The sequence below is a fragment of the Lissotriton helveticus genome, chromosome 1_1 (assembly GCF_964261635.1).
Source record: "Lissotriton helveticus chromosome 1_1, aLisHel1.1, whole genome shotgun sequence".
Taxonomy (NCBI): domain Eukaryota; kingdom Metazoa; phylum Chordata; class Amphibia; order Caudata; family Salamandridae; genus Lissotriton; species Lissotriton helveticus.
Genome location: NC_136057.1, coordinates 19,923,384 through 20,211,741, shown reverse-complemented (window position 1 = coordinate 20,211,741; position 288,358 = coordinate 19,923,384). Strand labels below are relative to the sequence as shown.

The 288,358-nt window shown below is 52.8% G+C and overlaps 1 protein-coding gene across 1 annotated transcript; it reads left to right on the top strand.

The window, feature by feature from the left end:
* Positions 1-83,629: 83,629 nt before the first annotated feature.
* Positions 83,630-266,328, top strand: LOC144757386 (T-box transcription factor TBX10-like). The gene is made up of 6 exons (XM_078646376.1): positions 83,630-83,765; positions 218,741-219,029; positions 238,972-239,073; positions 249,264-249,435; positions 254,043-254,198; positions 266,257-266,328. Exons 1-6 carry the CDS (start codon positions 83,630-83,632, stop codon positions 266,326-266,328), a joined length of 927 nt encoding a protein of 308 aa, XP_078502502.1.
* Positions 266,329-288,358: the final 22,030 nt, after the last annotated feature.

Below are 288,358 nucleotides of genomic sequence, written 5' to 3'. Positions count from 1 at the left end.
CTGCACATGCAGTATGTGTGAGAGAAGCTTGTGTTTCCACTGATCATGCAGTATGTGTGAGTGAAGCTTGTGTTTCCACTGATCATGCAGTATGTGTGAGTGAAGCTTGTGTTTCCGCTGATCATGCAGTATGTGAGAGTGAAGCTTGTCCTGCTGCTGCACATGCAGTATGTGTGAGAGAAGCTTGTCCTGCTGCTGCACATGCAGTATGTGAGAGTGAAGCTTGTCCTGCTGCTGCACATGCAGTATGTGAGAGTGAAGCTTGTCCTGCTGCTGCACCTGCAGTATGTGAGAGGGAAGCTTGTCGTGCTGCTGCACATGCAGTGTGTGAGAGTGAAGCTTGTCCTGCAGCTGCACCTGCAGTATGTGAGAGTGAAGCTTGTCCTGCAGCTGCACCTGCAGTATGTGAGAGGGAAGCTTGTCCTGCTGCTGCACATGCAGTATGTGAGAGGGAAGCTTATCCTGCTGCTGTCCATGCAGTGTGTGAGAGTGAAGCTTGTCCTGCTGCTGCACATGCAGTATGTGAGAGGGAAGCTTATCCTGCTGCTGTCCATGCAGTGTGTGAGAGTGAAGCTTGTCCTGCTGCTGCACATGCAGTGTGTGAGATGGAAGCTTGTCCTGTTGTTGCACATGCAGTATGTGAGAGGGAAGCTTGTCCTGCTGCTGCACATGCAGTATGTGAGAGGGAAGCTTGTCCTGCAGCGGCACCTGCAGTATGTGAGAGGGAAGCTTGTCCGGCTGCTGCACATGCAGTATGTGAGAGGGAAGCTTGTCCTGCAGCTGCACCTGCAGTATGTGAGAGGGAAGTTTGTCCTGCTGCTGCACATGCAGTATGTGAGAGGGAAGCTTGTCCTGCAGCTGCACCTGCAGTATGTGAGAGGGAAGCTTGTCCTGCTGCTGCACATGCAGTATGTGAGAGGGAAGCTTGTCCTGCAGCTGCACCTGCAGTATGTGAGAGGGAAGCTTGTCCGGCTGCTGCACATGCAGTATGTGAGAGGGAAGCTTGTCCTGCAGCTGCACCTGCAGTATGTGAGAGGGAAGCTTGTCCTGCTCCTGCACATGCAGTATGTGAGAGTGAAGCTTGTCCTGCTGCTGCACATGCAGTATGTGAGAGTGAAGCTTGTCCTGCAGCTGCACATGCAGTATGTGAGAGTGAAGCTTGTCCTGCAGCTGCACCTGCCGTATGTGAGAGAGAAGCTTGTCCTGCTGCTGCACATGCAGTATGTGAGAGGGAAGCTTGTCCTGCTGCTGTCCAAGCAGTATGTGAGAGTGAAGCTTGTCCTGCTGCTGCACATGCAGTATGTGAGAGTGAAGCTTGTCCTGCTGCTGCACATGCAGTATGTGAGAGAAGCTTGTCCTGCTGCTGCACATGCAGTATGTGAGAGAAGCTTGTCCTGCTGCTGCACATGCAGTATGTGAGAGAGAAGCTTGTACTGCTCCTGCACATGCAGTATGTGAGAGGGAAGCTTGCACTGCAGCTGCACATGCAGTATGTGAGAGCGAAGCTTGTCCTGCTCCTGCACATGCAGTATGTGAGAGGGAAGCTTGCACTGCAGCTGCACATGCAGTATGTGAGAGAGAAGCTTGTACTGCTCCTGCACATGCAGTATGTGAGAGTGAAGCTTGTCCTGCAGCTGCACCTGCAGTATGTGAGAGTGAAGCTTGTCCTGCAGCTGCACCTGCAGTATGTGAGAGGGAAGCTTGTCCTGCTGCTGCACATGCAGTATGTGAGAGTGAAGCTTGTCCTGCAGCTGCACCTGCAGTATGTGAGAGGGAAGCTTGTCCTGCTGCTGCACATGCAGTATGTGAGAGTGAAGCTTGTCCTGCAGCTGCACCTGCAGTATGTGAGAGGGAAGCCTGTCGTGCTGCTGCACATGCAGTATGTGAGAGTGAAGCTAGCACTGCTGCTGCACATGCAGTATGTGAGAGAGAAGCTTGTACTGCTCCTGCACATGCAGTATGTGAGAGGGAAGCTTGTCCTGCTGCTGCACATGCAGTATGTGAGAGAGAAGCTTGTACTGCTGCTGCACATGCAGTATGTCAGAGTGAAGCTTGTCCTGCTGCTGTCCAAGCAGTATGTGAGAGTGAAGCTTGCACTGCTGCTGCACATGCAGTGTGTGAGAGTGAAGCTTGTCCTGCTGCTGCACATGCAGTATGTGAGAGTGAAGCTTGTCCTGCTGCTGCACATGCAGTATGTGAGAGTGAAGCTTGTCCTGCTGCTGTCCATGCAGTATGTGAAAGGGAAGCTTGTCCTGCTGCTGCACATGCAGTATGTGAGAGAGAAGCTTGTACTGCTCCTGCACATGCAGTATGTGAGAGGGAAGCTTGTCCTGCTGCTGCACATGCAGTATGTGAGAGAGAAGCTTGTCCTGCTGCTGCACATGCAGTATGTGAGAGTGAAGCTTGTCCTGCAGCTGCACCTGCAGTATGTGAGAGGGAAGCCTGTCCTGCTGCTGCACATGCAGTATGTGAGAGTGAAGCTTGTCCTGCTGCTGCACATGCAGTATGTGAGAGTGAAGCTTGTCCTGCTGCTGCACATGCAACATGTGAGAGTGAAGCTTGTCCTGCTGCTGCACATGCAGTATGTGAGAGTGAAGCTTGTCCTGCTGCTGCACATGCAGTATGTGAGAGTGAAGCTTGTCCTGCTGCTGCACATGCAGTGTGTGAGAGTGAAGCTTGTCCTGCTGCTGCACATGCAGTGTGTGAGAGTGAAGCTTGTCCTGCTCCTGCACATGCAGTATGTGAGAGTGAAGCTTGTCCTGCTGCTGCACATGCAGTATGTGAGAGTGAAGCTTGTCCTGCTGCTGCACATGCAGTATGTGAGAGTGAAGCTTGTCCTGCTGCTGCACATGCAGTATGTGAGAGTGAAGCTTGTCCTGCTGCTGCACATGCAGTATGTGAGAGTGAAGCTTGTCCTGCTGCTGCACATGCAGTATGTGAGAGTGAAGCTTGTCCTGCAGCTGCACATGCAGTATGTGAGAGTGAAGCTTGTCCTGCAGCTGCACCTGCCGTATGTGAGAGAGAAGCTTGTCCTGCTGCTGCACATGCAGTATGTGAGAGGGAAGCTTGTCCTGCTGCTGTCCAAGCAGTATGTGAGAGTGAAGCTTGTCCTGCTGCTGCACATGCAGTATGTGAGAGTGAAGCTTGTCCTGCTGCTGTCCATGCAGTATGTGAGAGGGAAGCTTGTCCTGCTGCTGCACATGCAGTATGTGAGAGAGAAGCTTGTACTGCTTCTGCACATGCAGTATGTGAGAGGGAAGCTTGCACTGCAGCTGCACATGCAGTATGTGAGAGGGAAGCTTGTCCTGCTGCTGCACATGCAGTATGTGAGAGTGAAGCTTGTCCTGCAGCTGCACCTGCAGTATGTGAGAGGGAAGCTTGTCCTGCTGCTGCACATGCAGTATGTGAGAGGGAAGCTTGTCCTGCTGCTGCACATGCAGTATGTGAGAGGGAAGCTTGTCCTGCTGCTGCACATGCAGTATGTGAGAGGGAAGCTTGTCCTGCTGCTGCACATGCAGTATGTGAGAGTGAAGCTTGTCCTGCTGCTGCACATGCAGTATGTGAGAGAGAAGCATGTCCTGCTGCTGCACATGCAGTATGTGAGAGTGAAGCTTGTCCTGCTGCTGCACATGCAGTATGTGAGAGAGAAGCATGTCCTGCTGCTGCACATGCAGTATGTGAGAGGGAAGCTTGTCCTGCTGCTGCACATGCAGTATGTGTGAGAGAAGCGTGTCCTGCTGCTGCACATGGAGTATGTGAGAGTGAAGCTAGCACTGCTGCTGCACATGCAGTATGTGAGAGAGAAGCTTGTACTGCTCCTGCACATGCAGTATGTGAGAGGGAAGCTTGTCCTGCTGCTGCACCTGCCGTATGTGAGAGAGAAGCTTGTACTGCTGCTGCACGTGCAGTATGTGAGAGTGAAGCTTGTCCTGCTGCTGCACATGCAGTATGTGAGAGAGAAGCTTGTACTGCTGCTGCACATGCAGTATGTGAGAGGGAAGCTTGTCCTGCTGCTGCACATGCAGTATGTGAGAGAGAAGCTTGTACTGCTGCTGCACATGCAGTATGTGAGAGGGAAGCCTGTCCTGCTGCTGCACATGCAGTATGTGAGAGTGAAGCTTGTCCTGCTGCTGCACATGCAGTATGTGAGAGTGAAGCTTGTCCTGCTGCTGCACATGCAGTATGTGTGAGAGAAGCTTGTACTGCTGCTGCACATGCAGTATGTGAGAGTGAAGCTTGTCCTGCTGCTGTCCAAGCAGTATGTGAGAGTGAAGCTTGTCCTGCTGCTGCACATGCAGTATGTGAGAGTGAAGCTTGTCCTGCTGCTGTCCATGCAGTATGTGAGAGGGAAGCTTGTCCTGCTGCTGCACATGCAGTATGTGAGAGAGAAGCTTCTACTGCTCCTGCACATGCAGTATGTGAGAGGGAAGCTTGTCCTGCTGCTGCACATGCAGTATGTGAGAGTGAAGCTTGTCCTGCTGCTGCACATGCAGTATGTGAGAGTGAAGCTTGTCCTGCTGCTGCACAAGCAGTATGTGAGAGTGAAGCTTGTCCTGCTGCTGCACATGCAGTATGTGAGAGTGAAGCTTGTCCTGCAGCTGCACCTGCAGTATGTGAGAGGGAAGCCTGTCCTGCTGCTGCACATGCAGTATGTGAGAGTGAAGCTTGTCCTGCTGCTGCACATGCAGTATGTGAGAGTGAAGCTTGTCCTGCTGCTGCACATGCAACATGTGAGAGTGAAGCTTGTCCTGCTGCTGCACATGCAGTATGTGAGAGTGAAGCTTGTCCTGCTGCTGCACATGCAGTATGTGAGAGTGAAGCTTGTCCTGCTGCTGCACATGCAGTGTGTGAGAGGGAAGCTTGTCCTGCTGCTGCACATGCAGTGTGTGAGAGTGAAGCTTGTCCTGCTCCTGCACATGCAGTATGTGAGAGTGAAGCTTGTCCTGCTGCTGCACATGCAGTATGTGAGAGTGAAGCTTGTCCTGCTGCTGCACATGCAGTATGTGAGAGTGAAGCTTGTCCTGCTGCTGCACATGCAGTATGTGAGAGTGAAGCTTGTCCTGCAGCTGCACATGCAGTATGTGAGAGTGAAGCTTGTCCTGCAGCTGCACCTGCCGTATGTGAGAGAGAAGCTTGTCCTGCTGCTGCACATGCAGTATGTGAGAGGGAAGCTTGTCCTGCTGCTGTCCAAGCAGTATGTGAGAGTGAAGCTTGTCCTGCTGCTGCACATGCAGTATGTGAGAGTGAAGCTTGTCCTGCTGCTGTCCATGCAGTATGCGAGAGGGAAGCTTGTCCTGCTGCTGCACATGCAGTATGTGAGAGAGAAGCTTGTACTGCTCCTGCACATGCAGTATGTGAGAGGGAAGCTTGCACTGCAGCTACACATGCAGTATGTGAGAGGGAAGCTTGTCCTGCTGCTGCACATGCAGTATGTGAGAGTGAAGCTTGTCCTGCAGCTGCACCTGCAGTATGTGAGAGGGAAGCTTGTCCTGCTGCTGCACATGCAGTATGTGAGAGGGAAGCTTGTCCTGCTGCTGCACATGCAGTATGTGAGAGGGAAGCTTGTCCTGCTGCTGCACATGCAGTATGTGAGAGTGAAGCTTGTCCTGCAGCTGCACCTGCAGTATGTGAGAGGGAAGCTTGTCCTGCTGCTGCACATGCAGTGTGTGAGAGTGAAGCTTGTCCTGCAGCTGCACCTGCCGTATGTGAGAGAGAAGCTTGTCCTGCTGCTGCACATGCAGTATGTGAGAGAGAAGCTTGTCCTGCTGCTGCACATGCAGTATGTGAGAGTGAAGCTAGCACTGCTGCTGCACATGCAGTATGTGAGAGAGAAGCTTGTACTGCTCCTGCACATGCAGTATGTGAGAGGGAAGCTTGTCCTGCTGCTGCACCTGCCGTATGTGAGAGAGAAGCTTGTACTGCTGCTGCACGTGCAGTATGTGAGAGTGAAGCTTGTCCTGCTGCTGCACATGCAGTATGTGAGAGAGAAGCTTGTACTGCTGCTGCACATGCAGTATGTGAGAGAGAAGCTTGTCCTGCTGCTGCACATGCAGTATGTGAGAGAGAAGCTTGTCCTGCTGCTGCTCATGCAGTATGTGAGAGTGAAGCTTGTCCTGCTGCTGCACATGCAGTATGTGAGAGTGAAGCTTGTCCTGCTGCTGCACATGCAGTATGTGTGAGAGAAGCTTGTCCTGCTGCTGCACATGCAGTATGTGAGAGTGAAGCTTGTCCTGCTGCTGCACATGCAGTATGTGAGAGTGAAGCTGGTCCTGCTGCTGCACATGCAGTATGTGAGAGGGAAGCTTGTCGTGCTGCTGCACATGCAGTATGTGAGAGTGAAGCTTGTCCTGCTGCTGCACATGCAGTATGTGAGAGTGAAGCTTGTCCTGCTGCTGCACATGCAGTATGTGAGAGTGAAGCTTGTGTTTCCACTGATCATGCAGTATGTGAGAGTGAAGCTTGCACTGCTGCTGCACATGCAGTATGTGTGAGAGAAGCTTGTGTTTCCACTGATCATGCAGTATGTGTGAGTGAAGCTTGTGTTTCCACTGATCATGTAGTATGTGAGAGTGAAGCTAGCACTGCTGCTGCATATGCAGTATGTGAGAGTGAAGCTTGTGTTTCCACTGATCATGTAGTATGTGAGAGTGAAGCTTGCACTGCTGCTGCACATGCAGTATGTGAGAGTGAAGCTTGTCCTGCTGCTGCACATGCAGTATGTGAGAGTGAAGCTTGTCCTGCTGCTGCACATGCAGTATGTGAGAGTGAAGCTTGTCCTGCTGCTGCACATGCAGTATGTGAGAGGGAAGCTTGTGCTGCTGCTGTCCAAGCAGTATGTGAGAGTGAAGCTTGTCCTGCTGCTGCACATGCAGTATGTGAGGGTGAAGCTTGTCCTGCTGCTACACATGCAGTATGTGAGAGGGAAGCTTGTGCTGCTGCTGTCCAAGCAGTATGTGAGAGTGAAGCTTGTCCTGCTGCTGCACATGCAGTATGTGTGAGAGAAGCTTGTGTTTCCACTGATCATGCAGTATGTGTGAGTGAAGCTTGTGTTTCCACTGATCATGCAGTATGTTAGAGTGAAGCTAGCACTGCTGCTGCACATGGAGTATGTGAGAGTGAAGCTTGTCCTGCTGCTGCACGTGCAGTATGTGAGAGTGAAGCTTGTCCTGCTGCTGCACATGCAGTATGTGAGAGGGAAGCTTGTCCTGCTGCTGCACGTGCAGTATGTGAGAGTGAAGCTTGTCCTGCTGCTGCACGTGCAGTATGTGAGAGTGAAGCTTGTCCTGCTGCTGCACATGCAGTATGTGAGAGGGAAGCTTGTCCTGCTGCTGCACATGCAGTATGTGTGAGAGAAGCTTGTGTTTCCACTGATCATGCAGTATGTGAGAGTGAAGCTTGTGTTTCCACTGATCATGTAGTATGTGAGAGTGAAGCTTGCACTGCTGCTGCACATGCAGTATGTGAGAGTGAAGCTTGTCCTGCTGCTGCACATGCAGTATGTGAGAGTGAAGCTTGTCCTGCTGCTGCACATGCAGTATGTGTGAGAGAAGCTTGTGTTTCCACTGATCATGCAGTATGTGTGAGTGAAGCTTGTGTTTCCACTGATCATGCAGTATGTTAGAGTGAAGCTAGCACTGCTGCTGCACATGCAGTATGTGAGAGGGAAGCTTATGCTGCTGCTGTCCATGCAGTATGTGAGTGAAGCTTGTCCTGCTGCTGCACATGCAGTATGTGAGAGGGAAGCTTGTCCTGCTGCTGCACATGGAGTATGTGAGAGTGAAGCTTGTCCTGCTGCTGCACGTGCAGTATGTGAGAGTGAAGCTTGTCCTGCTGCTGCACATGCAGTATGTGAGAGGGAAGCTTGTCCTGCTGCTGCACATGCAGTATGTGAGAGTGAAGCTTGTCCTGCTGCTGCACATGCAGTATGTGAGAGTGAAGCTAGCACTGCTGCTGCACATGCAGTATGTGAGAGTGAAGCTTGTGTTTCCACTGATCATGCAGTATGTGAGAGTGAAGCTTGTCCTGCTGCTGCACATGCAGTATGTGAGAGAGAAGCTTATGCTGCTGCTGTCCATGCAGTATGTGAGTGAAGCTTGTCCTGCTGCTGCACATGCAGTATGTGAGAGGGAAGCTTGTCCTGCTGCTGCACATGGAGTATGTGAGAGTGAAGCTTGTCCTGCTGCTGCACGTGCAGTATGTGAGAGTGAAGCTTGTCCTGCTGCTGCACATGCAGTATGTGAGAGTGAAGCTTGTCCTGCTGCTGCACATGCAGTATGTGAGAGTGAAGCTTGTCCTGCTGCTGCACATGCAGTATGTGAGAGTGAAGCTAGCACTGCTGCTGCACATGCAGTATGTGAGAGTGAAGCTTGTGTTTCCACTGATCATGCAGTATGTGAGAGTGAAGCTTGTGTTTCCACTGATCATGCAGTATGTGAGAGTGAAGCTAGCACTGCTGCTGCACATGCAGTATGTGAGAGGGAAGCTTGTGTTTCCACTGATCATGCAGCATGTGAGAGTGAAGCTTGTCCTGCTGCTGCACATGCAGTATGTGAGAGAGAAGCTTGTACTGCTCCTGCACATGCAGTATGTGAGAGGGAAGCTTGTGTTTCCACTGATCATGCAGCATGTGAGAGTGAAGCTTGTCCTGCTGCTGCACATGCAGTATGTGAGAGTGAAGCTTGTCCTGCTGCTGCACATGCAGTATGTGTGAGAGAAGCTTGTGTTTCCACTGATCATGCAGTATGTGTGAGTGAAGCTTGTGTTTCCACTGATCATGCAGTATGTGTGAGTGAAGCTTGTGTTTCCGCTGATCATGCAGTATGTGAGAGAGAAGCTAGTCCTGCTACTGCACATGCAGTATGTGAGAGTGAAGCTTGTCCTGCAGCTGCACATGCAGTATGTGAGAGTGAAGCTTGTCCTGCTGCTGCACATGCAGTATGTGTGAGAGAAGCTTGTGTTTCCACTGATCATGCAGTATGTGTGAGTGAAGCTTGTGTTTCCACTGATCATGCAGTATGTGTGAGTGAAGCTTGTGTTTCCGCTGATCATGCAGTATGTGAGAGTGAAGCTTGTCCTGCTGCTGCACATGCAGTATGTGTGAGAGAAGCTTGTCCTGCTGCTGCACATGCAGTATGTGAGAGTGAAGCTTGTCCTGCTGCTGCACATGCAGTATGTGAGAGTGAAGCTTGTCCTGCTGCTGCACCTGCAGTATGTGAGAGGGAAGCTTGTCGTGCTGCTGCACATGCAGTGTGTGAGAGTGAAGCTTGTCCTGCAGCTGCACCTGCAGTATGTGAGAGTGAAGCTTGTCCTGCAGCTGCACCTGCAGTATGTGAGAGGGAAGCTTGTCCTGCTGCTGCACATGCAGTATGTGAGAGGGAAGCTTATCCTGCTGCTGTCCATGCAGTGTGTGAGAGTGAAGCTTGTCCTGCTGCTGCACATGCAGTATGTGAGAGGGAAGCTTATCCTGCTGCTGTCCATGCAGTGTGTGAGAGTGAAGCTTGTCCTGCTGCTGCACATGCAGTGTGTGAGATGGAAGCTTGTCCTGTTGTTGCACATGCAGTATGTGAGAGGGAAGCTTGTCCTGCTGCTGCACATGCAGTATGTGAGAGGGAAGCTTGTCCTGCAGCGGCACCTGCAGTATGTGAGAGGGAAGCTTGTCCGGCTGCTGCACATGCAGTATGTGAGAGGGAAGCTTGTCCTGCAGCTGCACCTGCAGTATGTGAGAGGGAAGTTTGTCCTGCTGCTGCACATGCAGTATGTGAGAGGGAAGCTTGTCCTGCAGCTGCACCTGCAGTATGTGAGAGGGAAGCTTGTCCTGCTGCTGCACATGCAGTATGTGAGAGGGAAGCTTGTCCTGCAGCTGCACCTGCAGTATGTGAGAGGGAAGCTTGTCCGGCTGCTGCACATGCAGTATGTGAGAGGGAAGCTTGTCCTGCAGCTGCACCTGCAGTATGTGAGAGGGAAGCTTGTCCTGCTCCTGCACATGCAGTATGTGAGAGTGAAGCTTGTCCTGCTGCTGCACATGCAGTATGTGAGAGTGAAGCTTGTCCTGCAGCTGCACATGCAGTATGTGAGAGTGAAGCTTGTTCTGCAGCTGCACCTGCCGTATGTGAGAGAGAAGCTTGTCCTGCTGCTGCACATGCAGTATGTGAGAGGGAAGCTTGTCCTGCTGCTGTCCAAGCAGTATGTGAGAGTGAAGCTTGTCCTGCTGCTGCACATGCAGTATGTGAGAGTGAAGCTTGTCCTGCTGCTGCACATGCAGTATGTGAGAGAAGCTTGTCCTGCTGCTGCACATGCAGTATGTGAGAGAAGCTTGTCCTGCTGCTGCACATGCAGTATGTGAGAGAGAAGCTTGTACTGCTCCTGCACATGCAGTATGTGAGAGGGAAGCTTGCACTGCAGCTGCACATGCAGTATGTGAGAGCGAAGCTTGTCCTGCTCCTGCACATGCAGTATGTGAGAGGGAAGTTTGCACTGCAGCTGCACATGCAGTATGTGAGAGAGAAGCTTGTACTGCTCCTGCACATGCAGTATGTGAGAGTGAAGCTTGTCCTGCAGCTGCACCTGCAGTATGTGAGAGTGAAGCTTGTCCTGCAGCTGCACCTGCAGTATGTGAGAGGGAAGCTTGTCCTGCTGCTGCACATGCAGTATGTGAGAGTGAAGCTTGTCCTGCAGCTGCACCTGCAGTATGTGAGAGGGAAGCTTGTCCTGCTGCTGCACATGCAGTATGTGAGAGTGAAGCTTGTCCTGCAGCTGCACCTGCAGTATGTGAGAGGGAAGCCTGTCGTGCTGCTGCACATGCAGTATGTGAGAGTGAAGCTAGCACTGCTGCTGCACATGCAGTATGTGAGAGAGAAGCTTGTACTGCTCCTGCACATGCAGTATGTGAGAGGGAAGCTTGTCCTGCTGCTGCACATGCAGTATGTGAGAGAGAAGCTTGTACTGCTGCTGCACATGCAGTATGTCAGAGTGAAGCTTGTCCTGCTGCTGTCCAAGCAGTATGTGAGAGTGAAGCTTGTCCTGCTGCTGCACATGCAGTATGTGAGAGTGAAGCTTGTCCTGCTGCTGTCCATGCAGTATGTGAGAGGGAAGCTTGTCCTGCTGCTGCACATGCAGTATGTGAGAGAGAAGCTTGTACTGCTCCTGCACATGCAGTATGTGAGAGGGAAGCTTGTCCTGCTGCTGCACATGCAGTATGTGAGAGAGAAGCTTGTCCTGCTGCTGCACATGCAGTATGTGAGAGGGAAGCCTGTCCTGCTGCTGCACATGCAGTATGTGAGAGTGAAGCTTGTCCTGCTGCTGCACATGCAGTATGTGAGAGTGAAGCTTGTCCTGCTGCTGCACATGCAACATGTGAGAGTGAAGCTTGTCCTGCTGCTGCACATGCAGTATGTGAGAGTGAAGCTTGTCCTGCTGCTGCACATGCAGTATGTGAGAGTGAAGCTTGTCCTGCTGCTGCACATGCAGTGTGTGAGAGGGAAGCTTGTCCTGCTGCTGCACATGCAGTGTGTGAGAGTGAAGCTTGTCCTGCTCCTGCACATGCAGTATGTGAGAGTGAAGCTTGTCCTGCTGCTGCACATGCAGTATGTGAGAGTGAAGCTTGTCCTGCTGCTGCACATGCAGTATGTGAGAGTGAAGCTTGTCCTGCTGCTGCACATGCAGTATGTGAGAGTGAAGCTTGTCCTGCTGCTGCACATGCAGTATGTGAGAGTGAAGCTTGTCCTGCTGCTGCACATGCAGTATGTGAGAGTGAAGCTTGTCCTGCAGCTGCACATGCAGTATGTGAGAGTGAAGCTTGTCCTGCAGCTGCACCTGCCGTATGTGAGAGAGAAGCTTGTCCTGCTGCTGCACATGCAGTATGTGAGAGGGAAGCTTGTCCTGCTGCTGTCCAAGCAGTATGTGAGAGTGAAGCTTGTCCTGCTGCTGCACATGCAGTATGTGAGAGTGAAGCTTGTCCTGCTGCTGTCCATGCAGTATGTGAGAGGGAAGCTTGTCCTGCTGCTGCACATGCAGTATGTGAGAGAGAAGCTTGTACTGCTTCTGCACATGCAGTATGTGAGAGGGAAGCTTGCACTGCAGCTGCACATGCAGTATGTGAGAGGGAAGCTTGTCCTGCTGCTGCACATGCAGTATGTGAGAGTGAAGCTTGTCCTGCAGCTGCACCTGCAGTATGTGAGAGGGAAGCTTGTCCTGCTGCTGCACATGCAGTATGTGAGAGGGAAGCTTGTCCTGCTGCTGCACATGCAGTATGTGAGAGGGAAGCTTGTCCTGCTGCTGCACATGCAGTATGTGAGAGGGAAGCTTGTCCTGCTGCTGCACATGCAGTATGTGAGAGTGAAGCTTGTCCTGCTGCTGCACATGCAGTATGTGAGAGAGAAGCATGTCCTGCTGCTGCACATGCAGTATGTGAGAGTGAAGCTTGTCCTGCTGCTGCACATGCAGTATGTGAGAGAGAAGCATGTCCTGCTGCTGCACATGCAGTATGTGAGAGGGAAGCTTGTCCTGCTGCTGCACATGCAGTATGTGTGAGAGAAGCGTGTCCTGCTGCTGCACATGGAGTATGTGAGAGTGAAGCTTGTCCTGCTGCTGCACATGCAGTATGTGAGAGAGAAGCTTGTACTGCTGCTGCACATGCAGTATGTGAGAGAGAAGCTTGTCCTGCTGCTGCTCATGCAGTATGTGAGAGTGAAGCTTGTCCTGCTGCTGCACATGCAGTATGTGAGAGTGAAGCTTGTCCTGCTGCTGCACATGCAGTATGTGTGAGAGAAGCTTGTCCTGCTGCTGCACATGCAGTATGTGAGAGTGAAGCTTGTCCTGCAGCTGCACCTGCCGTATGTGAGAGAGAAGCTTGTCCTGCTGCTGCTCATGCAGTATGTGAGAGTGAAGCTTGTCCTGCTGCTGCACATGCAGTATGTGAGAGTGAAGCTTGTCCTGCTTCTGCACATGCAGTATGTGAGAGGGAAGCTTGCACTGCAGCTGCACATGCAGTATGTGAGAGTGAAGCTTGTCCTGCTGCTGCACATGCAGTATGTGAGAGAGAAGCTTGTACTGCTGCTGCACATGCAGTATGTGAGAGAGAAGCTTGTCCTGCTGCTGCACATGCAGTATGTGAGAGAGAAGCTTGTCCTGCTGCTGCTCATGCAGTATGTGAGAGAGAAGCTTGTCCTGCTGCTGCACATGCAGTATGTGAGAGTGAAGCTTGTCCTGCTGCTGTCCATGCAGTATGTGAGAGGGAAGCTTGTCCTGCTGCTGCACATGCAGTATGTGAGAGAGAAGCATGTCCTGCTGCTGCACATGCAGTATGTGAGAGGGAAGCTTGTCCTGCTGCTGCACATGCAGTATGTGAGAGAGAAGCTTGTCCTGCTGCTGCACATGCAGTATGTGAGAGTGAAGCTTGTCCTGCTGCTGCACATGCAGTATGTGAGAGTGAAGCTTGCACTGCTGCTGCACATGCAGTATGTGAGAGTGAAGCTTGTCCTGCTGCTGCACATGCAGTATGTGAGAGGGAAGCTTGTCCTGCTGCTGCACATGCAGTATGTGAGAGGGAAGCTTGTCCTGCTGCTGCACATGCAGTATGTGAGAGTGAAGCTTGTCCTGCTGCTGCACATGCAGTATGTGAGAGAGAAGCTTGTCCTGCTGCTGCTCATGCAGTATGTGAGAGAGAAGCTTGTCGTGCTGCTGCACATGCAGTATGTGAGAGAGAAGCTTCTACTGCTCCTGCACATGCAGTATGTGAGAGGGAAGCTTGTCCTGCTGCTGCACATGCAGTATGTGAGAGTGAAGCTTGTCCTGCTGCTGCACATGCAGTATGTGAGAGAGAAGCTTGTCCTGCTGCTGCATATGCAGTATGTGAGAGAGAAGCTTCTACTGCTCCTGCACATGCAGTATGTGAGAGGGAAGCTTGTCCTGCTGCTGCACATGCAGTATGTGAGAGGGAAGCTTGTCCTGCTGCTGCACATGCAGTATGTGAGAGTGAAGCTTGTCCTGCTGCTGCACATGCAGTATGTGAGAGAGAAGCATGTCCTGCTGCTGCACATGCAGTATGTGAGAGTGAAGCTTGTACTAATGCTGCACATGCAGTATGTGAGAGGGAAGCTTGTCCTGCTGCTGCACATGCAGCGTGTTAGAGTGAAGCTTGTCCTGCTGCTGCACATGCAGTATGTGAGAGGGAAGCATGTATGGCTGCTGCACATGCAGTATGTCAGAGTGAAGCTTGTCCTGCTTCTGCACATGCAGTATGTGAGAGGGAAGCTTGTCCTGCTGCTGCACATGCAGTATGTGAGAGGGAAGCTTGTCCTGCTGCTGCACATGCAGTATGTGAGAGTGAAGCTTGTCCTGCTGCTGCACATGCAGTATGTGAGAGAGAAGCATGTCCTGCTGCTGCACATGCAGTATGTGAGAGTGAAGCTTGTACTAATGCTGCACATGCAGTATGTGAGAGGGTAGCTTGTCCTGCTGCTGCACATGCAGTATGTGAGAGGGAAGCTTGTCCTGCTGCTGCACATGCAGCGTGTTAGAGTGAAGCTTGTCCTGCTGCTGCACATGCAGTATGTGAGAGGGAAGCTTGTCCTGCTGCTGTCCAAGCAGTATGTGAGAGTGAAGCTTGTCCTGCTGCTGCACATGCAGTATGTGAGAGGGAAGCTTGTCCTGCTGCTGCACATGCAGTATGTGAGAGTGAAGCTTGTCCTGCTGCTGCACATGCAGTATGTAAGAGTGAAGCTTGTCCTGCTTCTGCACATGCAGTATGTGAGAGGGAAGCTTGTCCTGCTGCTGCACATGCAGTATGTGAGAGTGAAGCTTGTCCTGCTGCTGCACATGCAGTATGTGAGAGAGAAGCATGTCCTGCTGCTGCACATGCAGTATGTGAGAGGGAAGCTTGTCCTGCTGCTGCACATGCAGTATGTGAGAGTGAAGCTTGTCCTGCTGCTGCACATGCAGTATGTAAGAGTGAAGCTTGTCCTGCTGCTGCACATGCAGTATGTGAGAGAGAAGCATGTCCTGCTGCTGCACATGCAGCGTGTTAGAGTGAAGCTTGTCCTGCTGCTGCACATGCAGTATGTGAGAGAGAAGCATGTCCTGCTGCTGCACATGCAGTATGTGAGAGTGAAGCTTGTCCTGCTGCTGCACATGCAGTATGTAAGAGTGAAGCTTGTCCTGCTTCTGCACATGCAGTATGTGAGAGGGAAGCTTGTCCTGCTGCTGCACATGCAGTATGTGAGAGTGAAGCTTGTCCTGCTGCTGCACATGCAGTATGTGAGAGAGAAGCTTGCACTGCTGCTGCACATGCAGTATGTGAGAGTGAAGCTTGTCCTGCTTCTGCACATGCAGTATGTGAGAGAGAAGCATGTCCTGCTGCTGCACATGCAGTATGTGAGAGGGAAGCTTGTCCTGCTGCTGCACATGCAGTATGTGAGAGTGAAGCTTGTCCTGCTGCTGCACATGCAGTATGTGAGAGGGAAGCTTGTCCTGCTGCTGCACATGCAGTATGTGAGAGGGAAGCTTGTCCTGCTGCTGCACATGCAGTATGTGAGAGTGAAGCTTGTCCTGCTGCTGCACATGCAGTATGTGAGAGTGAAGCTTGTCCTGCTGCTGCACATGCAGTATGTGAGAGGGAAGCTTGTCCTGCTGCTGCACATGCAGTATGTGAGAGGGAAGCTTGTCCTGCTGCTGCACGTGCAGTATGTGAGAGTGAAGCTAGCACTGCTGCTGCACATGCAGTATGTGAGAGGGAAGCTTGTCCTGCTGCTGCACATGCAGTATGTGAGAGGGAAGCTTGTCCTGCTGCTGCACATGCAGTATGTGAGAGGGAAGCTTGTCCTGCTGCTGCACATGCAGTATGTGAGAGTGAAGCTAGCACTGCTGCTGCACATGCAGTATGTGAGAGGGAAGCTTGTCCTGCTGCTGCGCATACAGTATGTGAGAGAGAAGCTTGTCCTGCTGCTGCACATGCAGCGTGTGAGAGTGAAGCTTGTCCGGCTGCTGCACATGCAGTATGTGAGAGTGAAGCTTGTCCTGCTGCTGCACATGCAGTATGTGAGAGGGAAGCTTGTCCTGCTGCTGCACATGCAGTATGTGAGAGGGAAGCTTGTCCTGCTGCTGCACATGCAGTATGTGAGAGGGAAGCTTGTCCTGCAGCTGCACCTGCAGTATGTGAGAGGGAAGCTTGTCCTGCTGCTGCACATGCAGTATGTGAGAGTGAAGCTTGTCCTGCAGCTGCACATGCAGTATGTGAGAGGGAAGCTTGTGTTTCCACTGATCATGCAGTATGTGAGAGTGAAGCTAGCACTGCTGCTGCACATGCAGTATGTGAGAGTGAAGCTTGTCCTGCAGCTGCACATGCAGTATGTGAGAGTGAAGCTTGTCCTGCTGCTGCACATGCAGTATGTGAGAGTGAAGCTTGTCTTGCTGCTACACATGCAGTATTTGAGAGTGAAGCTTGTCCTGCTGCTGCGCATACAGTATGTGAGAGAGAAGCTTGTCCTGCTGCTGCACATGCAGCGTGTGAGAGTGAAGCTTGTCCTGCTGCTGTCCAAGCAGTATGTGAGAGTGAAGCTTGTCCTGCTGCTGCACATGCAGTATGTGAGAGGGAAGCTTGTCCTGCTGCTGCACATGCAGTATGTGAGAGAGAAGCTTGTCCTGCTGCTGCACATGCAGTATGTGAGAGGGAAGCTTGTCCTGCTGCTGCACATGCAGTATGTGAGAGAGAAGCTTGTCCTGCTGCTGCACATGCAGTATGTGAGAGGGAAGCTTGTCCTGCAGCTGCACATGCAGTATGTGAGAGTGAAGCTTGTCCTGCTGCTGCACATGCAGTATGTGAGAGGGAAGCTTGTCCTGCTGCTGCGCATACAGTATGTGAGAGAGAAGCTTGTCCTACAGCTGCACATGCAGTATGTGAGAGTGAAGCTTGTCCTGCTGCTGCACATGCAGTATGTGAGAGGGAAGCTTGTCCTGCTGCTGCGCATACAGTATGTGAGAGAGAAGCTTGTCCTGCAGCTGCACATGCAGTATGTGAGAGTGAAGCTTGTCCTGCTGCTGCACATGCAGTATGTGAGAGGGAAGCTTGTCCTGCTGCTGCACATGCAGTATGTGAGAGTGAAGCTGGCACTGCTGCTGCACATGCAGTATGTGAGAGCGAAGCTTGTCCTGCTGCTGCGCATACAGTATGTGAGAGAGAAGCTTGTCCTGCAGCTGCACATGCAGTATGTGAGAGGGAAGCTTGTCCTGCTGCTGCTCATGCAGTATGTGAGAGAGAAGCTTGTCCTGCTGCTGCTCATGCAGTATGTGAGAGAGAAGCTTGTCCTGCTGCTGCACATGCAGTATGTGAGAGGGAAGCTTGTCCTGCTGCTGCTCATGCAGTATGTGAGAGAGAAGCTTGTCCTGCTGCTGCACATGCAGTATGTGAGAGTGAAGCTTGCACTGCTGCTGCACGTGCAGTATGTGAGAGTGAAGCTTGTCCTGATGCTGCACATGCAGTATGTGAGAGAGAAGCTTGTCCTGCTGCTGCACATGCAGTATGTGAGAGTGAAGCTTGTCCTGCTGCTGCACATGCAGTGTGTGAGAGTGAAGCTGGCACTGCTGCTGCACATGCAGTATGTGAGAGGGAAGCTTATCCTGCTGCTGTCCATGCAGTGTGTGAGAGTGAAGCTTGTGTTTCCACTGATCATGTAGTATGTGAGAGTGAAGCTTGCACTGCTGCTGCACATGCAGTATGTGAGAGTGAAGCTTGTCCTGCTGCTGCACATGCAGTATGTGAGAGTGAAGCTTGTCCTGCTGCTGCACATGCAGTATGTGAGAGTGAAGCTTGTCCTGCTGCTGCACATGCAGTGTGTGAGAGTGAAGCTGGCACTGCTGCTGCACATGCAGTATGTAAGAGTGAAGCTTGTCCTGCTGCTGTCCATGCAGTATGTGAGAGGGAAGCTTGTCCTGCTGCTGTCCAAGCAGTGTGTGAGAGTGAAGCTTGTGTTTCCACTGATCATGTAGTATGTGAGAGTGAAGCTTGCACTGCTGCTGCACGTGCAGTATGTGAGAGTGAAGCTTGTCCTGATGCTGCACATGCAGTATGTGAGAGAGAAGCTTGTCCTGCTGCTGCACATGCAGTATGTGAGAGTGAAGCTTGTCCTGCTGCTGCACATGCAGTGTGTGAGAGTGAAGCTGGCACTGCTGCTGCACATGCAGTATGTGAGAGGGAAGCTTATCCTGCTGCTGTCCATGCAGTGTGTGAGAGTGAAGCTTGTGTTTCCACTGATCATGTAGTATGTGAGAGTGAAGCTTGCACTGCTGCTGCACATGCAGTATGTGAGAGTGAAGCTTGTCCTGCTGCTGCACATGCAGTATGTGAGAGTGAAGCTTGTCCTGCTGCTGCACATGCAGTATGTGAGAGTGAAGCTTGTCCTGCTGCTGCACATGCAGTGTGTGAGAGTGAAGCTGGCACTGCTGCTGCACATGCAGTATGTAAGAGTGAAGCTTGTCCTGCTGCTGCACATGCAGTATGTGAGAGTGAAGCTTGTCCTGCTGCTGCACATGCAGTATGTGAGAGTGAAGCTTGTCCTGCTGCTGCACATGCAGTGTGTGAGAGTGAAGCTGGCACTGCTGCTGCACATGCAGTATGTAAGAGTGAAGCTTGTCCTGCTGCTGTCCATGCAGTATGTGAGAGTGAAGCTTGTCCTGCTGCTGCACATGCAGTGTGTGAGAGTGAAGCTGGCACTGCTGCTGCACATGCAGTATGTGAGAGTGAAGCTTGTCCTGCTGCTGCACATGCAGTATGTGAGAGTGAAGCTTGCACTGCTGCTGCACGTGCAGTATGTGAGAGTGAAGCTTGTCCTGCTGCTGCACATGCAGTATGTGAGAGTGAAGCTTGTCCTGCTGCTGCACATGCAGTGTGTGAGAGTGAAGCTGGCACTGCTGCTGCACATGCAGTATGTGAGAGTGAAGCTTGTCCTGCTGCTGCACATGCAGTATGTGAGAGTGAAGCTTGCACTGCTGCTGCACGTGCAGTATGTGAGAGTGAAGCTTGTCCTGCTGCTGCACATGCAGTATGTGAGAGAGAAGCTTGTCCTGCTGCTGCACATGATGTACTTTTCCTGAATACACCTGGCGCTGCTCGAAGGACGCTTCCCTGTTCGCTCAGTCTGAGGCCGCGGGCAGCGCCTCGCAGCCGATGACAGGCCTTCTCGGCACCTCGCCATGTGCGCGGCTCCCCGGTGACGGCAGCCGCAGCTTTCATCTCCAGCAATCAATGCCGGCCTCGGGGCTGGGAGGGGGGGGGCAGGAGTGAGGCCAGACAGCACCCAGCAACTGAGCACTTCTACAGCACACTTCACACCCAGCACCCACCACACACCAGACACACCACACACAGCACGCACCACAGACAGCACCCTGCCGACTGAGCACTTCTACAGGACACATCACACACTGCACCTACCACACACAGCACGCACCACACACAGCACACACCACATACAGCACACACCACACACAGCACCCACCACACACAGCACGCACCACACACAGCACACACCACATACAGCACACACAGCACCCTCAACACACAGTACTCACCACACACAGCACCCACCACAGACAGCACCCGCCACACACAGCACCCACCACCCACAGCACCCACCACACACAGCACCCTCAACACACAGTACTCCCCACACACAGCACCCACCACACACAGCACCCTCAACACACAGTACTCACCACACACAGCACCCACCACACACAGCACCCACCACACACAGCACCCACCACACACAGCACCCACCACACACAGCACCCAGCACCCTCAACAGACAGTACTCACCACACACAGCACCCACCACACACAGCACCCACCACACACAGCACCCACCACACACAGCACCCACCACACACAGCACCCTCAACACACAGTACTCACCACACACAGCACCCTCAACACACAGTACTCCCCACACACAGCACCCACCACACACAGCACCCTCAACACACAGTACTCACCACACACAGCACCCACCACACACATCACACACCACACACAGCACGCACCACAGACAGCACCCTGCCGACTGAGCACTTCTACAGGACACATCACACACTGCACCTACCACACACAGCACGCACCACACACAGCACACACCACATACAGCACACACCACACACAGCACACACCACACACAGCACACACCACACACAGCACCCACCACAGACAGCACCCACCACAGACAGCACCCACCACACACAGCACCCACCACACACAGCACGCACCACACACAGCACACACCACATACAGCACACACAGCACCCTCAACACACAGTACTCACCACACACAGCACCCACCACAGACAGCACCCGCCACACACAGCACCCACCACCCACAGCACCCACCACACACAGCACCCTCAACACACAGTACTCCCCACACACAGCACCCACCACACACAGCACCCTCAACACACAGTACTCACCACACACAGCACCCACCACACACAGCACCCACCACACACAGCACCCACCACACACAGCACCCACCACACACAGCACCCAGCACCCTCAACAGACAGTACTCACCACACACAGCACCCGCCACACACAGCACCCACCACACACAGCACCCACCACACACAGCACCCACCACACACAGCACCCTCAACACACAGTACTCACCACACACAGCACCCTCAACACACAGTACTCCCCACACACAGCACCCACCACACACAGCACCCTCAACACACAGTACTCACCACACACAGCACCCACCACACACAGCACCCACCACACACAGCACCCAGCACCCTCAACAGACAGTACTCACCACACACAGCACACACCACACACAGCACCCACCACACACAGCACCCACCACACACAGCACCCACCACACACAGCACCCTCAACACACAGTACTCACCACACACAGCACCCACCACAGACAGCACCCGCCACACACAGCACCCACCACACACAGCACCCACCACACACAGCACCCTCAACACACAGTACTCCCCACACACAGCACCCACCACACACAGCACCCTCAACACACAGTACTCACCACACACAGCACCCACCACACACAGCACCCACCACACACAGCACCCACCACACACAGCACCCAGCACCCTCAACAGACAGTACTCACCACACACAGCACACACCACACACAGCACCCACCACACACAGCACCCACCACACACAGCACCCACCACACACAGCACCCTCAACACACAGTACTCCCCACACACAGCACCCACCACACACAGCACCCTCAACACACAGTACTCACCACACACAGCACCCACCACACACAGCACCCACCACACACAGCACCCACCACACACAGCACCCACCACACACAGCACCCAGCACCCTCAACAGACAGTACTCACCACACACAGCACCCACCACACACAGCACCCACCACACACAGCACCCACCACACACAGCACCCACCACACACAGCACCCTCAACACACAGTACTCACCACACACAGCACCCTCAACACACAGTACTCACCACACACAGCATCCACCACACACAGCACCCACCACACACAGCACCCACCACACACAGCACCCACCACAAACAGCACCCACCACACACAGCACCCACCACACACAGCACCCTCAACACACAGTACTCACCACACCCACCACACACAGCACCCTCAACACACAGTACTCACCACACACAGCACCCACCACACACAGTACTCACCACACACAGCACCCTCAACACACAGTATTCACCACACACAGCACCCACCACACACAGCACCCACCACACACAGCACCCACCACACACAGCACCCTCAACACACAGTACTCACCACACACAGCACCCACCACACACAGCACCCTCAACACACAGTACTCACCACACACAGCACCCACCACACACAGCACCCACCACACACAGCACCCACCACACACAGCACACACCACAGACAGCACCCACCACAGACAGCACCCACCACACACAGCACCCACAACACACAGTACTCACCACACCCACCACACACAGCACCCACAACACACAGTATTCACCACACACAGCACCCACCACACACAGCACCCACCACACACAGCACCCACCACACACAGCACCCACCACACACAGCACACACAACACACAGCACACACAACACACACTACTCACCACACACAGCACCCACCACACACAGCACCCACCACACACAGCACCCACCACACACAGCACTCACCACACACAGCACCCACCACACACAGCACACACCACAGACAGCACCCACCACAGACAGCACCCACCACACACAGCACCCACCACACACAGCACCCACCACACACAGCACCCTCAACACACAGTACTCCCCACACACAGCACCCACCACACACAGCACCCTCAACACACAGTACTCACCACACACAGCACCCACCACACACAGCACCCACCACACACAGCACCCACCACACACAGCACCCACCACACACAGCACCCAGCACCCTCAACACACAGTACTCACCACACACAGCACCCACCACACACAGCACCCTCGACACACAGTACTCACCACACACAGCACCCACCACACACAGCACCCACCACACACAGCACCCACCACAGACAGCACCCACCACACACAGCATCCACAACACACAGTACTCACCACACACAGCACCCACCACACACAGCACCCACCACACACAGCACCCACCACACACAGCACCCACCACACACAGCACCCACCACACACAGCACCCAGCACCCTCAACACACAGTACTCACCACACACAGCACCCACCACACACAGCACCCTCGACACACAGTACTCACCACACACAGCACCCACCACACACAGCACCCACCACACACAGCACCCACCACACACAGCACACACCACAGACAGCACCCACCACAGACAGCACCCACCACACACAGCACCCACCACACACAGCACCCACCACACCCACCACACACAGCACCCACAACACACAGTATTCACCACACACAGCACCCACCACACACAGCACCCACCACACACAGCACCCACCACACACAGCACCCACCACACACAGCACACACAACACACAGCACACACAACACACACTACTCACCACACACAGCACCCACCACACACAGCACCCACCACACACAGCACCCACCACACACAGCACTCACCACACACAGCACCCACCACACACAGCACACACCACAGACAGCACCCACCACAGACAGCACCCACCACACACAGCACCCACCACACACAGCACCCACCACACACAGCACCCTCAACACACAGTACTCCCCACACACAGCACCCACCACACACAGCACCCTCAACACACAGTACTCACCACACACAGCACCCACCACACACAGCACCCACCACACACAGCACCCACCACACACAGCACCCACCACACACAGCACCCACCACACACAGCACCCAGCACCCTCAACACACAGTACTCACCACACACAGCACCCACCACACACAGCACCCTCGACACACAGTACTCACCACACACAGCACCCACCACACACAGCACCCACCACACACAGCACACACCACAGACAGCACCCACCACAGACAGCACCCACCACACACAGCATCCACAACACACAGTACTCACCACACACAGCACCCACCACACACAGCACCCACCACACACAGCACCCACCACACACAGCACCCACCACACACAGCACCCACCACACACAGCACCCACCACACACAGCACCCAGCACCCTCAACACACAGTACTCACCACACACAGCACCCACCACACACAGCACCCTCGACACACAGTACTCACCACACACAGCACCCACCACACACAGCACCCACCACACACAGCACCCACCACACACAGCACACACCACAGACAGCACCCACCACAGACAGCACCCACCACACACAGCACCCACCACACACAGCACCCACCACACCCACCACACACAGCACCCACAACACACAGTATTCACCACACACAGCACCCACCACACACAGCACCCACCACACACAGCACCCACCACACACAGCACCCACCACACACAGCACCCACCACACACAGCACCCACCACACACAGCACACACAACACACAGCACACACAACACACACTACTCACCACACACAGCACCCACCACACACAGCACCCACCACACACAGCACCCACCACACACAGCACTCACCACACACAGCACCCACCACACACAGCACACACCACAGACAGCACCCACCACAGACAGCACCCACCACACACAGCACCCACCACACACAGCACCCACCACACACAGCACCCTCAACACACAGTACTCCCCACACACAGCACCCACCACACACAGCACCCTCAACACACAGTACTCACCACACACAGCACCCACCACACACAGCACCCACCACACACAGCACCCACCACACACAGCACCCACCACACACAGCACCCACCACACACAGCACCCAGCACCCTCAACACACAGTACTCACCAAACACAGCACCCACCACACACAGCACCCTCGACACACAGTACTCACCACACACAGCACCCACCACACACAGCACCCACCACACACAGCACACACCACAGACAGCACCCACCACAGACAGCACCCACCACACACAGCATCCACAACACACAGTACTCACCACACACAGCACCCACCACACACAGCACCCACCACACACAGCACCCACCACACACAGCACCCACCACACACAGCACCCACCACACACAGCACACACCACAGACAGCACCCACCACAGACAGCACCCACCACACACAGCACCCACAACACACAGTACTCACCACACACAGCACCCACCACACACAGCACCCACCACACACAGCACCCACCACACACAGCACCCACCACACACAGCACCCACCACAGACAGCACCCGCCACACACAGCACTTACCACACACAGCACCCACCACATAAAGCACACATCACACACAGCACCCACCACACACAGCACCCACCACACACAGCTCCTACCACTTCCAGCACCCACTGCACACAGCACACACCACACACAGCACACACCACAGTCAGCACCCTGCAGACTGAGCACTTCTACAGCACACACCAGTGGCTTAACAGGAGGCTTTTGGCTGAAGAGAGGTGTCTGGTAGTAGGTATCAGTTAGGGACGGGACAGAAACATGACAAACCAACAATATTCACACCAAAGCTACCAGGCAGGTGGTCTGTCTGTGACTGTGGTGCAAAGTACACCCAGAGACAGACATGGGAGGGAAGAGGGTGGTCAGGGATGCGAGGAGCCAGTCTTGTGGCCCCTGTCGGAATAACCATCACTCACCTCATGCCTCTACTAGCTCTCCTGGCTACACTGTGGTCTGTGTAGTTCAACACTTGGTCGTCTCTCGCTATCTACTGCTTATGCAGCCTGTCCGTCTAGATTGAGATTTGAGTTTCAGGTCCCGAAGCGGCCTAAGATCCTGGGATATATTCCATGGTGCAGAAGACACCGAGATTGGTTGTGATTGTCTGACTGAAGAATTGAGGAGTTGTCGTGAGACGTCATCGGCAGTTCCACCTAAGACAGGGAACTTTGTGTAAATGGGACGCATGGGAATCATTTAGTAAACCTTGTGTACAGAGGTGTGCTATACTGATTCAGGTGATCAGTGCAGGTCAAGGATCACTGTGTGAATCTTCTTTGGACGATTGAATTCTATTAATCTTCTAGATGGCAGACAATTATGGAGTTTAAGATGATTGTGTGAGTGTTGGACCCGGCCTCATGGCGTGGTCCTACCCCTCCCGCATGGCGGGCCCAGGACGACATCAGCCCTCCTCTGGACCTCGGGCGGCCCCTTCTGCCCGACCCTGCACGCCCCAACACCACAGATCCGGCTACCATCCCGGATCCCCATCACCGGCCTGGTTCCAGCCTAGGCCCCTCACAACCTAAGCACGAGGCCGTGCCCGACTCCATCTTGGGCCCACCACGTCACGACCATGTGGCCTCGGCCCCAGCCTCGGCCCCAGCGAAGCCCAGACATCGAGGCACCAAGATCCACCCAGGTGGTCGAGTGGCCACTCGACAGATCCCGGAGGGAGAGGAGTTTCGATGGCCCTCCAGCCGTCCCCGGACGCCTGGTATCGATCGCCCTCCGGCCTCCCTGGGCGCTGGCTCCACCCCCCTGCTGGGTGTCTGGACACCATCATCTCGGCCCCTCTGGCCCCCAGGCGCGAGGGTCCGGACATCAAAGGACCTCCGTCCTATATCTGGGCCCGCCCCGGAGTAGGACGCTAGTTGTATCCTGGACTGGAAGCCCTGCTGACGCTGTCACGGCCGACACCAGACGACTCATCCTTCCTGTAACCGACGTCCATCCGAGAGCCTGCTGGCGCTGCCGCGGCCTACCTTGCTGAACCATCCGAGAGCCTGCTGGCGCTGCCGCGGCCTACCTTGCTGAACCATCCGAGAGCCTGCTGGCGCTGCCGCGGCCTACCTTGCTGAACCATCCGAGAGCCTGCTGACGCTGCCGCGGCCTACCTTGCTGAACCGTCGGAGAGCCTGCTGGCGCTGCCGCGGCCTACCTTGCTGTACCATCTGAGAGCCTGCTGGCGCTGCCGCGGCCTACCTCGCTAAACCACCTTGCAAGCCTGCTGGCGCTGCCGCGGCTCGAACCTCTCGGAACCCCCCAGCTCGAGGATTGAGAGCTGTGCGTAGGGTATCCCTTCCTCCGCCCAGAGTAAGACTGTCCCGCTACCTTACCCTCCTTGTCCGAGACTTTACCGATCCCTCGATCCAGCTGTATATACTGCCAAGAACCCGCAACCGTTATTACTTATAAAAGCTTGAGAACTTGACCTCCTGTGTGGTGTCCGTTTGTAGTGTTGTGATTACTCTGCTGTACGATCCTAGGAGAGGGCCCTCATTCAGGAGGCCTCTCGGTAACGCTCGGCTACTTCTCGACGGAGGGGCGGACCTAGGGGTGGTCAGTCAGACATCTTCTGCCTCCCCCGGGTCGCCTTTCTAACATTGGTGGCAAGCGCTGGGATCCGAGCCCACGCAGATCGTACAGAGAGTGATTCACTCGCTACCCAGAAAAACCCACTGCGACCATGAGCACAGAATTCCAGAAGGAGAAAATGGAAGACTACAGTCACAAGGAGCTGAAGCGATTCTGCAAAGATCTAGGCATCGCTACCACTTGCTTAAGCACCAAAGAAGATTTCAAATCGGCCCTGCAGGCCTGGGTGGACGCCGGGGAGGCACCACCCCCGAGTGAAGATAACCCGGGCCCGAACGGAGGCCCGGAGGCTCAGCTGAACCCAGCGGGAGAGAGACCCGCAAACCCAAACACGGGCCTCTCCCACGAAGACGCCCGAGAACGAGAGAGGAACCGGCTCCACGAGTTGGAGCTTGCTCGACTCAAACAAGAAGGAGAGATCCAATTGGCAGAAAGGAAGCTAGCCCTCGAGCAGCTACGGCTAGAAGGAGACCTAGAAGAAAAGCGAAGACAAAGAGACCTCGAGGAGAAGAAACTCATGCTCGAGCACGAGCGCGTCCTCAAAGAACTAGAATTTAAAGCCAAGGCAGGCGAGACTACCACCTCCGGGGGTAAGACCTCACCTCCCCCGGTGGACACGAAGGTGCACATACCCAAGGATGTCGTCAAAGAGTACTATAAGAACGATGACATCCAGCAGTAGTTCAAAGCTTACGAGGTCGCCATGGCCGCCCATCGAGTACCCCTCAGGGACTGGGGTGCCGGCCTGTGGGGGAAGTTTATCAACGAAGGGAGAGACGCCCTGCTGGAGCTCCCTGATACCGAGAGGACCTCGTACGAGCACATGAAGACCGCCCTCCTCACTCGCTACGGACTCACCCCCGAGATGTACCGGCAGCGATTGCGAGACTGCAAAAAAATCCCCGGTACCACGTGGGTAGAATACGTGAACTATTACAGTAGAGCCTTCGAGGGGTGGACTCGGGGCTGCCAGGTCACCACCTACCAGCAGTTGGTCGACCTCATTCTATGGGAACACCTGTCCAATAACTGTTTCGTCGAACTCCGGCAGCACCTCCTCGACAGCAAATTGACTGAGCCACGAAAACTCGCTGTCGAGGCAGACCGATGGGCCAGCACCCGAGTTCCCCGGAACACGATGGGAGATTACGGCCGGGGGTCCCCGGGGAACCACCGACCACGAGGTGGCGGAGTAGGCCAGAGCCGGGGTCGAGACGCCCCCCAGGGGTCATCCCCTACCTCCACGTCGCCATCCCTGGGCCGGAGAGGGGGCCCCCCAGCCAGGCCATGGCCCCGCACGAACGTTACGTGCCACAGATGCCAGCGACAGGGTCATTATGCGAATGACCCCCTCTGCCCGATGAACCAGCGACCCGGCACCACCGGGCCCCCAGCCCGCCAGATCGCGGCAGCTGCCCTAGGTGAAGAAAGAAGTGAGGAAGAGGACGACGACCACGAGCAGGCCGAGTGGGAGCCCGCCGCCATGACCTTAGCCTGCCTGGGTACTCACGACATGATCCCCCGAGGGCCGATCCCCGGCAACACCCAGAAGTACCGCCAGTGGGTCACCATCAATGGTCGCCGGACCGAAGCCCTCCGTGACACTGGGGCCAGCGTGACAGCGGTCCGCTGCCATCTGGTGACCCCGGAACAGATCCTTCCTAACGTCCTGTGCCCAGTCCGATCCGCAGATAACTCCGAAACTATGTGTCAGATGGCCCGCATCCCCTTCGAGTGGGGGGGAGTGTCGGGCGTGCTGAAAGTGACTGTCCGCGACGATGCCCCCGTGGACTGCCTCCTTGGGAACGACCTGGAAAGTTCCCCATGGGCTGGCGTCGAACGAAGAGAGCACCTGGGGATGCTAGGCCTTCCCGAGTGGGTCTGTGCGACCACCCGCTCCATGTCCGCCCGAGCCTCCGCCCCAGCGGGGGAAGCTCCAACAGAGGAGCCAGAATGGCCCGCACCTCCGCCACCAGTCGTCCCCGAGGATGCCGACACCGAGCCCGGCCCCCAAGGGCCCGACCAAGAAGATCTCACCGAGCTCAACCACCTCCCGGAACTCGCTCAATGGCGCCAAGAAGGTGGCCCCACCCGCGAACAGTTCCGGCAGGAACAGAAAACCTGCCCCTCCCTCGAGGGGATGCGACAGCAAGCCGCTACGCAAGCCGCTGGAGACCCCGCGGGGTCCCACTGGGTCTACTGGGACAACGACCTCCTTTACAGTGAGCAGAAGATTGCCGAGCTAGGGGCCGGCCGGGTGCTGGTTGTACCCTTCCGGTTCAGAGACTTCCTCCTGAACTTAGCACATGATGTGCCCCTCGCCGGGCACCTGGGGCAGGACAAGACTTACAGCCGCCTGGTGACCCATTTCTACTGGCCAAAAATGCGCACTGATGTACAGAACCACTGCAGGACCTGCCCGACCTGTCAAGCCAGCGGGAAGAGCGGGGGGAAAGTCAAAGCCCCGCTCCAGCCGTTCCCTGTGGTAACCACCCCCTTCGAGCGAGTGGGAATAGACATCGTAGGGCCCCTGGACCCTCGCACCTCGCAGGGGCACCGTTTCATCCTCGTCCTGGTGGACCATGCCACCCGCTATCCTGAGGCCATCCCTCTCCGAACCATCACGGCCCCCGTGGTGGGCCGAGCGCTCATGAGCATCTTCTCCCGAGTCGGCTTCCCCCGAGAAGTCGTGAGTGATCTGGGGTCCAACTTCATCTCGAAGCATATGCGGTCCCTATGGCAACAGTGCGGGGTCGCATATAAGTTCACCACCCCGTATCATCCCCAGGGAAATGGACTAGTGGAATGCTTTAACAGGACACTGAAGGGAATGATCAAGGGCCTAGAAGAGCCCCTCCGGCGCAAATGGGATGTCCTGCTGCCCTGCCTCCTGTTCGCCTACCGAGAGGTACCCCAGAAATCCCTGGGGTTCAGCCCGTTCGAACTCTTGTACAGACACCCGGTTCGAGGCCCCCTTAGCCTGGTCAAGGAAGGCTGGGAGACAGCAGTTTGAGATGCCCCACCGGATGTCTACCGGTACCTCCTGACACTCCGCAATCAGACTCGGAAGTTCAGGGAACTTGCCGAGGCCAACCTGGAGGCCAGTCAGGAGGAGATGAAACGCTGGTATGACCAGAACGCCTCGTCCATCAAGTTCGAGCCGGGCCAGCAAGTCTGGGTCATGTCCCCGGTTGAACCGTGTGCCCTCCAGGACAAATGGACGGGGCCCTTCAAGGTGGTGGAGCGCAAGAGCCCCGTCACCTACCTGGTAGACATGGAGTCCCCCAGGAACCCCCTCCGGGTTCTACACGCTAACCGGCTCAAGCCGCACTTTGCACGCACTGAACTGAGTCTGCTGCTGGCGACCGATGACGGAGCTGAAGACGACTCCGAGCCACTACCAGATCTCCTCAGCACCACCGAGAAAGACGGCTCCTTCGAAGGGGTCCGGCTCTCCTCTACCCTGACCCCAGAGCAGCAACAAGACTGTCGGAAGCTGCTGGGGCAGTTTGCGGATCTGTTTTCCCTCACGCCGGGGGTCACCCGGTGGTGTGTCCACGATGTGGACACCGGAGACAGCCCCCCTGTGAAACAACGAGCTTTTCGAGTGCCCGACCGGGTTCGGGCCTGCATCCAATCCGAGGTGGCCAAGATGTTGGCCCTGGGGGTAGTCGAACCCTCCAACAGTCCCTGGGCCAGTCCCGTTGTCCTGGTCCCGAAAGCCGCTTCCCCCGGAACAGCGCCCGAGCTCCGGTTCTGTGTTGACTACCGGGGACTGAATGCCGTCACCAGGACCGACGCACATCCCATCCCCAGGGCGGATGAACTGATCGATCGCCTAGGGGCCGCCAGATACCTCAGCACCTTCGATCTCACGGCTGGGTATTGGCAGATCGGCCTTACTCTTGGCGCACAAGAGCGATCGGCCTTCTCGACGCCAGATGGCCACTATCACTTCAAAGTGATGCCCTTCGGCATGAAAAATGCGCCGGCCACCTTCCAGCGGCTAGTGAATCAGGTGCTGGCCGGACTAGAAGAATACAGCGCCGCCTATCTAAATGACATTGCGGTGTACAGCCTTCACTGGGATGAGCACCTGTCCCACCTCTGGGAAGTCCTGACGGCCCTCCGGCGGGCCGGACTAACCATCAAAGCCAGCAAATGCCAGATAGGCCAAGGGTCCGTGACCTATCTAGGACACCAAGTAGGGAGCGGTCAAGTAGCTCCCCTCCAACCAAAGGTAGACGCCATCCGGGCCTGGGAGCCCCCGGTCACCCAGACCGCCGTCCGAGCCTTCCTGGGGCTCACCGGATACTATCGGCGATTTATAAAAGACTACGGGAGCATTGTGGGGCCCCTCACCGAACTGACCTCAAAGAAATTACCCCAGAAGGTGCACTGGACCCCCGCGTGCCAGACAGCCTTTGAGACTTTAAAGACTGCCATGTGCACCGCCCCTGTGCTCCAGGCCCCCGACTACAGCAGAGAGTTTGTAGTCCAAACCGACGCCTCGGAGCACGGCATCGGGGCGGTCCTGTCCCAAGTTAACCCCGAAGGAATCGACCGGCCTGTGGCCTTCATCAGCCGACGCCTCCTGGCAAGAGAACAGCGGTGGAGCACCATCGAGAGGGAAGCCTTTGCCGTGGTGTGGGCACTCAAGAAGCTCCGGCCCTACCTCTTCGGCACCCACTTCCGAGTCCAGACCGACCACCAGCCCCTGCGTTGGTTGATGCAGATGCGGGGAGAAAACCCGAAACTGCTGCGCTGGTCCATTTCTCTGCAGGGGATGGATTTCACTGTGGAGCATCGCCCCGGCAACGACCACGCCAATGCCGACGGCCTGTCCAGATTCTTCCGCCTCGGCGAGGAGAATCCCCAAGAAAATGGGTGACTCTCCCCTGCCTTCAGCTGGGGGGGACGCGTGTTGGACCCGGCCTCATGGCGTGGTCCTACCCCTCCCGCATGGCGGGCCCAGGACGACATCAGCCCTCCTCCGGACCTCGGGCGGCCCCTTCTGCCCGACCCTGCACGCCCCAACACCACAGATCTGGCTACCATCCCGGATCCCCATCACCGGCCTGGCTCCAGCCTAGGCCCCTCACAACCTAAGCACGAGGCCGTGCCCGACTCCATCTTGGGCCCACCACGTCACGACCATGTGGCCTCGGCCCCAGCCTCGGCCCCAGCGAAGCCCAGACATCGAGGCACCAAGATCCACCCAGGTGGTCGAGTGGCCACTCGACAGATCCCGGAGGGAGAGGAGTTTCGATGGCCCTCCAGCCGTCCCCGGACGCCTGGTATCGATCGCCCTCCGGCCTCCCTGGGCGCTGGCTCCACCCCCCTGCTGGGTGTCTGGACACCATCATCTCGGCCCCTCTGGCCCCCAGGCGCGAGGGTCCGGACATCAAAGGACCTCCGTCCTATATCTGGGCCCGCCCCGGAGTAGGACGCCAGTTGTATCCTGGACTGGAAGCCCTGCTGACGCTGTCACGGCCGACACCAGATGACTCATCCTTCCTGTAACCGACGTCCATCCGAGAGCCTGCTGGCGCTGCCGCGGCCTACCTTGCTGAACCATCCGAGAGCCTGCTGGCGCTGCCGCGGCCTACCTTGCTGAACCATCCGAGAGCCTGCTGGCGCTGCCGCGGCCTACCTTGCTGAACCATCCGAGAGCCTGCTGGCGCTGCCGCGGCCTACCTTGCTGAACCGTCGGAGAGCCTGCTGGCGCTGTTGCGGCCTACCTTGCTGAACCATCTGAGAGCCTGCTGGCGCTGCCGCGGCCTACCTCGCTAAACCACCTTGCAAGCCTGCTGGCGCTGCCGCGGCTCGAACCTCTCGGAACCCCCTAGCTCGAGGATTGAGAGCTGTGCGTAGGGTATCCCTTCCTCCGCCCAGAGTAAGACTGTCCCGCTACCTTACCCTCCTTGTCCGAGACTTTACGGATCCCTCGATCCAGCTGTATATACTGCCAAGAACCCGCAACCGTTATTACTTATAAAAGCTTGAGAACTTGACCTCCTGTGTGGTGTCCGTTTGTAGTGTTGTGATTACTCTGCTGTACGATCCTAGGAGAGGGCCCTCATTCAGGAGGCCTCTCGGTAACGCTCGGCTACTTCTCGACGGAGGGGCGGACCTAGGGGTGGTCAGTCAGACATCTTCTGCCTCCCCCGGGTCGCCTTTCTAACAGTGAGGAATGCGTACTGAGAAATTGAGAAGGGGAGTGAGCCGCTGTGAAGAGCGAAGGGGATGTCCGAGTGTGCTGCGATAGGCTCATGTACTGTTCTCGACAGAAGCAGGGGGGTTCCAGTAGCAGGGATTGGGCATTTCTGGAACCCCTATTTGCTCAAGAGATTTTCAGATTTTCAATTGGGCACGAGCTTCAGTGGGAAGCCAGTGGAGGGTTAGCAAAGCCAGGGAAATGTGGTCACATTACTTGAGACCGAACACGAAGCGCGCTGCTGAATGTAATATTGCTCTAAATGGGCCTAGATTAACTTTGGGAGTGCCTGAGAGAAGGGCAATTCTATAATCTAGTCTGGATAGGATGTGGGACTGCACCTCTGTTTTGAGGTCTTGTTCTGGGATCATTTGTCTGACGCCCCAACTCTGCCTGAGTTGCTGTTGTGCGCTTTTGACCATGTGATGTGGCTGTGGAGATTTAGATGACTATCAAGGGTGATACCAAGGAATCTGGTACTCTGTACAATGGCCGGGCAGCCATCCAGGGCAGGAAAGTTGGCCATCCATTCTTCTAATGGAGTTTTGCCTTTGGAGGTGAGAGCAAAATTAATTCCATTTTAGTTGGGTTGAGTTTTAGATGATGGTTAGGCATCAAGGTTTTAATCTTTAGGAGCGTGATTGAAAGGAGGGCAAAGTCTGCAGGGGAAGAGATTCTCATGTATATTTGAGTGTCGTCAGCGTAGAGAATCACACATAGTGGTTCTAGGTACCGGTTAAAGAGAGTTGGGGAGAGGTTCGAGCCTTGAGGGACCTTGATGTACATTGATTGGTCTCAAGAACGAGCTGCCCATTTTCACCATTTTGGAAGCAGTTGGTTAGGTAAGAGGAGAACCAATCGAGGATTGTTTCTCGACAACCCATGTATCGTTTAAGAGTACGAAGGACGACCAGATGGTTGACAGTGTTGAATGCAGCAGATACATTCTGGAGGACCAGGAGGCAGGAGTTCCCGGAGTCAAGGATTTCAAGGGAGTCGTCGACTATTTGTAGGATCACAGTTTCTGTACTGTGGCCCTGGAGGAAACCTGATTGGAGAGAGTCTAGGAAGTTGTTTGTTCGATTGTGTGAAGTGAGCTGGGATGCAACTCAACGTTCCATGACTTTGCCTAAATATGGAAGTGTGGAGACTGGACCGTGGTTGTTCATGTTCTCTGGATCAAGAGATTGTTTTCTAAGAGCAGAGAGATTTGACCCACTTTTAGTTGTTCTGGAAATAGTCCGTGTTGAAGAGCCGAGTTGAGCATGTTGGTTCATAGGGGGAGTAGGTGTGTGACAAGAGATTTGATTATACACCCTGGAATGGCATCCTGAAGGTGTTTCGAGGTATTCACTTTGGAGATTGTTCGCTGCACGTCTTGTTCGGAAATGAGAGAGAAAGAGAACCACGAATGAAGCGCCTTGCGCAGTAGAATCTTAGTTTCTGGAAGTTCACTGGTGTGTAGCAAGATATGGATGTCTCTGACTTTTCTAGCAAAGAAATCCACAAAGTTGTTGCAGCGGGCTATTGATGGCTTGACAGCTGGAGTGGTGGAGGGGTCTGTAGTTTGTGCGAGAACCTCGAACAGCCGCTTTAGTCTGTTCTTTGCAGAATTCACGAGTGCTCTGTGGTGAGAGGATTTGGCTCGGAGGATTCGGTCTTTGTACTGTTTTTGCGCGATGCAAAGCTTATTCAAACTCAGGTGAGAGGGTGCTAATCTCCATTCTTTCCCACACTTTCTGATAAGCTTTTTTTTCTTTGTAAAGTTCTTTTGAGAACCAAAGTTTCAGTATCAAGATTATGGGCCCAGATCGAGACCTATATCTCTAGAAAGTGTTTGACTGCAGACCAACAATTGTGTAGCGGGCAGTTGAGGGAGAAACAGACACACCAACAAGAAAGCCAGCTGGTTCACCGTGGACCTCCAGGCCTCCAAGCAAACTTGCCGAAAACTAGAGAAGAAATGGCACTGCAAACAGACACCGGACAGCCACGCAGACCACAAGAACGCCATCCGCAGACACCATCACCTCATCAGATCCGCCAAAAGGGCCTCCTTCAAAGATCGCTTAGACAACAACGCGCACAACAGCAAAGAGCTCTTCAACATCGTGAAGGAACTCTCCAACACCAGCTCCAACACCAACGACCTCCCACCATCACAAGACATGTGCGACTCGCTGGCCACCTTCTTCCATCGCAAGATCGCAGACATCCACTGCAGCTTCAGCAACCTGACCGCTCCGACAGCCAACGAGCCCACGTACCTCACGGCCACCATGCACATCGATCCCATGCTCATCTGGACCAACACAAACGACGATGACACCATCAAAATCATGAACTCCATCCACTCCAGCTCTCCATCAGACCCATGCCCAACCCACATATTCAACAAAGCCAGCACATCCATCACACCCTATCTCCGGAAAGTCATCAACACCTCCTTCGAGACAGCAACCTTCCCGGAGAGCTGGAAGCACGCCGAGATCAACGCCTTACTCAAAAAACCCAAGGCGGACCACAAGGACCTCAAGAACTTCCGACCCTTCTCCCTGTTCCCGTTCCCGGCAAAGGTCATCGAGAAGACCGTTAACAGACAACTGACCCGCCACCTTGAAGAGAACAGCATCCAGGACCCATTCCAGTCCGGGTTTAACAGCAACCACAGCACTAAAACTGCCTTCATCGCCGCCACCGACAAAATCGGGGCCCTGCTGGACAACGGCGAGACCGCAGCCCTCATCCTCCTGGACCTATCAGCCCCCTTTGACACTGTCTGTCACAGCACCCTACGCACATGCCTCCATGACGCTGGGATCCGCGACAATGCTCTGGATTGGCCCACCTCCTTCCTCTCCGGCAGAACCCAGAGCGTCCGCCTCCCCCTTTACGATCTGAAGCCACTGAGATCACCTGCGGCGTACCCCAAAGATCATCCCTCAGCCCAACACTGTTCAACGTCTACATGGCACCGCTCTCTCACGTCGCCCAACGGTATGACCTCAACATCATCTCATACACCGACGACACCCAGCTGATCCTCTCCCTCACCAAGGACCCCCTCACCGCCAAAACTAACATCCACGAAGGAATGAAAGCTGTTGCCGAGTGGATGAAGAACAGCTGTCCGAAGTTAAACTCGGACAAGACGGAAGTCCTCATCCTTGGCTCCACCCCCTCTGCCAGGGACGACTACTGGTGGCCGACAGCACTGGGAGCAGCTCTGACACCCACAGACCATGCACGCAACCTGGGGTTCATCCTCGACTCAACACTCTCCATGACCAAGCAAGTCAATGATGTCTTGTCCTCCTGTTCATTTACTTGGTACTGTTAGACGCGACCGGCGTTTTCCCTAAGGTGAAATTGAATCCTGAATCATACGGAGAAAAAACAAGCGGACTTTGAATCGGAATTGCCGCCACTCAGTAAATTTTTGGAAAACCGAAGAGTGTTATCTCGAACCTGTTGATTGTCTACTACATGCAACCATGGCCATTGATTGATGCTACAAGAAATGGTTGGTCCTGATGAGAACCCCGCCATTGTGGGTTTGAAATGCGTCGACCTCAATTAAAAGTGAACGGACTCTCTGTCAATTACGAATATTCTATAAAATGTTATGTTTTCTCTTTAAAATACGAATTAATGTTCAATATATCTAATTGTAAATATTTTTGAACTAAGAAAAACATTATCATTTATGGGCTTCTTCATTTTCACTGTTGACAAAGGGCCTTATTGTTTTGTTTTTTGTATAGTTGTATGAATGAAGTATGAATGTTGTTGGTAGGATGTGTTTAACTTGTAAATTGTAAATATGTAAAAAGATGCTGGTTTGATATGTCTTACCCTTGAACTGCTTATACATGCATATTCAATTTGTGAGATAATTTTCAATTGTAAAGTTTCACTGGTGACAATAATTAAATTTTGGACTTGTGACGCAAAATGGACCGTTATGCTTGATTCATAAGGTTACCATCAGATTACGTTTAAAGGTGATCCAGTATTGGCCACTGTGTTGTTTTTTGGTATATTTGGCTTAGCCTTACTGGAAACAGCCAGAACCCTGTGTTGTTTTTTCCCTGTCCTCCTGCTTCAACATCCTCCTCATGCTCCACAAGATCTACAGGTAGTTCCCCACCGAAACAAGAAGAACAGTCACCCAGGCCCTCGTCAGCAGCAGGCCGGAACACGGAATCGCCCTCTATGCAGGACCCTCGGCCATACTCCTGAAATGACTACAAACCATACAGAACGCCTCCACACACTTGATCCTTGACATCCCTCGCCACAGCCACATCACACCCCACCTGAGAGACCTGCACTGGCTTCCCGTCAACAAGAGGATCACCTTCAAGCTCCTCACCCACGCACAGAAGTCACTCCACAACACCGTACCGGCATACCTCAACAGACGACTCACCTTCTACACCCCAAAACCTGAAACACCCTCCCCATCCTCCTACGGCAGACCCAGGACCTACTAACCTTCAGGAGGCTACTCAAGACCTGGCTATTTGAGCAGTGGCTGCACCCCTTCCCTTCCTCCCCTCAGTGCCTTGAGACCCTCACGAGTGAGTAGTGCGCTTTACAAATGTTGTGATTTGATTTGATTTGAATTTGGGCTTTAAATCACGTTAAGAGGAGGTGAACGTAGACGGGGATGGTGTGTGTTATTTTACTGCGGCCTGAGATAATATTGGAGATTGGGTGGCCCACTGATGGAATAGAGGGTGGGGGAGGGTGGAACTTAAAGCTTCGTAACTCTCTAGATGAGGACAGTTCTGAGATGTCTTTGGGAGACTGTGTACGTTTGTGTCTGGGTAGACGGCTGTCTCTCGGTCTGTAGGAGGGTATGGGGTTGAGGGTCAGTGAGGGGTGGAGGCTTTAATGGGAAAAGCCAATGAGACGATGTAGATTTTTCGAGAGAGGTGCGAGAACGAGAAGAGGAGCTTGTTGAGAAGAGGCCAGTTATGTTCATCAGTTACGACTGGGGGAGATGCGGGTTGTTGGAATTTGGTGTTAGGGGAAGTTAGGGCAGTGACGATGAAAGAGGGGGGAGGCATATGGGTTGGCTGTGGAGCAGAGAAGATGATGGGGAGGGCGACCGGATGGGGAGATACTGGTGTGTGGGAGCTTGTAGAAGGGCGGTGTGGAGATGGTCTGTGGGGGGGTTCACGGTCTGGTGTGGGCTGTGAGCAATGGGCTGAGGGGGGCATATCGGACTGCAGGGGAGCCCAGGGAGAGAGGGGTTGTCTGGGTGGACAATAAGAGGTGAGGATGAGGGGTATTAGGGATGAACAGAGAGGGGGAGTGTGGAGGATCTTCAGAGGCCTTGAGGGTGAGATAAATGAGGTTGCCTGTGGCCAGGATTGTGACTTTGGCTTGGTTCATGATCTTCCTATTGTTGTAGATGGAGATAGAAAGGTTGCCCAAGAGGCCAAAGGGAGGAAAGCAATTGAGTTTGTGACCAAAAGGTATGTTAGAGAGAGAGGAGGATGGGAGAAAAGTGCGTAGGGACCTGCTCCATAGGTGTTTTGTGTGAAGAGGAGGAGGTCAAATTTGAGGGCGACATTACGTCGGCAATGGTATTGACCTGCCAAGAGAGTTTCCATGTGGTCTCTCAAGGTCCTATGTTCCAGTTTTTCTTTGCGTATTTGGAAAGATTTTGGGGGGTATTTGATCTTGAAACATCTGTGTCGGACATGGACAGGCGCAATGGTGGGGAGCTGTAGCCAACGGGTGTCTCCGTCATGTTAGAGGGTGGTACAAGATGGAAGGTAAAAGATGCGGTTCAGATAACCTTTGCTAGGATAACAATCGGGATTGTGCAATTGTCCACAGCCTTGTTAGATGTATTATGTACTTAGAAGTAGATTGACACAATCACAATGTCATCTTAAGTTGATCAGATGGGATTGTACAGAGTTGACCGGGCTGGTTATGTTGGGTCGGAGGGACTGGCCATAGAAGGAGAAACATGTCTGGATGGCCCCTGTAATTTATAACTCTCCAGAGGATGAGATCAAATCCAATTCAACATGGCCACCGTTTAGTGGTAGTATGAAGTCCTCTTTCTATTGCGGTGAATTTCAGAAGGGGCTTAACTGGCAAACAGAAGGTTCAGAAGGAAGCCACCTGATTGCAACATAAATCAGGTCATCCACAGTGAAGAGGGAATCGTTCAAGTGGCACAAAGCACAAACCGTGGTGAAGAACGGCATAGATCTAACGATCGTGACGCAGATCTAGTGGCCTTGGTGATTGCAAGTGGTGGTAATTGTGGTGTGACTGATCACGGTGAGCTGCGGCCACCATTTTGAGATCAGGCACGGTGCTTGTGTCCGCTTGTGATCAGCGTGCGTGAATTACACAATAGTGGTTGCAATAAAGTGCTAGTTTGTTAAGAATGGTACCTGTTTCTGGTGGAGAATGCCTCCAGAGTGCGCAGTCACCTACACGCTCAAATTACTGTGGATTACGGACTTTGGGGCATATTATCAAGGGCAATATCACCGCTTCAGCAGCACTTTTTGCCGCTAAAGCGGTGATATTTTTATCACCCTAATAGCAAGCTGTCGCTAACAGTTCACTGGCAATAGCTCCCGTTTTCTTGCCGCTTTGCATGTCAGCGATATTTATCGCTAATGACATGCAAAGTAGGCATTCCTCAGTAACAGTAAAGGGAAACAGTCGCAAAGACAAGTTCTCCCTATTATAAATGCCTGCGTTGCGACCAGAAAAGTAGCGCTAACCGCGATTGCCACCGTAAGCTAATGTCTGCAAAAATCCAGACTTAGCTATGCAAATCTTGGGAGGTGGATTCTATGGCTGAATCCACATCTCCCTATTATCAAGCTTTCCCCTACCGCTGCGGGAATATTGCTGGATTTCCAGCGATATTCCCTCATATCGCCGCTGTTGCAGGAATTTTGATCGCCTCGGCGATATGCGTTGATGATAGCGCGCTAACCGGGCGATAATTTCCTGAGACAGACGGTGATAAATATTAAAGCGCTAATATTGATATTGGTCGCCGTCTGTTGCTGATATGCCCCTTTGTGAGGGTTCCGATTCATCTTGTGGGCTGCCATTTTGAGCCCTCAGGCGCTGCGGCACGGAGTCAATAATTATTCACCCTTGGAAGTTTGGAAACTATGCCTGTCATCACAGAGGGCTCAATGTCCAGATTTCATATGACTACTTGGAGAAGATTACAAATTTGTCACTCAGGGAAGGGATTCCTGCCTTAATTTGGTGATGGAGACTTGGCTGTCCTAATTTGGTGGCTGCATTGCATGGCCCCGGGTAGATGGCTCTTGGGGCCCCTAATGTTAAGTTGGAGGCCGAAATGACAGTTGGTGTGCAGGAATCCGGTGACATCCAAGGGCGCGATATAGGGCCGTATATGATATCCCGATACGGGGTAGGTTATGTCCGGTCTGCCTCCTGCTACAGCCCTGGTGGGCCCCAAAGAGTTTAGTGGCAGCACCACCCTGGATTTTTCTGCTGCAGGTGCCGGCCTTCTCTGATCCCCTGTGCCCGTGTGCCCCTGTAGGTGTGAGTAGCCAGACACTTTCTTTCCCTGGATCCTCCAACCTTCCTCATCTTCGTGTGTTCTGAGGCCTGCCAACCTGCCTCGCTCCAGCATGTGGCTCCTGTGCTCTCCCTCAGGCTGCCCACCCTTGGGTCTCTTGGATTTCATCACTAGCACCTGTGGCCCATCTTCTTTGTGGTACTTGTCCTCACCAGTCCCATGCAATCACGGCACGCTTTGAACCATATGCCAACCTCGCTATGAGAACTTCCTACTGCGCCAAACCTGGTGGAAGCCAGACAAATTGGTGGATGCTTTCTACAGCCGGCTAAGAGAGCTTGACAGCACTTGCACTGTGCCAGATAAAGACGACAAAGTGTGTGCCCAGTTCAACCAAGGGTGCGCATCCTTCAAACTTCCCAAAAGGATCCTCCAAGAGACATTCTGATGCTAGGTCGCTCCAAGGAACTTTACTACATGCTACATGGTCATTCTTTGATACTTACACGGAAGAATCTATAGGCATGATTCTAAGTACCCTGAAGCCCTCCAATCACCTCTCGGACCCTGTTGGACACAGCCTCGTGGCGTGGTCCGACCCCTCCCGCATGGTGGGCCCAGGACGACCTCGGCCCTCCATCAACCTACTATCAACCCCCCTGATACGCACATTCACGAACCCTCGGCGAGAGCAGCCTCCCCGGCAACCTACGGCTCTCCCCCTTCCTGGTACCCCGGCGGTCCCCGCTCAACAACGCTGCCGGACGGTCGCCCATGCCAGGCCACCATGTCCGGCCCGACGCCATCTTGGGGCCATCACGTCCCGAGCACGTGGCCGCAGCCTTCCCTGGGCCCGGCCCAGCAAGCCCCGACATCGAGGCACCAAGGTCCCCCCAGGTGGTTGATTGGCCACTTGGCGGATCCCGGAGAAGGGGAGTTTCGATGGGCCTCCAGCCGTCCCCGGACGCCTGGTAGCAATCGCCCTCCAGCCTCCCTGGGCACTGGCTCCACCCCCCTGCTGGGTGTCTGGACACCTTCATCCCGGCCCCTCTGACCTCCAGGCGCGAGGGTCCGGACATTAAAGGACTCCAGTCCTATATCTGGGCCAGCCCCGGATTAGGGCTTCAGTTGTATCTTGGAGTCGAAGCCCTGCTGACCTCGTCGCGGCTGATCCTGATCCGAACTCTTGCACCTGGAACCTTCGAGGCCCTGCTGACGCTGTCGCGGCCTGACCAAGCTGAACCACCTTCGAGGCCCTGCTGACGCTGTCGCGGCCTGACCGAACTGAACCACCTCCGAGGCCCTGCTGACGCTGTCGCGGCCTGACCAAGCTGAACCACCTTCGAGGCCCTGCTGACGCTGTCGCGGCCGGACCAAACTGAACCACCTTCGAGGCCCTGCTGACGCTGTCGCGAGGGTCCGGACATTAAAGGACTCCAGTCCTATATCTGGGCCAGCCCCGGATTAGGGCTTCAGTTGTATCTTGGAGTCGAAGCCCTGCTGACCTCGTCGCGGCTGATCCTGATCCGAACTCTTGCACCTGGAACCTTCGAGGCCCTGCTGACGCTGTCGCGGCCTGACCAAGTTGAACCACCATCGAGGCCCTGCTGACGCTGTCGCGGCCTGACCCCTTGAACTATCCACGCACCAGTTGGTGCCGAGACTGTCCCGCTACCCCCTATACCCGAAACCAAGACTTACGGATCCCTCGATCCCTGCCTGCTATCCTGCCAAGAACTTGCCTTAATTACTTATATAAAGATTCTTGTGAATACTCCTCCTGTGTGGTGTCCATCTGTAAGTAGTGTGATTGCTCTGCTGTTACGATTGTAGGAGAGGAACCTCACCAAGGGGGCCTCCCTACGGCGCTCGGCCTATTCTATACCGAGAGGTGGGTCTCGGGGCGGGCAGTCAGACACCTTCTGTCTCCCCTGGGATCGCCTTTCCAACATTGGTGGCAAGCGACGGGATCCGAGCCCGTGCAAATCGTACCGCGAGTAACACGTCACTACTAACAGAGACCCACAACCACGATGACTACTAAGGAAGCCGGAATTCCAGAAGGAACGATTAGAGGAATACACCCATAAAGAACTTAAACAATTTTGCAAAGACTTGGGTATCGCTACCACCGGACTAAACACGAAAGACGATTTCAAAGGAGCGCTGCAAGCCTGGGTGGAGACCGGAGCGGCCACCCCCCAAACGAACAATGACATTGTCCTAGAAGTACCCGTGAGTACCGTCATAGCCCCCGTAGGAGAAAGAACCGACAACAGAGAACCGGGCCTCTCCCACGAAGACGCCCGGGAGCGAGAGAGGAGTCGGCTCCATGAACTAGAGCTCGCCCGACTTCGGCTGGACGGAGAACTCCAATTAGCAGAGAAGAAAATGGCCCTTGAACAACTGCGATTAGAGGGAGATCTGGAAGAAAGGCGAAGGCAAAGAGAATTGGAAGAAAAAAAGCTCACGTACGAACACGAGCGTGGCCTCAAAGAACTAGAGATCAAAGCCAAGATCGAAGAGGCTGGCGCCGCGGTAGCCCGTAACCCTCCACCTCCTGCCGACCCGAAGGTCCACATCCCGAAGGATATCGTCAAGGAATACTACAAGAATGACGATATCCAGCAATGGTTCAAGGCGTACGAAGTTGCCATGACCGCGCACCGCATCCCGCGAAAAGACTGGGGTGCCGGCTTATGGGGGAGATTCGTCAGCGAAGGAAGAGACACCCTGCTAGAGCTGGCCGAGGACGTGATGTCCTCCTATGACCACATGAAGGACGCCCTGCTCGTCCGGTATGGCCTCACCCCCGAGATGTATCGGCAGAGATTCAGAGACTGCAAGAAAATCCCCGGTACAACGTGGGTCGAGTATGTGAACTTTTATAGCAGGGCCCTGGAAGGATGGATAAAGGGCAGCAAAGTGTCCACCTACAAGCAGCTGTTCGACCTCATCGTTTGGGAGCACCTCTCCAACAACTGCTTCATCGAGCTCAGACAGCATCTACTCGACAGCAAGCTGACCGAGCCCCGAAAACTCGCCGTCGAGGCTGATCGATGGGTGAGCACCCGGGTCCCCCGGACCCCGATCGGAGAAACAGGACCGAACGGCCGGGGGCACCCCCGCCAGCGAGGCGGCGGAGGAGGCCAGAACCGGAGCCGAGACTTTCCACCGGCACCGGGCCGGAGTCCACCTCGGGGGTCCCCCCAGAATAACACTTCACCGTCCCTGATCAGAAGAGGGACCCCCCCAGCACGGCCGGGGCCCCGCCCGAACATTACTTGCCACAGATGCCAGCGGCCAGGTCACTATGCCAGTGACCCCCTCTGCCCCATGAACCAGCGTCCCGGCACCACTGGGCCTCCGACCCGCCAGTTCGCTGCTGCAGCCCTGGGAGAAGGGGGAGAAAAGGACGAAGAGGTCTACGGGGAAGATCAGATAGAATATGAACCGGCCGCCATGGCCCTAGCCTGCCTGGGCCAAAGAGACATGGTCCCCCAGGCCCCGCTACCAAGCAACACTCAAAAGTACCGTCAGTGGGTCCACATCAATGGACGGCGGACCGAAGCCCTCCGAGACACGGGAGCCAGTGTGACGGCCGTCCGCTGCCACCTGGTGACCCCCGAACAGATCACACCAAACGTACGATGCCCCGTGAGGGCCGCCGACAACTCCGAAACTCTATGCCAGATGGCTCGAATCCCCTTCGAGTGGGGGGGAGTGTCGGGTACCCTCAAGGTGACCTCAAGGTGACCTCAAGGTGACTGTCCGGGACGACGCCCCCGTAGACTGCCTACTTGGAAACGACCTTGAGAGCTCTCCCTGGGCCCAAGTCGAGCGGAGAGAGCACCTCGGGATGATGGGACTACCAGAGTGGGTCTGCGCGACGACCCGATCTATGGCGGCCCGAGCCCCGGCGGCGACCGAGGCCGCCCCAACCAAAGAGCCGGAGTGGCCCGAGCCACAACCACCCGCAGACGGCGAAGAATCCGACTCCGAGCCCCGACCATCGGAGCCCGACCGCGGAAACAGCCCCGAGCTCAGCGACATACCCGAACTAGCCCAATCCCACCCGAGAACAGTTCCGGCAGGAACAGAAGACCTGCCCTTCCCTCGAGGGGACCCGGCAGCAAGCCACTGCCCAAGCTACAGGGGACACCTCGGGGTCCCACTGGGTCTACTGGGACCACGGCCTCCTATACAGTGAACAGAAAATTGCCGAGCTGGGGGCCAGCCGAGTGTTAGTGGTCCCCCTACGATTCAGAGACTTCCTTTTGAACCTGGCACACGATGTGCCGCTCGCCGGGCACCTGGGGCAGGACGAAACCTACAGTCGCCTGGTGACCCACTTCTATTGGCCCAAAATGCGCAACGATGTGCACAACCACTGCCGCACCTGCCCGACATGCCAAGCCAGCGGAAAGAGCGGGGGGAAGGTGAAGGCCCCGCTCCAACCCTTTCCAGTAGTGACCACCCCCTTCGAGCGAGTGGGGATTGACATTGTGGGGCCTCTGGACCCCCAAACATCGCAGGGGCATCGCTTCATCCTTGTCCTGGTGGACCACGCCACCCGCTATCCAGAAGCCATCCCCCTCCGAACTATCACGGCTCCCGTGGTGGGCCGAGCCCTAATGGGGATCTTCTCCAGAGTGGGGTTCCCCCGAGAGGTCGTGAGCGATCGGGGCACAAACTTTATCTCAAAATATATGCGGTCCCTGTGGCAACAATGCGGGGTCACATATAAGTTCACCACCCCGTATCACCCCCAGGGGAATGGACTTGTGGAGCGGTTTAACCGAACCCTCAAGGGGATGATCCAGGGCCTAGAAGAGCCACTCCGCAGCAAATGGGACGTTCTGCTGCCGTGCCTCTTGTTTGCCTATCGGGAGGTACCGCAGAAGTCTCTGGGGTTCAGCCCCTTTGAGCTCTTGTACGGGCACCCTGTTCGAGGTCCTCTCAGCCTGGTCAAGGAAGGCTGGGAAACTACAGTCCAAGACGCACAGCCGGATGTCTACCGGTACCTCCTGACCCTCTGAAACCAAACTCGGAAGTTCCGGGCCCTTGCGGAGGCCAACCTGGAGGCCAGTCAGGAGGACATGAAACGCTTGTATGACCAGAACTCCTCCTCCATCGAGTTCGAGCCGGGCCAGCAGGTCTGGGTCATGTCCCCGGTCGAACCTTGTGCCCTCCAGGACAAATGGTCGGGCCCCTTCAAAGTGATCGAGCGCAAGAGACCCGTCACCTACCTCGTGGACCTGGAGTCTCCCCGGAACCCCCTCCGGGTTCTGCACGCCAACCGGCTCAAGCCCCACTTCGCCCGCACAGAACTAAGCCTGCTGCTAGCTACCGACGATGGGACCGAAGACGACTCCGAGCCCTTGCCCGACCTCCTAACGTGCGCTGAGAAAGACGGTTCCGTCGAGGGGATCTCTCTCTCCCCCGACCTAACCCCCGCACAGCGCAGAGATTGCCAAGAACTGTTGGGACAATTCACGGACCTGTTCTCCCTCACCCCCGGGGTTACCCAGTGGTGTGTCCACGATGTCGACACCGGGGACAGTCAGCCAGTGCGACACCGGGCCTACCGAGTCCCCGACCGAGTTCGGGCCTGCATCCAAACAGAGGTTACCAAGATGCTGGCCCTGGGGGTGGTCGAACCCTCAGACAGTCCCTGGGCCAGCCCAGTTGTCCTGGTCCCCAAGGCCTGAGGTTCCGTGAGAATCGTTACGATGTTCCGGGCATGGACGAATATGGGCAAGTAAGGTATCTATGAACCATAAATGACGTGTTCAGTAAGTGTACGCGTTTTCCTACACTACCTGGCATGGTTCGCCTTATTTACGTGTTTCTACATCTGAACCCTTGGGTTCCATTTTAGATACGGCATCCATTTTGTTTCTTGCCCTCACGTAGTCAGCGAACAGGCAACTGTCCGCATCGTGACCTTTTAGTTCCCAAGCTTTACGGAAGAAGCATATTCCTTTCATGCGTCTTTTATGACTAGGGGAAGAGAATCTGCTAAGGCAATTGCCTCCGCTCGAAGGTGATTCCGCCGTGCCGGTCTATTGTTTCAGCTTCGCACATGCTGGGATCAAGCCCTTTTAAGCTACGATTGCGCATCCAACATTAACCTCGCGTTATCTCTTCCCTGCTGTCTGACTTCCCTGCAGCTGTTCTTGTCTCTTTCTTTTGCTTATTCACAACTCAAGTGGAATGCACCTAATGGTGGGAAGATGTGCTTTTACAGTTGGAACTGGTGATGGTAATGTAATTATGTTCCGGGGTTCTGAATACATGTAAGCGACCCTTTTGAAGTCTTTTCGTGGGAACTGGGTTGTAACCTTTTGTTCACATGTTGTGCAATGGTAAAACCTTGTATAAAAGAGAGCGACTCACATATACAATTTGAAGCAGACTCTCAGAACCTACACGCCGTTGTACTTCTGTTGACTTTTGCCTCCCTGCAGTAATAAACGCTGATCTTTGACGCCGAAGGAAGTCTCCTGTGTCTCTGTCTTTAGTGCGCCAGAACAGGTATCCCACGAAGGTTTTAGGTGTTGTTCCCTGGCACCGCTGGGCCTTAAATAGCCCAGTCCTTCAGTTGGCGCCCAACGCGGGGCGACATCGGCGGTACCGGTCCAAAGCCTGACGATTGTGAGGAACTTCGTGTGAAATCTCCGAGGAAAAGGTGCACCCCGCTTCATCGATCCTGTTGTCGAAACAAGTGGTCCGAAGATTTTTCCCGCGAAGATTCCCGCCTCCTGACGGCTGCGACGGACCGATGCCCTGACTGTCGACCTGTTTTCGACGCCTGGCGTAGACCTTTCGTACAGCGAGACGATAGACGGGCCTTCCGGGTGACGCCATTATATTTTCAGTTAAGTATTTGTGGGTCGCTCCCAGTCCTTAGTTGTTGTTGAGCTTTCTGAAGCTTTGTTGTATGCATGGTTCCATTGCATTTGTGGTTCTTAGTTGTTGGTCCTTAGTTGTTATTTGACAATTGCAATTGCCAAAAACCGAGGGTTTTGTCTTTCACGAAGAATTAGTGTTTCGGTAACCCTTGAAGTTTGATACTAGGTTAGTGTGCACGATGCCTAGCCATAGTGGGTTTCTTGGTTTCCTTAAATGTTGCAACAAGGATTCCCGGTTGGAGGACTCGTGTCCGATACCTCCAGTCGGAACTCCGATATATGAGCTCTATAGTCGACATGGTGTGGGTCCGACCCGCCAGTTTGCTGCTGCAGCCCTGGGAGAAGGGGGAGAAGAGGACGAAGAGGTCTACGGGGAAGATCAGATAGAATATGAACCGGCCGCCATGGCCCTAGCCTGCCTGGGCCAAAGAGACATGGTCCCCCAGGCCCCGCTACCGAGCAACACTCGAAAGTACCGTCAGTGGGTCCACATCAATGGACGGCGGACCGAAGCCCTCCGAGACACGGGAGCCAGTGTGACGGCCGTCCGCTGCCACCTGGTGACCCCCGAACAGATCATACCAAACGTACGATGCCCCGTGAGGGCCGCCGACAACTCCGAAACTCTATGCCAGATGGCTCGAATCCCCTTCGAGTGGGGGGGAGTGTCGGGTACCCTCAAGGTGACCTCAAGGTGACCTCAAGGTGACCGTCCGGGACGACGCCCCCGTAGACTGCCTACTTGGAAACGACCTTGAGAGCTCTCCCTGGGCCCAAGTCGAGCGGAGAGAGCACCTCGGGATGATGGGACTACCAGAGTGGGTCTACGCGACATCCCGATCTATGGCGGCCCGAGCCCCGGCGGCGACCGAGGCCGCCCCAACCGAAGAGCCAGGGTGGCCCGAGCCACAACCACCCGCAGACGGCGAAGAATCCGACTCCGAGCCCCGACCATCGGAGCCCGACCGCGGAAACAGCCCCGAGCTCAGCGACATACCCAAACTAGCCCAATCCCACCCGAGAACAGTTCCGGCAGGAACAGAAGACCTGCCCTTCCCTCGAGGGGACCCGGCAGCAAGCCACTGCCCAAGCTACAGGGGACACCTCGGGGTCCCACTGGGTCTACTGGGACCACGGCCTCCTATACAGTGAACAGAAAATTGCCGAGCTGGGGGCCAGCCGAGTGTTAGTGGTCCCCCTACGATTCAGAGACTTCCTTTTGAACCTGGCACACGATGTGCCGCTCGCCGGGCACCTGGGGCAGGACAAAACCTACAGTCGCCTGGTGACCCACTTCTATTGGCCCAAAATGCGCAACGATGTGCACAACCACTGCCGCACCTGCCCGACATGCCAAGCCAGCGGAAAGAGCGGGGGGAAGGTGAAGGCCCCGCTCCAACCCTTTCCAGTAGTGACCACCCCCTTCGAGCGAGTGGGGATTGACATTGTGGGGCCTCTGGACCCCCAAACATCGCAGGGGCATCGCTTCATCCTTGTCCTGGTGGACCACACCACCCGCTATCCAGAAGCCATCCCCCTCCGAACTATCACGGCTCCCGTGGTGGGCCGAGCCCTGATGGGGATCTTCTCCAGAGTGGGGTTCCCCCGAGAGGTCGTGAGCGATCGGGGCACAAACTTTATCTCAAAATATATGCGGTCCCTGTGGCAACAATGCGGGGTCACATATAAGTTCACCACCCCGTATCACCCCCAGGGGAATGGACTTGTGGAGCGGTTTAACCGAACCCTCAAGGTGATGATCCAGGGCCTAGAAGAGCCACTCCGCCGCAAATGGGACGTTCTGCTGCCGTGCCTGTTGTTTGCCTATCGGGAGGTACCGCAGAAGTCTCTGGGGTTCAGCCCCTTTGAGCTCTTGTACGGGCACCCTGTTCGAGGTCCTCTCAGCCTGGTCAAGGAAGGCTGGGAAACTACAGTCCAAGACGCACAGCCGGATGTCTACCGGTACCTCCTGACCCTCTGAAACCAAACTCGGAAGTTCCGGGCCCTTGCGGAGGCCAACCTGGAGGCCAGTCAGGAGGACATGAAACGCTGGTATGACCAGAACTCCTCCTCCATCGAGTTCGAGCTGGGCCAGCAGGTCTGGGTCATGTCCCCGGTCGAACCTTGTGCCCCCCAGGACAAATGGTCGGGCCCCTTCAAAGTGATGGAGCGCAAGAGCCCCGTCACCTACCTCGTGGACCTGGAGTCTCCCCGGAACCCCCTCCGGGTTCTGCACGCCAACCGGCTCAAGCCCCACTTCGCCCGCACAGAACTAAGCCTGCTGCTAGCTACCGACGATGGGACCGGAGACGACTCCGAGCCCTTGCCCGACCTCCTAACGTGCGCTGAGAAAGACGGTTCCGTCGAGGGGATCTCTCTCTCCCCCGACCTAACCCCCGCACAGCGCAGAGATTGCCAAGAACTGTTGGGACAATTCACAACCTGTTCTCCCTCACCCCCGGGGTTACCCAGTGGTGTGTCCACGATGTCGACACCGGGGACAGTCAGCCAGTGCGACACCGGGCCTACCGAGTCCCCGACCGAGTTCGGGCCTGCATCCAAACAGAGGTTACCAAGATGCTGGCCCTGGGGGTGGTCGAACCCTCAGACAGTCCCTGGGCCAGCCCAGTTGTCCTGGTCCCCAAGGCCGCCGCACCTGGCAACCCGCCAGAACTCCGGTTTTGCGTCGACTACCGGGGACTGAATGCTGTTATCAGAACCGACGCACATCCCATCCCCCGGGCCGACGAACTAATCGACTGCCTGGGAGCCGCCAAGTACCTCAGTACCTTCGACCTCACAGCCGGGTATTGGCAGATCGGCCTCACCCCTGGTGCCCAGGAGCGATCAGTCTTCTCCACACCCGATGGTCACTTTCAGTTCAAAGTGATGCCCTTCGGCATGAAAAACGCCCCGGCCACCTTCCAGAGACTAGTAAACAAGGTGCTGGCGGGACTGGAAGAATACCTACCTAGACGACATTGCGGTGTACAGCCTCCACTGGGCCGAGCACCTGAAGCACCTCTGGGAGGTCCTAACGGCCCTCCGACGGGCCGGACTAACTGTGAAGGCAAGCAAATGCCAGATAGGCCAAGGGTCCGTGACCTATCTGGGACACCAAGTCGGGAGCGGCCAAGTGGCTCCCCTCCGACCTAAGATTGACGCCATCGTAGCCTGGGAGCCCCCAGTCACCCAAACCGCCGTCCGAGCCTTCCTGGGGCTCACTGGATATTATCGGCGCTTCATCAAAAACTATGGGAGCATTGTGGGGCCCCTCACTGAACTGACCTCAAAGAACCGGCCACAGAAAGTACAATGGACACCCACGTGTCAGGTGGCCTTCGAGACATTGAAAACAGCCATGTGCACCGCCCCTGTGCTCCAAGCCCCTGACTACAGCCGGGAGTTCGTAGTCCAGACCGACGCCTCGGAGCACGGCATCGGGGCGGTCCTATCTCAGATTGACCCCGAGGGGGTTGACCATCCTGTGGCCATCATCAGCCGGCGGCTGCTGGTCAGAGAACAACGATGGAGCACCATCGAGAGAGAGGCCTTCGCCGTCGTGTGGGCCCTCAAGAAACTCAGGCCCTACCTCTTCGGCACCCACTTCCAGGTGCAGACCGACCACCGGCCCCTACGGTGGCTGATGCACATGCGGGGCGAAAACCCGAAGCTGTTGCGATGGTCCATCTCCCTCCAAGGGATGGATTTCACTGTGGAGCATCGCCCTGGCAACGACCACGCCAACGCTGATGGCCTGTCCCGGTTTTTCCGCCTCGACGAAGAGAGTCCCCAGGAAGATGGATGACTCTCCCCGCCTTCAGCTGGAGGGGACGTGTGTTGGACACGGCCTCGTGGCGTGGTCCGACCCCTCCCGCATGGTGGGCCCAGGACGACCTCGGCCCTCCATCAACCTACTATCAACCCCCCTGATACGAACATTCACGAACCCTCGGCGAGAGCAGCCTCCCCGGCAACCTACGGCTCTCCCCCTTCCTGGTACCCCGGCGGTCCCCGCTCAACAACGCTGCCGGACGGTCGCCCATGCCAGGCCACCATGTCCGGCCCGATGCCATCTTGGGGCCATCACGTCCCGAGCACGTGGCCGCAGCCTTCCCTGGGCCCGGCCCAGCAAGCCCTGACATCGAGGCACCAAGGTCCCCCCAGGTGGTTGATTGGCCACTTGGCGGATCCCGGAGAAGGGGAGTTTCGATGGGCCTCCAGCCGTCCCCGGACGCCTGGTAGCAATCGCCCTCCAGCCTCCCTGGGCGCTGGCTCCACCCCCCTGCTGGGTGTCTGGACACCTTCATCCCGGCCCCTCTGACCCCCCAGGCGTGAGGGTCCGGACATCAAAGGACTCCAGTCCTATATCTGGGCCAGCCCCGGATTAGGGCTTCAGTTGTATCTTGGAGTCGAAGCCCTGCTGACCTCGTCGCGGCTGATCCTGATCCGAACTCTTGCACCTGGAACCTTCGAGGCCCTGCTGACGCTGTCGCGGCCTGACCAAGCTGAACCACCTTCGAGGCCCTGCTGACGCTGTCGCGGCCTGACCGAACTGAACCACCTTCGAGGCCCTGCTGACGCTGTCGCGGCCTGACCAAGCTGAACCACCTTCGAGGCCCTGCTGACGCTGTCGCGGCCGGACCAAGCTGAACCACCTTCGAGGCCCTGCTGACGCTGTCGCGGCCTGACCAAGTTGAACCACCATCGAGGCCCTGCTGACGCTGTCGCGGCCTGACCCCTTGAACTATCCACGCACCAGTTGGTGCCGAGACTGTCCCGCTACCCCCTATCCCCGAAACCAAGACTTACGGATCCCTCAATCCCTGCCTGCTATCCTGCCAAGAACTTGCCTTAATTACTTATATAAAGATTCTTGTGAATACTCCTCCTGTGTGGTGTCCATCTGTAAGTAGTGTGATTGCTCTGCTGTTACGATTGTAGGAGAGGAACCTCACCAAGGGGGCCTCCCTACGGCGCTCGGCCTATTCTATACCGAGAGGTGGGTCTCGGGGCGGGCAGTCAGACACCTTCTGTCTCCCCTGGGATCGCCTTTCCAACAGACCCTCTACCTGCAAACGCCGTAAAGGACCTCATCCCATGGCTTCTACCGCTCTGGACCAAAATCATTAACAGCTCTCTCCAACAAGGATGCATCCCAGACTCCCTCAAAGTGGGACAAGTATCGTCCATACTAAAGAAACCCACAGCTGACCCTACCGACCCTAATAACTATCGCCCTATGTCCAACATCCCTACCTTAGCCAAACTGTTAGAAAAATGTGTTCACCTACAACTGACAAAACACATCACTCACTTTGACCCCCTCAACCGACACTGTGAGAAGTTGGCCTGATAGGTGATGTTTCCAATTCTGGAACCACCTGTTATCAGACCAAACAATCCCTTATGGTGTCTGGTTGTAAGTCAACCTTATTAGACAAGCTATCCTAGGGGTAGCATGGACTAAGCAGCCTAAAGGCTTAACTTAAGAGGTCGTGTTAAGCGAGCTGTTTTACCACATACAATCCTGTAGTACCAAATGAAAGGACACCACACAAGTATATATTATAAAAATATATGTATTTATTACTAAAAACAATCCCCAGTATTCTTTATGAATAAAGGGGCACAAGCGTTAAATCAAAAGCACTGTTTAAACATACAAAGTTGCACAATTATGGATGAGGGCAGGGGGCCACTCAAACCATATACTAAACAAGTGGTATAAGAGATGCCACTCGAGCAGTGGTTAGGCCTAGGGCCTAGGGAATCGCTGGGAGCAGTCAGGACAAGCAATGCTGAAGTCGGGAATGGCCCTCGGGATTCGGGAGATGTGCGGAAAGCGCACGCACGCACCAATGTTAACCAATGGTGCGTAAAAGTTGTAAAGTTAGAGTTAAAGGACACTTCCGCTGAACCTAGAGGAACAAAACTTAACACACAGACCCTAGAGGTGTGCACCAGTGTGGGAACACCGGCGGAGCAAAGTTACCTCACCCACAGGAAGTGGGTGCACAGGGTCGAAGTGGCGTCGGGTTCTGATACGCAGGCTCTTGGTGCTTGAAGCTGAAAGGGCTGCAGGCGGGTTAAAGATGAAGTGTCCGGTGGAGTCCAAGGGTGGACTCAAGTCGAAGGGTACCTGAAAGCAGAGGGGACAGAGTCTGGGTCACTCAGCAGTGACCAGGGTGGAACCAGGACGGAACCAGGCAATGTCGGGCGCAATCAGGTGGTCGTCGAGGAGCTTCTCTCCGCTGTCACGTGGGCTCTGGGGCATCTGCGACGTCCAGGAGCAGGTCACGATCTGTCCCACGCAGGCTCTCACCGTCGGTGCAGTCGGCTTGAAGTTTGGAGCAAACAAGCCTTGGCAAGAGCAATCCACGCGGGATTGGAAGATTGCTTCTCACTCGGACCAGGAAGGTCAGAGTCGGGGCTCCTTTTCAGGGGAGCTGGTGTGGATCTGGAGCAACCAGATTCACGAGTCTTCTTTGTAGTTTCGTCGGCACAGGGACCACTAGCCAGCTGGCAAGTGACCGGGCCAACGCGTTGAGCCAAATAGAGCAGGAGGGCCCCACGCAGCACTCGTCGAGTGTGGAGGACTGAACTTCGGCTCAGGAGTAGCTCAGGGTGGGGGCTTCTCAAACCCCGGTGTACAGCTTCGAGGGTCACTCGTGGGCTGCACGGTCAGCGTCTCGTGGTCAATTCAAGATGGCGTGCCCCACGCTTCCGGTCGCCTCCACGGGTCTCAGCTTTGCAGGGACTGTGGATCGGGCTGTTGGAAGGCAGGCAGGCTTGATCTCGTTGATCTCAGTCGCTCGAGTTGTGGCAGGAACTGCAACTAAGTAGACGTCGAGGGCTGGATGGTGCCTGCTGCTGCAGGGTGGTCACTCCTTGACCACAAGGGAGATTCTTCGGGCTTCCACGTTGAGATGGAGGGCGAAGGGTCCAGAATTGCGTTTCAAATGTTTCTTCCAGGAAATCTGATGTGCATTGGCACTGCTCCCACTCTTATTCCAATCTGGGGGGCGTGATTACCTGCTAGGTCCCCCCCTATGGGTGGGACCCAGGAAGTGGGTGGATACACCCCCTTCCTTTGATCCAGGCCGCCCTGGCACGAGGGCTGGAGTGCCCCAGAACCGGTTTGGCCGGATTATGCAAGGGGCAGCCTTGTGCGCCCCAAGCAGTGTCTGGTTTCTTTCAAACCTCCCTGCTACAATCCACTATCTCCTGTCTGGAGGGCGGTGACACCCTCCTGTGACAGGAAACCCTTTGTCCAGGACCCATTGGGTTGAGTTTCGGTCAACTGCAGGGGTCCAGACATTTGTCTGTGGCAGAGGCATCCATTTTGTGGATCTTAAGGTCTTTGGAGAAATTAACCGCATTTAAGTAAAGCAACATGTCTTACCCCTCTAGAGGGGTGGAATGCCATCCCCGTCGCCAGAACTGGCGAGGGGATGGTATTCCAAATCGTATGACACCTTACACGACATGTTTTGATAAAGCCAAACCAAAGTTGCTATTTAACCGCGAGGATTATAAGGCACTTAAGAGTATATGGTATGGCATTATCCTGAAACAGCTTAGGGAGTTGTTCCCGACAGCTGCAGACAGGCTCAGCTCATGCTAGAGCTCCATCTCACATAAAACCACGCACTCTGCCTCCAGGATTGATGAGGCCTTCCATAGGAGTGGCTCACAGGTTTACATGTGTCCAGATATAGGTTTAGATATAGGTATACTATATCTAAGCAAGGGGTGATTACACCACCTTACCCCAGCTGAGTGATCAGCCAGTTGTGTCAATTTAAGAACCAGCCAGGGGTGGCAAAAGATATGCTGCAGCCCCTGGTAGGCCTTGGTGGCCCCTATGCCCTGGGCACCTATAGTGCATTATACAGGGGCTGACAAGGAGTCCATTTCCAATTGTGGTATGTACCTAGGGTACATGGAATCCATTTTACAGAGAGAGCAGATGGCCTGGGGCCCTGATTAGCAGGGAACCAGGTCAACTAAGTCAAAAAACCAGCTAAACACAGGCAAAAAATCCGGGGTAACCATAGTCAGGTAGCCACCTTCCTACATAACCCCCCCAAACGAAAGGAGATAAGGCTATCCTTGGCCAGGTAAGCCTATATTGCCTGAGTGGCCATATAAGGAAGTACCTGCACTAGCATGGGTACCCCCTGTCTCATGGTCCACTAAGCAGTCCCTCACCCTTGGGGTATCAGAGGGTCTCCACCATAGGGAATCACTACCTTGGGTGTGTTTATGCAAAGTTAAAGGCTGGTTTGGATATGGAGTATTGAAGCGAGGCTCTACTAATTTAGGGCTTAGCTTCCTCCAATTATCTTCCACCATGTGTGCCTTTCTCTCTTTAACTGAGTTGCACTGTGCTCTCAGGGTCAACCTCTGGCTACCTAAAGCTGGAGGCTGGGTCCCTCTGTTTGGCTTGCTGGAGGGACAGTTCAGGTTTGGGCCCCTTGGGTCCCAGGTTTGGCTGTGCCCAACAGAATCCATCTGTGGGAGGTCCCTAACTGTTTTTAAGGGGGCTCCCTCAGGAGTTTTTAAAGTTTTCACCTTGCTAGGGCTACTAGTTTTGGTGCACCTAATCTTTTGATGGGGGTGCTTTATTTGACAGGGGGCCCTCTGGGTCTCACTGTCCTTCTTGTCCTCTGCAGCCCTGGGCTGGCTAAGGCAAGGTAGAGAGGGGCAGGTTACCTGCTCCAGACTGGGTCCCACCTGAGAAGGGTCCACTGACATCAGAGGTTCTGTCAGGCTAGGCCCAACCACCTCTGGGGCAGCTCCTTCATCAGGGGTAAGATCAGTTCCCTGAGGAGGCTGATCCTGTCCTAAAGTCTGGTGAGGGGGAGATTTCTCTTCCTCCTCCATGCTCTCAGTTTGTGTGGAGTTATCCATCATTTCAGGTTTCACAACACACATGTCAGTTTGAGTTTGGGCTGTGGCCATCACAGCCCCACCAACCTTTTCAGGAGGAGACTCAGTTTGGGTTTCTGCTGTTATCATAACAGCTTTGCTATTCTGTTCAGGAAGAGCTTTGGCTAAAGATGGGGCAGAGAGTTTCTCAGCCCTCCCAACCTTTTCAGGAAGGACATCTTGAATTGGGGCTGTAGCCATTACAGCCCCACTAACCTTTCAATTGGAATTCACCATTCTAGAATGGGTTTCCTGTTCAACCTCAGCCCAGGCTGAGATCTCCAAATCATTACCAAGTAGGCAGTCTACAGGCAAGTTTGGTGACACTGCCACTCTCTTTGGGCCAATGACACCTCCCCAGCTGAGACTTACTACTGCCATGGGATGATTTGTTTGGATTCCATCAATGTTTGTAACCTGGTATGTGGCACCAGGTAAAAGTTGCTTAGAGGGGACTATGCCATCAGCCACCATGGTGATGCTAGCCCCAGTGTCTCTAAAAGCTTCAACTTTCAAACCATTGATGATGGGTTCTTGTCTATACTTGCTCAAAGTATTTGGGCAAGCAGAGAAGTTGGCAAACCCCATGCCAGTCTCATAAACAAGATCATTGGGTGATGGGGACCTGGATAGGCCAGGGTCCACCTGATCTCCAACAGTAAACCCACCCAGATTCCTGGGTGTGCTTCCACTTCCTGGGGGATTACTGCTGACAGTAACAGGAGGTGTTGAAGCTGGCTTTGGAGGTATATTTTCTTTATTGTTATTCTTGGGACAACAGTTGTCTGTTTTGTAATGCCCAACCTGTTTACAGGTATAACAATAAGGCTTTTTCTCAGTTGAAGAAGTGTCTTGGGACCCACCCCCATTCTTGGAGTTTTGGGGCCCTGGGGAAGTCTTTTCTTTATTTTTATCCCCACCCTTATCTTGAGGCTTGGTAGACTCCTTCTTCTGGTTACTGTCCTGATTCTTAGGCCTAATCCTGGTTCTGACCCACTTGTCTGCCTTCTTTCCCAATTCTTGGGGAGAGGTCAGATCAGAGTCCACCAGGTGCTGGTGTAAGAGCTGGTTCTGACAATTACTTAGGATCTGCTCCCTCATAATCAAATTATACAATCCTGTAAAGTCATGTACTTTGCTGCCATGTAGCCAACCCTCCAGAGCCTTAGTTGCACAATCAACAAAATCAGTCCAGTCCTGAGTCTGTGTCTTCTGGGTATCTCTGAACTTCAACCTGTACTGTTCAGTGGTTAAGCCAAACCCATCTATCAGAACACTCTTCAGGACTTTGTAATTGTTTGCATCCTCATGTCTAACAGTGAGGAGCTTATCTCTCCCTTTCTCTGAAAAGGAGTACCATAAGATTGCTGCCCACTGTTCCTCAGGAACCTGCTGTACCATGCAGGCTCTCTCAAGAGCAGTTATCCACTTGTGGATGTCATCCCCTTCCTTGTAGGGGGGCACAATCTTTGTCAGGTTTCTACTATCATAGGACCTGGGTTTCTCTTTAGGAATATTGCTGCCACCAGTGGCATCTAAGCCACACAATTTTTGCTCTCTTGCCAAGGCAAGTTTAGCTTGAGCTAAGGTAAGTCTAGCTTGACTCAGGGCTACCTCCTCTCTCTCTATTTGGAGTTTGACAGCCCTCATTCTAGCCCTATGCTCAATCTTCTGAGAAGCAGTCATGCCTCTCTCTGATTCTCTGGAGGCACTAGAAATATGAGAGTCCCCTGAGGGAGATCTCACTCTTCTGTTGCCTGGGAGAATCCCATGGTGGGTTCTGGGGAGGTGCTGGCCCTCTCCATTCCCCAGTAGGTCCAAGTTGGCCTGGCTAAGCCTGGCAACTGGGACCTGGCTACCCCTCTGATCCTGATCTTCTAAGTCCTCAACTTCTGAGTCCTCCTCCTCCTCTTCTTCTTCCTCATCTTCCTCCTGAGGGGGGTCAGTTACAGGGGGGTTCCCTCCATTTCCTGTTTCTAGGGAAGCTTCTTTTGCCCTTTCTAAGTCATCCTGCTCTAGGATTTCTACCAGGATTTGGCAGGTGGGGCTTCTGCCCCTTTTTAACCCTCTTGCTTTGCACAAGGCAATCAAGTCTCTGCGGGTTAGTTTGTCATATCCAAAAGTTGCCTGGGTAAGGTCAACTGTCACAGGAGTAGACCCTGAGGCTTTTCCTGTGTCAGACATGGCTGCTAGTGAGGTGTAAGTGGTGCACTTACCTACACTAAGTGTTTTCCTACTGTACCTTGCTAGTGAGTTGTAGTCAGGGTGTGCTACTCCCTTTAATCTACAACTACTAAGTTCAGTAGAACTTAATATGCTAAGCTTTTGATTTATATGTACCTAGAGGTACTTGATGTGATCTTTCAATTTGATACAAAGATTGCAATGGTAAAACAACAGCAAGCTCAAATCCCACCGCTGCCACCAATGTGAGAAGTTGGCCTGATAGGTGATGTTTCCAATTCTGGAACCACCTGTTATCAGACCAAACAATCCCTTATGGTGTCTGGTTGTAAGTCAACCTTATTAGACAAGCTATCCTAGGGGTAGCATGGACTAAGCAGCCTAAAGGCTTAACTTAAGAGGTCGTGTTAAGCGAGCTGTTTTACCACATACAATCCTGTAGTACCAAATGAAAGGACACCACACAAGTATATATTATAAAAATATATGTATTTATTACTAAAAACAATCCCCAGTATTCTTTATGAATAAAGGGGCACAAGCGTTAAATCAAAAGCACTGTTTAAACATACAAAGTTGCACAATTATGGATGAGGGCAGGGGGCCACTCAAACCATATACTAAACAAGTGGTATAAGAGATGCCACTCGAGCAGTGGTTAGGCCTAGGGCCTAGGGAATCGCTGGGAGCAGTCAGGACAAGCAATGCTGAAGTCGGGAATGGCCCTCGGGATTCGGGAGATGTGCGGAAAGCGCACGCACGCACCAATGTTAACCAATGGTGCGTAAAAGTTGTAAAGTTAGAGTTAAAGGACACTTCCGCTGAACCTAGAGGAACAAAACTTAACACACAGACCCTAGAGGTGTGCACCAGTGTGGGAACACCGGCGGAGCAAAGTTACCTCACCCACAGGAAGTGGGTGCACAGGGTCGAAGTGGCGTCGGGTTCTGATACGCAGGCTCTTGGTGCTTGAAGCTGAAAGGGCTGCAGGCGGGTTAAAGATGAAGTGTCCGGTGGAGTCCAAGGGTGGACTCAAGTCGAAGGGTACCTGAAAGCAGAGGGGACAGAGTCTGGGTCACTCAGCAGTGACCAGGGTGGAACCAGGACGGAACCAGGCAATGTCGGGCGCAATCAGGTGGTCGTCGAGGAGCTTCTCTCCGCTGTCACGTGGGCTCTGGGGCATCTGCGACGTCCAGGAGCAGGTCACGCTCTGTCCCACGCAGGCTCTCACCGTCGGTGCAGTCGGCTTCAAGTTTGGAGCAAACAAGCCTTGGCAAGAGCAATCCACGCGGGATTGGAAGATTGCTTCTCACTCGGACCAGGAAGGTCAGAGTCGGGGCTCCTTTTCAGGGGAGCTGGTGTGGATCTGGAGCAACCAGATTCACGAGTCTTCTTTGTAGTTTCGTCGGCACAGGGACCACTAGCCAGCTGGCAAGTGACCGGGTCAACGCATTGAGCCAAATAGAGCAGGAGGGCCCCACGCAGCACTCGTCGAGTGTGGAGGACTGAACTTCGGCTCAGGAGTAGCTCAGGGTGGGGGCTTCTCAAACCCCAGTGTACAGCTTCGAGGGTCACTCGTGGGCTGCACGGTCAGCGTCTCGTGGTCAATTCAAGATGGCGTGCCCCACGCTTCCGGTCGCCTCCACGGGTCTCAGCTTTGCAGGGACTGTGGATCGGGCTGTTGGAAGGCAGGCAGGCTTGATCTCGTTGATCTCAGTCGCTCGAGTTCTGGCAGGAACTGCAACTAAGTAGACGTCGAGGGCTGGATGGTGCCTGCTGCTGCAGGGTGGTCACTCCTTGACCACAAGGGAGATTCTTCGGGCTTCCACGTTGAGATGGAGGGCGAAGGGTCCAGAATTGCGTTTCAAATGTTTCTTCCAGGAAATCTGATGTGCATTGGCACTGCTCCCACTCTTATTCCAATCTGGGGGGCGTGATTACCTGCTAGGTCCCCCCCCTATGGGTGGGACCCAGGAAGTGGGTGGATACACCCCCTTCCTTTGATCCAGGCCGCCCTGGCACGAGGGCTGGAGTGCCCCAGAACCGGTTTGGCCGGATTATGCAAGGGGCAGCCTTGTGCGCCCCAAGCAGTGTCTGGTTTCTTTCAAACCTCCCTGCTACAATCCACTATCTCCTGTCTGGAGGGCGGTGACACCCTCCTGTGACAGGAAACCCTTTGTCCAGGACCCATTGGGTTGAGTTTCGGTCAACTGCAGGGGTCCAGACATTTGTCTGTGGCAGAGGCATCCATTTTGTGGATCTTAAGGTCTTTGGAGAAATTAACCGCATTTAAGTAAAGCAACATGTCTTACCCCTCTAGAGGGGTGGAATGCCATCCCCGTCGCCAGAACTGGCGAGGGGATGGTATTCCAAATCGTATGACACCTTACACGACATGTTTTGATAAAGCCAAACCAAAGTTGCTATTTAACCGCGAGGATTATAAGGCACTTAAGAGTATATGGTATGGCATTATCCTGAAACAGCTTAGGGAGTTGTTCCCGACAGCTGCAGACAGGCTCAGCTCATGCTAGAGCTCCATCTCACATGAAACCACGCACTCTGCCTCCAGGATTGATGAGGCCTTCCATAGGAGTGGCTCACAGGTTTACATGTGTCCAGATATAGGTTTAGATATAGGTATACTATATCTAAGCAAGGGGTGATTACACCACCTTACCCCAGCTGAGTGATCAGCCAGTTGTGTCAATTTAAGAACCAGCCAGGGGTGGCAAAAGATATGCTGCAGCCCCTGGTAGGCCTTGGTGGCCCCTATGCCCTGGGCACCTATAGTGCATTATACAGGGGCTGACAAGGAGTCCATTTCCAATTGTGGTATGTACCTAGGGTACATGGAATCCATTTTACAGAGAGAGCAGATGGCCTGGGGCCCTGATTAGCAGGGAACCAGGTCAACTAAGTCAAAAAACCAGCTAAACACAGGCAAAAAATCCGGGGTAACCATAGTCAGGTAGCCACCTTCCTACAGACACCAATCCGGCTTCCATACAGGCCACAGCACAGAATCAGCTATGACACACATAATTGATGACGCGCTTCAAATTCTTGATCAAAATGGTACCTGACCTTTCATTCTTCTTGACCTTTCATTAGCTTTCGACACGGTCAAACACGAGAACTTACTCGAGCTGTTGAATATCAGAATGGGTCTTTCAGGGACAGTACTCAAATGGTTCACCTCCTTCCTTCATAACCGGACTCAGAAATTCAAGATTAACAACACTATGTCCACACCCGTTCCAGTAACACTAGGTGTCCCGCATGGATCCTCCCTATCCCCAACTCTGTTCAACCTAGTCATGGAACCACTCACCGCACTGCTTCAAGCCTCTAATGTGCAATTTCACATGTATGCGGACGATACCCAACTCTACCTTAAACTACAATCCCCTGAAGACATCAAACTTCTCAACTCAACACTTAAAGACACATAAACATCTCAAACTTAATGCTCTAAAAACAGAATTCCTCCTAATAGCACCCCCCTCCAAACTCCCCATCGCTCAGGATTGGCTTAAACATCTCACTGCATTCAACGTTCAACCTATCATTGTAGACTCAGCAAAATCTTTAGGTATAACCCTCGACTGCAATCTCAATATGCAACAAAGACTCAATACCTTGAGGAAGCTGAAACCCTTCCTCCCAGCCAACGACTTTAGGCCTGCAGTCCAAGCTCTAGTTATCCCTCTGATTGATCATGGAAGTGCCGCCCTCTGCGGCCTCCCCCTATCAACAACCGCACCCTTAAGAGCCTCTATTAATGCTGCGGTGAGACTCATCACTGGATCAAAAAAACGCTCACTCATCTCTCCTGACTTAAAATCCCTGAACTGTCTGCCATACGAAGCTAGAATCCATCTGAACATCGCGTGCATGACGCATAAGGCCTTACACCACAATTCGCCCAGTTACATCGCTCAGAAATTGACAATTTCAGGAGGCTCAAGAGCCACAAGAAGCTCAGAAACTCTCCTTTTGAAACCACAAAGATTCAACAAGAAAAAAACATATAAACGCTCCTTCTCAGGGATGGCTCCCATGATCTGGAATGCCCTCCCTCCAGAAACAAGACTTATCTCATCCACGGCATCCTTCAAAAAAGAAATCAAATCGATCCTCTTGGCTAAATTCAAATGAACATAATCTGTGGAAATACTGTGACTCTTTATCTCTCCCTTGTATTACATTGTCTGAACCGACCACCCATTCACATGTTGTTACCTTGCACCGTTCTCTATTTGCACAAAATGCCTGTTAAGTATTCTTTTTGGCTTCATATCTCATATTTATGTAAAGCGCTCTGATATCTGTAAGGATCTTGTTCGCGCTATATAAAACGTTGAAAATAAAATGCATCACCTCCCATCATGGAGGAGCCTGTCTACGTTGCCCAGAATCAGAAAATTGGGTCCACCAAACCATCGTCAGGCACGATGAAGCCAGAGATGCAAACCCGCATGTGAGGCTGATGTGGTAGCTCGTGCCCTCACGCATATACCTGCTCGTCAGTGGCAAGACCTGCAGTGCGTGTGGCAAGCTAAAACACTTCTCCAAAGTGTGCCGCTAATCTCATGGATGACAATCCAGAGCACCAACAAAGGCAATCAGCACCATGGAACCACTCCTGGACACCCTATCTGACCGTGAGATGGATGAGGACGACGCCACGGTGCTCCAAGCTGTAGGACAAATTGGCCCTCTGAACGCCATTCGCCAGGCAGTCCCCCTATGCCAGATGGCAGTGCAAGATCACACCTTCTCTTCCCTTACTGACACTGGTGCCTCCATCAACCTGATGGTCGAGAATATCTATTTCAGTTTGCCTAATCCACCGGCGCTTCACCGTACCAGGGTGCAGGTATATACATAAGGTGACAGCTCACTACTGAGGCTCCACTGCATGTTCGACTCCGATCTCTTCCATGAGACCACACAGAAAAGAGCAAAGGTGTATGTATCACAAGAAGGATCTGGTTCCCCCTCAGCTGCCGCACAGTCCAAGACCTGAACCCAATACAGTTCGCCTTCAGTGTGCATGCCCATGAACTCAAAAGCCTTTTACAAAAGTTTTCACCTTTATATGAGGGGATCAGGTGTCAAAAAGGGCCAGCCATCCAGCTAGACATTGACGAGTCCATCACGCCAGTAGCACTTGGCATCAGAGGATTGCTTTCCATCTCTGCCCCAAAGTTGAAGCCGAACTAAAGATGCGAGAAAAAGCAGGCATTGTTGAGTGTGTTAAAGGCCCACGCCATGAGTCTCCCCCATCGTGGTGGTGAAAAATAAACAAACACCGAACGCAGTCCGCATTTGTGTGGATATGACGGTCCCAACCAGGAAATAGAGTGTGAATGTCATCTTACACCAACCATAAACAACATCATTGGGGAGCTTTCAGATCCAAGTGATTCTCTAAAATGGACCTGCGGTCAGGGTACCACCAGATCCCACTGCACCTGGACTCCCACTTCATCACCAAATACTCCACCCATGCTGGCCTGTGGAAGTACACCCGGCTAAACTTCGACATTTCTAGACCAGTCGAAGTTTTCCAAAACATTGTGAGGAATGTCCTTCAAGGCCTGCACAGGGTGCTGAATGTATGCAACAACATTCTTGTGCATGATCCCACACTGGGTGAACACCTGACCCGCCTCCATGCCGTCTTCCCATGACTCAAAGAACAAGGCCTTACGAGTCACCACGAAAAGTGTGACTTTTTGCCGAAGGACATCAGCTTCTTTGAATATCGCTTTTCTGATAAAGGCATTTGCCCTGACTCGGACAAGGTAGGCGGTAAGGAGGACGGTGGCAGAGTCTCCCCGACCCGCTGTTCGCCAGTAAGCTGTTCCCAAGTGCCAGAAACATTATTATTAAAACTTTTATAGCGCGCTCAATTACCACAGGGTATCCTGGCGCGGTGAGTGATTTGACAGCAGGGGTGATGGATCTGCACCAGAACGGAGAATTAGAGTGGAGCATTAAACAGATGAGTCTTAAGTTCCTTTTTGAAAACAGTAATGGTCGGCGAAGCTCTAAGGAACAAGGGGAGGGCATTCCAGGCAGAAGCTGCCTTAACTGAAATTGATTGGCCGCCCAAACGTGCGTATTTATATTTGGGAATGGCCAATAGGCATTGGCTGGCCGATCGTAAAGCACGGTTAGGAGTGTAAAAGGAAAACCGTTTCTGTAGATACGTCGGCCCCAGGCCATGAGCAGCTCTGAATGCCAACACAAGAATTTTAAACAGGATTCGGTGTGATACTGGGAGCCAATGCAGGCTTCGTAAATGGCTCCGCACGCTCGACCTCCTAGGGAGAGAAAAAAGCAGACGTACTGCAGCGTTTTGTAACACCTGAAGGCGATGAACCATGTACGCAGGTAGGCCGCTGAATAAAGCATTAGCGTAATCGAGCCTGATGCACTGATGTGTGGAGCTGTTTGAAGGCAGGAAACATTTTTAAAACGTATTTGAATTTTTTCGCCGTCTTTGCAATGGTTGCACAATTTTAATTGTAATGGTCACTCACAGTGCCAGCAATCTTTCCGCTTTGCCAGGAGCATTTATCGATCCATTAGGGGACAACAGGAGCCCATTTAGGTAAAGGGAAGGCTGTGCTCGATACTACAGCCTGCCTGCCACGGTCCGACTCGGCAATTAGAGCCGTTGAGCGGAGGGCGGACAGGTAAGAGCCAGGCACTTCCGTTTGGAGCGAAGGTTAGCGCTCTAGTGTTCCCTCTCAAAGGGCTATTTAGCCCTGCTTCCTTCTGAGCGCGCAGCGGTCGCGCGCAGGGGTGCGCCTAAGAGAAGCCGAAGAGAAGCCCGTCTGCGACCGGACGGGGCCAGTGGCTATGGACTCTACATCCAGGAACCCAGGACCCACTGGAAGTAACTTCATCTGCTACTCTGCCCAGGTACTGAAGGAGCTACAACCTGCCCCTATTACACATTGCAAGCAAGATACCTGGCCGTGTCCTGAGGGTCCTTTTTCTTGCACCATTCGTCATTTTCAAGCTTCCCTTGCCCAACCCTGTACCGGCGATCATGCTCTAGCTCCTTTAGGGCCTAATTCTTCGATATCTTCTACTTATCATCCCACTCCCACCCTCTCGGTCTCTACTCTTAGAAACCCCGATGATAATTCCACACAAATCGTGTTAAGAAGCTTCCTGTTAAACATCCGTTCTCTACCTAAGCACTATCAGGAAATGTGGGATCTTATTGAGACAGCCACACCTGATATCTGTTTCCTCACAGAGACGTGGTTAAAGCCCCACACGGTACCTGCCATCAAGTTGGGGGTTCCACTGGGGTACAAGATTCTTAATTTAGATTGCCCCACTAAAACAGGTGCTGGCATTGCTGTGGTATATAAAGAGGGCCTGAAGGTCTCTCTACTTGATCAGGGATGTTGCGCTCTAATGGAGGTCGGGATTTTTAAAATCTACTCCACTTCAAAAACACACTGGAAGGGAGCATTAGTCTACCGGCCCCCGAGACCGAGTGCAGGCTTCTCGCTCACTTTAATGGAGCTATTAGCCCCAAATCTTAAAGCCAAGGAAGATTTTATTCTTCTTGGAGACTTTAATACTCATATAGACCTCCCCAATCACCCAGACACAATATCTTTGCTCTCTGATCTCTCTATATTGGGATTAGAGATTCAGAATAGTGGTCAACACACACCGTTGGACATACCTTGGATCTAATTTTAGCCAACTGCTCTAAAACAAAATGTTACCCTCCAACTCCCGTTAGCTGGTCCGACCACTTTATGGTCGAATTCACCTTTCTAGGTTTCCACCTGACACACAGTAAGTCTCTTGCTCCAGTTTGGCGAAGACAGTGGCATGAAGTAACTCCTAATGGGTTTCAGAAGGTATGGAAATAACCTTGTGTTTATGAGAATGATGATGTCGAGACTGGCCTCTCTAAATTCAATACAGCCCTTTCGGAGGCAGTGGACTCAGTTGCTCCTCTAAAACTTCACAAACAATACCCTAGATCAAAACAGGAAGTATGGTATACAGAACAGTTGCGAGTGGAGAAGCAGGGCTGTAGAAAGCTTGAGAAAGCTTGGAGGAAGTTACGTACACCTGCTAGTAAGAAGGTGTATTTAGAGGCTCTAGCCATCTATCATACAAATATAAAATTGGCCAGGAAAAATAGTCTCGCTTTACAGTTGGATGAAGCAGGAAACTCCTCCAGAGAACTGTATAAAATTCTCCAATCATTTGTCAAACCTGCAGCTTGCGAAAGTCCTGATGACTTTACTCAAATCTTATGCGATGATATTTCTGCCTTTTTTGAGAAGAAGATAGAGTCAATATATGAAAAGATTACCAAAGCCTCCAATTTCTGCAGCAATGTTGGCTCCTCTCTTCCTTGGACCTCTAAGTGCGAAAGCAGTCCACTCACTACGTTTCCTGAAATTAGCTTGTCTGAAGTTGCTGTTTTGTATAATCAAATTAAGACAGGCTCTCCAACTGATCTGCTACCAGCTAAAATGATAGCCCCATTAGGAGACCTGCTCTCCTCAGGTTTCCAAACAGTGATTAATCTTTCCCTCAGGGAAGGGCAAGTGCCCAGTGATTGAAAAAAGGCGATAGTGAACCCTATTCGGAAAAATGCGGCGCTACCATGGTCAGACCTCTCTAATCTCCGCCCGATTTCCCTCTTGCAACATCTTAGTAAGATGACCGAGAAATATGTCAATACACATGTGTATAATTACATCGAGGCAGCGGCGGTCTGGACCATTCACAATCTGGTTTCAGACCCAATCACAGCACCGAATCAGCCCTCCTCTCCGTGACCGATACCATCCGGATGGCACAGGATAGAGGAGGATCTATGATTCTGGTGCTGTTGGATTTGTCCGCTGACTTCGACACGGTGGCCCATGACATTCTAATCGGTCGTCTAAAGAGAGTAGAGATAGGCGGAACTGCTCTGTCATGGTTGGAAAGTTTTATCACTGGCCGCTCACAAAGTGTCCGATTGGGCTCCCATTCTTCCATCTCCAGGGAGCTCACCAAGGGGGTTCCGCAGGGCTCATGTCTAAGCCCCACACTTCTTTTTTAATGTGTATGTGGCCCCCTTGGCGGAAATCGTGAGAGAATATGGGTCCACACCAATATCGTATGCTGATGACACCCAGCTCTTGTTTCCTTTCGAGACACTGTCGCCAGCAGTTAAAAACACCTTTGCCGCAGGCATGAGAGCTGTATCCGAATGGATGACCTCCAATTGCCTGCAATGTAATGTGGGTAAGACGGAGGTCATGCTCTTCGGAGCAGCCCCGCTCCTTTGGTCACCTGAGTGGTGGCCTCCTGACCTAGGACCTGCTCCATGTCCCAAACAAGTAGTAAAAAATCTAGGGGTACGGTTAGATCAGTCCTTACTACTAAAAGATCATGTAAGCCAGGTAGCAGGAACCTGTCTCGGAGTCATTGGGCTTCTGAGGCCGGTATTCCCGTATCTGGCGGACAGTCACAGAAAAACGCAGGTCCAAGCACTTGTAATCAGCAGATTAGATTATTGTAACGGATTGCTCCTTTCTGCCAATGAAGAACAACTCGATAGGCTACAGGTAGCCCAGAAAAAGGCAGCCAGGTTGATCCTGAATGTTCCAGCTGGATCCCCTTCCCGGCCTCTCTTTAACAAACTCCACTGGCTGCCTATCCGCCAGCGGGTGAAATTTAAAATATGCTGTGTCATCCATAAATGCCTGTTTGGCTCTGGTCCTAAATATCTGTCAGAAATATTTAAACCATATGAGCAATGTCGATCCTTACGATCTAAGAATCAATCATTGCTTCAGGTGCCGCGGATTAAAAGGGAAAGACAGGGCGGTCGAGCTCTCTCTTATAGGGGTCCCACCATCTGGAATACTTTACCCCTTTCTCTCAGGCAAGACTCCAATCTTGGAGACTTTAGGAAATCTCTAAAGACTCTTCTGTTTCTGACAATATAATCATTGAATTGATCCTGTTTTCAACAAGCCTCTACTTATTTATGGCCTCTGGTATGAACACAAGGGCGGAGATACCCCTTCGGGGGTCGAATTCCTGCGCTATACAAGCATATAAATAATAATAAGGTGAAGGAGATACAAGATGCCCCTGTTCCCTCCTTGGTATCCGGAGTTCGTAGTGGAGAAGTGTGGCTCAATGGTTAGAGCGGCAGACCCTGATGCAGAGGTCTGGCCCGGGACCAGGGTTCAATACCCGCCTCGGCGGGTCTTGGGCTCAATTTCCTCAGACCTGATAATTCTCGCCTCGGTGCCTATTCCAATCATGGAGTCCCACTCTGCAACTCTGGGCAATAGGTTGCTTAATCTCCACAATGGCCCCAACAACGCTAGGATGCCTGGCTTCCCCTTGGGGGTGCCCAGAAGTGGGCACTTCACAGGGAAAGGCCAGGAAGGGTTCTTCAGCAGTATTTGTACAAGCGCCGAGAGGCCTCCGGGTAGTCGTGCGCTATACAAGTACCTCTACAATTACATTTACATTCGTAGCTTCCTGGGGATGGTGACGTACTGTGGGCGTTTCCTGTAGAAACTCGCAGACTTTAGACAAACCAAAGCTGTGCTATCGGCTGACACCACACTTGTCTACTTCAGGCCACTGAAGGACTCTCAGCTAGTGGTGTCCATAGCCTCACTGGACTGGGGGCTGTGTTGGCCCAAGGGCACAAATGTGGAGAATGGGCTCCAGTAGCTTACGCCAGCTGTACTCTCAAGTCCACGGAACAACTATATTCCCTAACTGAGCACGAAGAAATTGCTGCTTTGTGGGGCTGCCGACCATTTCTATATCTATCTGTACAGCCATCCTTTCACTATCATCACAGATCACACGCCACTGAGTCCTCTCTCCCACAGATCATCATCCAAGCCCCCCCAGAGCATGGAAAAGTGGATTCTGCAGCTTCAGGAGTTCCAATTCACCACTGAATATCGACCATGTATCCAGAACCCGGCTGATTTTCTCTCTCGTCATTCCCAACTTGCCACTTTTCCTGAGACAGCCGAAACCTTGGTGACCGAAGAATACATCAGACTCATCGTGGACCACTCTAGATTCTTCCCAATGTCTTTAAAGGAAGTGATAGAAGCCACTCAGCTAGACGATGGTTTACAGATGGCCATCAAGGCTGCCACAACTGGGGATTGGCAACTGCTTCAGAGACCCGCTCCCTTCCACACTGAAGAGGCCAGATCAAACCTGAAAACTCTAAATAACATCCGCCACAAATTTTCTGTCACCACTGAAGGATGTTTATTACGAGGCTCGCGGCTGATGCTGGCAGCGATTCTATCACAGAATGGGCCACCCTTGCACATAGGGCGAACCAAGGCATCATGAAGTCCAAGAACAGACTACGAATCAAGGTCTGGTTCCCAGGACTCGACCAGACGGTGGAGGCACTTGTGTGTAATTGTCCCGTCTGCCTTCCTACCAGTCAACCAGACCACCCCTTGTCTGTTATCACTGAAGAGGGTCCCAGTGCCTCATTGCAATGAGTCAGTGCAGACTTCAGAAGCCTCCAAACTGAGACAACATATGCTTGTGGTGGTAGACGACTATTCCCACTATCCGGAGGTCGAAATCGTAACAACCATGTACACCTTAGAGGTGATCCCGAAGCTGGAGAAGCTCATGGCCACCCACAGCCGCTTTGGAGAGATTCGCATGGACAACGGGCCCCCCTTTAATGGCTCAGAGCTGGCTAAGTACTTACGCTCCAGGAACACCAAGCACCTCCGCATAACCCCTAGCTGGCCCCCAGCCAATGGGGAAGTAGAGCACCTGATGAGAACTTTCACGAAGGTGAACCAGTTTGGGGTGGCCGAAGCTCACAGCGTTCAGGGTGCCTTGTAGCAATTCCTGCGAGAGTACCAACTCACACCCCACTCCACAACCGGAATCTCTCCAAGCAAATTCTGCTTTGGGAGGACAATAGTTGACACCCTCCAAATTCACCCAGTGTGGGAAGAAACACAAAATTCTCCAAACCTGTCCGACTTCAGGAGGGCCAGCAACAGCGAGTATGCCTCACCGTGGTGGCGAGCTAAAAGGAGTCACTTCAAGGTAGAAGACCACGTATTGGTCAAGGACCGGGATCCTGGCGGGAAGTTCAGGCTGCCGTTTGAGCTCTGCCCATGGTCCATCATAGAAGTCAAAGGCACCAGAATGACCGCCCGGCGGAGCACTGAATACATCACACGGAACGTGTCCTATTTTAAGAAAATCCCCCAAAAGCCATTGGCTGCAGCCGCAAAGTCTGCCTGTAGGAGGCTGGTTTAGTATATGGTGCACACTTATTTAAGTGAGGCACCCTGCACTAATCCAGGCAAACCTTATGGTGATTTTAGTGGCCTTAGACAACCATTGAAAGCTCTCTAAGTGGTAGCTGTGGCGAGCAGCCTTCAGGCTTAGACCAGAAGGAGTGTTAAGCAGCTAGTTTAACCAGATCAAATCATGTAGTGTGGGTTAAACGAAAAAGAACCACACAGTCTATATATAAAATATGTCTATTTATTACACAACACTCACTAACACATTGGTATATCTCCTACCCGGAGCTATAACCACAAATACACACAATCCTTCAATTGCAAACAGGTAAGTAAGTACAATACACAATGGTCTCCAGGAGGAGACCCAACCATATACTACAAAAGTGGAATGCGAACTGCGACCAAAGTATGGACTTAGAACTGGAGACTCAGAAGAGCTGGGGACCCAAGGAACCACCCAAGGTTAGTACCCAGGAACCCCACGAAGGCTGTATGAAGAGTGGAAACACAGCCGCGTACTCAATAGAAGTAAACTGAAATGTTGTGGTTGCAGTTTTGAAGACGATGGACCCTTCCCAGTGGACCCTGAAGAAACACCATGGAAGACATAAGGTTGGTGAGTCACCCCACCCGTGGATACCCCAGGAATCAGGATACCTACACCAGGGAAGCCGGTTGGATAGGTGGGAAATGATGTTGGAATCCGCCATCGAAGCCAATGGAGATCTTCAGTAGAGATGCTGCTGGAGTAGACAGTGCAAGAGTCCCTGGAATCCAAGGGTGGATTCTTGAAGTGAAGCACCTGCAAGCAGAGGAGACTCTGAGTTAACCAGGAAAAACGCAAGAGCAGTGTCCACCGATGACGGACGGTTCAAAGGAGTTGATGTGACCTTGTCGCTGAAGTTGTGAGGACCAGGTGATGCTGAGGAAGACCAGGAGCTGTGCACAAGTTTTCCGACATTGGAAGTCAAGAAGTGGAGGGTCGGTGTCCGGCGAGAGCATCCAAAAGCCTTGGCAGCTCCAACACGCATGGAAAGCAAAAAAGGAGGAACATTGGGACCAGCAAGGTCAAGGGACTCACCACATGCAGGAGAGTCAGAGCAGGTCACAAGTAAGTAGAGGAGCCCACTGGAGCCAAGGAAGACCCTCAAGAGGACCCACAGGCCAAAGCCACAAGAGTCACAAGAGAACCTCGAGCAGTTCACCAAAGATGAAGGCCCATGGTTCAGATGATGCAGTGAGGATGCTGATCTTGGCAGGAGGAAATGCTGGAGGCTGGAGCTTCTTGTAGCCTGAAGATTTCTGGATTGCAGAGCTGACAAACCTTGGCGATGGCAAGTCAATGTGGTGCACAGGGTTCTAGTCCCAATGGTTCCGACGAGGGATACTTGCCTAAAAATTGCAGAGGGGACATGTCAGGCTTCGATGGAGTTGCAGAATCCCCACCTGTGTTTCTGAGCCTTTCGAAGTCTGCGGATGTCAGGATTAGCAGACTGGTCAGCTTTGTTGCAGTGCCTGCAGATGCAGGGGAGGGACTCCTTTACTCCAAGGGTGAGTACTTTGGGTATCCATGATGCCCACAGGTCTGTTTAACATCCTGGAAGAAGCACAGACACAGGAAACAAAGAAGACTCGCAGAACAGCGAAACCAGGAACATCAGGAATCTTCAGTGATGCAGTCTCGGTTCTGGGTGAAGTCTAGCGGAATCCAGGTGTCTAGACGTCCGAAGAGTGATTGTGGTTTCAGGCTTGAGTCTTGTCCCACAACCAATCTGAGGACCCACACACAGCTAAGCCCTTGTACACCCTAGGAAATGGGTTAGTACTCAGGGGTCCTTCACAGAGGAGGGGCCGGACAGAGGGGAGGATGCTCCCATGTCCTTTGTCCAGGGCACCTTGAACTGGCTCAAACCGGAGTATGAAAGGATGACACCAAATGTGCCCTTCAAAGCAGTCTGGTAGCGCTGGCAAGCGCGCCCACTCCAGCCCAATACACTAAGTCCTGTCTGGGAGGTGATCACACCTCCCTTTGACAGAACCTATTGTTCTACCTTTCCCTGCTTGAGCTCAGCAGCAGGAGGGAAGAATCATGTCTGGGGTCAGCAGCAGCACTAGCTTTCTAGCAGACCCTGGAAGGCTGTTACCGGGAGTACCGGAGGTTTCCCGGAGGACCCCCCCAGGGCATGGAATCATACCTCCAACACTGGTAAATGAGTTGGGTTATGATTCCAACATGTTTCATGTCAAGCATGGCCAGGTTCGGCACGGCCACTATTTAGTTAGCCGTTGTGTAATGGCGGATGGCCACTATAAATAAATAATAATAAATAATGAGGTATTTGTGGAGCGCACAGCTACCTCGACTGAGGTGTCCTGGCGCTATACGGGACAGCAAAAAAGCAGGGGTAGCGCAGATCTAGTCTTTATGACTGAATAGCCAGGTCTTCAAGGCCTTTCTAAATTCCTGTTCAGAATGCATCCTATATAGATGAAAAGGCAAGTCGTTCCAGCATTTAGTAGTTCCCACCTCAAATGTCCTACCCCCCATTTTTCGCTTTAGCAAAACGGGGGATGGAGAGGTAGCGTTTATGGTTGGACCGCAGTACTCTTCCCTGCTGGTAAGGGCGGAGTCTCTTCCTCAGATAGTTGGGGCCTCCACACTGGTAAGCCCGAAACGCAAAAGTAAGGGCCTTGAGTTTGATTCTTTTGGCCACCGGGAGCCAATGGAGTTATCTAAGGTGGGGTAAATATGCTGACGGAGAGGGACCTTGCAGACCAGTCGAGCGGCTGCATTTTGTACTCTCTGAAGCCTATGGATAAAGCCGCTAGGCATGCCCATGTAGTCTGTTAGCGTAGTCAAGATGAGAGATGACTAAGGAATGGACTACAGTTTTACGAGTTATCTCTGGCAAGAAGTCAATGAATTTTCAAATCGTTTTCATCTTGCAAAAGCAGGCCGCAGATACGTGCTGAACATGAGGAGCGAGGGATAAGTTATTGTCCCATTTGACTCCAAGATTCTTAACGGAGTTCTTATGTGCCGGCGCCGGTCCCTGTTCGGCTGGCCACCACAGGGGCGCTGGGGGTGGAACTCCTTGGTTAAAGAACAGAACCTCCATCTTATCAGCATTGAGCTTTAAAAAATTACTGTTCATCCAGACGGAAATGCTTTTTACACAATCTCTGAAGGAGTCAAAGACTGATGCCGATACTCTACTGAAGGCCAACATCAGTTGGGTATCATCCGCATAGGATATCACCTTGCTCCTGGTGTTAGCAATGAGCTCCGCCAGTGGTGTCAAATAAATATTAAAGAGCAGTGGGCTCAGGGCCGAGCCCTGAGGCACCTCCCAATCTTAGCAGTTTTCCTGGAGAGGTAGAGGGGTGGAGAATGACCTGTTGTTCTCGGTCATGAAGGTAGGACGCGATCCAGTTCAGCACCGTTCCCCGAATGCCAATTTGCTTAAGACGATCAAACAAGATGGAGTGAGACACCATGTCAAACGCCGCTTAACGGGTCAAGGAGTACCAACATGGCCTCAGAACCTCCATCCACCGCCCAGCGAATGGCATCAGCCATCTCAATCAACGCAGATTCAGTGCGGTAGCCGGGGCGAAAGCCAGACTGGGAGTCATGCAGTAGCCCGTCGGAATCAACGAAGGCAGCCAGCTGCTGTTGTGCTAATTTTTGTAGGACATTTGCGGGGGCCGAGAGCAGAGAAATGGGCCTGAAGTTACTGGTGACTTCAGGGTCAGCGTTAGGTTTTTTCAATATAAGGAGAAGAAACGCCTGTTTCCGGGCAAATGGAAAAACCCCTAGCCTGAGTGAGGAATTCCAGATGGCATTGAGGGGTGGATTAAGCCACTCTGCCAGTAAACTGTATTGTTTCGCTGGCCAGGGATCACTAGGTGACCCGGATTTGCATTTCTGAAGTTCGACCAGAGAAGCATCCATGGAGATCATAGCGAACTCAGAAAACACCGGCTGGTTCTGGCTGTCGTCACGAGAGACGTCCACCCCTTCAGGGAGGGTGCTGCCGGGAACGAGGCATAGATCTGAGAGATTTTTTACTCAAAGAAATTTAAAGGACTGTTGCACAACTCCAATGACGGGATAATCTGGTGCGAGAATGCCGAGGGGTTGGTAAAGGATTTCACGATCTTAAAAACTTCCCTAGAGGAGTTCTTAGCACCGACAATGCAGTCGGCCAGTAAATGTCTTCTCTTAAGAAGCGTAGCTCAATGGTTAGAGCGGCAGACCCTGATGCAGAGGTCTGGCCCGGGACTAGGGTTCAATTCCCACCTCGGCGGCTCTTGGACTCAATCTCCCCGGACCTGATAATTCTTGCCTTGGTGCCTAGTCTAATCATGGGTCCCACTCTGTGACTCTGGGCAATTGCTTGCTTAATCTCCACAACGGCCCCAGCAGCACTAGGATGCCTGGCTTCACCTTGGGGGTGCCCAGGAGTGGACATTTCACATGGAAAAGCCAGGAAGGGTTCCACAGCGGTATGAATACAGCGCCAGGAGGCCCCGTTGCTGGGGCAGCAGTGCTCTTTACAAATACAACACATTTACATTTACATTTACATTTACATTTAATAATGAGGAGTTTGTGGTACGCTTTCAGAGACGCATAATAACCAATTTTGTACTCCGTAGTATATGGTTTTCTCCACTTGCGCTCCAGTCTTTTACAGTCACTTTCTTTTGGCTCTGATGTCCTCGGAGAACCACAGAGCTGAAGGGGATGCCCTTGAAGAGCTAATAGGCCTTAGTGGGGCAATTTTATCTAGGGCCTTCCTGACCCAGGCATTCAAGTTAGCAATGCTGTCACCCAGGTTATTGGAGAGTAGGGGCTCGGAGTCCCTAAGAAGTGGAGTTAGGTACTCAGGAGAGACCCTACACCAGTTCCTCCTCAATTCCTTTGGTAGAGAGGTGACTCTAGACCTAACCTTCAGGAGTAACTGGAAAGGGACCAGAAAGTGATCTGACCATATCACCAGAGAGGGAGTATTCACTATACCCTCCTGTAGATTAGAACAGATAAGGTCCAGTATATGGCCAGCTTTATGCATAGGAGAAGTGACCAATTTGATCAGGTTAAAACCAGCAAGCAACAAAATAAAATTTGCACTATGAGAGCAGGAGAGAGCGTCGACATGCAAGTTAAGGTCACCCAGTACTGTAAGGTTAGTTTAACGGGTGCAAGCCTGGGCGATATAGTCAGCCAAAATAGGGGAGGAGCTATGGCAACAGACCTGGGGCCTGTAGAGAAGAAGCCTCGAAAAAGAGGCAGAGATGGAAAGTCTAATGCAGAAGGAGAGTCATTCAATACTGCCTATCTCTCCAAAATTGGAGATTGACGTCTCCCAGGTGTCTTTGTGGATAATCGCCAGACCACCCCCCTGTCTGTTATGTTGCGTATTCATACAGACCACACCATAACCTGGTCCAAAATACCTGACCGAAAATTGTAAACTCTACGAGCCAGGTCGCTCTTTGCGTTCTAGGACCCAACTGTTGCTCCAAGTCCCGTGGATTAAAAGGGAAAGGCAGGGTGGTCGAGCACTCTCTTATAGGGGTCCCACTCTCTGGAACACCTTACCCCTTACCTTGAGACAAAACTCCAATCTAGGAGCTTTCAGGAAACTCTTAAAGACACACCTGTTCCTGACTATCTAAACCCTGCATCTTTCTTGTTTGTTTATTGGTCTCTGGCTTTTTTTGGTTTATGGTAAGAACACAAGCGCGGAGATACCCCTTCGGGGGTCGAATTCCTGCGCTATACAAGCAAATAAAATACATAAATAAAATAGCCCTGGGGAATAGCTAAGGCCACTGCTGGGTTAGAGTCTTTCCACAACCAATTCTCCGTCAGGAACATAAGGTCCCAGTGGTTATCCACTAGAGATTGGTGAATGTCAAGGGTGTGTTTTGGGAGCGACCTACAGTTAACGAGACAAGCTTTTAAGCTAGGGGTGCTGGGGGACTTAGGAGGGGTCGCACACGACTCCTTATCCAGCCAAGAAGCGCGGCTAGGGTTAAGAGAAAAGTTGCAACAGGGGCAAGAATAAGTCCCATCTGGGTCTCCGGTTAATGTGCATATCTGGTCCAAGCAGGTGGGGGGTCTAAGAGCTAGGAGATCATCTTGATCCCAGTCGAGCAAAGAGGCAGCAGAATTTTGGGTAGCATAACTGACCCTGGCCGCGGTGCGGATGCGGATGGGCGCAGACCGGCTTGCCTTTGGTGCCCCACTGGCGCACCCGCTGCGTGTGTCTGCTGCGCGTCGGCACCATTGTCCCTGAAATAGTCAGGAGGCCTGAGTCTATGAAGGGAGACTAGAGCGTCTCACCAACAAGATGGCGACCCGTAATGGCACACCGGAAGTGAGTGGAAGAGAGGAGAGCCACCTCCCAGGAAAAGAAATGTCCTCCACTCAAACAGCAGGCTATCTGCTGCGGTGGACCGGGGAGTAAGGAAAGAGGCAGGAGAGTGCACAACGAGAGGTAGGCACAGAGAGCAGTTTTTAAAACCCCCTTAGTTAGATTAAACGGGATAAAAAAAGTTTAAAACACTAAATATACATCAAATACATAAAACCTAAGAACAGCAAGGGGAGGGATAACGGAAGTGCAGAGGATTGCAGCTACAGGTCATGGAAAGCACTTCTTATTGTCCCACAATATGTATCAAATCGACTGACCGCACTTGCAAAGCCTGGAGTATCGACCCTGGGATGTGTAAGGGTGTCCTGTTCACGCAGGGGCCCCATTACACCTGTAACCCAGCACCCTGCTTTCAGGATTGAAAGGCCTGCCTTAGGGATGACTTATAGGTTTTAAGTGCAGTGACCTCAGATATGAGAAAACATATCTACCGCAAGTAGTGGCAGCAAAAGCTTACACAGGCTGCAATGACAGGCCTGTAGTTACAGTTTGAGTGTCCCTCAGGGGTGGCACAATACATGTTGCAGCCCAAGGGAGACCCCTGTTGTACCTATGCCCCGGTACCTTAGTATCATATACTAGGGACTTCTAGGGGCACACCAAAGTAGCCAATTGTGGAGGTACAAAAGTACTCACCATGTCAAATATAGGTAGGAAGCACAGTGGCTAGGGTCCTGATTTGCAGACTCCCAGTCAGACTAGCCAGAAAACAGCGATACACCAGCACAAAGTGGAGGTGACCATTAAAGCAGATCCTACCTTCCTACACTGGCCCTATGGGATACCCCTCAACGGATGGACACCCCAAAAGTGCAGATCAAGGAGAAGATGCACATTCAGAGGACTGTTCCCTGCATCACTCTTTATTCATGGACCGCTGATAATATGGATTTCATTTCACTCCACTGTTTAGTAAATTGAGTACTTGTTATTTTTAGCGAGATAACCTTGGATCAGTTAAAAAGATGAGCAAGGTAAACATTTTTTGAGATATGCTTGTTTAATTTAAGTGACTTAGGGCTATATGTATCAAGCAAAATTGCGATCGCCAAATTTTGCCAAATGGTATGTATAAAGGCAAATCTGCGTGCAAAATAAGGAATCGCAAAATTTGCGATTCCTTATTTTGCGATTGCATTTAAGGAATCGAAAATTTTGCGATTCCTTAAATGCAATGTAAGAAGCACCAAAAAAGTGCAATTTGGCCTTCAGGAATCGCAAATTACCACCAACTTCAAGTTGGTGGTAATTTGCGATTTGTTTGAAAAATGCACTTTTTTTGCATTTTTCAAAGTGCAATGTGCCGCACATACATGCCCTTAGGGCATGTATGTGCGCCACATGTGCACCCATGATTCTTTCAGGGGTGCAACAGGGTGTCCTTTTGACACCCCTGCACCCTTGAAATTGCATTCTCAATTTGCGATTCGCTAATTGCTAATCGCAAATTGAGAATGTCTTCCCATTCATTCCTATGGGCCTCTAAGCCCATTGGAATGAATGGGAAGGTATTCCTTATTTGCGAATCTCAATTTGCGATTCGCTAATTGCTAATCGCAAATTGAGAATGTCTTCCCATTCATTCCTATGGGCATGTATTGCAAATCCTACATACATAGCATCTTGCGATTCTCAAAAAGCGATTCGCAAAAAATCGCTCTTTGAGAATCGCAAATGAGGATGTTGATACATATGGCCCTTTTTCTTCATTATTGTTTAAAATCCTTGCATTCAAATCATGGGTATTTGGCGTAAAGTGAGCGACATGCAGTAATTGCTTTACCACGTTGCTTTGGTATCTTTCTTTTTGCAGATTTCTCTTTAGTTTGGTGTCAGGGCATGCTCTCTTTCTCATAAGTTACACTTCTTGGCTTTTCTAAATAACCTTTGGCCTTCTCACCACCTTGGACTTTACAGCACCAGCCTGTAGGACCTATTGGAGATATTAACGTTGTCACCTTCTAACAACATCAGAAGTATGGACTGTTTTCAGAATGTTAACATTGTACAGATTTGCACTAAGTTCAAGTTTCTTCTATTTTCATAGGACTTAACCCCTGACGAAGGGCGCGGCCCACAATGCATTGGGCATATTAATTTGAAGGGCAGATGAGTTTGAATCTAAATAAATCATAACTGATGATGTACACATCTAAGTGCAAGTGAATTAAATGGTGAAAGAAAAGAAGGAAATTTATTGGAATAGCTTGAAATACGTTTTGACATTTTTTCGAAATTTTGAATTTTGAGTTGCGGATTGGGGACGCTCCCCACGTGTTGGGGATATCGCATTTTCTGCTCATGGTCCCTGTGCCACGAGGCTTTGTGGCTTTAGAAAGTGGCTGAAATGCCAGGACTTTTCCCTGGTGGTACAGCAGCTGGCAGGATCATAATGGATGGTGGCTGCACTCGGAGGTGGCACAGGGCGCCTCCTGGGTGGACCTTGAGTAATGAAGTATGCTGATGGCACACTGGTTGAGGCAGTAACAGGTTCTTTATTGTAGTTTAGTAGGTGTCTACAGACTAGACGTCCCATCCACACAACTACAGCAACAACTGCAAACTAGAAGTTCTAAAACCACTTGAACAAGGCAAAGACTCTAGAACTTAGAACTCAGTGAGGTGAACGGCAAAGAATAACAAGGGACATCATTGTAACAACATTATACTGAGTAAAGAACCAGTACTGTAGGTCATTACACACCTTCCCTCTTTACACAGGAGAGCAGAAGATAAGTAAGAACAGGTGAGGGAAGAGAGAAAACCAGAAAAGAAAGAGATGAGAAAAAAAACATTAATGAAGAACAAAATTGTGCAGTTTTGTAGGAATTTTCCCAGTATGAGAACTTTTCCTTAATATAGGCAAACCTGAGGAATCATTAGGACAACCCAACTCAGAACAGACTTTTGTACACACAGGAGCAATCCTGTTCAGGTTTCAAATGCGACCATCATGCAACTTTACTGCATTCTGAAAGAGTTTTTTTACAACAAAGGGCGAAGAGAATGTTGAAACTCCCGCTTATCTCTGCGGAAGACGTACACGCACTCTGTCACCAACTCGAACACGAGTATGAGCCACAGCGTGTCTGGAGTCAAAATATTCTTTTCTCTTGGCAATCTTGAACACCCTGTCAGGACTCATCGCCCGAAGACACCACTACAGACCCTGTAGCAAGATTAGGAACCCACATCCACATTCGCACTTTTGTCTCTCATCTGGGTATTAGGGATTCTTCCTCAAAAAGCTCGGAGGGAACCTTACTAGTGGTTGAGTGAGGTGTGAGGCGGTAAATCGTTACTCGCTCCATGATCTCAGACCTCCAGTCTCTGTTTTGAGATTTGGCAAGTTGAATGGCCTCTTTGAAAGACACGGTTGAACCTCTCAACCATTACGTTGCTTTCAGGATGATAGAGAGCACACCGCTTGTGCCTAATACCCCTTTCTGCCAAATAATCTTCCATCTCCCTTGAGACTAGTTGGACCCTATTGTCGGTAAGTAAACAATGTGGGAGTCCCTCTCTTGCGAAGACTTCATCCAGAAATTTGGTGACATCTTCGGTCTCAATGCTGTGAGTAACCTTAATTTACGGCCACCTGGAGAACATGTCTATTAAAACTAAGATAAAAAAATTGACCAGAGCTGCTATCAATGGGACCTATGAGATCTAATGCTACATCTTGCCAACAACGGACAGGAATCTCACGCACTACCATGGGTTGTACCCTAGTGTTAAAGGCTTTGTCTGAAGCAAAGCAATCAAGGCAGTCTCTCACCGTGTGTTTGACAAGGAGATCAATCCCGGGCTACCAGAAATGTATTCAGATCCTTTCTTTCATTTTAGAGATGCTCTGGTGCCCCTGATGAGCTTGTTGAAGAATTTGTTCCCTAACAGAGAGAGGTGGAATAAGTTTTGTACCCCTCCAAACTAATCCAGAAGAGACTGACAACTCGTGACGCACATTCCAAAACTTACACACCTCTTCATTCAAACCTTTAATACCTCCCCAACCTTCAGTTACAGTTTGCAGACTTTGAGAATGGTGGGGTCATTTTCCAAGGAAGACTTCCATTCTTCTTTGCTCAAGACACCAGCCATGACTTCACACACCTTATAGTTGTCATCCTCCCATGAATCCTCTAAGTCTTCAGGAGTACTATCAGGGTTGTTCAGTACAAGACAGGAAAGACAATCCAACACCTTGTTCTGAGCACCAGGAATATGGTGTACAACAAAATCAAAGTCTTGTAGTGTGACTATCCACCTGGCAATTCTAGAAGAAACTCAAGACTTTTTGTTGTAAACAAGTCTTTCAAAGGCTTATGGCCAGACTGCACTGTGAAAAGAACTTCCCCAAAGATTTTTTTTTCATTTTCCTAATAGCCGAGAAAATACAAAGAGTTTCTTTCTCTATGACAGAGTATTGTGCCTCCGACCCCACCAGTGCTCGTGACAAGAACATTATAGTTATTTCACGCCCATCCTTCACCTGTTTCAAGACAGCACAGAGACCCTTTGAGCTGGCATCAGTGATGAGCACTGAGTGTGCGGACGCATCAAAACTCTGGAGGGAAGGTGCTTTACCCAAAGCTGTTTTTATGTCATCAAACTCAACTTGGCACTGCGGCGACCATGCAAATCTCACACCTTTTTTGAGGAGGGCTCAAAGGGCAAATGTGCGAGAAGCACATTGAGGAACAAACTTATTATAATATTCGGCCATGCCGAGATAGTTAACCAAATCATCCATTGATTGGGGCAAAGGAAGATTCTCAATGGTCTTAACTAAATTGTCTTTGGACATTACCCCCCCCCTAGACAACTTATGTCCCAAATAATCAGTTTTACAGAGATTACATTTACATTTGCTCTCACGTAGAGTCAAACCACATGACTTGAAACGTTCAAGGACAGCTCTGAGCCTCTCATCATGTAAAATCTGAGAAGGTCCATACACCAACACATAGTCCTGGTAAATATTTCCGCTAGGTAGCCAATTCAGTACATCTTCCATTGCTCTCTGGAAGACAGAGTCTTCAAAAATAAGTCCAAAGGGAAGTCTTGTGAATTTGTATGTGCCAAAAGGCGTTATAAATGCGGTGAGATCCATAGAATCAGGGTCGATCTTGATTTGATGATACGCGGCCCTGAGGTCTTGAGTGGAAAATACTTCAGCCCCATCAAGTTGTGTGAGCATCTCTGTGATGTCTGGGAGAGGGTATTTATCAGATATCACAGCTCGATTGAGGGCTCTCAAGTCAACACATAGCCTCACCTCACCAGAGTCTTTGCGGGCAAGTACTACTGGAGCCAGCCAATCACTTGCCTCCGTCTCAACTATAATCCCTTCATCTTGTAGTTTCTGTAGTTCTTTTTGCATGGACTCTCTTAAAGCTAAAGGTACGCTGTGCACCTTACACATTACAGGTGTAGCACCAGGTCTCAGTGTGATTTTATGTACGTAGTCAGTCAAACCATCTAACTTTTCATCAAAAATATGTTCAAACTCTGAGCGTAAATCACATGCATGGACAACGTGAGCAGACTCAGGTGTATCAGATTTAGTGGAAAGTGAAGGCGATATATCACCTGAAAGTGGTAGATCACCTTTAAGAATAATGCAAGGATCTCCACCAGGGAACAAAATCACACCAAGATCAGCTTGGTGAACCCAGCTTACGATGCTGTCCCCTCTGAAGGAGATGTAAACTTTCCCAGCTGTAAGGTTCCCTCTGTATTCAATCTCACCCTCAAAGTAGCCAAATAACTTTATAGGCTGTCCACCGTAAGCAAGTGGTCTGATATCTGGTTTGAAGACCTTTACTTTGCCTAGAAGAGATGCATCATAAAACCTCTTCAGATTTAAAGTTTTCTCTGCGTCTGAATCAAAAAGAATTTTCATGGGGTGACCATTTATCTTAATACAGTCAACCGGACTCTAGCGCTTCCCCTGACCAACTTGAGCTAGTATTTGACCACAATGCAGCTCATCAGGATCTGAGTCAGACTCGTTTTGAATCCAAACTTCCTTCACTTGCTTATTCTTCTTGAACGTTGACATTCTACAAGCTTTTGCTACATGACCAACTTTACCACACTTAAGCCACTTTGGCGAGATTTTGCCATACCTCACAGAGGACTGAAGGTCTCAAACTGTACCTCAACGAGGACCGCAGGACTCAAGCCATACCTGACCGAGGACCGCAGGACTCAAGGTGTACCTCACCGAGGACCACAGGACTCAAGCTCTACCTCATCGAGGACCACAAGGCTCAAGCTGTACCTCACTGAGGACCCCAGGACTCAAGCTGTACCTCACCGAGGGCCACAGGACTCAAGCAGTACCTCACCGAGGACCGCAGTACTCGAGCTGTACCTCACCAAGGACCGCAGGATTCAAGCTGTACCTCACCGAGGACCCAAGGACTCAAGCTGTACCTCACCGAGGACCGCAGGACTCAAGCTGTACCTCACCGAGACCGCAAGACTCAAGCTGTACCTCACCGAGGACCACAGGACTCAAGCTGTACCTCACCAAGGACCGCAGGATTCAAGCTGTACCTCACCGAGGACCCCAGGACTCAAGCTGTACCTCACCGAGGACCGCAGGACTCAAGCTGTACCTCACCGAGACCGCAAGACTCAAGCTGTACCTCACCGAGGACCACAGGACTCAAGCTGTACCTCACCAAGGACCGCAGAACTCAAGCCGTACCTCACGGAGGACCGCAGGACTTAAGCCGTACCCCACTGAGGAACCACAGGACTCAAGCCGTACCTCACTGAGGACCACAGAACTCAAGCTGTACGTCACCGAGGACCACAGGACTCAAGCTATACCTCACCGAGGACCACAGGACTCAAGCCGTACCTCACAGAGGACCACAAATCTCAAGCTGTACCTCCTTGAGGACCATAGGACTCAAGCCATACCTCACTGAGGAGCACAGGACTCAAGCCACACCTCACTGAGGAGCACAGTACTCAAGCCATACCTCACCGAGGACCACAGGAATCTAGCTGTACCTCACGGAGGACCACAGGACTCTAGCTGTACCTCACGGAGCACCACAGGACTCAAGCTATACCTCACCGAGGACCACAGGACTCAAACTGTACCTCACCGAGGACCACAGGACTCAAGCCGTACCTCACCAAGGACAACAGGACTGAAGCCGTACCTCACCAAGGACAACAGGACTGAAGCTATACTTCACCCAGAACCACAGGACTGAATCTGTACCTCATTGAGGGCTATATGATTCAAGCTGCACCCAAATGAGGACCACATGACTCATGGTGTACCTCTCTGAGGACCACAGGACTCAAGCCGTACCTCACTGAGGAACACAGGACTCAAGCCAAAACTCACCGAGGACCACAGGAATCTAGCTGTACCTCACGGAGGACCACAGGACTCAAGCTGTACCTCAGAGAGGTCCACAGGACTCAAGCCGTACCTCACCGAGGGCAACAGGACTGAAGCCGTACCTCACAGAGGACCACACATCTCAAGCTGTACCTCACTGAGGACCACATGACTCAAACTATACCTCATCAAGAACCACAGGACTCAAGCTGTACCTCCTTGAGGACCATAGGACTCAAGCTGTACCCCACCGAGGACCACAGGACTCAAGCTGTACCTCACTGAGGACCACAGGACTCAAGCCGTACCTAACTGAGGAGCACAGGACTCAAGCCATACCTCACCGAGGACCACAGGAATGTAGCTGTATCTCACGGAGGACCACAGGACTCAAGTTGTACGTCAGAGAGGACCACAGGACTCAAGCCGTACCTCACCGAGGGCAACAGGACTGAAGCCGTACCTCCTTGAGGACCATAGGACTCAAGCCATACCTCACTGAGGAGCACAGGACTCAAGCCATACCTCACTGAGGAGCACAGGACTCAAGCCATACATCACCGAGGACCACAGGAATCTAGCTGTACCTCACGGAGGACCACAGGACTCAAGTTATACTTCACCCAGAACCACAGGACTGAATCCGTACCTCATTGAGGGCTATATGATTCAAGCTGCACTCAAATGAGGACCACATGACTCATGGTGTACCTCTCTGAGGACCACAGGACTCAAGCCGTACCTCACCAAGGACCGCAGAACTCAAGCCGTACCTCACAGAGGACCGCAGGACTTAAGCCGTACCCCACTGAGGAACCACAGGACTCAAGCCGTACCTCACTGAGGACCACAGAACTCAAGCTGTACGTCACCGAGGACCACAGGACTCAAGCTATACCTCACCGAGGACCACAGGACTCAAGCCGTACCTCACCAAGGACAACAGGACTGAAGCCGTACCTCACAGAGGACCACAAATCTCAAGCTGTACCGCACTGAGGACCACAGGACTCAAGCTATACCTCATCAAGAACCACAGGACTCAAGCTGTACCTCCTTGAGGACCATAGGACTCAAGCCATACCTCACTGAGGAGCACAGGACTCAAGCCACACCTCACTGAGGAGCACAGTACTCAAGCCATACCTCACCGAGGACCACAGGAATCTAGCTGTACCTCACGGAGGACCACAGGACTCTAGCTGTACCTCACGGAGCACCACAGGACTCAAGCTATACCTCACCGAGGACCACAGGACTCAAACTGTACCTCACCGAGGACCACAGGACTCAAGCCGTACCTCACCAAGTACAACAGGACTGAAGCCGTACCTCACTGAGGACCACCGGACTCAAGCTATACTTCACCCAGAACCACAGGACTGAATCTGTACCTCAATGAGGGCTATATGATTCAAGCTGCACCCAAATGAGGACCACATGACTCATGGTGTACCTCTCTGAGGACCACAGGACTCAAGCCGTACCTCACTGAGGAACACAGGACTCAAGCCAAAACTCACTGAGGACCACAGGAATCTAGCTGTACCTCACGGAGGACCACAGGACTCAAGCTGTACCTCAGAGAGGTCCACAGGACTCAAGCCGTACCTCACCGAGGGCAACAGGACTGAAGCCGTACCTCACAGAGGACCACACATCTCAAGCTGTACCTCACTGAGGACCACAGGACTCAAACTATACCTCATCAAGAACCACAGGACTCAAGCTGTACCTCCTTGAGGACCATAGGACTCAAGCTGTACCCCACCGAGGACCACAGGACTCAAGCTGTACCTCACTGAGGACCACAGGACTCAAGCCGTACCTAACTGAGGAGCACAGGACTCAAGCCATACCTCACCGAGGACCACAGGAATGTAGCTGTATCTCACGGAGGACCACAGGACTCAAGCTGTACGTCAGAGAGGACCACAGGACTCAAGCCGTACCTCACCGAGGGCAACAGGACTGAAGCCGTACCTCCTTGAGGACCATAGGACTCAAGCCATACCTCACTGAGGAGCACAGGACTCAAGCCATACCTCACTGAGGATCACAGAACTCAAGCCATACATCACCGAGGACCACAGGAATCTAGCTGTACCTCACGGAGGACCACAGGACTCTAGCTGTACCTCACGGAGCACCACAGGACTCAAGCTATACCTCACCGAGGACCACAGGACTCAAACTGTACCTCACCGAGGACCACAGGACTCAAGCCGTACCTCACCAAGTACAAAAGGACTGAAGCCGTACCTCACTGAGGACCACCGGACTCAAGTTATACTTCACCCAGAACCACAGGACTGAATCCGTACCTCATTGAGGGCTATATGATTCAAGCTGCACTCAAATGAGGACCACATGACTCATGGTGTACCTCTCTGAGGACCACAGGACTCAAGCCGTACCTCACTGAGGAGCACAGGACTCAAGCCAAAACTATCCGAGGACCACAGGAATCTAGCTGTACCTCTCGGAGGACCACAGGACTCAAGCTGTACCTCAGAGAGGTCCACAGGACTCAAGCCGTACCTCACCGAGGGCAACAGGACTGAAGCCGTACCTCACAGAGGATCACACATCTCAAGCTGTACCTCACTGAGAACCACAGGACTCAAGCTATACCTCATCAAGAACCACAGGACTCAAGCTGTACCTCCTCAAGCACCATAGGACTCAAGCTGTACCCCACCGAGGACCACAGGGCTCAAGCTGTACCTCACTGAGGACCACAGGACTCAAGCCGTACCTCACTGAGGAGCACAGGACTCAAGCCATACCTCACCGAGGGCCACAGGAATCTAGCTGTACCTCGCCGAGGACCAAAGGACTCTAGCTGTACCTCAAGGAGGACCACAGGACTCAAGCTATACCTCACTGAGGACCACAGGACTCAAACTGTACCTCACCGAGGACCACAGGACTCAAGCTATACCTCACCATGGACCACAGGACTGAAGCCGTACCTCACCAAGGACAACAGGACTGAAGCCGTACCTCACAGAGGACCACAGGACCCAAGCTGTACCTCACTGAGGACCACAGGACTCAAGCTCTACCTCACTGAGTACCACAGGACTCAAGGTCTACCTCACCCAGAACCACAGGACTGAAGCTGTACCTCATTGAGGGCCACAGGATTCAAGCAGTACCCAAATGAGGACCACATGACTCATGATGTACCTCTCTGAGGGCCACAGGACTCGAGCCGTACCTCACTGAGGAGCACAGGACTCAAGCCATACCTCACCGAGGACCACAGGAATCTAGCTGTACATCACTGAGGACCACAGGACTCAAGCCGTACCTCACTGAGGACCCCAGGACTCAAGCTGTACCTCACCCAGGCCCACAGAACTCAAGCTGTACCTCATTGGGGACCGCAGGACTCAAGCTGTACCTCACCGATGACCACAGGACTCAAGCTATACCTCACCATGGACCACAGGACTCAAGCTGTACCCCACCGAGGACCACAGGACTCAAGCGGTACCCCACGGAGGACCACAGGACTCAAGCTGAGCCTCACCGAGGACCACAGGACTCAAGCTGTACCTCACCGAGGACCACAGGACTCTAGCTACACCTCACCATGGACCACAGGACTCAAGCCGTGCCTCACCGAGGACCACAGATCTCAACCTGTACCTCACCAAGGATGACAGGATTCAAGCTGTACCTCACCGAGGACCACAGGACTCAAGCTGTACCCCACCGAGGACCACAGGACTCGAGCTATACCTAACTGAGGACCACAGGACTCGAGCTATACCTCTCTTAGGACCACAGGACTCAAGCCGTACCCCACCGAGGACCACAGGACTCAAGCTGTACCTCACCGAGGACCACAAGACTCAAGCTGTACCTCACCGAGGACCGCAGGACTCAAGCTGTACCTCACCGAGGACCACAAGGCTCAAGCTGTACCCCACTGAGGACCCCATGACTCAAGCTGTACCTCACCGAGGGCCACAGGCCTCAAGCAGTACCTCACAGAGAACCGCAGGACTCAAGCTGTACCTCACCAAGGACCGCAGAATTCAAGCTGTACCTCACCGAGGACCCCAGTACTCAAGCTGTACCTCACCGAGGACCACAGGACTCAAGCTGTACCTCACCGAGACCGCAAGACTCAAGCTGTACCTCAGCGAGGACCACAGGACACAAGCTGTACCTCACCAAGGACAGCAGGACTCAAGCCGTACCTCATCGAGGACCGCAGGACTTAAGCCGTACCTCACTGAGGACCACAGGACTCAAGCTGTACGTCACCGACGACCACAGGACTCAAGCTATACCTCACAGAGGACCACAGGACTCAAGCCGTACCTCACCAAGGACAACAGGACTGAAGCCGTACCTCACAGAGGACCACAAATCTCAAGCTGTACCTCATCAAGAACCACAGGACTCAAGCTGTACCTCCTTGAGGACCATAGGACTCAAGCCATACCTCACTGAGGAGCACAGGACTCAAGCCATACCTCACTGACGAGCACAGGACTCAAGCCATACCTCACTGAGGACCACAGGAATCTAGCTGTACCTCACGGAGGACCACAGGACTGTAGCTGTACCTCACGGAGCACCACAGGACTCAAGCTATACCTCACCGAGGACCACAGGACTCAAGCTATACCTCACCATGGACCACAGGACTCAAGCTGTACCCCACCGAGGACCACAGGACTCAAGCCGTATCTCACCGTGGAGCATAGGACTCAAGCCGTACCCCACGGAGGACCACAGGACTTTAGCTGTGCCTCACCGAGGACCACAGGACTCAAGCTGTACCTCACCGATGACCACAGGACTCTAGCTACACCTCACCATGGACCACAGGACTGAAGTCGTGCCTCACCGAGGACCACAGATCTCAACCTGTACCTCACCGAGGACCACAGGATTCAAGCTATACCTCACCATGGACCACAGGACTGAAGCCGTACCTCACCAAGGACAACAGGACTGAAGCCGTACCTCACAGAGGACCACAGGACCCAAGCTGTACCTCACTGAGGACCACAGGACTCAAGCTGTACCTCACAGAGGACCACAGGACTCAAGCTGTACCTCACTGAGGAGCACAGGACTAAAGCTGTACCTCACTGAGGACCACAGGACTCAAGCTATACCTCACCCAGGACCACAGGACTCAAGCCGTACCTCACCGAGGACCACAGGACTCAAGCCGTACCTCACTGAGGACCACAGGACTCAAGCTGTACCTCACTGAGGACCACAGGACTCAAGCTATACCTCACCGAGGACCACAGGACTCAAGCTCTACCTCACCCAGAACCACAGGACTGAAGCTGTACCTCATTGAGGGCCATAGGATTCAAACTGTACCCAAATGAGGACCACATGACTCATGGTGTACCTCTCTGAGGACCACAGGACTCAAGCCGCACCTCACTGAGGAGCACAGGACTCAAGCCATACCTCACCGAGGACCACACATCTCAAGCTGTACCTCACTGAGGACCACAGGACTCAAACTATACCTCACAAAAGAACCACAGGACTCAAGCTGTACCTCCTTGAGGACCATAGGACTCAAGCTGTACCCCACCGAGGACCACAGGACTCAAACTGTACCTCACCGAGGACCACAGGACTCAAGCCGTACCTCACTGAGGAGCACAGGACTCAAGCTGTACCTCACTGAGGACCACAGGACTCAAGCCGTACCTCACTGAGGAGCACAGGACTCAAGCTGTACCTCACCGAGGCCCACAGAAATCTAGCTGTACCTCACCGAGGACCAAAGGACTCTAGCTGTACCTCACGGAGGACCACAGGACTCAAGCTATACCTCACCGAGGACCACAGGACTCAAGCTGTACCTCAGAGAGGTCCACAGAACTCAAGCCATACCTCTCCGAGGGCAACAGGACTGAAGCCGTACCTCACAGAGGACCACAGGACCCAAGCTGTACCTCACTGAGGACCACAGGACTCAAGCTGTATCTCACAGAGGACCACAGGACTCAAGCTGTACCTCACTGAGGACCACAGGACTCAAGCTATACCTCACCGAGGACCACAGGACTCAAGCCGTACCTCACCGAGGACCACAGGACTCAAGCCGTACCTCACCAAGAACCACAGGACTCAAGCCGTACCTCACCAAGGACCACAGGACTCAAGCTGTACCTCACCGAGGAGCACAGGACTCAAGCTGTACCTCACTGAGGACCACAGGACTCAAGCTATACCTCACCGAGGACCACAGGACTCAAGCTCTACCTCACCCAGAACCACAGGACTGAAGCTGTACCTCATTGAGGGCCATAGGATGCAAACTGTACCCAAATGAGGACCACATGACTCATGATGTACCTCTCTTAGGACCACAGGACTCAAGCCGTACCTCACTGAGGAGCACAGGACTCAAGCCATACCTCACCGAGGACCACAGAAATCTAGCTGTACCTCACGGAGGACCACAGGACTCAAGCCGTACCTCGCTGAGGACCACAGGACTCAAGCTGTACCTCACCCAGGCCCACAGACCTCAAGCTGTACCTCACCATGGACCACAGGACTCAAGCCATCCCTCACCGAGGACCAAAGGACTCAAGCTGTACCTCACCGAGGACCACATGACTCAAGCTGTACCTCACCGAGGACCACAGGACTCAAGCTGTACCCCACCGAGGACCACAGGACTTGAGCTATACCTCACTGAGGACCACAGGACTCGAGCTATACCTCTCCTAGGACCACAGGACTCAAGCCGTACTCCACCGAGGACCACAGGACTCAAGCTGTACCTCACCGAGGACCACAAAACTCAAGCTGTACCTCACCGAGGACCACAGGACTCAAGCTATACCTCACCATGGACCACAGGACTCAAGCTGTACCCCACCGAGGACCACAGGACTCAAGCCGTATCTCACCGTGGAGCATAGGACTCAAGCCGTACCCCACGGAGGACCACAGGACCCAAGCTGTGCCTCACCGAGGACCACAGGACTCAAGCTGTACCTCACCGATGACAACAGGACTCTAGCTACACCTCACCATGGACCACAGGACTGAAGCCGTGCCTCACCGAGGACCACAGATCTCAACCTGTACCTCACCGAGGACCACAGGATTCAAGCTATACCTCACCATGGACCACAGGACTGAAGCCGTACCTCACCAAGGACAACAGGACTGAAGCCGTACCTCACAGAGGACCACAGGACCCAAGCTGTATCTCACTGAGGACCACAGGACTCAAGCTGTACCTCACAGAGGACCACAGGACTCAAGCTGTACCTCACTGATGAGCACAGGACTAAAGCTGTACCTCACGGAGCACCACAGGACTCAAGCTATACCTCACCGAGGACCACAGGACTCAAACTGTACCTCACCGAGGACCACAGGACTCAAGCCGTACCTCACCAAGTACAAAAGGACTGAAGCCGTACCTCACTGAGGACCACCGGACTCAAGTTATACTTCACCCAGAACCACAGGACTGAATCCGTACCTCATTGAGGGCTATATGATTCAAGCTGCACTCAAATGAGGACCACATGACTCATGGTGTACCTCTCTGAGGACCACAGGACTCAAGCCGTACCTCACCAAGGACCGCAGAACTCAAGCCGTACCTCACGGAGGACCGCAGGACTTAAGCCGTACCCCACTGAGGAACCACAGGACTCAAGCCGTACCTCACTGAGGACCACAGAACTCAAGCTGTACGTCACCGAGGACCACAGGACTCAAGCTATACCTCACCGAGGAGCACAGGACTCAAGCCGTACCTCACCAAGGACAACAGGACTGAAGCCGTACCTCACAGAGGACCACAAATCTCAAGCTGTACCGCACTGAGGACCACAGGACTCAAGCTATACCTCATCAAGAACCACAGGACTCAAGCTGTACCTCCTTGAGGACCATAGGACTCAAGCCATACCTCACTGAGGAGCACAGGACTCAAGCCACACCTCACTGAGGAGCACAGTACTCAAGCCATACCTCACCGAGGACCACAGGAATCTAGCTGTACCTCACGGAGGACCACAGGACTCTAGCTGTACCTCACGGAGCACCACAGGACTCAAGCTATACCTCACCGAGGACCACAGGACTCAAACTGTACCTCACCGAGGACCACAGGACTCAAGCCGTACCTCACCAAGGACAACAGGACTGAAGCCGTACCTCACTGAGGACCACCGGACTCAAGCTATACTTCACCCAGAACCACAGGACTGAATCTGTACCTCAATGAGGGCTATATGATTCAAGCTGCACCCAAATGAGGACCACATGACTCATGGTGTACCTCTCTGAGGACCACAGGACTCAAGCCGTACCTCACTGAGGAACACAGGACTCAAGCCAAAACTCACTGAGGACCACAGGAATCTAGCTGTACCTCACGGAGGACCACAGGACTCAAGCTGTACCTCAGAGAGGTCCACAGGACTCAAGCCGTACCTCACCGAGGGCAACAGGACTGAAGCCGTACCTCACAGAGGACCACACATCTCAAGCTGTACCTCACTGAGGACCACAGGACTCAAACTATACCTCATCAAGAACCACAGGACTCAAGCTGTACCTCCTTGAGGACCATAGGACTCAAGCTGTACCCCACCGAGGACCACAGGACTCAAGCTGTACCTCACTGAGGACCACAGGACTCAAGCCGTACCTAACTGAGGAGCACAGGACTCAAGCCATACCTCACCGAGGACCACAGGAATGTAGCTGTATCTCACGGAGGACCACAGGACTCAAGCTGTACGTCAGAGAGGACCACAGGACTCAAGCCGTACCTCACCGAGGGCAACAGGACTGAAGCCGTACCTCCTTGAGGAGCACAGGACTCAAGCCATACCTCACTGAGGAGCACAGGACTCAAGCCATACATCACCGAGGACCACAGGAATCTAGCTGTACCTCACGGAGGACCACAGGACTCTAGCTGTACCTCACGGAGCACCACAGGACTCAAGCTATACCTCACTGAGGACCACAGGACTCAAACTGTACCTCACCGAGGACCACAGGACTCAAGCCGTACCTCACCAAGTACAAAAGGACTGAAGCCGTACCTCACTGAGGACCACCGGACTCAAGTTATACTTCACCCAGAACCACAGGACTGAATCCGTACCTCATTGAGGGCTATATGATTCAAGCTGCACTCAAATGAGGACCACATGACTCATGGTGTACCTCTCTGAGGACCACAGGACTCAAGCCGTACCTCACTGAGGAGCACAGGACTCAAGCCAAAACTATCCGAGGACCACAGGAATCTAGCTGTACCTCTCGGAGGACCACAGGACTCAAGCTGTACCTCAGAGAGGTCCACAGGACTCAAGCCGTACCTCACCGAGGGCAACAGGACTGAAGCCGTACCTCACAGAGGATCACACATCTCAAGCTGTACCTCACTGAGAACCACAGGACTCAAGCTATACCTCATCAAGAACCACAGGACTCAAGCTGTACCTCCTCAAGCACCATAGGACTCAAGCTGTACCCCACCGAGGACCACAGGGCTCAAGCTGTACCTTACTGAGGACCACAGGACTCAAGCCGTACCTCACTGAGGAGCACAGGACTCAAGCCATACCTCACCGAGGGCCACAGGAATCTAGCTGTACCTCGCCGAGGACCAAAGGACTCTAGCTGTACCTCAAGGAGGACCACAGGACTCAAGCTATACCTCACTGAGGACCACAGGACTCAAACTGTACCTCACCGAGGACCACAGGACTCAAGCTATACCTCACCATGGACCACAGGACTGAAGCCGTACCTCACCAAGGACAACAGGACTGAAGCCGTACCTCACAGAGGACCACAGGACCCAAGCTGTACCTCACTGAGGACCACAGGACTCAAGCTCTACCTCACTGAGTACCACAGGACTCAAGGTCTACCTCACCCAGAACCACAGGACTGAAGCTGTACCTCATTGAGGGCCACAGGATTCAAGCAGTACCCAAATGAGGACCACATGACTCATGATGTACCTCTCTGAGGGCCACAGGACTCGAGCCGTACCTCACTGAGGAGCACAGGACTCAAGCCATACCTCACCGAGGACCACAGGAATCTAGCTGTACATCACTGAGGACCACAGGACTCAAGCCGTACCTCACTGAGGACCACAGGACTCAAGCTGTACCTCACCCAGGCCCACAGAACTCAAGCTGTACCTCATTGGGGACCGCAGGACTCAAGCTGTACCTCACCGATGACCACAGGACTCAAGCTATACCTCACCATGGACCACAGGACTCAAGCTGTACCCCACCGAGGACCACAGGACTCAAGCGGTACCCCACGGAGGACCACAGGACTCAAGCTGTGCCTCACCGAGCACCACAGGACTCAAGCTGTACCTCACCGAGGACCACAGGACTCTAGCTACACCTCACCATGGACCACAGGACTCAAGCCGTGCCTCACCGAGGACCACAGATCTCAACCTGTACCTCACCAAGGACGACAGGATTCAAGCTGTACCTCACCGAGGACCACAGGACTCAAGCTGTACCCCACCGAGGACCACAGGACTCGAGCTATACCTAACTGAGGACCACAGGACTCGAGCTATACCTCTCTTAGGACCACAGGACTCAAGCCGTACCCCACCGAGGACCACAGGACTCAAGCTGTACCTCACCGAGGACCACAAGACTCAAGCTGTACCTCACCGAGGACCGCAGGACTCAAGCTGTACCTCACCGAGGACCACAAGGCTCAAGCTGTACCCCACTGAGGACCCCATGACTCAAGCTGTACCTCACCGAGGGCCACAGGCCTCAAGCAGTACCTCACAGAGAACCGCAGGACTCAAGCTGTACCTCACCAAGGACCGCAGAATTCAAGCTGTACCTCACCGAGGACCCCAGTACTCAAGCTGTACCTCACCGAGGACCACAGGACTCAAGCTGTACCTCACCGAGACCGCAAGACTCAAGCTGTACCTCAGCGAGGACCACAGGACACAAGCTGTACCTCACCAAGGACAGCAGGACTCAAGCCGTACCTCATCGAGGACCGCAGGACTTAAGCCGTACCTCACTGAGGACCACAGGACTCAAGCTGTACGTCACCGACGACCACAGGACTCAAGCTATACCTCACAGAGGACCACAGGACTCAAGCCGTACCTCACCAAGGACAACAGGACTGAAGCCGTACCTCACAGAGGACCACAAATCTCAAGCTGTACCTCATCAAGAACCACAGGACTCAAGCTGTACCTCCTTGAGGACCATAGGACTCAAGCCATACCTCACTGAGGAGCACAGGACTCAAGCCATACCTCACTGACGAGCACAGGACTCAAGCCATACCTCACTGAGGACCACAGGAATCTAGCTGTACCTCACGGAGGACCACAGGACTGTAGCTGTACCTCACGGAGCACCACAGGACTCAAGCTATACCTGACCGAGGACCACAGGACTCAAGCTATACCTCACCATGGACCACAGGACTCAAGCTGTATCTCACCGTGGAGCATAGGACTCAAGCCGTACCCCACGGAGGACCACAGGACTTAAGCTGTGCCTCACCGAGGACCACAGGACTCAAGCTGTACCTCACCGATGACCACAGGACTCTAGCTACACCTCACCATGGACCACAGGACTGAAGCCGTGCCTCACCGAGGACCACAGATCTCAACCTGTACCTCACCGAGGACCACAGGATTCAAGCTATACCTCACCATGGACCACAGGACTGAAGCCGTACCTCACCAAGGACAACAGGACTGAAGCCGTACCTCACAGAGGACCACAGGACCCAAGCTGTACCTCACTGAGGACCACAGGACTCAAGCTGTACCTCACAGAGGACCACAGGACTCAAGCTGTACCTCACTGAGGAGCACAGGACTAAAGCTGTACCTCACTGAGGACCACAGGACTCAAGCTATACCTCACCCAGGACCACAGGACTCAAGCCGTACCTCACCGAGGACCACAGGACTCAAGCCGTACCTCACTGAGGACCACAGGACTCAAGCTGTACCTCACTGAGGACCACAGGACTCAAGCTATACCTCACCGAGGACCACAGGACTCAAGCTCTACCTCACCCAGAACCACAGGACTGAAGCTGTACCTCATTGAGGGCCATAGGATTCAAACTGTACCCAAATGAGGACCACATGACTCATGGTGTACCTCTCTGAGGACCACAGGACTCAAGCCGCACCTCACTGAGGAGCACAGGACTCAAGCCATACCTCACCGAGGACCACACATCTCAAGCTGTACCTCACTGAGGACCACAGGACTCAAACTATACCTCACAAAAGAACCACAGGACTCAAGCTGTACCTCCTTGAGGACCATAGGACTCAAGCTGTACCCCACCGAGGACCACAGGACTCAAACTGTACCTCACCGAGGACCACAGGACTCAAGCCGTACCTCACTGAGGAGCACAGGACTCAAGCTGTACCTCACTGAGGACCACAGGACTCAAGCCGTACCTCACTGAGGAGCACAGGACTCAAGCTGTACCTCACCGAGGCCCACAGAAATCTAGCTGTACCTCACCGAGGACCAAAGGACTCTAGCTGTACCTCACGGAGGACCACAGGACTCAAGCTATACCTCACCGAGGACCACAGGACTCAAGCTGTACCTCAGAGAGGTCCACAGGACTCAAGCCATACCTCTCCGAGGGCAACAGGACTGAAGCCGTACCTCACAGAGGACCACAGGACCCAAGCTGTACCTCACTGAGGACCACAGGACTCAAGCTGTATCTCACAGAGGACCACAGGACTCAAGCTGTACCTCACTGAGGACCACAGGACTCAAGCTATACCTCACCGAGGACCACAGGACTCAAGCCGTACCTCACCGAGGACCACAGGACTCAAGCCGTACCTCACCAAGAACCACAGGACTCAAGCCGTACCTCACCAAGGACCACAGGACTCAAGCTGTACCTCACCGAGGAGCACAGGACTCAAGCTGTACCTCACTGAGGACCACAGGACTCAAGCTATACCTCACCGAGGACCACAGGACTCAAGCTCTACCTCACCCAGAACCACAGGACTGAAGCTGTACCTCATTGAGGGCCATAGGATGCAAACTGTACCCAAATGAGGACCACATGACTCATGATGTACCTCTCTGAGGACCACAGGACTCAAGCCGTACCTCACTGAGGAGCACAGGACTCAAGCCATACCTCACCGAGGACCACAGAAATCTAGCTGTACCTCACGGAGGACCACAGGACTCAAGCCGTACCTCGCTGAGGACCACAGGACTCAAGCTGTACCTCACCCAGGCCCACAGACCTCAAGCTGTACCTCATTGAGGACCACAGGACTCAAGCTGTACCTTACCGAGGACCACAGGACTCAAGCTGTACCTCACTGAGGACCACAGGACTCGAGCTACACCTCACCATGGACCACAGGACTCAAGCCATCCCTCACCGAGGACCAAAGGACTCAAGCTGTACCTCACCGAGGACCACATGACTCAAGCTGTACCTCACCGAGGACCACAGGACTCAAGCTGTACCCCACCGAGGACCACAGGACTTGAGCTATACCTCACTGAGGACCACAGGACTCGAGCTATACCTCTCCTAGGACCACAGGACTCAAGCCGTACTCCACCGAGGACCACAGGACTCAAGCTGTACCTCACCGAGGACCACAAAACTCAAGCTGTACCTCACCGAGGACCACAGGACTCAAGCTATACCTCACCATGGACCACAGGACTCAAGCTGTACCCCACCGAGGACCACAGGACTCAAGCCGTATCTCACCGTGGAGCATAGGACTCAAGCCGTACCCCACGGAGGACCACAGGACCCAAGCTGTGCCTCACCGAGGACCACAGGACTCAAGCTGTACCTCACCGATGACAACAGGACTCTAGCTACACCTCACCATGGACCACAGGACTGAAGCCGTGCCTCACCGAGGACCACAGATCTCAACCTGTACCTCACCGAGGACCACAGGATTCAAGCTATACCTCACCATGGACCACAGGACTGAAGCCGTACCTCACCAAGGACAACAGGACTGAAGCCGTACCTCACAGAGGACCACAGGACCCAAGCTGTATCTCACTGAGGACCACAGGACTCAAGCTGTACCTCACAGAGGACCACAGGACTCAAGCTGTACCTCACTGATGAGCACAGGACTAAAGCTGTACCTCACTGAGGACCACAGGACTCAAGCTATACCTCACCGAGGACCACAGGACTCAAGCCGTACCTCACTGAGGACCACAGGACTCAAGCTGTACCTCACTGAGGACCACAGGACTCAAGCCGTACCTCACTGAGGAGCACAGGACTCAAGCTGTACCTCACCGAGGCCCACAGAAATCTAGCTGTACCTCACCGAGGACCAAAGGACTCTAGCTGTACCTCACGGAGGACCACAGGACTCAAGCTATACCTCACCGAGGACCACAGGACTCAAGCTGTACCTCAGAGAGGTCCACAGGACTCAAGCCATACCTCTCCGAGGGCAACAGGACTGAAGCCGTACCTCACAGAGGACCACAGGACCCAAGCTGTACCTCACTGAGGACCACAGGACTCAAGCTGTATCTCACAGAGGACCACAGGACTCAAGCTGTACCTCACTGAGGACCACAGGACTCAAGCTATACCTCACCGAGGACCACAGGACTCAAGCCGTACCTCACCAAGAACCACAGGACTCAAGCCGTACCTCACCAAGGACCACAGGACTCAAGCTGTACCTCACCGAGGAGCACAGGACTCAAGCTGTACCTCACTGAGGACCACAGGACTCAAGCTATACCTCACCGAGGACCACAGGACTCAAGCTCTACCTCACCCAGAACCACAGGACTGAAGCTGTACCTCATTGAGGGCCATAGGATGCAAACTGTACTCAAATGAGGACCACATGACTCATGATGTACCTCTCTGAGGACCACAGGACTCAAGCCGTACCTCACTGAGGAGCACAGGACTCAAGCCATACCTCACCGAGGACCACAGAAATCTAGCTGTACCTCACGGAGGACCACAGGACTCAAGCCGTACCTCGCTGAGGACCACAGGACTCAAGCTGTACCTCACCCAGGCCCACAGACCTCAAGCTGTACCTCATTGAGGACCACAGGACTCAAGCTGTACCTTACCGAGGACCACAGGACTCAAGCTGTACCTCACTGAGGACCACAGGACTCGAGCTACACCTCACCATGGACCACAGGACTCAAGCCATCCCTCACCGAGGACCAAAGGACTCAAGCTGTACCTCACCGAGGACCACATGACTCAAGCTGTACCTCACCGAGGACCACAGGACTCAAGCTGTACCCCACCGAGGACCACAGGACTTGAGCTATACCTCACTGAGGACCACAGGACTCGAGCTATTCCTCTCCTAGGACCACAGGACTCAAGCCGTACTCCACCGAGGACCACAGGACTCAAGCTGTACCTCACCGAGGACCACAAAACTCAAGCTGTACCTCACCGAGGACCACAGGACTCAAGCTATACCTCACCATGGACCACAGGACTCAAGCTGTACCCCACCGAGGACCACAGGACTCAAGCCGTATCTCACCGTGGAGCATAGGACTCAAGCCGTACCCCACGGAGGACCACAGGACCCAAGCTGTGCCTCATCGAGGACCACAGGACTCAAGCTGTACCTCACCGATGACAACAGGACTCTAGCTACACCTCACCATGGACCACAGGACTGAAGCCGTGCCTCACCGAGGACCACAGATCTCAACCTGTACCTCACCGAGGACCACAGGATTCAAGCTATACCTCACCATGGACCACAGGACTGAAGCCGTACCTCACCAAGGACAACAGGACTGAAGCCGTACCTCACAGAGGACCACAGGACCCAAGCTGTATCTCACTGAGGACCACAGGACTCAAGCTGTACCTCACAGAGGACCACAGGACTCAAGCTGTACCTCACTGATGAGCACAGGACTAAAGCTGTACCTCACTGAGGACCACAGGACTCAAGCTATACCTCACCGAGGACCACAGGACTCAAGCCGTACCTCACCGAGGACCACAGGACTCAAGCCGTACCTCACTGAGGACCACAGGACTCAAGCTGTACCTCACTGAGGACCACAGGACTCAAGCTATACCTCACCGAGGACCACAGGACTCAAGCTCTACCTCACCCAGAACCACAGGACTGAAGCTGTACCTCATTGAGGGCCATAGGATTCAAACTGTACCCAAATGAGGACCACATGACTCATGATGTACCTCTCTGAGGACCACAGGACTCAAGCCGTACCTCACTGAGGAGCACAGGACTCAAGCCATACCTCACCGAGGACCACAGAAATCTAGCTGTACCTCACGGAGGACCACAGGACTTGAGCTATACCTCACTGAGGACCACAGGACTCGAGCTATACCTCTCCTAGGACCACAGGACTCAAGCCGTACTCCACCGAGGACCACAGGACTCAAGCTGTACCTCACCGAGGACCACAAAACTCAAGCTGTACCTCACCGAGGACCACAGGACTCAAGCTATACCTCACCATGGACCACAGGACTCAAGCTGTACCCCACCGAGGACCACAGGACTCAAGCCGTATCTCACCGTGGAGCATAGGACTCAAGCCGTACCCCACGGAGGACCACAGGACCCAAGCTGTGCCTCACCGAGGACCACAGGACTCAAGCTGTACCTCACCGATGACAACAGGACTCTAGCTACACCTCACCATGGACCACAGGACTGAAGCCGTGCCTCACCGAGGACCACAGATCTCAACCTGTACCTCACCGAGGACCACAGGATTCAAGCTATACCTCACCATGGACCACAGGACTGAAGCCGTACCTCACCAAGGACAACAGGACTGAAGCCGTACCTCACAGAGGACCACAGGACCCAAGCTGTATCTCACTGAGGACCACAGGACTCAAGCTGTACCTCACAGAGGACCACAGGACTCAAGCTGTACCTCACTGATGAGCACAGGACTAAAGCTGTACCTCACTGAGGACCACAGGACTCAAGCTATACCTCACCGAGGACCACAGGACTCAAGCCGTACCTCACTGAGGACCACAGGACTCAAGCTGTACCTCACTGAGGACCACAGGACTCAAGCCGTACCTCACTGAGGAGCACAGGACTCAAGCTGTACCTCACCGAGGCCCACAGAAATCTAGCTGTACCTCACCGAGGACCAAAGGACTCTAGCTGTACCTCACGGAGGACCACAGGACTCAAGCTATACCTCACCGAGGACCACAGGACTCAAGCTGTACCTCAGAGAGGTCCACAGGACTCAAGCCATACCTCTCCGAGGGCAACAGGACTGAAGCCGTACCTCACAGAGGACCACAGGACCCAAGCTGTACCTCACTGAGGACCACAGGACTCAAGCTGTATCTCACAGAGGACCACAGGACTCAAGCTGTACCTCACTGAGGACCACAGGACTCAAGCTATACCTCACCGAGGACCACAGGACTCAAGCCGTACCTCACCAAGAACCACAGGACTCAAGCCGTACCTCACCAAGGACCACAGGACTCAAGCTGTACCTCACCGAGGAGCACAGGACTCAAGCTGTACCTCACTGAGGACCACAGGACTCAAGCTATACCTCACCGAGGACCACAGGACTCAAGCTCTACCTCACCCAGAACCACAGGACTGAAGCTGTACCTCATTGAGGGCCATAGGATGCAAACTGTACTCAAATGAGGACCACATGACTCATGATGTACCTCTCTGAGGACCACAGGACTCAAGCCGTACCTCACTGAGGAGCACAGGACTCAAGCCATACCTCACCGAGGACCACAGAAATCTAGCTGTACCTCACGGAGGACCACAGGACTCAAGCCGTACCTCGCTGAGGACCACAGGACTCAAGCTGTACCTCACCCAGGCCCACAGACCTCAAGCTGTACCTCATTGAGGACCACAGGACTCAAGCTGTACCTTACCGAGGACCACAGGACTCAAGCTGTACCTCACTGAGGACCACAGGACTCGAGCTACACCTCACCATGGACCACAGGACTCAAGCCATCCCTCACCGAGGACCAAAGGACTCAAGCTGTACCTCACCGAGGACCACATGACTCAAGCTGTACCTCACCGAGGACCACAGGACTCAAGCTGTACCCCACCGAGGACCACAGGACTTGAGCTATACCTCACTGAGGACCACAGGACTCGAGCTATTCCTCTCCTAGGACCACAGGACTCAAGCCGTACTCCACCGAGGACCACAGGACTCAAGCTGTACCTCACCGAGGACCACAAAACTCAAGCTGTACCTCACCGAGGACCACAGGACTCAAGCTATACCTCACCATGGACCACAGGACTCAAGCTGTACCCCACCGAGGACCACAGGACTCAAGCCGTATCTCACCGTGGAGCATAGGACTCAAGCCGTACCCCACGGAGGACCACAGGACCCAAGCTGTGCCTCATCGAGGACCACAGGACTCAAGCTGTACCTCACCGATGACAACAGGACTCTAGCTACACCTCACCATGGACCACAGGACTGAAGCCGTGCCTCACCGAGGACCACAGATCTCAACCTGTACCTCACCGAGGACCACAGGATTCAAGCTATACCTCACCATGGACCACAGGACTGAAGCCGTACCTCACCAAGGACAACAGGACTGAAGCCGTACCTCACAGAGGACCACAGGACCCAAGCTGTATCTCACTGAGGACCACAGGACTCAAGCTGTACCTCACAGAGGACCACAGGACTCAAGCTGTACCTCACTGATGAGCACAGGACTAAAGCTGTACCTCACTGAGGACCACAGGACTCAAGCTATACCTCACCGAGGACCACAGGACTCAAGCCGTACCTCACCGAGGACCACAGGACTCAAGCCGTACCTCACTGAGGACCACAGGACTCAAGCTGTACCTCACTGAGGACCACAGGACTCAAGCTATACCTCACCGAGGACCACAGGACTCAAGCTCTACCTCACCCAGAACCACAGGACTGAAGCTGTACCTCATTGAGGGCCATAGGATTCAAACTGTACCCAAATGAGGACCACATGACTCATGATGTACCTCTCTGAGGACCACAGGACTCAAGCCGTACCTCACTGAGGAGCACAGGACTCAAGCCATACCTCACCGAGGACCACAGAAATCTAGCTGTACCTCACGGAGGACCACAGGACTTGAGCTATACCTCACTGAGGACCACAGGACTCGAGCTATACCTCTCCTAGGACCACAGGACTCAAGCCGTACTCCACCGAGGACCACAGGACTCAAGCTGTACCTCACCGAGGACCACAAAACTCAAGCTGTACCTCACCGAGGACCACAGGACTCAAGCTATACCTCACCATGGACCACAGGACTCAAGCTGTACCCCACCGAGGACCACAGGACTCAAGCCGTATCTCACCGTGGAGCATAGGACTCAAGCCGTACCCCACGGAGGACCACAGGACCCAAGCTGTGCCTCACCGAGGACCACAGGACTCAAGCTGTACCTCACCGATGACCACAGGACTCTAGCTACACCTCACCATGGACCACAGGACTGAAGCTGTGCCTCACCGAGGACCACAGATCTCAACCTGTACCTCACCGAGGACCACAGGATTCAAGCTATTCCTCACCATGGACCACAGGACTGAAGCCGTACCTCACCAAGGACAACAGGACTGAAGCCGTACCTCACAGAGGACCACAGGACCCAAGCTGTATCTCACTGAGGACCACAGGACTCAAGCTGTACCTCACAGAGGACCACAGGACTCAAGCTGTACCTCACTGAGGAGCACAGGACTAAAGCTGTACCTCACCGAGGACCACAGGACTCAAGCCGTACCTCACTGAGGACCACAGGACTCAAGCTGTACCTCACTGAGGACCACAGGACTCAAGCTATACCTCACCGAGGACCACAGGACTCAAGCTCTACCTCACCCAGAACCACAGGACTGAAGCTGTACCTCATTGAGGGCCATAGGATTCAAACTGTACCCAAATGAGGACCACATGACTCATGATGTACCTCTCTGAGGACCACAGGACTCAAGCCGTACCTCACTGAGGAGCACAGGACTCAAGCCATACCTCACCGAGGACCACAGAAATCTAGCTGTACCTCACGGAGGACCACAGGACTTGAGCTATACCTCACTGAGGACCACAGGACTCGAGCTATACCTCTCCTAGGACCACAGGACTCAAGCCGTACTCCACCGAGGACCACAGGACTCAAGCTGTACCTCACCGAGGACCACAAAACTCAAGCTGTACGTCACAGACGACCACAGGACTCAAGCTATACCTCACAGAGGACCACAGGACTCAAGCCGTACCTCACCAAGGACAACAGGACTGAAGCCGTACCTCACAGAGGACCACAAATCTCAAGCTGTACCTCATCAAGAACCACAGGACTCAAGCTGTACCTCCTTGAGGACCATAGGACTCAAGCCATACCTCACTGAGGAGCACAGGACTCAAGCCATACCTCACTGACGAGCACAGGACTCAAGCCATACCTCACTGAGGACCACAGGAATCTAGCTGTACCTCACGGAGGACCACAGGACTGTAGCTGTACCTCACGGAGCACCACAGGACTCAAGCTATACCTCACCGAGGACCACAGGACTCAAGCTATACCTCACCATGGACCACAGGACTCAAGCTGTACCCCACCGAGGACCACAGGACTCAAGCCGTATCTCACCGTGGAGCATAGGACTCAAGCCGTACCCCACGGAGGACCACAGGACTTAAGCTGTGCCTCACCGAGGACCACAGGACTCAAGCTGTACCTCACCGATGACCACAGGACTCTAGCTACACCTCACCATGGACCACAGGACTGAAGTCGTGCCTCACCGAGGACCACAGATCTCAACCTGTACCTCACCGAGGACCACAGGATTCAAGCTATACCTCACCATGGACCACAGGACTGAAGCCGTACCTCACCAAGGACAACAGGACTGAAGCCGTACCTCACAGAGGACCACAGGACCCAAGCTGTACCTCACTGAGGACCACAGGACTCAAGCTGTACCTCACAGAGGACCACAGGACTCAAGCTGTACCTCACTGAGGAGCACAGGACTAAAGCTGTACCTCACTGAGGACCACAGGACTCAAGCTATACCTCACCCAGGACCACAGGACTCAAGCCGTACCTCACCGAGGACCACAGGACTCAAGCCGTACCTCACTGAGGACCACAGGACTCAAGCTGTACCTCACTGAGGACCACAGGACTCAAGCTATACCTCACCGAGGACCACAGGACTCAAGCTCTACCTCACCCAGAACCACAGGACTGAAGCTGTACCTCATTGAGGGCCATAGGATTCAAACTGTACCCAAATGAGGACCACATGACTCATGGTGTACCTCTCTGAGGACCACAGGACTCAAGCCGCACCTCACTGAGGAGCACAGGACTCAAGCCATACCTCACCGAGGACCACACATCTCAAGCTGTACCTCACTGAGGACCACAGGACTCAAACTATACCTCACAAAAGAACCACAGGACTCAAGCTGTACCTCCTTGAGGACCATAGGACTCAAGCTGTACCCCACCGAGGACCACAGGACTCAAACTGTACCTCACCGAGGACCACAGGACTCAAGCCGTACCTCACTGAGGAGCACAGGACTCAAGCTGTACCTCACTGAGGACCACAGGACTCAAGCCGTACCTCACTGAGGAGCACAGGACTCAAGCTGTACCTCACCGAGGCCCACAGAAATCTAGCTGTACCTCACCGAGGACCAAAGGACTCTAGCTGTACCTCACGGAGGACCACAGGACTCAAGCTATACCTCACCGAGGACCACAGGACTCAAGCTGTACCTCAGAGAGGTCCACAGAACTCAAGCCATACCTCTCCGAGGGCAACAGGACTGAAGCCGTACCTCACAGAGGACCACAGGACCCAAGCTGTACCTCACTGAGGACCACAGGACTCAAGCTGTATCTCACAGAGGACCACAGGACTCAAGCTGTACCTCACCGAGGAGCACAGGACTCAAGCTGTACCTCACTGAGGACCACAGGACTCAAGCTATACCTCACCGAGGACCACAGGACTCAAGCTCTACCTCACCCAGAACCACAGGACTGAAGCTGTACCTCATTGAGGGCCATAGGATGCAAACTGTACCCAAATGAGGACCACATGACTCATGATGTACCTCTCTTAGGACCACAGGACTCAAGCCGTACCTCACTGAGGAGCACAGGACTCAAGCCATACCTCACCGAGGACCACAGAAATCTAGCTGTACCTCACGGAGGACCACAGGACTCAAGCCGTACCTCGCTGAGGACCACAGGACTCAAGCTGTACCTCACCCAGGCCCACAGACCTCAAGCTGTACCTCACCATGGACCACAGGACTCAAGCCATCCCTCACCGAGGACCAAAGGACTCAAGCTGTACCTCACCGAGGACCACATGACTCAAGCTGTACCTCACCGAGGACCACAGGACTCAAGCTGTACCCCACCGAGGACCACAGGACTTGAGCTATACCTCACTGAGGACCACAGGACTCGAGCTATACCTCTCCTAGGACCACAGGACTCAAGCCGTACTCCACCGAGGACCACAGGACTCAAGCTGTACCTCACCGAGGACCACAAAACTCAAGCTGTACCTCACCGAGGACCACAGGACTCAAGCTATACCTCACCATGGACCACAGGACTCAAGCTGTACCCCACCGAGGACCACAGGACTCAAGCCGTATCTCACCGTGGAGCATAGGACTCAAGCCGTACCCCACGGAGGACCACAGGACCCAAGCTGTGCCTCACCGAGGACCACAGGACTCAAGCTGTACCTCACCGATGACAACAGGACTCTAGCTACACCTCACCATGGACCACAGGACTGAAGCCGTGCCTCACCGAGGACCACAGATCTCAACCTGTACCTCACCGAGGACCACAGGATTCAAGCTATACCTCACCATGGACCACAGGACTGAAGCCGTACCTCACCAAGGACAACAGGACTGAAGCCGTACCTCACAGAGGACCACAGGACCCAAGCTGTATCTCACTGAGGACCACAGGACTCAAGCTGTACCTCACAGAGGACCACAGGACTCAAGCTGTACCTCACTGATGAGCACAGGACTAAAGCTGTACCTCACGGAGCACCACAGGACTCAAGCTATACCTCACCGAGGACCACAGGACTCAAACTGTACCTCACCGAGGACCACAGGACTCAAGCCGTACCTCACCAAGTACAAAAGGACTGAAGCCGTACCTCACTGAGGACCACCGGACTCAAGTTATACTTCACCCAGAACCACAGGACTGAATCCGTACCTCATTGAGGGCTATATGATTCAAGCTGCACTCAAATGAGGACCACATGACTCATGGTGTACCTCTCTGAGGACCACAGGACTCAAGCCGTACCTCACCAAGGACCGCAGAACTCAAGCCGTACCTCACGGAGGACCGCAGGACTTAAGCCGTACCCCACTGAGGAACCACAGGACTCAAGCCGTACCTCACTGAGGACCACAGAACTCAAGCTGTACGTCACCGAGGACCACAGGACTCAAGCTATACCTCACCGAGGACCACAGGACTCAAGCCGTACCTCACCAAGGACAACAGGACTGAAGCCGTACCTCACAGAGGACCACAAATCTCAAGCTGTACCGCACTGAGGACCACAGGACTCAAGCTATACCTCATCAAGAACCACAGGACTCAAGCTGTACCTCCTTGAGGACCATAGGACTCAAGCCATACCTCACTGAGGAGCACAGGACTCAAGCCACACCTCACTGAGGAGCACAGTACTCAAGCCATACCTCACCGAGGACCACAGGAATCTAGCTGTACCTCACGGAGGACCACAGGACTCTAGCTGTACCTCACGGAGCACCACAGGACTCAAGCTATACCTCACCGAGGACCACAGGACTCAAACTGTACCTCACCGAGGACCACAGGACTCAAGCCATACCTCACCAAGGACAACAGGACTGAAGCCGTACCTCACTGAGGACCACCGGACTCAAGCTATACTTCACCCAGAACCACAGGACTGAATCTGTACCTCAATGAGGGCTATATGATTCAAGCTGCACCCAAATGAGGACCACATGACTCATGGTGTACCTCTCTGAGGACCACAGGACTCAAGCCGTACCTCACTGAGGAACACAGGACTCAAGCCAAAACTCACTGAGGACCACAGGAATCTAGCTGTACCTCACGGAGGACCACAGGACTCAAGCTGTACCTCAGAGAGGTCCACAGGACTCAAGCCGTACCTCACCGAGGGCAACAGGACTGAAGCCGTACCTCACAGAGGACCACACATCTCAAGCTGTACCTCACTGAGGACCACAGGACTCAAACTATACCTCATCAAGAACCACAGGACTCAAGCTGTACCTCCTTGAGGACCATAGGACTCAAGCTGTACCCCACCGAGGACCACAGGACTCAAGCTGTACCTCACTGAGGACCACAGGACTCAAGCCGTACCTAACTGAGGAGCACAGGACTCAAGCCATACCTCACCGAGGACCACAGGAATGTAGCTGTATCTCACGGAGGACCACAGGACTCAAGCTGTACGTCAGAGAGGACCACAGGACTCAAGCCGTACCTCACCGAGGGCAACAGGACTGAAGCCGTACCTCCTTGAGGAGCACAGGACTCAAGCCATACCTCACTGAGGAGCACAGGACTCAAGCCATACATCACCGAGGACCACAGGAATCTAGCTGTACCTCACGGAGGACCACAGGACTCTAGCTGTACCTCACGGAGCACCACAGGACTCAAGCTATACCTCACTGAGGACCACAGGACTCAAACTGTACCTCACCGAGGACCACAGGACTCAAGCCGTACCTCACCAAGTACAAAAGGACTGAAGCCGTACCTCACTGAGGACCACCGGACTCAAGTTATACTTCACCCAGAACCACAGGACTGAATCCGTACCTCATTGAGGGCTATATGATTCAAGCTGCACTCAAATGAGGACCACATGACTCATGGTGTACCTCTCTGAGGACCACAGGACTCAAGCCGTACCTCACTGAGGAGCACAGGACTCAAGCCAAAACTATCCGAGGACCACAGGAATCTAGCTGTACCTCTCGGAGGACCACAGGACTCAAGCTGTACCTCAGAGAGGTCCACAGGACTCAAGCCGTACCTCACCGAGGGCAACAGGACTGAAGCCGTACCTCACAGAGGATCACACATCTCAAGCTGTACCTCACTGAGAACCACAGGACTCAAGCTATACCTCATCAAGAACCACAGGACTCAAGCTGTACCTCCTCAAGCACCATAGGACTCAAGCTGTACCCCACCGAGGACCACAGGGCTCAAGCTGTACCTTACTGAGGACCACAGGACTCAAGCCGTACCTCACTGAGGAGCACAGGACTCAAGCCATACCTCACCGAGGGCCACAGGAATCTAGCTGTACCTCGCCGAGGACCAAAGGACTCTAGCTGTACCTCAAGGAGGACCACAGGACTCAAGCTATACCTCACTGAGGACCACAGGACTCAAACTGTACCTCACCGAGGACCACAGGACTCAAGCTATACCTCACCATGGACCACAGGACTGAAGCCGTACCTCACCAAGGACAACAGGACTGAAGCCGTACCTCACAGAGGACCACAGGACCCAAGCTGTACCTCACTGAGGACCACAGGACTCAAGCTCTACCTCACTGAGTACCACAGGACTCAAGGTCTACCTCACCCAGAACCACAGGACTGAAGCTGTACCTCATTGAGGGCCACAGGATTCAAGCAGTACCCAAATGAGGACCACATGACTCATGATGTACCTCTCTGAGGGCCACAGGACTCGAGCCGTACCTCACTGAGGAGCACAGGACTCAAGCCATACCTCACCGAGGACCACAGGAATCTAGCTGTACATCACTGAGGACCACAGGACTCAAGCCGTACCTCACTGAGGACCACAGGACTCAAGCTGTACCTCACCCAGGCCCACAGAACTCAAGCTGTACCTCATTGGGGACCGCAGGACTCAAGCTGTACCTCACCGATGACCACAGGACTCAAGCTATACCTCACCATGGACCACAGGACTCAAGCTGTACCCCACCGAGGACCACAGGACTCAAGCGGTACCCCACGGAGGACCACAGGACTCAAGCTGTGCCTCACCGAGGACCACAGGACTCAAGCTGTACCTCACCGAGGACCACAGGACTCTAGCTACACCTCACCATGGACCACAGGACTCAAGCCGTGCCTCACCGAGGACCACAGATCTCAACCTGTACCTCACCAAGGACGACAGGATTCAAGCTGTACCTCACCGAGGACCACAGGACTCAAGCTGTACCCCACCGAGGACCACAGGACTCGAGCTATACCTAACTGAGGACCACAGGACTCGAGCTATACCTCTCTTAGGACCACAGGACTCAAGCCGTACCCCACCGAGGACCACAGGACTCAAGCTGTACCTCACCGAGGACCACAAGACTCAAGCTGTACCTCACCGAGGACCGCAGGACTCAAGCTGTACCTCACCGAGGACCACAAGGCTCAAGCTGTACCCCACTGAGGACCCCATGACTCAAGCTGTACCTCACCGAGGGCCACAGGCCTCAAGCAGTACCTCACAGAGAACCGCAGGACTCAAGCTGTACCTCACCAAGGACCGCAGAATTCAAGCTGTACCTCACCGAGGACCCCAGTACTCAAGCTGTACCTCACCGAGGACCACAGGACTCAAGCTGTACCTCACCGAGACCGCAAGACTCAAGCTGTACCTCAGCGAGGACCACAGGACACAAGCTGTACCTCACCAAGGACAGCAGGACTCAAGCCGTACCTCATCGAGGACCGCAGGACTTAAGCCGTACCTCACTGAGGACCACAGGACTCAAGCTGTACGTCACCGACGACCACAGGACTCAAGCTATACCTCACAGAGGACCACAGGACTCAAGCCGTACCTCACCAAGGACAACAGGACTGAAGCCGTACCTCACAGAGGACCACAAATCTCAAGCTGTACCTCATCAAGAACCACAGGACTCAAGCTGTACCTCCTTGAGGACCATAGGACTCAAGCCATACCTCACTGAGGAGCACAGGACTCAAGCCATACCTCACTGACGAGCACAGGACTCAAGCCATACCTCACTGAGGACCACAGGAATCTAGCTGTACCTCACGGAGGACCACAGGACTGTAGCTGTACCTCACGGAGCACCACAGGACTCAAGCTATACCTGACCGAGGACCACAGGACTCAAGCTATACCTCACCATGGACCACAGGACTCAAGCTGTATCTCACCGTGGAGCATAGGACTCAAGCCGTACCCCACGGAGGACCACAGGACTTAAGCTGTGCCTCACCGAGGACCACAGGACTCAAGCTGTACCTCACCGATGACCACAGGACTCTAGCTACACCTCACCATGGACCACAGGACTGAAGCCGTGCCTCACCGAGGACCACAGATCTCAACCTGTACCTCACCGAGGACCACAGGATTCAAGCTATACCTCACCATGGACCACAGGACTGAAGCCGTACCTCACCAAGGACAACAGGACTGAAGCCGTACCTCACAGAGGACCACAGGACCCAAGCTGTACCTCACTGAGGACCACAGGACTCAAGCTGTACCTCACAGAGGACCACAGGACTCAAGCTGTACCTCACTGAGGAGCACAGGACTAAAGCTGTACCTCACTGAGGACCACAGGACTCAAGCTATACCTCACCCAGGACCACAGGACTCAAGCCGTACCTCACCGAGGACCACAGGACTCAAGCCGTACCTCACTGAGGACCACAGGACTCAAGCTGTACCTCACTGAGGACCACAGGACTCAAGCTATACCTCACCGAGGACCACAGGACTCAAGCTCTACCTCACCCAGAACCACAGGACTGAAGCTGTACCTCATTGAGGGCCATAGGATTCAAACTGTACCCAAATGAGGACCACATGACTCATGGTGTACCTCTCTGAGGACCACAGGACTCAAGCCGCACCTCACTGAGGAGCACAGGACTCAAGCCATACCTCACCGAGGACCACACATCTCAAGCTGTACCTCACTGAGGACCACAGGACTCAAACTATACCTCACAAAAGAACCACAGGACTCAAGCTGTACCTCCTTGAGGACCATAGGACTCAAGCTGTACCCCACCGAGGACCACAGGACTCAAACTGTACCTCACCGAGGACCACAGGACTCAAGCCGTACCTCACTGAGGAGCACAGGACTCAAGCTGTACCTCACTGAGGACCACAGGACTCAAGCCGTACCTCACTGAGGAGCACAGGACTCAAGCTGTACCTCACCGAGGCCCACAGAAATCTAGCTGTACCTCACCGAGGACCAAAGGACTCTAGCTGTACCTCACGGAGGACCACAGGACTCAAGCTATACCTCACCGAGGACCACAGGACTCAAGCTGTACCTCAGAGAGGTCCACAGGACTCAAGCCATACCTCTCCGAGGGCAACAGGACTGAAGCCGTACCTCACAGAGGACCACAGGACCCAAGCTGTACCTCACTGAGGACCACAGGACTCAAGCTGTATCTCACAGAGGACCACAGGACTCAAGCTGTACCTCACTGAGGACCACAGGACTCAAGCTATACCTCACCGAGGACCACAGGACTCAAGCCGTACCTCACCGAGGACCACAGGACTCAAGCCGTACCTCACCAAGAACCACAGGACTCAAGCCGTACCTCACCAAGGACCACAGGACTCAAGCTGTACCTCACCGAGGAGCACAGGACTCAAGCTGTACCTCACTGAGGACCACAGGACTCAAGCTATACCTCACCGAGGACCACAGGACTCAAGCTCTACCTCACCCAGAACCACAGGACTGAAGCTGTACCTCATTGAGGGCCATAGGATGCAAACTGTACCCAAATGAGGACCACATGACTCATGATGTACCTCTCTGAGGACCACAGGACTCAAGCCGTACCTCACTGAGGAGCACAGGACTCAAGCCATACCTCACCGAGGACCACAGAAATCTAGCTGTACCTCACGGAGGACCACAGGACTCAAGCCGTACCTCGCTGAGGACCACAGGACTCAAGCTGTACCTCACCCAGGCCCACAGACCTCAAGCTGTACCTCATTGAGGACCACAGGACTCAAGCTGTACCTTACCGAGGACCACAGGACTCAAGCTGTACCTCACTGAGGACCACAGGACTCGAGCTACACCTCACCATGGACCACAGGACTCAAGCCATCCCTCACCGAGGACCAAAGGACTCAAGCTGTACCTCACCGAGGACCACATGACTCAAGCTGTACCTCACCGAGGACCACAGGACTCAAGCTGTACCCCACCGAGGACCACAGGACTTGAGCTATACCTCACTGAGGACCACAGGACTCGAGCTATACCTCTCCTAGGACCACAGGACTCAAGCCGTACTCCACCGAGGACCACAGGACTCAAGCTGTACCTCACCGAGGACCACAAAACTCAAGCTGTACCTCACCGAGGACCACAGGACTCAAGCTATACCTCACCATGGACCACAGGACTCAAGCTGTACCCCACCGAGGACCACAGGACTCAAGCCGTATCTCACCGTGGAGCATAGGACTCAAGCCGTACCCCACGGAGGACCACAGGACCCAAGCTGTGCCTCACCGAGGACCACAGGACTCAAGCTGTACCTCACCGATGACAACAGGACTCTAGCTACACCTCACCATGGACCACAGGACTGAAGCCGTGCCTCACCGAGGACCACAGATCTCAACCTGTACCTCACCGAGGACCACAGGATTCAAGCTATACCTCACCATGGACCACAGGACTGAAGCCGTACCTCACCAAGGACAACAGGACTGAAGCCGTACCTCACAGAGGACCACAGGACCCAAGCTGTATCTCACTGAGGACCACAGGACTCAAGCTGTACCTCACAGAGGACCACAGGACTCAAGCTGTACCTCACTGATGAGCACAGGACTAAAGCTGTACCTCACTGAGGACCACAGGACTCAAGCTATACCTCACCGAGGACCACAGGACTCAAGCCGTACCTCACTGAGGACCACAGGACTCAAGCTGTACCTCACTGAGGACCACAGGACTCAAGCCGTACCTCACTGAGGAGCACAGGACTCAAGCTGTACCTCACCGAGGCCCACAGAAATCTAGCTGTACCTCACCGAGGACCAAAGGACTCTAGCTGTACCTCACGGAGGACCACAGGACTCAAGCTATACCTCACCGAGGACCACAGGACTCAAGCTGTACCTCAGAGAGGTCCACAGGACTCAAGCCATACCTCTCCGAGGGCAACAGGACTGAAGCCGTACCTCACAGAGGACCACAGGACCCAAGCTGTACCTCACTGAGGACCACAGGACTCAAGCTGTATCTCACAGAGGACCACAGGACTCAAGCTGTACCTCACTGAGGACCACAGGACTCAAGCTATACCTCACCGAGGACCACAGGACTCAAGCCGTACCTCACCAAGAACCACAGGACTCAAGCCGTACCTCACCAAGGACCACAGGACTCAAGCTGTACCTCACCGAGGAGCACAGGACTCAAGCTGTACCTCACTGAGGACCACAGGACTCAAGCTATACCTCACCGAGGACCACAGGACTCAAGCTCTACCTCACCCAGAACCACAGGACTGAAGCTGTACCTCATTGAGGGCCATAGGATGCAAACTGTACTCAAATGAGGACCACATGACTCATGATGTACCTCTCTGAGGACCACAGGACTCAAGCCGTACCTCACTGAGGAGCACAGGACTCAAGCCATACCTCACCGAGGACCACAGAAATCTAGCTGTACCTCACGGAGGACCACAGGACTCAAGCCGTACCTCGCTGAGGACCACAGGACTCAAGCTGTACCTCACCCAGGCCCACAGACCTCAAGCTGTACCTCATTGAGGACCACAGGACTCAAGCTGTACCTTACCGAGGACCACAGGACTCAAGCTGTACCTCACTGAGGACCACAGGACTCGAGCTACACCTCACCATGGACCACAGGACTCAAGCCATCCCTCACCGAGGACCAAAGGACTCAAGCTGTACCTCACCGAGGACCACATGACTCAAGCTGTACCTCACCGAGGACCACAGGACTCAAGCTGTACCCCACCGAGGACCACAGGACTTGAGCTATACCTCACTGAGGACCACAGGACTCGAGCTATTCCTCTCCTAGGACCACAGGACTCAAGCCGTACTCCACCGAGGACCACAGGACTCAAGCTGTACCTCACCGAGGACCACAAAACTCAAGCTGTACCTCACCGAGGACCACAGGACTCAAGCTATACCTCACCATGGACCACAGGACTCAAGCTGTACCCCACCGAGGACCACAGGACTCAAGCCGTATCTCACCGTGGAGCATAGGACTCAAGCCGTACCCCACGGAGGACCACAGGACCCAAGCTGTGCCTCATCGAGGACCACAGGACTCAAGCTGTACCTCACCGATGACAACAGGACTCTAGCTACACCTCACCATGGACCACAGGACTGAAGCCGTGCCTCACCGAGGACCACAGATCTCAACCTGTACCTCACCGAGGACCACAGGATTCAAGCTATACCTCACCATGGACCACAGGACTGAAGCCGTACCTCACCAAGGACAACAGGACTGAAGCCGTACCTCACAGAGGACCACAGGACCCAAGCTGTATCTCACTGAGGACCACAGGACTCAAGCTGTACCTCACAGAGGACCACAGGACTCAAGCTGTACCTCACTGATGAGCACAGGACTAAAGCTGTACCTCACTGAGGACCACAGGACTCAAGCTATACCTCACCGAGGACCACAGGACTCAAGCCGTACCTCACCGAGGACCACAGGACTCAAGCCGTACCTCACTGAGGACCACAGGACTCAAGCTGTACCTCACTGAGGACCACAGGACTCAAGCTATACCTCACCGAGGACCACAGGACTCAAGCTCTACCTCACCCAGAACCACAGGACTGAAGCTGTACCTCATTGAGGGCCATAGGATTCAAACTGTACCCAAATGAGGACCACATGACTCATGATGTACCTCTCTGAGGACCACAGGACTCAAGCCGTACCTCACTGAGGAGCACAGGACTCAAGCCATACCTCACCGAGGACCACAGAAATCTAGCTGTACCTCACGGAGGACCACAGGACTTGAGCTATACCTCACTGAGGACCACAGGACTCGAGCTATACCTCTCCTAGGACCACAGGACTCAAGCCGTACTCCACCGAGGACCACAGGACTCAAGCTGTACCTCACCGAGGACCACAAAACTCAAGCTGTACCTCACCGAGGACCACAGGACTCAAGCTATACCTCACCATGGACCACAGGACTCAAGCTGTACCCCACCGAGGACCACAGGACTCAAGCCGTATCTCACCGTGGAGCATAGGACTCAAGCCGTACCCCACGGAGGACCACAGGACCCAAGCTGTGCCTCACCGAGGACCACAGGACTCAAGCTGTACCTCACCGATGACCACAGGACTCTAGCTACACCTCACCATGGACCACAGGACTGAAGCTGTGCCTCACCGAGGACCACAGATCTCAACCTGTACCTCACCGAGGACCACAGGATTCAAGCTATTCCTCACCATGGACCACAGGACTGAAGCCGTACCTCACCAAGGACAACAGGACTGAAGCCGTACCTCACAGAGGACCACAGGACCCAAGCTGTATCTCACTGAGGACCACAGGACTCAAGCTGTACCTCACAGAGGACCACAGGACTCAAGCTGTACCTCACTGAGGAGCACAGGACTAAAGCTGTACCTCACCGAGGACCACAGGACTCAAGCCGTACCTCACTGAGGACCACAGGACTCAAGCTGTACCTCACTGAGGACCACAGGACTCAAGCTATACCTCACCGAGGACCACAGGACTCAAGCTCTACCTCACCCAGAACCACAGGACTGAAGCTGTACCTCATTGAGGGCCATAGGATTCAAACTGTACCCAAATGAGGACCACATGACTCATGATGTACCTCTCTGAGGACCACAGGACTCAAGCCGTACCTCACTGAGGAGCACAGGACTCAAGCCATACCTCACCGAGGACCACAGAAATCTAGCTGTACCTCACGGAGGACCACAGGACTTGAGCTATACCTCACTGAGGACCACAGGACTCGAGCTATACCTCTCCTAGGACCACAGGACTCAAGCCGTACTCCACCGAGGACCACAGGACTCAAGCTGTACCTCACCGAGGACCACAAAACTCAAGCTGTACCTCACCGAGGACCACAGGACTCAAGCTATACCTCACCATGGACCACAGGACTCAAGCTGTACCCCACCGAGGACCACAGGACTCAAGCCGTATCTCACCGTGGAGCATAGGACTCAAGCCGTACCCCACGGAGGACCACAGGACCCAAGCTGTGCCTCACCGAGGACCACAGGACTCAAGCTGTACCTCACCGATGACCACAGGACTCTAGCTACACCTCACCATGGACCACAGGACTGAAGCCGTGCCTCACCGAGGACCACAGATCTCAACCTGTACCTCACCGAGGACCACAGGATTCAAGCTATACCTCACCATGGACCACAGGACTGAAGCCGTACCTCACCAAGGACAACAGGACTGAAGCCGTACCTCACAGAGGACCACAGGACCCAAGCTGTATCTCACTGAGGACCACAGGACTCAAGCTGTACCTCACAGAGGACCACAGGACTCAAGCTGTACCTCACTGAGGAGCACAGGACTAAAGCTGTACCTCACTGAGGACCACAGGACTCAAGCTATACCTCACCAAGGACCACAGGACTCAAGCCGTACCTCACCGAGGACCACAGGACTCAAGCCGTACCTCACTGAGGACCACAGGACTCAAGCTGTACCTCACTGAGGACCACAGGACTCAAGCTATACCTCACCGAGGACCACAGGACTCAAGCTCTACCTCACCCAGAACCACAGGACTGAAGCTGTACCTCATTGAGGGCCATTGGATTCAAACTGTACCCAAATGAGGACCACATGACTCATGATGTACCTCTCTGAGGACCACAGGACTCAAGCCGTACCTCACTGAGGAGCACAGGACTCAAGCCATACCTCACCGAGGACCACAGAAATCTAGCTGTACCTCACGGAGGACCACAGGACTCAAGCCGTACCTCGCTGAGGACCACAGGACTCAAGCTGTACCTCACCCAGGCCCACAGAACTCAAGCTGTACCTCATTGAGGACCGCAGGACTCAAGCTGTACCTTACCGAGGACCACAGGACTCAAGCTGTACCTCACTGAGGACCACAGGACTCGAGCTACACCTCACCATGGACCACAGGACTCAAGCCGTCCCTCACCGAGGACCACAGGACTCAAGCTGTACCTCACCGAGGACCACAGGACTCAAGCTGTACCTCACTGAGGACCACAGGACTCAAGCTGTACCCCACCGAGGACCACAGGACTTGAGCTATATCTCACTGAGGACCACAGGACTCGAGCTATACCTCTCCTAGGACCACAGGACTCAAGCCGTACCCCACCGAGGACCACAGGACTCAAGCTGTACCTCACCGAGGACCACAAAACTCAAGCTGTACCTCACCGAGGACCACAGGACTCAAGCTATACCTCACCATGGACCACAGGACTCAAGCTGTACCCCACCGAGGACCACAGGACTCAAGCCGTATCTCACCGTGGAGCATAGGACTCAAGCCGTACCCCACGGAGGACCACAGGACTCAAGCTGTGCCTCACCGAGGACCACAGGACTCAAGCTGTACCTCACCGAGGACCACAGGACTCTAGCTACACCTCACCATGGACCACAGGACTCAAGCCGTGCCTCACCGAGGACCACAGATCTCAACCTGTACCTCACCGAGGACCACAGGATTCAAGCTATACCTCACCATGGACCACAGGACTGAAGCCGTACCTCACCAAGGACAACAGGACTGAAGCCGTACCTCACAGAGGACCACAGGACCCAAGCTGTACCTCACTGAGGACCACAGGACTCAAGCTGTACCTCACAGAGGACCACAGGACTCAAGCTGTACCTCACTGAGGAGCACAGGACTAAAGCTGTACCTCACTGAGGACCACAGGACTCAAGCTATACCTCACCGAGGACCACAGGACTCAAGCCGTACCTCACTGAGGACCACAGGACTCAAGCTGTACCTCACTGAGGACCACAGGACTCAAGCTCTACCTCACCCAGAACCACAGGACTGAAGCTGTACCTCATTGAGGGCCATAGGATTCAAACTGTACCCAAATGAGGACCACATGACTCATGATGTACCTCTCTGAGGACCACAGGACTCAAGCCGTACCTCACTGAGGAGCACAGGACTCAAGCCATACCTCACCGAGGACCACAGAAATCTAGCTGTACCTCACGGAGGACCACAGGACTCAAGCCGTACCTCGCTGAGGACCACAGGACTCAAGCTGTACCTCACCCAGGCCCACAGAACTCAAGCTGTACCTCATTGAGGACCGCAGGACTCAAGCTGTACCTTACCGAGGACCACAGGACTCGAGCTACACCTCACCATGGACCACAGGACTCAAGCCATACCTCACCGAGGACCACACATCTCAAGCTGTACCTCACTGAGGACCACAGGACTCAAACTATACATCACAAAAGAACCACAGGACTCAAGCTGTACCTCCTTGAGGACCATAGGACTCAAGCTGTACCCCACCGAGGACCACAGGACTCAAGCCGTACCTCACTGAGGACCACAGGACTCAAGCTGTACCTCACTGAGGACCACAGGACTCAAGCTATACCTCACCGAGGACCACAGGACTCAAGCTCTACCTCACCCAGAACCACAGGACTGAAGCTGTACCTCATTGAGGGCCATAGGATGCAAACTGTACCCAAATGAGGACCACATGACTCATGATGTACCTCTCTGACGACCACAGGTCTCAAGCCGTACCTCACTGAGGAGCACAGGACTCAAGCCATACCTCACCGAGGACCACCGAAATCTAGCTGTACCTCACGGAGGACCACAGGACTCAAGCCGTACCTCGCTGAGGACCACAGGACTCAAGCTGTACCTCACCCAGGCCCACAGAACTCAAGCTGTACGTCATTGAGGACCGCAGGACTCAAGCTGTACCTTACCGAGGACCACAGGACTCAAGCTGTACCTCACTGAGGACCACAGGACTCAAGCTGCACCTCACCATGCACCACAGGACTCAAGCCGTCCCTCACCGAGGACCAAAGGACTCAAGCTGTACCTCACCGAGGACCACATGACTCAAGCTGTACCTCACCGAGGACCACAGGACTCAAGCTGTACCCCACCGAGGACCACAGGACTTGAGCTATACCTCACTGAGGACCACAGGACTCGAGCTATACCTCTCCTAGGACCACAGGACTCAAGCCGCACCCCACCGAGGACCACAGGACTCAAGCTGTACCTCACCGAGGACCACAAAACTCAAGCTGTACCTCACCGAGGACCACAGGACTCAAGCTATACCTCACCATGGACCACAGGACTCAAGCTGTACCCCACCGAGGACCACAGGACTCAAGCCGTATCTCACCGTGGAGCATAGGACTCAAGCCGTACCCCACGGAGGACCACAGGACTTAAGCTGTGCCTCAACGAGGACCACAGGACTCAAGCTGTACCTCACCGATGACCACAGGACTCTAGCTACACCTCACCATGGACCACAGGACTGAAGCCGTGCCTCACCGAGGACCACAGATCTCAACCTGTACCTCACCGAGGACCACAGGATTCAAGCTATACCTCACCATGGACCACAGGACTGAAGCCGTACCTCACCAAGGACAACAGGACTGAAGCCGTACCTCACAGAGGACCACAGGACCCAAGCTGTACCTCACTGAGGACCACAGGACTCAAGCTGTACCTCACAGAGGACCACAGGACTCAAGCTGTACCTCACTGAGGAGCACAGGACTAAAGCTGTACCTCACTGAGGACCACAGGACTCAAGCTATACCTCACCCAGGACCACAGGACTCAAGCCGTACCTCACCGAGGACCACAGGACTCAAGCCGTACCTCACTGAGGACCACAGGACTCAAGCTGTACCTCACTGAGGACCACAGGACTCAAGCTATACCTCACCGAGGACCACAGGACTCAAGCTCTACCTCACCCAGAACCACAGGACTGAAGCTGTACCTCATTGAGGGCCATAGGATTCAAACTGTACCCAAATGAGGACCACATGACTCATGGTGTACCTCTCTGAGGACAACAGGACTCAAGCCGCACCTCACTGAGGAGCACAGGACTCAAGCCATACCTCACCGAGGACCACACATCTCAAGCTGTACCTTACTGAGGACCACAGGACTCAAACTATACCTCACAAAAGAACCACAGGACTCAAGCTGTACCTCCTTGAGGACCATAGGACTCAAGCTGTACCCCACCGAGGACCACAGGACTCAAACTGTACCTCACCGAGGACCACAGGACTCAAGCCGTACCTCACTGAGGAGCACAGGACTCAAGCTGTACCTCACTGAGGACCACAGGACTCAAGCCGTACCTCACTGAGGAGCACAGGACTCAAGCTGTACCTCACCGAGGCCCACAGAAATCTAGCTGTACCTCACCGAGGACCAAAGGACTCTAGCTGTACCTCACGGAGGACCACAGGACTCAAGCTATACCTCACCGAGGACCACAGGACTCAAGCTGTACCTCAGAGAGGTCCACAGGACTCAAGCCATACCTCTCCGAGGGCAACAGGACTGAAGCCGTACCTCACAGAGGACCACAGGACCCAAGCTGTACCTCACTGAGGACCACAGGACTCAAGCTGTATCTCACAGAGGACCACAGGACTCAAGCTGTACCTCACTGAGGACCACAGGACTCAAGCTATACCTCACCGAGGACCACAGGACTCAAGCCGTACCTCACCGAGGACCACAGGACTCAAGCCGTACCTCACCAAGAACCACAGGACTCAAGCCGTACCTCACCAAGGACCACAGGACTCAAGCTGTACCTCACCGAGGAGCACAGGACTCAAGCTGTACCTCACTGAGGACCACAGGACTCAAGCTATACCTCACCGAGGACCACAGGACTCAAGCTCTACCTCACCCAGAACCACAGGACTGAAGCTGTACCTCATTGAGGGCCATAGGATGCAAACTGTACCCAAATGAGGACCACATGACTCATGATGTACCTCTCTGAGGACCACAGGACTCAAGCCGTACCTCACTGAGGAGCACAGGACTCAAGCCATACCTCACCGAGGACCACAGAAATCTAGCTGTACCTCACGGAGGACCACAGGACTCAAGCCGTACCTCGCTGAGGACCACAGGACTCAAGCTGTACCTCACCCAGGCCCACAGAACTCAAGCTGTACCTCATTGAGGACCACAGGACTCAAGCTGTACCTTACCGAGGACCACAGGACTCAAGCTGTACCTCACTGAGGACCACAGGACTCGAGCTACACCTCACCATGGACCACAGGACTCAAGCCATCCCTCACCGAGGACCAAAGGACTCAAGCTGAACCTCACCGAGGACCACATGACTCAAGCTGTACCTCACCGAGGACCACAGGACTTAAGCTGTACCCCACCGAGGACCACAGGACTTGAGCTATACCTCACTGAGGACCACAGGACTCGAGCTATACCTCTCCTAGGACCACAGGACTCAAGCCGTACTCCACCGAGGACCACAGGACTCAAGCTGTACCTCACCGAGGACCACAAAACTCAAGCTGTACCTCACCGAGGACCACAGGACTCAAGCTATACCTCACCATGGACCACAGGACTCAAGCTGTACCCCACCGAGGACCACAGGACTCAAGCCGTATCTCACCGTGGAGCATAGGACTCAAGCCGTACCCCACGGAGGACCACAGGACCCAAGCTGTGCCTCACCGAGGACCACAGGACTCAAGCTGTACCTCACCGATGACAACAGGACTCTAGCTACACCTCACCATGGACCACAGGACTGAAGCTGTGCCTCACCGAGGACCACAGATCTCAACCTGTACCTCACCGAGGACCACAGGATTCAAGCTATACCTCACCATGGACCACAGGACTGAAGCCGTACCTCACCAAGGACAACAGGACTGAAGCCGTACCTCACAGAGGACCACAGGACCCAAGCTGTATCTCACTGAGGACCACAGGACTCAAGCTGTACCTCACAGAGGACCACAGGACTCAAGCTGTACCTCACTGAGGAGCACAGGACTAAAGCTGTACCTCACTGAGGACCACAGGACTCAAGCTGTACCTCACTGAGGACCACAGGACTCAAGCTATACCTCACCGAGGACCACAGGACTCAAGCTCTACCTCACCCAGAACCACAGGACTGAAGCTGTACCTCATTGAGGGCCATAGGATTCAAACTGTACCCAAATGAGGACCACATGACTCATGATGTACCTCTCTGAGGACCACAGGACTCAAGCCGTACCTCACTGAGGAGCACAGGACTCAAGCCATACCTCACCGAGGACCACAGAAATCTAGCTGTACCTCACGGAGGACCACAGGACTTGAGCTATACCTCACTGAGGACCACAGGACTCGAGCTATACCTCTCCTAGGACCACAGGACTCAAGCCGTACTCCACCGAGGACCACAGGACTCAAGCTGTACCTCACCGAGGACCACAAAACTCAAGCTGTACCTCACCGAGGACCACAGGACTCAAGCTATACCTCACCATGGACCACAGGACTCAAGCTGTACCCCACCGAGGACCACAGGACTCAAGCCGTATCTCACCGTGGAGCATAGGACTCAAGCCGTACCCCACGGAGGACCACAGGACCCAAGCTGTGCCTCACCGAGGACCACAGGACTCATGCTGTACCTCACCGATGACCACAGGACTCTAGCTACACCTTACCATGGACCACAGGACTGAAGCCGTGCCTCACCGAGGACCACAGATCTCAACCTGTACCTCACCGAGGACCACAGGATTCAAGCTATACCTCACCATGGACCACAGGACTGAAGCCGTACCTCACCAAGGACAACAGGACTGAAGCCGTACCTCACAGAGGACCACAGGACCCAAGCTGTATCTCACTGAGGACCACAGGACTCAAGCTGTACCTCACAGAGGACCACAGGACTCAAGCTGTACCTCACTGAGGAGCACAGGACTAAAGCTGTACCTCACTGAGGACCACAGGACTCAAGCTATACCTCACCAAGGACCACAGGACTCAAGCCGTACCTCACCGAGGACCACAGGACTCAAGCTGTACCTCATTGAGGGCCATAGGATTCAAACTGTACCCAAATGAGGACCACATGACTTATGATGTACCTCTCTGAGGACTACAGGACTCAAGCCGTACCTCACTGAGGAGCACAGGACTCAAGCCATACCTCACCGAGGACCACAGAAATCTAGCTGTACCTCACGGAGGACCACAGGACTCAAGCCGTACCTCGCTGAGGACCACAGGACTCAAGCTGTACCTCACCCAGGCCCACAGAACTCAAGCTGTACCTCATTGAGGACCGCAGGACTCAAGCTGTACCTTACCGAGGACCACAGGACTCAAGCTGTACCTCACTGAGGACCACAGGACTCGAGCTACACCTCACCATGGACCACAGGACTCAAGCCGTCCCTCACCGAGGACCACAGGACTCAAGCTGTACCTCACCGAGGACCACAGGACTCAAGCTGTACCTCACCGAGGACCACAGGACTCAAGCTGTACCCCACCGAGGACCACAGGACTTGAGATATATCTCACTGAGGACCACAGGACTCGAGCTATACCTCTCCTAGGACCACAGGACTCAAGCCGTACCCCACCGAGGACCACAGGACTCAAGCTGTACCTCACCGAGGACCACAAAACTCAAGCTGTACCTCACCGAGGACCACAGGACTCAAGCTATACCTCACCATGGACCACAGGACTCAAGCTGTACCCCACCGAGGACCACAGGACTCAAGCCGTATCTCACCGTGGAGCATAGGACTCAAGCCGTACCCCACGGAGGACCACAGGACTCAAGCTGTGCCTCACCGAGGACCACAGGACTCAAGCTGTACCTCACCGAGGACCACAGGACTCTAGCTACACCTCACCATGGACCACAGGACTCAAGCCGTGCCTCACCGAGGACCACAGATCTCAACCTGTACCTCACCGAGGACCACAGGATTCAAGCTATACCTCACCATGGACCACAGGACTGAAGCCGTACCTCACCAAGGACAACAGGACTGAAGCCGTACCTCACAGAGGACCACAGGACCCAAGCTGTAACTCACTGAGGACCACAGGACTCAAGCTGTACCTCACAGAGGACCACAGGACCCAAGCTGTAACTCACTGAGGACCACAGGACTCAAGCTGTACCTCACAGAGGACCACAGGACTCAAGCTGTACCTCACTGAGGAGCACAGGACTAAAGCTGTACCTCACTGAGGACCACAGGACTCAAGCTATACCTCACCGAGGACCACAGGACTCAAGCCGTACCTCACTGAGGACCACAGGACTCAAGCTGTACCTCACTGAGGACCACAGGACTCAAGCTATACCTCACCGAGGACCACAGGACTCAAGCTCTACCTCACCCAGAACCACAGGACTGAAGCTGTACCTCATTGAGGGCCATAGGATTCAAACTGTACCCAAATGAGGACCACATGACTCATGATGTACCTCTCTGAGGACCACAGGACTCAAGCCGTACCTCACTGAGGAGCACAGGACTCAAGCCATACCTCACCGAGGACCACAGAAATCTAGCTGTACCTCACGGAGGACCACAGGACTCAAGCCGTACCTCGCTGAGGACCACAGGACTCAAGCTGTACCTCACCCAGGCCCACAGAACTCAAGCTGTACCTCATTGAGGACCGCAGGACTCAAGCTGTACCTCACCATGGACCACAGGACTCAAGCCGTCCCTCACCGAGGACCACAGGACTCATGCTGTACCTCACTGAGGACCACAGGACTCGAGCTGTACCTCACTGAGGACCACAGGACTCGAGCTATCCCTCTCCTAGGACCACAGGACTCAAGCCGTACCCCACCGAGGACCACAGGACTCAAGCCGTACCTCACTGAGGACCACAGAACTCAAGCTGTACGTCACCGAGGACCACAGGACTCAAGCTATACCTCACCGAGGACCACAGGACTCAAGCCGTACCTCACCAAGGACAACAGGACTGAAGCCGTACCTCACAGAGGACCACAAATCTCAAGCTGTACCGCACTGAGGACCACAGGACTCAAGCTATACCTCATCAAGAACCACAGGACTCAAGCTGTACCTCCTTGAGGACCATAGGACTCAAGCCATACCTCACTGAGGAGCACAGGACTCAAGCCACACCTCACTGAGGAGCACAGCACTCAAGCCATACCTCACCGAGGACCACAGGAATCTAGCTGTACCTCACGGAGGACCACAGGACTCTAGCTGTACCTCACGGAGCACCACAGGACTCAAGCTATACCTCACCGAGGACCACAGGACTCAAACTGTACCTCACCGAGGACCACAGGACTCAAGCCGTACCTCACCAAGGACAACAGGACTGAAGCCGTACCTCACTGAGGACCACCGGACTCAAGCTATACTTCACCCAGTACCACAGGACTGAATCTGTACCTCATTGAGGGCTATATGATTCAAGCTGCACCCAAATGAGGACCACATGACTCATGGTGTACCTCTCTAAGGACCACAGGACTCAAGCCGTACCTCACTGAGGAACACAGGACTCAAGCCAAAACTCACCGAGGACCACAGGAATCTAGCTGTACCTCACGGAGGACCACAGGACTCAAGCTGTACCTCAGAGAGGTCCACAGGACTCAAGCCGTACCTCACCGAGGGCAACAGGACTGAAGCCGTACCTCACAGAGGACCACACATCTCAAGCTGTACCTCACTGAGGACCACAGGACTCAAACTATACCTCATCAAGAACCACAGGACTCAAGCTGTACCTCCTTGAGGACCATAGGACTCAAGCTGTACCCCACCGAGGACCACAGGACTCAAGCTGTACCTCACTGAGGACCACAGGACTCAAGCCGTACCTAACTGAGGAGGACAGGACTCAAGCCATACCTCACCGAGGACCACAGGAATGTAGCTGTATCTCACGGAGGACCACAGGACTCAAGCTGTACGTCAGAGAGGACCACAGGACTCAAGCCGTACCTCACCGAGGGCAACAGGACTGAAGCCGTACCTCCTTGAGGACCATAGGACTCAAGCCATACCTCACTGAGGAGCACAGGACTCAAGCCATACCTCACTGAGGAGCACAGGACTCAAGCCATACATCACCGAGGACCACAGGAATCTAGCTGTACCTCACGGAGGACCACAGGACTCTAGCTGTACCTCACGGAGCACCACAGGACTCAAGCTATACCTCACCGAGGACCACAGGACTCAAACTGTACCTCACCGAGGACCACAGGACTCAAGCCGTACCTCACCAAGTACAAAAGGACTGAAGCCGTACCTCACTGAGGACCACCGGACTCAAGTTATACTTCACCCAGAACCACAGGACTGAATCTGTACCTCATTGAGGGCTATATGATTCAAGCTGCACTCAAATGAGGACCACATGACTCATGGTGTACCTCTCTGAGGACCACAGGACTCAAGCCGTACCTCACTGAGGAGCACAGGACTCAAGCCAAAACTATCCGAGGACCACAGGAATCTAGCTGTACCTCACGGAGGACCACAGGACTCAAGCTGTACCTCAGAGAGGTCCACAGGACTCAAGCCGTACCTCACCGAGGGCAACAGGACTGAAGCCGTACCTCACAGAGGATCACACATCTCAAGCTGTACCTCACTGAGAACCACAGGACTCAAGCTGTACCTCCTCAAGCACCATAGGACTCAAGCTGTGCCCCACCGAGGACCACAGGGCTCAAGCTGTACCTCACTGAGGACCACAGGACTCAAGCCGTACCTCACTGAGGAGCACAGGACTCAAGCCATACCTCACCGAGGGCCACAGGAATCTAGCTGTACCTCGCCGAGGACCAAAGGACTCTAGCTGTACCTCAAGGAGGACCACAGGACTCAAGCTATACCTCACCGAGGACCACAGGACTCAAACTGTACCTCACCGAGGACCACAGGACTCAAGCTATACCTCACCATGGACCACAGGACTGAAGCCGTACCTCACCAAGGACAACAGGACTGAAGCCGTACCTCACAGAGGACCACAGGACCCAAGCTGTACCTCACTGAGGACCACAGGACTCAAGCTCTACCTCACTGAGTACCACAGGACTCAAGGTCTACCTCACCCAGAACCACAGGACTGAAGCTGTACCTCATTGAGGGCCACAGGATTCAAGCAGTACCCAAATGAGGACCACATGACTCATGATGTACCTCTCTGAGGGCCACAGGACTCGAGCCGTACCTCACTGAGGAGCACAGGACTCAAGCCATACCTCACCGAGGACCACAGGAATCTAGCTGTACATCACTGAGGACCACAGGACTCAAGCCGTACCTCACTGAGGACCACAGGACTCAAGCTGTACCTCACCCAGGCCCACAGAACTCAAGCTGTACCTCATTGGGGACCGCAGGACTCAAGCTGTACCTCACCGATGACCACAGGACTCAAGCTATACCTCACCATGGACCACAGGACTCAAGCTGTACCCCACCGAGGACCACAGGACTCAAGCGGTACCCCACGGAGGACCACAGGACTCAAGCTGTGCCTCACCGAGGACCACAGGACTCAAGCTGTACCTCACCGAGGACCACAGGACTCTAGCTACACCTCACCATGGACCACAGGACTCAAGCCGTGCCTCACCGAGGACCACAGATCTCAACCTGTACCTCACCAAGGACGACAGGATTCAAGCTATACCTCACCGAGGACCACAGGACTCGAGCTATACCTCACCATGGACCATAGGACTCAAGCTGTACCTCACCGAGGACCACAGGACTCAAGCTGTACCCCACCGAGGACCACAAGACTCGAGCTATACCTAACTGAGCACCACAGGACTCGAGCTATACCTCTCCTAGGACCACAGGACTCAAGCCGTACCCCACCGAGGACCACAGGACTCAAGCTGTACCTCACCGAGGACCACAAGACTCAAGCTGTACCTCACCGAGGACCGCAGGACTCAAGCTGTACCTCACCGAGGACCACAAGGCTCAAGCAGTACCCCACTGAGGACCCCATGACTCAAGCTGTACCTCACCGAGGGCCACAGGCCTCAAGCAGTACCTCACAGAGAACCGCAGGACTCAAGCTGTACCTCACCAAGGACCGCAGAATTCAAGCTGTACCTCACCGAGGACCCCAGTACTCAAGCTGTACCTCACCGAGGACCACACGACTCAAGCTGTACCTCACCGAGACCGCAAGACTCAAGCTGTACCTCAGCGAGGACCACAGGACACAAGCTGTACCTCACCAAGGACAGCAGGACTCAAGCCGTACCTCACCGAGGACCGCAGGACTTAAGCCGTACCTCACTGAGGACCACAGGACTCAAGCTGTACGTCACCGAGGACCACAGGACTCAAGCTATACCTCACAGAGGACCACAGGACTCAAGCCGTACCTCACCAAGGACAACAGGACTGAAGCCGTACCTCACAGAGGACCACAAATCTCAAGCTGTACCTCACTGAGGAACGCAGGACTCAAGCTATACCTCATCAAGAACCACAGGACTCAAGCTGTACCTCCTTGAGGACCATAGGACTCAAGCCATACCTCACTGAGGAGCACAGGACTCAAGCCATACCTCACTGACGAGCACAGGACTCAAGCTGTACCCCACCGAGGACCACAGGAATCTAGCTGTACCTCACGGAGGACCACAGGACTCTAGCTGTACCTCACGGAGCACCACAGGACTCAAGCTATACCTCACCGAGGACCACAGGACTCAAACTTTACCTCACCGAGGACCACAGGACTCAAGCTATACCTCACCAAGGACCACAGGACTCAAGCCGTACCTCACCAAGGACAACAGGACTGAAGCTGTACCTCGCTGAGGACCACAGGACTTAATCTGTACCTCACCCAGGCCCACAGAACTCAAGCTGTACCTCATTGGGGACAGCAGGACTCAAGCTGTACCTCACCGAGGACCACAGGACTCAAGCTATACCTCACCATGGACCACAGGACTCAAGCTGTACCCCACCGAGGACCACAGGACTCAAGCCGTATCTCACCGTGGAGCATAGGACTCAAGCCGTACCCCACGGAGGACCACAGGACTCAAGCTGTGCCTCACCGAGGATCACAGGACTCAAGCTGTACCTCACCGAGGACCACAGGACTCTAGCTACACCTCACCATGGACCACAGGACTCAAGCCGTGCCTCACCGAGGACCAAAGATCTCAACCTGTACCTCACCGAGGACCACAGGATTCAAGCTATACCTCACCGAGGACCACAGGACTCGAGCTATACCTCACCATGGACCATAGGACTCAAGCCGTACCTCACCGAGGACCACAGGACTCAAGCTGTACCCCACCGAGGACCACAGGACTCGAGCTATACCTCTCCTAGGACCACAGGACTCAAGCCGTACCCCACCGAGGACCACAGGACTCAAGCTGTACCTCACCGAGGACCACAAGACTCAAGCTGTACCTCACTGAGGACCGCAGGACTCAAGCTGTACCTCACCGAGGACCACAAGGCTCAAGCTGTACCCCACTGAGGACCCCAGGACTCAAGCTGTACCTCACCAAGGGCCACAGGCCTCAAGCAGTACCTCACCGAGAACCGCAGGACTCAAGCTGTACCTCACCAAGGACCGCAGAATTCAAGTTGTACCTCACCGAGGACCCCAGGACTCAAGCTGTACCTCACCGAGGACCGCAGGACTCAAGCTGTACCTCACCGAGACCGCAAGACTCAAGCTGTACCTCACCGAGGACCACAGGACACAAGCTGTACCTCACCAAGGACCGCAGGACTCAAGCCGTACCTCACCGAGGGCCGCAGGACTTAAGCCGTACCTCACTGAGGACCACAGGACTCAAGCTGTACATCACCGAGGACCACAGGACTCAAGCTATACCTCACCGAGGACCACAGGACTCAAGCCGTACCTCACCAAGGACAACAGGACTGAAGCCGTACCTCACAGAGGACCACAAATCTCAAGCTGTACATCACTGAGGACCACAGGACTCAAGCTCTACCTCATCAAGAACCACAGGACTCAAGCTGTACCTCCTTGAGGACCATAGGACTCAAGCCATACCTCACTGAGGAGCACAGGACTCAAGCCATACCTCACTGACGAGCATAGGACTCAAGCCATACCTCACCGAGGACCACAGGAATCTAGCTGTACCTCACGGAGGACCACAGGACTCTAGCTGTACCTCACGGAGCACCACAGGACTCAAGCTATACCTCACCGAGGACCACAGGACTCAAACTGTACCTCACCGAGGACCACAGGACTCAAGCTATACCTCACCAAGGACCACAGGACTCAAGCCGTACCTCACCAAGGACAACAGGACTAAAGCTGTACCTCACTGAGGACCACCGGACTCAAGCTATACTTCACCCAGAACCACAGGACTAAATCTGTACCTCATTGAGGGCTATATGATTCAAGCTGCACCCAAATGAGGACCACATGACTCATGGTGTACCTCTCTGAGGACCACAGGACTCAAGCCGTACCTCACTGAGGAGCACAGGACTCAAGCCATACCTCACCGAGGACCACACATCTCAAGCTGTACCTCACTGAGGACCACAGGACTCAAACTATACCTCACAAAAGAACCACAGGACTCAAGCTGTACCTCCTTGAGGACCATAGGACTCAAGCTGTACCCCACCGAGGACCACAGGACTCAAGCCGTACCTCACTGAGGACCACAGGACTCAAGCTGTACCTCACTGAGGACCACAGGACTCAAGCTATACCTCACCGAGGACCACAGGACTCAAGCTCTACCTCACCCAGAACCACAGGACTGAAGCTGTACCTCATTGAGGGCCATAGGATGCAAACTGTACCCAAATGAGGACCACATGACTCATGATGTACCTCGCTGAGGACCGCAGGACTCAAGCCGTACCTCACTGAGGAGCACAGGACTCAAGCCATACCTCACCGAGGACCACAGAAATCTAGCTGTACCTCACGGAGGACCACAGGACTCAAGCCGTACCTCGCTGAGGACCACAGGACTCAAGCTGTACCTCACCCAGGCTCACAGAACTCAAGCTGTACCTCATTGAGGACCGCAGGACTCAAGCTGTACCTTACCGAGGACCACAGGACTCAAGCTGTACCTCACTGAGGACCACAGGACTCAAGCTGCACCTCACCATGGACCACAGGACTCAAGCCGTCCCTCACCGAGGACCAAAGGACTCAAGCTGTACCTCACCGAGGACCACATGACTCAAGCTGTACCTCACCGAGGACCACAGGACTCAAGCTGTACCCCACCGAGGACCACAGGACTTGAGCTATACCTCACTGAGGACCACAGGACTCGAGCTATACCTCTCCTAGGACCACAGGACTCAAGCCGTACCCCACCGAGGACCACCGGACTCAAGCTATACTTCACCCAGAACCACAGGACTAAATCTGTACCTCATTGAGGGCTATATGATTCAAGCTGCACCCAAATGAAGACCACATGACTCATGGTGTACCTCTCTGAGGACCACAGGACTCAAGCCGTACCTCACTGAGGAGCACAGGACTCAAGCCATACCTCACCGAGGACCACACATCTCAAGCTGTACCTCACTGAGGACCACAGGACTCAAACTATACCTCACAAAAGAACCACAGGACTCAAGCTGTACCTCCTTGAGGACCATAGGACTTAAGCTGTACCCCACCGAGGACCACAGGACTCAAGCCGTACCTCACTGAGGACCACAGGACTCAAGCTGTACCTCACTGAGGACCACAGGACTCAAGCTATACCTCACCGAGGACCACAGGACTCAATCTCTACCTCACCCAGAACCACAGGACTGAAGCTGTACCTCATTGAGGGCCATAGGATGCAAACTGTACCCAAATGAGGACCACATGACTCATGATGTACCTCTCTGAGGACCACAGGACTCAAGCCGTACCTCACTGAGGAGCACAGGACTCAAGCCATACCTCACCGAGGACCACAGAAATCTAGCTGTACCTCACGGAGGACCACAGGACTCAAGCCGTACCTCGCTGAGGACCACAGGACTCAAGCTGTACCTCACCCAGGCCCACAGAACTCAAGCTGTACCTCATTGAGGACCGCAGGACTCAAGCTGTACCTCACCGATGACCACAGGACTCAAGCTATACCTCACCATGGACCACAGGACTCAAGCTGTACCCCACCGAGGACCACAGGACTCAAGCGGTACCCCACGGAGGACCACAGGACTCAAGCTGTGCCTCACCGAGGACCACAGGACTCAAGCTGTACCTCACCGAGGACCACAGGACTCTAGCTACACCTCACCATGGACCACAGGACTCAAGCCGTGCCTCACCGAGGACCACAGATCTCAACCTGTACCTCACCAAGGACGACAGGATTCAAGCTATACCTCACCGAGGACCACAGGACTCGAGCTATACCTCACCATGGACCATAGGACTCAAGCTGTACCTCACCGAGGACCACAGGACTCAAGCTGTACCCCACCGAGGACCACAAGACTCGAGCTATACCTAACTGAGCACCACAGGACTCGAGCTATACCTCTCCTAGGACCACAGGACTCAAGCCGTACCCCACCGAGGACCACAGGACTCAAGCTGTACCTCACCGAGGACCACAAGACTCAAGCTGTACCTCACCGAGGACCGCAGGACTCAAGCTGTACCTCACCGAGGACCACAAGGCTCAAGCAGTACCCCACTGAGGACCCCATGACTCAAGCTGTACCTCACCGAGGGCCACAGGCCTCAAGCAGTACCTCACAGAGAACCGCAGGACTCAAGCTGTACCTCACCAAGGACCGCAGAATTCAAGCTGTACCTCACCGAGGACCCCAGTACTCAAGCTGTACCTCACCGAGGACCACACGACTCAAGCTGTACCTCACCGAGACCGCAAGACTCAAGCTGTACCTCAGCGAGGACCACAGGACACAAGCTGTACCTCACCAAGGACAGCAGGACTCAAGCCGTACCTCACCGAGGACCGCAGGACTTAAGCCGTACCTCACTGAGGACCACAGGACTCAAGCTGTACGTCACCGAGGACCACAGGACTCAAGCTATACCTCACAGAGGACCACAGGACTCAAGCCGTACCTCACCAAGGACAACAGGACTGAAGCCGTACCTCACAGAGGACCACAAATCTCAAGCTGTACCTCACTGAGGAACGCAGGACTCAAGCTATACCTCATCAAGAACCACAGGACTCAAGCTGTACCTCCTTGAGGACCATAGGACTCAAGCCATACCTCACTGAGGAGCACAGGACTCAAGCCATACCTCACTGACGAGCACAGGACTCAAGCTGTACCCCACCGAGGACCACAGGAATCTAGCTGTACCTCACGGAGGACCACAGGACTCTAGCTGTACCTCACGGAGCACCACAGGACTCAAGCTATACCTCACCGAGGACCACAGGACTCAAACTTTACCTCACCGAGGACCACAGGACTCAAGCTATACCTCACCAAGGACCACAGGACTCAAGCCGTACCTCACCAAGGACAACAGGACTGAAGCTGTACCTCGCTGAGGACCACAGGACTTAATCTGTACCTCACCCAGGCCCACAGAACTCAAGCTGTACCTCATTGGGGACAGCAGGACTCAAGCTGTACCTCACCGAGGACCACAGGACTCAAGCTATACCTCACCATGGACCACAGGACTCAAGCTGTACCCCACCGAAGACCACAGGACTCAAGCCGTATCTCACCGTGGAGCATAGGACTCAAGCCGTACCCCACGGAGGACCACAGGACTCAAGCTGTGCCTCACCGAGGATCACAGGACTCAAGCTGTACCTCACCGAGGACCACAGGACTCTAGCTACACCTCACCATGGACCACAGGACTCAAGCCGTGCCTCACCGAGGACCAAAGATCTCAACCTGTACCTCACCGAGGACCACAGGATTCAAGCTATACCTCACCGAGGACCACAGGACTCGAGCTATACCTCACCATGGACCATAGGACTCAAGCCGTACCTCACCGAGGACCACAGGACTCAAGCTGTACCCCACCGAGGACCACAGGACTCGAGCTATACCTCTCCTAGGACCACAGGACTCAAGCCGTACCCCACCGAGGACCACAGGACTCAAGCTGTACCTCACCGAGGACCACAAGACTCAAGCTGTACCTCACTGAGGACCGCAGGACTCAAGCTGTACCTCACCGAGGACCACAAGGCTCAAGCTGTACCCCACTGAGGACCCCAGGACTCAAGCTGTACCTCACCAAGGACCACAGGCCTCAAGCAGTACCTCACCGAGAACCGCAGGACTCAAGCTGTACCTCACCAAGGACCGCAGAATTCAAGTTGTACCTCACCGAGGACCCCAGGACTCAAGCTGTACCTCACCGAGGACCGCAGGACTCAAGCTGTACCTCACCGAGACCGCAAGACTCAAGCTGTACCTCACCGAGGACCACAGGACACAAGCTGTACCTCACCAAGGACCGCAGGACTCAAGCCGTACCTCACCGAGGGCCGCAGGACTTAAGCCGTACCTCACTGAGGACCACAGGACTCAAGCTGTACATCACCGAGGACCACAGGACTCAAGCTATACCTCACCGAGGACCACAGGACTCAAGCCGTACCTCACCAAGGACAACAGGACTGAAGCCGTACCTCACAGAGGACCACAAATCTCAAGCTGTACATCACTGAGGACCACAGGACTCAAGCTCTACCTCATCAAGAACCACAGGACTCAAGCTGTACCTCCTTGAGGACCATAGGACTCAAGCCATACCTCACTGAGGAGCACAGGACTCAAGCCATACCTCACTGACGAGCATAGGACTCAAGCCATACCTCACCGAGGACCACAGGAATCTAGCTGTACCTCACGGAGGACCACAGGACTCTAGCTGTACCTCACGGAGCACCACAGGACTCAAGCTATACCTCACCGAGGACCACAGGACTCAAACTGTACCTCACCGAGGACCACAGGACTCAAGCTATACCTCACCAAGGACCACAGGACTCAAGCCGTACCTCACCAAGGACAACAGGACTAAAGCTGTACCTCACTGAGGACCACCGGACTCAAGCTATACTTCACCCAGAACCACAGGACTAAATCTGTACCTCATTGAGGGCTATATGATTCAAGCTGCACCCAAATGAGGACCACATGACTCATGGTGTACCTCTCTGAGGACCACAGGACTCAAGCCGTACCTCACTGAGGAGCACAGGACTCAAGCCATACCTCACCGAGGACCACACATCTCAAGCTGTACCTCACTGAGGACCACAGGACTCAAACTATACCTCACAAAAGAACCACAGGACTCAAGCTGTACCTCCTTGAGGACCATAGGACTCAAGCTGTACCCCACCGAGGACCACAGGACTCAAGCCGTACCTCACTGAGGACCACAGGACTCAAGCTGTACCTCACTGAGGACCACAGGACTCAAGCTATACCTCACCGAGGACCACAGGACTCAAGCTCTACCTCACCCAGAACCACAGGACTGAAGCTGTACCTCATTGAGGGCCATAGGATGCAAACTGTACCCAAATGAGGACCACATGACTCATGATGTACCTCGCTGAGGACCGCAGGACTCAAGCCGTACCTCACTGAGGAGCACAGGACTCAAGCCATACCTCACCGAGGACCACAGAAATCTAGCTGTACCTCACGGAGGACCACAGGACTCAAGCCGTACCTCGCTGAGGACCACAGGACTCAAGCTGTACCTCACCCAGGCTCACAGAACTCAAGCTGTACCTCATTGAGGACCGCAGGACTCAAGCTGTACCTTACCGAGGACCACAGGACTCAAGCTGTACCTCACTGAGGACCACAGGACTCAAGCTGCACCTCACCATGGACCACAGGACTCAAGCCGTCCCTCACCGAGGACCAAAGGACTCAAGCTGTACCTCACCGAGGACCACATGACTCAAGCTGTACCTCACCGAGGACCACAGGACTCAAGCTGTACCCCACCGAGGACCACAGGACTTGAGCTATACCTCACTGAGGACCACAGGACTCGAGCTATACCTCTCCTAGGACCACAGGACTCAAGCCGTACCCCACCGAGGACCACCGGACTCAAGCTATACTTCACCCAGAACCACAGGACTAAATCTGTACCTCATTGAGGGCTATATGATTCAAGCTGCACCCAAATGAAGACCACATGACTCATGGTGTACCTCTCTGAGGACCACAGGACTCAAGCCGTACCTCACTGAGGAGCACAGGACTCAAGCCATACCTCACCGAGGACCACACATCTCAAGCTGTACCTCACTGAGGACCACAGGACTCAAACTATACCTCACAAAAGAACCACAGGACTCAAGCTGTACCTCCTTGAGGACCATAGGACTCAAGCTGTACCCCACCGAGGACCACAGGACTCAAGCCGTACCTCACTGAGGACCACAGGACTCAAGCTGTACCTCACTGAGGACCACAGGACTCAAGCTATACCTCACCGAGGACCACAGGACTCAATCTCTACCTCACCCAGAACCACAGGACTGAAGCTGTACCTCATTGAGGGCCATAGGATGCAAACTGTACCCAAATGAGGACCACATGACTCATGATGTACCTCTCTGAGGACCACAGGACTCAAGCCGTACCTCACTGAGGAGCACAGGACTCAAGCCATACCTCACCGAGGACCACAGAAATCTAGCTGTACCTCACGGAGGACCACAGGACTCAAGCCGTACCTCGCTGAGGACCACAGGACTCAAGCTGTACCTCACCCAGGCCCACAGAACTCAAGCTGTACCTCATTGAGGACCGCAGGACTCAAGCTGTACCTTACCGAGGACCACAGGACTCAAGCTGTACCTCACTGAGGACCACAGGACTCAAGCTGCACCTCACCATGGACCACAGGACTCAAGCCGTCCCTCACCGAGGACCAAAGGACTCAAGCTGTACCTCACCGAGGACCACATGACTCAAGCTGTACCTCACCGAGGACCACAGGACTCAAGCTGTACCCCACCGAGGACCACAGGACTTGAGCTATACCTTACTGAGGACCACAGGACTCGAGCTATACCTCTCCTAGGACCACAGGACTCAAGCCGTACCCCACCGAGGACCACAGGACTCAAGCTGTACCTCACCGAGGACCACAAAACTCAAGCTGTACCTCACCGAGGACCACAGGACTCAAGCTATACCTCACCATGGACCACAGGACTCAAGCTGTACCCCACCGAGGACCACAGGACTTGAGCTATACCTCACTGAGGACCACAGGACTCAAGCTATACCTCTCCTAGGACCACAGGACTCAAGCCGTACCCCACCGAGGACCACCGGACTCAAGCTATACTTCACCCAGAACCACAGGACTAAATCTGTACCTCATTGAGGGCTATATGATTCAAGCTGCACCCAAATGAGGACCACATGACTCATGGTGTACCTCTCTGAGGACCACAGGACTCAAGCCGTACCTCACTGAGGAGCACAGGACTGAAGCCACACCTCACCGAGGACCACACATCTCAAGCTGTACCTCACTGAGGACCACAGGACTCAAACTATACCTCACAAAAGAACCACAGGACTCAAGCTGTACCTCCTTGAGGACCATAGGACTCAAGCTGTACCCCACCGAGGACCACAGGACTCAAGCCGTACCTCACTGAGGACCACAGGACTCAAGCTGTACCTCACTGAGGACCACAGGACTCAAGCTATACCTCACCGAGGACCACAGGACTCAATCTCTACCTCACCCAGAACCACAGGACTGAAGCTGTACCTCATTGAGGGCCATAGGATGCAAACTGTACCCAAATGAGGACCACATGACTCATGATGTACCTCTCTGAGGACCACAGGACTCAAGCCGTACCTCACTGAGGAGCACAGGACTCAAGCCATACCTCACCGAGGACCACAGAAATCTAGCTGTACCTCACGGAGGACCACAGGACTCAAGCCGTACCTCGCTGAAGACCACAGGACTCAAGCTGTACCTCACCCAGGCCCACAGAACTCAAGCTGTACCTCATTGAGGACCGCAGGACTCAAGCTGTACCTTACCGAGGACCACAGGACTCAAGCTGTACCTCACTGAGGAGCACAGGACTCAAGCTGCACCTCACCATGGACCACAGGACTCAAGCCGTCCCTCACCGAGGACCAAAGGACTCAAGCTGTACCTCACCGAGGACCACATGACTCAAGCTGTACCTCACCGAGGACCACAGGACTCAAGCTGTACCCCACCGAGGACCACAGGACTTGAGCTATACCTCACTGAGGACCACAGGACTCGAGCTATACCTCTCCTAGGACCACAGGACTCAAGCCGTACCCCACCGAGGACCACAGGACTCAAGCTGTACCTCACCGAGGACCACAAAACTCAAGCTGTACCTCACCGAGGACCACAGGACTCAAGCTATACCTCACCATGGACCACAGGACTCAAGCTGTACCCCACCGAGGACCACAGGACTCAAGCCGTATCTCACCGTGGAGCATAGGACTCAAGCCGTACCCCACGGAGGACCACAGGACTTAAGCTGTGCCTCACCGAGGACCACAGGACTCAAGCTGTACCTCACCGATGACCACAGGACTCTAGCTACACCTCACCATGGACCACAGGACTGAAGCCGTGCCTCACCGAGGACCACAGATCTCAACCTGTACCTCACCGAGGACCACAGGATTCAAGCTATACCTCACCATGGACCACAGGACTGAAGCCGTACCTCACCAAGGACAACAGGACTGAAGCCGTACCTCACAGAGGACCACAGGACCCAAGCTGTACCTCACTGAGGACCACAGGACTCAAGCTGTACCTCACAGAGGACCACAGGACTCAAGCTGTACCTCACTGAGGAGCACAGGACTAAAGCTGTACCTCACTGAGGACCACAGGACTCAAGCTCTACCTCACCCAGAACCACAGGACTGAAGCTGTACCTCATTGAGGGCCATAGGATTCAAACTGTACCCAAATGAGGACCACATGACTCATGGTGTACCTCTCTGAGGACCACAGGACTCAAGCCGTACCTCACTGAGGAGCACAGGACTCAAGCCATACCTCACCGAGGACCACACATCTCAAGCTGTACCTCACTGAGGACCACAGGACTCAAACTATACCTCACAAAAGAACCACAGGACTCAAGCTGTACCTCCTTGAGGACCATAGGACTCAAGCTGTACCCCACCGAGGACCACAGGACTCAAACTGTACCTCACCGAGGACCACAAGACTCAAGCCGTACCTCACTGAGGAGTACAGGACTCAAGCTGTACCTCACTGAGGACCACTGGACTCAAGCCATACCTCACTGAGGAGCACAGGACTCAAGCTGTACCTCACCGAGGCCCACAGAAATCTAGCTGTACCTCACAGAGGACCAAAGGACTCGAGCTATACCTCACCATGGACCATAGGACTCAAGCTGTACCTCACCGAGGACCACAGGACTCAAGCTGTACCCCACCGAGGACCACAAGACTCGAGCTATACCTAACTGAGCACCACAGGACTCGAGCTATACCTCTCCTAGGACCACAGGACTCAAGCCGTACCCCACCGAGGACCACAGGACTCAAGCTGTACCTCACCGAGGACCACAAGACTCAAGCTGTACCTCACCGAGGACCGCAGGACTCAAGCTGTACCTCACCGAGGACCACAAGGCTCAAGCAGTACCCCACTGAGGACCCCATGACTCAAGCTGTACCTCACCGAGGGCCACAGGCCTCAAGCAGTACCTCACAGAGAACCGCAGGACTCAAGCTGTACCTCACCAAGGACCGCAGAATTCAAGCTGTACCTCACCGAGGACCCCAGTACTCAAGCTGTACCTCACCGAGGACCACACGACTCAAGCTGTACCTCACCGAGACCGCAAGACTCAAGCTGTACCTCAGCGAGGACCACAGGACACAAGCTGTACCTCACCAAGGACAGCAGGACTCAAGCCGTACCTCACCGAGGACCGCAGGACTTAAGCCGTACCTCACTGAGGACCACAGGACTCAAGCTGTACGTCACCGAGGACCACAGGACTCAAGCTATACCTCACAGAGGACCACAGGACTCAAGCCGTACCTCACCAAGGACAACAGGACTGAAGCCGTACCTCACAGAGGACCACAAATCTCAAGCTGTACCTCACTGAGGAACGCAGGACTCAAGCTATACCTCATCAAGAACCACAGGACTCAAGCTGTACCTCCTTGAGGACCATAGGACTCAAGCCATACCTCACTGAGGAGCACAGGACTCAAGCCATACCTCACTGACGAGCACAGGACTCAAGCTGTACCCCACCGAGGACCACAGGAATCTAGCTGTACCTCACGGAGGACCACAGGACTCTAGCTGTACCTCACGGAGCACCACAGGACTCAAGCTATACCTCACCGAGGACCACAGGACTCAAACTTTACCTCACCGAGGACCACAGGACTCAAGCTATACCTCACCAAGGACCACAGGACTCAAGCCGTACCTCACCAAGGACAACAGGACTGAAGCTGTACCTCGCTGAGGACCACAGGACTTAATCTGTACCTCACCCAGGCCCACAGAACTCAAGCTGTACCTCATTGGGGACAGCAGGACTCAAGCTGTACCTCACCGAGGACCACAGGACTCAAGCTATACCTCACCATGGACCACAGGACTCAAGCTGTACCCCACCGAGGACCACAGGACTCAAGCCGTATCTCACCGTGGAGCATAGGACTCAAGCCGTACCCCACGGAGGACCACAGGACTCAAGCTGTGCCTCACCGAGGATCACAGGACTCAAGCTGTACCTCACCGAGGACCACAGGACTCTAGCTACACCTCACCATGGACCACAGGACTCAAGCCGTGCCTCACCGAGGACCAAAGATCTCAACCTGTACCTCACCGAGGACCACAGGATTCAAGCTATACCTCACCGAGGACCACAGGACTCGAGCTATACCTCACCATGGACCATAGGACTCAAGCCGTACCTCACCGAGGACCACAGGACTCAAGCTGTACCCCACCGAGGACCACAGGACTCGAGCTATACCTCTCCTAGGACCACAGGACTCAAGCCGTACCCCACCGAGGACCACAGGACTCAAGCTGTACCTCACCGAGGACCACAAGACTCAAGCTGTACCTCACTGAGGACCGCAGGACTCAAGCTGTACCTCACCGAGGACCACAAGGCTCAAGCTGTACCCCACTGAGGACCCCAGGACTCAAGCTGTACCTCACCAAGGACCACAGGCCTCAAGCAGTACCTCACCGAGAACCGCAGGACTCAAGCTGTACCTCACCAAGGACCGCAGAATTCAAGTTGTACCTCACCGAGGACCCCAGGACTCAAGCTGTACCTCACCGAGGACCGCAGGACTCAAGCTGTACCTCACCGAGACCGCAAGACTCAAGCTGTACCTCACCGAGGACCACAGGACACAAGCTGTACCTCACCAAGGACCGCAGGACTCAAGCCGTACCTCACCGAGGGCCGCAGGACTTAAGCCGTACCTCACTGAGGACCACAGGACTCAAGCTGTACATCACCGAGGACCACAGGACTCAAGCTATACCTCACCGAGGACCACAGGACTCAAGCCGTACCTCACCAAGGACAACAGGACTGAAGCCGTACCTCACAGAGGACCACAAATCTCAAGCTGTACATCACTGAGGACCACAGGACTCAAGCTCTACCTCATCAAGAACCACAGGACTCAAGCTGTACCTCCTTGAGGACCATAGGACTCAAGCCATACCTCACTGAGGAGCACAGGACTCAAGCCATACCTCACTGACGAGCATAGGACTCAAGCCATACCTCACCGAGGACCACAGGAATCTAGCTGTACCTCACGGAGGACCACAGGACTCTAGCTGTACCTCACGGAGCACCACAGGACTCAAGCTATACCTCACCGAGGACCACAGGACTCAAACTGTACCTCACCGAGGACCACAGGACTCAAGCTATACCTCACCAAGGACCACAGGACTCAAGCCGTACCTCACCAAGGACAACAGGACTAAAGCTGTACCTCACTGAGGACCACCGGACTCAAGCTATACTTCACCCAGAACCACAGGACTAAATCTGTACCTCATTGAGGGCTATATGATTCAAGCTGCACCCAAATGAGGACCACATGACTCATGGTGTACCTCTCTGAGGACCACAGGACTCAAGCCGTACCTCACTGAGGAGCACAGGACTCAAGCCATACCTCACCGAGGACCACACATCTCAAGCTGTACCTCACTGAGGACCACAGGACTCAAACTATACCTCACAAAAGAACCACAGGACTCAAGCTGTACCTCCTTGAGGACCATAGGACTCAAGCTGTACCCCACCGAGGACCACAGGACTCAAGCCGTACCTCACTGAGGACCACAGGACTCAAGCTGTACCTCACTGAGGACCACAGGACTCAAGCTATACCTCACCGAGGACCACAGGAGTCAAGCTCTACCTCACCCAGAACCACAGGACTGAAGCTGTACCTCATTGAGGGCCATAGGATGCAAACTGTACCCAAATGAGGACCACATGACTCATGATGTACCTCGCTGAGGACCGCAGGACTCAAGCCGTACCTCACTGAGGAGCACAGGACTCAAGCCATACCTCACCGAGGACCACAGAAATCTAGCTGTACCTCACGGAGGACCACAGGACTCAAGCCGTACCTCGCTGAGGACCACAGGACTCAAGCTGTACCTCACCCAGGCTCACAGAACTCAAGCTGTACCTCATTGAGGACCGCAGGACTCAAGCTGTACCTTACCGAGGACCACAGGACTCAAGCTGTACCTCACTGAGGACCACAGGACTCAAGCTGCACCTCACCATGGACCACAGGACTCAAGCCGTCCCTCACCGAGGACCAAAGGACTCAAGCTGTACCTCACCGAGGACCACATGACTCAAGCTGTACCTCACCGAGGACCACAGGACTCAAGCTGTACCCCACCGAGGACCACAGGACTTGAGCTATACCTCACTGAGGACCACAGGACTCGAGCTATACCTCTCCTAGGACCACAGGACTCAAGCCGTACCCCACCGAGGACCACCGGACTCAAGCTATACTTCACCCAGAACCACAGGACTAAATCTGTACCTCATTGAGGGCTATATGATTCAAGCTGCACCCAAATGAAGACCACATGACTCATGGTGTACCTCTCTGAGGACCACAGGACTCAAGCCGTACCTCACTGAGGAGCACAGGACTCAAGCCATACCTCACCGAGGACCACACATCTCAAGCTGTACCTCACTGAGGACCACAGGACTCAAACTATACCTCACAAAAGAACCACAGGACTCAAGCTGTACCTCCTTGAGGACCATAGGACTCAAGCTGTACCCCACCGAGGACCACAGGACTCAAGCCGTACCTCACTGAGGACCACAGGACTCAAGCTGTACCTCACTGAGGACCACAGGACTCAAGCTATACCTCACCGAGGACCACAGGACTCAATCTCTACCTCACCCAGAACCACAGGACTGAAGCTGTACCTCATTGAGGGCCATAGGATGCAAACTGTACCCAAATGAGGACCACATGACTCATGATGTACCTCTCTGAGGACCACAGGACTCAAGCCGTACCTCACTGAGGAGCACAGGACTCAAGCCATACCTCACCGAGGACCACAGAAATCTAGCTGTACCTCACGGAGGACCACAGGACTCAAGCCGTACCTCGCTGAGGACCACAGGACTCAAGCTGTACCTCACCCAGGCCCACAGAACTCAAGCTGTACCTCATTGAGGACCGCAGGACTCAAGCTGTACCTTACCGAGGACCACAGGACTCAAGCTGTACCTCACTGAGGACCACAGGACTCAAGCTGCACCTCACCATGGACCACAGGACTCAAGCCGTCCCTCACCGAGGACCAAAGGACTCAAGCTGTACCTCACCGAGGACCACATGACTCAAGCTGTACCTCACCGAGGACCACAGGACTCAAGCTGTACCCCACCGAGGACCACAGGACTTGAGCTATACCTTACTGAGGACCACAGGACTCGAGCTATACCTCTCCTAGGACCACAGGACTCAAGCCGTACCCCACCGAGGACCACAGGACTCAAGCTGTACCTCACCGAGGACCACAAAACTCAAGCTGTACCTCACCGAGGACCACAGGACTCAAGCTATACCTCACCATGGACCACAGGACTCAAGCTGTACCCCACCGAGGACCACAGGACTTGAGCTATACCTCACTGAGGACCACAGGACTCGAGCTATACCTCTCCTAGGACCACAGGACTCAAGCCGTACCCCACCGAGGACCACCGGACTCAAGCTATACTTCACCCAGAACCACAGGACTAAATCTGTACCTCATTGAGGGCTATATGATTCAAGCTGCACCCAAATGAGGACCACATGACTCATGGTGTACCTCTCTGAGGACCACAGGACTCAAGCCGTACCTCACTGAGGAGCACAGGACTGAAGCCATACCTCACCGAGGACCACACATCTCAAGCTGTACCTCACTGAGGACCACAGGACTCAAACTATACCTCACAAAAGAACCACAGGACTCAAGCTGTACCTCCTTGAGGACCATAGGACTCAAGCTGTACCCCACCGAGGACCACAGGACTCAAGCCGTACCTCACTGAGGACCACAGGACTCAAGCTGTACCTCACTGAGGACCACAGGACTCAAGCTATACCTCACCGAGGACCACAGGACTCAATCTCTACCTCACCCAGAACCACAGGACTGAAGCTGTACCTCATTGAGGGCCATAGGATGCAAACTGTACCCAAATGAGGACCACATGACTCATGATGTACCTCTCTGAGGACCACAGGACTCAAGCCGTACCTCACTGAGGAGCACAGGACTCAAGCCATACCTCACCGAGGACCACAGAAATCTAGCTGTACCTCACGGAGGACCACAGGACTCAAGCCGTACCTCGCTGAAGACCACAGGACTCAAGCTGTACCTCACCCAGGCCCACAGAACTCAAGCTGTACCTCATTGAGGACCGCAGGACTCAAGCTGTACCTTACCGAGGACCACAGGACTCAAGCTGTACCTCACTGAGGAGCACAGGACTCAAGCTGCACCTCACCATGGACCACAGGACTCAAGCCGTCCCTCACCGAGGACCAAAGGACTCAAGCTGTACCTCACCGAGGACCACATGACTCAAGCTGTACCTCACCGAGGACCACAGGACTCAAGCTGTACCCCACCGAGGACCACAGGACTTGAGCTATACCTCACTGAGGACCACAGGACTCGAGCTATACCTCTCCTAGGACCACAGGACTCAAGCCGTACCCCACCGAGGACCACAGGACTCAAGCTGTACCTCACCGAGGACCACAAAACTCAAGCTGTACCTCACCGAGGACCACAGGACTCAAGCTATACCTCACCATGGACCACAGGACTCAAGCTGTACCCCACCGAGGACCACAGGACTCAAGCCGTATCTCACCGTGGAGCATAGGACTCAAGCCGTACCCCACGGAGGACCACAGGACTTAAGCTGTGCCTCACCGAGGACCACAGGACTCAAGCTGTACCTCACCGATGACCACAGGACTCTAGCTACACCTCACCATGGACCACAGGACTGAAGCCGTGCCTCACCGAGGACCACAGATCTCAACCTGTACCTCACCGAGGACCACAGGATTCAAGCTATACCTCACCATGGACCACAGGACTGAAGCCGTACCTCACCAAGGACAACAGGACTGAAGCCGTACCTCACAGAGGACCACAGGACCCAAGCTGTACCTCACTGAGGACCACAGGACTCAAGCTGTACCTCACAGAGGACCACAGGACTCAAGCTGTACCTCACTGAGGAGCACAGGACTAAAGCTGTACCTCACTGAGGACCACAGGACTCAAGCTATACCTCACCCAGGACCACAGGACTCAAGCCGTACCTCACCGAGGACCACAGGACTCAAGCCGTACCTCACTGAGGACCACAGGACTCAAGCTGTACCTCACTGAGGACCACAGGACTCAAGCTATACATCACCGAGGACCACAGGACTCAAGCTCTACCTCACCCAGAACCACAGGACTGAAGCTGTACCTCATTGAGGGCCATAGGATTCAAACTGTACCCAAATGAGGACCACATGACTCATGGTGTACCTCTCTGAGGACCACAGGACTCAAGCCGTACCTCACTGAGGAGCACAGGACTCAAGCCATACCTCACCGAGGACCACACATCTCAAGCTGTACCTCACTGAGGACCACAGGACTCAAACTATACCTCACAAAAGAACCACAGGACTCAAGCTGTACCTCCTTGAGGACCATAGGACTCAAGCTGTACCCCACCGAGGACCACAGGACTCAAACTGTACCTCACCGAGGACCACAGGACTCAAGCCGTACCTCACTGAGGAGTACAGGACTCAAGCTGTACCTCACTGAGGACCACTGGACTCAAGCCATACCTCACTGAGGAGCACAGGACTCAAGCTGTACCTCACCGAGGCCCACAGAAATCTAGCTGTACCTCACAGAGGACCAAAGGACTCTAGCTGTACCTCACGGAGGACCACAGGACTCAAGCTATACCTCACTGAGGACCACAGGACTCAAGCTGTACCTCACTGAGGACCACAGGACTCAAGCTGTACCTCACTGAGGACCACAGGACTCAAGCTATACCTCACCGAGGACCACAGGACTCAAGCCGTACCTCACCGAGGACCACAGGACTCAAGCCGTACCTCACCAAGAACCACAGGACTCAAGCCGTACCTCACCAAGAACCACAGGACTCAAGCCGTACCTCACCAAGGACCACAGGACTCAAGCTGTACCTCACCGAGGAGCACAGGACTCAAGCTGTACCTCACTGAGGACCACAGGACTCAAGCTATACCTCACCGAGGACCACAGGACTCAAGCTCTACCTCACCCAGAACCACAGGACTGAAGCTGTACCTCATTGAGGGCCATAGGATGCAAACTGTACCCACATGAGGACCACATGACTCATGATGTACCTCTCTGAGGACCACAGGACTCAAGCCGTACCTCACTGAGGAGCACAGGACTCAAGCCATACCTCACCGAGGACCACAGAAATCTAGCTGTACCTCACGGAGGACCACAGGACTCAAGCCGTACCTCGCTGAGGACCACAGGACTCAAGCTGTACCTCACCCAGGCCCACAGAACTCAAGCTGTACCTCATTGAGGACGACAGGACTCAAGCTGTACCTTACTGAGGACCACAGGACTCAAGCTGTACCTCACTGAGGACCACAGGACTCGAGCTACACCTCACCATGGACCACAGGACTCAAGCCGTCCCTCACCGAGGACCAAAGGACTCAAGCTGTACCTCACCTAGGACCACATGACTCAAGCTGTACCTCACCGAGGACCACAGGACTCAAGCTGTACCCCACCGAGGACCACAGGACTTGAGCTATACCTCACTGAGGACCACAGGACTCGAGCTATACCTCTCCTAGGACCACAGGACACAAGCCGTACTCCACCGAGGACCACAGGACTCAAGCTGTACCTCACCGAGGACCACAAAACTCAAGCTGTACCTCACCGAGGACCACAGGACTCAAGCTATACCTCACCATGGACCACAGGACTCAAGCTGTACCCCACCGAGGACCACAGGAATCAAGCCGTATCTCACCGTGGAGCATAGGACTCAAGCCGTACCCCACGGAGGACCACAGGACCCAAGCTGTGCCTCACCGAGGACCACAGGACTCAAGCTGTACCTCACCGATGACCACAGGACTCTAGCTACACCTCACCATGGACCACAGGACTGAAGCCGTGCCTCACCGAGGACCACAGATCTCAACCTGTACCTCACCGAGGACCACAGGATTCAAGCTATACCTCACCGAGGACCACAGGACTGAAGCCGTACCTCACCAAGGACAACAGGACTGAAGCCGTACCTCACAGAGGACCACAGGACCCAAGCTGTATCTCACTGAGGACCACAGGACTCAAGCTGTACCTCACAGAGGACCACAGGACTCAAGCTGTACCTCACTGAGGAGCACAGGACTAAAGCTGTACCTCACTGAGGACCACCGGACTCAAGCTATACCTCACCGAGGACCACAGGACTCAAGCCGTACCTCACCGAGGACCACAGGACTCAAGCCGTACCTCACTGAGGACCACAGGACTCAAGCTGTACCTCACTGAGGACCACAGGACTCAAGCTATACCTCACCGAGGACCACAGGACTCAAGCTCTACCTCACCCAGAACCACAGGACTGAAGCTGTACCTCATTGAGGGCCATAGGATTCAAACTGTACCCAAATGAGGACCACATGACTCATGATGTACCTCTCTGAGGACCACAGGACTCAAGCCGTACCTCACTGAGGAGCACAGGACTCAAGCCATACCTCACCGAGGGCCACAGAAATCTAGCTGTACCTCACGGAGGACCACAGGACTCAAGCCGTACCTCGCTGAGGACCACAGGACTCAAGCTGTACCTCACCCAGGCCCACAGAACTCAAGCTGTACCTCATTGAGGACCGCAGGACTCAAGCTGTACCTTACCGAGGACCACAGGACTCAAGCTGTACCTCACTGAGGACCACAGGACTCGAGCTACACCTCACCATGGACCACAGGACTCAAGCCGTCCCTCACCGAGGACCACAGGACTCAAGCTGTACCTCACCGAGGACCACAGGACTCAAGCTGTACCTCACCGAGGACCACAGGACTCAAGCTGTACCCCACCGAGGACCACAGGACTTGAGCTATACCTCACTGAGTTCCACAGGACTCGAGCTATACCTCTCCTAGGACCACAGGACTCAAGCCGTACCCCACCGAGGACCACAGGACTCAAGCTGTACCTCACCGAGGACCACAAAACTCAAGCTGTACCTCACCATGGACCACAGGACTCAAGCTGTACCCCACCGAGGACCACAGGACTCAAGCCGTATCTCACCGTGGAGCATAGGACTCAAGCCGTACCCCACGGAGGACCACAGGACTCAAGCTGTGCCTCACCGAGGACCACAGGACTCAAGCTGTACCTCACCGAGGACCACAGGACTCTAGCTACACCTCACCATGGACCACAGGACTCAAGCCGTGCCTCACCGAGGACCACAGATCTCAACCTGTACCTCACCGAGGACCACAGGATTCAAGCTATACCTCACCATGGACCACAGGACTGAAGCCGTACCTCACCAAGGACAACAGGACTGAAGCCGTACCTCACAGAGGACCACAGGACCCAAGCTGTACCTCACTGAGGACCACAGGACTCAAGCTGTACCTCACAGAGGACCACAGGACTCAAGCTGTACCTCACTGAGGAGCACAGGACTAAAGCTGTACCTCACTGAGGACCACAGGACTCAAGATATACCTCACCGAGGACCACAGGACTCAAGCCGTACCTCACAGAGGACCACAGGACTCAAGCCGTACCTCACTGAGGACCACAGGACTCAAGCTGTACCTCACTGAGGACCACAGGACTCAAGCTATACCTCACCGAGGACCACAGGACTCAAGCTCTACCTCACCCAGAACCACAGGACTGAAGCTGTACCTCATTGAGGGCCATAGGATTCAAACTGTACCCAAATGAGGACCACATGACTCATGATGTACCTCTCTGAGGACCACAGGACTCAAGCCGTACCTCACTGAGGAGCACAGGACTCAAGCCATACCTCACCGAGGACCACAGAAATCTAGCTGTACCTCACGGAGGACCACAGGACTCAAGCCGTACCTCGCTGAGGACCACAGGACTCAAGCTGTACCTCACCCAGGCCCACAGAACTCAAGCTGTACCTCATTGAGGACCGCAGGACTCAAGCTGTACCTTACCGAGGACCACAGGACTCGAGCTACACCTCACCATGGACCACAGGACTCAAGCCGTCCCTCACCGAGGACCACAGGACTCAAGCTGTACCTCACTGAGGACCACAGGACTCGAGCTGTACCTCACTGAGGACCACAGGACTCGAGCTGTACCTCACTGAGGACCACAGGACTCGAGCTATCCCTCTCCTAGGACCACAGGACTCAAGCCGTACCCCACCGAGGACCACAGGACTCAAGCTGTACCTCACCGAGGACCACAAAACTCAAGCTGTACCTCACCGAGGACCACAGGACTCAAGCTATACCTCACCATGGACCACAGGACTCAAGCTGTACCCCACCGAGGACCACAGGACTCAAGCCGTATCTCACCGTGGAGCATAGGACTCAAGCCGTACCCCACGGAGGACCACAGGACTCAAGCTGTGCCTCACCGAGGACCACAGGACTCAAGCTGTACCTCACCGAGGACCACAGGACTCAAGCCGTGCCTCACCGAGGACCACAGATCTCAACCTGTACCTCACCGAGGACCACAGGATTCAAGCTATACCTCACCATGGACCACAGGACTGAAGCCGTACCTCACCAAGGACAACAGGACTGAAGCCGTACCTCACAGAGGACCACAGGACCCAAGCTGTACCTCACTGAGGACCACAGGACTCAAGCTGTACCTCACAGAGGACCACATGACTCAAGCTGTACCTCACTGAGGAGCACAGGACTAAAGCTGTACCTCACTGAGGACCACAGGACTCAAGCTATACCTCACCGAGGACCACAGGACTCAAGCCGTACCTCACCGAGGACCACAGGACTCAAGCTGTACCTCACTGAGGACCACAGGACTCAAGCTATACCTCACCGAGGACCACAGGACTCAAGCTCTACCTCACCCAGAACCACAGGACTGAAGCTGTACCTCATTGAGGGCCATAGGATTCAAACTGTACCCAAATGAGGACCACATGACTCATGATGTACCTCTCTGAGGACCACAGGACTCAAGCCGTACCTCACTGAGGAGCACAGGACTCAAGCCATACCTCACCGAGGACCACAGAAATCTAGCTCTACCTCACGGAGGACCACAGGACTCAAGCCGTACCTCGCTGAGGACCACAGGACTCAAGCTGTACCTCACCCAGGCCCACAGAACTCAAGCTGTACCTCATTGAGGACCGCAGGACTCAAGCTGTACCTTACCGAGGACCACAGGACTCAAGCTGTACCTCACTGAGGACCACAGGACTCGAGATACACCTCACCATGGACCACAGGACTCAAGCCGTCCCTCACCGAGGACCACAGGACTCAAGCTGTACCTCACCGAGGACCACAGGACTCAAGCTGTACCCCACCGAGGACCACAGGACTTGAGCTATACCTCACTGAGGACCACAGGACTCGAGCTATACCTCTCCTAGGACCACAGGACTCAAGCCGTACCCCACCGAGGACCACAGGACTCAAGCTGTACCTCACCGAGGACCACAAAACTCAAGCTGTACCTCACCGAGGACCACAGGACTCAAGATATACCTCACCATGGACCACAGGACTCAAGCTGTACCCCACCGAGGACCACAGGACTCAAGCCGTATCTCACCGTGGAGCATAGGACTCAAGCCGTACCCCACGGAGGACCACAGGACTCAAGCTGTGTCTCACCGATGACCACATGACTCAAGCTGTACCTCACCGAGGACCACAGGACTCTAGCTACACCTCACCATGGACCACAGGACTCAAGCCGTGCCTCACCGAGGACCACAGATCTCAACCTGTACCTCACCAAGGACCACAGGATTCAAGCTATACCTCACCGAGGACCACAGGACTCGAGCTATACCTCACCATGGACCATAGGACTCAAGCCGTACCTCACCGAGGACCACAGGACTCAAGCTGTACCCCACCGAGGACCACAGGACTCGAGCTATACCTCTCCTAGGACCACAGGACTCAAGCCGTACCCCACCGAGGACCACAGGACTCAAGCTGTACCTCACTGAGGACCACAAGACTCAAGCTGTACCTCACCGAGGACCGCAGGACTCAAGCTGTACCTCACCGAGGACCACAAGGCTCAAGCTGTACCCCACTGAGGACCCCAGGACTCAAGCTGTACCTCACCAAGGGCCACAGGCCTCAAGCAGTACCTCACCGAGAACCGCAGGACTCAAGCTGTACCTCACCAAGGACCGCAGAATTCAAGTTGTACCTCACCGAGGACCCCAGGACTCAAGCTCTACCTCACCGAGGACCGCAGGACTCAAGCTGTACCTCACCGAGGACCACAGGACACAAGCTGTACCTCACCAAGGACCGCAGGACTCAAGCCGTACCTCACCGAGGACTGCAGGACTTAAGCCGTACCTCACTGAGGACCACAGGACTCAAGCTGTACGTCACCGAGGACCACAGGACTCAAGCTATACTTCACCGAGGACCACAGGACTCAAGCCGTACCTCACCAAGGACAACAGGACTGAAGCCGTACCTCACAGAGGACCACAAATCTCAAGCTGTACCTCACTGAGGACCACAGGACTCAAGCTATACCTCATCAAGAAGCACAGGACTCAAGCTGTACCTCCTTGAGGACCATAGGACTCAAGCCATACCTCACTGAGGAGCACAGGACTCAAGCCATACCTCACTAACGAGCACAGGACTCAAGCCATACCTCACCGAGGACCACAGGAATCTAGCTGTACCTCACGGAGGACCACAGGACTCAAGCTATACCTCACCGAGGACCACAGGACTCAAGCTCTACCTCACCCAGAACCACAGGACTGAAGCTGTACCTCATTGAGGGCCATAGGATGCAAACTGTACCCACATGAGGACCACATGACTCATGATGTACCTCTCTGAGGACCACAGGACTCAAGCCGTACCTCACTGAGGAGCACAGGACTCAAGCCATACCTCACCGAGGACCACAGAAATCTAGCTGTACCTCACGGAGGACCACAGGACTCAAGCCGTACCTCGCTGAGGACCACAGGACTCAAGCTGTACCTCACCCAGGCCCACAGAACTCAAGCTGTACCTCATTGAGGACGACAGGACTCAAGCTGTACCTTACTGAGGACCACAGGACTCAAGCTGTACCTCACTGAGGACCACAGGACTCGAGCTACACCTCACCATGGACCACAGGACTCAAGCCGTCCCTCACCGAGGACCAAAGGACTCAAGCCGTCCCTCACCGAGGACCACATGACTCAAGCTGTACCTCACCGAGGACCACAGGACTCAAGCTGTACCCCACCGAGGACCACAGGACTTGAGCTATACCTCACTGAGGACCACAGGACTCGAGCTATACCTCTCCTAGGACCACAGGACACAAGCCGTACTCCACCGAGGACCACAGGACTCAAGCTGTACCTCACCGAGGACCACAAAACTCAAGCTGTACCTCACCGAGGACCACAGGACTCAAGCTATACCTCACCATGGACCACAGGACTCAAGCTGTACCCCACCGAGGACCACAGGAATCAAGCCGTATCTCACCGTGGAGCATAGGACTCAAGCCGTACCCCACGGAGGACCACAGGACCCAAGCTGTACCTCACCGATGACCACAGGACTCTAGCTACACCTCACCATGGACCACAGGACTGAAGCCGTGCCTCACCGAGGACCACAGATCTCAACCTGTACCTCACCGAGGACCACAGGATTCAAGCTATACCTCACCGAGGACCACAGGACTGAAGCCGTACCTCACCAAGGACAACAGGACTGAAGCCGTACCTCACAGAGGACCACAGGACCCAAGCTGTATCTCACTGAGGACCACAGGACTCAAGCTGTACCTCACAGAGGACCACCGGACTCAAGCTATACCTCACCGAGGACCACAGGACTCAAGCCGTACCTCACCGAGGACCACAGGACTCAAGCCGTACCTCACTGAGGACCACAGGACTCAAGCTGTACCTCACTGAGGACCACAGGACTCAAGCTATACCTCACCGAGGACCACAGGACTCAAGCTCTACCTCACCCAGAACCACAGGACTGAAGCTGTACCTCATTGAGGGCCATAGGATTCAAACTGTACCCAAATGAGGACCACATGACTCATGATGTACCTCTCTGAGGACCACAGGACTCAAGCCGTACCTCACTGAGGAGCACAGGACTCAAGCCATACCTCACCGAGGACCACAGAAATCTAGCTGTACCTCACGGAGGACCACAGGACTCAAGCCGTACCTCGCTGAGGACCACAGGACTTAAGCTGTACCTCACCCAGGCCCACAGAACTCAAGCTGTACCTCATTGAGGACCGCAGGACTCAAGCTGTACCTTACCGAGGACCACAGGACTCAAGCTGTACCTCACTGAGGACCACAGGACTCAACCTGTACCTCACCGAGGACCACAGGACTCAAGCCGTACCTCACTGAGGAGCACAGGACTCAAGCTGTACCTCACCGAGGACCACAGGACTCAAGCTGTACCTCACTGAGGACCACAGGACTCAAGCTGTACCTCACAGAGGACCACATGACTCAAGCTGTACCTCACTGAGGAGCACAGGACTAAAGCTGTACCTCACTGAGGACCACAGGACTCAAGCTATACCTCACCGAGGACCACAGGACTCAAGCCGTACCTCACCGAGGACCACAGGACTCAAGCTGTACCTCACTGAGGACCACAGGACTCAAGCTATACCTCACCGAGGACCACAGGACTCAAGCTCTACCTCACCCAGAACCACAGGACTGAAGCTGTACCTCATTGAGGGCCATAGGATTCAAACTGTACCCAAATGAGGACCACATGACTCATGATGTACCTCTCTGAGGACCACAGGACTCAAGCCGTACCTCACTGAGGAGCACAGGACTCAAGCCATACCTCACCGAGGACCACAGAAATCTAGCTCTACCTCACGGAGGACCACAGGACTCAAGCCGTACCTCGCTGAGGACCACAGGACTCAAGCTGTACCTCACCCAGGCCCACAGAACTCAAGCTGTACCTCATTGAGGACCGCAGGACTCAAGCTGTACCTTACCGAGGACCACAGGACTCAAGCTGTACCTCACTGAGGACCACAGGACTCGAGATACACCTCACCATGGACCACAGGACTCAAGCCGTCCCTCACCGAGGACCACAGGACTCAAGCTGTACCTCACCGAGGACCACAGGACTCAAGCTGTACCCCACCGAGGACCACAGGACTTGAGCTATACCTCACTGAGGACCACAGGACTCGAGCTATACCTCTCCTAGGACCACAGGACTCAAGCCGTACCCCACCGAGGACCACAGGACTCAAGCTGTACCTCACCGAGGACCACAAAACTCAAGCTGTACCTCACCGAGGACCACAGGACTCAAGATATACCTCACCATGGACCACAGGACTCAAGCTGTACCCCACCGAGGACCACAGGACTCAAGCCGTATCTCACCGTGGAGCATAGGACTCAAGCCGTACCCCACGGAGGACCACAGGACTCAAGCTGTGTCTCACCGATGACCACATGACTCAAGCTGTACCTCACCGAGGACCACAGGACTCTAGCTACACCTCACCATGGACCACAGGACTCAAGCCGTGCCTCACCGAGGACCACAGATCTCAACCTGTACCTCACCAAGGACCACAGGATTCAAGCTATACCTCACCGAGGACCACAGGACTCGAGCTATACCTCACCATGGACCATAGGACTCAAGCCGTACCTCACCGAGGACCACAGGACTCAAGCTGTACCCCACCGAGGACCACAGGACTCGAGCTATACCTCTCCTAGGACCACAGGACTCAAGCCGTACCCCACCGAGGACCACAGGACTCAAGCTGTACCTCACTGAGGACCACAAGACTCAAGCTGTACCTCACCGAGGACCGCAGGACTCAAGCTGTACCTCACCGAGGACCACAAGGCTCAAGCTGTACCCCACTGAGGACCCCAGGACTCAAGCTGTACCTCACCAAGGGCCACAGGCCTCAAGCAGTACCTCACCGAGAACCGCAGGACTCAAGCTGTACCTCACCAAGGACCGCAGAATTCAAGTTGTACCTCACCGAGGACCCCAGGACTCAAGCTCTACCTCACCGAGGACCGCAGGACTCAAGCTGTACCTCACCGAGGACCACAGGACACAAGCTGTACCTCACCAAGGACCGCAGGACTCAAGCCGTACCTCACCGAGGACTGCAGGACTTAAGCCGTACCTCACTGAGGACCACAGGACTCAAGCTGTACGTCACCGAGGACCACAGGACTCAAGCTATACTTCACCGAGGACCACAGGACTCAAGCCGTACCTCACCAAGGACAACAGGACTGAAGCCGTACCTCACAGAGGACCACAAATCTCAAGCTGTACCTCACTGAGGACCACAGGACTCAAGCTATACCTCATCAAGAAGCACAGGACTCAAGCTGTACCTCCTTGAGGACCATAGGACTCAAGCCATACCTCACTGAGGAGCACAGGACTCAAGCCATACCTCACTAACGAGCACAGGACTCAAGCCATACCTCACCGAGGACCACAGGAATCTAGCTGTACCTCACGGAGGACCACAGGACTCAAGCTATACCTCACCGAGGACCACAGGACTCAAGCTCTACCTCACCCAGAACCACAGGACTGAAGCTGTACCTCATTGAGGGCCATAGGATGCAAACTGTACCCACATGAGGACCACATGACTCATGATGTACCTCTCTGAGGACCACAGGACTCAAGCCGTACCTCACTGAGGAGCACAGGACTCAAGCCATACCTCACCGAGGACCACAGAAATCTAGCTGTACCTCACGGAGGACCACAGGACTCAAGCCGTACCTCGCTGAGGACCACAGGACTCAAGCTGTACCTCACCCAGGCCCACAGAACTCAAGCTGTACCTCATTGAGGACGACAGGACTCAAGCTGTACCTTACTGAGGACCACAGGACTCAAGCTGTACCTCACTGAGGACCACAGGACTCGAGCTACACCTCACCATGGACCACAGGACTCAAGCCGTCCCTCACCGAGGACCAAAGGACTCAAGCCGTCCCTCACCGAGGACCACATGACTCAAGCTGTACCTCACCGAGGACCACAGGACTCAAGCTGTACCCCACCGAGGACCACAGGACTTGAGCTATACCTCACTGAGGACCACAGGACTCGAGCTATACCTCTCCTAGGACCACAGGACACAAGCCGTACTCCACCGAGGACCACAGGACTCAAGCTGTACCTCACCGAGGACCACAAAACTCAAGCTGTACCTCACCGAGGACCACAGGACTCAAGCTATACCTCACCATGGACCACAGGACTCAAGCTGTACCCCACCGAGGACCACAGGAATCAAGCCGTATCTCACCGTGGAGCATAGGACTCAAGCCGTACCCCACGGAGGACCACAGGACCCAAGCTGTACCTCACCGATGACCACAGGACTCTAGCTACACCTCACCATGGACCACAGGACTGAAGCCGTGCCTCACCGAGGACCACAGATCTCAACCTGTACCTCACCGAGGACCACAGGATTCAAGCTATACCTCACCGAGGACCACAGGACTGAAGCCGTACCTCACCAAGGACAACAGGACTGAAGCCGTACCTCACAGAGGACCACAGGACCCAAGCTGTATCTCACTGAGGACCACAGGACTCAAGCTGTACCTCACAGAGGACCACCGGACTCAAGCTATACCTCACCGAGGACCACAGGACTCAAGCCGTACCTCACCGAGGACCACAGGACTCAAGCCGTACCTCACTGAGGACCACAGGACTCAAGCTGTACCTCACTGAGGACCACAGGACTCAAGCTATACCTCACCGAGGACCACAGGACTCAAGCTCTACCTCACCCAGAACCACAGGACTGAAGCTGTACCTCATTGAGGGCCATAGGATTCAAACTGTACCCAAATGAGGACCACATGACTCATGATGTACCTCTCTGAGGACCACAGGACTCAAGCCGTACCTCACTGAGGAGCACAGGACTCAAGCCATACCTCACCGAGGACCACAGAAATCTAGCTGTACCTCACGGAGGACCACAGGACTCAAGCCGTACCTCGCTGAGGACCACAGGACTTAAGCTGTACCTCACCCAGGCCCACAGAACTCAAGCTGTACCTCATTGAGGACCGCAGGACTCAAGCTGTACCTTACCGAGGACCACAGGACTCAAGCTGTACCTCACTGAGGACCACAGGACTCAACCTGTACCTCACCGAGGACCACAGGACTCAAGCCGTACCTCACTGAGGAGCACAGGACTCAAGCTGTACCTCACCGAGGACCACAGGACTCAAGCTGTACCTCACCGAGGACCACAGGACTCAAGCTGTACCTCACCGAGGACCACAGGACTCAAGCCGTCCCTCACCGAGGACCACAGGACTCAAGCTGTACCTCACCGAGGACCACAGGACTCAAGCTGTACCTCACCGAGGACCACAGGACTCAAGCTGTACCCCACCGAGGACCACAGGACTTGAGCTATACCTCACTGAGTTCCACAGGACTCGAGCTATACCTCACCGAGGACCACAGGACTCAAGCCGTACCCCACCGAGGACCACAGGACTCAAGCTGTACCTCACCGAGGACCACAAAACTCAAGCTGTACCTCACCGAGGACCACAGGACTCAAGCTGTACCTCACCGAGGACCACAGGACTCAAGCTGTACCCCACCGAGGACCACAGGACTCAAGCCGTATCTCACCGTGGAGCATAGGACTCAAGCCGTACCCCACGGAGGACCACAGGACTCAAGCTGTGCCTCACCGAGGACCACAGGACTCAAGCTGTACCTCACCGAGGACCACAGGACTCTAGCTACACCTCACCATGGACCACAGGACTCAAGCCGTGCCTCACCGAGGACCACAGATCTCAACCTGTACCTCACCGAGGACCACAGGATTCAAGCTATACCTCACCATGGACCACAGGACTGAAGCCGTACCTCACCAAGGACAACAGGACTGAAGCCGTACCTCACAGAGGACCACAGGACCCAAGCTGTACCTCACTGAGGACCACAGGACTCAAGCTGTACCTCACAGAGGACCACAGGACTCAAGCCGTACCTCACAGAGGACCACAGGACTCAAGCCGTACCTCACTGAGGACCACAGGACTCAAGCTGTACCTCACTGAGGACCACAGGACTCAAGCTATACCTCACCGAGGACCACAGGACTCAAGCTCTACCTCACCCAGAACCACAGGACTGAAGCTGTACCTCATTGAGGGCCATAGGATTCAAACTGTACCCAAATGAGGACCACATGACTCATGATGTACCTCTCTGAGGACCACAGGACTCAAGCCGTACCTCACTGAGGAGCACAGGACTCAAGCCATACCTCACCGAGGACCACAGGACTCGAGCTACACCTCACCATGGACCACAGGACTCAAGCCGTACCTCACTGAGGAGCACAGGACTCAAGCTGTACCTTACCGAGGACCACAGGACTCGAGCTACACCTCACCATGGACCACAGGACTCAAGCCGTCCCTCACCGAGGACCACAGGACTCAAGCTGTACCTCACTGAGGACCACAGGACTCGAGCTGTACCTCACTGAGGACCACAGGACTCGAGCTGTACCTCACTGAGGACCACAGGACTCAAGCCGTACCCCACCGAGGACCACAGGACTCAAGCTGTACCTCACCGAGGACCACAAAACTCAAGCTGTACCTCACCGAGGACCACAGGACTCAAGCTATACCTCACCATGGACCACAGGACTCAAGCTGTACCCCACCGAGGACCACAGGACTCAAGCCGTATCTCACCGTGGAGCATAGGACTCAAGCCGTACCCCACGGAGGACCACAGGACTCAAGCTGTGCCTCACCGAGGACCACAGGACTCAAGCTGTACCTCACCGAGGACCACAGGACTCAAGCCGTGCCTCACCGAGGACCACAGATCTCAACCTGTACCTCACCGAGGACCACAGGATTCAAGCTATACCTCACCATGGACCACAGGACTGAAGCCGTACCTCACCAAGGACAACAGGACTGAAGCCGTACCTCACAGAGGACCACAGGACCCAAGCTGTACCTCACTGAGGACCACAGGACTCAAGCTGTACCTCACAGAGGACCACAGGACTCAAGCCGTACCTCACCGAGGACCACAGGACTCAAGCTGTACCTCACTGAGGACCACATGACTCAAGCTGTACCTCACTGAGGACCACAGGACTCAAGCTATACCTCACCGAGGACCACAGGACTCAAGCCGTACCTCACCGAGGACCACAGGACTCAAGCTGTACCTCACTGAGGACCACAGGACTCAAGCTATACCTCACCGAGGACCACAGGACTCAAGCTCTACCTCACCCAGAACCACAGGACTGAAGCTGTACCTCATTGAGGGCCATAGGATTCAAACTGTACCCAAATGAGGACCACATGACTCATGATGTACCTCTCTGAGGACCACAGGACTCAAGCCGTACCTCACTGAGGAGCACAGGACTCAAGCCATACCTCACCGAGGACCACAGAAATCTAGCTCTACCTCACGGAGGACCACAGGACTCAAGCCGTACCTCGCTGAGGACCACAGGACTCAAGCTGTACCTCACCCAGGCCCACAGAACTCAAGCTGTACCTCATTGAGGACCGCAGGACTCAAGCTGTACCTTACCAAGGACCACAGGACTCAAGCTGTACCTCACTGAGGACCACAGGACTCGAGATACACCTCACCATGGACCACAGGACTCAAGCCGTCCCTCACCGAGGACCACAGGACTCAAGCTGTACCTCACCGAAGACCACAGGACTCAAGCTGTACCTCACCGAGGACCACAGGACTCAAGATGTACCCCACCGAGGACCACAGGACTTGAGCTATACCTCACTGAGGACCACAGGACTCGAGCTATACCTCTCCTAGGACCACAGGACTCAAGCCGTACCCCACCGAGGACCACAGGACTCAAGCTGTACCTCACCGAGGACCACAAAACTCAAGCTGTACCTCACCGAGGACCACAGGACTCAAGATATACCTCACCATGGACCACAGGACTCAAGCTGTACCCCACCGAGGACCACAGGACTCAAGCCGTATCTCACCGTGGAGCATAGGACTCAAGCTGTACCTCACCGAGGACCACAGGACTCAAGCCGTACCCCACGGAGGACCACAGGACTCAAGCTGTGTCTCACCGATGACCACATGACTCAAGCTGTACCTCACCGAGGACCACAGGACTCTAGCTACACCTCACCATGGACCACAGGACTCAAGCCGTGCCTCACCGAGGACCACAGATCTCAACCTGTACCTCACCAAGGACCACAGGATTCAAGCTATACCTCACCGAGGACCACAGGACTCGAGCTATACCTCACCATGGACCATAGGACTCAAGCCGTACCTCACCGAGGACCACAGGACTCAAGCTGTACCCCACCGAGGACCACAGGACTCGAGCTATACCTCTCCTAGGACCACAGGACTCAAGCCGTACCCCACCGAGGACCACAGGACTCAAGCTGTACCTCACTGAGGACCACAAGACTCAAGCTGTACCTCACCGAGGACCGCAGGACTCAAGCTGTACCTCACCGAGGACCACAAGGCTCAAGCTGTACCCCACTGAGGACCCCAGGACTCAAGCTGTACCTCACCAAGGGCCACAGGCCTCAAGCAGTACCTCACCGAGAACCGCAGGACTCAAGCTGTACCTCACCAAGGACCGCAGAATTCAAGTTGTACCTCACCGAGGACCCCAGGACTCAAGCTCTACCTCACCGAGGACCGCAGGACTCAAGCTGTACCTCACCGAGGACCACAGGACACAAGCTGTACCTCACCAAGGACCGCAGGACTCAAGCCGTACCTCACCGAGGACTGCAGGACTTAAGCCGTACCTCACTGAGGACCACAGGACTCAAGCTGTACGTCACCGAGGACCACAGGACTCAAGCTATACTTCACCGAGGACCACAGGACTCAAGCCGTACCTCACCAAGGACAACAGGACTGAAGCCGTACCTCACAGAGGACCACAAATCTCAAGCTGTACCTCACTGAGGAGCACAGGACTCAAGCCATACCTCACTAACGAGCACAGGACTCAAGCCATACCTCACCGAGGACCACAGGAATCTAGCTGTACCTCACGGAGGACCACAGGACTCTAGCTGTACCTCACGGAGCACCACAGGACTCAAGCTATACCTCACCGAGGACCACAGGACTCAAACTGTACCTCACCGAGGACCACAGGACTCAAGCTATACCTCACCAAGGACCACAGGACTCAAGCCGTACCTCACCAAGGACAACAGGACTGAAGCTGTACCTCACTGAGGTCCACCGGACTCAAGCTATACTTCACCCAGAACCACAGGACTAAATCTGTACCTCATTGAGGGCTATATGATTCAAGCTGCACCCAAATGAGGACCACGTAACTCATGGTGTACCTCTCTGAGGACCACAGGACTCAAGCCGTACATCACTGAGGAGCACAGGACTCAAGCCATACCTCACCGAGGACCACAGGAATCTAGGTGTACCTCACGGAGGACCACAGGACTCAAGCTGTACCTCAGAGAGGTCCACAGGTCTCAAGCCGTACCTCACCGAGGGCAACAGGACTGAAGCCATACCTCACAGAGGACCACACATCTCAAGCTGTACCTCATCAAGAACCACAGGACTCAAGCTGTACCTCCTTGAGGACCATAGGACTCAAGCTGTACCCCACCGAGGACCACAGGACTCAAGCTGTACCCCACTGAGGACCACAGGACTCAAGCCGTACCTCACTGAGGAGCACAGGACTCAAGCCATACCTCACCGAGGACCACAGGAATCTAGCTGTACCTCACCGAGGACCAAAGGAATCTAGCTGTACCTCACGGAGGACCACAGGACTCAAGCTGTACCTCAGAGAGGTCCACATGACTCAAGCCGTAACTCACCGAGGGCAACAGGACTCAAGCCGTACCTCACTGAGGAGCACAGGACTCAAGCCATACCTCACCGAGGACCACAGGAATCTAGCTGTACCTCACCGAGGACCACAGGACTCAAGCTATACCACACCGAGGACCACAGGACTCAAACTGTACCTCACCGAGGACCACAGGACTCAAGCTATACCTCACCATGGACCACAGGACTGAAGCCGTACCTCAGCAAGGCCAACAGGACTGAAGCCGTACCTCACCAAGGACAACAGGACTGAAGCCGTACCTCACAGAGGACCACAGGACCCAAGCTGTACCACACTGAGGACCACAGGACTCAAGCTGTACCTCACAGAGGACCACAGGACTCAAGCTGTACCTCACTGAGGAGCACAGGACTAAAGCTATACCTCACTGAGGACCACAGGACTCAAGTTATACCTCACCGAGGACCACAGGACTCAAGCTGTACCTCACAGAGGACCACAGGACTCAAGTTATACCTCACCGAGGACCACAGGACTCAAGCTGTACCTCACAGAGGACCACAGGACTCAAGCTGTACCTCACTGAGGACCACAGGACTCAAGCTGTACCTCACTGAGGACCACAGGACTCAAGCTGTAACTCACCCAGGCCCACAGAACTCAAGCTGTACCTCATTGAGGACCGCAGGACTCAAGCTGTACCTTACCGAGGACCACAGGACTCAAGCTGTACCTCACTGAGGACCACAGGACTCGAGCTACACCTCACCATGGACCACAGGACTCAAGCCGTCCCTCACCGAGGACCACAGGACTCAAGCTGTACCTCACCGAGGACCACAGGACTCAAGCTGTACCGCACCGAGTACCACAGGACTCAAGCTGTACCCCACCCAGGACCACAGGACTTGAGCTATACCACACCGAGGACCACAGGACTCAAACTGTACCTCACCGAGGACCACAGGACTCAAGCTATACCACACCGAGGACCACAGGACTCAAACTGTACCTCACCGAGGACCACAGGACTCAAGCTATACCTCACCATGGACCACAGGACTGAAGCCGTACCTCAGCAAGGCCAACAGGACTGAAGCCGTACCTCACCAAGGACAACAGGACTGAAGCCGTACCTCACAGAGGACCACAGGACCCAAGCTGTACCTCACTGAGGACCACAGGACTCAAGCTGTACCTCACAGAGGACCACAGGACTCAAGCTGTACCTCACTGAGGAGCACAGGACTAAAGCTGTACCTCACTGAGGACCACAGGACTCAAGCTATACCTCACTGACGAGCACAGGACTCAAGCTGTACCTCACTGAGGACCACAGGACTCAAGCTGTACCTCACTGAGGACCACAGGACTCAAGCTATACCTCACCGAGGACCACAGGACTCAAGCTCTACCTCACCCAGAACCACAGGACTGAAGCTGTACCTCATTGAGGGCCATAGGATTCAAACTGTACCCAAATGAGGACCACATGACTCATGATGTACCTCTCTGAGGACCACAGGACTCAAGCCGTACCTCACTGAGGAGCACAGTACTCAAGCCATACCTCACCGAGGACCACAGAAATCTAGCTGTACCTCACGGAGGACCACAGGACTCAAGCCGTACCTCGCTGAGGACCACAGGACTCAAGCTGTAACTCGCCCAGGCCCACAGAACTCAAGCTGTACCTCATTGAGGACCGCAGGACTCAAGCTGTACCTTACCGAGGACCACAGGACTCAAGCTGTACCTCACTGAGGACCACAGGACTCGAGCTACACCTCACCATGGACCACAGGACTCAAGCCGTCCCTCACCGAGGACCACAGGACTCAAGCCGTACCTCACTGAGGACCACAGGACTCAAGCTGTACCTCACTGAGGACCACAGGACTCAAGCTGTACCTCACTGAGGACCACAGGACTCAAGCTGTACCTCACCGAGTACCACAGGACTCAAGCTGTACCCCACCCAGGACCACAGGACTTGAGCTATACCTCACCGAGGACCACAGGACTCGAGCTATACCTCACCATGGACCACAGGACTCAAGCCGTACCTCACCGAGGACCATATGACTCAAGCTGTACCTCAACGAGGACCACAGGACTAAAGCTGTACCTCACCGAGGACCACAGGACTCAAGCTGTACCTCAACGAGGACCACAGGACTCAAGCTGTACCTCACCGAGGACCACAGGACTCAAGCCATACCTCACCTTGGACCACAGGACTCAAGCCGTACCTCACCAAGGACAACAGGACTGAAGCTGTACCTCACTGAGGACCACCGGACTCAAGCTGTACCCCACCGAGGACCACAGGACTTGAGCTATACCTCACTGAGGACCACAGGACTCGAGCTATACCTCTCCTAGGACCACAGGACTCAAGCCGTACCCCACTGAGGACCACAGGACTCAAGCCGTACCCCACTGAGGACCACAAGACTCAAGCTGTACCTCACCGAGGACCACAGCACTCAAGCTATACCTCACCGAGGACCACAGGACTCAAGCTATACCTCACTGACGACCACAGGACTCAAGCCGTACCTCAACGAGGACCACAGGACTCAAGCTGTACCCCACGAGGAGCACAGGACTCAAGCTGTACCTCACCGAGGACCACAGGACTCAAGCTGTACCTCAACGAGGACCACAGGACTCAAGCTGTACCTCACTGAGGACCACAGGAATCAAGCTGTACCTCACCGAGGACCACAGGACTCAAGCCGTACCTCACCGAGGACAACAGGACTCAAGCTGTACCTCACTGAGGACTACAGGACTCAAGCTGTACCTCACTGAGGACCACAGGACTCAAGCTGTACCTCAACGAGGACCACAGGACTCAAGCTATACCTCATTGAGGACCACAGGACTCAAGCTGTACCTCACTGAGGACCACAGGACTCAAGCTGTACCTCACTGAGGACCACAGGACTCAAGCTGTACCTCAACGAGGACCACAGGACTCAAGCCGTACCTCACCAAGGACCACCGGACTCAAGCCGTACCTCACTGAGGACCACAGGACTCAAGCTGTACCTCAACGAGGACCACAGGACTCAAGCCGTACCTCACTGAGGACAACAGGACTCAAGCTGTACCTCACCAAGGACCACAGGACTCAAGCTGTACCTCAACGAGGACCACAGGACTCAACCTGTACCTCACCGAGGACCACAGGACTCAAGCCGTACCTCACTGAGGACCACAGGACTCAAGCTGTACCTCAACGAGGACCACAGGACTCAAGCCGTACCTCATGGAGGACCACAGGACTCAAGCCGTACCTCACTAAGGACCACAGGACTCAAGCTGTACCTCAACGAGGACCACAGGACTCAAGCCGTACCTCACTGAGGACCACAGGACTCAAGCTGTACCTCACCGAGGACAACAGGACTCAAGCTGTACCTCACCAAGGACAACAGGACTCCAGCTGTACCTCACTGAGGACCACAGGACTCAAGCTGTACCTCAACGAGGACCACAGGACTCAAGCTGTACCTCACTGAGGACCACAGGACTCAAGCCGTACCTCACTGAGGACCACAGGACTCAAGCTGTACCTCACCGAGGACAACAGGACTCAAGCTGTACCTCACCAAGGACAACAGGACTCAAGCTGTACCTCACCAAGGACAACAGGACTCAAGCTGTACCTCACTGAGGACTACAGGACTCAAGCTGTACCTCAACGAGGACCACAGGACTCAAGCCGTACCTCACCGAGGACCACAGGACTCAAGCTGTACCTCACCGAGGACCACAGGACTCAAGCCGTACCTCACCGAGGATCACAGGACTCGAGCTGTACCTCACCGAGGACCACAGGACTCAAGCTCTACCTCACCGAGGACCACAGGACTCAAGCTCTACCTCACCAAGGACCACAGGACTCAAGCTATACCTCATGGAGGACCACAAGACTCAAGCTATACCTCACTGAGGACCACCGGACTCAAGCTGTACCTCACCAAGGACCACTGGACTCAAGCCGTACCTCACCGAGGACCACTGGACTCAAGCCGTACCTCACCGAGGACCACAGGACTCAAGCTATACCTCACCAAGGACCACAGGACTCAAGCTGTACCTCACCGAGGACCACAGGACTCAAGCCGTACCTCACTGAGGACCACAGGACTCTAGCTACACCTCACCATGGACCACAGGACTCAAGCCGTGCCTCACCGAGGACCACAGGACTCAAGCTATACCTCACCAAGGACCACAGGACTCAAGCTGTACCTCACCGAGGACCACAGGACTCAAGCTGTACCCCACCAAGGACCACAGGACTCAAGCTGTACCTCACCGAGGACCACAGGACACAAGCTGTACCTCACTGAGGACCGCAGGACTCAAGCTGTACCTCACCGAGGACCACAAGGCTCAAGCAGTACCCCACTGAGGACCACAGGACTCAAGCCGTACCTCACCGAGGATCACAGGACTCAAGCTGTACCTCACCGAGGACCACAGGACTCAAGCTGTACCTCAGAGAGGACCACAGGACTCAAGCTGTACCCCGCCGAGGACCACAGGACCCAAGCTGTACCTCACTGAGGACCACAGGACTCAAGCTGTACCTCACCGAGGACCACAGGACTGAAGCTGTACCTCACCGAGGACCACAGGACTGAAGCTGTACCTCACTGAGGACCACCGGACTCAAGCTGTACCTCACTGAGGACCACAGGACTCAAGCTGTACCCCACTGAGGACCACTGGACTCAAGCCGTACCCCACCGAGGACCACTGGACTCAAGCCGTACCTCACCGAGGACCACAGGACTGAAGCTGTACCTCACCGAGGACCACAGGACTGAAGCTGTACCTCACCGAGGACCACAGGACTGAAGCTGTACCTCACCAAGGACAACAGGACTCAAGCCGTACCTCACTGAGGACCACAGGACTCAAGCTGTACCTCACCGAGGACCACAGGACTGAAGCTGTACCTCACCGAGGACCACAGGACTCAAGCTGTACCTCACCGAGGGCAACAGAACTCAAGCTATACCTCACCGAGGACCACAGGACTCAAGCTGTACCTCACCGAGGGCAACAGAACTCAAGCTGTACCTCAACGAGGACCACAGGACTCAAGCTGTACCTCACTGAGGACCACAGGACTCAAGCTGTACCTCACCGAGGACCACAGGACTGAAGCTGTACCTCACCGAGGACCACAGGACTGAAGCTGTACCTCACCGAGGACCACAGGACTCAAGCTGTACCTCACTGGCGAGACCTAAGTAGGTCGAAACTGGTCGGTGAGTGATACTCGGCAGTGAGAGGTGTCATCTCACCTAGTCATGGCTATCAGTTAATAGGCTATGAGTCATATCTGGTGGTAGAAATAGTCATCTCACGCTAGTGATAAAAGTGTAGCCCCCACCCCCGCCGCATTCTGTAAGAATAGTGCAAGTTATGGAGGCCTTTGGAGACCATATCAATAATAGGAACCCGGAGGTCAGCATCCTTAGAAAGTCACAGAAGGGGGGTATTTTATTCCTTATAATAGCTGGTGGCAAGAGCAGTCTCCCCTCAGCACCCTATGGTATTTTTGGCCTCTTACTGCTTTCAATGGACGAGGGCTTTGGAGGTAGTGATGTAGGAAGGGCTGGGGCCAGTTTTACAGAAAACAGACTGACCCCCACGCAGCTTGTGGTCTGTGACGAAACATAGGTGTGTCGTTCGGGCTGTGTGGTGACGGCACACAGACCACCCTCTCAGGGACTCAAATACAACAGTGGGATTTTACACCCACTAAACATAACTTTCTTATTACAGGTGAGCAGCGCCATCGTAATGAGACTGCACAGTAACATTACAGCCAGGCTTCCAGAGACGGGCCCGGGCTTCAGTGCGCTATAAAAGGAAGTAGGCGCTGTGAGTGACACCAGCTCACACCTGCTGTGAGTTAGAGGCTGCAGGGGAGGCTGGTCCAGACTTTGGTAGATTTTCACTCCATCACTTCCCATTATTACCATTACATTTGGTGGTATTAACCCTTGCCATTGATAGCGCTTAGAAACGGAAACACTATGCTCGTAAGTGCATTTAAACACAAGTTACTTCTTATAACTTCTATCTTATACCGGTAGTTAAACTCCTGAGGGTTTGCACCTATGTTATATTTTGTGTTCCAAACATCCGTCCCATCGAGACAACAGGCCGGGCCTCCGGCGGCGGCTCCGCCTTTCATCTGATCCGTGATTTGCAATATGTATTCTGGGGGTCGTGGGTGGGGGCCAGTATTGGATCTCAATATCTAGCTGTCCATTAACTGCCCCCACCCCCTCCACTGATCCCCTCCCCGGGGACAAACTCATCTTCAAATCCGGACAGAAGAGCGAGGGTGCCGAGGGGTGGACTTCAGTCCTCGCCCGACGAGCGAGAGGGAGAGGAGAAGAGAAGAGAAGAGAAGAGAAGAGAAGAGAAGAGAAGAGAGGAGAGGAGAGGAGAGGAGAGGAGAGGAGGGGAGAGAAGAGAAGAGAAGAGAAGAGAAGAGAAGAGAAGAGAAGAGAAGAGAAGAGAAGAGAAGAGAAGAGAAGAGAAGAGAAGAGAAGAGAAGAGAAGAGAAGAGAAGAGAAGAGAAGAGAAGAGAAGAGAAGAGAAGAGAAGAGAAGAGAAGAGAAGAGAAGAGAAGAGAAGAGAAGAGAAGAGAAGAGAAGAGAAGAGAAGAGAAGAGAAGAGAAGAGAAGAGGAGAGGAGGGGAGAGGAGGGGAGAGGAGAGGGGAGGAGGAAAGAGGAGAGAAGAGAAGAGAAGAGAAGAGAAGAGAAGAGAAGAGAAGAGAAGAGAAGAGGAGAGGAGGGGAGAGGAGGGGAGAGGAGAGGAGAGGAGAGGAGAGGAGAGGAGAAGAGAGAAGAGAAGAGAAGAAGACAGGGTGAGGAGAGGAGAGGAGAGAAGAGAAGAGAAGAAGACAGGGTGAGGAGAGGAGAGGAGAGGGGAGGAGGAAAGAGGAGAGAAGAGAAGAGAAGAGAAGAGAAGAGAAGAGAAGAGAAGAGAAGAGAAGAGAAGAGAAGAGGGAGAGGAGAGAAGAGGAGAGAAGAGGGAGAGGAGAGGAGAGGAGAGGAGAGGAGGGGAGAAGAGAAAAGAAGAGAAGAGAAGAGAAGAGAAGAGAAGAGGAGAGGAGTGTAGAGGAGAGGAGAAGAGAAAAGAAGAGAAGAGAAGAGAAGAGAAGAGAAGAGAAGAGAAGAGAAGAGAAGAGAAGAGAAGAGGGAGAGGAGAGGAGAGGAGAGGAGAGGAGGGGAGAGGAGGGGGAGAGGAGAGGAGGGAGAGAGAGAGAGAGAGAAGAGAGGAGGGGAGAGGAGAGGAGAGGAGAGGAGAGGAGAGAAGGAGTGAGGTACAGGAGGGGAGAGGAGAAGAGAGAAGAGAAGAGAAGAAGACAGGGTGAGGAGAGGAGAGGAGAGGAGAGAAGAGAAGAGAAGAGAAGAGAAGAGAAGAGAACAGAAGAGAGAAGGGGGAGGGAAGAGGGGAGGAGAGAAGGGAAGAGAAGAGGAGAGAAGAGAAGAGAAGAGAAGTGAAGAGAAGAGAGAAGGGGGAGGGAAGAGGGGAGGAGAGGAGAGGAGAGGAGAGGAGGGGGAGGAGAGGAGAGAAGGGAAGTCAGGGTGAGGGAGAGGAGAGGTGAGGTAGGGGCAAAGAGACAGGGTTAGGGGGGACGAAGGGACAGGTTGAGGTAGGGGCGAAGAGGCGGGGTGAGGTAGGGGCGAAGAGAGATTGTGAGGTAGGGGTGAAGTGACAGGGTGAGGTGGGGTGAGGAGAGAAAGATAGAGGGTGAGGTGGGGGCGAAGAGACAGGTGAGGTGGGGTGAGGAGAGAGTGAGACAGAAGAGAAGAAACATAGTGAGTTGGGGCGCATTGATAGGATGAGGCCAGGCGTAGAGGCAAGGTGAGGCAGTGCTAAAGAGATGAGGTGAAATAGGGGTGAAGTGGCGAGGTGAGGTAGGGGCGAAGAGACAGGGTGAGGTAGGGGCAAAGAGGCGAGGTGAACTAAGAAACTAAAAGAATACAGAGACATGAAGAAGGGTTAAAGGGAACACTTGACGAGAAAAAAACATTAAAGTAGGGAGACGAAAGGGAAAGAAAAGAACAGACAGAGAAAAGGAAAGCGAAAAGAAGAAAGGACAGGACAAGTGATGTGAAGACAGACGAAACCGGTGCAGAGACCCCCACAGAGGAGGGGATAAGATAAAAGGGGTTTAGGGAGCAGGGGTGTCCCGCTGCCTGGGGGGGGGGGAAATGCTCTAGGGCTGGTGACGTGGGACCTGCTCCTCTCTTGAAGGTTGGACGCCCGGGCCGGGAGCGCCTCGACAGCAGAGGAGGCGCCTCCAGGCGCACGGGCCGGGGTTCACCCTGAGCCCCAAGAAGACGCTTGAGCTGCACGAGACGCTATCTACCCCGATCTTCCTAGAGGTCTGGTATGGCCGGGTAGGCGCTACACACCCTGGTGTGCGCCTAGAAGGCTTGAGGCAGACGAGCCACGGTCAAGCTGAAGGATGGTAATGAGTGGGCGCATCTCCTGAAGACGACGAGGCGCTATCTGCTCTGCACCGTGTCCCGCGCCTTCATGAAGACATTGGACTATCCGCCATGTGCTGCAAAGCCTTGAGGGGTTAACAAGGCGCTATCTGTCCTGCTCTTTGTCGTAAACCCTGAGGAACAACACGAGGCACCATCTTTCCTGCTCTCGAGTCGAGGCGCTATCTGCCGTGCTGCCTGCCGCCAAGCCCGGGGTTGTCGAGGCGCTGGCCTTGCTGTCAGTCCCTGAGCGCCTCTCACGTGGAGAAGGCGCTATCCGTCCTGGAGGTGTCCAGGGGTCACTGGCTGCACATAGCGCTGACAGCGCTGCTCCTCGCTGAGCACTCTTGAGGCGACGAGGCGCTATACCTCCTGCTCCCCCTGAGGAGGCCGGGGGTGGACTCCTTGCACACTTCTGAGGCGGTGCAGCACGGGGGAGACCCGTACCCCGAAGAAGGCTTCAAGCCTGTCAGCTGGGAAGATGTCAGGTGAGAAACCCCACACTGTCCCCTAAAGCCCCCGCGCGTCCCTGCAGTGATGCCTGCTGTCCGGCCACGACCCCTGCCCCCTGCAACCAGCCTGCGTTATCACTGCCCCCATGCATCCATGGAGCCCCCCTGACTGGGTATTATGACCTCTCAGTTACATTTTCAGTGAGGAGCCCGGGTTCCCTAGATCCTACAGCTTTAAGCCCCCATTTAATTGTGGGTTTCTTTAAAGCCTAGAATCGACTCCCGAAGGAGTATCTCTGCGCTGTAGACCGCTGGGGAACCCATCCTGGCTTTCCCTGTGAGATGGTCCCTACTGGGTATCTCCAGGGTGAAACCAGGCATCCCCGGCGTCTGTGGGGGGCCGTTGTAGAGATGAGGCAAGCTAATGCCCAGAGTTGCCGAGTGGGACACCAGGTTAGAGTAGGCACCGAGGCGAGAATTGTCGAGTCCGCTGACCCTGGTCCACGACCCTGCCGCGTCGGGAATTGAACCCTGGTCCCGGGCCGTTCTCTGCTTACGGGTCTGCCGCCTCTAACCAGTGAGCCACACCACTCCCATGCCTTCCTACAGGGACTCCTAGGCCTTCATACCTCCTGTAGGCGCCCTCACCTTCCAAACATGACCCCTTACCTTCCCATAGTGACTCCTAATAGCTCCTGTAAGGCTCCTTACCTTCCGTTGATGACCCCTTACCTTCCCGTAGGCGACCTTACCTTCCAGTGATGACCCCGTACCTTCCCATAGTGACTCCCAATGCCTCCTGTAAGGCTCCCTTACCTTCCTATAATGACTCCCAATGCCTCCTGTAAGGCTCCTTACATTCCAGTGTTGACCCCTTACCTTCCCATAGTGACTCCCAATGCCTCCTGTAAGGCTCCTTACCTTCCAGTGATGACCCCTTACCTTCCCATAGTGACTCCCAATGCCTCCTGTAAGGCTCCTTACCTTCCAGTGATGACCCCTTACCTTCCTATAATGACTCCCAATGCCTCCTGTAAGGCTCCTTACCTTCCGTTGATGACCCCTTACCTTCCCATAGTGACTCCCAATACCTCCTGTAAGGCTCCTTACCTTCCAGTGATGACACCTTACCTTCCCATAGTGACTCCCAATGCCTCCTGTAAGGCTCCTTACCTTCCAGTGATGACCCCTTACCTTCCCATAGTGACTCCCAATGCCTCCTGTAAGGCTCCCTTACCTTCCTATAATGACTCCCAATGCCTCCTGTAAGGCTCCTTACCTTCCAGTGATGACCCCTTACCTTCCCATAGTGACTCCCAATGCCTCCCGTAAGGCTCCTTACCTTCCAGTGATGACCCCTTACCTTCCCATAGTGACCCCCAATGCCTCCTGTAAGGCTCCTTACCTTCCAGTGATGACCCCTTACCTTCCTATAATGACTCCCAATGCCTCCTGTAAGGCTCCTTACCTTCCGTTGATGACTCCTTACCTTCCCATAGTGACTCCCAATACCTCCTGTAAGGCTCCTTACCTTCCAGTGATGACACCTTACCTTCCCATAGTGACTCCCAATGCCTCCTGTAAGGCTCCTTACCTTCCGTTGATGACCTCTTACCTTCCCATAGTGACTCCCAATGCCTCCTGTAAGGCGCCCTTACCTTCCGTTGATGACCTCTTACCTTCCTATAATGACTCCCAATGCCTCCTGTAAGGCGCCCTTACCTTCGGTTGATGACCCCTTACCTTCCCATAGTGACTCCCAATGCCTCCTGCAAGGCTCCCTTACCTTCCAATAGTGACTCCCAATGCCTCCTGCAAGGCTCCCTTACCTTCATATAGTGACTCCCAATACCACCTGCAAGGCTCCCTTACCTTCCTATAGTGACTCCCAATACCTCCTGCAAGGCTCCCTTACCTTCCTATAGTGACTCCCAATACCTCCTGCAAGGCTCCCTTACCTTCCTATAGTGACTCCCACTACCTCCTGGAGGCGCCCTTACCTTCCGTTGATGACCCCTTACCTTCCCATAGTGACTCCCAATGCCTCCTGTAAGGCTCCTTACCTTCCAGTGATGACCCCTTACCTTCCCATAGTGACTCCCAATGCCTCCCGTAAGGCTCCTTACCTTCCGTTGATGACCCCTTACCTTCCCATAGTGACTCCCAATGCCTCCTGTAAGGCTCCCTTACCTTCCTATAATGACTCCCAATGCCTCCTGTAAGGCTCCCTACCTTCCAGTGATGACCCCTTACCTTCCCATAGTGACTCCCAATGCCTCCTGTAAGGCTCCTTACCTTCCAGTGATGACCCCTTACCTTCCCATAGTGACTCCCAATGCCTCCCGTAAGGCTCCTTACCTTCCAGTGATGACCCCTTACCTTCCCATAGTGAGTCCCAATGCCTCCTGTAAGGCTCCTTACCTTCCAGTGATGACCCCTTACCTTCCCATAGTGACTCCCAATGCCTCCCGTAAGGCTCCTTACCTTCCGTTGATGACCCCTTACCTTCCCATAGTGACTCCCAATGCCTCCTGTAAGGCTCCCGTACCATCCTATAATGACTCACAATGCCTCCTGTAAGGCTCCCTACCTTCCAGTGATGACCCCTTACCTTCCCATAGTGACTCCCAATGCCTCCTGTAAGGCTCCCTTACCTTCCCATAGTGACTCCCAATGCCTCCTGTAAGGCGCCCTTACCTTCCGTTGATGACCCCTTACCTTCCCATAGTGACTCCCAATGCCTCCTGTAAGGCGCCCTTACCTTCCGTTGATGACCCCTTACCTTCCTATAATGACTCCCAATGCCTCCTGTAAGGCGCCCTTACCTTCCGTTGATGACCCCTTACCTTCCCATAGTGACTCCCAATGCCTCCTGTAAGGCGCCCTTACCTTCCGTTGATGACCTCTTACCTTCCTATAATGACTCCCAATGCCTCCTGTAAGGTGCCCTTACCTTCCGTTGATGACCCCTTACCTTCCCATAGTGACTCCCAATGCCTCCTGTAAGGCGCCCTTACCTTCCGTTGATGACCTCTTACCTTCCTATAATGACTCCCAATGCCTCCTGTAAGGTGCCCTTACCTTCCGTTGATGACCCCTTACCTTCCCATAGTGACTCCCAATGCCTCCTGTAAGGCGACCTTACCTTCCGTTGATGACCCCTTACCTTCCTATAGTGACTCCCAATTCCTCCTGTAGGCGACCTTACCTTCTGGTCATGGCCCGTTACCTTCCTGTAGTGACTCCCAATTTATTTATTTATTTATTTGTGAGTTTGTATAGCGCTTGAATCACTCCGGCAGGAGTATCTCTGCGCTTTTTGACCGGAAATCAGCAACATGATACGGGGATAAACTAGACTTCATTTTTAAAGAGAGTGGTTTTTAAAAGTTTACGAAATGACAGGTGCTCTTTACATTGTCTTAAGGCCAAAGGTAACTTGTTCCACAGCTTGGGGCCAGTGGTTGATAAGGCTCTGCCTCCGTGTCTTACTTTTTTAATATGAGGGACCACGAGAAGGAGATTATTGCTAGATCTGAGAGATCGTGCTGGAACATAAGGAATAAATTTCCGCTCTAGATAGATTGGTCCCTGTCTATTCAGACATTTGTGGATATGGCAGCATATTTTAAATTTGACCCTCTGTCGGATTGGAAGCCAGTGTAGGCGATTCAGGAGAGGTTTGGAGGCAGTTCTCGGAGGGGCGTTCAGAACAAGGCGAGCTGCCGTGTTCTGGATGACTTGCAGTTTATCCAGCACTCCTTCATTGGCTGATAGTAACAGACCGTTACAATAATTAATCCGACTGAGGATCAACGCTTGAACAAGCGTTTTCCTTACTGAATCAGGTAGAAGTGGAAAGACCTTACGGAGGAGTCCGATGGTGTGGAAGCAGATCCCCGATATGTAGTTAGTGTGTTGTTTAAGTGACAGGTCGTGATCAAGCCGGATTCCCAGATTCTTCACAACCTGTTTGGGTTCCGGGACTGCTCCAAGTTCTGACGGCCACCATTCAGGGGTCCATAGTATTTTAGCCTCTCCAAATAGCATGATCTCTGTTTTGGTGACGTTACATTGGAGATAGTTGGTAGCCATCCATTTTGCCACTTCTTTCATGCCTGTTGAGAAAGAGTTCCTGACCTCCGTGGTGAGAGTTTTAAAGGGGAAGAGGAGCTGTGTATCATCTGCGTATGATACGGGGATAAAGCCGTATCTACGCAGAACTCCTGCCAGGGGTGCCACATAGATATTAAAAAGAGTAGGGCTCAAACATGAGCCCTGTGGCACCCCCTTGGAAATCTCTATTTCCACCGAGCGATATGCACCCATGGTGACTCTCTGGGTGCGGTCAGTCAGGAAACTCTTTAGCCAGTCAAGAGCTTTGTTCTTAATGCCAGCGTTCGACAACCGTTGTGTCAAGATGGTATGAGACACGGTGTCGAACGCTGCTGATAGATCTAATAGAACCAAGATGACTGAGAAGCCCTTGTCCAATGCCTCCTGGAGGCGCCCTTACCTTCCGTTGATGACCTCTTACCTTCCTATAATGACTCCCAATGCCTCCTGTAGGCGCCCTTACCTTCCATTGATGACCCCTTACCTTCCCATAGTGACTCCCAATGCCTCCTGTAAGGCGCCCTTACCTTCCGTTGATGACCTCTTACCTTCCTATAATGCCTCCCAATGCCTCCTGTAAGGTGCCCTTACCTTCCGTTGATGACCCCTTACCTTCCCATAGTGACTCCCAATGCCTCCTGTAAGGCGACCTTACCTTCCGTTGATGACCCCTTACCTTCCCATAGTGACTCCCAATGCCTCCTACAAGGCTCCTTTACCTTCCTATAGTGACTCCCAATACCTCCTGCAAGGCTCCCTTACCTTCCTATAGTGACTCCCAATACCTCCTGCAAGGCTCCCTTACCTTCCTATAGTGACTCCCAATACCACCTGCAAGGCTCCCTTACCTTCCTATAGTGACTCCCAATACCTCCTGCAAGGCTCCCTTACCTTCCTATAGTGACTCCCAATACCTCCTGTAAGGTGCCCTTACCTTCCGTTGATGACCCCTTACTTACCTTCCCATAGTGACTCCCAATGCCTCCTGTAAGGCTCCTTACCTTCCGTTGATGACCCCTTACCTTTTTCTAGTGACTCCCACTACCTCCTGGAGGCGCCCTTACCTTCCGTTGATGACCCCTTACCTTCCCATAGTGACTCCCAATGCCTCCCGTAAGGCTCCTTACCTTCCGTTGATGACCCCTTACCTTCCCATAGTGACTCCCAATGCCTCCTGTAAGGCTCCTTACCTTCCAGTGATCACCCCTTACCTTTCCATAGTGACTCCCAATGCCTCCTGTAAGGCGCCCTTACCTTCCGTTGATGACCCCTTACCTTCCTATAATGACTCCCAATGCCTCCTGTAAGGCCCCCTTACCTTCCCGCGATGACCCCTTACCTTCCTATACTGACTCCCAATGCCTCCTGTAAGGCTCTCTTACCTTCCGTTGATGACCCCTTACCTTCCCTTAGTGACTCCCAATGCCTCCTGTAAGGCGCCCTTACCTTCCGTTGATGACCCCTTACCTTCCCATAGTGACTCCCAATACCTCCTGCAAGGCTCCCTTACCTTCCTATAGTGACTCCCAATACCTCCTGCAAGGCTCCCTTACCTTCCTATAGTGACTCCTAATACCTCCTGCAAGGCTCCCTTACCTTCCTATAGTGACTCCCAATACCTCCTGCAAGGCTCCCTTACCTTCCTATAGTGACTCCCAATACCTCCTGCAAGGCTCCCTTACCTTCCTATAGTGTCTCCCTCCCAGTTTCTTTGCAAAATTTGCCACGGCACCTAGGGCCCTAGAAAAGGCCAATTTTCTTGCGGTCGCAGCAGCCTGCCGCGTCCCATTTTTATCAAAGTTGATGCCTAGGTAAGAAAATCTGTTGGAATTCGCAATCTTGTTTTTACCCAAGAAAATAGCATGTATAGTCTTTATCCTGCTTCCACATATCATAGTATATGCTTTAGGCACATTTATTTTTAACCCTCTTGCATTCATGTATGTTGCGAATTTTGTTACCGCCCTCTGAAGACCAATCTTGGTCCGTGACATTATTACGGCATCATCCGCGTACAAGAGGATAGGGATCGGGGTGTCTCCAACGGATGTATGACGTTACAAAGCATACTTTTACATCGCATGCCTTTACAATGCGGTTTTTACAACGAAAACCTTTACAACGCATAGCGCTTTGGGGTGCTGGATAGTGAATAGTTTAATTTACTATTCCAACTCCAGTCCCCGTGGACACTAGGGAAGGTGTTGGACAGTAAATTAAACTTATTCCCTATCCTAGAGCGCCCCCCAGCGCAATGCCTTGTAATGGTTTGCGTTGTAAAAGTAGCGTCGTAAAGGCACTGCGTGGTAAAAGTTGCGTTGTAAAGGATGTTTCCCGTCTCCAACTCTTGGATAGTCATGTTGGAATTCGCTGAGATACGGTCCTATACTGTTGATATAGAGGGTGAAGAGAAAGGCTGCTAAAATGCACCCTTGTCTCACACCTCTTTTTATTTCGAATTTAGTTGAACACTCCCCCCTCTGCCAAACCGTACCCTAGCTTCCGCCCCGATACAATTCCTTAATGAATAGGAGGATCTGGGGGTCTACACCCACATCACTGAGTGTGCTCCATAATTTTTCGTGCTCCACACAATCGAAAGCTGAGCTTAGATCAACGAACGTCTGGAAAAGATTCCCCTTCTGAGCCTCGGTGTATTTTTCAATTATCAAGGCAAGGTTGAGACCCTGTTCTATGGTACCTTTCTTTGTCCGAAACCCATACTGTAAATTGGAAATGACTTCCTTCTCCTCTGCCCATTCTTGTAACCTATTTAAAATTATCCTACCGGCCACTGCCATTAAGGCATCCAGTAAGGATATGGGACGATAACAAGTTGGATTATTTCTGTCCCCCTTTTTATAAAAAAGGAACTACAATGGCTTCCAACCAAGTTGGATTCAATTTGTATCTATTAAAACAGGTTAACACATTAGTTAACAAGGGAGCCCATAGGTCGGTGAACAACCGTTACAACGAAACTATTACAACGCACTACCATTACAACGCGGTCATTACAACGCAAACCATTACAACGCATTGCGCTGGGGGGCGCTCTAGGATAGGGAATAAGTTTAATTTTCTATCCAACACCTTCCCTAGTGTCCACGGGGACTGGAGTTGGAATAGAAAATTATACTTACCACTATCCAGCACCTCTGAGCGCTATGCGTTGTAAAGGTTTGCGATGTAAAAACCGCGTTGTAAAGGCAGGCGTTGTAATAGCCTGCGTTATAACGTCATACATCCCATAGGTCTATTTCAAATTTATAGACGTCAATCGGGACGCCATCAGGCCCTGGCGCTTTTCCTGATGCGCTTTCTTTGATAGCTCTGTGGACTTCCTGACACTCAAATACTATGCCCAAAGGAAACATACTGGATTGTCTATTATCATCAGATGTGTTAGCTAAAATATCCATATAACTTTCATCTGTTGTAACCTTATCATAAAGACCAGAGAAATGTCTGACCCAGATTTCTCCAGGTATGGCTAGGTCTATTATATCTGTCTCTTGGTTTGAAAGGAAAGGAGCATTGACCACTTTCCAAAAGGATATATTATCATCCCTAACACACGCTTCGTGTAGCATCTGCCAGGCTTCCCTTTTTAATAGTTTTTTCCTTTTGGCAATTGTTACACGGTACAGTTTTCTGGCATTTCGCACTAAATCATTAGATCTAGGTACTTCGTGTAAGGCGCGTTTCAAATTAATATGTACCTTTGTACAATCCTTATCAAACCACCTTTGGGTTTTATTAGAATTATTGCGACGATCATTAGTTAACAATTTCCTTATTTCCTCCGCTATTTTAAGGAAAGAATCAAAAACAATGTTGTGATCCTCGGTTTGTGAAAGGCATAATTCCATGTTATTAAAGGTCTGTTTAATAAGGTTTTGGAGAAACACCTCAGGTTCAATATTAGCCCATTTAATGGAGTGGCCATTCGAACTCGCGAGGCTGGTGGCAAGATTATATATCACGTCTCCCTTCATGTGTTCCTCCACACCTTTCATTTTCAGAGCCAGAGAAATTGGATAGTGATCACTCAATAAGGTATCAATTATTTGCCATGAGGACACTTGTGCTGAATACCTGGATGATAGGAGTGCAAAATCGATAGTAGTGTTGCACCCTCTCCCATGAAAAGTAGGCAGGAATGATAACGGAGGTGAACATACTTCATTCACGTGGGACAAATCAAAATGAAAAATCAGGTTTTTCAGCAGTTCCCCTGGCTTCGAATGTGTACAACGCGTGGGGCTGTCCTGCTTATTATCTCCTAGACCACAAATTCCTTCGTGGGTCCAGGGCACAGTTAAAATCGCCCAACCATAGTATGGCAATGTCACCTAACGCATTTTCCTCTAGTGACTCCCCATATCTCCTGTAGGCTCCCTTACCTTCCGGTAATGACTCCTTACCTTCCTATTATCTACCGGTAATAACTTCTTTATTCCCTATAGCCTATACCTCCTGTAGGCTCCCTTACCTTCCGTTGATGACCCCGTACCTTCCTATAGTGACTCCCAATACCTCCTGTAGGCGCCCTTACCTTCCTGTGAAGACCCCTTACCTTCCTATAATGACTCCCAATACCTCCTGTAAGGCTCCCTTACCTTCCGGTGATGACCCCTTACCTTCCTATAGTGACTCCCAATATCTCCTGTAGGCGCCCTTACCTTCAGGTGATGACCCCTTCCCTTCCTATAATGACTCCCAATACCTCCTGTAAGGCTCCCTTACCTTCCGGTGATGACCCCTTACCTTCCTATAGTGACTCCCAATACCTCCTGTGGGCTCCCTTAGCTTCCCATAGTGACTCCCAATGCCTCCTGTAGGCGCCCTTACCTTCCAGTGATGACCCCTTACCTTCCTATAGTGACTCCTAATACCTCCTGTAAGGCTCCCTTACCTTCCGGTGATGACCCCTTACCTTCCTATAGTGACTCCCAATACCTCCCTGTAAGGCGTCCTTGTCTTCCCGTGAAGACCCCTTACCTTAATATAGTGACTCCCAATACCTCCCTGTAAGGCGTCCTTGTCTTCCCATGAAGACCCCTTACCTTAATATAGTGACTCCTAATGCCTCCTGTAGGCGCCCTTACCTTCAGGTGATGACCCCTTACCTTCTTATAATGATCTCACACCTTTCTTTGAGGCTCCCTTACCTTCCGGTAATGACCCCTATCTTCCTATGGCACCATGATATCCTGTACGACCCCTCGCCTCTCTCTAATGACCCCCTACTCCTTCCAATAAGGACCCCATGGCCTCATGTTACAACCTTACTCCGTTTGTAAATTGCCCCATAGCTTCCTCCAGGAGCCCCCGCCCTCTTGTAAGGACCCTCAACTCTGCAGTAAGGAACCCCACGCATTTCTGCCCTAAGACTCTCTATCGGTGTCTCGACCCCTGGCGCGGCGGACCCCAGTGCCTTCATGCTGGGGGTGGGGGTCTCCAACAGCAAGCACCAGTGGGTCTTAACTTGGGGTCCGCAAATCCCTTGGGATCCACCATGTGTACTTCTGGCGTCCACGACTCTTTGAAAAACATATTAATATAAGTATTGTATTGTAATTGCATTATATAGCGCTTACCACCCCTGACGAGGCGTCAAAGCACTTTTTTGGTAAGTAGCACGCTACTCTGGAACCCAAAAAAGATTAGTGGTGAATTATTATAATGAAATATGAAATTAATTTTAACAGTGGATATGTTAGTCTGTTATTTGGATTGAGAAGGATAGCGGAGGGATAGAAGAGGGGAAAGGTTTGCATTTATACAGCGCTTGCTGCCCCTGATGAGGTGTTGAAGCGCTTTTCGAGAGTAGCACACTACTCCGGAACCAGAAAAGGATTAGTGGTGAATTAGTACAGTAAACTATGAAAGTAATTTGAGCGGTGGATATGTTAGTCTGTTATTTGGATTGTAAAAGGATAGTGGAGGGATAGAAGATGGAGGGGTGTGCATTTATATATTTATTTATTTATTGATTTATGAGATTTATAAAGCGCAACAATTGCCCGAGGGCGTCTCAGCGCTGTGAACGTGGCAGAAAAGAGAAGTGAAAAAAGGGTTTATTGATTAAACAGCCAAGTTTTTATTTTTCTCCCGAAGGCGATAAGTGTGGGCCAGGATCTAGTGTCCTTATCCAGGGAATTCCAAAGTTTGGCTGTAGACAGTGAATCGGCGATCGCCCCAGGGGGCGGTTGTGGACGGTGGCACGGACATCAGGAGAGCATTGGTAGATCGTAGTGGTCTGTTAGGAACATGAAAGGCTAGAGAATTGAGGAGAAAGCGTGGTCCTTGCTTGCGGGAGGCTTTGTAGGCAAAGCACAGTGCCTTAAATTGTATTCGGTTTTTCACCGCTAGCCAATGATAGCCTTTAATGACTTGGGCAATGGGTTTGAACTTTGGGGTACCTGAGAGCATTCTTGCTGCTGCGTTTTGTACGGACTGCAGTTTTCGAATACGCTTTTGCTGGGCATTGATAAGGAGTCCGTTGCAATAGTCCAGAGAAGACATTACAAATGCTGTGACCAATGTTTTTCCTGAGTTGGGGGGGAGATAGGGGAGGATTTTTTTGATGATTTTGAGTTTGTAAAAGGAGGCTGAGACGATGGTATTTGCATGAGCGGCAAATGTCAGTTTGTCATCATATAGCGCTTGCTCCTCTGATGAGGTGTTGTAGCACTTTTCAGCGAGTATCAGGCTACTCTGGATTTAAAAAGGATTAGTGGTGAATTAGTAGAGTGAAATATGGAATTAATTTGATTTGAGCGGTGGACATGTTAGTCTGTTATTTGGATTGTAAAAGGAATAGTGGAGGGATAGAAGAGGGAAGGGGCTAGGAAGTGTGTTTTTGAGTTCACAGCAGTAGGAGGGGGTTTGGGATGAGTAAAATGTGTGTGTAGGGGAATAGTCGGAGGGAAAGGTTTAGAAAGGCTTGTTGTTGGGGATCGGAACAGTAAAAGAGGTCTGAGATGATGCAAGGAGGGGTAGAGTAGGGGAGAGTCAAAAAAGGGTTATTCTGGGGATCGCAGTAGTGGTATCGGTTTTGGGATGAATGAAAGAGCGGAGGTAAAGGATGTATGGATAGAGGTATAGGTAGAGAACCAGGGTGGTGCATTGGAAAGAGTAGTAGAAAGTGGTTTGAGATGAGTCAGAGTTGAGGTAGAGGATATATTGAGAGAGGTGTAGGGTGACATATAGGATAGTGCATTGGATATGCTGAATTAGAAGCAAAGTAATACATTCAAAGATACATAAGTACATGGAAGGTATGCGTGTATAATGAAGGTAATATATGTAGATTAAAGATGCATTTAATAAACCCGGACTTTCAAGTGTTTCTGTACTTTCAATTCATTTATTTGTTTGGTTTTTTAGGTCTCGCGACCTATCGATGCGCGCATGCGCATCGAGCGGAGCGAGAATTCAAGTGGCGAAAACATCATGAAACCACCAGCTTTTTGCTGGCGTTTTCATGCAGTTCATGTGAACCACGTGTTCAAACATGAACGCGCATCAGCCTCCCTCCATTTGCCGCACAGCACATCAAAGGGCTTCGCCCAGCGTGCGCTCTGCGGCTTCTCGGCTTCTCCTCCCCTAATTACGCCGCACACAGCCTTCCTTGCATTTCTCCTCCCCCTCCCCAGCCAGCTTCCCCCAGGCCGTGTTCCCTCATCCCTCGCACCCCCTCGGCTCCCTTTCTCCAATTCCTCTCCATTTGTTCTTCCTTCCTCTACCTTTTCACATCCTCTCTCTTTGCCTGTCCTACTTCCTCTTCATACCGCTACACCTTCAGTATTTGCACAGACTGTGACTCCTCAAACGACCCACCACACCTGGCTGTACATCTCCGAGTGCTGTTGAAAGAATTGAGTGAAACCAACCCTTCAGGGAAAAAAAGGTAAACTGTCTGCCGCTTTCAAATGTTGAGTGCTTTGGCCTCCTGACGTTGGCGTACGGCTCAGTTAGCTAAATGCTCTCTGCTGAAATCTGTGTAGCTTGGAAGTCCCACGTTTGAACTGTGGCAGCAGTGCTTTCTTCTTTCAAAGGCTGATGTATATATGTACGCTTACACGTAGCGCTATTAAACATTTAAACATGTTGGTTCGTGAGCACTATATAAAACACTTCACTGCAGTCCTGATGAGAAGTAAAATTAATAAATCAGCAAGTGACTTAAAACGTACTGTAAACATCAACGACCACATTCCACAGCAACTGCCGTGTTAACTACATCAATCGGATGCCAAACACTGACAGCAAAGCTACAAAACAATTTCTTAAAATGGGAAGCGTTCAGAAACCTTGATTTAACACACAAATAAAAATAAACAAGCATTGGCATAGCCAATAGGTCTCGCTTGTGGGACCTTATAAGTATTTAGTTACAAGGATATTGTGCTGCAAAACTAAACACTTATAAGGTCCCACAAGCGAGACCTATTGGCAATGCCAATGCTTGTATTCAATAGTGAAGCAATTTTAGATAAATAATTATGATAAAATATTTCCTTATTCATGCGGTCACTTATATACATTTGAAGCATAGAAATATGCACCCACCAGTCTGCAAGGATAGATCGGCCTGTGTTTCAGAACATGGCATCAGCACCATTTCCCACCACGGAGAGGAAGGGTGCGCGCACTTTCACACCGTAGTTGTGGTGGGAAAGTGCCCAAAGGCCTGAGGCCACATAAGAGAATCAGCAAAACCCAGGTGGAAATAGAAAAAATGTTCAGAGAACCACAACCTGGCGAGTATCAGGTCCAGCAGTCTCCACTGCCTGGCGAGTATCAGCTCCAGCAGTCCCCACTGCCTGGCGAGTATCAGCTCCAGCAGTCCTCACTGCCTGGCGAGTAGCAGGTCCAGCAGTCTCCACTGCCTGGCGAGTAGCAGGTCCAGCAGTCTCCACTGCCTGGCGAGTATCAGGTCCAGCAGTCTCCACTGCCTGGCGAGTATCAGGTCCAGCAGTCTCCACTGCCTGGCGAGTATCAGCTCCAGCAGTCTCCACTGCCTGGCGAGTATCAGGTCCAGCAGTCTCCACTGCCTGGCGAGTATCAGGTCCAGCAGTCTCCACTGCCTGGCGAGTATCAGCTCCAGCAGTCCCCACTGCCTGGCGAGTATCAGGTCCAGCAGTCTCCACTGCCTGGCGAGTATCAGGTTCAGCAGTCTCCACTGCCTGGCGAGTATCAGGTCCAGCAGTCTCCACTGCCTGGCGAGTATCAGGTCCAGCAGTCTCCACTGCCTGGCGAGTATCAGGTCCAGCAGTCTCCTCTGCCTGGCGAGTATCAGGTCCAGCAGTCTCCACTGCCTGGCGAGTATCAGCTCCAGCAGTCCCCACTGCCTGGCGAGTATCAGCTCCAGCAGTCCCCACTGCCTGGCGAGTATCAGCTCCAGCAGTCCCCACTGCCTGGCGAGTATCAGCTCCAGCAGTCCCCACTGCCTGGCGAGTATCAGCTCCAGCAGTCCCCACTGCCTGGCGAGTATCAGCTCCAGCAGTCCCCACTGCCTGGCGAGTATCAGCTCCAGCAGTCTCCACTGCCTGGCGAGTAGCAGGTCCAGCAGTCCTCACTGCCTGGCGAGTAGCAGGTCCAGCAGTCTCCACTGCCTGGCGAGTAGCAGGTCCAGCAGTCCTCACTGCCTGGCGAGTATTAGGTCCAGCAGTCTCCACTGCCTGGCGAGTATCAGGTCCAGCAGTCTCCACTGCCTGGCGAGTATCAGGTCCAGCAGTCTCCACTGCCTGGCGAGTATCAGGTCCAGCAGTCTCCACTGCCTGGCGAGTATCAGCTCCAGCAGTCTCCACTGCCTGGCGAGTATCAGGTCCAGCAGTCTCCACTGCCTGGCGAGTATCAGGTCCAGCAGTCTCCACTGCCTGGCGAGTATCAGGTCCAGCAGTCTCCACTGCCTGGCGAGTATCAGGTCCAGCAGTCTCCACTGCCTGGCGAGTATCAGCTCCAGCAGTCCCCACTGCCTGGCGAATATCAGGTCCAGCAGTCTCCACTGCCTGGCGAGTATCAGGTCCAGCAGTCTCCACTGCCTGGCGAGTATCAGGTCCAGCAGTCTCCACTGCCTGGCGAGTATCAGGTCCAGCAGTCTCCACTGCCTGGCGAGTATCAGGTCCAGCAGTCTCCTCTGCCTGGCGAGTATCAGGTCCAGCAGTCCCCACTGCCTGGCAAGTATCAGGTCCAGCAGTCCCCACTGCCTGGCGAGTATCAGCTCCAGCAGTCCCCACTGCCTGGCGAGTATCAGCTCCAGCAGTCCCCACTGCCTGGCGAGTATCAGCTCCAGCAGTCCCCACTGCCTGGCGAGTATCAGCTCCAGCAGTCCCCACTATCAGCTCCAGCAGTCCTCACTGACTGCCTAGCGAGTAGCAGGTCCAGCAGTCCTCACTGCCTGGCGAGTATCAGGTCCAGCAGTTTCCACTGCCTGGCGAGTATCAGGTCCAGCAGTCTCCACTGCCTGGCGAGTATCAGGTCCAGCAGTCTCCACTGCCTGGCGAGTATCAGGTCCAGCAGTCTCCACTGCCTGGCGAGTATCAGCTCCAGCAGTCCCCACTGCCTGGCGAGTATCAGCTCCAGCAGTCCCCACTGCCTGGCGAGTATCAGCTCCAACAGTCCCCACTGCCTGGCGAGTATCAGCTCCAGCAGTCCTCACTGCCTGGCGAGTAGCAGGTCCAGCAGTCTCCACTGCCTGGCGAGTAGCAGGTCCAGCAGTCTCCACTGCCTGGCGAATATCAGGTCCAGCAGTCTCCACTGCCTGGCGAGTATCAGCTCCAGCAGTCTCCACTGCCTGGCGAGTATCAGGTCCAGCAGTCTCCACTGCCTGGCGAGTATCAGCTCCAGCAGTCCCCACTGCCTGGCGAGTATCAGGTCCAGCAGTCTCCACTGCCTGGCGAGTATCAGGTCCAGCAGTCTCCACTGCCTGGCGAGTATCAGGTCCAGCAGTCTCCACTGCCTGGCGAGTATCAGGTCCAGCAGTCTCCACTGCCTGGCGAGTATCAGGTCCAGCAGTCTCCTCTGCCTGGCGAGTATCAGGTCCAGCAGTCTCCACTGCCTGGCGAGTATCAGCTCCAGCAGTCCCCACTGCCTGGCGAGTATCAGCTCCAGCAGTCCCCACTGCCTGGCGAGTATGAGCTCCAGCAGTCCCCACTGCCTGGCGAGTATCAGCTCCAGCAGTCCCCACTGCCTGGCGAGTATCAGCTCCAGCAGTCCCCACTGCCTGGCGAGTATCAGCTCCAGCAGTCTCCACTGCCTGGCGAGTATCAGCTCCAGCAGTCTCCACTGCTGGCGAGTAGCAGGTCCAGCAGTCCTCACTGCCTGGCGAGTAGCAGGTCCAGCAGTCTCCACTGCCTGGCGAGTAGCAGGTCCAGCAGTCCTCACTGCCTGGCGAGTATCAGGTCCAGCAGTCTCCACTGCCTGGCGAGTATCAGGTCCAGCAGTCTCCACTGCCTGGCGAGTATCAGGTCCAGCAGTCTCCACTGCCTGGCGAGTATCAGGTCCAGCAGTCTCCACTGCCTGGCGAGTATCAGCTCCAGCAGTCTCCACTGCCTGGCGAGTATCAGGTCCAGCAGTCTCCACTGCCTGGCGAGTATCAGGTCCAGCAGTCTCCACTGCCTGGCGAGTATCAGGTCCAGCAGTCTCCACTGCCTGGCGAGTATCAGCTCCAGCAGTCCCCACTGCCTGGCGAGTATCAGGTCCAGCAGTCTCCACTGCCTGGCGAGTATCAGGTCCAGCAGTCTCCACTGCCTGGCGAGTATCAGGTCCAGCAGTCTCCACTGCCTGGCGAGTATCAGGTCCAGCAGTCTCCACTGCCTGGCGAGTATCAGGTCCAGCAGTCTCCTCTGCCTGGCGAGTATCAGCTCCAGCAGTCCCCACTGCCTGGCGAGTATCAGGTCCAGCAGTCCCCACTGCCTGGCGAGTATCAGCTCCAGCAGTCCCCACTGCCTGGCGAGTATCAGCTCCAGCAGTCCCCACTGCCTGGCGAGTATCAGCTCCAGCAGTCCCCACTGCCTGGCGAGTATCAGCTCCAGCAGTCCCCACTGCCTGGCGAGTATCAGCTCCAGCAGTCCTCACTGCCTGGCGAGTATCAGGTCCAGCAGTCTCCACTGCCTGGCGAGTATCAGCTCCAGCAGTCCCCACTGCCTGGCGAGTATCAGGTCCAGCAGTCTCCACTGCCTGGCGAGTATCAGGTCCAGCAGTCTCCACTGCCTGGCGAGTATCAGGTCCAGCAGTCTCCACTGCCTGGCGAGTATCAGGTCCAGCAGTCTCCACTGCCTGGCGAGTATCAGGTCCAGCAGTCTCCTCTGCCTGGCAAGTATCAGCTCCAGCAGTCCCCACTGCCTGGCGAGTATCAGCTCCAGCAGTCCCCACTGCCTGGCGAGTATCAGCTCCAGCAGTCCCCACTGCCTGGCGAGTATCAGCTCCAGCAGTCCCCACTGCCTGGCGAGTATCAGCTCCAGCAGTCCCCACTGCCTGGCGAGTATCAGCTCCAGCAGTCTCCACTGCCTGGCGAGTATCAGCTCCAGCAGTCTCCACTGCCTGGCGAGTAGCAGGTCCAGCAGTCCTCACTGCCTGGCGAGTAGCAGGTCCAGCAGTCTCCACTGCCTGGCGAGTAGCAGGTCCAGCAGTCCTCACTGCCTGGCGAGTATCAGGTCCAGCAGTCTCCACTGCCTGGCGAGTATCAGGTCCAGCAGTCTCCACTGCCTGGCGAGTATCAGGTCCAGCAGTCTCCACTGCCTGGCGAGTATCAGGTCCAGCAGTCTCCACTGCCTGGCGAGTATCAGCTCCAGCAGTCTCCACTGCCTGGCGAGTATCAGGTCCAGCAGTCTCCACTGCCTGGCGAGTATCAGGTCCAGCAGTCTCCACTGCCTGGCGAGTATCAGGTCCAGCAGTCTCCACTGCCTGGCGAGTATCAGCTCCAGCAGTCCCCACTGCCTGGCGAGTATCAGGTCCAGCAGTCTCCACTGCCTGGCGAGTATCAGGTCCAGCAGTCTCCACTGCCTGGCGAGTATCAGGTCCAGCAGTCTCCACTGCCTGGCGAGTATCAGGTCCAGCAGTCTCCACTGCCTGGCGAGTATCAGGTCCAGCAGTCTCCTCTGCCTGGCGAGTATCAGCTCCAGCAGTCCCCACTGCCTGGCGAGTATCAGGTCCAGCAGTCCCCACTGCCTGGCGAGTATCAGCTCCAGCAGTCCCCACTGCCTGGCGAGTATCAGCTCCAGCAGTCCCCACTGCCTGGCGAGTATCAGCTCCAGCAGTCCCCACTGCCTGGCGAGTATCAGCTCCAGCAGTCCCCACTGCCTGGCGAGTATCAGCTCCAGCAGTCCTCACTGACTGCCTAGCGAGTAGCAGGTCCAGCAGTCCTCACTGCCTGGCGAGTATCAGGTCCAGCAGTCTCCACTGCCTGGCGAGTATCAGGTCCAGCAGTCTCCACTGCCTGGCGAGTATCAGCTCCAGCAGTCCCCACTGCCTGGCGAGTATCAGCTCCAGCAGTCCCCACTGCCTGGCGAGTATCAGCTCCAGCAGTCCCCACTGCCTGGCGAGTATCAGCTCCAGCAGTCCCCACTGCCTGGCGAGTATCAGCTCCAGCAGTCCTCACTGCCTGGCGAGTAGCAGGTCCAGCAGTCTCCACTGCCTGGCGAGTAGCAGGTCCAGCAGTCTCCACTGCCTGGCGAGTATCAGGTCCAGCAGTCTCCACTGCCTGGCGAGTAGCAGGTCCAGCAGTCTTTACTGCCTGGCGAGTAGCAGGTCCAGCAGTCTCCACTGCCTGGCGAGTATCAGGTCCAGCAGTCTCCACTGGCTAGCGAGTATCAGGTCCAGCAGTCTCCTGGCGAGTATCAGCTCCAGCAGTCCCCACTGCCTGGCGAGTATCAGCTCCAGCAGTCCCCACTGCCTGGCGAGTATCAGCTCCAGCAGTCCTCACTGCCTGGCGAGTAGCAGGTCCAGCAGTCTCCACTGCCTGGCGAGTATCAGGTCCAGAAGTCTCCACTGCCTGGCGAGTATCAGCTCCAGCAGTCCCTACTGCCTGGCGAGTATCAGCTCCAGCAGTCCCCACTGCCTGGCGAGTATCAGCTCCAGCAGTCCCCACTGCCTGGCCAGTATCAGCTCCAGCAGTCCTCACTGCCTGGCGAGTATCAGCTCCAGCAGTCCCCACTGCCTGGCGAGTATCAGCTCCAGCAGTCCCCACTGCCTGGCGAGTATCAGCTCCAGCAGTCCCCACTGCCTGGCGAGTATCAGCTCCAGCAGTCCCCACTGCCTGGCGAGTATCAGCTCCAGCAGTCCCCACTGCCTGGCGAGTATCAGCTCCAGCAGTCCCCACTGCCTGGCGAGTATCAGCTCCAGCAGTCTCCACTGCCTGGCGAGTATCAATCAGGTCCAGCAGTCTCCACTGCCTGGCGAGTATCAGGTCCAGCAGTCTCCACTGCCTGGCGAGTAGCAGGTCCAGCAGTCTCCACTGCCTGGCGAGTATCAGGTCCAGCAGTCTCCACGGCCTGGTGAGTAGCAGGTCCAGCAGTCTCCACTGCCTGGCGAGTAGCAGGTCCAGCAGTCTCCACTGCCTGGCGAGTAGCAGGTCCAGCAGTCTCCACTGCCTGGGGAGTATCAGCTCCAGCAGTCCTCACTGCCTGGCGAGTAGCAGGTCCAGCAGTCTCCACTGCCTGGCGAGTAGCAGGTCCAGCAGTCTCCACTGCCTGGCGAGTAGCAGGTTCAGCAGTCTCCACTGCCTGGCGAGTATCAGGTCCAGCAGTCTCCACTGCCTGGCGAGTATCAGCTCCAGCAGTCCCCACTGCCTGGCGAGTATCACCTCCAGCAGTCCCCACTGCCTGGCGAGTATCAGTTCCAGCAGTCCCCACTGCCTGGCGAGTATCAGCTCCAGCAGTCCTCACTGCCTGGCGAGTAGCAGGTCCAGCAGTCTCCTCTGCCTGGCGAGTATCAGGTCCAGCAGTCTCCACTGCCTGGCGAGTATCAGCTCCAGCAGTCCCCACTGCCTGGCGAGTATCAGCTCCAGCAGTCCCCACTGCCTGGCGAGTATCAGCTCCAGCAGTCCCCACTGCCTGGCGAGTATCAGCTCCAGCAGTCCTCACTGCCTGGCGAGTATCAGCTCCAGCAGTCCCCACTGCTTGGCGACTATCAGCTCCAGCAGTCCCCACTGCCTGGCGAGTATCAGCTCCAGCAGTCCCCACTGCCTGGCGAGTATCAGCTCCAGCAGTCCCCACTGCCTGGTGAGTATCAGCTCCAGCAGTCCCCACTGCCTGGCGAGTATCAGCTCCAGCAGTCCCCACTGCCTGGCGAGTATCAGCTCCAGCAGTCCCCACTGCCTGGCGAGTATCAGCTCCAGCAGTCCTCACTGACTGCTTAGCGAGTAGCAGGTCCAGCAGTCCTCACTGCCTGGCGAGTATCAGGTCCAGCAGTCTCCACTGCCTGGCGAGTATCAGGTCCAGCAGTCTCCACTGCCTGGCGAGTATCAGCTCCAGCAGTCCCCACTGCCTGGCGAGTATCATCCCCAGCAGTCCCCACTGCCTGGCGAGTATCAGCTCCAGCAGTCCCCACTGCCTGGCGAGTATCAGCTCCAGCAGTCCTCACTGCCTGGCGAGTAGCAGGTCCAGCAGTCTCCACTGCCTGGCGAGTAGCAGGTCCAGCAGTCTCCACTGCCTGGCGAGTATCAGGTCCAGCAGTCTCCACTGCCTGGCGAGTATCAGGTCCAGCAGTCCCCACTGCCTGGCGAGTATCAGCTCCAGCAGTCTCCACTGCCTGGCGAGTATCAGGTCCAGCAGTCTCCACTGCCTGGCGAGTATCAGCTCCAGCAGTCCCCACTGCCTGGCGAGTATCAGGTCCAGCAGTCTCCACTGCCTGGCGAGTATCAGGTCCAGCAGTCTCCACTGCCTGGCGAGTATCAGGTCCAGCAGTCTCCACTGCCTGGCGAGTATCAGGTCCAGCAGTCTCCACTGCCTGGCGAGTATCAGGTCCAGCAGTCTCCTCTGCCTGGCGAGTATCAGGTCCAGCAGTCTCCACTGCCTGGCGAGTATCAGCTCCAGCAGTCCCCACTGCCTGGCGAGTATCAGCTCCAGCAGTCCCCACTGCCTGGCGAGTATCAGCTCCAGCAGTCCCCACTGCCTGGCGAGTATCAGCTCCAGCAGTCCCCACTGCCTGGAGAGTATCAGCTCCAGCAGTCCCCACTGCCTGGCGAGTATCAGCTCCAGCAGTCTCCACTGCCTGGCGAGTATCAGCTCCAGCAGTCTCCACTGCCTGGCGAGTAGCAGGTCCAGCAGTCCTCACTGCCTGGCGAGTAGCAGGTCCAGCAGTCTCCACTGCCTGGCGAGTAGCAGGTCCAGCAGTCCTCACTGCCTGGCGAGTATCAGCTCCAGCAGTCCCCACTGCCTGGCGAGTATCAGGTCCAGCAGTCTCCACTGCCTGGCGAGTATCAGGTCCAGCAGTCTCCACTGCCTGGCGAGTATCAGGTCCAGCAGTCTCCACTGCCTGGCGAGTATCAGGTCCAGCAGTCTCCACTGCCTGGCGAGTATCAGGTCCAGCAGTCTCCTCTGCCTGGCGAGTATCAGCTCCAGCAGTCCCCACTGCCTGGCGAGTATCAGGTCCAGCAGTCCCCACTGCCTGGCGAGTATCAGCTCCAGCAGTCCCCACTGCCTGGCGAGTATCAGCTCCAGCATTCCCCACTGCCTGGCGAGTATCAGCTCCAGCAGTCCCCACTGCCTGGCGAGTATCAGCTCCAGCAGTCCCCACTGCCTGGCGAGTATCAGCTCCAGCAGTCCTCACTGACTGCCTAGCGAGTAGCAGGTCCAGCAGTCCTCACTGCCTGGCGAGTATCAGGTCCAGCAGTCTCCACTGCCTGGCGAGTATCAGGTCCAGCAGTCTCCACTGCCTGCCGAGTATCAGCTCCAGCAGTCCCCACTGCCTGGCGAGTATCAGCTCCAGCAGTCCTCACTGACTGCCTAGCGAGTAGCAGGTCCAGCAGTCCTCACTGCCTGGCGAGTATCAGGTCCAGCAGTCTCCACTGCCTGGCGAGTATCAGGTCCAGCAGTCTCCACTGCCTGGCGAGTATCAGCTCCAGCAGTCCCCACTGCCTGGCGAGTATCAGCTCCAGCAGTCCCCACTGCCTGGCGAGTATCAGCTCCAGCAGTCCCCACTGCCTGGCGAGTATCAGCTCCAGCAGTCCCCACTGCCTGGCGAGTATCAGCTCCAGCAGTCCTCACTGCCTGGCGAGTAGCAGGTCCAGCAGTCTCCACTGCCTGGCGAGTAGCAGGTCCAGCAGTCTCCACTGCCTGGCGAGTAGCAGGTCCAGCAGTCTCCACTGCCTGGCGAGTAGCAGGTCCAGCAGTCTCCACTGCCTGGCGAGTAGCAGGTCCAGCAGTCTCCACTGCCTGGCGAGTATCAGGTCCAGCAGTCTCCACTGGCTAGCGAGTATCAGGTCCAGCAGTCTCCTGGCGAGTATCAGCTCCAGCAGTCCCCACTGCCTGGCGAGTATCACCTCCAGCAGTCCCCACTGCCTGGCGAGTATCAGCTCCAGCAGTCCCCACTGCCTGGCGAGTATCAGCTCCAGCAGTCCTCACTGCCTGGCGAGTAGCAGGTCCAGCAGTCTCCACTGCCTGGCGAGTATCAGGTCCAGCAGTCTCCACTGCCTGGCGAGTATCAGCTCCAGCAGTCCCCACTGCCTGGCGAGTATCAGCTCCAGCAGTCCCCACTGCCTGGCGAGTATCAGCTCCAGCAGTCCCCACTGCCTGGCGAGTATCAGCTCCAGCAGTCCTCACTGCCTGGCGAGTATCAGCTCCAGCAGTCCCCACTGCCTGGCGAGTATCAGCTCCAGCAGTCCCCACTGCCTGGCGAGTATCAGCTCCAGCAGTCCCCACTGCCTGGCGAGTATCAGCTCCAGCAGTCCCCACTGCCTGGCGAGTATCAGCTCCAGCAGTCCCCACTGCCTGGCGAGTATCAGCTCCAGCAGTCTCCACTGCCTGGCGAGTATCAATCAGGTCCAGCAGTCTCCACTGCCTGGCGAGTATCAGGTCCAGTAGTCTCCACTGCCTGGCGAGTAGCAGGTCCAGCAGTCTCCACTGCCTGGCGAGTATCAGGTCCAGCAGTCTCCACTGCCTGGTGAGTAGCAGGTCCAGCAGTCTCCACTGCCTGGCGAGTAGCAGGTCCAGCAGTCTCCACTGCCTGGGGAGTATCAGCTCCAGCAGTCCTCACTGCCTGGCGAGTAGCAGGTCCAGCAGTCTCCACTGCCTGGCGAGTAGCAGGTCCAGCAGTCTCCACTGCCTGGCGAGTAGCAGGTTCAGCAGTCTCCACTGCCTGGCGAGTATCAGGTCCAGCAGTCTCCACTGCCTGGCGAGTATCAGCTCCAGCAGTCCCCACTGCCTGGCGAGTATCACCTCCAGCAGTCCCCACTGCCTGGCGAGTATCAGTTCCAGCAGTCCCCACTGCCTGGCGAGTATCAGCTCCAGCAGTCCTCACTGCCTGGCGAGTAGCAGGTCCAGCAGTCTCCACTGCCTGGCGAGTATCAGGTCCAGCAGTCTCCACTGCCTGGCGAGTATCAGCTCCAGCAGTCCCCACTGCCTGGCGAGTATCAGCTCCAGCAGTCCCCACTGCCTGGCGAGTATCAGCTCCAGCAGTCCCCACTGCCTGGCGAGTATCAGCTCCAGCAGTCCTCACTGCCTGGCGAGTATCAGCTCCAGCAGTCCCCACTGCCTGGCGACTATCAGCTCCAGCAGTCCCCACTGCCTGGCGAGTATCAGCTCCAGCAGTCCCCACTGCCTGGCGAGTATCAGCTCCAGCAGTCCCCACTGCCTGGCGAGTATCAGCTCCAGCAGTCCCCACTGCCTGGCGAGTATCAGCTCCAGCAGTCCCCACTGCCTGGCGAGTATCAGCTCCAGCAGTCCCCACTGCCTGGCGAGTATCAGCTCCAGCAGTCCTCACTGCCTGGCGAGTATCAGGTCCAGCAGTCTCCACTGCCTGGCGAGTATCAGGTCCAGCAGTCTCCACTGCCTGGCGAGTATCAGCTCCAGCAGTCCCCACTGCCTGGCGAGTATCATCCCCAGCAGTCCCCACTGCCTGGCGAGTATCAGCTCCAGCAGTCCCCACTGCCTGGCGAGTATCAGCTCCAGCAGTCCTCACTGCCTGGCGAGTAGCAGGTCCAGCAGTCTCCACTGCCTGGCGAGTATCAGCTCCAGCAGTCCCCACTGCCTGGCGAGTATCAGGTCCAGCAGTCTCCACTGCCTGGCGAGTATCAGCTCCAGCAGTCCCCACTGCCTGGCGAGTATCAGCTCCAGCAGTCTCCACTGCCTGGCGAGTATCAGGTCCAGCAGTCTCCACTGCCTGGCCAGTATCAGCTCCAGCAGTCCCCACTGCCTGGCGAGTATCAGCTCCAGCAGTCTCCACTGCCTGGCGAGTATCAGGTCCAGCAGTCTCCACTGCCTGGCCAGTATCAGGTCCAGCAGTCTCCACTGCCTGGCGAGTATCAGCTCCAGCAGTCTCCACTGCCTGGCGAGTATCAGGTCCAGCAGTCTCCACTGCCTGGTGAGTATCAGCTCCAGCAGTCCCCACTGCCTGGCGAGTATCACCTCCAGCAGTCCCCACTGCCTGGCGAGTATCAGCTCCAGCAGTCTCCACTGCCTGGCGAGTATCACCCCCAGCAGTCCCCACTGCCTGGCGAGTATCAGCTCCAGCAGTCCCCACTGCCTGGCGAGTATCAGCTCCAGCAGTCCTCACTGCCTGGCGAGTAGCAGGTCCAGCAGTCTCCACTGCCTGGCGAGTATCAGCTCCAGCAGTCCCCACTGCCTGGCGAGTATCAGGTCCAGCAGTCTCCACTGCCTGGCGGGTATCAGGTCCAGCAGTCCTCACTGCCTGGCGAGTATCAGGTCCAGCAGTCTCCACTGCCTGGCGAGTATCAGGTCCAGCAGTCTCCACTGCCTGGCGAGTATCAGCTCCAGCAGTCCCCACTGCCTGGCGAGTATCAGGTCCAGCAGTCTCCACTGCCTGGCGAGTATCAGGTCCAGCAGTCTCCACTGCCTGGCGAGTATCAGGTCCAGCAGTCTCCACTGGCTGGCGAGTATCAGGTCCAGCAGTCTCCACTGCCTGGCGAGTATCAGGTCCAGCAGTCTCCTCTGCCTGGCGAGTATCAGCTCCAGCAGTCCCCACGGCCTGGCGAGTATCAGGTCCAGCAGTCCCCACTGCCTGGCGAGTATCAGCTCCAGCAGTCCCCACTGCCTGGCGAGTATCAGCTCCAGCAGTCCCCACTGCCTGGCGAGTATCAGCTCCAGCAGTCCCCACTGCCTGGCGAGTATCAGCTCCAACAGTCCCCACTGCCTGGCGAGTATCAGCTCCAGCAGTCCTCACTGCCTGGCGAGTATCAGGTCCAGCAGTCTCCACTGCCTGGCGAGTATCAGCTCCAGCAGTCCCCACTGCCTGGCGAGTATCAGGTCCAGCAGTCTCCACTGCCTGGCGAGTATCAGGTCCAGCAGTCTCCACTGCCTGGCGAGTATCAGGTCCAGCAGTCTCCACTGCCTGGCGAGTATCAGGTCCAGCAGTCTCCACTGCCTGGCGAGTATCAGGTCCAGCAGTCTCCTCTGCCTGGCAAGTATCAGGTCCAGCAGTCTCCACTGCCTGGCGAGTATCAGCTCCAGCAGTCCCCACTGCCTGGCGAGTATCAGCTCCAGCAGTCCCCACTGCCTGGCGAGTATCAGCTCCAGCAGTCCCCACTGCCTGGCGAGTATCAGCTCCAGCAGTCCCCACTGCCTGGCGAGTATCAGCTCCAGCAGTCCCCACTGCCTGGCGAGTATCAGCTCCAGCAGTCTCCACTGCCTGGCGAGTATCAGCTCCAGCAGTCTCCACTGCCTGGCGAGTAGCAGGTCCAGCAGTCCTCACTGCCTGGCGAGTAGCAGGTCCAGCAGTCTCCACTGCCTGGCGAGTAGCAGGTCCAGCAGTCCTCACTGCCTGGTGAGTATCAGGTCCAGCAGTCTCCACTGCCTGGCGAGTATCAGGTCCAGCAGTCTCCACTGCCTGGCGAGTATCAGGTCCAGCAGTCTCCACTGCCTGGCGAGTATCAGGTCCAGCAGTCTCCACTGCCTGGCGAGTATCAGCTCCAGCAGTCTCCACTGCCTGGCGAGTATCAGGTCCAGCAGTCTCCACTGCCTGGCGAGTATCAGGTCCAGCAGTCTCCACTGCCTGGCGAGTATCAGGTCCAGCAGTCTCCACTGCCTGGCGAGTATCAGCTCCAGCAGTCCCCACTGCCTGGCGAGTATCAGGTCCAGCAGTCTCCACTGCCTGGCGAGTATCAGGTCCAGCAGTCTCCACTGCCTGGCGAGTATCAGGTCCAGCAGTCTCCACTGCCTGGCGAGTATCAGGTCCAGCAGTCTCCTCTGCCTGGCGAGTATCAGCTCCAGCAGTCCCCACTGCCTGGCGAGTATCAGGTCCAGCAGTCCCCACTGCCTGGCGAGTATCAGCTCCAGCAGTCCCCACTGCCTGGCGAGTATCAGCTCCAGCAGTCCCCACTGCCTGGCGAGTATCAGCTCCAGCAGTCCCCACTGCCTGGCGAGTATCAGCTCCAGCAGTCCCCACTGCCTGGCGAGTATCAGCTCCAGCAGTCCTCACTGACTGCCTAGCGAGTAGCAGGTCCAGCAGTCCTCACTGCCTGGCGAGTATCAGGTCCAGCAGTCTCCACTGCCTGGCGAGTATCAGGTCCAGCAGTCTCCACTGCCTGGCGAGTATCAGCTCCAGCAGTCCCCACTGCCTGGCGAGTATCAGCTCCAGCAGTCCCCACTGCCTGGCGAGTATCAGCTCCAGCAGTCCCCACTGCCTGGCGAGTATCAGCTCCAGCAGTCCCCACTGCCTGGCGAGTATCAGCTCCAGCAGTCCTCACTGCCTGGCGAGTAGCAGGTCCAGCAGTCTCCACTGCCTGGCGAGTAGCAGGTCCAGCAGTCTCCACTGCCTGGCGAGTAGCAGGTCCAGCAGTCTCCACTGCCTGGCGAGTAGCAGGTCCAGCAGTCTCCACTGCCTGGCGAGTAGCAGGTCCAGCAGTCTCCACTGCCTGGCGAGTATCAGGTCCAGCAGTCTCCACTGGCTAGCGAGTATCAGGTCCAGCAGTCTCCTGGCGAGTATCAGCTCCAGCAGTCCCCACTGCCTGGCGAGTATCACCTCCAGCAGTCCCCACTGCCTGGCGAGTATCAGCTCCAGCAGTCCCCACTGCCTGGCGAGTATCAGCTCCAGCAGTCCTCACTGCCTGGCGAGTAGCAGGTCCAGCAGTCTCCACTGCCTGGCGAGTATCAGGTCCAGCAGTCTCCACTGCCTGGCAAATATCAGCTCCAGCAGTCCCCACTGCCTGGCGAGTATCAGCTCCAGCAGTCCCCACTGCCTGGCGAGTATCAGCTCCAGCAGTCCCCACTGCCTGGCGAGTATCAGCTCCAGCAGTCCTCACTGCCTGGCGAGTATCAGCTCCAGCAGTCCCCACTGCCTGGCGAGTATCAGCTCCAGCAGTCCCCACTGCCTGGCGAGTATCAGCTCCAGCAGTCCCCACTGCCTGGCGAGTATCAGCTCCAGCAGTCCCCACTGCCTGGCGAGTATCAGCTCCAGCAGTCCCCACTGCCTGGCGAGTATCAGCTCCAGCAGTCCCCACTGCCTGGCGAGTATCAGCTCCAGCAGTCTCCACTGCCTGGCGAGTATCAATCAGGTCCAGCAGTCTCCACTGCCTGGCGAGTATCAGGTCCAGCAGTCTCCACTGCCTGGCGAGTAGCAGGTCCAGCAGTCTCCACTGCCTGGCGAGTATCAGGTCCAGCAGTCTCCACGGCCTGGTGAGTAGCAGGTCCAGCAGTCTCCACTGCCTGGCGAGTAGCAGGTCCAGCAGTCTCCACTGCCTGGCGAGTAGCAGGTCCAGCAGTCTCCACTGCCTGGGGAGTATCAGCTCCAGCAGTCCTCACTGCCTGGCGAGTAGCAGGTCCAGCAGTCTCCACTGCCTGGCGAGTAGCAGGTCCAGCAGTCTCCACTGCCTGGCGAGTAGCAGGTTCAGCAGTCTCCACTGCCTGGCGAGTATCAGGTCCAGCAGTCTCCACTGCCTGGCGAGTATCAGCTCCAGCAGTCCCCACTGCCTGGCGAGTATCACCTCCAGCAGTCCCCACTGCCTGGCGAGTATCAGTTCCAGCAGTCCCCACTGCCTGGCGAGTATCAGCTCCAGCAGTCCTCACTGCCTGGCGAGTAGCAGGTCCAGCAGTCTCCTCTGCCTGGCGAGTATCAGGTCCAGCAGTCTCCACTGCCTGGCGAGTATCAGCTCCAGCAGTCCCCACTGCCTGGCGAGTATCAGCTCCAGCAGTCCCCACTGCCTGGCGAGTATCAGCTCCAGCAGTCCCCACTGCCTGGCGAGTATCAGCTCCAGCAGTCCTCACTGCCTGGCGAGTATCAGCTCCAGCAGTCCCCACTGCCTGGCGACTATCAGCTCCAGCAGTCCCCACTGCCTGGCGAGTATCAGCTCCAGCAGTCCCCACTGCCTGGCGAGTATCAGCTCCAGCAGTCCCCACTGCCTGGTGAGTATCAGCTCCAGCAGTCCCCACTGCCTGGCGAGTATCAGCTCCAGCAGTCCCCACTGCCTGGCGAGTATCAGCTCCAGCAGTCCCCACTGCCTGGCGAGTATCAGCTCCAGCAGTCCTCACTGACTGCTTAGCGAGTAGCAGGTCCAGCAGTCCTCACTGCCTGGCGAGTATCAGGTCCAGCAGTCTCCACTGCCTGGCGAGTATCAGGTCCAGCAGTCTCCACTGCCTGGCGAGTATCAGCTCCAGCAGTCCCCACTGCCTGGCGAGTATCATCCCCAGCAGTCCCCACTGCCTGGCGAGTATCAGCTCCAGCAGTCCCCACTGCCTGGCGAGTATCAGCTCCAGCAGTCCTCACTGCCTGGCGAGTAGCAGGTCCAGCAGTCTCCAATGCCTGGCGAGTAGCAGGTCCAGCAGTCTCCACTGCCTGGCGAAAATCAGGTCCAGCAGTCTCCACTGCCTGGCGAGTATCAGGTCCAGCAGTCCCCACTGCCTGGCGAGTATCAGCTCCAGCAGTCTCCACTGCCTGGCGAGTATCAGGTCCAGCAGTCTCCACTGCCTGGCGAGTATCAGCTCCAGCAGTCCCCACTGCCTGGCGAGTATCAGGTCCAGCAGTCTCCACTGCCTGGCGAGTATCAGGTCCAGCAGTCTCCACTGCCTGGCGAGTATCAGGTCCAGCAGTCTCCACTGCCTGGCGAGTATCAGGTCCAGCAGTCTCCACTGCCTGGCGAGTATCAGGTCCAGCAGTCTCCTCTGCCTGGCGAGTATCAGGTCCAGCAGTCTCCACTGCCTGGCGAGTATCAGCTCCAGCAGTCCCCACTGCCTGGCGAGTATCAGCTCAAGCAGTCCCCACTGCCTGGCGAGTATCAGCTCCAGCAGTCCCCACTGCCTGGCGAGTATCAGCTCCAGCAGTCCCCACTGCCTGGCGAGTATCAGCTCCAGCAGTCCCCACTGCCTGGCGAGTATCAGCTCCAGCAGTCTCCACTGCCTGGCGAGTATCAGCTCCAGCAGTCTCCACTGCCTGGCGAGTAGCAGGTCCAGCAGTCCTCACTGCCTGGCGAGTAGCAGGTCCAGCAGTCTCCACTGCCTGGCGAGTAGCAGGTCCAGCAGTCCTCACTGCCTGGCGAGTATCAGGTCCAGCAGTCTCCACTGCCTGGCGAGTATCAGGTCCAGCAGTCTCCACTGCCTGGCGAGTATCAGGTCCAGCAGTCTCCACTGCCTGGCGAGTATCAGGTCCAGCAGTCTCCACTGCCTGGCGAGTATCAGCTCCAGCAGTCTCCACTGCCTGGCGAGTATCAGGTCCAGCAGTCTCCACTGCCTGGCGAGTATCAGGTCCAGCAGTCTCCACTGCCTGGCGAGTATCAGCTCCAGCAGTCCCCACTGCCTGGCGAGTATCAGGTCCAGCAGTCTCCACTGCCTGGCGAGTATCAGGTCCAGCAGTCTCCACTGCCTGGCGAGTATCAGGTCCAGCAGTCTCCACTGCCTGGCAAGTATCAGGTCCAGCAGTCTCCACTGCCTGGCGAGTATCAGGTCCAGCAGTCTCCTCTGCCTGGCGAGTATCAGCTCCAGCAGTCCCCACTGCCTGGCGAGTATCAGGTCCAGCAGTCCCCACTGCCTGGCGAGTATCAGCTCCAGCAGTCCCCACTGCCTGGCGAGTATCAGCTCCAGCAGTCCCCACTGCCTGGCGAGTATCAGCTCCAGCAGTCCCCACTGCCTGGCGAGTATCAGCTCCAGCAGTCCCCACTGCCTGGCGAGTATCAGCTCCAGCAGTCCTCACTGCCTGGCGAGTATCAGGTCCAGCAGTCTCCACTGCCTGGCGAGTATCAGCTCCAGCAGTCCCCACTGCCTGGCGAGTATCAGGTCCAGCAGTCTCCACTGCCTGGCGAGTATCAGGTCCAGCAGTCTCCACTGCCTGGCAAGTATCAGGTCCAGCAGTCTCCACTGCCTGGCGAGTATCAGGTCCAGCAGTCTCCTCTGCCTGGCGAGTATCAGGTCCAGCAGTCTCCACTGCCTGGCGAGTATCAGCTCCAGCAGTCCCCACTGCCTGGCGAGTATCAGCTCCAGCAGTCCCCACTGCCTGGCGAGTATCAGCTCCAGCAGTCCCCACTGCCTGGCGAGTATCAGCTCCAGCAGTCCCCACTGCCTGGCGAGTATCAGCTCCAGCAGTCCCCACTGCCTGGCGAGTATCAGCTCCAGCAGTCTCCACTGCCTGGCGAGTATCAGCTCCAGCAGTCTCCACTGCCTGGCGAGTAGCAGGTCCAGCAGTCCTCACTGCCTGGCGAGTAGCAGGTCCAGCAGTCTCCACTGCCTGGCGAGTAGCAGGTCCAGCAGTCCTCACTGCCTGGCGAGTATCAGGTCCAGCAGTCTCCACTGCCTGGCGAGTATCAGGTCCAGCAGTCTCCACTGCCTGGCGAGTATCAGGTCCAGCAGTCTCCACTGCCTGGCGAGTATCAGGTCCAGCAGTCTCCACTGCCTGGCGAGTATCAGCTCCAGCAGTCTCCACTGCCTGGCGAGTATCAGCTCCAGCAGTCCCCACTGCCTGGCGAGTATCAGCTCCAGCAGTCCCCACTGCCTGGCGAGTATCAGCTCCAGCAGTCCCCACTGCCTGGCGAGTATCAGCTCCAGCAGTCCTCACTGCCTGGCGAGTATCAGGTCCAGCAGTCTCCACTGCCTGGCGAGTATCAGCTCCAGCAGTCCCCACTGCCTGGCGAGTATCAGGTCCAGCAGTCTCCACTGCCTGGCGAGTATCAGGTCCAGCAGTCTCCACTGCCTGGCAAGTATCAGGTCCAGCAGTCTCCACTGCCTGGCGAGTATCAGGTCCAGCAGTCTCCTCTGCCTGGCGAGTATCAGGTCCAGCAGTCTCCACTGCCTGGCGAGTATCAGCTCCAGCAGTCCCCACTGCCTGGCGAGTATCAGCTCCAGCAGTCCCCACTGCCTGGCGAGTATCAGCTCCAGCAGTCCCCACTGCCTGGCGAGTATCAGCTCCAGCAGTCCCCACTGCCTGGCGAGTATCAGCTCCAGCAGTCCCCACTGCCTGGCGAGTATCAGCTCCAGCAGTCTCCACTGCCTGGCGAGTATCAGCTCCAGCAGTCTCCACTGCCTGGCGAGTAGCAGGTCCAGCAGTCCTCACTGCCTGGCGAGTAGCAGGTCCAGCAGTCTCCACTGCCTGGCGAGTAGCAGGTCCAGCAGTCCTCACTGCCTGGCGAGTATCAGGTCCAGCAGTCTCCACTGCCTGGCGAGTATCAGGTCCAGCAGTCTCCACTGCCTGGCGAGTATCAGGTCCAGCAGTCTCCACTGCCTGGCGAGTATCAGCTCCAGCAGTCTCCACTGCCTGGCGAGTATCAGGTCCAGCAGTCTCCACTGCCTGGCGAGTATCAGGTCCAGCAGTCTCCACTGCCTGGCGAGTATCAGGTCCAGCAGTCTCCACTGCCTGGCGAGTATCAGCTCCAGCAGTCCCCACTGCCTGGCGAGTATCAGGTCCAGCAGTCTCCACTGCCTGGCGAGTATCAGGTCCAGCAGTCTCCACTGCCTGGCGAGTATCAGGTCCAGCAGTCTCCACTGCCTGGCGAGTATCAGGTCCAGCAGTCTCCTCTGCCTGGCGAGTATCAGCTCCAGCAGTCCCCACTGCCTGGCGAGTATCAGGTCCAGCAGTCCCCACTGCCTGGCGAGTATCAGCTCCAGCAGTCCCCACTGCCTGGCGAGTATCAGCTCCAGCAGTCCCCACTGCCTGGCGAGTATCAGCTCCAGCAGTCCCCACTGCCTGGCGAGTATCAGCTCCAGCAGTCCCCACTGCCTGGCGAGTATCAGCTCCAGCAGTCCTCACTGACTGCCTAGCGAGTAGCAGGTCCAGCAGTCCTCACTGCCTGGCGAGTATCAGGTCCAGCAGTCTCCACTGCCTGGCGAGTATCAGGTCCAGCAGTCTCCACTGCCTGGCGAGTATCAGCTCCAGCAGTCCCCACTGCCTGGCGAGTATCAGCTCCAGCAGTCCCCACTGCCTGGCGAGTATCAGCTCCAGCAGTCCCCACTGCCTGGCGAGTATCAGCTCCAGCAGTCCCCACTGCCTGGCGAGTATCAGCTCCAGCAGTCCTCACTGCCTGGCGAGTAGCAGGTCCAGCAGTCTCCACTGCCTGGCGAGTAGCAGGTCCAGCAGTCTCCACTGCCTGGCGAGTAGCAGGTCCAGCAGTCTCCACTGCCTGGCGAGTAGCAGGTCCAGCAGTCTCCACTGCCTGGCGAGTAGCAGGTCCAGCAGTCTCCACTGCCTGGCGAGTATCAGGTCCAGCAGTCTCCACTGGCTAGCGAGTATCAGGTCCAGCAGTCTCCTGGCGAGTATCAGCTCCAGCAGTCCCCACTGCCTGGCGAGTATCACCTCCAGCAGTCCCCACTGCCTGGCGAGTATCAGCTCCAGCAGTCCCCACTGCCTGGCGAGTATCAGCTCCAGCAGTCCTCACTGCCTGGCGAGTAGCAGGTCCAGCAGTCTCCACTGCCTGGCGAGTATCAGGTCCAGCAGTCTCCACTGCCTGGCGAGTATCAGCTCCAGCAGTCCCCACTGCCTGGCGAGTATCAGCTCCAGCAGTCCCCACTGCCTGGCGAGTATCAGCTCCAGCAGTCCCCACTGCCTGGCGAGTATCAGCTCCAGCAGTCCTCACTGCCTGGCGAGTATCAGCTCCAGCAGTCCCCACTGCCTGGCGAGTATCAGCTCCAGCAGTCCCCACTGCCTGGCGAGTATCAGCTCCAGCAGTCTCCACTGCCTGGCGAGTAGCAGGTCCAGCAGTCTCCACTGCCTGGCGAGTAGCAGGTTCAGCAGTCTCCACTGCCTGGCGAGTATCAGGTCCAGCAGTCTCCACTGCCTGGCGAGTATCAGCTCCAGCAGTCCCCACTGCCTGGCGAGTATCACCTCCAGCAGTCCCCACTGCCTGGCGAGTATCAGTTCCAGCAGTCCCCACTGCCTGGCGAGTATCAGCTCCAGCAGTCCTCACTGCCTGGCGAGTAGCAGGTCCAGCAGTCTCCACTGCCTGGCGAGTATCAGGTCCAGCAGTCTCCACTGCCTGGCGAGTATCAGCTCCAGCAGTCCCCACTGCCTGGCGAGTATCAGCTCCAGCAGTCCCCACTGCCTGGCGAGTATCAGCTCCAGCAGTCCCCACTGCCTGGCGAGTATCAGCTCCAGCAGTCCTCACTGCCTGGCGAGTATCAGCTCCAGCAGTCCCCACTGCCTGGCGACTATCAGCTCCAGCAGTCCCCACTGCCTGGCGAGTATCAGCTCCAGCAGTCCCCACTGCCTGGCGAGTATCAGCTCCAGCAGTCCCCACTGCCTGGTGAGTATCAGCTCCAGCAGTCCCCACTGCCTGGCGAGTATCAGCTCCAGCAGTCCCCACTGCCTGGCGAGTATCAGCTCCAGCAGTCCCCACTGCCTGGCGAGTATCAGCTCCAGCAGTCCTCACTGACTGCTTAGCGAGTAGCAGGTCCAGCAGTCCTCACTGCCTGGCGAGTATCAGGTCCAGCAGTCTCCACTGCCTGGCGAGTATCAGGTCCAGCAGTCTCCACTGCCTGGCGAGTATCAGCTCCAGCAGTCCCCACTGCCTGGCGAGTATCATCCCCAGCAGTCCCCACTGCCTGGCGAGTATCAGCTCCAGCAGTCCCCACTGCCTGGCGAGTATCAGCTCCAGCAGTCCTCACTGCCTGGCGAGTAGCAGGTCCAGCAGTCTCCACTGCCTGGCGAGTATCAGCTCCAGCAGTCCCCACTGCCTGGCGAGTATCAGGTCCAGCAGTCTCCACTGCCTGGCGAGTATCAGCTCCAGCAGTCCCCACTGCCTGGCGAGTATCAGCTCCAGCAGTCTCCACTGCCTGGCGAGTATCAGGTCCAGCAGTCTCCACTGCCTGGCCAGTATCAGGTCCAGCAGTCTCCACTGCCTGGCGAGTATCAGCTCCAGCAGTCTCCACTGCCTGGCGAGTATCAGGTCCAGCAGTCTCAACTGCCTGGCGAGTATCAGGTCCAGCAGTCTCCACTGCCTGGCGAGTATCAGGTCCAGCAGTCTCCACTGCCTGGCGAGTATCAGCTCCAGCAGTCCCCACTGCCTGGCGAGTAGCAGGTCCAGCATCTCCACTGCCTGGCAAATATCAGGTCCAGCAGTCTCCACTGCCTGGCGAGTAGCAGGTCCAGCAGTCTCCACTGCCTGGCGAGTATCAGGTCCAGCAGTCTCCACTGCCTGGTGAGTATCAGCTCCAGCAGTCCCCACTGCCTGGCGAGTATCACCTCCAGCAGTCCCCACTGCCTGGCGAGTATCAGCTCCAGCAGTCCCCACTGCCTGGCGAGTATCAGCTCCAGCAGTCCTCACTGCCTGGCGAGTAGCAGGTCCAGCAGTCTCCACTGCCTGGTGAGTATCAGCTCCAGCAGTCCCCACTGCCTGGCGAGTATCACCTCCAGCAGTCCCCACTGCCTGGCGAGTATCAGCTCCAGCAGTCTCCACTGCCTGGCGAGTATCACCCCCAGCAGTCCCCACTGCCTGGCGAGTATCAGCTCCAGCAGTCCCCACTGCCTGGCGAGTATCAGCTCCAGCAGTCCTCACTGCCTGGCGAGTAGCAGGTCCAGCAGTCTCCACTGCCTGGCGAGTATCAGCTCCAGCAGTCCCCACTGCCTGGCGAGTATCAGGTCCAGCAGTCTCCACTGCCTGGCGGGTATCAGGTCCAGCAGTCCTCACTGCCTGGCGAGTATCAGGTCCAGCAGTCTCCACTGCCTGGCGAGTATCAGGTCCAGCAGTCTCCACTGCCTGGCGAGTATCAGCTCCAGCAGTCCCCACTGCCTGGCGAGTATCATCCCCAGCAGTCCCCACTGCCTGGCGAGTATCAGCTCCAGCAGTCCCCACTGCCTGGCGAGTATCAGCTCCAGCAGTCCTCACTGCCTGGCGAGTAGCAGGTCCAGCAGTCTCCACTGCCTGGCGAGTATCAGCTCCAGCAGTCCCCACTGCCTGGCGAGTATCAGGTCCAGCAGTCTCCACTGCCTGGCGAGTGTCAGCTCCAGCAGTCCCCACTGCCTGGCGAGTATCAGCTCCAGCAGTCTCCACTGCCTGGCGAGTATCAGGTCCAGCAGTCTCCACTGCCTGGCCAGTATCAGGTCCAGCAGTCTCCACTGCCTGGCGAGTATCAGCTCCAGCAGTCTCCACTGCCTGGCGAGTATCAGGTCCAGCAGTCTCAACTGCCTGGCGAGTATCAGGTCCAGCAGTCTCCACTGCCTGGCGAGTATCAGGTCCAGCAGTCTCCACTGCCTGGCGAGTATCAGCTCCAGCAGTCCCCACTGCCTGGCGAGTAGCAGGTCCAGCATCTCCACTGCCTGGCAAATATCAGGTCCAGCAGTCTCCACTGCCTGGCGAGTAGCAGGTCCAGCAGTCTCCACTGCCTGGCGAGTATCAGGTCCAGCAGTCTCCACTGCCTGGTGAGTATCAGCTCCAGCAGTCCCCACTGCCTGGCGAGTATCACCTCCAGCAGTCCCCACTGCCTGGCGAGTATCAGCTCCAGCAGTCCCCACTGCCTGGCGAGTATCAGCTCCAGCAGTCCTCACTGCCTGGCGAGTAGCAGGTCCAGCAGTCTCCACTGCCTGGTGAGCATCAGCTCCAGCAGTCCCCACTGCCTGGCGAGTATCACCTCCAGCAGTCCCCACTGCCTGGCGAGTATCAGCTCCAGCTGTCTCCACTGCCCGGCGAGTATCACCCCCAGCAGTCCCCACTGCCTGGCGAGTATCAGCTCCAGCAGTCCCCACTGCCTGGCGAGTATCAGCTCCAGCAGTCCTCACTGCCTGGCGAGTAGCAGGTCCAGCAGTCTCCACTGCCTGGCGAGTATCAGCTCCAGCAGTCCCCACTGCCTGGCGAGTATCAGGTCCAGCAGTCTCCACTGCCTGGCGGGTATCAGGTCCAGCAGTCTCCACTGCCTGGCGAGTATCAGGTCCAGCAGTCTCCACTGCCTGGCGAGTATCAGCTCCAGCAGTCCCCACTGCCTGGCGAGTATCAGCTCCAGCAGTCCCCACTGCCTGGCGAGTATCAGCTCCAGCAGTCCCCACTGCCTGGCGAGTATCAGGTCCAGCAGTCTCCACTGCCTGGCGAGTATCAGCTCCAGCAGTCCCCACTGCCTGGCGAGTATCAGCTCCAGCAGTCCCCACTGCCTGGCGAGTATCACCTCCAGCAGTCCCCACTGCCTGGCGAGTATCAGGTCCAGCAGTCTCCACTGCCTGGCGAGTATCAGCTCCAGCAGTCCCCACTGCCTGGCGAGTATCAGCTCCAGCAGTCTCCACTGCCTGGCGAGTATCAGCTCCAGCAGTCCCCACTGCCTGGCGAGAATCAGGTCCAGCAGTCTCCACTGCCTGGCGAGTATCAGATCCAGCAGTCTCCACTGCCTGGCGAGTATCAGCTCCAGCAGTCCCCACTGCCTGGCGAGTATCAGGTCCAGCAGTCCTCACTGCCTGGCGAGTATCAGCTCCAGCAGTCCCCACTGCCTGGCGAGTATCAGGTCCAGCAGTCCCCACTGCCTGGCGAGTATCAGCTCCAGCAGTCCCCACTGCCTGGCGAGTATCAGGTCCAGCAGTCCCCACTGCCTGGCGAGTATCAGGTCCAGCAGTCCCCACTGCCTGGCGAGTATCAGGTCCAGCAATCCCCACTGCCTGGCGAGTATCAGGTCCAGCAGTCTCCACTGCCTGGCGAGTATCAGGTCCAGCAGTCTCCACTGCCTGGCGAGTATCAGCTCCAGCAGTCCCCACTGCCTGGCGAGTATCAGGTCCAGCAGTCCCCACTACCTGGCGAGTATCAGCTCCAGAAGTCCCCACTGCCTGGCGAGTATCAGGTCCAGCAGTCCTCACTGCCTGGCGAGTATCAGCTCCAGCAGTCCCCACTGCCTGGCGAGTATCAGCTCCAGCAGTCTCCACTGCCTGGCGAGTATCAGCTCCAGCAGTCTCCACTGCCTGGCGAGTATCAGGTCCAGCAGTCTCCACTACCTGGCGAGTATGAGGTCCAGCAGTCCTCACTGCCTGGCGAGTATCAGCTCCAGCAGTCCCCACTACCTGGCGAGTATCAGCTCCAGCAGTCTCCACTGCCTGGCGAGTATCAGGTCCAGCAGATCACAAATGAACATAAAGGTCCTGTCAGAGGGCGATACACAGAGGAAGAGAGCGAGAAAGAGAGGAAAGAAACACACACTGGAGGAGAAAGTTGGGGAGGAGATAGAGTTATGGGAAGGGGGAGACGGAGAGTCGAGAAAGGGAAAGTGGGGTTCCTATGTTTGTTGGACTTGAAACAGAGGAAGTCCTTCTCCGTCTCTCCACCATGTGCCATTGATAGTCCCAGGCGTGTGCGTCCTCGTAGGGGGGCCCACAGCAGCCAGTATGGAAGCACGTGGGGTGTTTGATAAATGAATGATCATAATATGGCAGTCAATGGGATAGCGCCTCATGCCATCCTAAGGTCCTCTCAGAGCAATGAGGACAGGGGTGTATCGGAGACCCCCGCATCCCCTGCAATGCGAAGGATTCCCCAGGGTTCCTTGTTTTGGGGGGGCCCCCTCACCTCTCAAAGCCATGCCATTGCATGCCCTGCAGAATGTGTGTGAATGCATGGATGAAGAAATAAGTGAAAACTTCCTGAGCAGGCCCCCTGAAGCATAGGGGGCCCACCAATCAAGGGGCCCCATTGAGCCAAAGACCAATGAGTATCTGGGCAATCTGGGAGACAATAGGGCCACTCATCACATTTTGCAGGGGGCCCCCATCAGTTTGTGTTATACCACTGATGAGGGGGCAGGACTGACCGCGGCGACCCAGATAGAGGACAGTTAGGGGCAGATTTACAATAACTGGCGCATCCCTGCATATCAGCAGGGATGCGCCAGTTATTATGCGCCATGCCTCCACCATTGGTGCGCCGTATTTACAATGCGGCGCACCATGGGGCAAAAACGGCACCGATGCGTCACGCATCTGTGCCGTAAAAGCGGCGCATTGCTGGAGTTCCCGCGCAAGCGTGTCGCAGCTTCAGCAATGCTCTGGGGGGCCCTATTGTTACAATGCTGCGTCAAGCCTTACGCCTGCTTCAAGCAGGCGCAGGGTTTTGACGCAGCATGGGCCCCAAAGTGACTGAGTGAAATCTTGTAGATTCCACTCAGCCACTTTTAGGTACCGTTCCTGCGCCGGAACGTCTCCCCTGCGCAGGAACGCCTCCTTCTGGCGCAGGGCTTTACAACGTGACGCATCTCCCAGATGCGTCACGTTGTAAGTACCCCCGCACCATGGCGCATCTCTTGCGCCGCCGCTGCGTCACAAAAGTGATGCAACGGCGGCGTAAAAGGGGCGCAAGGGGCTTGTAAATCTGCCCCTCCATGCTTAACTTGTAATTAACATTTTTATAATTGTGCAGGACCGCCAGACTTTTCAGGATCCTTTTGCCGGCACTAAAGAATGGCAGGGCGGCCGAATACTAAGGCTGCCAAGTCCTGATGCCACGTCACGCCTCCTTCTCCTCCACCCTCCACGCTTTGTCTCAGTCTTGCGGGTTTTTCGTCCCTGAGTTCTACCTTTGCCGCTGTTTCCGTAGGTTTAACTTCCTCCTTCTTTCTTCCTCTTTTACCTCTCTCTCTCTCTCTTCCCCTGCGACAAAGTCAAAGTGGTATAGCTGGGATCAGACCAAGACACTAAGGGGCATATTTACAAGCCACTATCGCCACAAGAAATCACTTTTTGTGACGTTCCTGTGGTGATACGGGCTTCGCCTTATTTGCTAGGTGGCGTTAAGCCACTTAACATGGATTAAATGCTTTATAAATAAGGCCCCTTTCCCGATATACATAGCGTGAAAGGGGCGTGCAATTGGTGTCGTGCTAGGTGTTCCACTACAACACCCATTGATTCTGACGCTGCCACCTATTTACAAGCGTGACGTAAAGATGGGGAAGCGCCAACATTAAGACTAGGACAACACCAGGTCTTAACATGGCGCCGTGAGGAGAAATGCGTTATTTGTCCTTGCTTTGCTGTTTCCTTGCGTGCTGCATTGTGCAGCACACATAGAAGCAGCAAAGCGCCATGAATGATAGTTTATGTGCAGGAAGGTGACCCTTTCTGCACATAAACAATCATTAAAGAATGACAATTTGCAACTTCAGTGTCTGCTGCACCATTTGAGATCAAGTGCAGGAAGGGACACTGTCTGGCACATAAATAATCCTTCGTCCCAACGCAGGCTCCATTGCACTATGCTGCAAGGGGGCCTGCGTTGGTGCTAGGCAGCTTAATTTACCGCCGGCGCTAGGGGAAATTCAGGGGTGCACCCTATCTTTGTAAATATGGTGCATCCCTGTGTTTTCAGAATGGCGGAGCGTGGCATTAGCACATTTTGCTTAACGCCACGCTCTGTCATTCTGTTGTACATATGCCCCTCAGAGGGTTACGTGCATACTCATATCACACCGAGTCACTGGCGGTGCTGGGGGTCAGACCCAGATACGAAGGGGCATATTTAAAAGGGAATGGCTAATGTCCCATATTTACACCACCCTTGTAAATATGGAGCAGGTTTAAAATAAATGGGTGTTGTGTTGGAACGCCCACCACAACACCCGTTGCTCACCTCTTTCACGCATGCTAAGTATAGCGTGAAAGGGGCCTTATTTACAAGGTGGCATTTAACACGTATCAGGGAAAGTCGTTAAAAGTGACGATCATATGGCGATAGGGACTTGTAAATATGCCCCTCAGAGGGGTACGTACATACCTGATGTCACGCAGAATCACTTGTATGTATGTATTTATTTGCTTATTAAGCGCGGCTGCCACCCAAAGGGTATCCTGGCGCTGAGACTGTGTCTTTCCTGCGGTGGACTACAATTACATTACTCTTGTGGAGCTGGGGTCATACCAAGGCACTGAGAGGGGTACCCACAGATCTCGTATCGCGCAGATCCTCACCGATGTTTGTAGGACCCTGTGATGCTTTAGGATCCTGTGATGTTTGCAGGACCCTGTGATGTTTGCAGGACCCTGTGATGTTTGTAGGACCCTGTGATGTTTGCAGGACCCTGTGATGTTTGCAGGACCCTGTGATGTTTTAGGACCCTGTGATGTTTGCAGGTCCCTGTGATGTTTGCAGGACCCTGTGATGTTTGCAGGACCCTGTGATGTTTGTAAGACCCTGTGATGTTTGTAGGACCCTGTGATGCTTTAGGATCCTGTGATGTTTGCAGGACCCTGTGATGTTTGCAGGACCCTGTGATGTTTGTAGGACCCTGTGATGTTTGTAGGACCCTGTGATGTTTGCAGGACCCTGTGATGTTTGCAGGCCCCTGTGATGTTTGTAGGGCCCTGTGATGTTTGCAGGACCCTGTGATGTTTGTAAGACCCTGTGATGTTTGTAGGACCCTGTGATGCTTTAGGATCCTGTGATGTTTGCAGGACCCTGTGATGTTTGTAAGACCCTGTGATGTTTGTAGGACCCTGTGATGCTTTAGGATCCTGTGATGTTTGCAGGACCCTGTGATGTTTGCAGGACCCTGTGATGTTTGTAGGACCCTGTGATGTTTGCAGGACCCTGTGATGTTTTAGGACCCTGTGATGTTTGCAGGTCCCTGTGATGTTTGCAGGACCCTGTGATGTTTGCAGGACCCTGTGATGTTTGTAAGACCCTGTGATGTTTGTAGGACCCTGTGATGCTTTAGGATCCTGTGATGTTTGCAGGACCCTGTGATGTTTGCAGGACCCTGTGAGGTTTGTAGGACCCTTTGATGTTTGTAGGACCCTGTGATGTTTGCAGGACCCTGTGATGTTTGCAGGCCCCTGTGATGTTTGTAGGGCCCTGTGATGTTTGCAGGACCCTGTGATGTTTGTAAGACCCTGTGATGTTTGTAGGACCCTGTGATGCTTTAGGATCCTGTGATGTTTGCAGGACCCTGTGATGTTTGCAGGACCCTGTGATGTTTGTAGGACCCTGTGATGTTTGTAGGACCCTGTGATGTTTGCAGGCCCCTGTGATGTTTGTAGGACCCTGTGATGCTTTAGGATCCTGTGATGTTTGCAGGACCCTGTGATGTTTGTAGGGCCCTGTGATGTTTGCAGGCCCCTGTGATGTTTTAGGACCCTGTGATGTTTGCAGGACCCTGTGATGTTTTAGGACCCTGTGATGTTTGCAGGACCCTGTGATGTTTGCAGGACCCTGTGATGTTTGTAGGACCCTGTGATGTTTTAGGACCCTGTGATGTTTTAGGACCCTGTGATGTTTGCAGGCCCCTGTGATGTTTTAGGACCCTGTGATGTTTGCAGGCCCCTGTGATGTTTACAGGACCCTGTGATGTTTGTAGGACCCTGTGATGTTTGCAGGTCCCTGTGATGTTTTAGGACCCTGAGATGTTTGCAGGCCCCTGTGATGTTTACAGGACCCTGTGATGTTTGCAGGCCCCTGTGATGTTTGCAGGACCCTGTGATGTTTGTAGGACCCTGTGATGTTTGCAGGACCCTGTGATGTTTGCAGGCCCCTGTGATGTTTTAGGACCCTGTGATGTTTGCAGGCCCCTGTGATGTTTGCAGGACCCTGTGATGTTTGCAGGACCCTGTGATGTTTGCAGGACCCTGTGATGTTTGCAGGACCCTGTGATGTTTGCAGGACCCTGTGATGTTTGCAGGACCCTGTGATGTTTGCAGGACCCTGTGATGTTTGCAGGCCCCTGTGATGTTTGCAGGACCCTGTGATGTTTGCAGGCCCCTGTGATGTTTTAGGACCCTGTGATGTTTGCAGGACCCTGTGATGTTTGTAGGGCCCTGTGATGTTTGCAGGCCCCTGTGATGTTTTAGGGCCCTGTGATGATTGCAGGACCCTGTGATGTTTGCAGGACCCTGTGATGTTTTAGGTCCCTGTGATGTTTGCAGGTCCCTGTGATGTTTTAGGACCCTGTGATGTTTGTAGGACCCTGTGTTGTTTGTAGGACCCTGTGATGTTTTAGGTCCCTGTGATATTTACAGGACCCTGTGATGTTTTAGGACCCTGTAATGTTTGCAGGCCCCTGTGATGTTTTAGGACCCTGTGATGTTTGCAGGACCCTGTGATGTTTGTAGGACCCTGTGATGTTTTAGGACCCTGTGATGTTTTAGGACCCTGTGATGTTTTAGGTCCCTGTGATATTTACAGGACCCTGTGATGTTTTAGGGCCCTGTGATGTTTGCAGGACCCTGTGATGTTTTAGGACCCTATGATGTTTTAGGACCCTGTGATGTTTGCAGGACCCTGTGATGTTTGCAGGACCCTGTGATGTTTTAGGACCCTGTGATGTTTGCAGGACCCTGTGATGTTTTAGGACCCTGTGATGTTTGCAGGCCCCTGTGATGTTTACAGGACCCTGTGATGTTTGTAGGACCCTGTGATGTTTGCAGGTCCCTGTGATGTTTTAGGACCCTGTGATGTTTGCAGGCCCCTGTGATGTTTGCAGGCCCCTGTGATGTTTTAGGTCCCTGTGATGTTTGCAGGCCCCTGTGATATATACAGGACCCTGTGATGTTTGTAGGACCCTGTGATGTTTGCAGGACCCTGTGATGTTTTAGGACCCTGTGATGTTTGCAGGTCCCTGTGATGTTTGCAGGACCCTGTGATGTTTTAGGGCCCTGTGATGTTTGCAGGACCCTGTGATGTTTTAGGACCATATGATGTTTTAGGACCCTGTGATGTTTGCAGGACCCTGTGATGTTTGTAGGACCCTGTGATGTTTTAGGACCCTGTGATGTTTTAGGACCCTGTGATGTTTGCAGGCCCCTGTGATGTTTTAGGACCCTGTGATGTTTGCAGGCCCCTGTGATGTTTACAGGACCCTGTGATGTTTGTAGGACCCTGTGATGTTTGCAGGTCCCTGTGATGTTTTAGGACCCTGTGATGTTTGCAGGCCCCTGTGATGTTTACAGGACCCTGTGATGTTTGTAGGACCCTGTGATGTTTGCAGGACCCTGTGATGTTTGTAGGACCCTGTGATGTTTGCAGGACCCTGTGATGTTTGTAAGTCCCTGTGATGTTTGTAGGACCCTGTGATGTTTGCAGGACCCTGTGATGTTTGCAGGCCCCTGTGATGTTTGCAGGTCCCTGTGATGTTTTAGGACCCTGTGATGTTTTAGGACCCTGTGATGTTTGCAGGACCCTGTGATGTTTGTAGGCCCCTGTGATGTTTGCAGGCCCCTGTGATGTTTGCAGGTCCCTGTGATGTTTTAGGACCCTGTGATGTTTGTAGGCCCCTGTGATGTTTGCAGGACCCTGTGATGTTTGCAGGACCCTGTGATGTTTTAGGACTCTGTGATGTTTGCAGGTCCCTGTGATGTTTTAGGACCCTGTGATGTTTGCAGGTCCCTGTGATGTTTGCAGGACCCTGTGATGTTTGCAGGCCCCTGTGATGTTTGCAGGCCCCTGTGATGTTTGCAGGTCCCTGTGATGTTTGCAGGACCCTGTGATGTTTGTAGGTCCCTGTGATGTTTTAGGTCCCTGTGATGTTTGCAGGCCCCTGTGATGTTTTAGGACCCTGTGATGTTTGCAGATCCCTGTGATGTTTGTAGGCCCCTGTAATGTTTGCAGGTCCCTGTGATGTTTGCAGGCCCCTGTGATGTTTGCAGGACCCTGTGATGTTTTAGGACCTTGTGATGTTTGCAGGCCCCTGTGATGTTTGTAGGCCCCTGTAATGTTTTAGGACCCTGTGATGTTTGCAGGACCCTGTGATGTTTGTAGGACCCTGTGATGTTTTAGGTCCCTGTGATGTTTGTAGGGCCCTGTGATGTTTTAGGTCCCTGTGATGTTTGTAGGGCCCTGTGATGTTTTAGGTCCCTGTGATGTTTGTAGGACCCTGTGATGTTTTAGGACCCTGTGATGTTTGTAGGACCCTGTGATGTTTTAGGATCTTGTGATGTTTTAGGACCCTGTGATGTTTGCAGATCCCTGTGATGTTTGTAGGCCCCTGTAATGTTTGCAGGTCCCTGTGATGTTTGCAGGCCCCTGTGATGTTTGCAGGACCCTGTGATGTTTTAGGACCTTGTGATGTTTGCAGGCCCCTGTGATGTTTGTAGGCCCCTGTAATGTTTTAGGACCCTGTGATGTTTGCAGGACCCTGTGATGTTTGTAGGACCCTGTGATGTTTTAGGTCCCTGTGATGTTTGTAGGGCCCTGTGATGTTTTAGGTCCCTGTGATGTTTGTAGGGCCCTGTGATGTTTTAGGTCCCTGTGATGTTTGTAGGACCCTGTGATGTTTTAGGACCATATGATGTTTGCAGGCCCCTGTGATGTTTTAGGTCCCTGTGATGTTTGCAGGTCCCTGTGATGTTTGTAGGACCCTGTGATGTTTTAGGATCTTGTGATGTTTTAGGTCCCTGTGATGTTTGCAGGTCCCTGTGATGTTTGCAGGCCCCTGTGATGTTTGCAGGCCCCTGTGATGTTTGTAGGACCCTGTGATGTTTTAGGGCCCTGTGATGTTTGCAGGCCCCTGTGATGTTTGCAGGACCCTGTGATGTTTGTAGGACCCTGTGATGTTTTAGGATCTTGTGATGTTTTAGGGCCCTGTGATGTTTGTAGGACCCTGTGATGTTTTAGGTCCCTGTGATGTTTGCAGGTCCCTGTGATGTTTGTAGGACCCTGTGATGTTTTAGGTCCCTGTGATGTTTGTAGGACCCTGTGATGTTTTAGGTCCCTGTGATGTTTGTAGGCCCCTGTGATGTTTTAGGACCCTGTGATGTTTGTAGGACCCTGTGATGTTTTAGGATCTTGTGATGTTTTAGGACCCTGTGATGTTTGCAGGTCCCTGTGATGTTTTAGGTCCCTGTGATGTTTTAGGACCCTGTGATGTTTTAGGATCTTGTGATGTTTTAGGACCCTGTGATGTTTGCAGGTCCCTGTGATGTTTGCCTTTGCCCCCGGTTCATGCTCGTTTACCCCTTTCCTCTGTCTCCACAGTCTTCACAGCCACCAGCCTGAGCATCCTGACCTCGGCCGAGGCCTACCCAGTGCCCACTGGTCCCGACTGGTGTGGGGTTGTGAGCTCCACCTGCCCCCCACAGGCCTGTGGCAGGTACTGCTCGTCAGGCGTGAACAGCGAAGAGCACTGCAGTGAAGCCCGACAAAGACCCAAGGGCCCCCCGAAGAACCCCCGGGTTCAAGGGGTCCGCGTGGAGCTGGAGATGCAGGCCCTCTGGGAGGAGTTTGACCGACTGGGCACCGAGATGATCGTGACCAAGGCTGGGAGGTAAGAGGGCCCTGGGGGGGGTAAGAAGGCCAGAGGGAGGTACAGGGCCCTTAGGGTGTAAGAGGGCCGTGAGGGAGGTACGAGGGCCCTTTGGGAGGTAGGAGGGCCTTGAGGAAGGTAAGAGGGCCCTGAGGGGGTAAGAGGGCCCTGAGGGGGTAACAGGGCCCTGAGGGGGTAAGAGGGCCTTGAGGGAGGTAAGGGGACCCTGAGGGATGTTCAGGGGCCCTTAGGGAGGGCCCAATGGAGGTAAGATAGCCTTTATGGAGGTAAGAGGGCCCTTAGGGAAGTAAGGGGGCCAGAGGGGGGTAAGGAGGCCCTGAGGGAGGTACGGGGGCCCTTAGGGAGGGTATAGGGCTCAAGGGAGGTAAGAGGGCCCTTAGGGAAGTAAGGGGGCCAGAGGGGGGTAAGGAGGCCCTGAGGGAGGTACGGGGGCCCTTAGGGAGGGTATAGGGCTCAAGGGAGGTAAGAGGGCCCTTAGGGAAGTAAGGGGGCCAGAGGGAGGTAAGGGGGCCCTGAGGTCATAAGAGGGTCCTTAGGGAAGTAAGGGGCCCTGAGGGAGGTACAGGGCCCTGTGGGATGTAAGAGGGCCTTGAGAGATGTAAGAGGCCCCTGATGGAGGTAAGAGGTTCCTGAGGGAGGTAAGAGGTTCCTGAGGGAGGTAAGAGGCACCACCCAAGCAAGGAAAACGGCCGGCGTATGCCATGGCCTATCACAAACTGCCAGAAAAATCCTTCCCTTACTCCCAATACAATCCCAAAAACTTTTGATTCAAGGCCTTGAGATGTCCCGTTTGTACTACGGCAATGCCCTCTATTTGGGGGCCCCCAAAAAGGTACTAGCAAAACTCCAGATAGTACAAAATACTGCCGCCCGCCTTCTCACAGGAACCCAGCGCCGCTGCTCAGCCAAACGAGCCCTTAAAGCCCTGCACTGGCTGCCCATCCAGGAAAGAGTGCATTTCAAAGCTCTTTGTACGGCCTACAAAATCTTGCAGGGAAAGGCTCCTCCTATTCTAAAAGACCTCATCACCCCTTACAAAACTAATAGAACTCTCCGGTCCTCACATTGCAACCTGGCATCCGTACCCAGAATCAGGAAGGCCCGCTCTGGAGGCCGACTTTTTGCCTATAATGCTTCCAAGCTATGGAATTCACTGCCCCTAAACATCCGGGCTCAGCCCCATCTTCTTTCATTTCGTAAGGCACTCAAGACCTGGCTGTTCCCATAATACTTTTCTCCCTCATTTCTGTTATTTCTATCACTAGCGCTGGGACGCTCACGGGCAGCCACGCGCTCTACAAACCGCTGCCTTGTGTTACACTGTCCTGGGAAGGCATTCCGTGTGTGGAGCCAACGCAGTGCAAACCGCTGTCTTGTGTAATCTGTCCTGGGAAGGCGTTCCGTTGGTGGAGCCAACGCAGTGCAAACCACTGTCTTGTGTAATCTGTCCTGGGAAGGCGTTCCGTGGGTGGAGCCAACGCAGTGCTAACCGCTGCTTTGTGTTACTGTGTCCTTGGAAGGCGTTCCGTGGGTGGAGCCAACGCAGTGCAAACCGCTGCTTTGTGTTACTGTGTCCTTGGAAGGCGTTCCGTGGGTGGAGCCAATACACTGCAAACTGCTGTCTTGTATTACTCTGCCCTGGGAAGACGTTCCGTGGGTGGAGCCAACGCAGTGCAAACCGCTGCTTTGTGTTACTGTGTCCTTGGAAGGCGTTCCGTGGGTGGAGCCAATACACTGCAAACTGTTGTCTTGTATTACTCTGTCCTGGGAAGGCGTTCCGTGGGTGGAGCCAATGCAGTGCAAACCGCTGCTTTGTGTTACTGTGTCCTTGGAAGGCGTTCCGTGGGTGGAGCCAATGCACTGCAAACCGCTGCTTTGTGTTACTGTGTCCTTGGAAGGCGTTCCGTGGGTGGAGCCAGTACACTGCAAACTGTTGTTTTGTATTACTCTGTCCTGGGAAGGCGTTCCGTGGGTGGAGCCAACGTTGCGCAAACCGCTGCCTTGTGTTAGTCAATCCTAAGAAGGCGTTCCGTGGGCGGAGCCAACGCAGTGCAAACCGCTGCCTTGTGTAATCTGTCCTGGGAAGGCGTTCTGTGGGTGGAGCCAACGCAGTGCAAACCGCTGCCATGTGTTACTCTGTCCTGGGATGGCGTTCCGTGGGTGGAGCCAACGCAGTGCAAACCGCTGCCTGTGTTACTCTGTCATGGGAAGGCGTTCCGTTGGTGCAGCCAACGTAGCGCAAACCTCTGCCTTGCGTTACTCTGTCCTGGGAAGGCGTTCCGTGGGTGGAGCCAACGCAGTGCAAACCGCTGCTTTGTGTTACTGTGTCTTTGGAAGGCGTTCCGTGGTGGAGCCAATACACTGCAAACTGTTGTCTTGTATTACTCTGCCCTGGGAAGACGTTCCGTGGGTGGAGCCAACGCAGTGCAAACCGCAGCCTTGTGTTACTCTGTCCTGGGAAGGCGTTCCGTAGGTGGAGCCAACGTTGCGCAAACCGCTGCCTTGTGTTAGTCAATCCTATGAAGGCGTTCCGTGGGTGGAGCCAACGCAGTGCAAACAGCTGTCTTGTGTAATCTGTCCTGGGAAGGCGTTCCTTGGGTGGAGCCAACACACTGCAAACTGCTGTCTTATATTACTCTGCCCTGGGAGGACGTTCCGTGGGTGGAGCCAACGCAGTGCAAACCGCTGCCATGTGTTACCCTGTCCTGGGATGGCGTTCCGTGGGTGGAGCCAACACAGTGCAAACCGCTGCCTTCTGCTACTCTGTCCTGGGAAGGCGTTCCGTGGGTGGAGCCAACGCAGTGCAAACCTCTGCTTTGTGTTACTGTGTCTTTGGAAGGCGTTCCGTGGTGGAGACAATACACTGCAAACTGTTGTCTTGTATTACTCTGCCCTGGGAAGACGTTCCGTGGGTGGAGCCAACGCAGTGCAAACTGCTGCCTTGTGCTACTCTGCCCTGGGAAGGCGTTCCGTGGGTGGAGCCAACACACTGCAAACTGCTGTCTTATATTACTCTGCCCTGGGAGGACGTTCCGTGGGTGGAGCCAACGCAGTGCAAGCCCCTGCCATGTGTTACCCTGTCCTGGGATGGCGTTCCGTGGGTGGAGCCAACGCAGTGCAAACTGCTGTCTTATATTACTCTGCCCTGGGAAGGCGTTCCGTGGGTGGAGCCAACACAGTGCAAACCGCTGCCTTGTGTTACTCTGTCCTGGGAAGGCGTTCCATGGGTGGAGCCAACGCAGTGCAAACCGTTGCCTTGTGTTAGTCAATCCTATGAAGGCGTTCCGTGGGTGGAGCCAACGCAGTGCAAACTGCTGTCTTGTGTACTCTGTCCTGGGAAGGCGTTCCTTGGGTGGAGCCAACACACTGCAATCTGCTGTCTTATATTACTCTGCCCTGGGAGGACGTTCCGTGGGTGGAGCCAACGCAGTGCAAACCGCTGCCATGTGTTACCCTGTCCTGGGATGGCGTTCCGTGGGTGGAGCCAACGCAGTGCAAACTGCTGTCTTATATTACTCTGCCCTGGGAAGGCGTTCCGTGGGTGGAGTCAATGCAGTGCAAACCGCTGCCTTGTGTTACTCTGTCCTGGGAAGGCGTTCCATGGGTGGAGCCAACGCAGTGCAAACCGTTGCCTTGTGTTACTCTGTCCTGGGAAGACGTTCCGTTGGTGGAGCCAGCGTAGCGCAAACCGTTGCCTTGTGCTACTCTGCCCTGGAAAGGCGTTCCGTGGGTGGAGCCAACACACTGCAAACTGCTGTCTTATATTACTCTGCCCTGGGAGGACGTTCCGTGGGTGGAGCCAACGCAGTGCAAGCCGCTGCCATGTGTTACCCTGTCCTGGGATGGCGTTCCGTGGGTGGAGCCAACGCAGTGCAAACTGCTGTCTTATATTACTCTGCCCTGGGAAGGCGTTCCGTGGGTGGAGCCAACGCAGTGCAAACCGCTGCCTTGTGTTACTCTTTCCTGGGAAGGCGTTCCATGGGTGGAGCCAACGCAGTGCAAACCGTTGCCTTGTGTTAGTCAATCCTATGAAGGCGTTCCGTGGGTGGAGCCAACGCAGTGCAAACTGCTGTCTTGTGTAATCTGTCCTGGGAAGGCGTTCCTTGGGTGGAGCCAACACACTGCAATCTGCTGTCTTATATTACTCTGCCCTGGGAGGACGTTCCGTGGGTGGAGCCAACGCAGTGCAAACTGCTGCCATGTGTTACCCTGTCCTGGGATGGCGTTCCGTGGGTGGAGCCAACGCAGTGCAAACTGCTGTCTTATATTACTCTGCCCTGGGAAGGCGTTCCGTGGGTGGAGCCAACGCAGTGCAAACCGCTGCCTTGTGTTACTCTGTCCTGGGAAGGCGTTCCATGGGTGGAGCCAACGCAGTGCAAACCGTTGCCTTGTGTTACTCTGTCCTGGGAAGACGTTCCGTTGGTGGAGCCAGCGTAGCGCAAACCGTTGCCTTGTGCTACTCTGTCCTGGGAAGACGTTCCGTGGGTGGAGCCAGCGTAGCGCAAACTGCTGCCTTGTGCTACTCTGTCCTGGGAAGACGTTCCGTGGGTGGAGCCAGCGTAGCGCAAACTGCTACCTTGTGCTACTCTGTCCTGGGAAGGCGTTCCGTGGGTGGAGCCAACGCAGTGCAAACCGTTGCCTTGTGCTACTCTGTCCTGGGAAGACGTTCCGTGGGTGGAGCCAGCGTAGCGCAAACCGTTGCCTTGTGCTACTCTGTCCTGGGAAGACGTTCCGTTGGTGGAGCCAGCGTAGCGCAAACCGTTGCCTTGTGCTACTCTGTCCTGGGAAGACGTTCTGTGGGTGGAGCCAGCGTAGCGCAAACTGCTGCCTTGTGCTACTCTGTCCTGGGAAGACGTTCCGTGGGTGGAGCCAGCGTAGCGCAAACTGCTGCCTTGTGCTACTCTGTCCTGGGAAGACGTTCCGTGGGTGGAGCCAGCGTAGCGCAAACTGCTGCCTTGTGCTACTCTGTCCTGGGAAGGCGTTCCGTGGGTGGAGCGGGGGTGTTCCCATGCATCCACCCATGGAATATGGTGTATTTCCAGATTTACTATCAGTGGCAGGCCTGGGAATGCATCAAAACGTAACGAGAAGAATTATCTTTATTTCTCCTCATTTATTCCACTTTCAATCCCAAATGACTAGATTTTACTGAGCCATTGTTAAGCCAAGAGAGTATTGTCCTTGTTTGGAAGCATGCAGGTATATATTGACACTCAAGTGTCTGGTATTAGCGGAGAAAGTTAGGGCGACACCTACCAGAAAATGCGGGACTCCAGGTAGAGCCATTGAAAGGACGAACACACACAACACCGCAGCAGCTTGTCTGTTTAGAGCATCGATATTCAGCAAAAGAGGAGCGACTTGTGATAGGGAATATGCAAATTTAAGCAGAAGCCACACCTCCTGTGATCTGGCTTTCCAAAAACAAGCACAGAGTCACATTTTTGCCATTGTTTTTTTCTACTTCAACAAAGGCCATTCAAGGGCTTCTGCTGCAGTCACAGTTCTCTGGTCTGCTGAGACTGAAGGGATGGCTTCGGACACCTGTGGGACCTTGAGTGACTGTGTGTCTGGCTACCAGGACCTCTACTGACAGCCTACGGTACTGCAGCCTGGTTACTGGCAGGACATATGTCTGGCTACAGGGACCTCTAGTGACATCCTATGGTACTGCAGCTTGGTTACTGGCAGGACATGCGTCTGTCTACCGGGACCTCTAGTGATAGCCTAAGGTACTGCAGCCTATAAGCGAAAGTATCTGTTTCTGCTAATGGAGACCTCAAGCGACAAGCTGGGGTACTGTAGCCTGCGAGAGAAAGTATCTGTTTCTCTATCGCCCTATATCTGGACTCCCCTTCAGTGCCAAACTGGCTGACAAAGTGATGAATGAACAACTCTTGCAATACATTGAGCCAGGTTTAGAAAATATCGGGGCACAGAATCTGCTCTGATAATAGCGACAAAAGACATCTGAGAAAAACTTGACAATGGAAGAACAGGGGCCCTGATCCTGCCGTATCTCTCCGCAGCATTTGATACGTTGAACCATGAGATTCTGGTTGGCCGTATGCAGAGTTTAGGGACACTAGAGCTTCTCCAATCATTTTTGGTAAATAGACGCCGAAACGTGTCACTGTTCAATTTTACATCTAGTCCGTTCTCCCTACCCTGCGGAGTTCCGCAGAGTTCAGTCCTGAGCCCAACGCTTTTTAATCTTTATGTTACTCCATTCGCCACCTTCATTAGAAATTCTGGTTTCTCCCTGGTATCATGTCCTGATGATACCCTAATTGAGGTGTCACGAACAAATGCTGATAAGAAGTCAAGCTCTGCCTTCAGTATGTGCGTGAGCAATGTCAGCGAATGGATGCGTAAAAACTGTCTGAAATTGAATGCTACAAAAACTGGAGGCTATGATCTTCGGCAGTGACCCCTCTTTTTGGACAACGGATTGATGGCCGTCCGATCTGGGCCCTCTTCCTGAACCCACTAATAAAGTGAAGAATCCCGTCTTTCTCTCAGATACTGAGATGAAGCAAATTACAAAATGAAAACCTAGGAATAGCTCACATGGAAAGAGCTGCCCTTTCCATACCCCCAAGTACGTCTACACAAAGTTCACCTAGAACGAGATACTCCACTAATAAGAGTCTAGGAACACAAAACAAAGATAGAGCGCCAAACACGGCAAACAATGGTAGGGGAGACAACCGATCTGAGGGCAAACAGAACAAGATACAGATAAAAAGCTCAGAACAAAAAATAAGGAACAAAAATCGTGAAACTCGAAATAAGCGGATGAGCGATCACAGAACATCACCTAAGATCTTAATAAAAATCATAGAGCTCCAAACACAAATGAGCAACCTGTCACAGAACTTACAAAGCAACTTTAAAGGAATGGAGAAACTACAGGATATTACGGAAAACACTCACACAGAAGTCGAGCAAATCCGAGAGCTGTTAATCACATCTCAATGCAGGAGCAATAAGAAGGCGATGCCTTTTTCAAACAGACAAAATAGACCAGATAGGAATCAGAAATATTTAACTGAAGAAGAAATCCTATCCCTACTACGGGACTATGATGCCTACTGACAGCAGTAGAGGGAAAGAAATCAAAATAGTACTGATAGACGCCAACAGAATATCTAAGCTGAATGAAAGGAAACCCAATCCCAACAACCTACAACAAGTCCAACTAATCCCTGAATCGCAAAATATGAACCCACGTAGAACAGAGAAGTCTTTAAAATGCCTACTGCTCAATTGTCGATCAGCAGCTAAACATGCGTCTGACATAGCTGACATCATTATTAACAAGGAAATAGACATAACAATCCTCAAGGAAACATGGCTATCTGAATCCTCATCCCCAGTCATGGACCTTCTGGTGCCCCCTCATTACAACATTGTGAGACTTGATAGACAAAAAAAGACAGGGGGTGGTATAGCCTGCATACACAGATCGGACTTAGAAATTAGCCAAATACAATCCGACCCTCTAGAGTCATGCGAATATCTAGGTCTCAATATAAGATCGGATAACAAACAAAGTTGTAACTTACATGCACTATATCACCCACTGGGAAATAATATGACCTTCGTTGACCAACTAATGGAGATAATCAAGGCTAACGCTAACACTGACGCTAATAATCGATTTTAATCTACACTGGAACAACAACAACGACAAACAGGTCAACACTCTGAAAGACTTTTTAACCGAACTAAACTTATCCCAAGCATGCTTACAACCAACACACTCGAAAGGAGCAACATTGGACTGGATATTCTCTCAAAATGATAACATCTCAATCCTCGCAATAGAGCCGTGCGACTGGTCAGATAACCATGCCATAACCTTCCTGATACCCACTTGGATGAAGATGCAAACTACGCAACCTATTAAAATCAAAAGATGGATGCGGGATACCAGAGACTCGAACATGGAACTACTAATTGAAAACTTCAAAAAAGGCCTAACTCTACCGCACAACGTGCAGAATGTGAATGATTTAACAAACCACTACACTACTTCAGTAACGAGACTAGTCAACGCCACCATACTGCTAAAATTGAAAAGAGTCACAGAGAAGGTTAAAAACCCATGGTTCAATGGGACATTGAATGAAGATAGGCGAAAATTGAGACGTGCGGAAAGAAAATGGAGACAACACCCATCATCCCCTGAGCAGAAATCCCTCAGAAAAATTAGAAATGAATACAACAAAAAGATCCTCAACTCTAAAAAGGAATTTATTAGAACAGAACTGGTTAACGCCAAAAAAAAACCACGGAAATTATTTGAGATCATTAAACAACAATCAAACAAGCAGGCCAAATCTGCTAACTTAGCCGCAAAGAATTTTCAAACGTTTTCACCGACAAAGCCAACAAGCTGGAAAGAGAACTCAAGATTGCAGCAGACAACCCTGACTACCACACTCCATCAGGGTACAATACTACATCTAAAGATGTGGATAATTTGATAAAAAACAAGGCACACTGGGACACCTTCAAATTATTGAACCAACATGACATTGCTAAAACGCTATCTGACATCAAACCTAACAATCACTATAACGACCCACTACCATCAAAATGCCTGAAAGAAATCAGCCGGCTCGTGATTCCTATATGGACAGAAATCGTTAACGCCTCGCTTGCACAGGGGATCCTTCCAGAATGTCTAAAAACAGGTCAAGTAGTGCCGATCATCAAAAAACCTACAGCGGACCCAGCAGATCCAAACAACTATCGTCCAGTGACCAACATCCCACTTCTTGCCAAATTAATAGAGAAATGTGTACGGAATCAGCTGAGCCAACACATCGAGAATTTCTCACTATTAGATGACTGCCAATCAGGATTTAGAACAGGTCACAGCACGGAAACGGCAATCCTACACATTGTCGATGATGCACTTCAGGCACTAGATCAAAACAGATCTTGTCTACTCATCTTCCTCAACTTATCATCTGCATTTGATACAGTTAACCATGAAAAATTACTGAACAGACTCCAGGACAGGATGGGATTATCTGGCAAAGTACTGAGATGGTTTGAGTCCTTCCTACAGAATAGAAGTCAGAGATTCCTGATCAACCAATCACTCTCACCCTCATGTCCAAACACAATTGGAGTACCTCAAGGATCCATATTATCTCCATCACTATTTAATTTATACATCTAACCCCTCAAAGAAATTCAGCGAAATTCCAAAATATCTTACCATATGTACGCGGATGACACGCAGATTTACATTAAGATCACTGCCCTGGAAGACATCATCTTAATGAATGAGGCCCTCAAAACGACGCTAAAATGGCTAACTATCAATCATCTGAAGCTAAACGCACATAAAACAGAATTCTTACTTATCTCGCCACAAAAGAATCAATCAGAAGTGAAGGAATGGTTGAAAATGATCACAGCATTAAACTGCACCCCCACTCTAGTTGATTCCGCGAAATCACTTGGAATCACATTGGACGAGAACCTAGACATGAAAGCCAACATCAAAGCAATGGCAAAAAGCGCCCGTTTCCATTTGAATTACCTAAGAAAAACGAAATCATTTTTAACTGAGACGGGCCTAAAACTAGCAGTGCAATCACTGGTTATCTCGAGGATTGAATATGGGTGTACAACGCTAGCAGGACTACCAAAAATGTTCACAGCACCATTAAAGGCATGCCTTAATGCAGCAGCAAGACTTATCACAGGAACGAGGAAATTTGACCATATCTCCCCGCACCTGAAAGCATTAAATTGGCTACCTTGCGAAGCTAGAATACAGCTAAAAATGGCATGTATCACCCATAAAGCGATTCACTACAACACACCTAGATACCTTGCCCAGAAAATAGAAATATCTGGAGGAAACAGACCGGCCAGGAGTGCCAAGGAACTGATGCTGAGGCCGCCCATCTTCAAGAAAAGAAAAACCTACGATCGAGCGTTTTCAGGAGCGGCCCGCAGAATCTGGAACTCACTCCCTCCGAACATTAGAAAAATTCCAAACACTGCATCATTTAAAAGGGAAACTAAGATCTTTCTCATGAGTAAGTTCCTTCCATCGTCAAGTCAATTCATCACCTAAGCCTTGACAAAGAGGTGACTAAGTGATAACTATACGGGAAGGAAATAGGAAATCACCGACTCTATGCTGATACCAGAGGTCGACGCGTTTCTAACTTTGGATCTGGAAAGCACAGAGGATTAAGGATAAGTCATCAAAAACAACCATATACAGAAGACCTCGTACAACATATATAATATAATTAATCCCTAACCTACCTCAGAACATTGAATATTCATTTTTTAACCTCGTACAGGTCTGCTATTTATTTGGAGCCTACTCTATCTTCCTTTCATCTAGGAAGTATGCCCAACTAATTTCTCCACTGTCATATCGTTTATTATATAAAACGTGTCTCCAATATATTTCTTGTTTTGTTAAGCGCTCGGATACCCAAGGGTCTTGTTCGCGCTATAGAAAACTTTTCAATAACTAAATAAATAAATAAATAAAAAGCAAAGAGCAGGTGAAAAGAACTCCTTCTGCTTCTTTCTGCTCCTTGAGAATGGTAAGGAAGATCGAAAAATACTTACCCCCGGAGCTCCCAAAAACTGTGATTATTTCTCTGGTACTCTCGAGGATTGACGACTGCAACAGTCTATATCTTCATCTTGCAGTAGGTCCTATGAAGAGGCTCCAGACTCTGCAAAATGCAGCTGCACGCTTTCTTTTCAAAATACCAGAATACGAATCGGGTAAGGAAGCCATCAGGAAACTTCACGGGCTTCCAGGCAGAAAACGCTGTGAGTTCAGAGCCCTCTGTCTGGCCTTCAAATCATTGTATGGATCAGATTGCTTCACGGATAAGCTCACATGGTATACCCCAGGAAGGACTCTCCGTTCAGGTTCCGCCAAGAATCTGATAGTCCCCAGTAATAAGAGGACCACATGGGGTGGAAGGAGCTCCTTTGGGGCTACTGCTGTGGTCTGGAACAACTTACCACTAACACTAAAAACTGCCCCTCCGTACTTATCTTCAGAAAGTCTCTAAAGACCTGCTTTTCTCACAAGACTAAGGGGTACATTAGGATGGCGTACGGATCGCCACCGCCATGCAGGCGGTGGCGATCCGTCCCCCATCCTTGCCTGTCTGCCACCTTTTTTCCCCCGCCATATTACAATGGCGGGGGGACCGTGGCGGACGGGAAGACCGTCTGCCGCTTTTCCACCGCAAAAGGCCTGATATGGTGGCGGTGTCTATCAGACAACACCAGCCATATTGGGATGGCCTAAGGGGAATGCCTTTCCGTGGCGGCAACTCCGCCACGAAAAGGCATACGGTTCCTGCTTAGGGGCCCGTTGCGGACCCCCAGGGTGAAGGAGGGGGGGGCGGTGGGTGAACATGGGGGGTACCTATGGTAACCCCCTGCGTTTCACAGCACAACATGGCAGGCACTGGGCGGTGCCTGTCACGTTGTGCTGTGAAACGCACAACATGCTTTTTTCACATTGCGGCGGCCGGTGCTTTAAGCACCGTCCGCCGCAATGTTAAAAATGCGGGATGCACCCGCCACTGTGGCGGGTGCATCCTAATTGGGGGCACGGTGCCTCCGCCCTTGTGGCGGACGGTACCTGCCCCCGACAGGATGGCGGACGGACTTTGTCCGTCCGCCATCCTAATGGACCCCTAAGTTTTAGCCGATCTCTTACAAGGATCTATGCTCTCAAATTACTTCTGCACCTATCCTTCATCCAATAGCACCAAGACTTCCTCGGGCATGAGTCACGCTTTATAAATTGCATTCACATTCTTACCGGGGTACTCTAGTGACCACCCAGGGTACTTTAGACTATTAGAGAAAGTATGTGTTTCTCTTGCCGGGGACCCCTAGTGCAGTAGCGGATGGTGGTGGGAGTGCTGCGGGGCGGTGAGGCAGGGCAGGGGTGGAGCAGGGTGGGCGGTAGTAAGCTATGGCATACGGCCCAACGCAGGCAAGTAAACAAATGAATAAATAAAACAAATTTCGTTGCGTGCGCTGCAACACATTTGGCAATGCAGCGCGCGCAATGAAACTCGCTTTATTTATTTATTTGTTTACTTACCTCTGTTGGGCTGTATTCCATAGTTTACTACCCCCCACCCTGCTCCACCCCTGCCCCGCCCCACCTCCCAGAGCACTCCCACCACTGGCCGCTACTGCCCCAGTGACCACCCAGGGTACTGCAGCCTGCGAGAGAAAGCATCTGTTTCTCTTACCGGGGACCTCTACTGACCACCCAGGGTACTGCAGCCTGCGAGAGAAAGCATCTGTTTCTCTTACCGGGGACCTCTACTGACCACCCAGAGTACTGCAGCCTGCGAGAGAAAGCATCTGTTTCTCTTACCGGGGACCTCTACTGACCACCCAGGGTACTGCAGCCTGTAAGAGAAAGCATCTGTTTCTCTTACCGGGGACCTCTACTGACCACCCAGGGTACTGCAGCCTGCGAGAGAAAGCATCTGTTTCTCTTACCGGGGACCTCTACTGACCACCCAGGGTACTGCAGCCTGCGAGAGAAAGCATCTGTTTCTCTTACCGGGGACCTCTACTGACCACCCAGAGTACTGCAGCCTGCGAGAGAAAGCATCTGTTTCTCTTACCGGGGACCTCTACTGACCACCCAGGGTACTGCAGCCTGCGAGAGAAAGCATCTGTTTCTCTTACCGGGGACCTCTACTGACCACCCAGGGTACTGCAGCCTGCGAGAGAAAGCATCTGTTTCTCTTACCGGGGACCTCTACTGACCACCCAGGGTACTGCAGCCTGCGAGAGAAAGCATCTGTTTCTCTTACCGGGGACCTCTACTGACCACCCAGGGTACTGCAGCCTGCGAGAGAAAGCATCTGTTTCTCTTCCCGGGGACCTCTACTGACCACCCAGGGTACTGCAGCCTGTAAGAGAAAGCATCTGTTTCTCTTACCGGGGACCTCTACTGACCACCCAGGGTACTGCAGCCTGCGAGAGAAAGCATCTGTTTCTCTTACCGGGGACCTCTACTGACCACCCAGGGTACTGCAGCCTGTAAGAGAAAGCATCTGTTTCTCTTACCGGGGACCTCTACTGACCACCCAGGGTACTGCAGCCTGCGAGAGAAAGCATCTGTTTCTCTTACTAGGGACCTCTAGTGACTAGTGTCCTTTTAGAGGTGGTTGGACCGCCGTGGTCTCTTCAGAATGAGTCGGTCTGATGGCTGAATTACGATGCATGCATTGTGTACTCCGACCGACTGCGGACAGCCTTTCCTTGATCGCCGAGATGGCTGTCAGAGAAAAAACAGCAGCCGTAGGGCAGGTCAGGGATCCCCGACCTCTGTTGGATAACGATATGGATGTCTGACGACATGATCATGGCAGTCTGACGGCCGGCCTCGAGTTATCGCAAGTGAAAGTTTTGGGGTGCACATTATCCAAGTCCACTTCTCCCCAGCAGTCTCCTCTTTGGATCCCTTTCTCCAGGTCTCCTTCACCTGAGCATCTGTACACTGATGTCTACAACCCTGAGGAGCTGGAATCCACAGGGTTGTCCTTCTGCGGCACGTATCCTCATTGACTGGACTGTGCACATTTCCCCACACTCCAGGAATGGGGTACACGGAGCACAAGGCATATCCTCACATATGTCATGCATGTGTCTACAATTTACATGTTTTCTGTGATTTTATGAGAACTTGCAGTGACATATTTGGGGATATGTGCACCGCCATAGATGAGACGGCTGCTGTAGCACCGGTTGCATCGTAATATGTCGGGCAAACGTTCCCGGCTTCGGTGGTCGGAATCGGATAGTGGCAGCGATGGTCGGATGGTTGGTCCAACCTGCATCGTAATGACCCCCAAGGTAATTTGTCTCAGCTTTTCTACCTTTCACTGTTGTTTGATGTGATTGCACAGTGGGTCACTGTGCTTGCTGCGGTGATCACTATGTCACCCGCATGTTGCATTATCCACCACAGGGATGGACGACACCTGCTGTTTATGGGTTTGAAGGCAGTTCAGACTCTTCTCTGTGCTGATATAATGCTAATAGTGTTACATTTAAGGTGAACCCTCCACTGCAATTATGAATGAATATTCCTAATGTTTTTATGAACTAGTGTACACTGTACTTGAAGTCATCTCCTGTTTCCTAAAATCAGTAATAAAAAGACTCTAATAATAATAGTTACATCAATATTTATAATACTTGTAGCATTACAACACAGATAACAATTCTGACTATAAAACAAGAGCTTATTAATAATTATAATAACAATAATAACAACGCAGCTAACAATGTATACTAATAGAAATACTAATAATACTGATAATAATGAAAGAGTAATATTAACAATAATAATATTAATGGTAGTAGTGGCAATACTATCACTAATGATACTAATAGTAGTAGTAGTTGAAACAATAATTGTAATGGCAATAATAGTAGTAGTAATAGTTATAGTAATAATGATAATAATTTTCATAATAGCATTGATAGGATTTTCGGATGAGTGGTTGGGGTCGTGGCTGGCCTGACCGAGCCCAGACTGTCCCTTGATTATGAGGCGTCGCACCCCCAAAATGTAGCTGCCACCCACAGACCCAATACAAGCCCTTTGGGCAACGCAGCTGCGAGTGAGGACCCAGCGCCACTTGAACCCGGGACTGGCACCAGAATTACTTTAGTGAACACTGTGGCATATTAGCAAGGGCGATATCGCCGCTTTAGCGGGACCTTTTCCCGCTAAAGCGGCGATAATTTTATCACCCTTTCAGCAGTTAGCGACAGCTTTTAGGCGATAGCTACAGGTTTGGGGCCCGCTTTGCATGTCAGCGATATTTATCGCTAATGACATGCAAAGTGGGCGTACCCACACTGTTAGCGACTGAAAACAGTCGATAACACAGCTATCGCCTATTAGCAAGGCAGTCGAAGCGATAAAAAAAAATCGTGCTAAGCGCGATTATCGCTAGAATCTATTGCCTGCTAAAAAAGTCGACTTACCTCTATAGTCAATGGGGGGTGGATTATCAGATTAAGCCCCCATTGGCGTTAATGCGTTAATGACTATAATGCTTCACAGCAGCAGTCCTAGTGATGGGGCCAGATCTCTGTGGTCACTCGTCACTATGTTTATTCCTTTACAGGGGTGAGGGCGCCTGTCTGAAAGTATAGGAAGGTCTTATGGCGTTCTTTCTCTCAGGCTATGCTTGTGTTGTTGTTTCTCCGGAGAGGTCTGTTTCTGGCTTGCTGTGGATGAAGGCTACCCATGCTAGGACCCTCTGAGAATTATAATCACAATCAGCTGTACTGCTGCTCAAGTATGAAAGTTGCATCTATCCATTCTTTCACTCATTCATTCATTCATTCTTTCTCTCTTTCTCTTTCTTTCTTTATTCCTCTCTTTCATTCATTCAAAGGGATCCAACCTTGGGTTTATCATGACAGTATTTGACAATCGTTCAATCAATCAATCAATCATATCAGTTGTAAAGCGCACTAATCACCCGTGAGGGTCTCAGGGCGCTGGGGTGGGGAATGCTGCTACTGATCGAACAGCCAGGTCTTGAATATCCTCCTGAAGGTCATCAGGTCTTGGGTCTGTCGTAGGCTCAGTGGGAGGGTGTTTTATGTCTTGGCGGCGAGGTGGGAGAGCGATCTGCCGCCGGAGGCCGCTCTTCGGAAGCGGGGGACTGTGACGAGGGCGAGGTCGGCGGAGCAGGGCTGGCAGGTGGGGGTGTAGAAGCTGAGTCGTCTGTTGAGGTGCATGGGTGAGGAGCTTGAAAGTTATCCTCTTGTTCACCGGGAGCTAGTGCAGGTCTCTCAGGTGGGGTGTGATGTTCTTCTCGTTTCAGTGGGGATCCACTTGTAGGTCCTATGGAGGATGCGGAGGGTCTTGAAGCAGGAGGAGGAGACGGCGTTGACCTGTTTAGTCATAGAGAGGGTGGAGTCGAGGATGACCCCTAGATTGCGTGCATGGCAGGTGAGTGATGGGGCGGTTCCCAGTGTGGTCGGCCACCAGGAGTTGTCCCAGGCCGAAGAGGTGGATCCGAGGAGGAGGACCTCCATCTTGTCCGAGTTCAGCTTCAGTCGGCTATTCCTCATCCATTCAGCAATGGCCTTCATTCCTTCGTGAAGGTTGGTTTTGGCGGTGTGGGGGTCCTTGGTGAGGGTGATGATCAGCTGGGTGTCGTCGGCGTAGGAGATGATGTTGAGGTCCTGCCGACGGGCGACGTGGGCGAGCGGTGCCATGTAGATGTTGAACAGCGTTGGGCTGAGGGATGAGCCCTGGGGTATGCGCAGATGATCTCAGTGGCTTTGGAGCGGAAGGGGGGAGACGGATGCTCTGTGTTCTGCCAAAGAGGAAGGAGGTGGTCCAGGCCAGGGCCTTCTCTTGGATCTCGGCATTGGGGAATCGTGTTCGTAGTGTGTTGTGGCAGACTGTGTCGAAGGCTGCTGACAGGTCCAGGAGGATGAGGGCAGCCGTTTCTCTGTTGTCCTGCAGGGACTTGATATCATCGGTGGCGGGGATGAGGGCAGTCTCGGTGCTGTGTTTGCTGCGGAACCCGGACTGGGAAGGGTCCAAGTTGTTGTTCTCCTCGAGGTAGCGGGTCAGCTGTTCGTTGACAGTCCTCTCAATGACATCACTGTTATCATTTCAGGAAAGCGTGAATAATTAAACCCTGAGCTGTTGTGCATTGAGAATGAATTGTGGCTTATTTATGAAAATTATTAATTATATTGGTGCAACAATGCTGTATTACCAACAAGCATCGGCAAAGGCAACAACATGTAGATGACAACCATTTCACTTTTTCAATTTAGGGGAGAGCACTTCTGAATATTAGCAAAAATAGGGTTCAGAAAAAGGTGAAACATCAGGTGTGATCCCACAAAAAGGGCAGATATCCTGTACCTGGCTCTAACGTCAAGCTGCCTCATGGACGATTTTACCACTGTATTTTCTTTGCTCCGCCCTGTGCCGCTTCCTCCTTCTATGCCCCCCCCACATTCATGTCCCATGCCTCTGCCCCCACCATGACCCCCCCCTGCTCTCCACTACCCTTGACCTCTCCTGGACCTCAGTGACCTCAGGGTCAGGGTTGCCTCTGCCCCCCACCATGACCCTCCGCTATTGCTCTCCACTGCCCTTGACCTCTCCTGGACCTCAGTGACCTCAGGGTCAGGGTTGCCTCTGCCCCCCACCATGACCCCCCCTTGCTCTCCACTGCCCATGACCTCTCCACAGACCTCAGTGACCTCAGGGTCAGGGTTGCCTCTGCCCCCCACCATGACCCTCCGCTATTGCTCTCCACTGCCCTTGACCTCTCCTGGACCTCAGTGACCTCAGGGTCAGGGTTGCCTCTGCCCCCCACCATGACCCCTCCCCCTTGCTCTCCACTACCCTTGACCTCTCCTGGACCTCAGTGACCTCAGGGTCAGGATTGCCTCTGCCCCCCACCATGACCCTCCGCTCTTGCTCTCCACTGCCCTTGACCTCTCCTGGACCTCAGTGACCTCAGGGTCAGGGTTGCCTCTGCCCCCCACCATGACCCTCCGCTCTTGCTCTCCACTGCCCTTGACCTCTCCTGGACCTCAGTGACCTCAGGGTCAGGATTGCCTCTGCCCCCCACCATGACCCTCCGCTCTTGCTCTCCACTGCCCTTGACCTCTCCTGGACCTCAGTGACCTCAGGGTCAGGGTTGCCTCTGCCCCCCACCATGACCCTCCGCTCTTGCTCTCCACTGCCCTTGACCTCTCCTGGACCTCAGTGACCTCAGGGTCAGGGTTGCCTCTGCCCCCCACCATGACCCCTCCCCCCTTGCTCTCCACTACCCTTGACCTCTCCAGTGACCTCAGTGACCTCAGGGTCAGGGTTGCCTCTGCCCCCCACCATGACCCTCCGCTATTGCTCTCCACTGCCCTTGACCTCTCCAGTGACCTCAGTGACCTCAGTGTCAGGGTTGCCTCTGCCCCCCACCATGACCCTCCCCCTTGCTCTCCACTACCCTTGACCTCTCCACAGACCTCAGTGACCTCAGGGTCAGGGTTACCTCTGCCCCCCACCATGACCCTCCCCCTTGCTCTCCACTGCCCTTGACCTCTCCACAGACCTCAGTGACCTCAGGGTCAGGGTTGCCTCTGCCCCCCACCATGACCCCTCCCCCTTGCTCTCCACTACCCTTGACCTCTCCTCAGACCTCAGTGACCTCAGGGTCAGGGTTGCCTCTGCCCCCCACCATGACCCCTCCCCCCTTGCTCTCCACTACCCTTGACCTCTCCACAGACCTCAGTGACCTCAGGGTCAGGGTTGCCTCTGCCCCCCACCATGACCCTCCCCCTTGCTCTCCACTACCCTGGACCTCTCCAGTGACCTCAGTGACCTCAGGGTCAGGGTTGCCTCTGCCCCCCACCATGACCCTCCGCTATTGCTCTCCACTGCCCTTGACCTCTCCAGTGACCTCAGTGACCTCAGGGTCAGGGTTGCCTCTGCCCCCCACCATGACCCCTCCCCCTTGCTCTCCACTACCCTTGACCTCTCCACAGACCTCAGTGACCTCAGGGTCAGGGTTACCTCTGCCCCCCACCATGACCATCCCCCTTGCTCTCCACTGCCCTTGACCTCTCCACAGACCTCAGTGACCTCAGGGTCAGGGTTGCCTCTGCCCCCCACCATGACCCCTCCCCCTTGCTCTCCACTGCCCTTGACCTCTCCACAGACCTCAGTGACCTCAGGGTCAGGGTTGCCTCTGCCCCCCACCATGACCCCTCCCCCCTTGCTCTCCACTACCCTTGACCTCTCCACAGACCTCAGTGACCTCAGGGTCAGGGTTACCTCTGCCCCCCACCATGACCCCTCCCCCTTGCTCTCCACTACCCTGGACCTCTCCAGTGACCTCAGTGACCTCAGGCTCAGGGTTGCCTCTGCCCCCCACCATGACCCCTCCCCCCTTGCTCTCCACTACCCTTGACCTCTCCACAGACCTCAGTGACCTCAGGGTTGCCTCTGCCCCCCACCATGACCCTCCCTCTTGCTCTCCACTACCCTTGACCTCTCCACAGACCTCAGTGACCTCAGGGTTGCCTCTGCCCCCCACCATGACCCCTCCCCCCTTGCTCTCCACTACCCTTGACCTCTCCACAGACCTCAGTGACCTCAGGGTCAGGGTTGCCTCTGCCCCCCACCATGACCCCTCCCCCTTGCTCTCCACTACCCTTGACCTCTCCACAGACCTCAGTGACCTCAGGGTCAGGGTTACCTCTGCCCCCCACCATGACCCCTCCCCCTTGCTCTCCACTGCCCTTGACCTCTCCACAGACCTCAGTGACCTCAGTGTCAGGGTTGCCTCTGCCCCCACCATGACCCCTCCCCCCTTGCTCTCCACTGCCCTTGACCTCTCCTGGACCTCAGTGACCTCAGGGTCAGGATTGCCTCTGCCCCCCACCATGACCCTCCCCCTTGCTCTCCACTACCCTTGACCTCTCCACAGACCTCAGTGACCTCAGGGTCAGGGTTACCTCTGCCCCCACCATGACCCTCCCCCTTGCTCTCCACTGCCCTTGACCTCTCCTGGACCTCAGTGACCTCAGGGTCAGGCTTGCCTCTGCCCCCCACCATGACCCTCCCCTCTTGCTCTCCACTGCCCTTGACCTCTCCTGGACCTCAGTGACCTCAGGGTCAGGGTTGCCTCTGCCCCCCACCATGACCCCTCCCCCCTTGCTCTCCACTACCCTTGACCTCTCCACAGACCTCAGTGACCTTAGGGTCAGGGTTACCTCTGCCCCCCACCATGACCCCTCCCCCTTGCTCTCCACTACCCTTGACCTCTCCACAGACCTCAGTGACCTCAGGGTTTTTTGACCCCTCCAGGTACTGACCTCTGGGTTCCTGTCTCCACAGGAGGATGTTCCCCACCTTCCAGGTGAAGATTTTTGGGATGGACCCGACGGCGGAGTACGCGCTTCTAATGGACTTCGTGCCGCTGGACGACAAGCGATACAGGTACGAGCAGCGCGTGAATGGGAGTCTAGAAGTGCAGGTACTCCTTGACCCAGAGTCCCTGCGTGCTGATAAGTGCCGCTACTCTCCCATCAGCAGTGGTCGGAGTGGGAAAAAAAGTGGGGAAACTGTGGGCGCAGAATCAGAGGGCGGAGTAAGAGGTGTGGCCAGAAAAAAGCAAAACATCCCACTTTTTAGTATTTGTTTGGCATTTCACTGACCAGTTACAGCTTATTATGTTATTGAATTCAACCAATGGTTACATGTTAATTTAAGGGTTAGTATGAGTTATTGACATTAAATGTATCCATTAAGTGGGATACGTTTCCAATCACGGAATGTACAAAATACGCTTAAAAGTGGAATCACAAGCCATTTTTTCCTTCTCTGCCCACCCCGCCCATCCATGTATGGCAGAGCCTTATATATAGGCCATTGTTATTTCTGTGGCCCTGGGATGCATTTCTATAATAAAAAAAGTAGGGGAACAGATTCTATGAAATTTAAAAAGTAGGGGCACGTCGTGCCCCACGGATCCCTCCCACTGCGACCATTGCTCATCAGAACCATTAGAGCCGTGATGAGAAGTGAGGGTACTATTCCATCACGAGCATTGGCGCCGTCCTGAGAAGTGCTGATGCCATTCCTTCCAAATGAAAGAAGTGCTGGCACTGAGTACCTGACAGCACCTGCTCATTTAAAGCAGTCGGCATAGGGAGACCCCTGCAGAATGAAACAATGACCAGAGGGGCCGGTGGCGAGGCCTAATGTGAGGCAACCAACACCCTCAACCAATCAGAGAATTATAAAGCATAACTACTTACCTGTGAGGGTCTCAAGGCGCTGGGGTGGGGAGGGGCTGGGTCTGCGGTTCAGTCAAAGCGCCAGGTCTCCCTGCACGGTGGAGCTGTATAAGGAGTGCCTGGTTCATCATTAGATAGTCAAACCAGAAGTGAGAGTGTTAAATCTGTGCATTGAGAGGGAATCCCTCAGAAGCACACAAATGTGCTTCTAGGCACATTACAATAGGCCCTGCCCTTAGCTCCAGAGGCAGTAATCAGGAGGTGGGGGAGGGGGAGGCAGGTGAGAGTTCCACTTGTCCAGGTCTTGGAGCAATCATTACTTGGTTAGACAAAAATAGAGTATATCGATAAAACCTCTCCTTAGGGAATTAGATAGGACACAGCAAGAATTTGTTGTAATCCCGTGTCTAGAAAAAATATTTTTTCTGTAGAGACCCCTCACCCACCAGGGTAGCCCCTAGGTGTCTTGCTTCATCATTGGGGTTCCTCTCAATCCTCTACGGATTGAGGCGTGCTGCGACTTGTGAATTAAGTCAGAGCACCTTTTATTGTAGACTATGTGTAGTGCAGTGATGTGGAGTGGAAAGGGAAAGAAAATTGTAAAATACCTAACTAGTTGGCCACTGTTTTATTCCCGCCCCTAGTTGGTATGGTTAAAAATCAGGGGTCGTTTACTGAGAAGAAACCTGACCTTAATGAATCTGGTTGTCTCAGCAATGTGTTTTTGTCAACATGTTTCGAGCTGTTGCCCTAATAGCTCTTCATCAGGACTCCGCGGGGTCCGGCCCCGTGTGTACCACTCCTAGTGAATTCTGTAATAAAGACACAAACCATACACACCTAATGCACACTGTATACATATGGTTCTAGTGATTAATCGGTGTCTGTACTTAGAAAGCAAAAAGATATATTAAACACAGTGACCTGTCAGAAGTCCTGGCAGGTCGCATTAGCATGATTGTGCATGCAACATCAAAATGTCGCACCCGTAGATTGTGGGTGCTCATATGGTCTATCCTTTGTGCTCAAATAGTGTGTTATGAACATGCCACCCACTGTAATCGGTGACACCACTCGTAAAATAGCACTCGTGAAACAAGACACCATGTGTCAGTACAACATAAAATATAGAAAAGATAATCCTTGTGACGTACTTCTGTAGATGCTATATTATTGCATCATGGTCAAAGCCAGGGGTAGAGGGGCTTGTAGTCACACTCTAAAAGAGGGAAGGGGAAACATTTCTATATATCATGTACTCTTGTTGCTGATTAACAAGTGGGTAGCGTACTCCATCTGTAGGAAAAAAAGAGAAGCCCCCAGCCACTTAGATAAAGCCGCCTCTGGTACAGTAACCTACTTCTCTCCCTGGAGACTGCATACTAACTGATGCATGAGCCATTTCCGTTTATACAGCTCTTTCCTAGCCATGAGGCGGGAAAAAAATGCCCTGCCATTTTGCTTCGTAGTACTAAACCGCTAGGTTAGTTCAAAATGGCCGCCGTTGCCGGAGTAGTGGCAGCGCCATGTTGGGAGAATTTCCATCCTGACAAACATTAAGTTACTGGAAATGTATGATGAAAGGAGTTGATATTAAAATGTTTCACGTAATGCAGAATGCATACAAAAACATTGGGAGTTATGCAGGTATAGTATTTCGCAGTTTCCCTGCCCAGAAAACAAGTCCTACTCTGGGTGGTTAGATGTAATGGCTACTACCTAAGTTGATATTAGTTCAACCAGGCTACTCGCTTATAATGTAGAGCGGATGCTTCCCATGTTTGATAGTACTGCATGCATGTACCTGTGGGCACAGCGGTCAGCATTTTACGATATTTCAAATTAATGGCTGTTTCGTGGGTTCTTTTCAACCGGTGAGACGTCCAATTATCGGACAGATGTTATCTGAAGGATCTCTCAATGATGCATTCCCGGTGAATAGTAATGCACCCGTATCACGCGCAAATGTACCACTGTTAGATAGATGTATATTAGAAGAATCTCTCATTCCCAGTGTTATCCCGTATTACTAATCATGTGTAAGCAGGGGGTCACTGTTTTAAAGTGTCTAGTCTTTATAGTACAAAATTTTGGTGTGGGACTCCTTCATAGTTATTGTTAGTAGTATCTCGAACTATTATGTCCTCGTGTACTCTAAAAACCAGGGTGGTATAGAGAATCCTAAAGATGTCTCCACTAGTCTCAATGTTGTGCATTTTCAACGTAAGAGGTCCCACGGGATATTGTCATTAAGTACTATGTTGTCGGTGTGGAGTTTGGACACCCACCGCTGTTCTTTTTCCAGAAGTCTGTGTTCCAGATTATCACTATAACACAGGTGTTCAAGGACGACCCACTTCAAATCATTGGGTGTGTGTTTCTGTTCCTTGTAATGTGAGGACATTTTTGTGGTGATGCCCTGACACGGGACGTTACTACGGAGTTCACACACTCTGGTGCTTACTTTTCTCAAGGTCATAACAACATAATGTAGGTTGCAGGGGCAAGTGATGAGATATACCACTCCTGCTGTGTGACAGTTTGTTAGCTTACGCAACTCCCAATTCATTCCATTATTGAAGGACACATTTTTGGTGGCTGTAGTAAGATGGCAAACACTGCAATTGCCGCAGGGATAATGACCCGTGGTGGTGTACTTAGCATAGTTTGGTTCCTGATTTCGGGCGTGTATGTACCAAAATGTCTCTCACATTCTTCCCCCTTCTGAGGGATAACATTGGTTTTGGGATGTTAATTTGCCCACTGTTCAAAATACCCCAATGTTTTCAAATGATTTTGGTAGCGATGTCTGTCTTTAGTTTTCCTTCCCCACAGATGCTACACACAGAGCGTTTTCACTTCCCTGCAGATGCTACTCACGTAATTACTGAAGATATCGTTCACCTGGGAAACTCACATGGGGCCAGATTCACAGAACTAACTTAACACAAAATCCTAAACTTACTACTTTTGGTATTCACAGAAGTTAGGATTTTGTCTTAAGTTTGTCTTAAGACTGACTTAAGACAGACTTAAGTTAGGATTTTGTCTTAAGTCTGTCTTAAGTTTGTCTTAAGACTGACTTAAGACAGACTTAAGTTAGGATTTTGTCTTAAGTCTGTCTTAAATTTGTCTTAAGACAACCTTAAGACAAAATCCTAACTTCTGTGAATACCAAAAGTAGTAAGTTTAGGATTTTGTCTTAAGTTTTATTTATTTTATTTATTTATTTATGGAATTTTTAGTGCGCAACTAATACCCGAGGGTGTCTAGGCGCAGTAAGATCCTCTAAGATACAGTAATTGGTACACAAACTTATTGATTGAAGAGCCATGTTTTCAAGGCTCTACGGAAGCAAATGAGAGTAGGGGCGGTTTTGATATGTGAAGGGAGAGAATTCCACAATCTGGGAGTTGCTACCAGAAATCGTCTGTCACCCCAGGTGGCCGTTCTTGTTCGGGGAACAGATAGTAAACAGCTGGCTGCTGATCTTAGGTTCCTTTTAGGGGTATAAATCTGAAATGCCTGTCTTAGGAATTTCGGGCCAGTATGATAAATGGCCTTATAGGCAATGCATAAGGCTTTAAATTTTATCCTGCTCTCCACTCTTAGCCAATGAAGATGCCGTATAGCTGCCGAGGTGGACTGGCGCTTAGGAATATTGAGGAGGATTCTGGCAGCCATATTTTGAATAGATTGGAGCTTATTCAAAATATATTTATGAGTATTGAAAAAGAGGGCATTTCCGTAATCCAGCTTGGAAAACACCAAGGTGGTGATTAGGGTTTTTCCAGCAGATGCTGGTAAGTACGGTAGCAGTTTTTTTTATCTTTTTCAACGTAAAGAAGGCGGCTGAAACAACCTTATTTACATGATGTTTGAATGATAGCTGTTTGTCAAAAATCACTCCAAGATTCCTGACCTTTGCGACTGGGACCGGAGGAGGACCCATCAGAGTAGGCCACCAGGACTGGGACCATTCAGGAGAGACGTTACCAAAGGTCATAACCTCCGTCTTCTCCGCATTCAATTTTAAGCAATTGCTATGCATCCATGCTTGTACCTCCAGTATCCCCTCCTGGAACTTAGCTGCCACCATCGGGCCGTTCTTATGCACTGCCAGCACAAGTTGGGTGTCGTCAGCGTAAGAAGTTAAACCCATGAGATTTTATGACCCTTGCCAAGTCTGCGACATAAATGTTAAAAAGTGCAGGACTTAATGAGGATCCTTGGGGGACTCCGCATGGCAGTTCAGAGGTCGGTGAATAATGATTGCCCAATTTGACTGCCTGTTTGCGGTTAGCTAGAAAGGAGGCTATAAGATCTTTGGCCAGATGGTTAATCCCCAGGGCGGCGACACGGTCGACCAAGATGGCATGGTCGACCGTGTCGAAGGCCGCCGAGAGATCTAGCAGAATAAGCACTGCTGCTCCTCCCGAATCCAAGATATCTCTGATTTCATCGGAGGCCTTTATCAGTGCTGTCTCCGTTCCGTGTCCCCTCCGGAAGACAAACTGTGTGTCATCCAAGAGTTCGTGTTGGTCAATGAACTCTGAGAGCTGTTGGTTCATGATGGCCTCAATGATTTTAGCGGGAAAGGGAAGGCATGCAATGGGTCTGTAGTTGGCCGTGATCGTAGGGTCTAAGGTAGGCTTTTTAAGCAAAGGTTTAACGATAGCCTTCTTCCAAATCTCTGGGTAGACACCTGTTTTGAAGATGGCGTTACAGATAGTGGTAAGCGGCAGAGAAATGGTATTGTAAAGTTGATTCATTATTTCAGGAGGGCATGGATCGAGCGGAGAACCCGATTTGATCTTGGCAGCTAGTATACTGACCTGATCTTGTGTCACTGGCTTAAAACCAGAGAAAGCATGATAGGCCCCAGCCAGACAAGAGGAAGAATCCGTCCTAACTACCGCTGGTTGCTGTGGAAAAATGGAATAAATGTCCATTACCTTAGTAGTAAAGAAAGTGGCCAGCGAGTTACAGAATTCCTGTGATTGTTCAGTCACAGGTCCAGTAGGTGGAATTGAAAGAAAATTCACCACCTGGAATAGCATTCTCGACGAATTCTGGGCCTGTTCAATTTGACCAGTAAAAAATATATTTTTTTGAGTGGTGATAGCTTTCTTATAAATCGCTAAAGCATCTTTATAAGTTTGCTTAGCGGAGGGACTGTAATGCTTTCTCCAGTGTCTTTCTAAGCTTCTACAATACTGACGCTGGAGACGCAATTCTTCTGTAAACCATTGGGCCGATGGAGTACATCTGTTTGGGCGATAAGATTTCTCAGGTGCCACCTGATTGGCTGCCTTTAATAACCAGCCCTGAAAGTTAGTGGACAAGATTTCTGGATCACAAGAGCTTACCGGGACCGAGGTTCTTAGAAGATTTGAAAGATGTGGAACATCGACATTTTTCCAAGCTCGTATGCCCAGTGACGACCGGGCTTTGGTCTGGGGGGGGTTAGCTTGTAATGCTCGAATTCTAAAGATGATGGCTTGATGGTCAGACCATACCAATGGTAGTACTGCTACCAGATCAATGCCTGGGTTGTTTGTAAACAGACCATCAAGTGTATGCCCAGCTTCATGCGTAGGGCCCCTTACCAACTGTTGCATTCCTATTGCTTGCATGTCTGTAGTAAGTTGGACTGTATCCTTATTTTCCATATCTTCCAGCGGAAAGTTAAAATCCCCAAGGATTGTATAGTCCAAGGATCCTAATACAGCTTCGGTGATTTCAGCGAGTGCAGCTAGAAAATTTGTTCGAGGACCCGGTGGCCTATAAACCAATGTCCCTTTAAAAGCTTGCTTCTGCGTGAGATTAATAACAAACGTGATAGCTTCGCAGTTCGACGTTGGAATATGCTTAAATTTTATCCGATAAGCATCTTTATGGATGATGGCTAAGCCACCACCTCTCCCAGAAGTTCTATCTTGTCTAGCGACGCAATAGCCCTCGGGGGTAGCCGAGACGAAATCGGGACCTGAAGCCTCATCTCCCCAGGATTCCGTAATAAAAAGAATATCCAATTCCTGGTTGATAATACAGTCCCTGATAGATAAACTGTGTTTGGGGAGGGAGCGAGAGTTGATCAGTGCTGCTCTGAAGTACTGTGCAGTTCGAGATTGAGCGCTGGTAGTTGGAGGAGAATAAAATGTATGATTCACTGCAAGTAATGGTGGTGGGAGGGTATACTGACAACCTACACAAGATGAGCATGTGGGAGTTAGAACTTTCAATGGCGATATCATCTGACAGGACCTACCTAATCCTGGGTTCATCCCTCTCAGCTGACCAGAGGTATAGTATAAGGAAGGTGTACTTTCTTGGATGGCAGCTGGGACAAGGGGGGTGGCCCGAGGCCCGGAACTGGTTCGGACGGGCGCAGACGGGCTGGTCTTAGGCGCGTCTTCGGCACGCGCCCGCTGCGCGCGTCCGCTGCGCATCCTAGCGAGAGAGGCCTAAATAGCTGTCTCCCGGAAGTGGAGAGAAGCTAGAACGCGTCCCGAGGCAGCCCCAAGATGGCGGCTGATACTCGAGGGCGAGTCCGGTATCTAATGCCTATTCCCTCCTCTGTTGTGGATAGGTAAGTGCGGAGAAGGAGTGCAAGTAAGCGCTACTTCAGTGCTACTAAAAACAGTATATTTATTCACTTTTTAAAAATACACATTATAAAATACATCGGCGCCCTAAAAATGCCTGAGCATAGGATTAAATTGCAGCAAATGCTAGGGAAATCGCAGGTACAATTTCTGTTCGTGCTATATGGTATGCTGTGTCATAGAGGTAGTTCTGTGAATCGGGCCCATGGTATTTAAACACATCCTGAGAAAACGCTGATACCGACGGAGTTTCCAGGACAGCCAAGTAGTTCCCAATACGGGCCGCGAGCTGTGACAAACTAAGTGGGGTTTTTAAATGGGATCCAAAGCCTCTAGAAGGCGGGGCAAATACCTCACCCTGGTATCTTTTTCTTATTAACCAGAGTGTGACCCCAAGCCGGTCCCCGTTGCACGAAACTCATGAGGTCCAGTTCTGACATTTGCAGAGTAAGATGTCTAACTCGGCTCATTAGCCATTTTTCTTCACATCTTGCATGCTAGTTAACCTGCTAATGAAATTTCTGACACAATAGCGCATTTCTTTGGCAAAGATTGTATTTTTTATTTTTTTTTCAGAGTTTTATATAGCGCGAACTAGAACCGAACCGAATCAGTTATCAGAGCGCTTTACATAGCACCAGTTACGTTACATGAGGACACACTTTCATTTTTAGGCACGGGGAGATTAAGTGATTTGCCCAGAATCACAGGGAGTTTTTGGAGTCGTTACCGAGACTCGAACCTAGTTCCCCAGGTCTGAGGTCGAGCGCCTTAGCCGTTAGGCCAACCCCTCTCCCCATTATACACCCTAATACCGCCACCAACCGTATTTCACTGCCGCAATTTTCCGGTTACAGCACTATCACCGCGGTACAGAAACCACAAAGTTAACATATGCATTTTCATGAAAGCTGACTCTCTATTTGTGTGTTTGTCTGTATTGTATCTGTGTTATCTTTTCTTACAGGTATCTATCACAAGAGGAAATCCTCCTCTTACCCATAGCGCACCTTGGAGAGCGCGTCACATACTCGGTCATATAAACACTATCTGACCCTGTTTTATTCACTCTTCACATTTTTCACATTTAAAGGTCCTGATGAAAGCCAGATTAATATGCAGCCTGGCTGAAACATGTTGACCACAGTGGATGAGGGAGACCATAGTAATCTCCAAGTACATCCACCGCTTTGTTTTTAAATACTGCCAAAGGCCCACCAATAACATAACCCTCCTGGGTAGTGGGACCCAAGGACAGTTTTTCAATCTACACGCACACAGAATCACTGCAGACTGCCTCACCAATACCCGTTCTGCTGTAAACAGGCGTTGAAGCACACCGGAGGAACCTTCGGTGCCACCAGATGGGGCCCGATGATGAAGCATGCCACCAACTAGGCTGGTGGGTGAGGGCTTTCATAAGAAACAGACGTTTCCTCTACCTGAGAAAACACACAAACTGCTTTCATTCTTAGGCTAGTTCTTGTTGATTATTTATTTATCCTCTCTCTCCTTTTGATACTTACTCTAATTCTAATATGCCTGGGAAATGAAATGAAAATACCAGCATTTCTAAAGCGCACAGCTACCTCCAGAGAGGTGCCCGGCACTTGGGGCCGTCTGGAAGATTAAGCGAGCTATTGCCCAGAGTCACAAGGTGCTCGGCTGACCTGCCGCTGGCACCAGGGGATCAAACCATGAACCCCTGTGTTCCTGAGTCAGCTGCCCTGGCCGCTGCACCACACCTCTGCCCGACCAGGTGTACTGCCGCTAATTCTAAAGCTCCTGGGACAGTTGTAATTAGCCTGGGGTCACCTCTACTACTCCTGGGACAGTACCCAGGTGTACTGGTGCTGATTCTAAGATTCCTGGGATTGTATTTACTGGTCTGGGGTCAGTTCTATGACTCACAGGACAGTAAGCATGGGGATAGGTACACTTTTCAGACTTCTGGGACAGTACTTAGGTGTACTGGTGATGATTCAAAGTCTGCTGGGACAGTAAGCTGGCGTACTGGTGCTACGCCTAAGACTCCTAGGACATTATTCATTGGCCCGTCATCACTTCTAGGACTCTTTGGACAGTAACGCAGTGTTCTGGTGCTGATTGGGACAGTAGTCATTGGCATGGGGTCACCTCTAGTACTCCTGGGTCAGTACCCTGGTGTACTGGCGCTGATTCTAAGATTTCTGGGACAGTACGGTGGTTTACTGCCACTGGTTCTAAGACTGCTGGGACAGTACGCATTGGCCTTGGGTCATTTCTAGGACTCCTGGGACAGTTTACTGGTGTACTGCAGCTGGTCCTGTCTGTACTGGTCCTGGGCGAGTTCTGTGACTCGTGGGGCCGGAAGCAGCGGGTCTGGTTTAATTTTGGGACTCCTGGGACAGTGGCCCTCACCTCGGGAGACAGCCATGACACCACGGGCTTTACACTGCGCTGCCATTATGATGCTGCCATCACAACGCAAGTCGTTACAACGACTTGCGCTGGATGGCGCTAGATACTAAGGAGTAGTAGATTTACTATTCCAAAACCTTCCCTACTGTTGCGCAGGCTGGAGTTGGAATAGTAAATCATACTATTCCAAAATCCAGCGCCTACAGCACAAGTCGTTGTAACGACTTGCGTTGTAATGGATGCGTCATAATGGCAGCGCGGTGTAAAAAAGCCCGCGTTGTCATGACGTACATCCCCTCACCTCGGACACTGCTTGTACACTGACCCTCGCATGTGGTAATACCGTGCTGACCCTTGCCTCCTGCCCTTGTTCCTCCTGCAGGTACGCCTTCCATACCTCGTCATGGCTGGTGGCTGGGAAGGCCGACCCTGCCACTCCGGGCAGAGTGCACTTCCACCCAGACTCCCCCGCCAAGGGTGGACAGTGGATGCGGCAGATCGTGTCCTTCGACAAACTGAAGCTTACGAACAACTTGCTGGATGACAACGGACATGTGAGTACCGCCCGTGGGCACTGCGACGCGGGTGCCATGGTGGGCTTGGAGTATAGCGTAAGACGTGACAGGAAGGAGCGCTTTACAAAACCCTGTAAATAAATAAACACTCTGCTATGTAAGAGAGCGGTGATGACAACATAGGGGCGGATTCACAGAACTAATCTGAGATAAATTCCCGAATTTACTACTTTTGGGATGTATGACGTTACAACGCATACATTTACAATGCCTGCCTTTACATCGCAAGTTTTACAACGCATACCATTACAACGCATAGTGCTTTTGGGCGCTGGACAGTGAATAGTTTAATTTACTATTCCAACTCCAGTCCCCGTGGATAGTAGGGAAGGTGTTGGATAGTACATTAAACCTATTCCCTATCCTAGAGCGCCCCTCAGTGCAATGCGTCGTAATAGTTTGCGTTGTAAAAGTTGCGTCGTAAAGGCACTGCGTGGTAAAAGTTGCGTTGTAAAGGATGTTTACCCTACTTTTGGCATTCAATGAAGGCATTAAGTTGTAGTAAAGTTAGGACTCCAAACTTTACTACTACTAAACTGAGACAAAATTCTAACTTTACGACTTTCGGTATTCACAGAAGGCCTTTAGTAGTAGTAAAGTTCGGATTTTGTCTCAGTTTAGTAGCAGTAAAGTTAGGAGTCCTAACTTTACTACTATTAAATGCCTTCTGTGAATACCAAAAGTAATAAGTTTAGGATTTTACCTCAGATTAGTTCTGTGAATCGGCCCCATAGTGCTTTTACAAAAGCGTAAATACATTTTAAAATGTCCTATTTAAGAGAACAATGGTGGTGTGTGGGCTGGCTTTAGCACCCATGGCGCCTGGTGCGACAGTCTTTTTTGGCGCCCCCTGACCTCCTCCATGAATTCCCTCATTACCACGCTCCAACGGTGCCCCTCATCTCTCCGCAGCCTCTCTCACGTAGATTCCATTTTTAGGTTTCCCCTACACAGCGCTTGCACTGTGCTTGCGAAATCTAATATGTTTAATATACATCTTAAAAGGGGCTTACTTCCCGCCCTTACTTTTTATTGGTTTGTGTGCTGAATTTTGGCTTACAGACAAGAAAGTCTTTTAACTTATTTTCTGTACAATTCAGGATAAGTTCAGCAATACCATTCTTCTAAGACGTTGAATGATATTTAATCAATTCATAGCAATATTTATGCGTCCATAAGTATTGCAATGATATCTTATGTGGCGAGGTATCTACAATGGGGAAAATGAAATGTGCAATTTCTCCATCACCAGGGCAAACATCTTTTATAAAGACCCTGCTTATAGTTACACTACCCCCACCCCTGGGACACCTAGGGGAGACCTTGGGGGTACTGAATGGTATACAACGTTTACAACGCAACTTTTATAACGCACTACCATTACAACAAAACTTTTACAACGCAACATCCATTACAACGCATACATTTACAACGCAGTCATTACAGCGCATGACACTACAACGCACACCACTACAACGCATACCATTACAACGCAGTCATTACACCGCATACCATTACAACGCAAAACTTACCATCCAATACTTACCCTACTGTTGCACCCCCTGGAGTTAGAATAGTAATTTTAACCCCTAGACTATCCAATATTTTCCCTACTGTTGCACTCCCTGGAGTTAGAATAGTAATTTTAACCCCTACACTATCCAACACTTACCTTATTTGCAATGTAATGTAATGCGTTGTAATGGTATGCGTTGTAAATGTAGTATGCGTTGTAGTGGAATGCGTTGTAAAGGTATTTTTAAGAATTAGTTGTAATGGTATGCGTTGTAAAAGTGTGCGTTGTAATGGATGTTGCGTTGTAAAAAATGCGTTGTAAAGGTATGCGTTGTAAAAGTGTGCATTGTAACGTCATACATCCGTACTGAATATGACAAAATTAATGTGGATGATCCTTATCCCACATTTCTCCTGGCACCAAAGTCGAAATTGGGAGGCACATTACTACACTGGGGGGAGTAAAATGTGCAATTTCTCTATCCCCAGGGTATTTAAACATCTTTTATAAGGGCCCTCCTTCCTCATAAGTACATGACCCTCTACCCCCTGGGGCACCTAGGGAAGACCCAAGGGGTACCTAATATGTAAAAATAAAATAGATTATCACTTTTTAGGTGCCCGTTACCACCAAAGTCGAGTTTGGATAAAATTTACATTTAAAAACAGTGCTGCAGAGCAGGACTGATTTTAACATAACCCCGTAGTACTCAGCAGTGCACACATGCAAGTGCAACAGGGCTGCTGGGCTCTGAACTTCCATTCTCTATCATATACTAGGGACTGATAGGTGGTTTTAATCCTCCGTGCTGGGCACTTATAGGGTAGGTTATGCAAATTATAGGTGTACAATAACACATAGTGTACCCAAATGCAAGTGTGTGTTCGTATTTTAACATAGCAGTGGTCCTGACTAGCAGAGCACAGGACACAGTCAGAGTCAGCTACCACCAGTTCCAGTCATCAAAGAAAAGGGGGTGCACAGGGCACACAGGATGACTTTGCTACAGGTCTGAATGAAAGCCCTGCCTTTCGCTGTACTTCTTCCCGCTAACACTGTCCTGATCCATACATAAAAATGAAAAAAAAACACTGTCCTGATCCATACATAAAAATGAAAAAAAACACTGTCCTGATCCATACATAAAAATGAAAAAAAACACTGTCCTGATCCATACATAAAAATGAAAAAAAAAAAGGAATGGTGAAACACTGAAAAAAAGATTATTCACGCAGAATCAACACACGGATTGAAACACACAGGGACTGCACACCTACACACAATTTGTTAACCCGTTAGCTGCTGCCGTCAGCCAACGGCCGTCGCGAGCACTACCTCGGTAATGCTGTGCACGTCGGTTGGCCGACACGGCCCCGCCCGCGCAATAGAACGCCCGCAGCACGGCGGATTTTGCGCCGCGCTAATCTGGTTAAAAGCCAGATGAGGCAACCATGAGATGCACAAGGAATAAAAAAGGTGCGATGCACATTCCGACCAGAGGAGGGAGACATCCTCACATTGGGTCCAGGAACTTGTAATCCACAAAAGGTGATTTACAGATCTCTAACACAACAGGAAGACATTTACGAAGATATTGTGTCGGGCTGTGTCACTTTTATGGCGCAGCCCCGATGCAAAATCCCTTATGGCAATGCAAAGCCACCTTGTTATGTTATGTTATGTTAATAACAATTTATAGAGCGCACGTTCACCCTAGGGTTTCATGGCGCTAAACCTTGCATGGTTTAGCGAACAAAAGTAATGTAAGGCAGTGCAAAGAGCTGCCTTGCGCTATTTTGATACCGGGAGGCACTACATGGGTGGAGTATGGAGGTTTCCTCGCACCCACCGATGGGCGGATTACTAGAGTTATAAAAACTTTTAAACCTGGTAATGGATCAAAATTCTCCACCAAGGAGAACTACCTTTATTTCTCTGTGTTGTGTCTTCTTTCTGTTGTGTAACTTCAAAGCACACCAGAGAAGCTTTAAAACCCAAAACAATATACAAAGACACACTTGGACCAAAGTAGGAAGGACAGAAACACAAAAATACTCGACTCATTCTACACAGATGCATGATGGGAGCTATTAAGCTGAAGGTAAAGATAAATTAGCATAACTCATAGAAACAACAGGATTGCATGGAGTGATACACCTGTACACCTAAAAATATACAGCTGTGGCACACATGGAGAGCAACGTACAGGCTCTTGAAACACACGAGGATGACAACTACAACTCTCACAGAATGCACTGAATACTCGTGTAAACTGCACTTTCTATACACATAAGAACTGTGGGCCCGATTCACAGAATGAACTTAAGACTCAATCCTAAACTTACTACTTTTGGTATTCACAGAAGTTAGGATTTTGTCTTAAGTCTGTCTTAAGATAAACTTAAGACAAAATCCTAACTTCTGTGAATGCCAAAAGTAGTAAGTGCATTCTGTGAATGCCAAAATAGTAGTGAGTTTAGGATTGAGTCTTAAATTCATTCTGTGAACCGGGCCCTGAGTAACTAACACACATGAAGCGTAAACCTGCAGTACACACACAGACCTCAGGAGGGCGTGACGCCCAGAGGTGGACTACACCCGCAGTCCACAAAGAACAAGAACCACAGGGTTACTGGGTCACCTGCAGTACACACACAGACCACATGAGGGCGTGACGCCCAGAGGTGAAATACACCTGTAATCCACAGAGAACAAGAACTGCAGGGTTACTGGGTCACCTGCAGTACACACACAGACCACATGAGGGCGTGACGCCCAGAGGTGAAATACACCTGTAATCCACAGAGAACAAGAACTGCAGGGTTACTGGGTCACCTGCAGTACACACACAGACCACATGAGGGCGTGACGCCCAGAGGTGAAATACACCTGTAACCCACAGAGAACGATCTTGTTCTCGACCCACAGGGTTAGAGGGACACCTCACCTGTGGAAGGCCCAGCTCATGCTCTGTGGCCTGTGCATCTCTTTCGGATGGTCCTGGTCTGGATGTAGTCCTGGACCGAGGCCTGGTCTGCCTCATCTCACACTCCTTTGTATCCCCTCCCAGATCATCCTGAACTCCATGCACCGGTACCAGCCCCGCTTCCACGTGGTGTTCGTGGACCCCCGGAAGGACAGCGAGCGGTACGCCGAGCAGAACTTCAAGACCTTTGTCTTCGAGGAGACCCGCTTCACCGCCGTGACCGCCTACCAGAACCACAGGGTAAGGAGAGAACCACAGGGTAAGGAGAGAACCACAGGGTAAGGAGAGAACCGCAGGGTAAGGAGAGATCCGCAGGGCAAGGAGAGAACCAAGGGGTAAGGAGAGAACCGCAGGGTAAGGAGAGAACCAAGGGGTAAGGAGAAAACCGCAGGGTAAGGAGAGAATCGCAGGGTAAGGAGAGAACCGCAGGGTAACGAGAGAACCGCAGGGTAAGAAGAGAACCGCAGGGTAAGGAGAGAATCGCAGGGTAAGGAGAGAACCACAGGGTAAGAAGAAAACCACAGGGTAAGAAGAGAACCGCAGGGTAAGAAGAGAACTGCAGGGTAAGGAGAGAACCGCAGGGTAAGGAGAGAACCACAGGGTAAGGAGAGAACCACAGGGTAAGGAGAGAACCACAGGGTAACGAGAGAACCCCAGGGTAAGGAGAGAACCACAGGGTAAGAAGAGAACCGCAGGGTAAGAAGAGAACTGCAGGGTAAGGAGAGAACCGCAGGGTAAGGAGAGAACCACAGGGTAAGGAGAGAACCACAGGGTAAGGAGAGAACCACAGGGTAAGGAGAGAACCGCAGGGTAAGGAGAGAACCGCAGGGTAAGGAGAGAACCACAGGGTAAGGAGAGAACCACAGGGTAAGGAGAGAACCACAGGGTAAGGAGAGAACCGCAGGGTAAGGAGAGAACCAAGGGGTAAGGAGAAAACCGCAGGGTAAGGAGAGAATCGCAGGGTAAGGAGAGAACCGCAGGGTAACGAGAGAACCGCAGGGTAAGAAGAGAACCGCAGGGTAAGGAGAGAATCGCAGGGTAAGGAGAGAACCACAGGGTAAAAAGAAAACCACAGGGTAAGAAGAGAACCGCAGGGTAAGAAGAGAACTGCAGGGTAAGGAGAGAACCGCAGGGTAAGGAGAGAACCACAGGGTAAGGAGAGAACCACAGGGTAAGGAGAGAACCACAGGGTAACGAGAGAACCCCAGGGTAAGGAGAGAACCACAGGGTAAGAAGAGAACCGCAGGGTAAGAAGAGAACTGCAGGGTAAGGAGAGAACCGCAGGGTAACCACAGGGTAAGGAGAGAACCACAGGGTAAGGAGAGAACCACAGGGTAAGGAGAGAACCGCAGGGTAAGGAGAGAACCACAGGGTAAGGAGAGAACCACAGGGTAAGGAGAGAACCGCAGAGTAAGGAGAGAACCGCAGGGTAAGAAGAGAACTGCAGGGTAAGGAGAGAACCGCAGGGTAAGGAGAGAACCGCAGGGTAAGGAGAGAACCGCAGAGTAAGGAGAGAACCGCAGGGTAAGAAGAGAACTGCAGGGTAAGGAGAGAACCGCAGGGTAAGGAGAGAACCGCAGGGTAAGGAGAGAACCACAGGGTAAGGAGAGAACCACAGGGTAAGGAGAGAACCACAGGGTAAGGAGAGAACCACAGGGTAAAAAGAAAACCGCAGGGTAAGGAGAGAACCACAGGGTAAGGAGAGAACCACAGGGTAAGGAGAGAACGGCAGGGTAAGAAGAGAACCGCAGGGTAAGGAGAGAATCGCAGGGTAAGGAGAGAACCGCAGGGTAAGGAGAGAACCGCAGGGTAAGAAGAGAACCGCAGGGTAAGAAGAGAACCACAGGGTAAGTACAGAACCACAGGGTAAGGAGAGAACCGCAGGGTAAGGAGAGAACCGCAGGGTAAGGAGAGAACCGCAGGGTAAGAAGAGAACTGCAGGGTACGGAGAGAACCAAAGGGTAAGAAGAGAACTGCAGGGTAAGGAGAGAACCGCAGGGTAAGGAGAGAACCGCAGGGTAAGGAGAGACCCACAGGGTAAGGAGAGAACCACAGGGTAAGAAGAGAACTGCAGGGTAAGGAGAGAACCGCAGGGTAAGGAGAGAACCGCAGGGTAAGGAGAGAACCACAGGGTAAGGAGAGAACCACAGGGTAAGGAGAGAACCACAGGGTAAGGAGAGAACCACAGGGTAAGAAGAAAACCGCAGGGTAAGGAGAGAACCACAGGGTAAGGAGAGAACCACAGGGTAAGGAGAGAACCGCAGGGTAAGAAGAGAACCGCAGGGTAAGGAGAGAATCGCAGGGTAAGGAGAGAACCGCAGGGTAAGGAGAGAACCGCAGGGTAAGAAGAGAACCACAGGGTAAGAACAGAACCACAGGGTAAGAAGAGAACCGCAGGGTAAGAAGAGAACCGCAGGGTAAGGAGAGAACCGCAGGGTATGAAGAGAACCACAGGGTAAGGAGAGAACCACAGGGTAAGGAGAGATCCGCAGGGCAAGGAGAGAATCGCAGGGTAAGGAGAGAACCGCAGGGTAAGGAGAGAACCGCAGGGTAAGGAGAGAACCACAAGGTAAGGAGAGAACCGCAGGGTAAGGAGAGAACCGCAGGGTAAGGAGAGAATTGCAGGGTAAGGAGAGAACCACAGGGTAAGAAGAGAACCACAGGGTAAGGAGAGAATCGCAGGGTAAGAAGAGAACTGCAGGGTAAGAAGAGAACCATGTTTGTAGGGAGAGAATCGCAGGGTAAGGAGAGAACCGCAGGGTAAGGAGAGAACCGCAGGGTAAGAAGAGAACCATGTTTGTAGTGAGAGAACCGCAGGGTAAGGAGAGAACCACAGGGTAGGAGAGAACCACAGGGTAAGGAGAGAACCACAGGGTAAGGAGAGAACCACTGGGTACGGAGAGAACCACAGGGTAAGGAGAGAACCGCAGGGTAAGGAGAGAACCGCAGGGTAAGGAGAGAACCGCAGGGTACGGAGAGAACCGCAGGGTAAGAAGAGAACTGCAGGGTAAGAAGAGAACCGCAGGGTAAGGAGAGAACCGCAGGGTAAGAAGAGAACTGCAGGGTAAGAAGAGAACCACAGGGTAAGAAGAGAACCGCAGGGTAAGAAGAGAACCATGTTTGTAGTGAGAGAACCGCAGGGTAAGGAGAGAACCGCAGGGTAAGGAGAGAACCACAGGGTAAGGAGAGAACCGCAGGGTAAGGAGAGAACCGCAGGGTAAGGAGAGAACCACAGGGTAAGGAGAGAACCGCAGGGTAAGGAGAGAACCGCAGGGTAAGGAGAGAACCACAGGGTAAGGAGAGAACCACAGGGTAAGAAGAGAACCGCAGGGTAAGAAGAGAACCATGTTTGTAGTGAGAGAACCGCAGGGTAAGGAGAGAACCGCAGGGTAAGGAGAGAACCGCAGGGTAAGGAGAGAACCGCAGGTTAAGAAGAGAACCACAGGGTAAGGAGAGAACCGCAGGGTAAGGAGAGAACCGCAGGGTAAGGAGAGAACCGCAGGGTAAGGAGAGAACCGCAGGGTAAGAAGAGAACTGCAGGGTAAGAAGAGAACCACAGGGTAAGAAGAGAACCACAGGGTAAGAAGAGAACCGCAGGGTAAGAAGAGAACCATGTTTGTAGTGAGAGAACCGCAGGGTAAGGAGAGAACCGCAGGGTAAGGAGAGAACCACAGGGTAAGGAGAGAACCGCAGGTTAAGAAGAGAACCACAGGGTAAGGAGAGAACCACAGGGTAAGGAGAGAACCGCAGGGTAAGGAGAGAACCACAGGGTAAGGAGAGAACCACAGGGTAAGGAGAGAACCGCAGGGTAAGGAGAGAACCGCAGGGTAAGGAGAGAACCACAGGGTAAGGAGAGAACCGCAGGTTAAGGAGAGAACCACAGGGTAATGAGAGAACCACAGGGTAATGAGAGAACCACAGGGTAAGGAGAGAACCGCAGGGTAAGGAGAGAACCAAGGGGTAAGGAGAAAACCGCAGGGTAAGGAGAGAATCGCAGGGTAAGGAGAAAACCGCAGGGTAAGGAGAGAATCGCAGGGTAAGGAGAGAACCGCAGGGTAACGAGAGAACCGCAGGGTAAGAAGAGAACCGCAGGGTAAGGAGAGAATCGCAGGGTAAGGAGAGAACCACAGGGTAAGAAGAAAACCACAGGGTAAGAAGAGAACCACAGGGTAAGGAGAGAACCGCAGGGTAAGGAGAGAACCGCAGGGTAAGGAGAGAACCACAGGGTAAGGAGAGAACCACAGGGTAAGAAGAGAACCGCAGGGTAAGAAGAGAACCATGTTTGTAGTGAGAGAACCGCAGGGTAAGGAGAGAACCGCAGGGTAAGGAGAGAACCGCAGGGTAAGGAGAGAACCGCAGGTTAAGAAGAGAACCACAGGGTAAGGAGAGAACCGCAGGGTAAGGAGAGAACCGCAGGGTAAGGAGAGAACCGCAGGGTAAGGAGAGAACCGCAGGGTAAGAAGAGAACTGCAGGGTAAGAAGAGAACCACAGGGTAAGAAGAGAACCACAGGGTAAGAAGAGAACCGCAGGGTAAGAAGAGAACCATGTTTGTAGTGAGAGAACCGCAGGGTAAGGAGAGAACCGCAGGGTAAGGAGAGAACCACAGGGTAAGGAGAGAACCGCAGGTTAAGAAGAGAACCACAGGGTAAGGAGAGAACCACAGGGTAAGGAGAGAACCGCAGGGTAAGGAGAGAACCACAGGGTAAGGAGAGAACCACAGGGTAAGGAGAGAACCGCAGGGTAAGGAGAGAACCGCAGGGTAAGGAGAGAACCACAGGGTAAGGAGAGAACCGCAGGTTAAGGAGAGAACCACAGGGTAATGAGAGAACCACAGGGTAATGAGAGAACCACAGGGTAAGGAGAGAACCGCAGGGTAAGGAGAGAACCAAGGGGTAAGGAGAAAACCGCAGGGTAAGGAGAGAATCGCAGGGTAAGGAGAAAACCGCAGGGTAAGGAGAGAATCGCAGGGTAAGGAGAGAACCGCAGGGTAACGAGAGAACCGCAGGGTAAGAAGAGAACCGCAGGGTAAGGAGAGAATCGCAGGGTAAGGAGAGAACCACAGGGTAAGAAGAAAACCACAGGGTAAGAAGAGAACCGCAGGGTAAGAAGAGAACTGCAGGGTAAGGAGAGAACCGCAGGGTAAGGAGAGAACCACAGGGTAAGGAGAGAACCACAGGGTAAGGAGAGAACCACAGGGTAACGAGAGAACCCCAGGGTAACGAGAGAACCCCAGGGTAAGGAGAGAACCACAGGGTAAGAAGAGAACCGCAGGGTAAGAAGAGAACTGCAGGGTAAGGAGAGAACCGCAGGGTAAGGAGAGAACCGCAGGGTAAGGAGAGAACCACAGGGTAAGGAGAGAACCACAGGGTAAGGAGAGAACCACAGGGTAAGGAGAGAACCGCAGGGTAAGGAGAGAACCGCAGGGTAAGGAGAGAACCACAGGGTAAGGAGAGAACCACAGGGTAAGGAGAGAACCACAGGGTAAGGAGAGAACCACAGGGTAAGGAGAGAACCGCAGGGTAAGGAGAGAACCGCAGGGTAAGGAGAGAACCGCAGAGTAAGGAGAGAACCGCAGGGTAAGAAGAGAACCGCAGGGTAAGGAGAGAACCGCAGGGTAAGGAGAGAACCGCAGGGTAAGGAGAGAACCACAGGGTAAGGAGAGAACCACAGGGTAAGGAGAGAACCACAGGGTAAGAAGAAAACCGCAGGGTAAGGAGAGAACCACAGGGTAAGGAGAGAACCACAGGGTAAGGAGAGAACGGCAGGGTAAGAAGAGAACCGCAGGGTAAGGAGAGAATCGCAGGGTAAGGAGAGAACCGCAGGGTAAGGAGAGAACCGCAGGGTAAGAAGAGAACTGCAGGGTAAGAAGAGAACCACAGGGTAAGTACAGAACCACAGGGTAAGGAGAGAACCGCAGGGTAAGGAGAGAACCGCAGGGTAAGGAGAGAACCGCAGGGTAAGAAGAGAACTGCAGGGTACGGAGAGAACCAAAGGGTAAGAAGAGAACTGCAGGGTAAGGAGAGAACCGCAGGGTAAGGAGAGAACCGCAGGGTAAGGAGAGAACCACAGGGTAAGGAGAGAACCACAGGGTAAGAAGAGAACTGCAGGGTAAGAAGAGAACCGCAGGGTAAGGAGAGAACCGCAGGGTAAGGAGAGAACCACAGGGTAAGGAGAGAACCACAGGGTAAGGAGAGAACCACAGGGTAAGGAGAGAACCACAGGGTAAGAAGAAAACCGCAGGGTAAGGAGAGAACCACAGGGTAAGGAGAGAACCACAGGGTAAGGAGAGAACCGCAGGGTAAGAAGAGAACCGCAGGGTAAGGAGAGAATCGCAGGGTAAGGAGAGAACCGCAGGGTAAGGAGAGAACCGCAGGGTAAGAAGAGAACCACAGGGTAAGAACAGAACCACAGGGTAAGAAGAGAACCGCAGGGTAAGAAGAGAACCGCAGGGTAAGGAGAGAACCGCAGGGTATGGAGAGAACCACAGGGTAAGGAGAGAACCACAGGGTAAGGAGAGATCCGCAGGGCAAGGAGAGAATCGCAGGGTAAGGAGAGAACCGCAGGGTAAGGAGAGAACCACAAGGTAAGGAGAGAACCGCAGGGTAAGGAGAGAACCGCAGGGTAAGGAGAGAATTGCAGGGTAAGGAGAGAACCACAGGGTAAGAAGAGAACCACAGGGTAAGGAGACAACCGCAGGGTAAGAAGAGAACTGCAGTGTAAGAAGAGAACCATGTTTGTAGGGAGAGAATCGCAGGGTAAGGAGAGAACCGCAGGGTAAGGAGAGAACCGCAGGGTAAGAAGAGAACCATGTTTGTAGTGAGAGAACCGCAGGGTAAGGAGAGAACCACAGGGTAGGAGAGAACCACAGGGTAAGGAGAGAACCACAGGGTAAGGAGAGAACCACTGGGTACGGAGAGAACCACAGGGTAAGGAGAGAACCGCAGGGTAAGGAGAGAACCGCAGGGTAAGGAGAGAACCGCAGGGTACGGAGAGAACCGCAGGGTAAGAAGAGAACTGCAGGGTAAGAAGAAAACCGCAGGGTAAGGAGAGAACCGCAGGGTAAGAAGAGAACTGCAGGGTAAGAAGAGAACCACAGGGTAAGAAGAGAACCGCAGGGTAAGAAGAGAACCATGTTTGTAGTGAGAGAACCGCAGGGTAAGGAGAGAACCGCAGGGTAAGGAGAGAACCGCAGGGTAAGGAGAGAACCGCAGGTTAAGAAGAGAACCACAGGGTAAGGAGAGAACCGCAGGGTAAGGAGAGAACCGCAGGGTAAGGAGAGAACCACAGGGTAAGGAGAGAACCGCAGGGTAAGGAGAGAACCGCAGGGTAAGGAGAGAACCACAGGGTAAGGAGAGAACCACAGGGTAAGAAGAGAACCGCAGGGTAAGAAGAGAACCATGTTTGTAGTGAGAGAACAGCAGGGTAAGGAGAGAACCGCAGGGTAAGGAGAGAACCGCAGGGTAAGGAGAGAACCGCAGGTTAAGAAGAGAACCACAGGGTAAGGAGAGAACCGCAGGGTAAGGAGAGAACCGCAGGGTAAGGAGAGAACCGCAGGGTAAGAAGAGAACTGCAGGGTAAGAAGAGAACCACAGGGTAAGAAGAGAACCACAGGGTAAGAAGAGAACCGCAGGGTAAGAAGAGAACCATGTTTGTAGTGAGAGAACCGCAGGGTAAGGAGAGAACCGCAGGGTAAGGAGAGAACCACAGGGTAAGGAGAGAACCGCAGGTTAAGAAGAGAACCACAGGGTAAGGAGAGAACCACAGGGTAAGGAGAGAACCGCAGGGTAAGGAGAGAACCACAGGGTAAGGAGAGAACCACAGGGTAAGGAGAGAACCGCAGGGTAAGGAGAGAACCGCAGGGTAAGGAGAGAACCACAGGGTAAGGAGAGAACCGCAGGTTGAGGAGAGAACCACAGGGTAATGAGAGAACCACAGGGTAATGAGAGAACCGCAGGGTAATGAGAGATCCGCAGGGTAATGAGAGAACCACAGGGTAATGAGAGAACCACAGGGTAATGAGAGAACCACAGGGTAATGAGAGAACCACAGGGTAATGAGAGAACCGCAGGGTACGGAGAGAACCACAGGGTAAGGAGAGAACCACAGGGTAAGGAGAGAACCGCAGGGTAAGGAGAGAACCACAGGGTAAGGAGAGAACCACAGGGTAAGGAGAGAACCGCAGGGTAAGGAGAGAACCGCAGGGTAAGGAGAGAACCACAGGGTAAGGAGAGAACCGCAGGTTAAGGAGAGAACCACAGGGTAATGAGAGAACCACAGGGTAATGAGAGAACCACAGGGTAAGAAGAGAACCGCAGGGTAAGAAGAGAACCATGTTTGTAGTGAGAGAACCGCAGGGTAAGGAGAGAACCGCAGGGTAAGGAGAGAACCTCAGGGTAAGGAGAGAACCACAGGGTAAGGAGAGAACCGCAGGGTAAGGAGAGAACCACAGGGTAAGGAGAGAACCACAGGGTAAGGAGAGAACCGCAGGGTAAGGAGAGAACCGCAGGGTAAGGAGAGAACCACAGGGTAAGGAGAGAACCGCAGGTTAAGGAGAGAACCACAGGGTAATGAGAGAACCACAGGGTAATGAGAGAACCACAGGGTAATGAGAGAACCACAGGGTAATGAGAGAACCGCAGGGTAACGAGAGAACCCCAGGGTAAGGAGAGAACCACAGGGTAAGGAGAGAACCACAGGGTAATGAGAGAACCGCAGGGTACGGAGAGAACCACAATTTAAGAAAACAACCACATTGAAGGAAGAGAACCACAGGGTGGTAATAGAACCATAGGGTAGGATGAAGACCACTGGGTAAGGACAGAACTGACAAGGGGAGGAATAGTTCCCTTGAATTGGAGGGGCACAGATCACTTGGAATGAGACTGGATTCTCCAAGATAAATCTACACTTGTCTGTCAGATTTAGCGTGCGCTGATGAGAAAGTGGCATTCAGAGAAGTGTTCCAGGGTGCAGTTGTAACCATGAAGAGGTCACAAGTTCACTGTTCCTGAGGGTTGTACATCTAAGTGTCAGGCCAGGGTCTGTATGTGTTGGCTCCAGTCTCATTCATGGTGCTCAGAAGAGTTGGCCTCTCCCGGCTGTAAGAGATTGGTGTTTAAATAGAATATCAGAAACAGAAATATTGTGGGATCAAATATTGTGTGAGGAATCTCGAGGGCACCAATATCGTGACAGTAGTTTCTATCGATTACTGAAGTTTTACCGTATATAACTCCACATATATGTACGATGACAATATATATCTTCAAGGAATGTAGATGTGAAGTTAAGAATAGTAAATCTATACTTACCTATTTGCACTTATCTTCTCAAAATCTTGCTCCTTGATATTTTGAACACGATTTTCTGTCCAACTGATAGTGTAATGTAAATGTAAATGTATAGGCATTTATATAGCGCACTACTTACCCGTAGGGTCCCAAGGCGCTTCGACCGCTGCGAAACCCTTCCTGGCTTCCCTGAGAGATGGTCCCTTAATGGGTATCTCCAGGGTGAGACCAGGCATCCCCGGCGGTCTGGTGGGGCCGTTAGTGAAGATGAGGCAAGCTAATGCCCAGAGTCGCCGAGTGTGATCGCTGATCAGAGTGGGCACCGAGGCGAGAGAATTATCGAGTCCGCTGACCCTGGTCCAGAAACCTGCCGCGCCGGGAATCGAACCCTGGTCCCGGGCCGTCCTCTGCTCGCGGGTCTGCCGCCTCTAACCAGTGAGCCACACTACTTCAGGCAGGCGACTCACGTGAGCTCACACCATCCATGGGCGAAGACACACGTTCACTTCCCCGCCGCCGGAGAGTGGCTGCAGCCGCTGCTTGTTCACCCACCCCCTGCTCAGGGCTCTTGCACACTCACCTTGGGAGTGATGCACTGGCGGCCCTTGCTGCACTGAGCACATTCTGACTGCTCCACGTCAAATGATTCAAAGTGAATAACTATACCGGACATCAACCCAAGCCTGACTACTGCCTAGCCCTGTACAACAAATCGAACCCAATGCCGCCTGTTCTCCCTACACCCTAATCCTAACCTCACCGTGCATTCTAACCCTACTGCGAAACTTAACCCCACTGCCAACCTTAGACACGAAACCTGAGCTTAAAGGTATCTCTACACTCCACCTCGTTCAGTAAACCCCAGCCCGCCAGAGCTCCCTCCAAGCTTAGGTCTTTAGTGTCACTCATGGGCCTGAGATCAAACTACTTGGCCCATGGGAGGTCACTAGTGACCCCCTCTTCATCCATGAACCTAGATAAGTCACTAGTGACCCCCTCTTCATCCTTGAACCTTGAGAGGTCACTAGTGACCCCCTCTTCATCCATGAACCTAGATAAGTCACTAGTGACCCCCTCTTCATCCTTGAACCTTGAGAGGTCACTAGTGACCCCCTCTTCATCCTTGAACCTAGATAGGTCACTAGTGACCCCCTCTTTGTCCCTGAACTATGAGAGGTCACCAGTGACCCCCTCTTTGTCCTTTAACCACGAGAGGTCACTAGTGAACCCCTCTTCATCCTTGACCCATGAGAGGTCACTAGTGACTCCCTCTTTGTCCTTTAACCATGAGAGGTCACTAATGACCCCCTCTTTGTCCCTGAACTTTGAGAGGTCACCAGTGACCCCCTCTTTGTCCTTGAACCTTGAGAGGTCACTAGTGACCCCCTCTTCATCCTTGAACCTTGAGAGGTCACTAGTGACCCCCTCTTCATCCATGAACCTAGATAAGTCACTAGTGACCCCCTCTTCATCCATGACCCATGAGAGGTCACTAGTGACCCCCTCTTCATCCATGAACCTAGATAGGTCACTAGTGACCCCCTCTTCATCCTTGACCCATGAGAGGTCACTAGTGAACTCCTCTTCATCCTTGAACCTTGAGAGGTCACTAGTGACCCCCTCTTCATCCTTGACCCATGAGAGGTCACTAGTGAACTCCTCTTCATCCTTGAACCTTGAGAGGTCACTAGTGACCCCCTCTTCATCCATGACCCATGAGAGGTCACTAGTGAACTCCTCTTCATCCATGACCCATGAGAGGTCACTAGTGACCCCCTCTTCATCCATGACCCATGAGAGGTCACTAGTGACCCCCTCTTCATCCATGAACCTAGATAGGTCACTAGTGACCCCCTCTTCATCCTTGACCCATGGGAGGTCACTAGTGACCCCCTCTTCATCCTTGACCCATGGGAGGTCACTAGGGACCCCCTCTTCATCCCTGACCCATGAGAGGTCACTAGTGACCCCCTCTTCATCCCTGACCCATGAGAGGTCACTAGTGACCCCCTCTTCATCCTTGACACATGAGAGGTCACTAGTGACCCCCTCTACATCCATGAACCTAGATAGGTCACTAGTGACTCCCTCTTCATCCATGACCCATGGGAGGTCACTAGTGACCCCCTCTTCATCCTTGACCTATGAGAGGTCACTAGTGACCCCCTCTTCATCCTTGACCCATGAGAGGTCACTAGGGACCCCCTCTTTATCCCTGACCCATGAGAGGTCACTAGTGACCCCCTCTTCATCCCTGACCCATGAGAGGTCACTAGTGACCCCCTCTTCATCCTTGACACATGAGAGGTCACTAGTGACCCCCTCTACATCCATGAACCTAGATAGGTCACTAGTGACTCCCTCTTCATCCATGACCCATGGGAGGTCACTAGTGACCCCCTCTTCATCCATGAACCTAGATAGGTCACTAGTGACCCCCACTTTGTCCTAGAACCATGAGAGGCCACTAACCCTCCCCCCCCAACTCCCAAGTGTCCTTGACCCATGAGAGGTCACTAGTGACTCCCTATTTGTCCTTGAACTGTGAGAGGTCACTAGTGAACCCCTCTTCATCCTTGAACCATGGGAGGTCACTAGTGAACCCCTCTTCATCCTTGAACCATGGGAGGTCACTAGTGAACCCCTCTTCATCCTTGAACCATGGGAGGTCACTAGTGACCCCCTCTTCATCCATGAACCTAGATAGGTCACTAGTGAACCCCTCTTCATCCTTGAACCATGGGAGGTCACTAGTGACCCCCTCTTCATCCTTGAACCATGGGAGGTCACTAGTGAACCCCTCTTCATCCTTGAACCATGGGAGGTCACTAGTGAACCCCTCTTCATCCTTGAACCTTGAGAGGTCACTAATGAACCCCTCTTCATCCTTGTCCCAGAGGAGGTCCTCTTTGTCGTTGAGCGGTGACGTTGAAGTTGTGTTTGTTAGTCTTCGTGTTCTCGTGATGGTCTCAGGGCTTCTAACCGCACCCCCGCCTTCATCTTGCAGATCACGCAGCTGAAGATTGCCAGTAACCCCTTCGCCAAGGGTTTCAGGGAGTGTGACCCCGAGGAGTGGTGAGTATGGTGACAGCTGTGATCCTCCGGGTCTCTCTTGTCTTCTGTCTCACGTATTTCTCCTCCTTCTACGCCTTCTCTCGTGTTATTATCACCCCTGTTAGTCTCACGCTGGCTCCATGGCTCTCGTCTGAGTTTGTTCATACCCAGAACCTTGTTGGTCCTTCCTCAGTCCACCACTCTCTTCTATGTTTTGTTTCCACTTCCCTCGCTTTGGTTTCCACCAATCCCTCACTCTCTTCTGTTTGCTTCTCCTTTCCTGAACTGTCTTTGTCTCTCTCAGAAGCCATTCATCTATTCTCTGTTTTCATCATTTGCATCTTTGTCAGTTGAGTTCCCCTCTCAATCCTTCACACCTTTCTGTCTGTTTTGTTCCCTCTCTCCTCTCCATGCCTTCTCTCAGTCTACCTATTTCTTCTTTAACTCTTGCCTCTCTCCCCTCACAATCATCACTCCATTCTATCTTTTTGTCACTTCCCTCTCTACTGTTTGTGCATCGCCATCTTTTATGTCTCCTTTTACACTGTTCTATGTCTCTCCCAAAAGCCATAAATCTCTTATGTATTTGTATTGTTTCTCTCCTATCTCCTAATCCATCACTATCCTGTGTGTAATTTGTGTGTCCTTCTTCCCTCTCTCTGACTTGACTCAGCCAGTCGCTCTACCATTACTATTTTAGAAATGTCACTCTTAGAAAGTTGCAAAAAGAACAATTGATGGATGGAATGCTGAACTAAGTCAAACCCTCACCCTCAGTACAGAGATTGGGCCTAAATCCATTATATTTTTGTTCACCAGGCTACCCAAGTTTGGACCTCGCCATATGCAAATCAGTCTTGACCCTGCTTCCCATGGGAACAGTCCGCCCCAAACTGCCAATCCAGGCCCTCCCTGGCCCTGAAACCAGCATTATAGGACCGGTTCGAGGTATCACCCCTCATCAGCCTGGATAGCTTGAATACAGTGGCATGGCGAGCACAGAACCCAGGTCTGGGCTTCCATGTCCCACTTGGGGTGTCAAATGCAAAAAGAACAATTGATGAATGGAATGCTATACAATGTCAAACACTCACCCCAGTACAGAGATCTCTTTCTAAATCCATCTTTTTTTTAATCTAACCATGCCACCACCACAGTTTGGACCTAGCCACATGCGAATCAGTCCTGACCCTGCTCCTGATGGGAACAGTCCAGCCCAAACTGCCAAGCCAGGTCCTCCCTGGACCTGAAACAATCATCCTAGAACTGGTTTTGGGATATCACCCCATATCAGCGAGGATAGCTTGAATCCAATGGCATTGCGAGCCTTCGGGGTGACAAATGGAAAAAGGACAATTGATAAAAACAATGCTGAACAATGTCAAACACTCACGCCCCCCAGTACGTTTAGAAATTTGGCATTTCTCTGCTCTTAAAGCTCCATCTATCTGCAGCCTGTTTCCAATACGCGTCTGGGGTGGGATGCAGCTTGCCTTTGTGCATTCCATTCAGACAGCCACACACAAAGGAAGGTTAGGTGTGTCTGAGAGCCCATCTGAATCGTAATGGCTCATCCTAGGCTGGAAGGGAAGGAGGAGCTGACACTAACACTTGAATAAGCAGTGTCCGGTCCCACACAAATGGTTGATTACCCCCTGTAGATAATCTGGAGCCAGTACACAATAAGAAAGGACCTCTGTGGACGTCAAAGACCCTCTTTGAAGACACCCCATCTTCAAAGGCACTAAAGAGTATGAGTACTGGGTCCTTGACGCCACCAAATCAGACACTTGTGAACCTTTAAAGACACCCTGTAAGGAAGAAGTGGGAGAGGAGTTGTCCTAACGGCTAGGGCGCTCGACCTCGGACCTGGGGATCTGGGTTCGAGTCTCGGTAACGACGCCCAAAAAACTCCTGTGATTCTGGGCAAATCACTTAATCTCCCCGTGCCTAAAAAATGAATGTGTGTCCGTCCTCATGTAACGTAACTGGTGCTATGTAAAGCGCTCTGATACCTGATTCGGTTCGGGTCTAGTTCGCGCTATATAAAACTCTGCAAAAAAAAAAAAAAAGAAGAAAAGAAGTACTGCTGTGCTGATACGAGGACTTTCACTGTGCTGGACTACTGCTCTAGAAGAACTGCTTTTCTGCTGTGCTGCCTGCTGCCTGCTACTTAATTCCCCTGGTAAGGAAGAACTTGACTCTGCTTGAACCTAGAGTGATCTTCAAGTGCTTGTTGGCTAGCCTCCTGTTTCTAAAACTCAGAGATATCAAAGTCTCACCACCTGCTCCTGTGCCTGGTCCACTGGAAGTGCTTGCTCCAGTTGAACCGATGCATTGATGTTGTTGTGGGAGCAAAATTGGCGCATCGCACTCGGAACCAGGGCATTGCATCCAGCTCATCACTGCAGCTGCAGTGTGAGAAGATCGACGCATACCCTTGACTGCATGCAGAAACACGGGGCATCATCTACAGAACCAGCGCCTCTAGGCTCAGTGCATCGTCTTTGGAACCGGTGCGTTGCCACCACTGCGTGAAGAAAATTGACGCATCACCTCAACTGCAGGATCGACCCAGATGCATCGCTCGCTGCACCCTGCATCTTGTTGTTGCGACCAGGATCAGGGTACTTTGTTCAGAAGGCTTTGCGTGGCTCCTGTGTCCGGCCTGCGCTCCACTGTGGTCCATTGTGGTCGACCTGAACTCTTGACTTTCACCCGGTCCATCGCACCCAGATAACCCCCATAGGCGCTTTTTGCTTCTAAGTGCTATTTTTATATTTAATCTTTAAAAAATTCATATTGTGACTTCCACTCATTGGATTTTTGTTCTTTTGGTCTTGTTCTATTTAAAAAAAAATCATATCTATTTTTCTAACCTGGTATGGAGTTTTTTGTGGTGTCCTCTTGGTGTTACTGTGTGTACTGTACACATTGCCTCGTAAGTTAAACCTGCCTGCTCTGTGGCAAGCTACCAGAGGGTGAGCACAGGTTAATTTATGGTATGTATCTGACTTACCCCGACTAGGATTGTGTTTCCTGCTTGGACAGGGTGCATACCTCTGCCAACCAGAAACCCAATTTCTAACAGTTACCTGTTGCCTGCCTAAAGCCCATTTTCATGAGCTGCCAACTTTCACCCAGGAATGGAATAGCTCCCTGATGAGGTCAGAACCTTTTCCCAGAGCTGAAACAAAGGCCTTGAGTGTGGGGAGGTGTTATGTTACTATGACAGGATAACAACCTGAGCTGAGCCCAGGAAGTTAATTAACTTTAAAGCGGCCTTCTCTGCCACTGGCAGATGTAGCTAACACCTGGGAATTTCACCTTCCATTGTTCCCCAAGCCAGTTATGCACCAGGGCCAGTGGGAGAGGAACTGCCCACCAGAATGGGTGTTGAGTGACCACAAGGGAGAGTTTTCTCATTTTCCTGGCCACACCTCTAGGGTGGGCACAGGAACTCTGCACAATGAAAGAAATGTTCTGTCATGTAGGTGTTGGGCAGAGAGGGGCACTGTGGGATTGATTACAGTAAAACACAAAGGAAGTGCTGCAAAAGTGAGTAGGGTCACCCCTGTCAACTATTATCCCATTGTTTATGGAGTGGCCAGGAGTATCCCATGTTCACAGTCTGGCACTGGGTATACATGTGGCATCCACATTTCCCTCCTCAGATCATGTCTAGACCTGTGGAAGAAGCCAAAGGGATTGGACCAGTTGAGTGTGACTTGAGAAGAACTGGACCTGCTCTCCCTCGTGTACCCAGAACAAAAAAGTGGACTCTGAGGGCCATAAGACTGACCTGTTTGGGCTACAGGGGCACAACAAGCTTCAAGAGGCCCTTTTCTGAAGTGAGTCTTGAACACTATGGGATCCATTAGGATGGCGGGCGGACTTAGTCTGCCCGCCATCCTATCGGTCATTGGGACTGCCTGCCATAAGGGCGGGGGTCCCGTGGGGGGTATTAGGATGCGTCCGCCACTGTGGCGAGCACATCCTGCATTTTTAGCATTGTGGCGGGCGGTGCTCTCAGCACCGCCCGCCACAATGCTAAAAATACACTAATGCATTTGCAGTAACAAAGCGGCAGGCACCGTGCGGTGCCTGCCGCTTTGTTTATGCAAATGCAGGGTGGTACCACAGGTACCCCCCGTGTGCACCCCCCACCAGTCCTTCACTCCCGGGACCCGCAGGGGGCCCCCGAAGTGAAGACCGCATGCCTTTTGCCACGGAATGGCATTTATTTAAGCCTATCCTAATATGGCTGGCGGTGTCTGATAGACACCGCCACCATATAAACCCTTTTCCGCCTCGGCCGCAAGGCGACCGGGGTGGAAAAGCGGTGGACGGTGTTTCCGTCCGCCGGGGTCCCCCCCGCCATAGTAATATGGCGGGGGGGAAATGGGTGGTGGGCGGGCATGGATGTCGGGCGGATCTCCACTGCCCCCATGGCGGTGGCAATCCGCCCGACATCGTAATGGGCCACCAAGTGCTGTCCTCAAAGTCCTGGACCCCTGACTGGTGTGAAAGCTTACTCCCCTAAAGTGTCCAGAAACCTGGGACTTAAACGCTTTTGACAACTTTTTGGCTTGAGAACCGGTTTGGGACTGGAACAAACCAACCAAACAGGTCCGCTCAGTGTGCATCAGTGCTGGGATTGAGTTTGCAGCAGCTCCTGCTATGTTCTTCTCCCCAGCAGCACATCCAATTTAGCTGGACCACTGTTGACCACTGGTATCCGATGATGTCCAGCACTTTTCAGCCCCAGCCGTGCCCCGCTGAGGAAATCCGAGCTCGAGAAAAGTGTATAAGTCACAACATAGAAGTTTCACTGGACCATGACGCGGCCTGTATCCGAGCAGCATCGAGGGCTGTTTGTGCAAAACTAAACTTTTCCCATGAGGAGCTTTCCACCCTTTGTTGACTGCTTTGCTGAGACCTCAGACTTCAGCTACCTGTTGTCAACTAGCCCACCTTTGGCCACAGCCTTATGCCTTGCCCTGCTGAAGAAATTTTCCTCTGAAAAATTTCTAAGTGCGAAGGGTAACTCTTTGACCGGGGCGAACGAACCTGCGTCTTGTATCCGACCCCCACTCCATCACAGTTAGCCTTAAACAATACCTTTATTAGTGTTTGAGTACTGCATGAATAATGTACACTCTATGTTAAGCCTGGCTGCTCTTTGGCAGAGCTAACAGGTGCTTGAGCTCAGGCGAATTCAGTGACTTTGGCTGCTTTGCTGCGGCACACATTTCCCCGCTGTGCGGACGAATTCTGCATGTCCCCCGATCGGACGGCCCCCAGCCGTCCGACGCACGTGCCCACCATGACGTAGGACAGCCGGGGGCCGTCCGACGCAAGGAAGAGGTTAGAGATCCCTGTGAAAAGGATTGTGTTTTTTATTTCAGGTGTGGCCTCACCACCTTCAACTAATACCCGAATTGCTTACAACATCTAAATATATGACTTCAATTCTCTCCATCCCTCTATTAGTCATTTTATTAAGTGATTTTCTTCTCGAACCTTATACTTTCCTCAACTTCAAGCCTCCTTCTTTTCTGATGTGGGTTCTTCATTGACATTCAACATATATCAAATGATGCACTGGCTTTTCTCCTCTGGGATATCTTTATCTACAGGTTATCCTGACAGATAATCTACAGTGGTATTTTACATTTCAGGCATACAATATGGCTTTGGTTGAATTCTTATACGTAGGATGTCTGCATGTCACATTTTTTATTCCATTCTTAGGACAATGTTATTGCAACAGATATCATACCGTAGGCCCCAAATCTGCGATGGCTCAACAGCATGTGAATCTCCCCTTTTCAATCACTTAGGGGCAGATGTATCAACATCCTCATTTGCGATTCTCAAATAGCGATTTTTTAGAAAGCGCTATTTGAGAATTGCAAAACGGGATGTATGTAAAAAATCGCAATTTTTTAGCGATTTCTTAATATTCCTTAATTGCGATTAGCAAATTGCGAATCGCAATTAAGGAATACTTTCCCATTCATTTCTATTGGCCAGGAGGCCCGTAGGAATGAATGGGAAGTTATTCTCAATTTGCGATTCGCAATTTGAGAATAGCAAATTGAGAATAATTTCAAGGGTGTCATAAGGGCACCCTGATGCACCCCAGAAATTTACATGTGTGCGCATATGGCGCACATACATGCCCTAAGGGCATGTATGTGCGCCACATGGCACCTTTACAAATGCCAAAAAGTGCATTTGTGAAAGAAATCACAAATTACCACCAACATCAAGTTGGTGGTAATTTGCAATATCTTAATGAGAAATCGCATAATTTGGGTGGTTCATCCATAGCATTTGAGGAATCGCAATTTACGATTCCTTAAATGCTGACGCAAAATTAAGGAATCTCAAATTTTGCGATTCCTTAATTTTGCGATGCGATTTTCATCATACATCGCATTTTCCGTTTTTTTTGTCGCAAACGCTGCTTTTTTGCGAATCACAGCGTTTGCGACTAAACCAAGGGATGATACATATGTCCCAAAATTCTTTCACTCTTCCAATTTACTTGCCTTGGGATTGAATTAAATAATGTTTTCATTTCTTTTATTTCCTACTGTTGACTACACTCAAATCATTGAAAAGGGGAACACCAGCTAAAAAGTACTTGTTCTGACACCTGGGCCTCCTTTATAAGTGCCTTCTTAAATTGTGGCTCACACACAAACACCTGTTTCTGCAGGAGTTGCAGTTACAAGTGGTGTGATAAAGTTAACACTTTGTTTTTCCCCATGTTAGATGTCAACAAGTCAAACCCAGCAAAATATAGCAGAGAGGGGAGACTTGTAAAAACAGATTTTGGTGATTAGAAACATCTGAATATTATGCCCAAAATGTAGGGACCTACTCATAATTGGTGTTACTTATCATACCTAACACCGGAGTATCATATTTTATCAGGGGCTATAGATCGCACTACATCCTCCAGGGAACAGAGACGTTTTAAGGATTTTGGGGGCCCTGGGCCAAATATATTTGGGGGGGCCCCTGATCAAAACAGCTTTGATTTTATGATCCAGTTTCAGCTCTTTCATGCCGTCTTTGGTCACATTCTAAATGTGTGTGCGCATCTGATTTTCAGGGAAACTGATGAGTGTTTTCAGTATTGTAACACAGCAGTAGCTCACAAATATTACTGCAAATAATCTCTGTCACACCCTCCCATTTCCCATATGTGAGGCCCTTTATTGATCTAAAAGAAACTTTTTATATGGATGTTGCATGGAACACAAACACGTGTTGTCTACAAAATGTCTGTAATACATTCTCACACATTAAAAATAAATGATAGAAAAATGCTATGTATAAAAATCTTTTCAAAAAGTATTCAAAGTCATCAGGGCAAGAGTCTCTGTAGAGCATAGCTTGCTCTCCCAGGGGACCCCCTGAAAGGCTGGGGCCCTGGGTCAGAGCCCACTTTGCCAATGCCTTTGAACATCTCTGCCAGGGAACTCGTATTGAAGCCCATAATCTTTGAAATTTGTGTGATAGGTGGAATGCAGGTTTATAGTTTTGCCTTTACAAAAGGCTACAGTAAATTGCTCTTTGGGTGCATTATCTATTTTGAAACATGATGAATAATCCATGTAGCATTTGTTGTGTGGAAGTGAGGTTTCTTTTTCCTTTAGCTTTGGAAATCATTTTTCCTTTAGAACTTTATCAAAGGGGTTTTCACGCTTTATTGTATTCCTTCTTCAGCATAAAGATATCCTGTCTGGCACTTATTCATCTTTTCTAAATATGTCATGAAGGACATGCTGGAAGACTATTGACATTGATGTTATTCTATTTCAACATTAACACCCTTCAGATGTTCTGATAACTATATTATAGGAAATATATCCAGAACACTTAATTGATGTTTTGTTACATATTACCACCCACTCATATGTTTGCATTAAGGACTTTTAGATCCACGCACATTCATAAGACTCCATTTGAGTTCTTTGTTAAAAGTTTCGGGGACAACCGTTGTGACAAATCAGTAAATCTAATAATGTGGGTTTCTGAGGCAGATGAGGTAGCATAATTACACCCTTATAGCACAGCACAGCATTTTACACTTTACCATAAAATTACTTCATTCTAATGGTAATTTAACTTGTTTCTTACTGTATATTCAATCTCATATGGTTGGTTACTTTGATTCATTTTACTATCCTCCATTGTATGTGTAGAAACTGTGGAGACTTTTGGACCTTTCAGTTCTCATGCAAGATATTTCTCTATTCCTGACCCCTTCTAGGCCTGGGAACAACCAGTCTTTACTTGGATCCTTGTCCAGGAGCAGAACACCCTCTGCTCTGGCATCACATCTGAAGCGGGATGAGGTGACAAAAGGTATGCACGTTTTATAGAGAATGACTCTCCAATGAAGGTGTTGGTGGTTCGTTTAACAAGTGTATTCATTTTATCAATCATGCAGAGGTTTCTTTCATTGTGGCCAGTTCAGTTTTCAACCAGTTTAATCATGGACTCTCCATAGATTTAGCATCACTAGGGTTTGATCCAGAGGCTCATTCTCTATCCTGTTACTAGATCTACATTTATTTTGGGGGAACAACATGCTGATGCACAAGTAGGAATGAGAGATGGAAACCGGCTATATCCTGATTAATTAGTAGGTCCTTTCTGAAACATTACGTCGCAGGATGAGCGATATGCATGGACTCCCTAAAGACATATAATTAATCAGTGTTGAGAGAGAAGCTTGGTCTGTTTGCAGTTCACTAGACTTTTAGAAAGAACTGCACATGGGGTGAGAGAGGAGTTCTATCCCCTAGCCAGTTCATTATTTGCACTCTCTCTCAGGTATCATTTCTAGATATGGGGGAGATGTCAGGATTGGTGCCCGCTCATGTATGAGATCTAAAGATGTGAATACAGGTGAGTATAGCACTCAGTGTGAGGTGGGAGATCCCAATATATTCCCCATCAGTCCTTGGCCTCTCAGTGTGTGGATTTAACCCAGTTGGATTGCCCGATGAACATTGGTCCTCCAGATACCTGGGAGGCCACTCTTCAGTCCCATTGGTCCATTCCTTGTCGATCTGAGGAGAGGGGTGCATATTTATAACAGGAATGTGCTGAGGTCCAGGATTTATGAATTTGACTCATAACACCAGATTGTAGCTCCATGATTCCCTGTCTCTAAATATGAGTTTCTAAGCCAATCTATAACCCTATTGAGCCCTTAGTTTCTGAATGTGAGTGGGATACCAGAACGTATACCCCTTAAATCTGAGTCTTATAGACGTGGGAGCTGGTGCTAAAAACATAGAATATCCTGCTATAGACAATGTGCACCAAACATTACACATTTGTGGTGGGGAACAGCATGAAAGAAAAAGAAAACAAAACTATGAGAAGATGGCTACCAACTTAAAGGTAGACAAGAGGAGCATGCATGTGCAAACAAGCAGAGAATGGCAGGGGAAGGGCACAGTCTAGCTTCCCAGGGTAGAAGTTGGACCACAAGGGTGTGGTGGAGTAAAGGTTGACTAGAAGATCTTCTCTGTCAGCGATAGCACAGGTAAATGTGGCAAAGGAGGAACATGAGGGTAGGGCAAGATGAAGGGCACTGACCACTAACTCAGTTCAAAATGTTCTTTTAGATAGAGGGGCAAGTGACAGAGCCAGAGGGAAACAGTTGAGCAGTGAGCAGTAATGCCCAATGCCCAATTCTTGCAAATGAACAGGTGGGCCAGTCTTCTTTTCTAATGAATCCTTGAATGATGGATGTGTGGAAGTGGAACAGACTTACAACTCAGTGATTTCTCATGAGACCTGCTTGTTTTGCACACAAGCCCAATGGGATCCTCACCACAATCCCCTTTGGACATCTTGATAAACGTAGCTGTGAAAACGGGGAACAGCCTTTACGACACAGCTGTTACACCGCCGTGCCGTTACAATGCGGTCTTTCCAACCCAAGTCGTTACCACGACTTGCGCTGGAGGGCGTTGCAGGACAAGGAATTTTTTAATTTACTATCCAACACCTTCCCTATTGTACGTAGGCTGGTGTTAGAATAGTAAATTAAAAAATTCCGAAGTCCGCACCCCTCCAACGCAAGTCGTGGTAATGACTTGCGTTGAAAAAACCACGTTGTAACGGCACGCGGTGTAAAAGCACGCGTTGTAAAGCCGTACATCCGTGAAAACTGATGACACCAGTCTGTTGTGCCTCCTCCTGTTCTAACTGCTTGCTTTCTCTTTCTTCTCAGATCTCACCAAAACTCAGCGGCTTGCTCCGGAGCCAGGATCTACCACACGCCTGTGTCACCTGCCACTCATGCATGGCGCGCTAATGCCCGGGCCATCTGGAGGGACCCAGGACCTTGCAGGTGCTGATGCTCTGCCTGCACTACCCAACGCCCTCCAACCTCCATACAAGCACATATCCTATCACGGCGTTTACTTCGGAGCCAAGGGCAGGGCTATGCCTTATCCGGTTACCACTGTGAGGGCATCTGGCTTCCATACCCCTAGCGGCTTTGACTATGGACTCCAGTAACACCGCTCACTCAAAGCATTTGTGGTTCGTGTGTTTGTGAGGACCTGATGGGAAAATAGCAGCTTATTTTTTTAAGTGTTTTGTTTGCAGCTAAATAGGAATCCAGGGTCAACCGCAAGGGTTTCATGATCTGCCTGGGGCTGGGAGCTCACCGCCAGTGGGGAGGAAGCGCCAGATAACTCTAGTACAGTGACCCCTGATGGCTGAGGCTGGGATGACACTGATTAAACAAACCTGATGGGGAGGTGGAGTGAAGTAGTGTGTTTACAGTGACACCCATTGTTCAGTTTGCGTTTGATGCCCTGAGGGAGGTACCTGTTTGCTGCAGTAGGAAGTGCTGCTGAAAAGACACAATCTGTGAAAGAATGAGGACCGTTAATGCTCTTACAGTTCTGGAGATGCCTCTGAAGTGAAAAAGCCACATACTGCTCTTACAGTGACCCCATCTGGCCCAGGTTGGTAATGCATCTGAAATGATATCATCTAGGGAGAACCACATGCTGCTGTTACAGAGATGCTTGCTGGTCTCTGTAGGGTGTGTGTTGCTGGTTGAGGCTTGGGGTGCTACCAATATGTGGAAAGACAGCTGAGTATTGCTAATACAGTGACACCTTTGTGGCAAGAGATTGATGTGCTCCTGAGTTGACACAACCCTAGAGAGGAACAGCTAAGTCCCTCTATAATAGAGATCTCTGTGAGGTGAGTCTAATGTAAGTTAATTAATTAACACACCCTTAGAAAGGGGCGGCCTAGTGCTCTGCTCACAGCGCGCACTTCTGTCTCGATCTCAGAATACTCTTGAAGTTACTAAGGCCCTGGGGTGCAGAGGTCTTTTTGTGACTCCTACAGACATGGGTGTGTCTGCTGACCCTTTCTAATCCTCTAACAATCTATACGTCTGTTTCCTTATGAGCATGTTTTAAACATTTTCATCAAAATTTTGTAAAACTGTATACTCTTTAAATGTGCTTTATGTGAGTTGTACTAATGGAGTGTGAAACTTTATGAAAATATATAAGTACAAGAACAAGTATATTTAACAATAAATATACATATATATTAATCTTACCCTTTCCCCATTTCTGATTCAGCAATTATACGATGAAGTGCAAACAAATTGTATAATGAGAGGGAGGTTGCACCCCTTGCACTATGTGGAGTGAAGGCCCAACATTGGGAACACAAGGAGGCAAACAGCCTCTCCACTTTTATCTCTCTCCCTCTCTCCCTGTTTGCCTCTTGAATTCTCTCGAGCACCGAGGTACACTTATGAAGTCCTCTATCCTTCACACTAACTGCCTTTCTTCAGACCATCACTTTCCGCACTCCCATTCCACACTCCACCAAACACTACATTGCATATTCTACACATCTAGAATGACAACCAAGCTGCAGATACCAGACTCGTGCCACACAATCTCCCTCTCTCTTTCCGTTAATCTCTATCACTGTCTGTCTCTCTATCTCGGAAGATGGCCCCCAGAATAGGGTTGTAGTCACAAAGGTACACTTAAGCCTGAAGTCTAACTTTAGACCTGTAGTCTAAGAGCCCAATTCACAAAGGTAACCTTAGACCTAAAGTCAAAGTTTACCTTTGTAAATCAGGCCTTAAGACTTCAGGTCTAAAGTTAGACTTCAGATCTAAATAGAGGGCCTGATTCACAAAGGGCCTCTGCACTCGTGGTGGAAGCCCCAAAGTCGGGGGGAGTCTCCGCACTCTGGGCAGTATCCCCTCAATGTGAATTTTCATTGTGGAGATAGCCTCCCCGACTACAGCGACTCCCCCGTGACTGCTGGGCTTCCACCACGAGTGCGGAAGCCCTTTGTGAAATGGTACCCGGTGAGCTCAAGTTATCATTATATCTTCTATATTTCCTGGTGGTAGATGAGTGCAGATCAAGTTGTCTATTAACTCTATGCTGAGGTTGTCTTCCCCTCCTCCATTTTTGCTATCCCCACAAACCGAATATTGCACCTTCTAGAACGATTCTCTAGATCTTCCACCTGTAACTTCATAGAGGCGATTTTCTTTTGGAGGGTAGAGTTTGTTTTACCCAACACATTTTGGGTATCTTGATGATTTAAAGTTTTGCCATACCTGAAGTTACTTTAACCAACAAACAGAAATCTCTATTTTGCTATACTTTGCTGTTTCAAAAGAAAAACCTGCCAAATCCTTTTTTCCTTAAATAAATTTGTGAGAGACGCTAACCATCTTTTTCAAAATGCATTTGTCTCCCCCACAATCGTGTTCTGTCACTAGAAAAGCCGACGCGATTACAAAATGAGCCTGATGTTTTTGATAAGAAGGCCCACTGACAATGTTATGCCTTATATTATGTTATGTTATAATGCACTTATCAAGCTCACGTACACCCAATGGTTTCTTGGCACTAAGTACTAGGAAGGTACGAACAAAAATTAATGCACACTTGAAGGGGGAAGGCTAACAAGTCTGCCTAAACATCCAGGTCTTCAACTATTTCCTAAATTTCAAATAATCCATCTGCTGGCAAAGCGGTTGAGGCGGGGAATTCCATACAATAGGGGCTTGAACAGAACCCTGGCACCACCCATCCTTTGCCTCATGATCTTGGTGATGGCAAGTAAGTTGACAGAGGATGAGCTTGAATTCCTGTTTTTTTTGTTGAGTTTTTTATAGCGTAAACTCGGCCAGAAAGTATCAGAGCGCTTTACACGAGCAGCAGTTGCATTACAGGTGGACACATTCATTTTGTAGGCATTGGGAGATTGGGCCATTTGCCCAGAATCACCGGATGTTGAGTGTCCCTGCTTATACTCAATCCCAATTCCCCAGCTTCAAGGTTGCCCCTCTAGCCATTAGGTTGGTAAATATTTCATGTTTTCTAGTTCTTAAAAATTGAGGACCCTCTGCCCAGAACATTAAAAAAAGAATACAACAGGCTTTAAAAAGAGTGATCCTTTGTTTTGGCTGCAGCCAATAAAGCCTCATAAAGAGGGGTTAATATGGCAGTTTCTAGGTGTCTTAAAAATAAGCCTGGCTGCCTGCTTCTGGACAATCTGCAGTCGATGTAGTTGGGTTTTAGAGAGACCAAGATACAAGGAATTGCCATAATCTAGCCGAGAAGTAATTAGTGCAATGACCACCAGAATTAAGGCTCCATGAGTAGGGACCTAGTGTTGAGATAGATATGATAGGAATGTACACCCGGATGTATGCACGAATATTAGAGGCAGTACCAAAGATTGCTATATCGATGTACGCTGTAATCTATGCACGCACAATGATGTCAATACCAGCAAATCCATTACCGATGTAGGCTGTAACCTATGCACGCACAGTGATGTCAATACCAGTAAATCCAATGTCGATGTACACCATAACTTATGCATGCAGAAGTACGTCAATCTCAGTGAATGCAATGTGGATGTACAATGTAAGAACTGTACACATAATAATGAGAATATTGTAAATATATCAATGACCGGCATGTCACACATGCATGCACTCGCAAACTTGTATCATTGCTGTCGAAGTTCATCCCAGACGACCTCCCCATAAACTCCAAGTCAGAGATACGTGGTCAGACAGGCCCTACGACCCAACCCCAAGCCTTCCGATTGACAGGTCACAGGTGGGGTTACACTTAACCCAAAGACAAATGCTCAACCAGGGAAAACCCTGATCAATCCTACAGATAGGTAGGCACACCACAAACAGGACTGAGAAAATTGGCCCCAATAAAACACGTTTGGCCAAAGGCACGCGTTCCCAAAATACCACAAAGCTAGATGCCACATGTAGTTAGGCCAGCCAATCAGGACACGACCTGTACAACACACAGCATGATCACACACTCACCACACTGGACATCTGGACAGATACACACTGGTCCACATTAGCTCTCTTCGAGGTCGAGAGCCACCTGTGTCCTTTATCAGATGGGTTCACGTGTTATTCATCACTATGATGTTGTTCAAAGAATGTCAAAGTGTTTTATTGTACCCACAAAATGTATCTATGTGCTGCCAAAACTTCTATATTCCAAGACTGTCTTCAGACACGCCTCTGTCGATACTCTCCCAGACGCTGTGTTTAATTAAACCAACTTGTCCCTGTTTTGCCAAACATCTCTTATCTTTCCATTTATTTAAGGTAAATTCATATTCACGCAACATATTCTCATGGTCAATGGAAAAACTTAAGCTTTCAGGCAATGTGTTAGAGGCGGGGTTCCCTCATCTCAGACGGCCAAGCAGAGGGGATCCAAGTGTTGATTTTATTATTTAAAATAACAATTTCAGTTTTGACAGTATTGAGCTTTAAAAAGTTGCTACCCATGCAGTCCCAGATAATCCGCATTACAAATTTGAGGTCTGTCTGGGATTCAAGGGAGCGATCTAATCCACACAAAAACTAGGAGTCGTCTGGGTAATTGTATACATCTTGTTTAAAGCTTGAATAAGGGGTTTAATGCAGTGGTCGAAATGAGCGGGATTGGAGGGGGATGAGGTGCCCATGATGGAGCAGGGGAGAGACAACATTTTTTGTGTACCCCTTGCAAAGTTAATCTCACATAATCATAATAGTACTAACAGAGTGAAGCATGTAAACTAATCAACAAAATATATGTAAGAATCGACATTACCCGTGGGGAAACTAATTGCTGTTTGCAAAAATAAATGTAAATGTAAATGTTTTTGAGCTTGTAAAGCGCACTGCTACTCGTCCATAGGTCTCCTGGCGCTGTATAACTCTGGGGAACCAGTCCTGGCTTTCCCTGTGGGATGGTCCCTTGCTGGGAGTCCCCAAGGTGGAGCCAGGCATCCCCGGAATTGGTGGGGCTGTTGTGGAGATTAGGCAAGCTAATGCCCAGAGTTGCCGAGTGGAACCCCTGATTAGAGTAAGCACCGAAGCGAGAATTATCGAGTCCGCTGACCAAGACCCTGCCGCGTCGGGAATTGAACCCTGATCCCGGGCCGACTTCTGCTCTCGGGCCTGCCGCCTCTAACCAGTGATTCACACTAATCCACTAATTAGAATGGGGGGAGGTAAACAGAAAGGCTAATATTCTAAATCTAATTTCTGTTATGTTTTCTTTTTCGCATTAGTTCCCATTGAGGCCTGTGCGGCCTAGTCTGAAAGATGACTGTTTACTGAAATAATGGCAAAACGCCAGAAAAGATGGCCCCCACACATGCGTGGTGCGCAAGGGATGTGAGCGGACGGCCTGTTGCTCGGAGTGAGATATGTCAAGGTCAGCTTGACCAATGAGCAGGAAATGTGCCAAAGGATGCCTGCATCTAAAAGCCTGAGAAAAGGAGATTTAAGAAAGACAAGGAATGAATGAAAACAAAAATTTCCGATGAGGTCGTGAGAAAATATTGGAGGATGACTTGGTAAAATTTGAACTGGTTTGAGCAAGGAGTACCTGATGTGATCATCACCACCCCTCTAATGGACCAATCAGAAATGACTCTGGACCCTAAAAGTTTCAATTTTAAGTTAGACAGTTAGAGTAAAAGGGTATAAAAGAGCTTGCGAGGATAGAGAGAGAAGGTTGGCTCCATGGATTTTATTTTGCACCACCACATGCTGTCGGTTTGAACAATTTTTAAGGTGCTAGAGACTTTGAAATATTTTTGGACTGTGATTTTGATGGAGCTGAAAAGATGATTGATTACAGAGATTTTATGTCAGAACGGAGACATTGAGGAGAATAGAGAGACAGACAGCTTGGGAACCTGCTTAATGCGACCCAGTCATTCGCTTATGACTGATGGGTAATATGCTTTTCTAAATTTCATTTCTTCCTTACATGTACTAAATAAATGTTTAAAATGTTTCCTTGTCTAAAGAATATTAATTTCCTAAAAAAAAAAGAAATATATAAACTATTGAAAATTTCAACTCAAGTTTGTTTTTGATTAATTTAATAGAGTCATGACAGAATTTAACGAAACATGTTATAAAGAATTCTGTGATTGAGCTGGTCTTAATCGCCATAACTGACTTCTACTAGTTGGTCCATCGACCAAATAGTGGAGTACCTTGATGTATGGATTTCCTCATATTCAGGTTAGATGATAACTTTGAAATGTATATAATGTATAAAGTATAGATCTTAGGTACTCTGCTAACCAGCAGCTCGCCTTCTTTTCACTTATTCAGGAGCGGTATAGTGTGTGAATGTGTGACTCGCGGTGTTATGGGCCCCACCGATGAGTAAAGGTAAACTTGCTCCTGGGTTGAGTGGGATGAGTATTGAGGGTTGTTGCAGAGTTTAGCTGGATCAGATTTCTTGGTAGCAGAGGTCTGGTTACTATAGGTCAGTTTGGAGATTATTGATGTTTTATGTTTAACACTACATGTTGAGTTTGTATTATGTTATATGTAGTCTGAATTTAAAGACTTCCGGGATGTAGGAAGTTGGTTGCCCTGTATGTAGGCAGGGGGAAATTTGTGGCAAGTCAAGTCGCACAATACATTGTCTGATTTAAGAGTGGTAACATCGTCGTGTGTTATCTTTAGGGACATTTTCCGTGTGAATGTGGTGAATGTATAGCGAAGGCAATTGTGTACTCTGACTAAAACTTATCCCTGGGAGAGTAGTAGGTTTTCCCATAGGCTTGAAAGAAGGGTAAGGTAGAGGGAAGTGCTACTTTATCGGCAAAATTAAATTCTGTGGTAGAGATGAGGTAAGCGCTGTCTACTGGAAATACAGAATTCTTGTGAGTTTGGACAACCTATCACTTTAGTTTTAGTGAAATAGACAATGGAATTGTTTTTATGTCGTAACTAATAGATTTAAGCTGTATAAAATATATAAAAATTGTGCCGATACATTTTGTAAAGGAGGGGTCACAGACGCAGGAGTAAAGCTGGCATCACCAAGAGTTGCGCTGGGATTGGTCCACGTGAATGTGACATATAGAATCCTGATTGGTGCGTTAGTGTGAGACGCGCTGGAATAGGTGAGTAAGATTGTGACGTAAACTGCTCTGATTGGTGCGTTGGTGTGAGACGTACTGGGATAGGATAGAATATCGGACGGATTGAAAGGAAGTGTACAATCGTATTGAGAGAGAGAAAAATCCATGAAAATGGATCACTATTATGAGCAAGACTGGGAAAAACCTTCATGGTTTAAGAAAATTAGTAATCTGTTTAAAAAAGACAAAGAAATAGTCACGAGAGAAGGAAAATTACTTCCACCACCAAAAACGCCAGTATCATACATGATGACGAAATATGGCTATGATACTTGTATATGGTTAGAAAATTGGGCAAAATATACAAAAGATGACGGAGTATTGGCATATCCAGAAACGGCAGTGTTACGAAATTTAAGAGAAAAAATGATGAAACTTGAGCCGAGACCTAGACCAACACAATTTGAAGCTTTAATGGAATGGGAAGATGAGATGTATGAAAAAGAAAAAGAGAGATTCCAAGATATAAGAGAATTTAGAGGCAGTTCAAGAGGATTATGGGGAACGACTCATGAGAGTAGAATGAGAAGATGGAGAAATGCTGATATGTGGGATGGTATGTTTGCAATGCGAACAGTAGATAGAATGTAGGGAGAAAATGTACAGAAAAGAGGAAAAATATATTATCAGAAAGGAGTGAATGTGGAATGAGTGATGCAGAGGACGAGGTGCTGGAAAGCATTTTGAATAGAAGGCCACCCACCATATCGGTCAACTTCTGCAGCGGTGACTCCAAAAATGCACCATCAGTGGAGATTGGGATAACAGAGACCCCAAAAAGACCAAAAGGAGGAAAAACATGCCCCTGAAAAACAGGAATTAGTACAGATTGAAAAATCAAGTACCTTGGAATTAGAGAAATCAACAAATGAATTAGCTGATAAAATCCAAGAATTAAAAAGAAATATAGAAGCTGTAACTGTACCAGTAACTATAGGTCCTGTAAAACCAGTTTTTGAAAAGGAGAGAATAAATGAGCCTTCATTAACCATTTCTTTAAATCCAAGTTTACAAAAAGTAAGAGAAAAAGTTTACCCAGATCTGAATGAAACCAAGAGTATAATTAGAACAACTCCACCAGATTTAACTATGAATCAGAGTCCAATATATTGCATTCCCATGGGAGCAGAATCCACAACTGAGACTCAGGAGAAAGGTTTAGCTAGCAGAGATTTGACTATATCACCAGTAGGGCCAACACCTGAGGAAGTACATGATTGGGTTAAAACATTACAAAAGAAAGATTCAGAGCCTAAACTTTTAGATGTGGTTAGAATAAAAATAGATATGGAAGAACTTATTATTGGAACCATTGGGACAGAAAAGTAAAAAACATATCAGGATGATGAACTGATATTTATGAGTAAAAGTATAACTTGGAGAGCTAAAGATCTACATGATAAACTAGAAGAAACAGCAAACAAAAACACAGCAGGAAGATTAACTCAAATAAAATAATTAATTGTATTACTGAGGAAATGGGGAGAAGTAGATCGATGGAGAAGCTGGTGGACAAAGAAAAAGGATGAGGCCAATGATAAAATATCTTTAGCTTTCCCTGTTAAAGAAAAGGAAAGTAGTAGCAACAGAATATCCCATGAGAGAAATACCAGGAGGAGGATATGTACATGTGCCATGGAGTAGACAGGATATATTGTCATTTACAAATGATTTTCCAAGATTATGAGAAAAACCTGCAGAATGATATAGACAAGTAGACAGGTTTGTAAAAGTTTCGAAGGTGTGGTGGGAATATTCAGACGGATTGTTTGACATAGTTGTACCTGCAGATCTATGGACTAAATGTACAATTACTGTAGATTGCCCAAAAGAAGAATATCCAAGAGATGCAAAAACAGGTGCTCCAGGTCCAGAAGTAATGAGAAAATATGATCAGGTTATAACATTTTTGAAAAATAAAATCCCACCAAAAGAAATGGATTGGTTAAAAATCGATACGACCACACAAGAACCCAAAGAATCTGTACATGCTTATTATGAAAGATTGCTCCTAGTTTTCAAACAATATAGTGGATATGAAAATCTAAGTGAAAAAGATATGGGTCATTTTGTGTATAGGATTGTGTTTGGTTTGTGACCTGAAATTGGAGATATGATAAAACACCACCTGATGTGTTGGCAGTCCAGTTCTGTAGATAATGTTTTGAGGTTTGCAAAATATTGTAGTGATGATATCGAACCTAGGCAGCGTAAGCTAAAGGAAAAAGGCAATGTGGGCACAAGTAAAAGTTGCAGAACAACAAGAAGTACAATTTAATAATCAGACTAATGATATGGGTCAGATAAAGTTGAAAGGTAATATGAGTAAAGGAAAAGGACACATGAATATAGATTAGGCAAAAAAGAAATGGCCATGTCATAATTGCGGAAAGATAGGGCATTGGAGGAACGAGTGTAAGTTACCCCCAAAGGTTAATCCGTCAAATAAATCATTGAATCCACATTTGCAGAATGAGGTAAATCAACAGTCACCTTCACAGCAACAGGTAGTCACACAGCAGATTCAGGTACCATCACCACCTCTCGCATCGAGTGTTAATCTTCAGAAACACAGTGCAGAGACAGGATTCTACGGAGGAGAGCAGGTAAAAAGATCGCCGCTTGTGACTGCTGTTCCACAGTATTGGCTGAGATCAGATGGAAATGAGTTAGATGAAATTTGTTGACGGTGCCCAGGAGAGGAAGTGGAGTGCGTACTTGGTGCAACTCTGGAGGTAGTTCAATCTGATCCTTTTGTGAATGGAAAAGTGAATGGTGTAAATGTTACTTTCCCAGTGGACATAGGTGCTACCCGTTCTACAGTTAGATCAGTAGAAATTCAAAACCTTCCTCTCTCTGGAGAAGTAATCCAAGTTGTAGGTGTAACAAGTAGACAGATTAAAGCCCTATTAACACAGCTTGTAGAAGTGGAAATTGGCTCTTTTAAAGAAATGCATCGCTTTGTAGTATGTATAGCAGTCCTATAAATTTGCTTGGACGCAACATACTTTGCAAGATGACCTGTGCCATTTATTGTTCACCAGATGGCATTGCTTTCCAAATGGCAGATGATGATAGTCTATGTAAAATGACACCGTCAATAATAGATTCAGAAAAAATTGAAATGTTCCTTGTGTTTAACAAAGAGAAAATCCAATTGAATTGAAAGAAACAGTTAAAGAGGAAGTGTGGGACTTCACATGAGAAGAAATAGGGCTAATGAAAGGAGTGAGTCCAGTAAAAATTACTGTAAACGACGATGCCATATACCCAAATGTTCCACAATATAAATTGACACCAGAAATAATTGAAGGAGTAACTACAGTGATTAACAACATGATTGAACAAGGAATCCTGAAAGAGATAATGAGAAGTCCATTTAATTCACCAATTATGGGACTGAAAAAGCCAAACAGCACTTTTAGGATAGTGCAAGATTTAAGAAAAGTGAAAAAAATAGTTGTTCCATGTTGTCCAATTGTACCAAATCCAGCAGCAATACTATATCAAATTCCACATGATGTGGAGTGGTACACAGTTATTGATTTGTGTAATGCATTCTTTACAGTTCCACTACACCCTGAAAGCCAGCCAATTTTTCCCTCTAGGTTTGGCGAGCGTATTTTGGCATGGTGCCGAATTCCTCAAGGTGTAGTGACCAAGGTATTTTCTAATGATTGGGTCGATTATGACTGTTGCCCACCATCATCTCAGCGTGTTTTAGCCTAATATAGTGATATTTAGGCCTGTTTCTGACTTTACCTTGTTTTATGGCAGTGCCTTTGACAAGATTTCATGTTATCTTGCTTTGCAATTCATATCATCACATAGACATGGTCATGTGTAGACCTGAAGCTACAAAGAAGGGTTTGATTATGTCTCTTTCTGTTTCTGACTTCATCTTGCTTAATGGCAGGGCTTGCCTATTGGCTTTGGCATGATCGTATGCCTTCTTGCATACTAATTTTGGCTCTTTGCAGGAGTAGAGGCCTATGCTTGAGTAACTCCATGTTCTAAACTGTCGCCATCTTCTGAGCTTCTTTAGGTGAGCGGTGATGTTTTAATTCCTACTTATTATTCGTTCTTCTTCAACCAGAGAGGGCCGGTTCTTGTTGGAGGAATGGGCTCACTTTGTGCCGAAGTCATAACAGACGCTTGGCCAGCCGATGGTGTGTCCTTGGTACGAAGTGGTACAGGAATCTGATGGGAAAGGAGGCGAGGCTTGCCAGAAGCTTCGACAAGCGCTTCCACTGGTTACTAAAGGGAGTGTCCGAGCTCTGATCTCTGGTAGTTCATCACAGTACAGACGTGTAGCTGTGACAGTGGAGCAGAGAATCCTGTTTTGGCTGGAGATACGGACTCCCCTCTGGTGAAGTTAAAATGGGACTTGGTATGGTGTTCCACTAATCTCTAATTTTCCTACTGTTCTTGCTTACTATCTCTTTCTGTTTTCAGGTTCCATACATTTATATACATATATTTCTACATATATGTTTGCCTTGATTGTGTTTCAATCATTC

Bases quoted from the DNA above. Each gene is read 5' to 3' on its own strand.
- LOC144757386 (XM_078646376.1), top strand. From the start codon at position 83,630: ATGACCAACTTTACCACACTTAAGCCACTTTGGCGAGATTTTGCCATA. The intron at 219,030-238,971 runs GTAAGAGGGCCC...CTGTCTCCACAG, and splicing joins ATCGTGACCAAGGCTGGGAG to GAGGATGTTCCCCACCTTCC. The intron at 249,436-254,042 runs GTGAGTACCGCC...ATCCCCTCCCAG, and splicing joins TGCTGGATGACAACGGACAT to ATCATCCTGAACTCCATGCA.